A 288,358-nucleotide genomic window follows, 5' to 3' on the forward strand; every position below is an offset into this window, starting at 1 on the left:
TAGGAACAAAGACAGTACAGTACCTCTTCTGTCTCCAAGCACATGCCCACCAAGTAAGAAAGATTCTGTGGGTTAATGGAGAATGTTTTAAAACTTTTTGAAATAGTACTATTATTGTAAAAAATATTATTTTTCTGTTAAAATACCAAACATTAAAACCATAGTATTCTGCTATCAGTGTTGATATTGAGCTATTACATATTGATGCTTTTCTGTTTAGATCTCACAAGTTTTTCTTACCATGTGAATGCTTATGTGTTAGTGTAGGTATGGAGTGAATGTTTAGTTAGCAATTCCACTGACATATATTCAGAGGTAATGCATTATACTGAAAAGAAAACTGAGGTTTGCTGCATATGTGCCTTCAAGGGAATTAAGTTTACAAGTATTACCAGAAAGCTGTTTTTAAAAATTATGTCTGATTTAGGAAGTGTGATCAATGGTTTTGTTTGGATTGGAAGACTACTGCCTTTTTATTTGAAACAGTAATTAAATATATATATATATTTATTTATATATATTTATATAGATGTTGTAGAGAGATAAGGGTCAGCAAAAATGAGATTAAAATTGGGCTTTCTTGGTCAAAGGATTGAGGTCAGGATTTATATACAGCAGCATAATTTTCAGGGTACGTCTGCAATAGGTTTGAAATGCCAAAAATATTAGCAACAGCAACTACTCTTTAAGCCAGTATGTTTTGGAAACTTCAAGTGCTTAAGTCATCATACCAGATGCAGGCAAAGGCATATACAAGGCTAAATTAATCTTCAAGGAGTGTTCAGAAATGAATTTCAGGTTCATGATGAACAGAAATACATGTAAGATATACATTAGGATCTTTTGGGTCTGATGGAATCAAGGCTCAAACATTAACTCCTAAAAATTGAAATTACTTTTTACTGCAAACTGTGAAAAGTACATCTTCTTTTTCATTAATGAAAAGCATTTACATATGCATATCAGCACTAATCTCATCCTAAGTCCGAAACACAGCACCATAACAGCTATTACGAAGAGAATTAACTCCATCTCAGCCGAAACTAGGACATGTGGATTGTGAAAAAGGAAGGATTGCTTATAGTTCTTGGAGCAGAGGTTAAGGCGAGCCAAATGCACTGAAAGCTTTTGTACTTGCCTTATAGTTTTGCAAGTTGCTTTTTGTTTCTTATTTTATATGCAGTCATAAATGAATGGACATAGCTATAAAGTTGATTAAAGAAAGGACTTAATTAAGGGTTGTAATTAAACTAGTGGAGGAAACTACAATGGAATTGAAACTTCAAAATGAGCCTGTGTGATGTAAGGGCTAATGGTGTTAAAGCTGTAATCTCTATGAAATAATTGATTCTGTAGCCATTAGTCTTTTCTAATAAGATTAAGGGCAAGGTGGTATGATCTTGCTAATTAATTTGTTCTGTACCTTCAAATATGAAGTAATAGTATAATCTAGGAATTCTTTGATACACTAGCAAACACTCAAATCATAGGAGAAATAGTAGTATCATCAGAGTATTTCCATATTTTCAGTTGTAATAGGCATGGAGGATAGTATTTAACTTAAAAACCAGAATATTAAAACAAACATATGTTGCATGGTTTGAATGGATTTAAGAGTTAGATTTCTGGATGGCATTTGAGATGTTTGTGAGGACTGCTGGTGCCAAACCTGGTATGTGGACCATTTCTAAGATCATTAGTGTAGCACCTTTCAAAATTTTATTTTCATGTTCAAATGAACACTTACCTGTTAGCTCACTTTCACCTTTGAGCTGAAATAAAAATTAAAAAAAAAAAAAGGAAAGAATTGGCAAGAGTACAAAAGTAATATATATGTGTGTGTGTATATAATATGTATATGTTCATTGTTTCTGACAGAAAACATCAGAACATCACACTGATACAGAGGTTCTGTTATTTTAAAGTAGTCGTGACTTTCTCAGGCAAACACTTCATCTCTCCTTCTCCCCAACTCAGATTTCTCCATGACAGCTCCATGTTTTTAGTGAGCTTTGCACTGCCATTGTAAATGCAAACCTATGCAAAAATTATTGGATCACCTGCATTATGTTTCCCCCCTGTATTCTAATCTGACAGAATACATCCCCTCATCTCTTGCAGCCAAGTCCAGGTCTTAGAGTGCAAGGTCAGGGGCACAATGCAACAGATGAGCAAAACTCATTTAGAGTAGAGAAATTCAGTCTGCAATGTTGTGGGAATAACTTCAAAAATTAAATGCAATGCTGTTTTGCTTATTGAGTCCATTGAGTAATAGCAAGTATCTTCTTAAAGGGTAGTAATAATTTCACAAATGATAATTTTTTTTTTCTTCCTCAGGCAGTTATTTTTTGTAATTCCTCAGGGCTTCCTTCTTTGGAGGTAGCAATATTTTAAAAGCCTTTTGATGTTGTAGAAAGCTTCCTACCTCTTCTTCTGTCTCTCCCCTGTTACTGTATATATCATTTAAAGTTAACTTCCGTTGTATTCCTGTGTCAGTGGCCATGTAGATCAGCTGATTTGGATAAGGCTTGGTGATAATGAAGAGTTGTAATAAGTTTTTTTTGTTTGCTTTCTTTTTGATTTTTCATTGAAAGGGTTAAAAAACATGCAAAACACATGGAGGATGTTCTTTTTTGGTGGCAAGACTGTACAAAGAGTACAGCATGGGTTGATGTGTGTAATTTAGAAAGGTGGTTGCCTGCAGCCAAATTACTGCCCCATGACCCTGTCAGACCTTCTAAACTACACATAGCCAGGAATAGGCCAGTGACAGGGTAGGAAACAAAGGAAACACACCCAGAAGCTGCAGACAGTTGTGCTGAGAAAATTATAGCATTTAATATTTCCTTGGACTTCGGTTTTGGATCAGTGCTTTGTTCTAGACCTAGGTGGAACTATTGGGATATTCTGGAAGTAGCCATGATATCTTTCAGGTAAGATGAAGTACCCTAGCATTTATTTTTTGTGCTCACAAAGGTGACTTTTTGCACATAATGTTTTGTTAATTTCAATGTCAGAATAGTAATTCGTCATACTTAATATGCAGACCTTCATCAAATCAAACCGCGGTAATTTCAAATTGTGTTGGCTGACTGCAGTCTATTTTTGGTTTCACTGGCCATAAGCTTCAGTTCTGTGTTTCCTGGTGTTTTGCAAGAACCCCTGGTTTTACATCAGCAACGGTCATTGAACTGCATTTCAGTCAAGGACAAAGTGAACTATGTCTTAGTAAGAAACTTTACATGAAAACAGTTTTCTTTTCACCCAAGTGAAAATGATGCTATAAATAGACATAAATACCATGTCGTTCCATAAGACCCGTGACAGCTGTATGAGCTAGTAGGAGAAGTATGTTATTCCATCAACTTCAGTCTGGATCTGGTCTGATTCTGAAAATTGGTAATTAATTAAATACATTGTCTCCCTTGGCATATTAGGAGAGGTCCCAGTTGACTGGCGGCTAGCAAACGTGACGCCCATCTACAAGAAGGGCCGGAGGGCAGACCCGGGAAACTACAGGCCTGTCAGTTTGACCTCAGTGCCAGGGAAGCTCATGGAGCAGATTATCTTGAGAGTCATCACGCAGCACTTGCAGGGCAAGCAGGCGATCAGGCCCAGTCAGCATGGCTTTATGAAAGGCAGGTCCTGCTTGACGAACCTGATCTCCTTCTATGACAGAGTGACGCGCTGGGTGGATGAGGGAAAGGCTGTGGCTGTGGTCTACCTTGACTTCAGCAAGGCTTTTGACACCGTCTCCCACAGCATTCTCCTCAAGAAACTGGCTGCTCTTGGCTTGGACTGGCGCACGCTTAGTTGGGTTAGAAACTGGCTGGATAGCTGGGCCCAAAGAGTCGTGGTGAATGGAGTCAAATCCAGTTGGAGGCCAGTCACTAGTGGCATTCCCCAGGGCTCAGTGCTGGGGCCGGTCCTCTTTAATATCTTCATCGATGATCTGGACGAGGGCATTGAGTGCACCCTCAGTAAGTTTGCAGATGACACCAAGTTAGGTTTGTGTGTCGATCTGCTTGAGGGTAGGAAGGCTCTGCAGGAGGATCTGGATAGGCTGCACCGATGGGCTGAGGTCAACTGCATGAAGTTCAACAAGGCCAAGTGCCGGGTTCTGCACCTGGGGCGCAATAACCCCAAGCAGAGCTACAGGCTGGGAGAGGAATGGTTGGAGAGCTGCCAGGCAGAGAAGGACCTGGGAGTATTGGTGGATAGTCGGCTGATAGCCAGCAGTGTGCTCAGGTGGCCAAGAAGGCCAACAGCATCCTGGCTTGTATAAGAAGCAGTGTGACCAGCAGGGCTAGGGAGGTGATTGTCCCCCTGTACTCGGCTCTGGTGAGGCCGCACCTTGAGTACTGTGTTCAGTTTTGGGTCCCTCGCTACAAGAAGGACATGGAGGTGCTCGAGAGAGTCCAGAGAAGGGCGACGAAGCTGGTGAGGGGTCTGGAGAACAAGTCCTACGAGAAGCAGCTGAGGGAGCTGGGCTTGTTCAGCCTGGAGAAAAGGAGGCTCAGGGGTGACCTTGTTGCTCTCTACAGATGCCTTAAAGGAGGCTGTAGTGAGGTGGGGGTTGGTCTGTTCTCCCACGTGCCTGGTGACAGGTCGAGGGGGAATGGGCTAAAGTTGCGCCAGGGGAGTTTTAGGTTGGATGTTAGGAAGAACTTCTTTACCAAAAGGGTTGTTAGGCATTGGAACAGGCTGCCCAGGGAAGTGGTGGAGTCACCATCCCTGGAAGTCTTTAAAAGACGTTTAGATGTAGAGCTTAGCGATATGGTTTAGTGGGGACTGTTAGTGTTAGGTCAGAGGCTGGACTCGATGATCTTGAGGTCTCTTCCAACCTAGAAATTCTGTGATTCTGTGATATATTTTTATCTGCACGCATGCAAAGACCTACATGCAGTGCATTAGATGCATTAGTACATTGTAATACTGCGGGTTTTTTTGTTTGTTTTTTTTTTGTAATTGATTATTTCTCTGATGGAGGCAGAAGAGAAAGTTCATGTACTAGAAGTAGAGGCAAGTTGGGGGTAATCCTTTAAATTTAAGACAAAAGATTGAAATATGTTTTGTGAAGGGTTTATTAAAATGTCTTACAGTACAAATACAACATTTAAGAACTAGTTCAGCAGATTGATAACTTCATAGTTGTTGATGCTTTGCATCCTGTGTTGATTGAACACTCCTGTCTAACACGTAACATGGCTACTGATTTGTCAATCACAATGCACTGTCATTTGCAATGTAAGATCAAAGGTGATTGCTGTATTATTCTTAATGTATAGTTAGGGACTACAAAGTATGAGACAAGTTGACATCACCTTTCCAATTAAGTTTTGAAACACTGTTTCACAACCCCATCAAATAAGGAATAATAATGTAATTTGGTTTCATAGCTATATTGTCTTCAAATTTGGTAAAGTACTTATAACTCACCAAGCAGAACTGGGTTAGCTGTCATAAAATACATTGGATGTTGTAATCTGCATTAAATAGTGTTGTAGACTCCAACACGACATACAGTTTTAAGGAAACTTTAAAGAAGGCATGACTGTAGAGATGCTTCTTAGAACATCGGTGTTCAGACTTAGACAGCTACCTTTTGCTGACAATTGCTTCTTGCTGATAAAGAATTAAATCTCCAACACACTGTGATAAAAATTCACTTTGTGCTGCGCCTTTTTATATCAATAATTTATAACACTGTATTTTGAAGTAGTATAGTAACTAAGCAATGTTGAAGTTGGATATGCCAATGTAGTTTATTTGAGTCACCCATTGCTTTTGGCTCTTACTCCATTTTGGGAACTACTCATTCTAAACTGTTACAGCTTCAGAACTGTTGCTTATGACAATGTCTGCTTTCAGTTAATAGGCAATAATAAATCTTATACACTTAATCCCCTTTAGATTATTTCATGAGCAAATATAAGTGAAAGGTTTTGCATAGGGATGGTGTGAGGAAGATGATTAACTTAGTTAAGATCCCTGGAATACTTGGAAAAAGATAAGCTACAAAAACATAACCAAGAAGAGGTTTTTAAATGAGCGCAATAAAGGATAGGAAATGTTGGAAGACAAATTCGTTCTAGGGTTCATGCAGCTGTGAGCTTGCATCTTCGAGGTGGGTGCCCGTACAGTATGCTACCACCCAGTGATGCAATCCTTGCAGCGTTCTATTACTGGCAGGTGTGACTGTGCCTCACTTCATTTGGTTATGTTTTTGAGAAATAATGCGATCTCAAAAGCAAACTTTGATAAACTCTTAAACCACGTAAAGTGACTTCTCAAAACACTTCCTCCCTTAACAAAATACTCTTGTTATAAAACAGAGTTCTTTAGCAGTCAGCTTGCACCTAAATGAGTCATTCAGATAAACAAGTTCCAGTGAAGATTGAATTACGATCCTATTCAGCTGACACAAAGCAACCACTAGTTCTTCTCAGGAAACTCATGAATAAATGAAAGATCCTGTGCTTCCAGGCCCAAGCCTAACAGAAATGTAAGGATGAGTGCTTTTCAGTATGATTTCCCATGCCCTGGAAGTACAGCCTTGAACTTGCCGTCAGAATTAGATTGGTGCTGATGAAGACATTAGACATTATGTAAGTAAAGACATTTAAACATAGATAGAATTGTGGGGGTATGAGTGGAAGTATGTATCATAAACTCAGAACAATCTGTTAGACAATAACCTTTGATATTTAGCTTGTGCCTAGATGATGCAATTCATATGCCTTCCCATTTCTCATGTGGAGGGGACCTATCCAAAGATACATTTAGATTTTGGTCTTAGTGAAGAATAAGACTTTTAAAAATATTCAAAGCATTTATTTATGCTTATCATCTACTGAGGCCAATGAGTCTGCTTGCAGGATGTTACATTATGGTTTTCTCTGTTACATTATGGTTTTCAGCATGAATTCAGACTCCAGAGACAGTTATGCTACATACCTGTAACAAGAGGAGTGATTCCTCTGAGTATTTTAAGGAGGACAGTTGGAAAGCTTTGGCAAATGCTCACAAGGAAACTTCCTGGGCATAATAAAGAAGCACAGAGATGCTTATGTGAAAATACAGCAATTGCAAGATGAAAGGTGTAACTGTTGGCCATTCAGAGGTGGGAATTGGTAACTGGATAGTTTGCAAGGGCTAGGCACTATTTGCAGGGTGGCGAGAAGCTGTTATTATGTCTCCCTTGTAGATTGCACAGTGCAATGTGCTTGATCCCAGGCACGTTACGTTGTGTGGGCTGTATTTGAGCATTTCTGAAATTATTTCCTGATCTCACTGTGTAACTTGAAATGAAGCTATCTCTGCAAGGATGGGGCTTGTATGAATTTGATTTGCTGAACTTAATCAGCAGATCTTTCAACTTGGATTATTTTAATTTCTAGTTTTTGAAATGCAACCCAAATAAAATATTATGGAAATGTACCCTACTGCTTTGCAACTCTGGTTGAAACAGCATTTATTTCTAAAACTGTTCTTTGAGAGTTCTGACACCTTTGCACACAGTTATTTTGACTGAATACTGAGAAAGAGGGATGTAAAGGTAGAGCATGTGGTTCAGAGTTGCAAAGTGAGGACAGAGTCAGTTCTTACAGAAATTAACTGCAAAAACAGTCTCTGTTTTCTTTAGGAGCGTGTCTGGTACTGGTATCAACTTGTGGTATCTTCCAATTAAAAAAAAAAAAATAAATAAAGTTTAAATTAAATTCTATCAGATGTGCCATGGCAAAGTTTATTAAGAAGACAGTTATTGAAAGGTCAAACAGGGTGCTGAGGACTTCGGATTAGTAAATCTTTTCAGTTGTGGACAGAAAAAAAATCAAATGGATTGGAAACACTGACCTCTGTGAAACACTTAAATGATTTAAAACCATGACTCCCTTTTGCTGAGAGTAGTGTTTATATGGGGCAATGAATAGTCAGAAAAAAATACTTAATCTCTGTGTTATTAAGTACTTATGGATGTGCTGTAGCTATACAGAGTCTTTTTCTATTTTTAATTATTTTTTATTTTTAAATTTTAATTGTGTCCTGCCTGGAAATTTCATTAAAAAAAACAGGTACTCTCTGAACAGATTAGAATCCCAGCTTAGTAACAAAATGCAATACAAAAGTGTAGAGCAAATGAGCATCTAAGTGTGCTTCAGCTTTATTTCATCTTATTAGTGAGAAAAATGTTAAAAAATAAAAAATAAAAAAAAACTACATTTATATTTCATCTGTTCATTTAATCAGTGCACCTAATAGTGTTGAATAGTCAGCCTTTCTAATGTATGTATGTGATGAGTAATGTGCTGTACATGTTTCAATTCAAGGGATGGCTTGTGAATAGGCCTTTAAATCTACTGTCCAGATGTAGTGCTCAAATATTTGACATTGTGCATCTTTTGGAAGTACTCTATCGAATTGAAATTTTAGAGGGGATTTAACCATACTGCAAGAACAATTTCTTTCTTGTACATATTTGGTATCCTTGCACACAAATCATTCTACCGCTTGATTTATAGTCTTGTAAGCCAGGTCTCATAATATATTTACATATATCTTAACAAATCTGCACGTGATCTTTATGATCCTTATGAAACAGTTACAGCCTATCTATGTGTTACTGTCCATGAAGTGGACGGTCATGCAGGTATGTAGTCAGCAGTGGTATATTCAGATATTTAACGGACCGACTTCTTCTGGCATCAGGTAGAAAAAAATAATTGCATTTCACGGTAGACTTTGCATCAAAGTAATTCATTTGAAATTGCTGCAGTACTGATACTGTTATATTACTTTTAAAATATATTTATTTTTAAAACTTTTCTGAGGAAACAAAATAAAATGCTATGATTCTTGCTGGTTGTAGATAGTATTAAAATTTATTTGAATTCTGGTGTTAGGAGAGAAAGCTAATTTTGCTTGAGAGTGGAACCACTTTGTTTGATCTTATTTGGGGTTATGAATCTAAATTATAAACGTATTAGGATCTTACTCAAAGATCTCTGGGAGTTTTTCCATTGGTTTCAGTGACTTTAGGTTCAGTCCATCTCAATAATTTATGGTCTTATACAGTCATTTTGCAAGTGGTAGTTTGATTGTTGGCAACAACAATGCTAGGCAAAGGATTAAGTATTTCTGAACTACCCCAAACTCAGGATCTTTTAAGGTTCCTCAGAAATATGTGCCACTTCAAATTATATTTCCTTGAAAACAGTGTATTTGAGGTGGTTATTCCCAAACCTGTCTGAAAAAGGAATTTGAGAATGTTGTTATTGCTGACTCCATAAAGCTTTGAAATATCAACCCTAAAGATCCCTCTTTTGGGAGCACTGTGCATTGTGTAAGTGAGCTAACCAAAAGAAACAAACAAGCGAAACAACACAGGCTTTCATGGGTACTTTTGTACAAGCTTTGATTGAACTTGGTTGTAAATACAAAAAGAGATTCTGACAAAGTTGCATACTCTAACGGTAAATATTGGTGGGACTTTTTCTGCTTAGTTCTATACCCCTATGTTTTACAGAGAAGACATTGAAACTGAATTTTTAGTTTTACCCTCTGAAATCTATTTCCTGCAAGGGATGCTATGTAAGGTTTATTTTGAAGGCTTATGTTGGACTTCAGTCTTGTTGCCTGCCCTGACAAAATGTTTATTCAGCAAGCCTGACTTTATTAGTTTCATTTGGCTTCTGTTGTCTGTAATGTATATTTAATCATCACTTTCAAGCAGCTTTCAGGGGAACATATGATGAAAAATATGTTAACGAAACACTGTGTTGTAAGAAAAGTAAGCGCTAGTCAGCTAGTACAAATGCAGTTTAAACAAGCTGGTCACTTGATTTGTTTTGTTTTATTCTACACAGTTTGGAAATGATCCATCATGCCTGCAGCCTGCAACATCACAGAAAACATTTGATCAGGTCCAGTTTTTAGAAGAGACACAGATTTCCAAGTCTGATGTCACCACATTAAATCAAGAGTATCATCACTGGCAGTTCTTAGTGAGTTTTCTCTCTTTTTCTCCCCAGCCTCCTTCCATGAGCACTAACATCAGGGTTGGCTTATTTTGAGGGGGGCATTTGGGAGAAGGAGGGTTTAGCCTCACCATCATTACAGCAGTAAATTCCGTATTGCTTTCTTAAAATATTGTAGATCTGTATTTAGATAATATAAGTAGGTACCTGGGACATAATTTTAAGTATGAAAAGAGAGTTGAACAAATAAAAATGTGATATGAATAGGAATTGCAATATTTTGTTCTGGTTACATGGATACAAAATTGCAGGATTCAATGCTTTATGTGGTTGTGATCAGAACACTCCAATCTGCTTTGTTGTAAACATCCTGACACTTGATTCCTAATGTTACTAGATTTTTCTTGTCAGATTTCTATATGTTTGCAGGTGTTCTAATTTTCAAGCTCCCTTTTGCAGTTAAAAAACAAACAAACAAACAAGCAAACAAAAACAAACAAACAATAGCGGGAGTTCTTTAAATATAGTAACTGTAGGATAATGTTAGTGTACCTGAAGAAAACTTCCAGAGAAGAGTGAAATGTGGCTCAAATTAGGTGATTTGAATTCTTCCTTTTAGATAAAATACTAGTACATAAGTACAAAGACCTTTGAGTACACAAAGGGATAAATCTCTGTTTCTTTTTAAAATCAGAGTTTTAGATGGAACACAATGTTTTATTTTCTATAATTAATAGCTGTTTTATCTACTTTTGCTTTTATCACATGAAGGAGTTTGCTTCTTTTCAGAATGTAAAACTATAGAGTGTGATTATTTTCTGTTTTTGTTTGTTTGTTGATGGTAGTGAAAAAAAATATTGTGAAGAACACACGCTTTCTGAAATTTTTGGAGGAAATGCATTGAACTAGTTGTCTTGAATTGAATTTTGTAGTCAATTTTCAGCAGTAAGTGCAGCTCTGTGAGTAGAGGAGACCTATTGTGTACAGGGTTATCATCTAAAAACTTGTGAGTTGCCTGAGATAGCTAAGCCATAATTTCACAGTTGTTCTTTTCACAGAAGTGCATGCTTAATCAAGCTACTTCTCCCCCCTGCCCAACACAGCATTATTTTTAGCACAGATCAGTGCCTCATGCAGTTCCCTCTGCAGCTGCAGAAACAGTTGTAATGGCACAGTTGAGAAGTGTGGCATGCCTAGGGGGAGTGAGCAATGCCAGGTGTTTGGTGCTCATGCTACTGGCTGCAGAAAAAAATCCTAGCACTTAATAGTGCATGCTAACACTAACGCAGACACATAAGAATCCTATTTGAACTTCTAGAATCGGAGGTACTTTGTTTTATCCATCACTTTGGAAATGCTGACAAAAAACCACAACTGACACTCAATTCAATAGCAATGTAGTGTAACAAAAACTGTTGGTAAATTTAGATCTCTACAATAACTTTGTTTATTGATTAGTACAAGTGGAAGGAGAACAGTTGTTTCTGAATGTAAAGAAATGTTGAAACTTTGTGATTTGGAAAGAAAACATCTTTCTGTTGTCTGTTAGAGCTTTGCTTTTTTCTAACAGCTAAAAAAAAAAAAAAAAAACAGCAGTAAAAACTTACTCTTTCTTTATCAAGAGTAAAGCATCAGAAATGTGTTTAGACCTACTAGTTCAAGATGAACTTGCATAGTTTACATCATTTCCGTTTGAGCTTGGAATTACTTGGAACAGAGTAAACTGAAAGTTCCAAAACTTCCATTAAGGTATATACTTAAGGGCTTTGTTTCTCAACCTAATGCATATGGATTTATTTTTTTTTAAATATCCTTTTCAAATGAGATATAATAACATTATTCTCCAGTGATAAGCCAACTATATGCCTTAAAATTCAGTTTACAAAGCAGAACATCAAAATTGAAATGTGTTCCCTAGATCTCTAGATCTTTATGTCCCAGCATTGGCAACAATTGCTCTGAATTCTTCCCCAAGATAGAGATGATTTTATTAGTCTTGAGTCTTTATCTCAGCAAGTATGTTTAGTATGATGGTGCTTCTTTGAGTGGTATATAAGTAATGATTGGCTCGGGCATGTTTTGCCCAAAACTAGAGGGCCATGTGTTCAGGGATGATGTAGTGAGTTTATTACTTTTCTAAAAATGTAATGGGTGACTACAGAGAATATGGAACCAACCTCTTTGTGGAGATACACAGTGAAAGCAGAAGAGGCAAAAAACACAGCCTGCAGCGAGGGAAATTCTTATTAGATCTAAGGAAAACATTCTTTAAACAAGGTTGGGCAAACACCAGGACAATTTGCTGAGAGGTTGTGTCCAGACTATGAGTCCTTCAGACCTTTCAGGACTGACAGGTGTTACAAAAAATAAGATACTATGATTTATTTTCTAATGATGATGAGTTCTGAGGAGCATACATATTAGTCAGTTACTTGAACCACAGCTCTTGGTGACTGAGTTATGTTATTCATATATAGATGTATTCATCTCCAAAGGACTTTGCAACTACTAAATAACACAATAATTTAAAGAAAGTTCAAAAAAGGATACCATTTTTAAACCTAATGTTCTCACCTTCTTACATTTTATCTCACTCAACTGAAGGTAAAGGCTTGAAGCTTTGCTCTAAGAGCCTGATATTTGAAGTTTGCAGTTCTAAATTTGGTGGTGGATTTATCCATTTGAAGGATATGAGTTTGATTGCATCAGAAGTAATTATATTTAATATGACAAGAGAAAAGTGCATAAATGTGATATTTTGAACAGCTGTTAATACCATCTTTGCGTCTCTGCTTCTGAAAAGAATAATTACATAGCTGTGGTGTGAGCTGAATATTAAGGTTTGGTGAAAGGCACTTCTGCCTTTCATTTCACTAAAAATTGAAGTCAATCTTTTAACAGCACATGTAGTTCTACAAACAGAAGGCATTTGAAAAATTAGGTGGTTATTTGTAGACCCAGACCCAATGCACTTACAAAAGACCAGCTTGAGCAAAAAACTGGATACCACTGCAATTAGTGGGAATTCTGCTGTTAATTTCAGTCACACCAATAACTCATGCTTTCAAGAAGCATAAAGCTGTGTTGTAGAACAGAAAGCAGTGGCTTGGATTAGGGTCTGCAGAATAGAATAGAGAAATGGTTTCTCAGCAGCTCATTTCAGTCCAAAATAGACTGTCTTTGAGCCCACTTAAATCTACTCTTGCTGCTTCGATTTGTCAATATTTAGAGGCAACACAAGAAATCTAAATGGACACTGCAGTTTGCAGCCTTCTGGATAAAGGGTAAACGCTGGATGCTTAAAACCAGCCTCTTTTTTAAAACATTGTGTCCTTTGAGTTATCGTAGTGTGGATAGTGAGAGCACTAGATACCCTGATGCCAGGATTAGGATTTCCTAAAAATAATATATTAAGGTTTCTTTCATAGTATAGTTACAATATTTTGAGGGCTAATTTTAACTTGTGTTCGCTTTTATTCACTTTTTTAATGATTTGCTGCAGCTATATCAGGAACCATAAATGGTAGTTATTTATACCAAAAATATTTTCAGAAGAAATAAGTGCAGTTCTTCATTCTGGTACTGTAAGTTTAAGCAGTGGCTTCACTGCTAGAAGAAAATCCTGTATTTTAGTAAATAGAGGCCAAATTTTTTATCTACAGACAAATGTTCCCTTCGTCTTCTGTCATTAGCTTTCTGCGTATATAAATATAACAGACTTGCACCAGTTACCTGTGAGTTACCAGGCAACAGCAGCATTTGACACTGCCTGCAGCTGCAGTGAATGACGTGCAGCTCCCTGATTGTAAATTAAAGTGCTCTGAATTTTGAACTATGGCTGATAAAAAGGATATTAGTGCAAGTACAATGCCAATTTCACCATAGTAGCAACAAGTCAGCAGAGTTTCCATAACAACATCAGTTTGTTGCAATATCACCCTTTAGCACATGTTCATGGTGGAAAAATTGTAATTGCTTTAGTCTTTTGCAATATGTAGTTTTCTCTGAACTACATGCTGCATGCCATGTAAGCCTTTTTACCTCTTTACTAGAGCAGGAAACTGCTATGCTTCTGAAAAATTTGCTCAGTTGTTCACTGAGGTCAGTACTAGATGTGTATCATACTAAGCAAAAACTGGGCTGAAAGAAAAACATAAATTTTTTTGAATTCATAAATATTTTGAGCATTTCTTGCTTTCCAAAGGTGGTTTGTAGTCTCTTAATGATGGCAGAGTAATGAGGTTGGGTATTAATGCAATAATAAAAATTGTGAATGCTTCTAATATGATACTTCAGCTCAGCCTAGCTGCCTGGAAATTTTTAAGGTTACTTGTCATTCCTGTGCCCTGTATGTATGGGTTGGTTGGTTTGTTTGTTTTAGCAATGAGAACACTAATATTCATGGTCAAGTGCCGTAGATGGATTTTGATGGAAGCTGCAGTTAAACATGATGAATTTAAATTTTTATAATTTGGGGTCTCTTCTGAGCATTTTTATATGGCACTGGGAGTGCCTATGAGCTATTTTAAGAGTTTATTTTCCTTTACCATTCCATCATTAATATCTTTCTTCGTATCAGTTAAATTAGTTATATAACTTTCCATTTATGATGATATTTTCTAGATTAACTATTTCCTCTGCAAATGTAAATTTGGTTATGATTTTGTTGATACAGTGATAGTATAATAGAAGTCTTTCCTATCTTCAGGCTGTGAAGAGAACAAAAAATAGATCTTAATGTGGTTTTAAAAAACATTATTTCTAATCAGTGTCAAGCAGCTTGTCATGTTCGTGAATGAATGAAATCAGGAAAAGGCATTTAAAGCCCCAGACTGTGAGACTTGCTTTCCTAGAACATAGTATTCCTCGTACCTCAGTTTAAAAAGATTGTTGACTCAAATATGACCTTCTATTAAAAACATTCTTGTAACTGAGTTTCCATCTTTTCCTTTGTGGTGGACTAATAAGAGCCATCATCAGGGTAGGTCAGGAAGGGCACCAGGTAGGAGCAGGTACACTCAAACACTGATGCTGTGGTTGATGCCTGGATTATGTGCATGATGGCAGCTTTTAAGAAAGCTCTGGGGAGAGGGGTCCTGCTCCTATGTTCAAAAGGGGAGCAGAGGAGAGACAGGCCTTTATCGAACTCAGGGCAGTCTTGCTTATTGGTGGATGCAATGCTGTCTTGCTATGATTCTGGAAAAACAAAACAAAACAAAACACACCTTGTATTTTTCAAGTACTATAGGTCTATAGTTGTTTTTCTAATGAATACTTCCATTAATCCTGTTACATCATAAAATTCACACGTAAGGCCTTCTAATGGCCTGTAGTGTATGTGATATGCTCATAATCAGGTTCTCAGTTTAAAAAGTAGACTTTTGGTTTTCATGACTACAGATTTAGGAGATATCTCAACATGATCTGAGTGTAATGGATGCAGTGAATCCAGTCTAAACATACAAGAGAAATGAAATGTTCTTATCCCTACTTCTCTGTCAGGACCAGAACAAATGAGCCAATTAATGTCTAAAGAAAGCACAAGGAAAGAGTCAGGAACTGAGCGCAGATTTTCAGATTTTCAGGTAGTGCTTTAAGGGCATGATTTTTCTTTTTTTCATTTTGTATTCTGTCATTTAAATGCATCCAGCAAACAACCAACTTTGAAAACATTCAAAGGTTCAGTTTACCCTAGAACAATTATTTTCTAAGCATGGAATGTAAATTCATGAGTCAGTGTATAGATATCTTTTTAAACCTGAATGCTCAATGCTGTCTGAAAAGACAACATCTGTGTAAGTCTAGGTATATGTTATCTTTCTCCTAAATGTACTGCCCATTGTCACAGTCCCAGCATCCTTCTAAATTGCCTTAACAGATGTAATACTTGTATCTCACAAGAAAGCTAAAGAATCTGAATGCTTTATCAGTGACAGCAAAACAAAAGGCATATGGAGCAAGGTGATTTATTACTTCATTTTTCTGAAATGCCTAAGATGAAATTTTTTGCTTATACTTCTTCCTGTCGTAATTACATTTACCTCTTGTTTAATCATCTTTAAAAAAAAAATAGTACATCTGAGGAGAGAACATGATTTAATTAACTTGTGTCTTAATGAATCAAACTGCAGAATTTTGTAGTAGCTTCATTTGCAAGGCTTCTTGTTCAGTAAATAATTGGAAGACAAAGTATTCAAGTGATATTAAAAAAATAAAAGCCTTAAATGTAAACCACATACTAGTAATAGTGCAAGAAAGATACAGCTTTATTTGTATGAATAATTGAATTGCTCTCTAATAGCATATACATGTGGAATAGATCGTGATTTGAACAAACTTTTCAATTTGTGTTCTGGGAAAGTACTAGTGATTAGATGGGAAGCAAGAAGGCTCCTTGAAGCTGCCAGGTTTGCTTTTCACTAGCTAAAAACCACCAGAAATGTTGGATCAAAAATCCAGAGTTAACATCAATGCTGTATAAAGTTTATAGCACTTTGGAAAGACAGCACAGCTGGGAGAAAGATATTCTAAATTAAATCTTTCTGAATACGGATATTAGTCTATGATGAGTCCATGGCTTGGTGGTATACATCAGAGATACAAGGCATATTTGTGGAAAAGTGTATTTAATGTCAAGAATATATATAAAACTGTATTTCTGGGCTTTCTTCTTTCATCAAACATACCAGAAAAACTGAGCTGTGTGAACGAGATCATATTAGTGTTATCATATTAGTATTAGTGCTAAAGTTTGTAAATTCCAGTCTCAACCTGTACTTCACAGTTAGGCATATTTCATATGCACCCATTCTGTACTTGCATCTACATTTGAAGATCTTAGTACAGATCCCAAATACAAAAGGTGCTTTACTGAAAATGTTGATTTAAAATTGACAGGGCAAATTATGTTTATGTTGAGATCAAAAGTAACTACATAACTACAAACTACAGTCCCAGAATTTTTTATTCTTACAGTAAATTAAGCTGAAGTTAAAACTGAAAGTGCTGTAGTACTCCACTTAGTACTCCAGCAAGTGTTCCTGCAACTTGGAATATTTTCTTTATACTGGGAGATAGCACAAGTTTGTTTTTCAGTATGAAGAACTGTGAAGAGATTGAATTTGGGAACTGGACATGATGGGTTTACTGAAGGCATAGAAACTTTGTCCTGGTTAAATGTCTTTGTGACTGCATCTATGACTTGAAGCAGCTGTTGTGATTCCACCTGCCAAAGAAACCTTTCATGTCTGTTTCTAATTCATTGAGTGTATAAGTGTCTTCAGACAATTGAAAACTTTCTGTGCACACTGGCAGTGTGCAATAATGCTATTTTGTCAGAGACATGTGAAAGTATATGCAATGCTTTAGTTATTTACTGCTGTAAATAATTGGCACAAACAATTATGCTGATGTCACAGCTCAGAAAGTACTTTGCAAGTGTTAGATTTTGCAGAACAGGGCTCTCCTTGTATGTATGGCTCTAGCTGATCTGTGTAAATATGTTCTAACTGTACATAATCTGTGTAAAGACATGCTAACAAGTGTGGAGGTGTGCCGTCAGCCTTAACTTCTACTGCCACATTGGGAGAGAGGCACTCACCATCATCTCTGTGCTGGACTGTGAGCAGGTTGAATAACATTCAGCAGGATCCTCTGTATAAATGCCCACATTTCATCTCCTGTCTCATGTCTCATTGGGGAATATGTACATGTAGTGGTGCACCATCTTATTTTATTCCTGGGGGGGGCTGGACGGGCAGTGGAAGAGATTAACTACATTGGTTAAAACAAAGAACCAAACAAACCCACACCTGTTTTGAAGCAGGCATTGCTTGGGGTATTCTGTCATACTCTTTCCACATGCACAAAGCTGTCTGTAAAGTACCTGTATTGCTCTTGAAGAAATCTTGACGTGTGATTTTCTGTATTTTGGAGACGGGATGTTGCAATATAAGCGCCTATAAGAATTTCACTGCAAAGTTGATGTACTGGTTAAGCTTTTTCTTTCTTTAAAAAGTAATAGTTTCAGATATGTTCAACCCATTAATTCATTGTTACCTGAGAGGCAGTGGGTGGACAAGAGAAATGAGTCGTGCTCAACATAGCAAGGAGATAATGAGGTATAGAAATAATTAGCAATACATTTTAAAAATATGCTCATACAGAGCCAAAAGCATCTTGGTGTAAATGCATGGTCTCAAGCATGTAATTGAGACTACTCGTTTGAGCAAGGAAAATATGAAAAAAAATATTTAACTCTTTCTCTGTGTGGCTGTTAAGAATTCATAAAATGTTAAACGTCATAAAGGAACAGAATATGATTCACAGCAAAGCTCATTACATTAAGACCACTAGTGAATGTGTTTTGAAACTTGTTTGAATTGTTTCCTTCTGTAGCAATAGATGGTGTGTTTTGTATATTTGCCACGATGATGTGCAGATCATATATATAACTATATATTCAACTAATTCCATAAATAAATAAATTAATAAAAATCTTAACCTGTATAAAAAATGAATACAAACATGAAATGTGCTCTGCCCCTACCAACTGTATAATTTCAGTTGACAGAAGATAAAATGCAATTCTAGGCACAGGCCAGTCTTCCAAAGAAGACTAGGGAATTAATTTCAATGGGAAATTAATTTCCATCTCCTCCAAAAATCCAAGGCTAGTATTATTTAAGATATTTTTTCATTTAGATAAGAAAACAGCTATATAATTGAATATCCATTAAGAGCAGGATAACCCAGTATCTTTTTACTAACAGTTCCCGGATTCCTGATAGGCAGGCAGGATTGTACTTGCAAAATGGGAAGAGGGTGTCTGAGGAAGCTATTAGACTTGCAGTTATCATCGCACAATGAAGCACATTTCTGTGTTCATGTAGTTGTATGACTAGGCATGTAATTCTACTCAAGTATTCTGTCAGGGCTAACTTTGCTATTTCAAAATCCTGGGGTTTTGTCCGTTTATTAATTTCTGTGCTAGCATATTCTTCTCTAGTTGCTAGCTTATTTGTGTGTCATTAAAAAAAGGGCCTTTGTTCTTTAAATTCCTGGTTAAATTTTACTGATTAGGAAGTACTGGTGGTTTGTACAAATATCTATGCCTGGTCTTTCAGATGTGACACTGGTTTGCTGCTCTATATTGTAGGTTAAATGAGTAAATGCCAAAATGAAAATTTCCAATGTTTTGGCCATATTGCTAATAAATTATATATGAATCTTAATAAATATTAATGATGAAGCTGACAGTTATGCATCCCTCTTGGGTAAATTAGGTCTGATCTTAGTGAACCTCTTCAGGAAATCTGTGTCATTTCTGATGGGACACATTACAAATGAAAACCACTTGCTTTCAGAGGAGGAGTACCAACTAAAACCTAGTAACATTACCTCAGTTCTTTATAAGATAAAATCAATGTATTCATTTAACTACACACTGAAGATGCACATCCTGGCCTTAGAGTGATGTGTAATGCTGAACTTACATTTGTTTTTGCTATGAAGCAGTTCATGGGCAGCAGGCCAGTCCCAGAAATGCATCATTTTCTTTGATTACTTTCTCTACTAGTTAACATAAGAAGCAAGGCCAAGGACATGAGCAGGGAAAGTCAGACTATGACTTATAGATGTGATACGTATGGTTTTTTTGTTTCTCTCTTATGGATTTAAATGGAGATGTACTGTAAGGAAGTTGGCCTAGCTACTGCCCTGACAGTGCCTTGTTTTCTGTGTGGATTAGCAGGGAACTCCAATCTGCAGGGCCATCAGTCTGGCCTCTTTACATCAGTACTGAATCACTGTAAAAAGAAAAACACTGCATGTGATTATCAAAAGCATTTCCATTTATAACACACTGGCAATTCAGCTCTGACACCAGGAAATAGGAGCATTAATATTAAAAGGATGTTGAATGTGAAAATTTGTAAGGTATATAAATGTGGCAATAAAAATATATTTGGCTGTCACTTTATAGAGATGTGAATGTTTAAACTTAGTGTCAATAGGTAGTGTTCCCTTTGCTTAGTCTCTATGTGATAGGTAGACATCAGCAGACATTTGAGACTAGAGTCCAAAGAAGCAGCAATTAGCATATTTTAAAGTTTCCTGCACTGACTGTTTAAATAAATTTGCATTAATAGAAAGATGAGACTCTTCCTAACATTCTCTGCATATGAAAGGCTAAAAATAGTTTTATCAGTAGTGCGGTTGCAGTTTTACTAAATTTTAACAGTTTGGGGGAAAGGAAAACACTGTTGAAAGGTTATAATTAATGAGTTATGTGTTGTTGTTTTTTATAAGTATACCAAAATAACATGAAGAAATTGGGACGAGCATGCTATTTTGTGCCTTTGGCATTTTGATGGTGTGCAGCCTAGCTTCCCACTTGAGATGGGGGCGGGCTTTGCCATTGCCTGCTCTTAGTAGCTAGCCCTCTGCAGCTGCTTAGAGGGAATCCATGGTATAAGTTTAAAAGTGATTGCAGAGAAAGAAAATTCAGTTCTGAATTTACAAAGCAAAGTGTTACGGCTACTACTCTCTCCGGCTGAAAGGAAATCCAGCATGGTGCATCCTGCTTTTCTGAGGAAGTGCACACATATTTAAGCTCCTGAAAAGTTTAACAATTACATTCTCAGCCATATTTGGAGGCAGGCCCATGCTTGAAGTTAAGAGTAAATGCCATATTTTTTTGCAGTTCATTTATTTGAACAGTTTGGAATAAGATAACCTTGACCTATAAAATTTAAAACAGTATATGCAGGAACCCTCTTGAACTCAAGTAAGAAAAGCGAAGTTTTATCGCTTCTGAAGAAGTTTTCATGGTGTGAGAAACACATCTTACAGATAACTAAATAAAGCAGTGTTATAGAGCACTCCCTGGAGAATATATGGGAGTAAAGCATTTATTAACAAAATGATGTATCAGAAGTCCAGTGATATATACAGATGTTAAGGAAATCATCCTTAGCTGGTAAATCCATGGAGTGGAGGCAAGGCTTGAGGATTAAACCTTAGTCTTACAAATAAAACCTAATTATACTTTTTCATTAGGATACAGACATGGTAATTTTCTCACAACTTCTCCTTCAAGAATGCATGTAGTCTTACTTAATGAACTTTTATACACTTTTTTAACACTTAATGAAACTTTTCTGGATGTCTGATTCCATGCTGTGGTACGCTAGACAGGCACATTATAGGACTTAGTATTGGTTTATACACTGTATGTAAACTGAGCTGAGAAATAGCTATTATAAGAATTATTAGGAAGGACAAGCTATGGTTTAAAAATTCAGCTTTTTTTTTTTTTTTTTTTTTTTAATTGAGATGCTCTATGCATTATTTATCTCTTCAGCTCACCTGTTGTATACAATCGCTTCTCAAACACCTAACCCACATTATTGTGTTTTTCATGTAGTTCACCATGTCTATGCATTTTGGTTGTATTGTTGTTGTTTGTTCATTTGTTTTAATTTGGTGTGGGTTTTTGTTTGTTTGTTTGTTTATTTGTTAATTGAAAATGACAATATCATTCTGATTGTCCTCACCTTTGGTCAAGCTCAGGTTTTGACAACGGCATATTAGTTAGCCTAAGTACATGAACTTGCTGTTAGCCAAGTTGTTTATTGACACAAGGAACTCAATGAAGATAAGCTTAGTATTTTTTAGAGTTGTACTAGGTCTTCACTTATGAATGTCATCATTTTTAACCCATGAGTTTCCTTTAACAGTAAAGACAGAATGCACTCTTCCAGCATATGTGCATGTGTCAGTTTTTGATGAAGGTGTAGGGCTGCATAATGGTCATGTCAATGCAATTCTGAAAATATCTAGGTTCATTTTTATGCTTTATGCATGGAAACAGCTATTGTAATTTACCCTTTTGAATTAAGAACCAGAACTTGTGTCCATATTTCTTAAATTCAATATACAGAACATTGTTCCATGTACTGTTCTTACTCTTCTTTAGCGGTATTTTTTAGTATTCTGTTTTGAGAATAGATGAGGGAGAGAAGCTTTGGGGTTCTTTAAAAACAATAACAACAAACAACAGTCTTCAGTTCTGCAAAGAAGCATTTGGATGTACTAGTAGCATTGTGTCAGGTGTGAAGTAAATATGGATGGGTGACAGAATGGGAGACATGACAATGTTTCATAATCTTAGGGAAAAAGAAGTGGGTGTGATGGTAGGGTGTTCAAAGCACTTCTAGGAGTTTCTCCCAGGAGATTCTGGCAACCAAAGATTTGCAGAGAATTTGGAATATTTAAGCCTAGCTAAACACTCAATGTGAGAAGCTTATTCTTATTTTTGGAAAGGTTAGAACCTCTGAGATCATTAAAATCTGGCCTTGAAAGCTCAAGAGAATGGTTTTTATGCCACTACTTCTGGCATAACATTTTCAATTTCAGCACTTAGAATTTTATTATTTCTGCAATTGGGTTCTAGCAGAAAACGTGGATTTATTTTTATTTTTAAAGATAATTAAGATCTTTTAAATCTCAAAATTCTAACAAAACAAAACAAAACAAAACAAAACAAAAAAGCTCAGTTCATAGCTAATTTTGTCTTAACTGTGATTTTCAAGGTCCTAATCTCTTGTTTCCATTTTCAGCTGTGCTTTTATAGAAAGAACTCTGTAGTCATATTGCCCAGTGTGAGGAGAATTATGAATAGAGTTAAAAGAAGCGTCTCTGTGTAAAAACATTTATTTTTATTAACCATTTTCTATATTTGCACTATGGTTTGAAAAGATGAAACAAAATGTACTAGTCACATGCTGGCCTGTATTTACATGTTAATCTTGGTATTCATACAAGCACAGTTTCTCTTGGAGATTTAGCTGTAAGAGGAGGAAAGAGTCAAATATGTGCACTGAACTTCAAATCCATGAACTATAACTTTGTAATGTGAGTGGTAAGCTTGCTAGGTGGAGTTCCTGATTATATATTGAGAGGGATCTTGGATTTGCTGGATGATGATTATATTAGGGCTCTCTGAAACCTGTCGTTAGATACAGCAGGCTCTGCGGCAATGTTAGGCTCCAGAGCTCCCTACCGATTTTATAGCAAACTTGATTAAGCCATTAAATTGCAGATCATTGCTGACAGTAAATTAATTCTTAATCTGAGTCCTGTTCTGCACTACATCAGGAGACTTTTGCCAGGAGGCCAGTGGCTTGAAAATGGGTAATTAAATTCTGCTGTAAATATATTTTTTATCTATCCTTCTGCTTTCTGGAGCTGGCAAACAAGTGGGAGCCATTAATTAATAATTGTAATGTGGTTTAGTGGTTTAAGCCCTGCTCCTGTCAGATTCTGAAATGTAAACCAAGGCTATGAAGTGGGGTGTAAGTATGAGATGAAGAAAGCTGACAAAAATGTATTCATAAGAGATTTTTTTAATTATTATTATTTCTCTGTAAAAACTATTGTATACTTTGCAAATTTGGCAATGCTTGTGGGGATGTTTAAACAGCATTACTGGCTGGCTGTCTTTAGCTGTGTGTCAATGTGAATTATATTCAAGGTGTCTCTTGGCAACCTAATGGCACTAGCCATAGCAGTGTTGTGGCTCGTGTACTCTTTTGTGGCTAAAACTGCAGGCAGAACTGAGTTTTTGAAAACACACATTTGGAAGTTTTGACAACAAGCATGACTATAGAAGTATCTGAAATGAGGAGGTCATACAACATGGAAGATACTTGGTAGTGACACCACAAGGAAGATTTCAGCTTTCCAGCAAAAATCATCATAAGAAAAAGAACCATGGTTCCATAAAACATATTGCTGTTGTACTTAACCCACCTTTCATTTCGAAGGTTAATATAGTTCATAAACACAAAACAAAAGTAGGATTAATTTGAATGTCTAGCATATAAAATTGGGTAAGTTAAAATGCAAGTAAGGGAAAAGTCCTAAGAGAAAGCCTCAGAGAGATGAGGAGAGAACATAGGTACAGCTTATCTCTCCTGGACAATATGTTGTATTTAATGATTTACAGTTCCAGTTAAAGATTGTAGAATTGCAAGGTATTTGGCATTTGAGGGAGTAGTAAAACTAAAACAAACTAATTATTTTGAGAGAAAAGCTTTTAAATGGAACAAGTTATTGATAGCTGGCTTTGTACATGAATAAAATGTGTTTACTTCATGAGAGGTGTTTTTTTTTTTTGTAATGAGTGTTTTCCATTAGAACTATGAAATGATAGTGAACAAGCTTGTTATACCACTGATCTCTAGTAGCCTCATTCTAGTAGCATCATTCTCCTGGCTGACAAAAGTCCACTAATTACAGATATGGTAAGATATATTGGCTTTTTACAGGTCTGTGAAATCATTTTTGTTCAAGTCTGTGGTGCCTAAAAGCCTTCTGAGCTTAATCTCTTTTTTACCTTCTGAACAGCATGAATGTGAGATTTCATTAAGGATACATGCATGTAAAAATACATATGTTTTTATATTTTTGTTTTATAGCTAGAGAGAGAAAATACATAATTTTATATGGAATAGTATATATAGACATACATACATATAATGTGTATGTTTGAATTCCATAGACTGAGATTTGTTGCTGTGCTTTTCAGTGTTATTAAAAATTTAACTATGTCTCCAGCTGGGATACCTTGTCATTTTGAGAGCAATGCAAATGTTAATAATTAAAAGCAATTAAAAAGTGTGTTAAAAGTCATGTAATTTTTATAGGCTGGCTGACTGAATAATGGATGCCTCCTAGATTTTTCTGGAGTGCCAAAGGGTTATTAAACACACCCTTCTGCCATCCTAGAAATCCTGTAGAAATGAAATAACCTATTCTGTCAATTTGGTAATCCAAATAAACTTTTGGAGTGAAATAATCCCTGGTGAGTCCCATAATCACCATATTGTATCTGCTCTGGATACATATTATATCTGGAGGATCTCTTTTCTTTCCATGAATCTAGATATGAAGGATTCCAAGAGACAGGTCAAGTAAAAGGAATACATTGAAAAAGCATCTTGATTATGTTAAGTTTTATGAAGTGACTGTAAAGCACTGTAACCACATTCTGCAATGCTCAAAAGTCAATACTGTATTTCTAGCAAAGAGAGGAATTTGATTACTTTTTTTCTTAGAGAATGATGAAGGAGCTAAGAAAACAAAATGTCTCCTCTCTTATCTTTTCCTAAAAGTAAATGAATGAGTAAATAAACCACAGCTGCATAACTGTGTTGAGAATTTCACACAAGAACAATAAAATTCTTGTGTAGGTCAAGACAGTTGCAGCAAACAGGTGCTGTGCAAGCTTAAAGATAGTATTTATTTGGCTGTTACCATTCTGCACACAGTTTGATGGTTTGGGGAGGATTTAAATCTATCTACTAGCCCAGGCAGTATTATGTGAAACACATTTAAGATAAAGGGAAAAGCTGTTTCTTTCTGAATTGTTTCAGGCCCCTGAATCAATCATGTATTTAATTTATTGAAACCTTATCTCCTTCATTTAGTAGAATAGTTCATATTTTGTAATGCACTAAGCATTATGCTGAAAGAGAGAACTGTTATCTCAGCTCATCAAATAACAAAGGCAAATGATAGAGATTAGTTCAGAACTCTGCCTAGATTTCTTCGTGTCCTTGCAATGTTTGCTCACCATGTAAATTCTGCTTTTATGTCTTCAGTGAAGCCAGCATCAGAGCTAGAGACCTGTAGGTCATGATTTAGAGATTAGAACAATTCAGTGAATAAAATGCTTGACTTTGCTGTTACTTTCTGTGAGTTGCCATGTCTCTTCTGAAGTGTTTCTCCTTGGCAGATAATGGAGGAAAAAAACTATGTCTGTGAAACACCAATGCAGAAAATTTTCAAGAGTACTTCCACTCCCCCCATCCTGTCCCCTGCCCAGCTTTGTTGCTGTAACAGTATTTTTTGGTTTTGTGGACTTTTTTAACTTCAGTTTTGGAATTCTATTTCATTTCTGTTTCTTGTATTCTTGCTTTGTGAGAGCAGCTTCTTGTCACATGAACAAAATTAGATTGACAGATGATCTGAGCATATAGTCACCCTTTTCAAGATCTCGACTATTCAGATTCTGGAAATAGGTTTCCTGAAATAGGACTGCATCCTTATCTCTAAAATGAATAAGACTGCAGTCCTCCCATGTAACAGCATTTTTAGCGTATTACCATATAATTAAATTTAAAACCAAGGCAAGCCCTCAAGTGTGATTTGGAGATCTCTATCTATGGAAAAAAGTAGCACCATATTTAGTAAAGGAAAAGGAGTAGTTGGAAAAGCACTGTAAGTTGTTTTTTTCAACCAGCCTGTAGTAGCTGAGCACCATGAGGTGTTAGCTAGGTGTGGTTATTTTATCTAGTAGTGAAGGGAACAGAGTGTGACTGAAGACCTTTTTCTCAATATTAGCCATCTGAAGCCACTCCAGATTTTAGTCCTGTTCTCTTGGGTTGTACATAAGAAATTGAGCTGTGTTTTAGCACACTAGACATTTTCAGAATACGGTTCCTCTTACAGAAATCATAGATTTGGTAATGTCAGATTATTATTATCATTATTCACCAGGGATGTTTTAGGTTGGATATTAGGCAGAATTTCTTTACTGAGAGGGTTGTGAGGCATTGGAATGGGCTGCCCAGGATAGTGGTGGAGTCACCATCCCTGGAGGTCTTTAAAAGACATTTAGATGTTGAACTTAGCAATATGGTTTAGCGGAGGACTTGTTAGTGTTAGGTCAGAGGTTGGACTCGATGATCTTGAGGTCTCTTCCAACAAAGACAATTCTGTGATTCTGTAATTATTAATATTATTTGTGAATTTTTGTCAGTAGGAGGAGCTTGATAGAGTTAACAACCGAAAAAAAAAAAATATGAAATTGTGTAGTTCTTTCAATTTGCGAATGTTTAGTGAAATTTCATGATTGAGTTCAGTGCCAAATTTAATTTACAGATATGCTTCTGATTTATATAAGGTGATAGATGTCCAACGATCTATACTGAAGGAAAATGCAATGAAAGAGTTTAAAGCTTTTTTTGTGTTGTTGTTGTTTTTTTTTCAAATTATCATTTTGGCTAATTCAAAATAACTGTTTCAACTTGAATAATAATAAAAAGTCTTCTGAATTATCTGAAAATGTATTTTAAGTTTTAAGGGATTAATTTTGTTTATATACCACAAATAGTCCACAGGATGTCTTGGGAACCTTGTATTAATAGATACTTTGTACAAAAATAAAATAAAATAAAATAAAAGATATTGATGAAATAAGAAGCTACAGAAGCCCTGTAATAATGTGTTTATTGTAATTTTCGAAAGCCAAGTTGCCAACTGTGATCTGTGAATCATTAGAAGTCCTCTGGGCATGTTGCTGCTTTCTCCATCTGGTTTCCATCAGTCGTGTTCTTCTCCAAACTTCATAGTTCTAAGAGCATCTGTCAATGAAGGAGAAGGGAGTTTGTATCCCAGTCAGCAGCTGCAGATGTATGGCACAACTGTGAATGGGATGATCATGAAGAGGCTCACTGGTGATGGGGTTCCACATGATCAAAAACAAATGAGTAAATTTCTGCAAGAGAATTGTGCTTCACCCTATAGGAAAGAGTTGCTTGCCTCTGTCTGCAGCCCATTAATGGAGTGAAAGATACAGATGTGATAGGAATGACTGCTGTGTATAACTAGATTGTACTTTAACTGTTGTCTTAGAAGAAACAGAGAATACTTTTTTTTTCTTCTTTTTCCCAGTTGCAAACAGAACATTAATGAATAAAAGTGAGATGGTTATTTCTGCTAGTGAATAAAAGCTTTAATATTTTTCTTTCCAATTTTCTTCCCCTATGATTCCTCTTTTTAAACTTTTTCTGGTTCCTAAGCAGATTGAAAAACCAGAGCCTGTGTTGAGCTGTTAGAATGCATGCAGAGATCTGTGAAGAAAGATTAGCCTTCCTCATAGACTGCAAGAGTAGTGAAAAGAAGAACAATGATGAAAGCTATTGCTGAACAAAACAAATTATTTTTAGAAGCCCTGTTATGTTAGCTCACCCAGTTGAAAAGAGAAGCCGTTCTGTGCCTACCTATCTGCCTGTCATTGTGTACTGTAGACACACTGAGGATGTGCAAGAAAGGTTTATATAAAAGAATAGGAAAATCCCTCTATTACTGTTATGCTATCTGCTCTTTCGAAGAGTCAATGATTAAAGGGTAGTGAATTTTAGGTCACACCAAGCTACCCTTCTTTCACAGCTTTAGCAATGGTCATTTCTGTTACAACAGTGTAATAGCACTTTGTTACTTTGCTCATGTTGTTGGAAATGTAAGAGGTTTTTTGGCTTACTTAATTTGGAACTTGTAGTGTATGGAAACACCATACACTACGGCCATATTTAAAATGTCTCTCTTTTGCTTTTCTCTTCTAAAATCCATCACCATCCTTATCTTTAGATTTTTTAAAGTAGAAAATATTTTAAAGATTTGTTTCTCTTTCAATAGTGAATTCCTGTGTAGTTTCACCTTTCAACCCCTTATGTATCCCAACACTGAACAGCAATTTGACAGGCCAATAGTTCTGCATAGCTATGGCAGGCACAATGTGATTATGTGGCTTTAGGTTATTTGTACATACTGATCCTCTAGGCAACAGTCAGGTAACTGTATTAATACATTTTTAAAACAGTGAGGACTGAAGCAAAGAGATTTTTTTAGTTGTATGTGTACTTTTTTTTTTTATTAAGAAAAAGGGTAAGATTCTGGGGAAAAGAGTTCAGGTTTTGTGTTAAGTTAATGGCTTGAAGTTTGCAGTATGCTTAATAATTTCTAGCAAAATACATGGAGAAAGTAGATAGTTTGACTATTGAGATTAAATCAATTGTATATTTCTTTAGGACTTTTGGAAGTGCTATGAAGGACAAAATACTGAACATGAAAATTAAGCATAAATGTAATCACATGTCCTTTTGTTAAATGTATTTTCTTGTATTTATTTGTGATGTCTGCCAAACTCCCTAACACAAAACTGCTGTGTATAGCGAGTTTTGTTCTGCTCTGTGTTGTGGGTAATCTTGGTAATACGTTTACATTGTGCATGAACAAAAGTTGATTCAATTCAAAATAGAACAAAAGAGATGTAAAATTATACAAAGGCTTGAAATTTTTGCCTGTGGTTTGTCATAATTTTGTGGTAATATTATTCAAATAAATGCACTTTCATGATAAACAGGAAAGACCAAAGAAGATTTGATAGATGCTTGTCATATCCTTGATGATTATGTATGGGAGTGTGCTTTCTAGGTTTACAAGATCAGGTTGTATGTATATATTGACAAGGCCTACAAGTGATATACTGCTACGTTTAAAACTCCAATCTGACACAGCAAGAGTTCTCACTAAAAGTGCAAATACTTTAATCCCCAGTGATGTTTCACTGCCGTAGCAGATACCATCCGTGTGAACAACAGCGGACAATTTCTGTTCTGCAGGACTCAGCTGTAACTTGCAGGTTTTCTTCCATGCATTTGTTAACGGTTTTCCTATGTTTGCATGAGAATGCATCAACACCTCAAAAGAAGTACAAAGCATTTAACTCTATCTTCTTGCCACTGAAAAGCTTTCTCTTGTATGAGACCTTTCTCCCTAGGGTCATAAGGTGATTGAATCTGCTCAGGGGAGTTATTGTAGGAGATAGGAGCCAGCATGCTTCTGAATTTCCTGCTCTTTACTCAGCTAGGAAGTACTCAGAGGTAACAAAGTGCTTTGGGACTTAGAAATTTGATTCACTTTCCACAGAAGCTTCTGCTTATCACTAGTTTCTGTGAGACCCTTTTTTCGCCCTTAACTTTTGTCTGTAATTTCAGTTCACGGACTGGTCTATGCAGTTGCATTCAGTTTTCACCTCAATTCATTCTGAATAGTAGTGAAAATGTATTGGGAATTTCGTTATTTAATCTATAGTTTTGGGGGGGTTGTGTTTTGTGTTTTATTATTATTATTGTTGTTATTATTATTTTCCATCTGGATGGGTTCCCAGTCCTATGAATTGTAAAATCATGGTTTAAATGTGGAATGTGTCCATCAATGAATCTTACGTTCTGTATAGAACATTGAATGTGTGAAGCTAAAACCTTTATGTTATAAATGCATATAAATCATTGCTGAAACTTGCTTAAAACCAGGAATGGTACTAACTGTTAGGGGTTTGACAGCATATTGTAAATCCACATGGTAGGGCTACTGAAGGAGTTGTTTAAATAGGTAAGTAGCAAATTGTTCTGCTGACAGCTTGTTGGTTGTGCAGCCTAAACTTCCAGGCTTTAGAAGTTCAGATGCCAGTTCTCTGAGAGTCTTGAAATGAGAGACTTAGTGCTACAAGCAATCACATTTGGAAAGAACTGTTCTAGGGCAGCGATGTCAGGTGGATTGTATTTAAAACAAGAACCTTTCTTTCCCTTCATTTGCACAAAGAAGCTGGAAATGTCAAGTTTTTGTTTGGAATTGTAATAAAACCGCAACTGAAGTCAGGATCCTCCATGAAAAGGAGTAATTCCCAAGGAACCCATACAGTTTATTTGCAAAACACTTCGTAACTCTGTATTGGATGACATTGAAGCACTACATATTGTTATTTTGATTGTGTTGTGACACAGAGCAAGCACTGATGCAACCAGTAAACAGCAACAGTGGCCTTGTACACTTGATATTTTTCACAGGTTTAATGCTTGTGTTCACTAAAGTCTGAACTGATGTTTAAAATGATGGCTTGCCTAGTGGAGATTTTTTTTATGTAGTGTACGTTTCACTGGACAGAAAAGCAATTACTTCCTAAATTTAGAAATTGTTCTCTGCCGCATTACGGCGGGGTTAGACACATTCTGGCATTTGAACAACTTTCAACGCACATTTTGCACATAAGAAGAAATGATGCTATTTGACAATCTGGCACAGGAAAAATGTTCAGAATTTGGGTTGTTTTCCAACCTGTTTTCCAACCAGGGGACAGGCTAGGAGTTTGCAGGTTTGCTATGGCAGAGCTGTAGATTGCCGTAGCGTTCAGATTGCTATCTTTATTTGGCAGGAGTGTATCACTTCACTATGGGTTCTTAGGACCCTCCAGGAAAAACACTCTCTCTTCTTACATGGGGTTCGGCTAGCAGTGGTTAGCAGACTGTGTTAAGGAGGCAGCAGTAACTTAAATCCAAGGCATTCTCAAAGAAAGAATAAAGTGATGTTAAGTCATTTGGTTAATTATGTAGTTAAAACCCATATAAGGTGATACAGTCTTGGCAGCACCAAGACTGAATCAAGCTGAATTATACTGAATACAGTAAAGAAAAGGCCCAGATTCTGATCCTCTGAATCAAGAAAAAAAAAAATCCAAAACATGCTGGCAGTGAGTTTCATTTCCTCTGGGTAAATAAAGCATCATCTGAGTGTTTGAAGGCTGCCGTAGTTGGCGTTTGGTTGAGCTCCTTATCAAGTGGCAGTTTCCATTTTGACAAGGACTGAAACAGAATTGTAAGTCTGAACAAATGGAATTAACAAGCTTCCCTCAACTTCCTGCCTTTTCAGCAGAAAATAAAAGGAGAAAGGTAACATGGATTCTTTGGTGAGTTACAGTACCAATAAGAGCTGTAACTCAGAATTTCTCACATCTAGCTCAATTTTACTATGCCTTTTTTTTTTAATTATTTTTTTATAAAAAATCCTAAGGCTGTATATGTTTTCCTCCTGACTCATTTTCTGTTTTGTGAAGAGCTTCACAAGTCTGTTAAGTAGGACTAAACTTTGCATAGCTGCGTGAAATCTAAAATGCCTGAGAGAAAGGAATGGATTAAGCAGATAATCTCCTATCGTACTTCAAATGAGTTGAAGCATAGGGGTTTAAAAAGTAATAATTTCATATGCAGAAATTTCAAAGAAAACACCAAGTTATATTCATGACATGTTGCTAATAAATAATAATTTTGTTTTCTTACAAGAATTTCAAAGCACTTTAAAACTGTAAGGGAATGTCTTTACATGTAGGCGTGGCCATAAGTAGATTTCTTTTTGCCAGCGAGGCGAATTTAAGTTATAGCTACCTCAAATGAATGATGGCTCCTAAGTGATACAAATTTATTTATAATTCTGTCTGTTCTCCAGCTTTTGCTAGTTTTGTTTGTGAAAGAAGGAAATATGGGGACATTTGTGCCTTCTGCCACACACTGGGTGGTAGTGCTATAAACGGAAGTAGAATGGAAAAGAAATTGTCTTTTGTGTAAATATCAATTTTGGCCTTCACAAGTTGTTCCAGAAAGAAATCTTTTGAGAATTAGCCAAAGATAGACAGGAAAAATAATCATCTGAACTATAATAAGCATCATTTTCAGAAATCAATCTAAAAATAATTTCAAGCATTAAATGTATCATAAATTGGAGGAAAATAAACTATGATTAAATCAGGCATGCAGAAGAAAGCCTGTAACAGGATTTCCTGTGGAAATTCAGTACTAATTTGGTGGGACCTTGCAAAGTAGAACAGTAAACCACTAATGGAGGGAAAGGTGCACTAATGAAGTAATATGAAAATTTCAAAGAAAGTCAAAGCACTTACCTCATTGGTGTTGAGGTAAATGATAAACTAAATGCTAGGTCCAGCCCAGTATTCATGTCCTGCACACTCTAGAAGATTTAATGGAGTCTCAAGGGAGAAAGCGTATGTTTCACCTTACAGGTAGAGACAGGCATTTGAATTTTGGCTATGATGTATTTTACAACATAATTATTAGGTTTTTCACAAAATTACCTTAATTGCAAATTCCATGAAAAATTCCAAAAAAATAACTTGCTTACAAGATGGTAGATAGATGACTTCTTTTCCTTCATTTGCCATGTGCTGTTTGCCAGCTCTGCCATGAAAAGGGCCTCTTTCCAGTGTTACTTTGCTACAGTATGGATACAGTTTGGATATGTACAGTCCTTTTGAGAAACCATAATTTTATGTTCCTGAGTGTCATCAAATGTTAAAAATATGACTCTGGCTGTCCTGTCACCATATGCAAGGGTAGATCTTCAAACTGACAAAATGATCATATTATGTTCATGTTGGTAGTAGTTTGAGAGGTCTGCTATGCCTGGTCATGTTTGCCTTGTTTTCCATTATTACTATTGTTATTATTATTATTACTTTAGGAAAAGTCAAGAGAATACACATCTATTTCTAACTTCTGCAAAAATAAATTGTACAACTGACTCATAAAATGCTTACACAAGATTTTTACACTCAACTAAATGTTGCTAATCTTTGCAACTAGCAAAACCATAATTTATTATGAAAATTGAGTTTGCATTCCTAAAAGCAGATTTTATCCCTTATTTCTATGAGACAATCTTGGCACCTATCTGGCAATAAAGAAGGAAAAAAACTTTGGACGGTCAAGCCAATTCTCTTATAATAAGCTGAAAGGTAACCTTACTGTCAGACTAGCACAGACTTTTAAAGAACAGCAGAATTGGGGTTCAGATCTTGTCAGATGTCTGAGCTATGTTTTGTTAGTCAAAAGATAACCTTTAACAATTTTTCATATCTAGAATTTTCTTTTTGATTGTCCCAGCAGCTATATTCAATCTATAGAAACTCTGGAATTGTCAGGTTGCTGATTTTTGTTTTAGTTGTTTTTTGTGTTTTTCTGACTGGAGTACGTGTGTGAGTGTGGATATAATTTAGCACGCTTAGGCAAGCATACGTACTCCCCTCTTTGTAGTTTTCATTTTGGCGGCAGGGACTGGTAGAATATACAAAGTAGCCTATTCAGATTGTAAATTGTACTTCCTGTTACCAAGCTATAAACTGCACTGTAATAGAACAAACTGTGCTCTGGACTGAAGTATGAAATAACCTGAAATAAGTGAGTACTATACAGAAGAGTAAAACAGCGCAGACTCTGGCTTTGTATTTTGGAATTGGCGTCTGTCATGGGTTCTTTTGTATGTAGATTAAAATGTCATATAAACATTATGGAAGAACTTTTCTTTTTAGCAACCGAAAATGACAGTTAATTTCCTTACATGCATATAACCTGTACAAAAGAAACTCTCCGTTCCTTTTTGCTTGTGTTTTATGAGATTAAAATAAAACAAACATTAGGATCCATGCATGCAGGGAGATAAATAATCCCTGTTCAAGAGAGCCTCTGTTCAAGAGGCTTGAGTTGAAATCAGTAGTTTACCTATGAAGGGCTGGAGTGTTTGTTAAATCAAAGTTGAATATGTATGATGAAACGTAAACCAGTTAATCAAAAGCAGCATGTTTAACCACTGGTTTTCTTTCAACAGATCCTAAGAATAAGCCCATGATTTTCACATACTGAAATGAGATTTTCCGTAATCACAGTTCTTCCATGTTAAAATGCATGTTAAAACTGAAATGATACTTCAGTAAAAGGCAGCCTCTTCACAAACATAGATATTATTTGCAATGAGGTGCTAAGAAATGGTTTTCATAGATGTACATTCTTGGGAAAATAGAAGTTTGTGTACTACTACAGGCAATGGAAATACTGTAAACAGCAGTTCCAGACCTGTATGTTTTGCATTAGGGAATTTAGGATAAATATCAATGTTTTACGTGCTATAATGCCTATTACAACGACAGACATTTTGATTGTCACTGGAGCAGGGGGATCAGTCAAGATATCCGATCTCTGGTTCCTCAGTTATCTCTGGTAATCACTTTTTTGCAAGCAGGTGTCACTCTTCAATAGGTGGTAAAAAGAATTATTGATGTAAAATTTGTTTTAGAAAACTTCATGCATGTTCAGCTGAGTCTATCAGTCTATCTTTAATTTTTTAGATTCATTATTCACTTTATTGATAGCCATATGAGAGAATTCAGTGAAGATCAACGTAATTTAAACATAGTGTCAGTATGAGATTTCATCTAGGTCTCAAGAAGAGGAAAAGCTTAGCATCATTTGCATTTGCACCTGATGTCTCTACACTACATTCAAATGCATGTAGAACATGAATTTGTGCAGCTCAGGGTATTTTAAAAAGAGGGAGGGTACTTGACTGGTTTATTTCTGTTCTCTTGTGGTCTTTTATTTTTCCTGAGGTTTATTCTGAAAGAAATCCTGATAGTCAGCTATCTTTATGAACACATACATTCTTACCACCTTTTTGGTGACCTTCATGTCCCTAGAAATGCTCCCTCATTTAAAAATCTTTATTCATAATGGGAAATAAATTGAATCTCCTTTTTGATTAACCTTCTGTTCTGAAATTCAGCCCACTGAAATTCAGAAGCATCACAAATTTGTTAGCTGTTTGTATTTAACCAAAACTAATTTCTTTTGGCTTTATCAGAGCTAATTAGTTTGCTTAAGGACTGAAGATCTCTCAGCAATCCTTGTTACAAATAAATACATCAGGAAAAAGGAGCAATAATTGAAAAATAATTAAATATGAATAAAAATTATACGTTAATGCTATTCATAATAGGTAGGAATATGGTGACAGTATCTGGTCTCAAGTGTCTAAAATGCTGATTATTATTATTTTTTTTTTATTTTTAAATGGTTTCTAAGGATTTGTTTTGCATAGAGAACTATAATTACCTTGTGAGAGATCCATTTCATATTTTATGAATAGATTTCAGTTGTAGGTTCATTTTTAATTGATGAGCTCAAAAATTATGCTCTTATCCTCTATGTGGCTTAGGAGGTTGCTATGCAAAGATGAAATGTGAGGCTTATTTTAATCAAATATCTTCTTTTCTCTATCTTTTTTACTTCTGTTATTTTTCAATTGATGATTCATGGGGAAACATAGTTTTGATAGTTTTAAGAAACATGGAGCAGAAATAACTTTTATCTTTAATGAATAAAGATAAATTATTTATGTTATGTGCACCATGTGCAAGATTCAGAAACTGTGAAGTGAAAATAAGTTCAGGTGAAATGAAATTGAACTAATCTACATCTTCCCAGAGCTTAAACTGAATTCATTTTGCTTCAGACTTTGGGATGGTGTGTGTATTGCTATAGGTGTTTTATAAATATGGCCTTGTCCCTTTATATGTCTGTGAATGAAAGAAAGAAGAAAATTGGTGAAATAGACAGTACAATGAGTTGGTCTTACTATTTCTGGTATTGCTTGCAATTTTTTTATTTCTTATTTATTTGTTTCCTTCAAAGTGGCCTTGTACTTGCTTAAAACTCTGAGCAACCTTGGATACTGGTCTTTTGGTCCAAGCTGTACAGCCTTTAAATTACTTTAAAAGCTCATCAGGGGCTCAAACAAAATCAAAGATACACATCAGTTATTTAAAATGTTACATTAAAAGTTAAGCTTTGATCAGCTGGTCAGTTTGTTAAAGTCTCTTGAAAAAACTTTATGATCATGAGGTTTGTAGACCAAAGTTGAATGATACCTGAATGAAGGTATGTTCAGATGAAGAGACATAGAAATGCTGCCTTTAAAAGCACTCCAGAAGCTAGCAGTTGAACTGTATTTTTTAGCATATACTACCTGGCAGTGTCTTTCAGCAATGTTACTGGGGAGATTAAAAGTTATTTATAAGTATAGAAATTTTAATTTTTTTTTAACATCATTTTGGTGTATAGCAATTTGAAACACTGATAATAAGACATTCTTTGTGACTAACGTTTATCAGTATTTTATTTTATTTATTTTGTGTGTGTGTGTGTCCTCAAAGCCTTTCCTGGGAACTTCCATGAGGCTTTAACTTGTGGCTGCCACATTTGATTTTTATGACAGGAAAAAATTAGATATGACAACCCCTAAAGCTAAACATTATTAGCATTGGAATTATTTTCTTTTGATCTTTAATTCAGCATGAGAAATAGTCAAAGTTTAATTTGTTAAAGTGGAATACTATATTCCCGTGGCAGCAGTAGTGGTAGTAATCTTTTACATTGTCCCACCATGTTCCAAGACTTCCTTGAGTAGGGTTATTTTCACCATGGTGGAGGGTTTTGTATTTCCCCTATTCATGTCACTTGAGTCAAGATTTATTTTCAGTTAATTCACAAATCAAAAATATTTTGAATCGTTTTTCCTCCCCCTTGATTTTTCTCCTTAAGATTATTTGGTAATCAGTTGGTATTTTATACAGACGATGAATTTCTGTGCTCTGATTAGATTCTCCCTGGTTGGTTGCTCTTATGGTCTTCAGACTTATGAGCTGTTTTCAGGTTATCTATATTGTAAATATAAGACTTAGTTTAAATATCAGCAAATTTACAGATCACAACAGAGGTCATACATGTTTTTACAGAATACATAAAACAGTATTATATGAAATGAGAGTAAGAATGAGATGTTAAAAGTTATATTCAGGATATGAGTAATGCATGCTTGTATTGAAAAGGTTTTATGGACAAAGAGAAATTAGATTTCTTAGTTCTTGGATTGTTTTGAGTGACAGAAGGCGAAAGCCTCATGCAGACTCTGTATTTTACACATCTCATTTAATAAATGAATGAGCAGCAAAAATGTAAATTCTGTGCTTTGCTAATATGTCCAGATTTTATCCTTAAAACAGATATGTTTAAATAAACTTTCATTATTTAAGTGAATTTAAATGCCATAAATCCCAGCATGTCCTAGTCTAGTTTAGGGAGTAGTACTGGAAAGCTGAATGCAGAGTGGAAGCTTACAGAATCTCTGTTCAGCCTCAAGCAGTTAATTATTGACTTTTAAAGAGTAAACCAAAATGTAAATGTTTACTGACATTACAGATCACAAAAGGCATCTCTGCCTCAGGTACTTAGGGAAGCATGAGGCTGAGCATGGCTTGCCAGCCTGCCTTGTGTAAATAAAATTAATCATACCTTACCAAATTACCCATTTCAGTGTGCTTTTGCCTCATCTCATCTGGTGGCTGAGAGGTGTCAGGCACACTAAAGCCCTCCCCTTGAACAGCCCCCAGGGGAGTGATGTTCTCTTTCCAGGCAGTGGCTAAAAGGTCAGCCTCAGCTAGTAAGGGAGATTAATCCCTTTAATTTTAAATTTACAGTATGACATGGTACAGCATGAATGAGCAGAAAGAGACTCTGACTCTTTCTCTTTGCTTGTGTCATTAAGGAGGGAAGATGGATGCAATTGTGTATACACAGGACTACTTTCTGAGTAAGTGGGGGTGAGATACATTTCATTGCTACCACATGTAACTGTAAGTAATGAAATAATTAATGGCTAACGACTGAGGGTAATATACACCTAATTAGTCATGTTGAAGCAAATTTAAAATTATTTGGAGATGCCAAATAACATGTTTGCTAAGACTTGGAAATAGCAAAGAGATAAGTCTGATTGCAACTCTAATGCACATTTCTAGCTGACGATTTTGTATCCTGTTGAAAGCAGTCAGGAACTTATTTGGATTTGTGTCAGAGTTCAACGAATAGGAAAGTACTACAGAGTTTGGATAAATTGCTTCGGTATACCACAGCTTTTAAGTAGTTAGTTCCTTGCCTGAGTTGAGGCCTTTCTGATTCAGTTTTTGCTTGATTTTATACTAAGCAAAGCTGAATAGTAAGTACAAATCTCCCTGGCAGCATTAATTAGATTTAGTAAAGAGCAGATAATGAAAATAAAAATGCTAAATATATTGTTTAGATTTTGTGTAGCTTTTTATGGTATGTTAACAGAAAGTACTTTTGTCTATTCTCTGTTCTTGTCAAAAAGGCCTGGAAAATTGTCCTTATAGACTATAGAAATGCAGAGCAGATTTATGACAGCAAAATACATTAAAAACCCAAAATGGCTGTGGTAGTTCTTAAAGGCTTAAAGACTCACACATTTGCACGTGCTATCATGCAGAAAGATTCCTGTTAGTATCTGTCTCTGGCTCTTCTTTCACATTGCTGTTCAAATCATCTGCGACACATTTCCAGGAGTGTTCATTGCTGGTGGCTTCTCCGTTTTGCAGGGGTGCCTACAACCAGTGCAGGAATCCCAAATCAATGAAGAGTTTTTGGTCTTAATTACCAAGTGCATCTTTGTGAAAAAACAGCCATCATGTTTACTGTGTCTACCAATATATACAAGCCTTATTTCTTATGATGATACTGCTCTCATCGTTTTTATAATTTTATAATATCATCTTTATAATTAGACACTGTAAAGAGTCTTCAAGCAGCCACTGTTTAAAAACTATAGATCCACTTTCCTTTTTCCATAAGGAAGGGTTTCTTTTCTCCAAAATTCTTCATATTAGTTATACTTGTTTTTAGCCATTCTCTCATATTCTTTGAAAGGCAAAGAATAATTTATTTACGCAGGGACTTGCTTCTAATTGGGTAGCACCTAATATGAAACTTGGTCCATTATTAAGGTTCAAGGTTGAATGAACATTAAGAAAATTCAGAAAATATTGACATGTTATTTGAAAAAATATATATATCACTTTCGGTGAATTCTAGTTTTGCTAGCTATTGTACTTCTCCTCCTTGATTGTTTAGAACAAACTACGTAGCCCTTTCAGATTTAATGCCTATTGTATTACGTGAGAAATCACATAAATTTCTATTTTCTTCTGGTTTTCAAATTGTGTTGAAAATGGTTTCAAAACAACTTTTATTAGTGGGATATAAGACAAGGCATTTTCCAACACCCTGAGAGCCTTGGAGATGAACAGAAGGCTTTGTGACTTACCTGCATCTTTGTCCTTGCTAAGGAAGGAAAGCAAAGGGTTGTTCTGACCTCTGTAATGAGGGATGAAGTGTTTTGAGGATGGCACTTACTTGTAGCTAATGTGATTTAAGGAAGATTTAGTTGGATCACAGACTGATCAGCATACAATTTTGTACAGCTATTCTTAAAAATTCATGCAGGAAAAGCAGTGGCCCATTGCATTTCATTTTGGTTACTGCATAATTACTTATTTTTTCTCGTATCTGTATTGAAAAGAATTTTTTTTTTTTTTTTTTTGCTTTCAAGTCACCTATATTTTTTTAAATTGTGCTAAACTTTGCATAGATTTTTGGAGCTGTGCGACATATCAATATGAGCTTCTGCCTAATAAAATGACTCTGAGATAATTGAAGAATTACTAATGACACCAGAGTTCACTCTTCTTTCTTAACGTTTGCTTCTCTAAATTTGTCGCTTACAAAGATGCCGATCTATGAAAAAAACACTGTGCTTGTTGAGCTGCAGTTGGTGTTATACTTAGGTTCAGTACATTTCATCCTTCTTTTTCAGTGCCACAGGACTCAATTTTTCACCTGCCAGGGCACGATGTTACCATGACAACAGCTGATCTTGTTTGCTCTCCTCTCCTCTTTGTGCATGATGAAAAGGAAAGCTTTTTGAGAAATATTTGTGAAAGCTGATCTAGCTAATTGTATTTTGATTATAAGTGAAATAAAACAAGAAAAGGCTTGTTCTATTTCTATAAGAATAAGAAAATTCTATTATAAGAAATAGCACAATGAGCCTGACTATTTAATCAAAGTTAACAAGATCTCTCCATGAGCTTTTCCTATACAGCAGTGTCTGCAACTGTTGTGTTAGCAGAATATTAACCTACATGTATGTGGTCTTTAGAAGCTCCTATGTAACGTATTCCGCTGAGAGATCTCCAAGTGCATGTTGCAGTTCACTAGTCTTCTGTATGTTCTGCTGATCAGCAAATAGAAGCCTTAATGCTGTAATAGATAATTATGTAGATGCTTTTTGTTGCATCCTTATCCCTAATGAGCTCCAGTGATGATCAGAGTAACTTTGCTCATGTTTTCCTAGCTGGTGTGTCTTGTTTGTTCTTCCACTAGTGAAATCACAGTAAGTGGAAAATGTGAATAGCAATTTCTTTTGAGTTATCACAACGTTTGAGTGGAAATTCGGGCACGTGCAGAAAACAGAAAAACAAACATACTATACATTTTAAATTATTTTTAAATATTTAGTTGCATTTGGTTTGACTGACAAAATTAAGTTTGGTCTTTGTGACAGCCACTTCAGTCAAGGCAATAGAAAATTTTCCTACTGGTTGGAGACGTGAAACACAAAGTTATGCAATATGATGGTAAAATCAAAAAGAAAATACATTTAAGGGGTTAGTAAGGGATGTCACCTTCAGACAGTACCAGTTTGATACCAGCATTCAAATGGGGTTCATTTTTAGCTTGCACTGCATTTCCTTTGTGTCTTTATTCAAGAGTAAGGACCTTGTTCACTCATTTCCCTTGGAAATGAATAATTTAAGATTATTTCTTTCTTTCACTTGCGTATAAATTACCCCTGAAGGAACTAGAAATGTGCCATAGTAAATGAGTATTTAGACCCTCTGCCTCTCAGATACACTGATTCATTTATTGCATTGAGAAGTGACTATAAAAATAATTGAAAGGAAAAGAATAAATATTGATTTTTGCTTCAGCCCACAAATGAAATTGATTAACTTTCTAATACTGTCTGAAGGAAAACACTACTGTGATACTAAGTTTAAGATCAATTCTCTACTAAAGGCTGCAGAAATGTATTTTTGTGGTATTCTTGACTGTGTATGTTGCCAGCAGCAGGGTTTTATCTGACAGCATGGTGGAACACGAATGTGCTTGTTTTTTCAAAAGAAATACTAAAATGTAGTTTGGTTAGCTTGAGGTGGGGGGGTGTCTTCAGGGTGGTAGCCTGCCCAAAAGCCAGAGCACATTGTATATTTGCTCTGTGTGGCCAGTTTGGGAACAGTTGCACTGTCAGTGGTAGAATTACTTCAGTAGGAAGCTTCTATTAAAATTTATGCCTATGAAAATATTTTGTCACTGTTGAAAGCTTAATTTTAGTTATTGGAACAGCTTAGACTGCAAGTATTACAGTATGAAGGTATACAAACAGCTCATTATTGATAGGGTTTTTTCTTATTTTTCTTTGAAATTGATAGGCCTAAAATTGCCTTGAGCTGATTCTTCAGTTATCAGCTATGTATTTGTATCCTTCTTTTCCAAAACAAGACTAGATATGATTTTATCATTAAGGAATTAAGCGGCTATCCAATAGAAACATTCCATTACAAATGCTGGAAAGGTTTGTAAAGATTATACTGAAAACTTACACAGTTGCTGTCTTTGTCCATTTAGCTAGTGTTACGTGATACTTTCTGCAGAAGCTAACAAGAAAAAAAGTAATGCCAGCTACTAGAGACTTCATTCTCTCTGTGTTGTGAACAGGAAGTATGCAAAGACATTTGGTCTTTTGTTCTCGACTACAGAGTTCAGGAGATACATTCCATGTACCTCATGGTACATTCCATGTACCTTGACAGGAACTCACATATTTGGTAATTCATTATAAACAGCTGCAGTTAGAATGTCTGCTGTGTGTTATTTATTAGTGAGTGTGGATGCTATAATAAACCCATTGTACTTCATATATCAAAAGTTAACACTTTACCCATTTTAGTTATTAAGAGATGAGAGGGTTTTGTCATTTTCATGGGATATGCCACAGATGAAGAAAATTAGATGGAGAATGTGGTGAACAATTTTATGATAGATGTGGTCTAAGGAGCAACTATCAAGTTGGATATGTGGGGTTCTAAAATAGGGGGATCTTCCAAAGCGTCGGAGAGATCTGATGTTAACCTGTCTCTGTGTAAAAAACAGTAGTGACTGCTTTAAAATGTAAAGCAGTGTTCCAGTGGCGCTGACAGATCTGAGAAGGTGGAAAAAGTAAATAAATAAATGAAAAAGATGGTACAAACAAGTTATGAGAAACAGTTCCAGTACAGGAAGAGATAATACTACAAAAGAAATGTGAATGAAATGAGTTGGTAGTGCAGAGCCTTTTACCTTAAGAGTCTTACTGAAGTGAAAAATATCACAATGCATTAATTATTTGTGCTTCTTAACACCTGGTCCTGGTCACTGTAGTGCCAAGACAGTGGTGATTTCCAAGTCCAATACATTGCTGTAGTTCCTGTATTCCTTATTTGGTAGAGCTTTTTAAGAAGAGCTATTTTTATAGAGTGTTTATTATGCTAAAATCAGCCTACTGATTAGAGGGTATAGCTGCATTTGTTTTCTTTTATTAGAATAAAGTATAATTTGCATGGAAATGTTCCTATTTTTAAAATGAAGAAAACCTAATTGTAAAGGGATTTTATTTAAAATGGAAGCAATTCTAAATACATCTTCCTTTGTCCAAAGAGTGGTAGCAGATAAAATGATGTACGCCTGTTAACATTCTCTGTACAAATTGGGTTCCTTAATCTTTAAATGCTAACATCATAAAATGTCACGCTATTTTCCTGCACTACTTGAGAACATGCACTTACGAATGACAAGTCAGAGTCACAAGGAAATAGTAAAACACCTTAGACAAAAGCCTTTAGTATGATTATTTTTCACTGCATTTAATAGTTCTCCAGTAACTCACGGAATGTATCTTATTAGAAGTGCAACTTTCTAATTATCAAAGTTGATAATGGTGGAAGCCAGTACTGGATAGAACCGTACCCTTTGTGTCATGGGGATGGGACATTCTGCATCTTTTAGTGCTTCTTTGATCCCACTCTTATCTTACTGGCATGCCAAATATAATGGAATGTGTGTGAGAACATGAATTAACAGTAACAGAACAGCAGCATGTCTTGTGAATGCCACTTTTTTCTGCTTGCTTCCAGTTCTACTTTGCTTAGTGCTATATTACATAGTGGTTAGAATTATGCGGGATAGCCTGCATTTTTCTAGCATCATCTCCATGTTAATTGCAAAGAGAAAATCAAAAAGGTTTTAATGTCACTTTGCTATACAGGCTGTACCTCTTTCAGCCTAGCACTGTTAGCTTGTACATGCTGTTAGCTTGTATAAGTTTTTAAATAGTTCCACTATTCAGGATGAATCATCTTTGCCTTTAAAATGTAGCCCCTAAAAGAAGAAAAAAATGAATTGGTGGTGTTGAACCTGACCTTAGGAATGAGTCATTTACAAGGCAAAAATATGTGAGAAAATATCAGTTTATTCATTTTTCCTTTTTCTTTAGGTACCTGTGGACTAGTGGTTTTCAGTTTTCTCTTGGAGTAATGTGATTCTCTGTGTGTATCATTAAAATAGAGAACCATCATATGGGATTATAATCAGTGTGTTCTAATACAGTCAGTCCAGGTTACTAGCAAAAACAAGTCTCAAAGAAAGAAAGCTTCGGATAAATGAATAGCATATAACATTTTTTTTTAAAACAAAAATAATTGATGGATGAGCAAACTAGCACACAGGGCAACAGATGCCTTTCTCCAGGCAATGTAGAACCTTGTTACCCAGACAGTGGTGTCAGATTGTATTAAATCTACAGAAGTCATCCTCCTACCGTGAATTTTTATAGTTAGTCCTTATATCCGTAGGAGAATTTCTACTTTTGCTCTACTATGAACACACATTTTTGCTTTCATTTCTGCACTTAAAAAGATGCAACTCATATACAAGGTAATACATTTATTTCTAATATGTCTTTTATTTTAGAATGTTCATGGTGGTTCTTGTTATTTGTCTCTCTCTCTCTTGTTTTTTCTTTTTTTTTTTTTTTTTTAATGAAGAACGTACTGGTGTGTGAGCCTTTAAATCCATGTAGTGCTCTGGGCACCCCTTAAAAAATGGCAGACTGTAGGAGTGATTGTGTTTTTATACATTTGGGAGGGCTGTCAATTTTCTGATTCTGTTTACTTCAAAGATTCTGAAAAGATCATCCTTAGTGTTGTTTTCTTAAATTGAAATGCCTGAGCTGAAAGTGCCTGAAGCATTCCTTACATGCAGCAGGAAATACCCTTGCTGTTTGGAATTTTGTCTGACATGCTAAAGACAAGGTTTCAGATTCTTTTTGCAAATTGCTGTACATATGGTCCTGACATGAATATATGCTTGACTGGCATATCACCAGATACATGACTATACGTAGGTATGATTTATGTTTCTCATATTTAATTTGGTGAAAAAGCTTAAGCAGAAGCAATCTAAACTCTGTGCAATTTCTGCCTATATATGTTAGAAAAAGTTTGGGGTTTGTTTTGTTCTGTACACAGCTGATCCTAATCTGTGAAAAAAAAAAATATATATATATATTTTTTCCCTAGGGATAGTCAATAATTCTACATACAACTTCTATTTTTTTTCTGTCTGTCATTCATTTTCCTCATTTATTTCTCTAAAATTTCTGGATGCATGCTATCTTTTGTCAGACTAGTAATTAGACTGCTTCAAGCCTTTGTTTGTTTGAATGGGTATTGTGTAGCAGTGTCATTAGGAAGGGGTGACAGACGGTTCAACTAATGTTTGGAACCCAATGTCAAGATTACGGAGATGGGTGAGAAGGTTTATTGGAAGTATGAAGTCCCGCTTCCTTCTCACTTACACATTAGTCTGCTAACATTCAGTCAGCATTTGTCTTGGCATATGTTTTGTACTGTGTCTTCTAGTAACTGGCTTGATGAGTTGTTAATCTCTATTCTACTTGCCTCTGCTAACATCTGTGATGGTTTGATTTGCATAGGTTAAATGGTAGACCTAATTGGACTGTAGTAAAATGTTGCTTCATAGGCACAATTAAATCATCAGAGTTGCTACATCTAGTGAATAAATTAAGAACAAAGGAGAGAGCAGCAAAGGAAAAAAGGATATTAGGTTTGTAAAAGGAAGTCAAAAGTAATATGTATTAAAAAAATAGAAAGGGTGAGGGAAGAGTGCACGAGTGCTTTTCTACAGGTTTGTTTTTCATTCTGGTACTGGTCATGAGTTGAAAAATCTGAATCTGTCAAGTTCCAAAAGAAGCTGAAAAATCCCACAAGATATCCTCTTAGTGCAAGCAATAGGAGAGGGGTGCCTTTTTGTGTGTTCCTTTTAGATTTTTGGTAGAGCTATTAAAATGAGGGGGAAAGGCTGTAGCGGAGAAGCCCTAGCATTCATTGACATGCTGGAGGCACAAAGCACGTATCCTGCCTATTGCCAGTAAATCTGTCATTTGTGATGGCTGCCCTATGTATTTGCTGACCTTTTCGTTCTGTTGACTCGGAGGTTCTGTTGGAAGCTGGCAGTTGTAAGAATAGAAGTGGGAGGTGTTGCCCTGATAATGCATTCAGTGCTAGCTGTCAACAAAGGAGAGGGAATGGGAAAGGATTCTGTTTATTTCAGTATAGTATTTTAAAAAGACATCTGTCTCCCTTAAAACGTATTTGAAGCTTCAAAGCTCTTTCAGGATCCAACCATAAGATCCCTATGAAGACAACTCACGGCACAGTAATCAAATGTGTTGAATTTCCTCTGAAGAGAAAAACAGTCTTTTGTGTGCCCTTCTGGCTGCAGTAAAATGGGCATATACGCAATATACATCCCTGGAAGAAAACTGTAAAATGTCCATTTCCTGTACATGACTTTAATTCTCTTTTTTAATACATGAATTGTCTGTTGGGTGAAATTTAGCTCTGGGTTGTCTGGGATAAACTTCTTTTTTTTTTTTTTTTTTTTTTTTTTTTTTTTTTTGAAGGTTTATATTCAACAAGTCCAGAAAATATTGAAGCTGATATCATTAAGGGACCAAACCACTGAAACCAGTGGATTAGACAGCAAATCACAAACTGTGATGAATGTGATATAATTCTTAACTGTCATTTGCAAAAAAACATGTAGTAATTCACAGCCACAAGACAAGAAGTTCCTTCTCTAGTGTGAAGAGGATATGTGTGTTGAGTACAGTTAAGTGTGTTTCTCTGAGTACAGTTAGCATCTGGAAGTATTCAACACTGGAGAAACTGGCTATGGGAAATTTGGAGAGAGAATGAAACTGTTGAAGTACTGTTCATGTATGCTATACAGAAACTAGCCTGTGTTCTTGCTTGGGCAATAAATATGTGCAGCTCCCGTTAATCCCATAACAGGTTGCTTTCAGGACATGGCAAACAACTGGAGTAGTGTGTGGGAAGGCAGATTTGGAGTGGAGCTGTCACTAAACCACCTGGTTTGGAGTATGACTTTGGGCAAGTGGCTTGATCACTCTTCCACTGCTTCTCTGCCTTCTTAAATTAAAAGACAGACTCGGAGTACTGAGGCTGTATTTCTGTATCTCTGTATTTCTATATCTCTTCTGCATTTGTGCAATGCATAGATCTGATTTGCAGCTGAGACTTCTATAATATAACAAATAATAAGCAAACATGGGAATATTTTGTTTATTTATAACTTCTTTCTATAAATCAGGTAGATTGTTACTCCAAGAATGCTCTGAGAAAAGCAATTTTTTTAATCTGTTGCTTTCCTTTCTATGAGCAAGTGAATTTCAGTATTCCTATTTGTTGTTTTTTGTTACATGCAGTTATTTCTAGTATTTGACACTTAAATGCATGAGAAGTGTACTGTTTAAAAGCTTTTACATAAAGATAAGTAATAAATAGAGTCAAGGTAAACCCCAGAATGTTAAAAATAATTTATTGTGTATGAGCTGGTCACAGAAGCAGTGAGTTGTGTAAACATCAGGTTTCTCCACATACAGGACATTAGATACGGCTAATACATGTTCAGCTGTTGTGCATTCTTGTATAGCAAGCAAATATATTCACCAGATGTAGCAGTTTCCTGTGACTATTTTATGAGAGTACCCTGGAGAATTTCAGAAATTAGACGAATATTTAATCTGTATGCTTCCTTCTTACTTCATACAGTGTTTCTCCTGCGAGGTGAACATGCACAAACCTAAATAGCCTCCTTTCTCCAGCTTTACCAACTATGTTGAGAAGCAGCAATACATATATATGTATTTTTCCATTTTATTTTTAATATGAGTATAAGGGGAAATTCTGGGTAGGCAACTTGTTTTATATTTTTAACAATATTTTCCACAATCCAACCAGCAGGAGCCTTACATATTACTGCTAAAATCCCAATCACATTTTGGAAGTCGCAGAAACCTTTTACAGAAGTTTGAGTAAACTTGCCATCCTTGCAGAGTTGGACAAGAGCTTTAGCAACTCAACCCATTATTATTTGGGTACTGTGACCTAAGATAACTGTGATGTGTTAGGAATCTGGCACATGCATTCCTGTAGATTTAACTGCAGTGCTTGAAAGTATTACTGTTCCCAGCTGGATACCTGTCCCTTTGGAGATTATTGTCCTCACAGCAAGCCACAGACTCATTGGATGGGCATTGTTGCTGAAACCTTTCTTTATGATCAGTTTGACTAAAGGATTAGACTGCAACATGAGGTGACAGAGAAATAAGAGACGTGTCCTGTTCTGATAACCTTTTGCAGAGGGACATGACTGGTAATAATATGCAGTAACTAAGCACTTGCAGCTGATTCTACCACGATTCTTCTGTCAGAGCCCTATTGTAAGGATCCATTGATGCTAGGAGATGACTTAAGTCAACAAACAACAGAAACTAAACTTGTGGGAAATTCTGAATTGGCAGTAATTATGGCTTGGATCATCTCTGGAAGATGTGGCCTGATGAAGTAATTGGCTAAAACTTAGAAGGCTTCAGTTCAGTGTGGCTTTTACCATGTTATTGCACAGAGACCCTTGAGTTGTTTATTTGTTGTTTCTTAATGCTTTTTCTGAAAGTAAGTAATCCAAATATTGTCAGTCTTACATGTATTTATGTCAATTCAAAGCACACTGCTGATGTATATAAATACACTCTGCCCTTGTTACAAGTACTGCTGAAGTGGACCTTTGCATCCAAGTTCCTTACCTGTTCTTTATGTGTATTTTCTAAGATAGAAATGTGCTGGTAATTCCTGCTACTTGTCAGGAGATTCTTGATCTTTATGGATTTGGTTGGGAGGGGGAACATAAGTGATGCTTTATCCTGACAAATGCAAAATAGGACTGCCACTGGGATGAACAGAACTCGAAGCAAAAAGAAATAGGCTTACTACTAAGGACCAGTGAAACTGAGATGGTTGCTGCCCTACTTCTGTTCATCCTAAGATGGTAAAATATATTTTCTTCAGGTAGGACTAGCAGCCAGCCCAGTTGCTCTGCCACTTCTCATAAATTGTTTTCTATTCTGCAGAATTTAAGTAGGGTGTGAAGGATGCTGGCCTAGATTGCCATCAGTTACTCCTTTTCTCCTCTCCCTTCCACCCTTCCACTTCTGCTTGAATTCCTTTAATAACATAATTAAAAACTGGTAACTCATTGTCACTTGTTCTCCATTAAGATCAGCTGAGCAATACCAATTTGTAACAAATGCAGATCGATCCATTAAAGTCGATGTCAAATCTCTCTTGACAAAAGCCTGCAGTTGCAAGGGTTGCAGAGCAGCTACTGTAGCCCATTTTTGCCTAGAAAAATGCAGAATAAACATAAATGCTTTACAAATGACTTTCAGTAATTTATAGGATGCAATGATTTACTTGCATATCTAAGGAACTGTTCGGTGCAGTTTGTTCCTATTGGAAAAAAATTTACTGATTTAATTCACACCTTTGAAAATGTAACGTGAGCTAAGAAATTCTTCTCATTTTGGCCCTCAGAACTGTCTAGCATCTCAGAGTCTGACTGCCATTTTTAATTGCGTCCTGAACAACAGATTTTACAGAACTTGAGAAATTATAATTGCAGAGCTCCTTATGTGTGAGATGATAGGTATATCTGCAACTAGGAGACTGCAGTTTGTCGTCTTAGTTTGATTCAGTGCAGTAACAGTCAAGAGGACAGCTTCCCACTGATGATGAGGTGTTTTGATATTGTAAAACGATGGTGCTCTAATGTGTCATTCCTTAGCCTAGCCTAAACTATTTTCACTGTTTATATCCAAACTTGACTGTCAGACTGGCATTAAGGGTGTGGTCAGAAATGCAGTCATTTCTGCAGAATGAATTGCTATATTAAAATCAGAGAAGAACACAGAATGGCCTTCTCTGTGTGAAGTGTTCTATAAAACTGACATTTTAATCTGATTTTCTATAGTAAAATGATTCCCACGATCATACTGTGTATCTGACCCTGTAAGTTTTGAACCCAGTGGCTGATTTTAATCACATTTGGCCTTAAAGGTAATAAATTGTAGAAAAAATTGTATGTACCATATAACACAAAACATCATTTGAAGGTCACATGTTCTTGGATATCAGAATCAAGGAGCCATTAGGCAGAAATCTGTGAGCTTCATTATTTCTGGTGCTTAAAGCTAACGATGCTTAGGAATCAATTTAGATAAACAGTTTTGTTCATTGGAAACACTATCTATTCAAAACAATCTTGTAAGGAGAGAGTTCTGAAATTGGTTCAGGAAAGATATGCTTAAAATAGCAAATTTTTATTATTATTTAAGTACTATAAAAATACTTAAATATCAGAATCTTTAAATTCCTCTTCTTTTTAGGGCTTATGTTGGTGAACCAAAAAAAAAAAAAAAAAAAAGATTTTTTTTTTCATGTCGGGAATTTTAAAAAAGAAATTATGATAAAGTGTAACTTGAACAGTTTTTCTTAAGACCTCAGCAGAATTAGAGTAGCTCTGGAGATAACCTGCTGAACGTATGGATTGTAATGGTGCAGAACCAGAAGTTATTTCAAATTACTCAAAAGTGGGTCCAATTTTGCCCACCTTAATATAGTTATTGGCAAATGTAATCGATGTTTTCAGAAGATAATGTGTAATGCACACTGTTGGACAGATTTCAAGGTTGCCCAGCATGGCTGGTTATGAAGTTACAACTTTCATAAGGAACTGAAGTCAGGGCATTGATTTTTGTTACTTTGTAAGGGGAAGGGGGGGGAGGGGGTGGGAAGAAAAAGAATTACTGAGATCAATTTCACTACTTCATGTTTAAAATCTAGCTAACTAAAAACTCCTGGTCTGGCTAGTGCATAACCTTTTCCCATGTGTTCAAAACATTGAAATGCTTTCACTCTTTACGTGATTACTGTGAGAGATTTAATCTCAGATGACTATTTCTGTTAATGTGCAAAGAAGAAATTGTCAGAAGTACCAAAAAACTCTGCTGTTTTTCCTGAGCTGCAGGTGTTTTGATTTGTGCGATCCCCCCACAAGCTTGACCTTTGATTATGTATTTGAGGTTTATTTACTTTTCCTTTGTTTGTTATTATAGTGCTGTGTAAATACATAAGAATACATACCTGAGGCTGTAGTTAATACCTTGATGTTTAGGCATAGGTTACTTAGCTATTGACTTCCATCTGCAGTTCTGATTTGCCTGCCACTGTAGTGTATAGGTGCTCTACCCAGGCTCTAAAAATTATTTTATTTGAATGTGTGTATATATATATATAATAAATAGACATACTATAAAAAGAAATAGATATTATAAGTATACTTAAATATATGAATATAAAAATGTGTACATGATTGCATGCACAGTTATTGCCTTTTGCCCTGAAAATGCCTTCTAAAGATCTAAGTGTCAGAACATTATTCTGGGAACCAAGTCTCTTCCCAACTCTTAGTGAGGCAGCCAAGTTTGAGCTCCTTATTACATCCGCAGGGAGGTTTTTATTTGGTTGGTTGTTGTTTTATTTTAAAAGCCTGTAATTTCAGGTCATCTCTCTTTGTCTGCACATCTTTAATCAGATCATCTACTGAAAACATGTGGTTTTATGATAGAGCCAACTGTAATTGCAAGCTAATCTGCTGCTTCTGCACCTTCAGTGCCTTTGGCTGTGTGCCTGATACTACTCTTAATAGTATGTTAATACCAAATAATGTAAAAACATTGCTTCCTTAAGAACTTAATAGGATATACTGTAATGGAGATAAATGGCCTATAACACCCTTTATTTGTGTTTTAGAAAAATGAACTGAAGGATGATGTGCAAGAAACGAATCGCCTGAGCCTTCAGTATGCAAGTGTGTCCCACAAAGCACTGCAATATGACCAGGTAACATCATAAGCACAAAACTCATATGTTCATTTGTTACAGGAATCAGGCCACAAAGTGGATAAAAATGGACAGTCCTTTCTGATTTGCTTTTTTCTGCTTGAAAACATAAAATATTTCAATTAAGAAAGGTTACAAAAGTGTATTTTACGAACAAATGTTATTTTCAAGTGCAAAGGTAAGACACTGATGGGCTTTAGAGAGTTGTTTTATTCCTCTGATGAATCTTCTCTTAGTATCATAAATTAATATTAGCCTTTGGGAAAAAAAAAAAAAAAAAAGACTTTTTCAGTGATTTTGATAAGATTTGATTGAAAAATCTCTGCTTCTTTCTGAGAAATGTTGACAGAAAGGATTGCTAGCTAGCAGTGTTTTTTTATTCCCTTCTTCATTTTTCCATTGCATTTTTTTAATTTCTCAGTAAAATATTGAAACGCTGCTGTCCAGCAGTAATTTTCACAAATTCTGTTTAACAGCTGTTATTTTCCCTGTAGCATGGCACATGGCGTAAGTCCATGTCTCAGCTATTCCAAGTCCTGATTATAAAAACATTTTAATAGCAAGTATTTTTCTTCTTTTTTTTTTTTTCTCCCCTTCCTGTTACAGGACAAAAGATGTCTTCTTAGCTGTGATTGTGTCACAGTGATTGTGTCTGTGGCAAATACTGCATTGCATGAGTAGTATGGGAGGAGAGACTGATGTGCCTTACCTTATCACATATGCATTCAGTGGAAGAAACATCATGAACCAGCCACTTTACAAGACTACATATAGCTAAAAATAAAACTCCAATCTGGGATTTCTACAGGGCTTAAGTGAGTTGCTCAGCAACCTCATTCACATCAGAAAAGCTGTAACTCATATAGCCTTTGATGAAAGCCCATCCCCAAACCTTGCAAAACAGTGGTAGCTGCATGCTTTGATATCTCTGATGTGTATATGTCACTGAGTAGCCCAGTGCTGAATTTCCAAAACAAACAAGGTCTGATTTAGTCCCCAGTACAAGATAAATTACTGAGATTCAGAAATAACTATGGCTAAATTTTGTATGTAGCACCTGGTATCAGAGCAGACCTGAATTTCTCGTTGGTGAGGAAAGTAAATTTTTTTATATAAAAAAGAAGTGCAATAATACTTTATGTTAGGACGAAGCCATGAGGATCATAGCATGCTTAATTTTATTCATCCATCTGTCCAGAATTTCTTCCTCTCCTAATGTTTTTCTCTTACCTTTGTTGTTTACACATCACCCTTACTATTTAGTTCACAAGTCACATAAAGTCAGCTTTATATTTTAGCTGACATAGAAACAGCATGCAGCATTAATGCAGTGAAGGGTCAGTACATTGGTGACACTAAGCCCTTTTACAATCAGAAAGTGAGGAACTATGTGGTTAATAATACTTGTTATGGGTAACATTTGTATCTTATTAAAGTGAAGAGCTTGAGATGCATTGAAAAACCTAGTAAAAACAATTTAAAATATAAGGAATAATGTCAACATTAGTCACATTAACCACTAAATTAGTAATAAAATTACCTTTTACTATTACAGTGTCAGGATTTGTCTATTTGCCTTACTATGGGTGTTTGTAAAATAGTGCTAAAGTCACATTGGAAACATTCTGGAAGCCTGTGCCACTGATTTAATATCACAGCCCCAGTAGGATCAAAGACTTCCTTCAAGCATACCCTCCCACCTTCAACAATTTTAAGAATATGCAAGAGAAGAGAACGTTAGCAAACCTTATGTGTTCCTATGTGCCTAATAAGTTTTCTGAGGGAATGATCCTCTCCCCCCCCCCCCCCCCCCAATGCACATATAAAATGAGGCTGAGGGATGGATTGTTTGTGCAGTTTGGATTACTTTTAAGAAAGTGTGAAACTATGCAAACGTGAATGTTGAGGTCAGAGCAGATTTCTAACAGAGTTAGGGCTCAGCCCTGAAGGAGAAAACCTGCTTAAAATAGTTTGTTGTTCTTCCCCCTTGAGAACTGGACTGAAAAACAGGCCAACTTTATCCAAGCAAATGGGGCTGGGAGAATGTTTATGCATTCTGCTGCGTAGCACAGATAAAAGTACTGCTCATGTATGCACAATGTAGTTGTTGAAATTTAGCTCTGGAAAGGAGCAGGGATGAGTTGTGCTACTTTTAAATCCACAAAATAAGGCAATACTGAATTTATGCAGTATTGTGTTGTCACTCTGCATAACAGAAACAGAATTGCATTCTTGAAGTGGAGTAATTGTGAAAAGATTTTGTATCCTTAGAATTGCTATGACATTGGCATTTGACTTGTTTTGCTGCTCATCTGAATATGTATATGTTAGTGTTTTTATATAAAAAGAGAATAGGTATTATTTATTCAGAGTTTATTTCTACGATGCCTGAAATCATACCATTTTCATGGTAGTTTCTGAATCATCTTTTCTAAACAATATCAGTGGTGTGAGAAGTTAGCCAAAGTCTAGAATTAAGGCCAAAGGTGCCTTTCTGTATTCAGGCACAGTAGACATAGCTCAGCACCTGTGGTTTATGTACAACACAGTAAATTGTGAGTGGCAGAGAACATTTTTCAGTCTGAGCATATCAGTGAAGAAAAACTATAGTTCACACAGAAGGAAATTGTCTTTCACCAAGTGGAGCTTAGCACTCATATAACAAAACAAAACAGTAGTTTACTTTGCTGATTTTCAATAACTGTTTTCTGGATTTGAGTTCAGAAAGTGGAACATACTTCAGCAGTATTCGTAACTGACTCAAATGAGGGTGCATTTAGTAATTGGGAAGTCACAGGATGAAAAATAAATTGGTTGATGCCTTGAACAGAGAAAAATAACAGATCAAAATGTTCCCTAAGTTTCTGTTGTGAAATTAGAACTGTTTATGATGGCACTCTATTTAGGTCAACTGTTTTTGCCACTGGGAATATTGATGTTTTGATGTGTTCTGTGTGTAATTCAAGTTCATGCATATCCCATATGCTCTAACACAGCCTGCTTGGAGGCAGCATTACATTTGTGTTTAACAACAGATTTTGCCCAAAACCAAACCAAAACAAATGATAGACTCATCAGGTTTTATGCTGGGTTATATAAATACATAGATCACACCGCTCTGTGATACACAGTATTCAGAAGGAAAAAGCCCTGATAGGAACTTCTGCAGAAATATTTAAAGTTGCTAAAATTATGAAGAGTAATTATTGGAAGGCAAATAGTAGAATAGGTTGTGTTATTTCCGACCTGGAAAATGAAAATGTACACAGAACATTGTTCAAAAACTTATCTGCTTAAAGAGAACATAGAGAATCAGATTATCACTTGGGTGGTCCTACACTTCAACTAATCTAGGTATGTGCTTTGTGATCCTGAATGAAAATCCTGAGAAGATGTGTTAAATATCTGTGGTTTTATCTGTTCCTACTTCCCAAATTACATAAGCAGCCTGATACGTACTGTTTGTTGCTATAGACTTGTCTCTGCCAATGGAGAAGAACACACAGCAGAAAGGTACCGTGCTCACTAGCTCCCTAGAATTATTCAGACTACTCTGACTACTAAGATTTAGAAAACACTTCACAGGAGTAGTCAGTATCAACGATTTCAGAGATAGGGAAAACCAAAGCCTAAGTAAAATTACCTTTTCTTGAAACTTAGTCAAAATTTTGTACTTCATTCATTTTCAGTAAATTAACTGTCACCAGTGATAACGAACTTGCACTGCTGATGCTGATACCTCATTGCTTCCTTTTTCCACTTCCTTATTCTTCAACAATATACACCGACATATCTAAGCAATGAAAGACAATACAAAGGATGTGGGAAGTTAATAGATTCTGAAAATCCATTTTCTAATAGTTTCCTTAGCTATAAAGAAATGAGGGAAGAGGAAAACAAAAATCTATGTATGGAAAAAAAATCCCAAGGATGACAATAATTGCATCAGTTCTTGTGGAAAACATGATTTGTTCTGTTCTCCTATTTCTTTTTTTTTCTTTTTCTTTTTTTTTTCTAGTCCACTGAACTCTAAAGTTCCCTATTACAAAGACAAATACGAGGGCTGGCTGCAACTGCTGAGATTATTTGGTCCATGGAAAAATTTGCAAATTAACAAACTGGAGCCAAAAGGCAAATAGAAAGGCTGAATCAGTTTCCAAAACATCACTTTAAAAAATCCTCTCAGAGATACCCATGTCAGAAATTGCTTATTGCCTTTCATTCTTTAAAAAAATGAAATTACAGTAATTAGAAAAAAAGAGCTTGACACTTCTTTAACAGAAGTTAGACGGAAAGATGAGCTGCACCAAGATTAAAGCAAGCCAATGTGTTTTCCCAATACTTCACATGCTTTGTTAGTCCTTTGTTAGTTATCATCCCAGCATCATTTGTGCTTCCATTAACTGCGTTGCAGTTAGCAAGGGAAAACAGATACTGCTTGGAACATTGTTCACTAAAAATATTATGGTTCTTTCTTTTGCCTTCTGACATCCTATTAACATTGCAGAGAAGGGAAGAGCAGTATTTATGAAATAGCACATGAACACTATCTATTTTTTACCAAGGTATCTGTTAGTGATGGGTTTTCATTCTTAAAGTAAACATTGCTGCTCTTGATATGGTACGAGCTAAAAGAATCTTAGTGCTACACATCGGTATGGGACATAAGCTCATAAAATGCTTAGGTTATTTCATATATATCCGACTTTCAGCTGATATAAATTAAAGAAAGGACTTTTCCATGGCAGGATAAAGTAGTTCAATCTTTTGTTTTCTTATTTTCTGTGTGTGTTTATGAAATAATCACTATAATTGATGAGTCACAAAATCCTGTATAAAAGGAGTTATTCATACTGAAATGGTTAAGTTAGCACCACACAAATTAAGCAGGAAAACAAATCCTACTATGATGAGTATCTGTCCTTTAAAAAACTGTTGTATGCAAATATTTTAAGGGAGAGCAAGGGTTGCATAGTAATACCTGTTTCTGAATTGTATGGACACATTTCAAATACTAGTGTAGGCTGATTATGCACCATAATACATTTGATTCTGTTCTGAAGTTAAACTAAAAAGTAGTCCAGGAAGACGCATAAGTTTTATACATATGAGTTATTTTTCTATCTGCACTTTAGATATCTGTGTCTCTTTATAGTACATCCATCTTTGATGCCTCTGAGATCCAGGGAAATTGGGAATTGTTTAATTACCATTTATTTTGTTTATTATATAGTATATTTATTTACCTTTGCTATCTTTATGCATAACTACAACTTCATTGCTAGGTTTTAGCTCCTTTCAAAAGAAAATGTTTCACAAATACGGGTACATGAGATGCACGCAATTTAATCACAGAATATTCCCTTCCATTTACCTTTTATATTTCTTCCCTATTTTCTTTGAACTTCTTTTCTTTTTCCATTTTATAATGCAGAAATGGTGTTTATGTCAGTTATATTTTTCCCTTCATTAATTAGGTCTTTGGGGAGTAATCACATTTTTATTTTTCTAGGTGAAATCAGACTATGACCATCTTAGAGAAACCCTTATTAGAGTGACCAAAGAACGAGATTTGGCTCTAAAGGGAAAACACCAGCTCCAAGCCAAGCTGGAGAACTTAGAGCAGGTCCTAAAGGTATGTATAATGCTGTGAAGTCCAATGATCCAGTATTTCTATCACTTGTGTGAGTCACAAAAGCATAAGTGCATTGCAAACAAGAGGCCTGAATGCCTCTATTAATTATGATTAAAAGTATGGAATATGGTAGGCCAAGTACCTACAAGGGATTTCAAACTATCAGGAGGAGAGAGATCTTTATCTGATACTCTACAAGAAATGGGATGTAGGTTTTCACTGTGTGGTTACTGGAGGCAAATCAAGATGAGAAAGAGGAACAGGATGGTGAGTGAGTATGCTGTTGAAGGAAACATGAGAAACTTCCATGATATTTTCCTTTAAAGAGGGCTTTGTCAGCCAATCTATCTTGTTGCAAAATATTACTGTGACCCTGTGAAACAAGCTGTTGGTACCAACTCGTATTACTTCTGTGGAATTAATCCAGTTATCAGGACAGGGTTGCAAAACCTGCTAGTCTTATTAGAGAAGTCTTACTTAGAAAGAATTAAAGTCATCCCACCTGGTACATCCCACCTGTCTTTTAACATGCTTCTAGAGAATATAAGCATGTTGGTGTCTAGCCATTCTTAGATATTCAGTTGCTTGCACATCATCAATTTGGTGCCTCCTTTTCAACTTGGAAAAAATCAGCAATGTATTTTGAATCACAAGTGTATTTATTTTTCAGTAGAGGTTTTACTGTGTAGTTGAAGATGCTGTCCTTCTCTTTGCCTGGTTGTATATTGTACATAATGCCATAGAACAAACTGATTCCATGAAATAGGATAATTCACCAGCTGAATCTAATAAAGATGAGATGATGGGGTAGAGTAAGGGTAAAATTCACTGGGAAAATTGAATCAGCCAAGAGATTATCACTTATCAGCTAATGCAAGGGGGCAATTAGTTCTACATTTTGAAACAAAATGCACAGATTTCTAGTGGTGGGAAGGAAAAAGTGCTCAGCTAGGAAACAACCAAATTCCCCAAGTGTTATTGGCAAAATAAAGATGTAGGTGAAACTTTTAAGACAAACCTAACAGATGGATCAAGAGTAATGTAGAAGAGTCTGGAAGGTCACTTACAAACTACAAGCTGGTGTCCAACGAGAATGGGTAGAGGGAACTAGTGGAAGGAAGCATATGACATGTTAAAAACACTGATTTAAATAGAAAACTATTTCCAAGTTTCTTTAGTGTAGCATATATGGAAGTTGTGATGGTGAGAGTTGCCACCAAGTCATACTTGGACAAGGGTTAAGCAACTAAGATTAGTGAAGATAGATAGATATCAATACTGATAACAATGTTATGGAGTTACACTATTTTATCAGTAAAAGAACTGCACTGGTGTAGACTACAGCAAGAATTTTTGAGAGAGAAAATGCTTGTAAACTCCTCTCTGCACTTCAGAGCATTCAGAAAAATGCACAATATGTTTGTCTGGTAAGAGTGGAGCATTGATCCAGTGCTGAACCTTTCTTGACAGGCTGTCAAATAGCTGCTTATTTTTCATCTTCTCAAATGCCAAGTTTTACTTGTCCAAACTGCTGAAGTAGCAACTAAAGGAGGAATGGATAACCTGAAACTGGGGGGAGTTGGAAATAAAATTTACTGGTCTGAGATCTTAAATTTCAAGCAAGATTTTTCTTGGCAGAATGTTTTAACAATACTAACTGGCTTCAGCCAATGCTTGCATGAGCACAATCACTTATATAAAATATGATTTGTTAATGACTTTAAACTCACAACAGGCTCCCTCTAAAAGAGGAAAAATAGTTTTGCTGTTGGCTGCATTAGAATATATGTGGCTTTTGGAGATGATTGCAGTGATGAAAATAGCTGGCGGTCTGAATTTTGAGAAGGAGGGATTTTATTTTCAGCCTGTTGCACTGGTAAATACATGGTTGAAACCCTCTCTCAAGCTTTATTTGATATTGCTCTAGAGATGAGGTGAAGGTTTTGCAACTATAGATGGAAATAAAGGGTAACTGTTACCTCCCTCTTTCTGAGCCTCCAAAGGGTTATCAAAAATGAGCTGACTGCTGCATAAACCAACTTATTCCAGGGGCTTCTAGAAAATCCAAGCTACTGAAATCACATACTAGGTAATGCCAAAGAGGGTTAACTATTATGTATATTGTGCAGTGTGGCTTATCAATATGCTATTTACCTTTGAAGAATTAGCACCAATGGAATAAACTTATTATTATGTGCAGATAAGAAATAGCTGTAGTGGTAAAGAAAAATTAAACTGCATAACTGAGTAGGAGAGTGATACACTGCTGTCTCTCTTTAGACTAACATGACTTTTCCCAGGAACAAGCAGGAAGTTTTTCTCTAGCACTGGAAGGTAATTCACTTTTTCTGTTGTTTCCTTCCTTTTCTTCTGGGGAATACAAAACTTCTATACTGAGTGGTATATTGGAGTTCTCTCTCTTGAGTACAACCCTTCTGATCTGGCAGAGTACCTTGAGCAGACTTGAAATCCTAAATCTCATCTTCAGCACTAAAGCACACCCAAACAGATGCAGATTATTTCATGTGTGCCCTCATATGCTCAGGAAATTAGTGGTTCGACAAATGGTTTGCAGCTTTCCAACCACTGGTAAATTTTGCAAAATACTTAGCCTAGTTTCCCTGTCAAAAGAGAAATACAGTTACAATTTCTGTTATCTCAGGAGGTATCAACAAAGCTGAAAAGAGAAGACGAAGAACTGCTGAATTAGCTAACTTCTGAGAATCTTCACAATGCCTCTCACACAGAACAGTACTGATTTTCTGATGTGTTCAGCCAGCTTCTTCCATTCATGTCAGTGCAATGGTGTGCACCCATCTGCAAGTGCAGATGACAAGTCCTTTGAGCAGTGTACTTGGGTGAAAATTAAATTTGCTCCCCATTCAACATCATGTACAAGTTCTGTCTCATTACAAGACTCTAGTACTTCAAAGCTTTTTGAGCTTGTTTTAACATTGGTTGGTTGCACATTTTAGAAGTGTAAAAATCTCTGCTATAGGATGTAATGGGTTTCTGTGTTTTGTTTGCGACTGTAGGAAGTACAGTGTGAGGAGTGAGAGGGCTGGAGCTAGGATGGGCTATTCATTGTCACATCCTTCTGCTGCACATGAGGAAGCTGGAAAAACAATAATTAGTTTTTGATTGAAAAATAAATAAATATTGGGGTCCTTAGAAGCCATTTCAGAAACATTTTATTCCAGACAGCTGTCTAGCTTAGCAGTTTAAATGAAAATAAAGATATTGACGGTATCATCAGTTCATTTTCTGCTCCATAGTAGGATTCCTGCCTTTGATCTGAAAGATGCACTTAAAAGGTTCCTTCCTCACACTTACTTTGAAGGATAGAGGGTTATTCACCTTTTTCTTTATTTTAATATGAAGTCCTTACTGTGTTTTTCTATACTTGTGGATTTGCTTTCTGATGTTAAAATGATGTTAGAATAACATTATTAGGACCTGTAGAAAGGATGCAAAAAGGGAAGTGCAAATTTATGTGCTTAGGAAGTTCTAACCTGCCTTACATTAAGAATGTCGGTAGCATGAACAAATGGATGGCCACTACCTACCTGCTGGTGGCAATGTTATCATCATGGAAGTCAGTTCTGAAGGAAGAAGCAGAAAGAATTTGGCAGCTGAGATCTTCCTCCCTGATACTCTTCTACTGATCACTGCAGTCCTCTTCCATTCCTGTAACCTATTCCCCTCAGGCTTGGAAGAGGAAATGACAGCAGCTGATGTGTGGATAGGAAGTGCAAAACAGATTTGCAGACAAAACCAATTTGTGAGCAGAGTGGGAGGGGAGGAATGGATTCTGGTTTCAGGGAGATTTAATTGCTGTGCAAAGGAAGGGACAGATGCTGGGGTGAAGAGATTCGTGCTCCTTTAAATACTAAGTAGATCACAACAGTACTGAAACACTGAGAGAGACTTCTAGATTAGCATAGATGACGAAATGGCCTTAAAATCTGTGAACTGCAGATCACTACATACATATTTTGGGAAATAGAGCAATTAAAAGCAGGGGAGAGTCACAGATCATGTTTCACAATCTGTTTCTTCATTACATTTATAGATTCACTGTATGGTTGGTATTATTTATTGATCTCTGCAAAGGATTATAAATGTTCTGTAGTAGTTTCTGTAAAAGTAGTAAGAATTTTAAAGTACCAAAATATGCTGTACAAAATCTGTTACTGAATCTTGAGACTGTGAAGTGAGACCTCTATTTTTATTATTTTTTTGATAGTTAAAATGTTTATAGAGTTGCTGTCTGAAAATTACTTGACTGCATCACTGTTTCTTGAATATAAGAAATGATGCTCCATCAGTATTAAGTTTTACATGAGACTTGATGGAAGCTGCTGAGCTCAGTAAATGTATCTTCGTGCCAATTTAAATGATGAGTAGTGCTCATTAGCAAAACAGGTTATGCTCGTTTAGATGAGATGAAAATTGGAACCATTATTTTTGGTCACTATTAAATACTCAAAATAGATATTACCTAGAAATAAGTCCATTTATCCTTTGTATAATATGTACAGTTCAGAAGTGTCTACAGCCAAAGTACTGAATCCTTGCAAAAAGTCCTAGAAAACAAGCCATAGCTGAGAGTCAAAACTGATTAATTGCAAAGCCTTCTTTTGTTGTTATTCAACCAACGTATCATATAAATAAACCCCAGGCAGAGCCCAGGTGGAGTACTGGAGACAATTCTGCTTTCTTTGCAAACATCTAGATTGAGAGAAGTCAGTCTCGCTGTTCTATCCTTCTTTGTTTTTAGTAACATGTAGCAGAGAATTACAGCTCATTAAAGGTTAGCAATACGCTGGATAAAAATTTCTCTTGTACACAATAAGAAATGTTTTGGCCTGTTCTTGTCTATTGCAGCCATATACTTCTGTTTCCAAGTGCTGATTCCTAGTAGGTTTCTGTGTAATAACTCATGGTGCTGCAGATAAGGCATTGTATCTCTGCTCTGGGAGCGTTAGAGAAAGAATATATAGTTTTTGAAAATAAAAATCTGTAATACCCATTTCGCCAGAGAAGAGATCGGAATCTAGAGATCTTTCTTAACTCCCATTTATTAAACAGGCTGTTGGAAAGTTATAATGCTATTGAGAGAATAATATAACTTGTAATGAAAAAGATTTCTATCTACAGAGTGTCTTGACATTGTTCAGCTTGTGCTTTTCCCAAGAACCATGTCTCATATTGCTTCGAAGCATGAGTAGTAACTGTTCTTCAAACTTTTTAAAGTACTGTCTAGTGACTTTTGTCCAAATCTAACAGTTTTAGTTTCGCTTTCTGTAATTCACTGTAATTAATGATCAGAGATTAGGAAAGGTAAACTATTTCTTTTGGGTCATCATTTGGAAGGCAAATCACAAACCATATCCTAGATAAAGAGTCCTTTAGGGAACTGTCAAGCAAATTTTTTTCCAAGCTTAATTTTTCAGCACAATGCCATATATAAGTATGTATCTAATGGCTAAAATGGGTTCTGCTCACTTGTGCATCACAGAGGCCACACTGTAGGTAATGACAGTCATATCTTCTGAAAGAGACTGCTGTCAAAATACCTGAGCTTAGCATTGGCAATATGCTTATTAAGGACTGGTCAAATTAAAACCCTGTTCAGATTCCCCCTTGTTTGTCAGTGATACCAGAGTTTTTTACGTTGAGATGAGCATCTGCATGTCTGTGAATGGCAGCATGTTTGGCTACAGGCAGAGTATGTTGAAGTCTCCTGATAGTTTTGTTTTCTTTTTTTTTAAAACAGCATATGCGAGAGGCTGCTGAACGGCGGCAACAGCTGGAATTGGAGCATGAGCAAGCCTTGGCTGTTCTCAACGCCAAACAGCAGGAAATTGAACTCCTGCAGAAGGTAAGTGACAAAAGGGAAAGTAAAGTTTAACAGCAAATTAGAGAGCACAGGTCACAAAAATCTCTTGATTTAAAGGAACTTAATCCAAAGCTTCCAAACTGGTTCTTAGCTCCCTTCCCCCTCCCCCAGTTCCAACCTATCTTAATTTCTTCCTTCCTCCCTTTTTATTTGGCTCAAGAATACAAGAATATATATGCAGGAGGCCGGCGTGGCTGACCAGGAATGTTCTAATGGAGATTAGGCGGAAGCAGAGAGTGTTTCGCTACTGGAAGGAGGGCCAGGTGTCATGGAAAGAATACAGGGATGCTGTTCGTGTTTGTAGGGAGAAAGTTCGAGTGGCCAAAGCACAGCTAGAGTTGAAGCTGGCTGTGTCTGTGAGAGAAAATAAAAAGGGTTTTTTTAGATATGTAAATGGAAAAAGGAGAACTAAAGAATACATAGGGCCGCTCCTTGATAGGGAAGGTCTCCTCACAGACGATGACGTAGGCAAAGCAGAGACACTTAACGCCTTCTTTGCCTCTGTCTTCAATGCCGATGATGGGCTTCGGGACCCAGGGTGCCCTGAGCTGGAGGACCGGGACGGTGGGGATGACAAACTCCCAATTGACCCTGAACGTGTGCGGGATTTGCTACTCCACCTGGATCCCTACAAGTCCATGGGTCCGGATGGGATTCATCCCCGGGTGCTGAAAGAGCTGGCGGATGTCATTGTGGAACCTCTTTCAATTATTTTTCAACGATCCTGGGAATTTGGAGAGGTCCCGGTAGACTGGAAGCTGGCTAATGTTGTGCCAATTTTCAAGAAGGGTCAGAAAGAAGACCCTAGCAATTACAGGCCTGTCAGTCTCACGTCAGTGCCTGGTAAAATCATGGAGAAGATGGTTCTCGGACTTATTGAGGCGCACCTGGGGGACAAAGCAGTCATTGGTCCCAGCCAGCATGGGTTTGTGAAGGGTAGGTCCTGCCTAACTAACGTGAGTTCCTTTTATGATAAGATCACCCGTATGGTGGACCAAGGGAAACCAGCTGATGTGATTTTTTTGGACTTCAGCAAGGCTTTTGACACGGTTTCCCATAGGATCCTACTGGACAAAATGTCCACCATACAGCTAAATAAAAACATCATACGATGGGTGAGCAATTGGCTAACGGGCAGGGCCCAAAGGGTTATGGTAAATGGGGCTGCGTCAGGCTGGCGGGCGGTCACCAGTGGGGTCCCTCAAGGCTCCATTTTAGGGCCGGTACTTTTCAATATTTTTATAAACGATCTGGATGTAGGAATAGAGGGTATTTTGAGCAAGTTTGCTGATGACACCAAACTTGGAGGAGTTGTGGACTCGAATGAGGGTGTAAAGGCCTTACAGAGGGATCTGGACAGGTTGGAGAGCTGGGCGATCACCAACCGCATGAAGTTCAATAAGAGCAAGTGCCGGGTCCTGCACCTGGGACGGGGAAACCCTGGCTGCATGTACAGACTGGGCGATGAGACGCTGGAGAGCAGCCTAGAAGAGAGGGATCTGGGGGTCGTGGTAGACAGCAAGTTGAATATGAGCCAGCAGTGTGCCCTGGCAGCCAGGAGGGCCAACCGTGTCCTGGGGTGCATCAAGCACGGCATCGCTAGTAGGTCAAGGGAGGTGATTGTCCCGCTCTACTCTGCGCTGGTGCGGCCTCACCTCGAGTACTGTGTGCAGTTCTGGGCACCACAGTATAAAAAGGACGTGAAACTGTTGGAAAGTGTCCAGAGGAGGGCTACGAAGATGGTGAAAGGCCTGGAGGGGAAGACGTACGAGGAACGGCTGAGGTCACTGGGCCTGTTCAGCCTGGAGAAGAGGAGGCTGAGGGGAGACCTCATCACAGTCTACAACTTCCTCGTAAGGGGGTGTCGAGAGGCAGGAGACCTTTTCTCCATTAACACTAGTGACAGGACCCGCGGGAACGGGGTTAAGCTGAGGCAGGGGAAATTTAGGCTGGACGTCAGGAGGGGGTTCTTCACAGAGAGGGTGGTTGCACACTGGAACAGGCTCCCCAGGGAAGTGGTCACTGCACCGAGCCTGTCTGAATTTAAGAAGAGATTGGACTGTGAACTTAGGCACATGGTCTGAACTTTTGGGTAGACCTGTGCGGTGTCAAGAGTTGGACTTGATGATCTTTAAGGGTCCCTTCCAACTCAGGATATTCTATGATTCTATGATTCTATGATTCTATGAATATATTTGGTTTCCTTAAATGTCAGAAATGAATCCTGTCTTAATTTCACGTTAATCAAAATACAGAGAATTGAACATTCCCATGCCAGTTTGATTACAGAATCACAGAATCACAGAATTTCTAGGTTGGAAGAGACCTCAAGATCATCGAGTCCAACCTCTGACCTAACACAAACAGTCCCCACTAAACCATATCCCTAAGCTCTACATCTAAACGTCTTTTGAAGACTTCCAGGGATGGTGACTCCACCACTTCCCTGGGCAGCCTGTTCCAATGCCTAACAACCCTTTCAGTAAAGAAGTTCTTCCTAACATCTAACCTAAAACTCCCCTGGCTCAACTTAAGCCCATTCCCCCTCGTCCATTCCCCCTCGTCCTGTCACCAGGCACGTGGGAGAACAGACCAACCCCCACCTCGCTACAGCCTCCCTTGAGGTACCTATAGAGAGCGATAAGGTCGCCCCTGAGCCTCCTCTTCTCCAGGCTGAACAAGCCCAGCTCCCTCAGCCGCTCCTCGTAGGACTTGTTCTCCAGGCCCCTCACCAGCTTCGTTGCCCTTCTCTGCACCCACTCAAGCACCTCAATGTCCTTCTTGTAGCGAGGGGCCCAACACTGAACACAGTACTCGAGGATTACCTGGAACAGTTAGTCATTCTCACTGACACATTAATGTTTTATTAGGATTTCCTTGGCTTCCAGTCACTGGTGATTCTCACTACTTTACTACACTAAATTAGTTTGAAGTAACTCCTAGTCAAGGTCCTTACATGTTGCAGTTGATATGTTTCTTAACTAAACTGTTAAGTACCTCATTGCCAAGCTCATTCTCTAATTTGAAAATCCCTTCCAAGACATTTTTTATCACAGTGCTACTTCTCAGTTTTCATTATAATTTATAAAAACATGGCACTGAGTTTCAATTTTGCCAAAGTCACTTAAAGTTGCATTTGTCTAAATACTAATGTTGATGTTTCCAACTGTTTGAGTAGATTAAAATACAGAAATAATAATGCCAATGATAGTTTGAGAATTGATATGGACAGACTTTCTCAGCAGAATTAAAAAAAATGTATAAAGATGTAGTTTTGTTTGAAACAGAATGTTCCATTTGACCCAATTAAATCTTCCAGTTAAATTTCTTTTAGTCTTTAACAATTAATCTTTTTAGGCGTATTTAAAAATACTATTTATATAGTATTTCTATATAGAATTTATAGAAATATAGTATTTCTATAAATATTCAGCTGCCATCATTTGAACTTCCACATGAATTTTAAACTTAAATTTCTTGTCAAAGCAAAGAAACAAAGGAAAGGTGCAACTTTTCTTCTTGCTAATTTTTTTGTTGCATTCTTCTACTAAATCTGAATCTGAACTATGTTTTGTTTTTCTTGTTGTTGCTATAGACTGGCATCAAAAGTTAAATCTCCCTCATACTGTTCTGACAATCATTATTTTTTTTGCTAAGCTTTAGCACAATAAATAGACATTTAAAAGCACAAACAAGATTGTATTATATTTGGTATTTTGTTGAATGTAACTAGATGGCATCTGTAGCCTGTGATTATGATAAAATTCTTGTTCAGTGGATCTCAAGTAGCATGGAATATAAGATCACTTAGGTGTCTGTGTTGCAGTCTATTCTACCTTGTAGACAGATGGCCAAGCTAGTTTATTACTTGCAGTTCTCTAGGTGTGGTTGTGGAGATGAGCACCAAGACTAGTTTGTCCTGCTTTTGCCTCTAGATTGCTGGTATCCAGTGCATTTCCTTTCAACATTACAATGTGGTGTATATTTTCAGAAGAGTCATTTAAATAAATCACATACCTAAATAACTGTAATACTTTGCTTCCATAATTAACAGGGATTGCTGGCTCACATTTCATCCAGAGCTGACCTCCCAATGTGCCTAGTAAATGTGTTACATTATTATTATTATTATTATTATTATTATTATTATTATTATTATTATTATTATTATTATTATTATTATTATTATTATCTAATTACATGAAAAAGTATTGTGAAATGAAAGCTGTAACTGCAGGCATTAACAGGATGATATTTCGACATTTCACCACATATCTTGTTACTGTTGTAAAGTTGCTGATGAATTACAGAAATGTAGGTGTTGAAACAATGCACATTACTAGTACAGTTCAATGCATTTCCTGTCATATTTTGATATTATAAATAAAAATTCATTCTGTTTTTAATGTACATGCAGACTGTTCAGACTATCAATCTAAAAGGAAGAACATAATATTGTTCATCCAGTTTTTGTGCTGATAGGGAATCAGATGGTCTTTTTCTCCAACAAAGCCTTAATATAAGACAGAATGATGAAAAAGAGAGATAGCTATTGACACAGCTTTCCTAATCATTTATCAAGAACTCATATTCTGATTTTATAAAACTTGTAATGATGGATAGCACAAGGCTTTCTATTACCTGCCATCATATTTTTGCTAATGCTTCTGGAGCCAATATTTTATCACATACTAGTAATAAGACTCATTACTGTAGTACAGGAAGAAATATGACTGTGCTTGCAGGGGTAAAGCAGGCTTTATTACCATGCATGACAGTGAAGAATAGTTCAAGTATGTGTTGTGGGTTGTGACTTTATGGCCTGACCCAGCTTCCATTCAAAACGATAACTGAGTATGGTAGCCCTAATACATCTGGAAAAATGTCTTTCATTGCAGTATCTGGCCCATTAAATTTTGTGGCACTGCCCTCTGCTAAACAGTTTGAAGACATTTCTCTCATGAGGAATGAGCAGGATATGGTCTTTGAGATACAGTAAAAAGAATCCAAGGGGCAAAGTTTGTGCATTGCATTGACATCAGCATAATGCAATGGTTAATAAAAAAAAACGTGTTGCTCATCTTGGGCAAGCATCAATAAAGAAGATAGTGAAAACTTAAATGGAAGTAAAGTGAGGGTAGCACAAAGTTACTGAGTGCTAGTTTTTTCTAGTTTTAAGGCTTAGACTTCTGGCCAAATTTGATAACTTACTTTCTGATCTACATATAATAACAACTTCCTACTCTCATTTACTCCCTCTTTTCTTCTTTGGCTCAGTTGATTGAACTCGAAATGTACTCCCATTTACAGACAACCTTTCTTGTGGATGTATTGAAGTGTTTTGTGAGCTATTGGTGTTGCTGCATGTAAAGAATGAGCTTAATTTTTGTTTTGCTTTTTCCTAACCAGTACAGTAGGTTTCTACTCTCTGAAACTCCTGCAAAGTAGAGTTGACAGAAATAGCTCATTTCTTGGTTTTATTTTAGAGGGTTTCAGAGATTCTTATGATGTGTTCTTGCAGTTTGTTGTGCATGCTTGTCTTGCTCTAACTAAATGTTAATGCCACTAAGCTTCACTGAGATTCTGTGTCCTAAAAATATACAGGTATTTCAATGGCTTGAAACCAAAGTGCTGTAGTGTATTGCACAAGCCAGCACTCCAAGACTTTTTTCAAATTCAAAACACCAAGGTTTTGAATTTGAGTATACAGTATGCTACATTATGCAGTTACAATATTCTATTTATAGCCTAATACATTTTTCTGTTCTTTTTTATTATTATTTATTTTATTTATTTATTTTCAATGTATGAAAACAAGGCTCAGGTTGAAGCTAAGAAGGAACATGAAGGAGCGGTTCAGTTGCTAGAGGTAAGAAGATATCCAATCCTCTGGTTGTGGAGGTTCCATTCTGAATGCGATGGCTTAACAGGAATATCACTTCTGAAAGATTCGGTGCTATAAAGACAATTCAGTCATGAGAGCTTTAAACTGGGCTGTTGGAAGTCACACTTGTCCCTCAGTTTCTGTTTGTATAAGATGGAAATTTTGGTACCGTTTTTTGTAAACTATTATCAGATGTATAAAAAGTATGTATATCAAATATATAAAAAGGCCCTCTTCAAAGTTGTTATAGTCTGTTCAGTGATTTGCCCAGACCATTTTTAAATATCTGTGGGAATGGAGATCTGACAGCCTCCACAGGCAACCTCTTTTGGTCTTTCAGTACCTTTAATATGAAGAATATTATTCTTGCATCCTGTCTGAATTTTCTCAGGATGCTACTCATATTGATTGACTCTAATCCTATTGCTGTATATCACCAGCATAGCCTTTCTTTGCATTTCCCAACTAAGGTGCAGTGTGTTTTTAGAATTTGCCAGTGAACAGTGAATTTAGGAAGTAAACACTGTGAAATAAATTAATTTTTAGAGATGATTTGGGTAATTGGTTTTACTAATTTTTAAAACATTAAATAACTGCATATACTAAGCAACATCATCCATAAAGACACATCAAAAAATCTTAGTATTTTCATTAACAATTGCTCATAGCAATTGTGACTTTTGGTATGGTGCATTTCCTAGAAATTCATCCTAATGAAAAATCTAGTATTTTAGTCTTCTGTGCCTAAGGATACAGAACTGATTGTTTCTTGCATAGAAATAACATGATGAATAGGAGCAATTCTTACTCCCATTCAAAAACCATGAGCTTTGCTGCCAGCTTTAGTTGGAAACGGGCAAGGTTTACAAAACCTCTTTGTCTTCAACCAGAATGAAATTTTTACAGTTTTTTAATTGTGGCTGTTACAGTAATGGAAATTCTATAGGGGATACACACAGGTATGGTTAAATTATATATGCAAACACAAAAAAATCAGATGAGAATTCCAATAAATTAAAATACTTAAGAGTCTTCCTGGTGCTGACAAAACCTTTTATTTCTTTCCCAGTCTGGTATATAGCAATGCAGGATTACCCATGATGTTGTACAAGGTTATGTTGTATTACGTTGTAAAAAAAAATCCTACAGCGAACAATTCCTTTCCAGTTTTCCAAAACTAGGCTAACAGATTCTTTATTTTAAGTTACAATCATATGTTTTGATGCACATGGATAAGATTGTGTCAGGAAATACAGGCACACAAGAAAGTAGCATCCTAACTGTATCCAGACCTACTTTTGTTAATTTTTGTTCTTCACTTTTTTCATGCGTAACAAATTTTCAGTGATAACTATCAAACTAGATTTTCTGCCAGAGGAAAAGGTATTAAATGCTTATTCTTAACATAACTTGCATATCCAAAGAACGTAGAAGAACATAGATTGACTATAGCAAATGTGCTTATCTGTATTTCATTTCGAAATCTGTTTCTAGTATATAATTTCTGGACTTTTTTCCTTCTAATGGTAGTTGTTCTGTCTGTGTACTTACTGGAGATGAATTTATGAAGATAAACTTTCTGATGCATTGATAATCTCTTTTTTTAAACAAACAAACAAACAAAAAGTTTATTTAAAATTAATATTCCCATGGAAAGGGTTTACTCATATGCTTTCATTATTAACATATATATTAAATTTGCTTTGCCTTTAAGAATATAAGATAATAATTTAGTGCATGGTGGAAAGTATATAATGCAGGAAAACACGAGTAGAAACAAAGCAGGCAAGTGATTATTTACCACCTTAAGCTAAACAAAATTCCTATTTAGCTGATTTGTTTGCAAACTTTGATTTGCATAACTCCATCAAGGTTTCTTAAGCTTTTGTTTTTTGTTGCCTTAGGCCCATTAATTCTTAGCATTTGGTTTATTTAATCTGCTTTTTGCAATTCAAGATCAGCAGTGGTATGGATTTCTCAAACGTTCTATACGTGTTTTGTGTTAATGCATGTTTTTACACCTGTTAACTGTTCCAACGTTTTTTGCTTTGAAATGTTAAAAAAAAAAAAAAAAAAAAAAAAAGTGTTCAAAACTGGTTTTATTTCTTTGTTTATTTCACATCTCTTTGTTTACTGTGTCTTGTTTGAAATTTATTGCTTTGCACTTCATCCAGAACACGCTGGACAGCATGCAGGTATTTTAGGGCATTATTCTCCATTCCCTGTCCCAAATCCTGCACTTCCCTTTAAAATAAGTATGATAGTCCTACCTAACCTTGCATGGCATGTGTGCTAAAACCATTGTTATGCAAGCATGCTTGGTATTGATTGGCCTGATACCGAATCGCTGAAAACAGATTTCTTTTTTTTTTTTTTTTTTTTATACAAGAGATTTACCTCCAAATATGGCATGATTTAATGAAGAAACAAATACTGTTTCTGAAAGTGAACTTCTTATGAGCATGCCCACTAAGAATGGTTTGATAGTTTATTCAAGATTGTAGCTTTCAGACTGCGTGGATTTTACCTGAATTCAGATCATTTCATTGTTTATACAAAGACAACTTTATGCCATATTTTCACCTTGGCTTGATTTATTTAGACACCTACTGAAAGCCATTCCTGCTACATAAACAGTTAAACTATGAAATAAAATACTAGTCTGAATTCAAGCTATCCACCTGGAAAGCTGCTCATCATCTTATCTGTCTTGTGTGAACAATATCTGTCTTGTCATAGATGAAGTCTGCTTGATTTTATGTTTAAGAAGCTGTTTAGCACTGTGTATTTTATGAGAAATTTAAGTTCTCATAACTCAGTCCTAAGTGAAGTACATTCAGTATGGTCTGCAGTGAGGATATCTTGTCACTCAAGGACTGCTGTAGGTAGGTTCAGTCGTAGGGAGATCTGGTGGATGTGACACTTTTGCGCTATTTTTATTGAGACTATCTGGGCAGTGCCATGATACAGAGTACAAATTCAGTGCTTCTGAGAATACAAGCACATGTTTCATTTCATTGTGCATCATTTCATATATGTATGAGCACGTTGATTTTCTATAGAGAAGTGAGTCTGGCTAATTAAAAATGAACCAAGCACCTCTCTGGAATCAGGAAACAAAGATAGATACAGGGATGCCTCCTGTTACTTCTGTACTATTGTGGCTCTTACGGTAGTTTTTCTTTTATACAGCACCAGATCTGTGCTCACTTCTAACTCACAAGCTTGATTAAAAAAAGCAGTAAAGGCATTTTTCTTTCAGGCTTCGTACTATCCTGAGAGGACAACTCTAGATAAAGATTCTAGATGATCAAAAGAAAAGTGACATACTTTTGGCACATACTGCAATGCAAATCAGTTATTAAATATATATACACTGAGACTTTTTTAGCAGAACTAAATTAATTTGTGTTTTTATAAGTACAAAGAAATTACATCCTCAAAATTTATTGTAGCTTTAAAAATGTATTTATTCCAAAAAAGGAACAAGCAAACGCACAATCATTAGTGAGGAAATTTGGATTCATATGTTCTTCTGGGGACTATAAGGAGTGTTTTGTTTATCTTTAGTTGTGCTAAGATCCTTCTATTGGTGTTATGTAATATGTGTAGTTTTCTTCATATGTATTACATGCAGTTTTCCTCCTCATAGGAACTGAGAAAATTTTTCTCTTTCAAGAAAAAGAAACCTTAGCACACTTGAATGAACCTCATTGATATCCAGCCTTCCTTTGCTAGCACAGCTGTTTAAATAGGCTGTTTAAATATTATAAAGGGGGTTTTAATGAAGGAAAGTGACGTTTTTTCATCGTGAAGCATCAGATTAGGATCTAACGCATGAGCTTTCCATTTAAGGTCCCTATTACTACTTCTGAGCTGCTTCTGCTTGCAGTGTTAGGGTCACAGCATGTGAGCCATGGGTGCTCCCTAGGTCACAAACAGTAGTCTCTCTGGCACATTTCCGGAGTACAGACCAACTGCTTTCCCCTGTGTGAAAATCAGACCTCACAAGTGAATTTCTCAGGAGTTTTGCTAATTCTTCAGTCTTCTCAACAGGTGTTAATTAATGTGATCTTTTCCAGCCTTCTGGGAAATCTTGATTTCTGTTTGTACTCATCAAGAACACCTTATAGTGTATGCAAGCAGATATGCAGGCTGTTTATAGATGCAGATTGAAATTTAAATGTGCTATATTAAAATCATTAATATATTCTTAATTTAGCTGGTACACTAAATGTGCAGATTTGGATAAAATGAAAGGTATTTTCATGTTTCACTGTCTTTGCCACTCTTAAATTTGCTTTGAGTTAAAGCTGTAGAAGAAATCCTGAATTCCCATGCCATTTGTAATTCTTTTCATCCAGGGAATCTTTCCTTTCAGTTACACCATCCATTTTTTTCATGTGAAGATTTCTTAAACAGTATGTAGGCAAATTTTGCAAGTCATCACAGAAGCTTATCTTTTAAGTTCCGTTTTGTTATTTCCTGATGCCTCAAAATTATAACAAATGTTTGCCCACAGTGACATTTTTATACTTCTCCCAAGCTTGCAAACAATCTTCCCTTGGCTGCTGTCTGAATTACTTCTGCGTGGTTTGGCACATACAGTGAGGAGCATTATTTTTGAAAGGGAATTCAGCCAGTAGCTAGTCCCACGTTCTGCATGATCCAATGTTTTTTGCTGTTCTTGTTGGTTTCTAATATATTAAAGTTTATCTAGTGATTCAGAGTTCTTCAACTTAATAGTTGAGGATGGGCAAACCTCAGAAAAGTACCTGGGTTTTAGAAAACATTGGAAAAATATACAAAAGTGACATTCAGATACGTGTGTATGTCACAATGCCATACGTTCTGTTTGCGGGTGTTCTTGGCAGTGATGTTCTTAGGCAAAAATTATGATGAGGAATTTCCACTTTGGGAATTGAGGATGAGAAGAATATTTACCTCAATATTGAAGAGTTACTAAAAGGTTTTGTTCTAAATATGAATGAGAACTTAGGGGGACAAAAACTAGGGGCAACAAAAAACAATGGGTGCTTTTATCCCAAATAGTTTGCCTATCCTGGTACTTTTGGAAAATCAAATCCTTTCATAACTTGCTCTGACATCAGACAAATGTCTGTGTTATGTCTTGCTTGTGCAGGCCAAGGTCCGAGAGCTAGAGGAAAAATGCCGGACACAAAGTGAACAATTTAACCTCCTGTCCAGAGAGCTGGAGAAGTTTCGGCAGCAAGCAGGGAAGATTGATCTCCTGAGCAGTAACACAGTAGCATCCTCAGATGTTCCTGGTTCTCCCAGTAAATCTCTATCCCAGTTAGTGAATGGAATAGCCACTTCTATAGGCAAAGGTAAGAATGTGCATTTTGCTTCACAGAATCATAGAATCACTAAGGTTGGAAAAGATTTCGAAGATCATCTGGTGTCTGATCTGTCCTGTAGGTTTTAAGAAGCAACTCAATGGTGTAAATAGAGTTTGATTATATAAATGGAAGATAGAATTTGGTCCTGATCCTGTTTAGTGACTTGTTTAAATTTCAGAGTATTTCTTAGACCTTCACTTGAGATTGTTCTGGATTTATTCAGGTAGCAGAATTCTCTCTACTCATTGTTAGGTGTAGCAGTAAGAAACCTGTTCAATGCTAAAATGATGTATTCCTTATGTAAAGATCTACTTCTGTTGAAAGTAGAAAGACTGACAGTATATAAAGGCTTTGCTGGAAAATTTTCTTAAAACTTTGTTAAAGTTTCAGGGGCAGGAGTTGGTCTGCTATCTTGTTGAAGTAACAATTCACAGGGAAAGAAAAAACAGACACAATGCACTACCCATTACATTAAAAAAAACTTGTAGATAGAGCTGAGCAGAAAATGGGAAAACTTAATGGAATATTTTTACAAATATGAAAATGTTTTTTGGTTTAGTTGCATTTTTTCAGCAGAAAGTACAGACTTCTCCATAAAAAAAAAAAAAGAAATTAAAATATAAAATAAATTTTTGACAGAAGCAAACACTGTCTGTCTAAATAAAAATTCTGCCACAAAGTGGTTTTGGTTGAAAAGGAGTTTCATGGGATGTATTTTAACACACCTGATACCCATAACACACTAATACCCATAGTTGTTTACTAAACTGTGCAAATGTGTTTAAAATTTTAACCATGTTAAAATTGGTAGTTGAACACTTAAATACTGGGTATTTCAGAAACTGAGAAGTTACGCCATTGTTGATATAAGTTTTAAAAGAAATGGAGAATGTAAAGTTAAAAAAAAAAATCTGTATTGGTGTTTTTATGCATAAAGTACCTAGTATGCTCAGCTCAGTGTGTGTTTTGACAGGCTCTGTGGTGAATTTTCACCAGGTCATAATTGCCTGTTGCCAGAGGCAACTGCTCCTCCAGACCACACATCTTTGTTAACAATTCATTATTCATAAAAAGTTTCAAGGCAAGAAGTTACCTGAGGACACCTGAAAGGAACCTGCATGTAAATTTTTAGATTGTGTATAACGATGTTGTTATCAAGGCTGAGAAGTGTGCTCACAAGCAGGTGATACTTAGCTCAGTATCACCCATGACAGAATAATTTTTACTACTTGTTCTACAAAGAAACACTTGTAGTTTCCTGTTATCAGATAATTTCCATAGCTTACAAATTCCCCTGAAATTGTTTTAGGATAAATATAAAGAGGAAGTAGACAAACAAAATAGTCTGTATTTATTTGTTTGTTTTATTTAATCTTGTTAAGCTTCTAGAAAAATTGTGAGGTGTAGGGCCTAGAAATCACAAATCGTTTCCATATCACTATAGATGAGCAGTTATTTTTGGTGAAGGGTGCCACACTCAGTGTGAAACCAAGTCAGAAGAAACCAGGGTGACATCCTTCTTTTATTCTGCTTCAGTGACTCTGTACTTTATATGGCTTAGTTTTTCAAAACACAAAATTATAGCTGTTTGCAGTCTCACCCACTGTGGTGTATATATAAGCTTAAAAGGCTCTTCTGGAGCTGTAAATCTTACCTAAGTGGATATTAAAGTGCATTAAATAGAGAATTCACAAGACATTACCTGATGGCTGTAAGAATTTAGCAGAAATTTCCTTAACAACAACAGGATTAGCTCTTCATGTCCCTAAGGGTAGGATTTTCAAAGCAAGACATATTTTTAGAAAGGTAATTAAGTACTGAAATGTTGTTTAGGCAGCTTGTGAAGGTCCAGTCTTTATCTCTGGAGTTGATGTAAATAGTCCTCAGTACTCAAATAAAAATCAACTAAACATTCTTAGGTCCTGACTCAAACTTAACACACTATGTAGTATTTATTCTATAACTGCTAATAGAAACAGCTTTTAATAAAACCTTCAAAACAAAATAAACAAAAATCCTGAAAAAAGATCTGGACTGGAAACACGGAACACAGCTAGGTCTGTACTGAAGTCACTTAAAGGCCTTGTTCTCAAAGCCTTTTTTCATAACTTATTGATCTTTATACTACTTAGAATTCAGGGCCTGCAGCACTGTAGTATAAACATCAGAAATCCTTGGACAATATTCATTCTCAGTATGAATGCAATGATAACAATCAAATAATGTTTAAGCAAGTGGGTAGAATGTCTAATTATTGAAATCAACTATTTCAGAATAATGATGGTAATGCTAAAGCAAGTTCTTCAAACCAGAAGTGTAATTATTTTTATTATGTGTAAGGAAAAAAGAACACATGAGGAAACACAAGGACAGCTTTCAAAGCAAAGCAAATGACGGAAATGAGATCAGTTTATGACCAGCTGCTTTGCCTTAATTGACAATTTTTAAATGTATCAGGAAATGAAATAAACCTAGCCAGAATAGATTAGAACATAAAAAGTTCACTCTGAGCATATAATAATGTCACAACCCAATACAAAAACCTTCAAGATTTATTATTCATCAGATAAAGGGTGCATTTAAATGGCCTATCTAGATAATTTAGGTAGTTCATAATGAATCAGCAGTCCCATAAATAAAATGGAGAGGCTAATTGTACTTCAGCTATGGTCAGTTTTAGTTCTGCCTGAGACATTTAAATTACGTTTGGAGTTCTTCTTTGCCTCTTTCCTTGGAAGGGTGTTCAGATTTCCTTGACAGGTTGTTGCTAGTAATGGCCATTTTGATGGCATATGGATTTTACAAGACTTCACATGCACACACACACACAAAAAAAAAAAAAAAGCACATGGCTTTTTAATTCTCCTAGAATTTAGAGGTAAAAGAGAAGCTTTTTTCTAGAAGCTTCTGGATGTTCTTATGAACTAGTACCTTGGTGTTTTTTTTAAGTGTTAGTTTTATCCACAGTGCAAATATAAAGGCAAAGATGCATTTTTAATTAGTTTCCAGTGAAAGAACAAATTTTAAGAGTTTTAATTGGTCTCATTCCTCCATATTCATACTGTTGTTCAAGCCCAGACATCTCAATGAATTGCCTTGGCTGAAGAAGAGAATCATCCTAGCAAAGCAAGGGCTAGATCTTCTAAGAATCTCTCTCCACACTTTGTATGTAGTGCAACGAATTTAGTAACAAAGCCAGGAGGTATGAGACCAAACAGCAGTTTCCTTTGAATGAATAATCACAGTTGGAGCAATTATTTACAGGCTTGGCTCTGACAGGCTGATATGGCAAGCACATTAACAGCAAACAGAAGGAGCTTAATTGGCTAAAGGTTTCTTAACAGGGATGACTTTTCTGTTATACATGTGAGAAAGGTTCCAAGAACAAAATATGCAGCCTTTACCAGCCTGAGGACTGCTGCAAGCAGGGCTGATTGTAATAAATCTTTTGTAAGGTGACTGGTACGTTTCCCTGTTGTCAGTGTGCTTAAGCTGTCTTGCTGTAAATTACACTAATGCAGAAAAAAAATTAATAACTTTGGACTAAGGAGCACACCAGAAAAAAAACCTCTGATGTTATGTTTTGGAGGTTATGGTCTTCTGCAAAATGAATAAAGAAGTTCCAGTGTTAATTCCAGGTGACGTGTCTAGGAAGTTTGCAATTCAGTAGCAAAACTTTGCTGTCCAGACTTCTGGCAGAACTGGAGAGGAAATACCAAACCTGCATATATCTATGGTCTGAAAAATTAGAGCATAGACTTGTTATGTTAATGAGAAAAAGTGAAGAGGAGAGAAGACACCTTGGATATCTGATTGTGTCAGCAATGCCCCAGACTTTGCTATAACTTCTGCTGATGCTGCAGGTATAATTATGCTCAGTTTACAATTTTCTGCTTCTTTTCATGTGGTTTGGGGACTAACCTAATAGTGAAGGAGGAAAGCTATGAAAATATTTTATATTTCACCTTTTTTGGTTCTCTTGCAACCTTAATGAAGTAGTTCTTTTTATGTACGTCTCCTCACCACTAGGTCTAGTTTTCACTTTAGACAATAGGAGATTAGTGTGTTCAGCCTCTTGTAAGCCTTTCTCCTTAGGTCCTTTAAATGTGCAGTATGTATTGTCTTTATTTTTAGGTGTGTTTAAAAAGCACAATAATATATATATATATATATATATATATAAAGAAGTATTTGGAGATGTTTTCTTTTTCATAGTTTCTCTTTAAAAAAAATAATTGATGGCAATATGATCTAATTGTGTGTTTAGTACTGGTGTTAATGAGGTACTCATAACAAATATGCAACAGGTATTCTTGGAACTTCTTGGCCCCGCAGCATGCCAAAATACTTCCCTTCATTTCAAAATGAATATCCTGCCAACCAAATGACTTACATGTCAGTCACTTTCTTTGAAGATAGTTGCACAACTTGATTTTATTTTCCAGAATATGAGAGGGTCACCAAAAGAAATAGAGGGGTTCCAACAGTAGCTTTCTAGTCCTGAACATGTTCAACGACATGGCAAATTACTTTACTTCTCCGAAGATATCAAGGTGCTCAGAACTAAAACAGAATTCTTTGCATTATGGAAAGCTTTAACTTTTATTTTTTTGAATTAAAATAGCCTCACTATCTACATGATGTTCCACTACATAATGTTGACTTATGTAATCTGTCAAAAGGCTGTGAAGTAGTAGGCTTAGCTACTTTTCTTGTCTTCACTCTACCTACCCTAGTGTTTTTCTAGAATGATTTCTAAAAGGAGGAGAAAATAACTCTCTTCTTGTTATTAGTTGGAAATGTTTCTCTTGAAAGCAGTTATTTACTCTTTTATGTGTTTTCTTCACTGCCAGGTCATGAAAGTCCTTCTGGAAGCCATTCTGTGATTTCAGAATTTATACGACCTCTTCAAATATCTGGAGACAAACCAGAGCAATTGTCTGTCAAACCTACATTCTTGTCCAAGTCAAGATCTGGTACCCCAAGATGCAGATTTGATTCAGATGTGAGTCTTTTGAAGTTTGTTACTGGAAATGTGTGTTATGGGGCCAGGATCTCTTCTCCAGGGACTGATGTGGGATCATCCATCTCCTTTGAAAAGACAAGAATATTCTCATTGTCTGAGACAAATTGTGAATGTGACCAGTGGGAATTTCACTGAACTTTTCAAAGTCTTAGTTGATATGCTAGTTACATGGTATGACAAATGCATGTGTGAGACCCTTAGGCTTCTATGAAAATCTCATCCTTGCATTCAGAGTTCTGCATTACTTGTGTGCTTAAAAGGTGCAGGTCAGTACTTCTGTCTGTGTCTGTTTTGGTGTATGTCTGTTACACAGGTTTATTATTATTATTGTATCTACCAAAATGTGTGACTTTGATACAGCCTTGGTATCTACATGTAAAAGAGCAATTCTGACCAGTGCCCTGTCAAGGCAAGTGTGCTTTAGGCTTGAGAAGTGGCTTATTTTGCAGTACTTGTTCTTTGCCTGGTTTTCATGATGTGTTACTTTTCTCACCACAACTAGGCTCATACCACCTGCTAGAAGCAGTTTCTAAACACTCTTCTAAACTAATTTGGAGCATTTACTCTAAGCTCTTACACTATTCAACTTTCCAACTTGTATTTAATTGTACTTTTGAGTGGTCCTTCTTAAAAAGGTTTTCTAGATTTTAGTAGAATTCTTGTAGAAAGCCAGTGGGAAACTCCTAAGAACTTTACGAAGACAATGTGACAAGTTGGTTGTTGATATTTTGGGAAAATTTTAAATATAAGAAGGTATAGGACACATTTTGAAAGCTTTATAGAAAGGTATAATATTATATATTAAATATTATATGCCTGTTATATGTGGGCAAACAGAAGAAATTATCTTTACTTTGTACCCTCAGCTTACAGTCCAGACTCCCATTTTTATCTTTACAGAAGTAAATAAATTGAAACTGTGTGAATATTCTCTACTATTTTATGTTCATTGCTACTGAACCTCTGAAAATTGATAAAATCCAAATGTTTTTAAATGGATTGCAAGACTGAGTATGGTGTAGGATATTCAACAACATATTAGATTTTAGTACAGTAGAAATTCCATAGTTGTTACTATGGATTATCCACAAATAAATATATTATGTGTCCTTACCACCATGAAATGTGGAACATTCACTTCTTTTTGTAGAGGCCACAGAAAAAGCAGCCCGAAGTAGTCAAACCAGAAACAGCAGCTTAGCAACGAGATTTAGGGAAGCAGAACTAACAGCAAGGAACAGAAGACATGCGTGTCAAATTTAATTCATTTTTTTTATTGTTTTTGAGTTATCTCTCACTGAGAATGTCAAGCCCTCTTTTGCAGAATTGTTCTTTGTGTGCTGCCTTGAGTGTAATTATGTGATACATACTTACCTTATGCAAGCACACAGAAATTAAGTTCCATTCTTTTTTAGAAGTATTCAGACCCAAAGGAGAGTGTGTTAATAAAATCATAAGGAAATGTGGATGAAAACTTGACGTGAGCTGGCAGTGCATGCTTGCATCCCAGAAGGCCAACTGCATCCTGGGCTGCATCAACAGAGGAGTGGCCAACAGGTCAAGGGAGGTGATTGTCCAGCAGGTCGATGGAATGTGATTTCAGATAATAGAAAGTGTGGAATTCAGCAGTTGCTGCTGCTGCAGATTGGATTGGATTGGATTGGAAAGGGGGCTATATTTTATGTGATATTCATTGTTTCCAGCTATGTGGAAACTGACACTCACACCAGCTCAGAAACTCATCATTTGTCTCAAGTATTTAGCTACGAGTATCATGGTGCTATGATAGTTTTCTAATTAAAATAGTAGAGTATCATTTTAGGTTGTCTATATAATTACATAGCTGTATTATGAAACACTAGACATATCACCTATGATAGGTCACTCTGGAGTAACTGACTTTCTTGTATTTTAATAAAGACTTCACTAAAAGCTTTGTCAGGAGGGTGAGATGGTCAGAGGCTAGTATGGTTAAGTAACTTCAGTCAGCAACATGAAAGTGAGTGGACATGACGTCTTCATGCATCTCTACTTACCAAATGACAAAGAACCAATCCACATTTGGGTTGATTTTGCAAGCTTTTGAGGAAAATCAATATCCAGACTCAGAAACATCATCTGAATCTTTGGAATATATCAAGAAATAGCTCAATTTCTATGCCATGCTAGAATCTGAATTGCAATTCCTTCATAGCCTAAGACCTACTATGCAAAAGTGCCTAATTCTGTTCTATATTAGAATTTCATTTTTTTTTAATGTTGCACATTCTCTGTCAGATTTATATTGTCTGATATAAAAATGGTGCATGCATCTTTTAGAAATCTTTGTTTTGTTTTCTTTTGTTTTCTTTACAGATGGATAATGATCAGAATTCCAATACCTCAAAGCAAAGATATTCTGGGAAAGTCCATCTTTGTATTGCCCGTTATAGGTAACAAAACCAGCTCATTGCACATATAATACATAGTTGTAATATTCAACATGACTTTGTTTCGCTTTTGGGAGGTAGGTTAACAGAGCTATGTCCCTGCTTCCTTTGGGCTGTGAGTCTACTTCTACAGCACAAAGGAGGGAGCAGAGTGCCTTGCAGCATGCAAAGATGATTGTCTGTTAGATTTAGACAAACTAGGCTTTTCAGGGGATATAGCCCAAAGCTGGCAGGTAATAAATAATTGGTCAGCTGAATTCCTTAGTATTTGATGTTCACTTGCTTCTAATAGCATAAGACTACAAAACCAGAAAATAGTTATTTTCACTGTAAACCAAGCTTGAGACTGCTGTAGATAGCAGCCCCCTTTCCTGTTTGCCAAGGCTGCAAAACACTGCCATTTCCATACACTTCAATTCTGAGAAAATGCAGTTATCCTTGGGAGCATTTGCATCCTGAGGATAACCGTATCACTGCATCTACTGTCATCAGCAATTCTGCTGTCTTATAGTTTTATATTTCAGGATGATTTTAAACAGATTCTAATATTTATTCAAGATTACTAGAATGATTATAACATGTGGATGCTCTTATAAGCACTAATACACTGCTTGTGCCAAATGACATTTCAGTCTCCTGGCCAGGCCTGTTTTCTACAACACCTTACAGCAAAGAATGATTATCTGCCTGTAGTTAACTCATAAGCTGCATTCATGCTTCGAGATTAATATGGATTTAAACACTTAGAACAAGTTTTGTCTATGAGTAGCTTGCTTTAGCTGTAGCTTACTGTTTTTGTCTCTATTTAATTTGTCTCTGTTGAAATTTAATAACTTGTGTAAAAGACCGTCATATAAAACAAACAGAAGATGGGGATTGGAAGAGATGTCCCAAGTGAGATCTCCTTAATTATTTTATTTTATTTTTATTTTTTTTTTAATAAAGATTTAGGCCAGAGTATTCAAAGAGATCTAAGTGAAAAAAATGTGAGTAGATTCTCTCTGGAAAAGGATGTGGTTTTAAGTGTATAGTGTTTAAGTGAATATGTTGTGTTTCATGGCAGTTTGTTGGCAATACAGTTCATAGAGGCAGTACAACAAACTCACCTAGACTCCATTCAAAATATGTTTCAGAAGGTAATCAGAAACAGCAAACCGATGACTTATTATCTAATGCACCCTTAGAAGTGTATACCTTCTTCTGATTAGTATTCAGGTATGTGGTGGTTGTAAATGAACACGCATATTTTTCATCTCTACTCCTTTGCAGTTACAACCCTTTCGATGGACCAAATGAAAATCCAGAAGCAGAGCTCCCCCTTACGGCCGGAAAGTACCTTTATGTGTATGGAGATATGGATGAAGATGGGTTTTATGAAGGTATTTATTTTTTTTAATCTGTAAATTCATGCTAAACGATGCAGATTCAAATCAGTGTTAAACACACTCTGTGTGCTTTCCTTCATCTACTACAAAATCAATTGCTAAAATTACCCCTATCATCTTTGTGTTAATTAACAGAGTTTCTTCACTGGCAAAGCCACTCCTTGCAGGCATAGCTAATTATAAGGTATTTTATATTGTCAGCTTTTCCTACTTGAAAGATAAGATTTAAGGTGACAAGAAAACTTACTGTGAGTTCTCTTGTGTTTTTTTTTTTTTTTTTTTTTTTTTGCTACACTGAAACCTTACTTTCTCTAACTGTGAATGCTGTTTATGTATAGCTTTCATCTGTATCTTCTTCCTTATCTACTTATTGCAAAGCATTAATGTGCAGGAGTGCATTTGCACTTTGAGGACTTTAATGACATTATTCTCTCTCACCAGGGGAACTCCTAGATGGACAGAGAGGACTAGTCCCTTCAAATTTTGTGGATTTTGTTCAAGACAATGAGACGCGTTTATCAAGCACGTTAAGCAGTGAACAAGATCAGAATTTTATCAACCATTCGGGTTCTACTTTAGAAGGAGACATCCTAGAGATAAGTCCAAGTCACATAGACTCTAGCATAATCAGCAATGGCGCAGGGACTCTGGATGTGAACATCGATGAAATTGGAGAAGACATTGTGCCTTATCCTAGAAAAATCACCCTTATTAAACAACTAGCCAAAAGTGTTATTGTGGGCTGGGAGCCACCGGTAGTGCCACCCGGATGGGGAACCATTAGCAGCTATAATGTTCTGGTTGACAAAGAAGTACGGATGAACATAGCCTTGGGAAGCAGAACGAAAGCCCTTATAGAAAAGCTTAACATTTCTACTTGTACATACCGAATATCAGTTCAGAGCATTACAAACAAGGGTAACTCAGACGAACTGCAGTGCAGTTTGTTAGTTGGGAAGGACGTAATTGTAGCCCCCTCTAATCTTAAAGTGGACAACATAACCCAGATTTCTGCTGAGCTGTCCTGGCTCCCTACAAATAGTAACTACAGCCATGTCATCTTTCTTAATGAAGAAGAATTTGACATTGTCAAGGCTGCTAGCTACAAGTACCATTTTTTTAATTTGAAACCCAATATGGCTTACAAGGTGAAGGTCATGGCAAAGCCCCATCAGATGCCCTGGCAGCTTCCCCTAGAACAACGAGAAAAAAAGGAAGCCTTTGTGGAATTTTCTACATTGCCAGCAGGTTTGATATTTTTCTTCCTACCCCAAAACTCTGCAGTTAAATTTCTCTGAAAAATTCTAAATAAATTAACCGAACCTTTAGCTTTATACTGTAATCACTGTCACATTCTTGGGAAGACTGCAGATTATTAGATTGCTTTACAGTATCTATAATTAATTCCTCTCCTGCTTTATTCTCCTCCTGGTTCCTGGGTACATTCTGGAGAGATAAACTAGGGAAAGACATGTTTATCTCCATTATGGATCACATGCTAAATGTGTTTTTATCAGAATAATCTCAAATTGTTTTTAATTAGTCTAGTTATACTAGTTCTGGTAATTATTTATTTTTGTTGGTGTGGACAGTGCTGGAAATAAACAGTTATTACTTCTAGAATATTATTTGTATGTTGTTTGTGTGTCTGAATGCACTTTTTACAGGGATGACCCAACTCTCTTCTGTAATGAAAAGCATTATGGATAGCATAGCGGATTATGCAGTGATTTAAGGGGATTCAAATATGTTTTGGTTGTGTGGTTGTGATCAGAAGTATAATATGAATTGTTAAAGGTAACAAATTGGTCATGTTTTGGAAAGAAAGGGATTTTTTTCCCCCAACTTACTTTTACATTAGAAATGTTGTAAAGCGTTATTAGTCTTTTCCCACTATTTAAGAACAGTGATGTAGCATTGAAAACTAGAGATGAAATAATGTAGTACATTTAAAGGGTAATGTCATAATTTTGGGGATATATTGCAATACCTGAAAATTTCGGACATCTCTTCTTATAGATTCATCTAATCAAGGACAAGTAGAAGCCTCCTTATATAGTTAGACTTTCAGAGCACTGAATGCCTCTGAAGCAGGGACAGTAAAGCACAAGTGACTCCTGGTGACTAAAATTCCAACAACATGTATTGTGCAATGGGTTAATTGACTTTGCTGGGATTTGATTCCAACGAAGGGGGATAAATTAGTTCTGGTCTCTTCCTTGCCTTGCAAGACTTATATGTAAGGAGACATGCAAGATGGTTGAATTTAGAGAGGGAATTAAGCTTGTATGTCTACTGCTTTTGATGCTGCTTATTTATAGGCTCAGTAAAAATGTCCTCAGTTCAGGCATTTACTATTTTATTTTAAATCATTTCAGTGGGTTAAGTGGTGGTGCTATTGTAGCATTTGCTAATAGAAGGGCATTTTAAACTAGGTATATGTTCTGCATAATCTGGGATATACTGCCTTAGATGGTGGCTTAAATTTATTAAATGAGTGAGGTTTTTTCAGGCTAACTGCTTAACATGCTGCATCACCCTCTAGTTGCTAAAGCATGATAAAGCAACAATGAATTATTCTCTGTTGAGAAGCATTACAGTTTATTAAACCAATCTCTGTTACAGCCTACAAAAGTAGAGAGAGACTCCCTGGATATTGATTTTTTTGGGAGGTGTGAGGGCAAGAGAGGGAGAAAAGGGAGGAAGGTGCCTTCTACTGTGGGAGCAGATGAATGTCATTGTCAGATATGAGATCCTGGACTAGATCATATACATTCTCTCCTGTAAACTGAGGAACTCTTCTGTATGTTGGGCATGCCGGCTGTAAATAAAATAGCGAAGATGAAATTGAACCCTAAATCAAAATCTTTGTCTTGGGAAATAATAGTATTAGATCAGTTTATGTGCTTTGGCCTTGCTAGTTAAAAATACACTGTAGGTGCAACTAATGGTACAGGCAAAAAAAAAAATGTAGTGTCCTGAATATGACCAGAATTGTGTTTCCATGCAAATCCCTGCGGAAGGATTTGGATCCATGGCAAAGGATGAAACTCAGTGAAAAAAAACTACTGAAATGCACTGATGGTTTTATCTAGAAGCTGAGGCTTGTTTGATATTAATGCTTGTGTCATGATCTGTTTGGTAGCAATGAATGCACACAGTTGTAGTATTTGTAGCTTTCTCTCTTGGTAAATGAACAAAAATTGTTGGTGCTTAGTTCAGTGGCAAAAGCAAACTCACAGCAACTAAGGTTTATCATCTCCCAGCTATCACCCAGAGATAGCTGCAGCTGAAACCTGCATCTGAAATGTTTTAGCATGAAACACTTCTCAGTGTTTGACTGTTAAATTAACAGAACAGGATGCCTGAAATATTCATGAACTAATAATCTCTGTGATGTTTTTACTTTGGTTTCTGTCCAAAGTAGTGCTATTTATAGTAGGTTAATAATGCCTTTTAATTAAGGATGTACTTGGTGTGCTATTACCGAAATGTACTGTAAATGCCTTAAAAGGTTAGCAGGCATATTTTTTTTCAGTGCAGAGGAGTCTTTGAGTCCAGTTTCCCATTACATCAACATGCTGCTGATAGAAAAGGTTATGGTTCTGGCTCGCAGTCCACAGCTCACCTTAGTGCCGAAGTGCTTTCTGACCTGCAAATCTTGGCTTGGAGTCACTGATGGTCATGAGACAGAATTTAAAAGTGATTTCTGAGTATGCCATATGCATTCAGTGCAAAGATATATTCCAAAAAGTCACTTGCTGTCACTTGCAGCAGTTTTTCATTAAAAAAATTTCATTCAGCCACTCCTAGGCACTTTTCTCCCCACATTTTCCTTTTCACATCTTCTGCATTCAGAGCAAGTAGTAGTTATGCAGCCTGAAGGGATAAAAATTGTTCCTGAGTAAGGTGCAAGTACAGACTGTCTTGTAAATATAACTTAGTTAATGGCTGTAGGCTGAGGGTCAGTTTATAGCTCCATGATCTGCTGAGTGTGTGCTTCTGTTTCTACACTGTAACTGCAGTAAGAATATTTCGTCTTCTTGAAAAAATAAGTGCTTTGAGATCAGTAGTTTCCAACTCACAAGTATTATCAGCTGATGTACAAACTCTGATCTAATGCTCAAAGGTGACCAATCTTGCCTGTCTTTAGGTCCCCCAGCTCCACCTCAAGATGTTACTGTCCGGGCCGGGTCCACTCCAGCAACTGTACAGGTGTCCTGGAAACCACCAACTCTGACTGCAACAGGGACCTCCCATGGTGCCAATGTCACAGGCTATGGTGTTTATGTAAAAGGTCAACGGGTGAGTTCTTCCAGTGTTGCAGGTACCATCTACGTAAGGTGAATTTCCACTGACAGGTAAAGGCAGCAATAAATGTGTGATGGCACTTGGATATGTGCAGGGTTTTCCTGCGTTTCAGTAGAACCTGTTCTTTTGTTTGTGCTTAACTTGATCACTAGCTCCCTTTTTATACACACTTCATCTTTTGGACAAATTATTTGAAAGGATTAAAGACAACTGGTGCTAATTGGTGTGGAGACCTAATGTGAGCTCTCGAAGCTCAATCTGTATTGGCAATAATTGACTCCATGTTAAGACCTTGAAGGCTGTACTTCAGTGTCATTGAGGGGAGTGATGAGGGGAGGGAAATAGATGTCTTCATGCTAGTAAGTTGCTTTTTTGTGTACCCAGGTGGCGGAGGTGATCTTTCCAACAGCAGAGAACACACTTGTGGAGTTAATGAGACTAAGAAATCTGGAAGCAAAAGAAGTTACTGTTCGAACACTCTCTGCACAAGGGGAATCAGTGGACTCTACTGTTGCTGCCATTCCATCAGACCTACTGGTGCCTCCAACCCCTCACCCCAGAACTGCTCCCAAATCTAAGCCATTAGCAAGTGCCGGAGCCCCAGAAACCAAAGAAGAACATTTAGATCCACATTTAAAAATGGATGAGTCATGGGAGCAGACTCGTTCGGCATCCCCTGTTCATGGGCACACACTTGAGCCACCTCTCCCTAACTTTCACAGCCCTCTTCAGGGGAGGAGGTCTCCATCACCTAACCGAATACTCCCTCAACCTCAAGGCACACCTGTCCCAAATACGGTTGCAAAAGCCATGGCAAGAGAAGCTGCACAACGAGTTGCAGAGAGCAATAGGGTAAAGGCAAAATTTTTCTTGCTGCTTATAGGGATTGCTTTATTCATTGTAGCACTTACTATCAAAAAACTTTGTAGTATACACCTGACTGAGCAGCTAATAAATTCCCAAACACTGAAGGTCAGTGGTTTAAGAAGAAACAGTGTGATAAAATTCTGCGGCATCTTTCACAAATACGCTCATAACTATAAAAAGCACTGATCAACCTTTGATCACTAGAAATGTTTTTGGAAAATGCAGAGCACCTTACTTCTGAAAAAAAAGAAGAAAAAAAAAAAAAGAAAAGGTCTCTGGGCAGTTATTTTCTCATCACAGCTCATAACTGCTAGTTACTTGCTTCAAGATAAGATCTGGTGTCAGTTTTCATAAATTCTCTTTGTCCTTCATATGTCTGTCATGAGTTGATATATGGAGTCTTTGGTCTCCCATTGTATCTCCAGAATAATTCCAATTACTTTGACATTTATGCAGGTTTTAACAGCCTGCCAGTATTGATTATCTCTGTTTCAGAACAGAATTGAGCCAGTAGGTGATGATACCAGTTTTGAGAAGCTAGATAATTCTGGGTCAATAATCTCTGTGTGTATTTCTCCCCTTTCTTTATAAGGAAAGCAAACTGGGATAAATGTAATGGAGTAAAGACAGTTTCTTTGGCACTCAAATGAAAGTTGATATAACAAACAGAGAAAGAGAACTGAAATGCTTTTTCTGTTTTTGAAAGTTGCTGACATAGCATATGCTCTGAACCATGCTTATTTACATTAATTTTAGTGTTGCTCGAAATGTCCAGGGATCTGGACAGAAATTTACAGATGGATTCACTCTACCTTAAATCAAATTCCACCAGTGATATTTGTTATGTTTGATCTCCAGTAGTAGCAATTCTCCCTTTGCAGTAGGCTGCTGAGTGTCCTCTCCCTGACATCTATCCAGCCTGTTAGATGGCACACTCAGGAGGCCTTGTCATGGGAGTAGGCAGCAGCATTCAGAAGCTGAGGGGTAAGAGTCACCTGTGAGTAGAGGAAGAGGATAAAGTCTCATTCTATAGCTTTTTTTTTTTTTTTTTTTTTTTTTTTTTTTTTTTTTTTGTGCTGAGCTAAAAAATGCTGAAATGAGTGACTAGGTCTTCTGCTAATCCTCAGCCAAGGGGGAAATTAAAGTCTTCATTAGCAGCCTCTGACTGTAGAATGCTGAGAATTTTAAGATTAACAGTGGTAGAGGGAAGAAAGCTAGCAGCTGTGTTAATGGTCACATGAAAACATTCTTAGAGTGAGAGTGATAATACAACCAAAAAACTCCTGCAGGCTCCTAAAAGGTTAGAGTCAGGAAAACTAACATTGTTTTAAGCCACAAGTATATTTAAATGTTGTGTTCTTGAGTACTCATGTCTTATATTTGCCATTTCTCCATTGGTTGCAGGATCAAGTCTTCACAATTTTCCATTTTTTGTTGCTTTGATAGATGGAGAGAAGAAGTGTTTTTAGTGAAAGGAGCAATGCAGCCCAGTATGCTAACTCGGATGATGAGGAAGATGGCTATGATTCTCCTAATGTCAAAAGGAGGGGGGCTTCAGTTGATGATTTTCTGAAAGGGTCAGAACTTGGAAAGCAAGTAAGTAGCCTGGTATTTTTCTTGTGTCAGTTGTCTGGTATGAAACAAGTATTTTTGTGAAGCTCAGCAGGCTATTCAGGGTATCGACTGATTATTGTAGTCATACTGGTAAAACTGTGGGTAGTTAGGTAAATGTCCTCTTACTGGAGCATTATGCTGTTTTATGGGAACTGAATGCTTGGCACCATGCATCTATAGGTTGTTATCCCAAGCAGTGGTCTTAAGCACTGGAAACAGAAAAAAATGGAACAGAAATGTGACTCAAATGTCACATTTGGGCTCTAAGCTTCTGTATCATGCATTACTCTTGCATATGAAAGCATTCCGTGAGGAAAAAAAAAGGGAAGGGGGAAGGATTTCTGTGTGACATAAAAGACCTGTAATCCTAATTAGCAGAAAATCAGCAACATACATACATACTTTGCATGCTGTAAGGAATAGAGAGATGTTGCCAAAAGAGTTTTTCCACACCTGTGCAGCTTTTAGTCTGATCCTGCTGGAAACAAACATGAATTTCTTACATTACTTTTAAAAGAGTTGTAAATCCTAGCAAAGATATATTTTATTATGTCTTGACATGGTTGAAGAATCTTATTAGCCAAACGTCTGACCTCCCTTCTTGAAGGGTCAAAGCAATGGCCTTCATTATTTTTGTACCAATTTTGAGACTTTCTGGAATTTTGGTTCAGTTCGCTACAGAAGCTCAAGCACTTATAAGCATTACTCCAAACTTCAAATGTTCCTTAATATGCAGCTTCAGGATTTGATTCAATCTTCATGTACAGTGGTTCCCATTTTTTTTAATATATCTAATCATGCTGTGCTTACAAAATGTGCAGTGAGTTTAGTTCAGTTACAACATGTACAATGAGTTTGGTTTATGATCTGGTTTGTTAAATGTAATGTTCTGGCTTAAAAGTTTAACCAAGGCCACTCCTATTTAACAATAGCAATTCAGTAAGACATACTTTGTCCTCTTTGTCTTCCAACTAACTGAAAGTTAATAAGAACTTGAAATATTGAATTGGTTTAAAAACAAACAAACAAACAAACAAACAAAAACACATTAAGATCATAGCAGTCTGTTCCTACAGTGTTTGCACGAATGAAAACTTCAGAATCCATCAGCTAGCTGTATCATATAATGATGGTAACGTACTGCAATAATTAAGTGCTGATCACTTTTAAATTATAATGTGTTGCAACAAAAAGCTGTGAAGAACAGAAGATATGTGAATTATCCTAGGGCTTTTACAATGCGGTCAGCAAGTCTACTGATGCATGAAGGACCTCTTTAAATTATGTGAGTTTGATCAAGACTAAAACTAGATTTGGTGCTCTGAATGCAGACATTCTTTTTTGGGTCACCTGTGAGATTGAGATTGGATTTCTTGAATTGGGAGCATAAATGGGCAAAAAGTTTTATATATGATCTGTCTGCTAAAACAGAGGAGCAAGCTGCATTATGTAATTTATATGTAGTATTAGCTTGAAATTCAAACCTAGGAAATGCTTTTAGTCCTTCTTGGTGGTATACAAACATTTTTAATGTCACTCGGTAAAGTTTTTTCTCCCTCACCCTGCTGATTAGCCTCACTATTGCCATGGTGAAGAGTACCATACGGAGAGCAGCAGAGGTTCTGATTTGTCCGATATTATGGAGGAAGATGAAGAAGAGCTGTACTCGGAAATGCAGCTGGAGGATGGAGGAAGACGACGAGTCAGTGTGACTTCACACAATGCACTTAAGGTAAGCATGACTGCAGAGAAACCTTAAAAATACCTCTGTCTTTTTATTCTTCCTTCAAACCATTTCTTTTAGACACTTAGGGATTTTGCATACAATTAAAACTAACACTGTTGTATAAAACTAGAACTAGGGCAAAAATTGTTTTTATGATGTCGAGGCTATCTTTAACATATTTGGTTTGACATCTTTTTTTTTTTTTTTTTTTTTTTTTCTCCTTTATTTCTTCTATAGTTGGATAGCTAATCTTTTAGCTAGTTGACTATTTTCCTATATGTAATATATGTAATTGTGGAAGTTGCAATTTCTGATCTATATCGGGGGTCTTTTCCCATATTTATATGACAATATACTGCATGTGCTACCCAGACCATGAGTTGTTTCTGGGCAAAAAGGTTTATATAAACATACAAACATATAGCAAAAAAAATTTTGGCTTTTCAAGTCTAAGGAATTTTTTCCTGTTTTCAGTGCAGTGCCATCTCTTCCTCTGGCTTTAAAGCACACTTGTAAGAAGGGGATTTGGGTGAACTCTGTTTGATAAATGTATTATCAGAAATCCTTGTGCTCTGATTATTAAAGAATCACCTAATAATCACTTGTCAGAGACAGTAGGAAATATCTATCAGCAATACTGCTTAATCACAAGAGGAGTATTTATCATGGAAGAGAACAATTAATTATTTGCAGAATGTTGAACTTATCCAATACAGAATATATGTTTCTCATACTTGTATGTATAAATTGTAATTGCTTTTCATGTGTCTGTTGATTGCACTAAATTGTGTTTTTGTAGCAAGTTGGATAACTTGAATGATAAGGGAAACCACAGGTGTATTTTTCTTCCAGTATGCTGGTAAAGCATAAAAAAATGCTATGTTCTTATGTATAGAAGAATTCTAACTGTTGTTGTAACTGCCTTTGTGTACTGTAAATTCAGCCCTTTTAATCTGATACTGTCTGGAATAAGACAGGTACTTTTTTCAAAAGAAAAATAATCAGTGTTTCAATTCTTCTGCTATCATAAAGGTTCAAACTGAAATCCTTCTGCATGCTGCTTCTGTCCCATTCGTCTGGGGGAAAAGTGAATTCTCCCTAGACTGTTCTTGTTCTTTATGCATCAGAAATTATGTCTACTTCTTGGTTTTACAATAGTGTTGCCAATTTTGATATCTAAATAGGTGATCCAGACCCTTATTTGGTGTAGTAAATCATTTTAGACGTGTTAAAGTTTGCAGGCATGCTTTTCTTGATGTATTAGTGTATGTGGAGGGTATGGTTGATTTTCAGTTTTAGTAGAATTTATTGTGAGTACTTCCTGGGGAAGGACTCATGGATGTCAGAGTCTCATGTGTAGACTATTGCCCACCGTGTTGATAAGCTTTTTGATACAAAATGCAGGTCACATTCTGATCCCAAAGTGTTTCATAATTTCCCCCTCTTTCACTAGATCCAGTCTCACTTTGCAACAGCAGTAGCAAACAAAAAAAATGAAAAACACATTTAATGAATTTTCCATAATGGAAACAGATTCCTGTTCCTCTTGCATCTGAAGGTATTCCAAACATGCACTTTCAGCTGTAGTTTTCTCTCCAAAATAACAAGAAAATGTTTTGTATGTGGATATATACTTGCTTAATTCGGAGATTGTTATTCCCTATTATATATATCTATCATGATCAGAATGCTTATTTTATTCAGGCTGGGACAGTTTTTACGTACATCTGATATAAACAGAGACTTTCACTTACTTCTACTAATAGGCTGATTCTCAAATATTCGTTTTAACAAGCAGGTACAAGATTATTTTGGGAGATATGATGACAGTGCAAACCAAGAGACATCAGAGAGCAGCTTGCTTCTCAGGATTCTTTCTGTGGAAGCCAAGCTTTAAAATTGGGAATTTTATTTATATTTATTTATACATACATACATACATACATATATATATATATATATTACAGTTTGACAAAGGAAACTAGAGCTTCTTTAATGATGTTTGCAAAATGTTTCTCCTCTGGCAGGAGATGTAGGAATATTTGCTACTCATATATATACGGTACTTTCACAGATGCAAAGCAAGACAGCTTGTTATAACAGACTTTTCATTCTCAGATAAGGGTACGGGTTACAAAGAAAAATTAAATTGCAATTTGGCATGGGGCAAGGAAAGTACTAAACATTAGTGCTATGTTTTAATGTCATTCTCATTCACCATGCTGGAACCTGTATGCAGCTTCTATTGCTTTGTTTTAAATGCATGGGTTTATTCTTGTTAGAGCATCACTCAGTTGTTTGTACTGACCTCTCACGTTGTATCTGACACCCAGCAACTTCTTAATCATGTATTTATTTTTCACAGATACTCATTCAAAGCATGACATCTTTTTCACTAAATAAGCTGCATGTCTTATGTTTGCCATTGCTCTAAAACTAATTCTGTCTTTATTTTTTTTTTCTTCTCCCTTTTCCCTCCCATTTTATTTTTGTCACACGCTATTTGTTCCCTGTCTGGTTTTTAACATTACATAATCTTAAGGAGTGCGATAAGAATAAGACCACTGAAGCCACTTTTTTGGAACAGCCTGACTTTTCACAACAGATACATCACAGTAAAAAGCTTTTCAGTATTCCAGAAGTAGCTGAAGAGGATGGTGAATACACTGAACTGCTATACAAGCAGGGTTTAGGTATGCCCTATAAAAAGAATCCCAAAATAGCTAGAGACTCTAGACCACCTAGGCCCTACAATCAAGACCAGCAGCACAACTTCTGGTATGCAGCCAAGCACAGAATTTCAGGCATGGAGGATTTTGCTGGAGACGACAAAGGATGTAAATATAGCCGATCTTTATCGAGAAGCCCAGACAGTGGACTAGACTGTGGAAGTGAAGAAGAAGAATCTCGTTTTACTTTCAGATATGCTTGTGATTCAGTTTCTGCCAATGTTGCATCTAGCTGTTGTGCAGAGACTGCTAACTGTTCCTGCAGGAAAAGCATGAGGCCCTTGCTTGCTCGCAGGAAAACCTTAACAAGACAAATCAGCATTGAAGAAGATTTTGGTGACTTGGGTCCTTCCTTTGAAGAGCCCAGGAATGAACAGGTCAAGCCCAGTTATGAGAAAAAGTATGAGGCTCAGAGATGTAATAGAACAGATAATTTGTCTAATGAAGAAGTTCAGGGAGGCTGGAAGACCGACTTAAAAATGGCTGACTCTAGGGCCGCTGGTCCACTTGCAAAGCCATCCCACAGAGATGCAGAAGACTCTCTGGTGTGTGAAATAAATCTTCCTTCTAACATCTGCTTGCCAAATCAGTCTGTTTTCTTTCTCTTGCTACTTTTTTTCTGTTTTTCTTTTTTTTCTGAGTTAATTTTTAGAGTCCATCCTTTGGACCTATCTGCTGCATTTCCCCCAACCCTTTTTTTTCTCCCCATTCAGTTTTCTTTATTATTCCGCATTTTGCTTTATGGTCATCTCTTTTATCATGCTGAAATCAGTTTAATTTGCTTTACAATGATTTTCCCACAGAAAAAAAAAAATACAATAATGGCTGCTTTTATTAAAGGACAACTGAATCTAAATTTTAATTAAGGGTTAGCTGAACTATGATTTTCCAAAATATTGTCTTTATTTATTTTGCCCATCTAAATGTTGCTTAAAAAAAAAAAAAAAAAAAAAAGGAAAAAAAAAAAAAAAGCTGCATTTTAATTGGAAAAATATTTCATCAGTAATTATTATTTTAAATATCTCAAGGAATCCATTTCATCATGTTGTTTTTGTTCATTTCACTCTCAGAATTTTTAGGATATGCTCTTTATCATGAACCATCTCTGGACAAGAATCAAGATTCTCCCCAGTGTGAACATGACCCAGATTTGGGGAGTCACAGGTTTCATCATATTTCCATTTTCTGCCTTCTCTCTGCACTGTCACTACTTCGCCTTCCTTTTTAGATCATCTCTTCTTGCCTTTGAAGTTGCAGACTGCATCTCTGCATGAGAATGCAGGCAAACAGCTTCTTCGAAAGGGAGAGCCAGGGCTGTTCCATATCTTTCAAGGATGCCTCTGTGTGATCTTGCCTAATTGCATTTCTGTCCATTAGTCTATAGCAGAGTCTCCATGCTTTGACAGATGCATCCATAGGTTTCCCTGCTCCCAAAAGACCAAACAAGTTCTTTACCCTCTCAGTCTACACAATCCAGAGTGGAGATCTCAAATCAAATGTGTTTGTTTTTTTTTCTAACAGTAGAAATCAGCTGCCTGCTCTTCTAGCCCAGCAGTTTAATCTGAAACGATCCTTAAAATTTTCTCCCATTGAAATTAGTGCACAAGCTGTGTTAATTTCAATGGCTGCATGATGAACTCTGGAAAGCATTAAAATAATACCATTTAGTGATTAAAATAGCAACGTTTTCTGCAAGTGAACAGAAAGAGACAGATGTGGTGTGAGATGAAGTGTGTCTACATTCCCTTCTACGTGTTTCAATAACCTCTAAAAGGCTTTAAGAGTTGAAGGCCATTATAGAAAAGCAGTGTGCTCAAAGACAGAAGGATATACCCTTGTTCACATGCTGCAAACTGGACAAAGCTATATAGCTGAAAACAAAGATATGCTTGCCTTTTCAGTGTAGCCTGATATCGTCAGCTCTCATAACCGGTTGCACTACTCTTCAGGAGATTATAACGTCATAGCAGCAACGACAAAGGCAAAAGAATGTTTCCAAAATTATTCTTTTCTTTTCTTTTTGTTCCAATATGTGACTGCTGGTTGCAAAATCTCTGCCATAAATCAGGGAACCATTTTTTCTTTTGCAGGTTTGCCAGGCAACAGTATTTAGTTTTCAGCTAACCTTTCAGTTAAAAACTAAGTTTAGTTGCCTTTAGAGCTTATGCTTCCAAATGCGATTGACCTGATCAATGTCCAACCATATAACCACAATGTTACCATGCATGTAACTTACAAACCTGTTTTTTCTGTTGTTGTTTTTTAGCTTTTAGGTAATCCATCATCTGCAGGACGGCCTGAAAGGGCGGAGCATGCAGGGCGAAGGTCCTCTCATGGCAGTGCAGTGCCACAAAGGTCTCGACCAATGTTGGTCCCTTCCATTGGTTAGTTGGACAGATTGGTGAATTTCTGTTGTTTGCAGCCTCAGAGTTGGGAAGGTGGTCCTTACAATGGACACTTGTCTTGAGCTGTGGTTTCTCTTAGTTACTTAAATGAGATGAAATTGAACTAAAAACATCTCCATCTAAATAAGAGCTAAATGTAAGCATACTGGGTTCTCAGGGGGCTGAATCAATAGACATCAACATCACCGGGATGGTTTTTATTGAATTTAATGGGTATTGGAACTTTTCTAAGCTTGGTTAAGGTTAGATACTATCAAATCTTACCAAAACAAATTACTATGCAGGCAGGCATATGATCAGTAAAATAAATGTACTCATTCAACCATCCATTCATCCATCCATCTTCCCATTCATCAACCATTATTTTGCATTCACTTTCCATTTTCTTGACTACTTTTTGGAATTTAGCATGAAAAAAAAAAAAAAATGAAAGCTGTTAAATGCAACAAGTTAGTAGAATTTGCATATATTTACTAGATTTGATATTTCATCCCTATTCTGGTTTACTTATGACTTAAAACGTATGCTGATGTATACCAGAAAATCCAAAAAGTAGTGCAGAAAAGATAATGGAATCAAGACATTATGGAAAAATGCATATTTGTTAAAACTTGCACTCTAGACTGATAAATAAGGAACATGCATGCTGAAAAATTAGCAAACACATGCAAAACAAATGCAGAAAGAATTTGGTGAGCCATTAGCAGAACATTACTCCATGAAGATGTAAAACCAGTTAGGTTTATGTCCCTAACCTGGACTTCATGAGGATGAGCCTCAGGGACATCAGGAGGAGCCTGAAGCAGTGTCAGGATGTTCTCACCTGACATTTATGTGGATGAGTGACATCACAAATGGGTATTATCAGAAGGAAAGAGACTGATCATAAAGGAATGCTTTTACTTTTAAATCTTAAATATTTTTCCCTTTTTGTGGGTCACACTAAAATGCCAGTACTGAAGTGTACTGTCTATTAAAAGCAAAATCCCCCTAGTGGACACAATTATATTTATATGTGGTGTATAGTAATTATTAATGAAAGAAACTGTAGATCACAATACATGCAGAGCTGTAATGCATGAAACTTTCTTAGCATTTGCAGTATAGCATAGCTGTTCAGAAGCCTGATTCTCTTCCCACATCCTGCTGTAAATGAGGATAATCCTCAGATATCAATGGAATTACACTGGTATGAAAATGGTATGGGGAAGATTCAACTCCAGGGAGGCTCCTGTGCTTCTGTTGATGGGTTATTGTTAGCTGAACCAAACAGCATTCAGATAATGGTGTTAAGGTTGTTAGATTGTCGCATCCTTTTTTTTTTTTTTTTCCTAGTCTGAAAGCAGCCTGTTTTTCTCAGGAATAAAGATTCCTGGCTTATGTTTGGACTACTTAAACCAAGTTTTGTGTCTAAATTCATTCTTTTATATTATGTGTAAATTTATTTTATTTTATTTATTTATAAATAGCAAGAAAGCAGACAGGTTTTGTTTGTTTGTTTTTAATTATTCCTTTGGGTTTCCTTTAATTTTGATTGTAATTAAAAAATAATGGAGGTGATTAAATTTATCAGAACTCACTTTCTGTCAACAAAGTTAGGGTACGGATCCCACCAAGTAATGACTCTTTTGTTCAGCAGTTCAATAGCAACAGTTTAGGAATCGGATAAAGTAATTAGTTTCTTATAATCAGTCAAGCAGATTAACAATCAAACTAAAATCACAGATTTTATTTCTTTCAGTGCAACTTCATGAATTAGTGTATTTTGAGTTATGTACAATCCACAGATGCCCTTTGGGATTCCATTTGGAATAAATTACAACATTGTCTAATGTTGATAACAAGCAAACTACAGAGCATTATGAACAGTATCTAACAACAAATAACAATAATAATAATAATTAAAAAAAAATGCTGGGAAGCTGTTGGAAGGCCAGATCTGCCTTCAATTTCAAGAGTCCTAATTTCTGACTGAAAGACTAGTGATTAAAATTGCTGAAAGATAGATATGCATTATTTCTCACTTTCAGCATCATACCATAGTAAATCACTTTGAGGATAAATGAAGCTAATATAAACACTAGATAAAACTCTGCACAAAAGTTGCTTCCTGGAAACTTGCTGGGAAAAAATAATCTAGAAGACATGAAATATCTCAGCAGGTCAGATAAAAAAAGTGAGTTAAAAATATGGCACACAAAAGCATGTAGTTGAGTGGTGAATAAACTTGAAGCAACTTCAGAACTCCAACTAACAGAGAAGTTTCCCATGAATAATGGCTGCAAGTAGGGTTTTGGAAGAATGAAATTATGGTGGGTCTGTCATTATAATACGTAAAACTTTAGATGGCTTAAATATGTGAAACTGTTGTTGGCCTCAGTATACAGCTCACAAATGTGGATTCCAAATTTCTTGGCACTGGCTTATTCCTTTACATGTATGCCTGGAGTATTTGCTAAGTTACTCGGCTTCACTAATGATGGGAAGTTTTCAAAGCAGCATTGGCAAATTAAATTAGAAGGAAAGACCTTTAACAATCTAATGTTGTCAGGATTCCAAAGATCAAATCTTTCTCCAAATGTTCCAGAATTTAAAATAGGAAATTCTTTGAAGTATTTTCTCCATTAAGCTATAAATACTTAGGGTTAGTATACTGTTGCAGATCTCCTTGCAGATCTGTCAGGTTGGATTATTTAAACCTCATAATAACAGATGATTCCTGTCCAAAGATCTAACAAATAATATTTACAGTGTGAATTAAAAAAATAAATAAATAAAAGATAGATGCTTTAGAAAAGGAGATGCACATTTCCCTGCTGAAGGAGGATTTCTAGAGGCTGAGACATCTGGCAAAGCTTACACAGTGTTTAGCCTTCCTACTATATGCAAGTTAGTAAAGAAGGTAGTCAAAATGTGCCCGCAGGAGCCTCCGCAAAGGCGACTATACAATATGTTTTAATAGATCATTCCCTTTTTCTTCGTAGAAATTACAATGGACAGTAACAGTGAAGGCGGTTGGTCTCGGTCAGGTAGTGAGGGAAATATTTCACCTGTAAAAGAAGAAGCTTATTATCGCAGCATTGGTGGACACAAGAAATGGCCTCAGCAGCGTACCATGGCCTCTGAATATAGATACGGTATGCCGAACATTATTCATCCTTTATGACAGACACGTTTTAGAGCTGCGTGTTAACAAGTGCGGTTATGTATGACAACATTGCATGCAATGCAGAATGCCAGGGGAACTAGCTCTTAAGTCCTGTCTGCTGTCAGGTAAGTCTCTCCAGCTCAGCTGTAAGGGACAACAGCCCTTAGTCCTCTGTCCTGAAACTGCTGTGCAGCCACCTTTGCATACTCAATAGAGTCTGAGCACACTGCATTGCATGAACCTCTGTGAAGCTACGCTGCTACTAACGCCAGTCAATATTTACTGTATATACCTGAACAACCATTCATCAAAATGAGCACATTTTCACTAGATTCATATAGATTGGACAGGGTCAAACAGTAGCTGGTAAATCACAATGTGATTTATGTGTTCAATAATAGGAATCTGTTACCAAACATTAATCTGATTTGCAGCTTGGGTTAAACGATGATTCAGGGTCTTTTCATTAATCACACAGGTCTTTGGCTCTGTCCCTTGGTGAAGACAAAAAATATTCATAGTTTTAGGAAAAATTACATAATAATAGCAAACTTGTATTACACGAGTAAGGTAATTATACCCACTACTGATAGTATTTGCTGCTTCATCAACATAGAAATCATTACATGATCAACAATTCAGTTTTCATAGTTCATAACATAGTGAATTAAAGTGTCTAACACTTAACCCATAAAAGCAGCCAAGGCCATATATAGATCTAGGAAACACTTAAAATCATAGAATATCCCGAGTTGGAAGGGACCCATAAGGATCATCAAGTCCAACTCCTGGCACCACACAGGTCTACCCAAAAGTTCAGACCATGTGACTAAGTGCACAGTCCAATCACTTCTTAAATTCAGACAGGCTTGGTGCAGTGACTACTTCACTGGGGAGCCTGTTCCAGTGTGTGATCACTCCTTTTTTTTTTATATTTTTTTTTTTTATTTTTTTTTTTTTTTTTTTTTCCTGATTTTTGAAATGAAGTAAATGGACCCTGAAAGTTAAGTAAATTATAAATTAATGCTGGGTTTCAAAGCAAACATATCTGACTTACAACCAGATCACCAACTTGTATAAATCAGTGTATAGCTAGTGAGTTCAATGCAACTACAGGAAATTGACATCAGTTGGGAATCTGGCTGGCTGCAGCCAAAGATTTAAGATTTTACATACACAATTATATATGTGTATGATATATAGCTCATAAGAGAATAAGTGGCTAATGAGAGAATAAAGAGACTATTTGTGTTCTCATTCAGTGAAGCAAACTTCACTGTCATGAGTCAGATTATTACAGGTTAGTGCTTTTAACTGGGATACATATGGCCATAATTCATATTTGCACCTAACTCCTATTAATCACAGTTGAAGTCAGATGCAAACATTGGTATTTTTAATTTAAAAATTAACAATCAAAATATCCCACCCCTTCAACCACCTGTTTTATGTTGCCTGGTGGGCCTGAGTATAAACCACATAAAGACCGCAACATGACTATGAGAGGAGAACAGAATAGAGAAGAATCCCACACTGTGTGTCCCATTGCTTTCTGTCCCATATGTGCACTTCTTTCACACACCCTTTCTGTGCTTTGTGCCTGCATAAAGCTTCTTGGCTGGAATTTTTCCCTGCCCTTTTGCTGTTCTGCATTTTTCCCTACTCACATTCTTTCTTGCACTTTGGACCCAAGAGTCAGTAGCTGTTTCCTTAAAGCTGTGACCCTCTGAGTTTTATTTTTTTTCTGGTAGTTTAAACATGTCAAATGTTGAATGAAATCTGTAATTGAAGCTAAAAGAAGTGTGTGTTTTTTTTTTTTCTGAAATACTACATATTAAATATTTCAATGATTACCAACAAAGGTACTCGTTATAAGAGATGATTACAGTAAAACTTGTATTAATGTGACTGGAAAAAAAATGATATAGGTAAATTACATTTTCATTGTAGTTCATAATGTAGCTCAATTTATCTGTGTGAAAGGTTGTGCAAACTGGATGATAGGTATTGATTCAGCAAAGAACAAAAGTATCTGACTTCCATTCAAGTTAGTGGGACTTTGAAAATAATTTTTATTGAAGTGGCTTGTGATTTTGCGTGCTTTTGGGTCTTCAGCTTCATGTGTCTTGAAAGAGCAAGTTTTTTGGAGAAAGTACTGCTACATGCTCTTTCAAAACAAAATTAAAAGCATTTGAAACCTGTCAACTTAGTGTCACTTAGTGTTAGCCATTTTGGCCTAGTTTACTAATTCAGTTTTACTGAAGTCCATTCTCAAATACGTTGTTGAATCAGGGACTATATGCCTTCTCCAGGTAACTTGAAATGTCTGAAAGCTATGAGACAACATGTTCATTCTTATTTTTTAAGTCCTAATTGATTTGGTACCCTGCAGTGGCCTGAGAACAGTATAGTGTCAAGTGTTGTGATGTTCACGGATGATCCTTCCTAATGAGTGTATAATTAAATGCAGTCACAGCTAACCTTTGCTCCTGGATTTTATCATATTTTATAGTGTTCAGGTGGGTTTGGGGCATTGCTGTCAATGTTAACTATTGACTTTGTTTAAGCAAAATAGTAGTGTAGTTCCATCCCTGACGCAACTAACACTACCGAAATATATTTCTCCTTACCCGTCTGGAGAGAAGAGGTTATAACCATGTTTTAAACCTCATACCTAAAACATGGTATGTCAACACAGCTGGGATGTGCTTTCTTGTGTCCATGAAGAGCAGAAGCAGCTGTGCGGGAAAACAGGTGGATCCAAAGCATGGTTATTTTTGCAGTAATGTTAACGCCTATCAAAATCATCATTATGTCACTCTTAACATGCTACACTAATTTATAGCAAACTATAGTAAACCTAACAAAAGTTGCTTTCTTATCTAAGCTATATTCACCTATGTAAATGTCAGTGTGGTGTAGATCAACACCACGTTCAGTGCATGCAGACTGAAACTGCTTAAAAAATTACAACTTGCTAATTAAAAAAAAAAGAAATGCCAAACTTGATAGGACATGCTTTATGTTTTCACTGAAACACCAAACACTTTTCAAATATTAAATGAAATAGTTGAAAAAATGAGGCCAAATTACTGAATTGCTCTTTTCTGAATTTACTTTCATAGATGGCTATGGTGGTCATGACCATCTTTCTCCAGATTTTTATGAAGAATCAGAAACAGATCCTGGCACAGAAGATATTTCTACTCGAATATTTGTTGCACTCTTTGACTATGATCCGCTGACAATGTCCCCAAATCCTGATGCTGCAGAAGAAGAGCTGCCATTTAAAGAAGGACAAATCATTAAGGTGGGATCTAAAAACAAAGGAAACAAAGGACCCATTGTTACAAACAGCATGTCCTTTGTTTCCAGTGGAGAGCGCAACTTGTATGACAAGAGTCCAAGATCTTTTTTTCCTCTAGAGGTTCAGGCTGTAAATCCAATTGGATTTGGAACCTAATATCTACTGCTAATTGCTTAAATATAATTAGGCAATAGGAAGAAATCTCAGAGTTGCGTTAAGTAGCTAGGAAAGACTCAATTTGAGATTTAGATGCAAAGACTAAATTGTGACTCTGAGGCCTCCTGTGTCTGTTGCCACAACCCCTATAGGAAAAACTGCTTCAGAAATTGACCTCTTTACTGCAAAAGTGCTGTAAAAGAGCTTAGTGTTGCACCTCCGTATGCATCCACTGCTGCTGTATTTTTTTAATCACTGAACCCTTCTAGCACATATACACTTGAAATTAAATAAGGTCTAAAATTAGGTATTTCTCTTCCAGAATCATCCTCTTTTGAAACTGATAAAATAACTTCCTTTTTTGGCTGTTCAGGTGTAAGGTGCAGAAGTTGCTCCTTGAAGAGGGAGCAGAAGACAAATCAGCTTGTTTCAGGTGGCAGACAGTGTTAGACTCCATCTGTGTCTTTATGCATGCCCTCTGTCACAGCTTGCCTTATTATGATTGTGCAGCTGCAAGACGAATTTGTTCAGTTTGCTGTTCTGATTTTGGAAAGTTAGCAGATTTCCTGTTGAATCAGCAGGTGTAAGCATCTCTTTCCATAGCCTTGTATCTAAGCTATCTGGTGCAAAATGGGTGGAAATGAGGGAGGGGAGAAGGAAGGGCTGCTGGTAATCCAGGGTTTAACTGAGATTTAAGTACGATCTGAAACTGAACCTAAAAATATATACACTTATACACTTATATAAGTGTATATAAATATATACACTTATTTGTAAAACTATAAAAAAATGTTACTTAAGCTATTAAAATATATACTTCCTTCCACTGTGTTGGATTGGATCCTAACATTAATGTCTGTACACAAAAATAACAATTTTTTAATGTTAATATGTTAAATACTTGGTTCAATATTTTGCTTACCTCTTTAAGTGATATGATATAAAGTTATGCCCAAAATATGGAGATATATGGAAAAGAACTTATGTTTCATTCAGGTGTTTTAGTTATTTTTTCACTGATAGTACATTTGTCACTGAAAAGTCTAGTGAGTCGCCACACCAGATATTTATTCTGAGTGATATTAACTTTATATCTGGGACCATTGTAATAATTATGTGATCTACTGGTTTTGATTTCTCTTTGAATTGATGTGAATGTGGATTGGTTTGCATTTCCAAAATACTTTTTGTACATTACCCAAGCAGTTGTGTGAAGTCTGTCCTGTCCGTACATTACAGTCGCACATGCTGTATTGTGTGAAGTAGTAATGGTGCCAGGTAAGTTATGAACATGTTTTGATTCAAACTGAAAAAGATTCATGTTTGAGAAAGCTGAGGCTATTAAAAGGTCAGTTTTTACAAACTGTGATTTAAACTGAAGGGATTGGTTTGGATTTTTTTGTTTGTTTTTAAAGAAAAGAAAGCAATTGATTTGCTTTCTTTTTGGAATCGGAAATTAACCATCAATCAGAAATTAACCATCAGTTTTGTGTTAAGAATATCTCTTTTTTCTGTGTTGTGCAGTCTTAGATTTAGGCCTCTGTATCATTGGCAAACTTTATGAATTGACTGCATTTTTAGAAATTAAGACAACTTTTGGATTTACCTGTTCTCATTGATGAAAGCTCATGCTATTCTTGTAGCTTAATGTCTTCTGGAAAAACACTATTGGAGCTTAAGTAAGTATATACATCAAATATTATTAAGTATTAAATAGGCATTTTAAAATTTATTTATTTTTGATCATATGCAAGTTCTAATCAAAATAACAAAACTTGGGCACAGTTTTGCAAATGCTTCTTATTGAATATATGTCACATGACACCAAGCAGCAGTGCCATATGAATAATTCCATAAACATCTATGTAAATAGGTAAGCATGCTTTTAACTTAGCACATGGGGAAACTGATGACTTTCAGATGACTATTTTTTATGCTTTTCAATGCTAACAAAAAAAAAAAAAAAAAAAAAAGATTTCACATCTATACTATAATTACCTATTTATACCTTGGTAACTGTTCTGTCTTCATTAAAAATCCTAAATACTAAAACCTTTATTAACCAACACTTTTATTATTTAAATGACAGGTTTATGGGGACAAAGATGCCGATGGATTCTATCGTGGAGAAATCTGTACAAGAATTGGTCTTATCCCATGTAATATGGTCTCTGAGATCCAAGCAGATGATGAAGAGATGATGGATCAGCTTCTAAAACAAGGTTTTCTTCCTTTGAACACACCAGTAGAGAAAATAGGTAAGGGAAAGTATATATGCATAACTTCACCTAATTTTGGGTGCTATTAACTTGGCTGGATCTGCTTTGCCTTTTGTTTTTATTATATGCTGATGCATTTGAATTTTACAGCAATTTACTACACTATGGGATACATTCTGTGTCAGTATCTGAATTATTCAACAAATATTTGATCTTGGTCACACCTTTTGCCACAAATAAGGACTTTTATCTTCACTACTACACCCATTACTTTCTTTTCTTATTTAAAAAAAATGTTTTTTTCTTACCTGAAAGATTTATAGACACAGAACTAGATCCCTGTGCTTTGGAGTGTGCTGTGCTGAAGTGCTTTGTGATATGCTCACTGCTGCAAAGCATAAAATGAGTCACTTATTGTTGTTATTTTTACTCTTCTACATTTTCCTACTTTACCAATAATTTAAAGGGATGGTGGCAAAGGGTTATGTATAATATAATTTGGGATAGCAATACATATGAGATTTTATGGGTATTGCAGTAACAAACCCCTTTAAAAGCAGAGTTAGGCCAAATGATTTTGTGTTATGAACCACTTGCATTACGTCATCGGTTCAGTGTTGTACAGAGGCACGCGATGCAAGTATCTTAATTTAGATTTCCTTCTAAAGGTAAATTTTAAACAACTATCTCAATATGTTTTAAACCTTTCAGTGTAATTCAGAGAGTATATAGGGCTGGAACTGTTTCAGTCCTGTTTAAAAGTGAACTGTAAAAGTGGTTGCTAAGAAACAAAGTCTTCCACCATTGTTTTCTTAGATTGAATAAAACCTTATCATATCCAAAAACATATTAGTAAATGTTAGACAATTTTTTCTTCTTCCTTCTTCAGATATTGAGATATTTTAAATATCGCTATACCCCATGAAAGGGAAGGGGTGATTTAAGTTCTTAGTTGCTGTATTTTCAAATCTGTGTATTTATTGGGAAATGCCATGTTAATACAACAAATACTCCCACTTTTGGACTTGTAAACCCCACTGCCCATCTGCTCCTCCAGGTTTAGCACATACACCTACACATACATTTCAAAAATGTGGGACAGGTAGACAGTGGGACTTACAGATGTGCCCAAGTAGGTTGGCTGTCCACAGCATGATTCTGCAAAGTAGATATAAACATGGGCCTACATCATATGAAGCCTAGTGGAATTGGATACCTAACTTGCTGTGGCTACATCTGTAAACACAAATGAAGGCCTGGTGGGATTAACAAGTGTCTAAATGTTTTTCTAATTCTATCATGAAGACATACCTTAATACAGAAAATATATTTCTAAACAATTATGCTTGAAATTTACTGCTGTGAGTCCTGCTCAGTGCTCTTCTTACTGAAGTCAGGAAGTTGTCGATACAGAACACCTGTGAAAATGAAACCACCAGTCCGTGTAATTCCCTGTAATTTTAATTTTTGGCTGTTTAAGGGATATTCTGCAAATATCATCTTTTTTCATTGCACTCAACTTGCAGCGGCTTCTGAAATAGTTGAGAAATCAGAAAGTCTTTATCTTGGAAAGAGGGAGACAATTTGAGATTAAAAATCTCAAAGGTAGGGCAAAATTTCTAAGCACTGAGTTTTATTCTGAGACATTTCTGAGAACTGTTAGCAACCTACCCCCAGCAGTTCACCTTTAAATATTTTAGCTATTCAAAAGTACCATATACTTTTTATTATGGATTTAAATTGTTAGTCACAATAAAGAATAAATTAATTAAAATAAAAATTAAAAGAAACACAAAAACCACGGTCATTAATGGATTGGGGAGAGCAGTTAGTCTGGCTTAATTTTAAACTAAGTACAAATTCTGAATAGTAAAGAGATCCATGTGCTCAGATCCTTACTGTCACGGTGGCTGCCCACGTGGATCTTTTAGCAGAAGCAGGCTCTAATTGCTAGTCTGTCTCATGTTGTTAATCATATTTTTAATGTCATATCAAACACTTTACATTGCTGTGTTCATATGACTATAATTTTCTTAATCCTTTGCCCACATTAAATCCTTAAAAGCAGAACTTTGAACAGCTTCATATCTTCTCTTCTTTTATTTGTATGCATTCCTTTCCTGAAGTCAACTGTGACCGTTTCAAAGAGAGCACACGCTCTGTACACCGCAGATCCAGAAAGTCTAAAAGAGGTCTGTGCTAAGAAACAATAACTTAATTCAAGCTGTAAAGTAGCTGAAATGATTTGAGCTGTCTAGATTTATTTATTTTTTAATGCCTTTTATCTTTGGAAACCAGCAGTTGGAAAATAGTGTCACATAGCAAATACATACGGAATCCTTTCTGGATTCTTTTCTTGGTCATAGAGGGGCCTTTGACCCTGGACTGTGGGCAGTGTCTTGCCCCAGAGAAGAATTCCAAAATCAAAAGTGCTCTTCTGAGGTAATCACTTAAATACGGGTTGATCCAAGTGTTTGGGAAACAGGGGAATTGGGTCCTGCATCTCTTACAGTCCATGCCTTCATTTTGGATCTCTCCTTGTGTTATGTAAAAATCCCTTGCAATGGTAGCTGGGAAGGTAACTCCAATCCACCTGCTGCAGAAGTAGGTGATCTCTGAAAGCTTCAGTGTCAACCGGTGAGCAGTGTGAAAGCTGCGAGTGCATGCCACACTCAGTATTTGCTCCTACATCAGCTGAGCCCTTAATGCCCACCCTCCTGCCAGAGCAGTCATAGGGTGCCTCCCAACCCCACGTTTCCTTTGTCACACTGCATAATGCTCATCAGACCTGCCCTCAATGCCTGTATGTAAGTAGCACTAACAAGCATGTTTCTTTGCTACAGCAGTCATCTGCAAGAATCATGCTAATAATCATTTGAATTTAAAATGTGGCCCATTTTAAACTTTTCTGTAATTCAGTAGCAAGCAGTAAACATGTCATCTGGTTCCTGTAAACTATTTTACTCTTTTCCTTCTGTTCCTCCACAAAGGAATCTTAAACAGTACTTGAGAATGGGTTCTTGTAGTCAGTCTTGAAAATACTGCAGACCACTTACATGATTGGTAACCTCTTTTGTCTTGGGACATCTGAGAGTGTCCGTTTCTCATTCCAGTCTCCCAGCAGAAAGTTGAGGAATAATTTCAAGCACAAAACTCCTTGTGATTGAGGGGGGAGGGAGGGGGGTAGGTAGTAAAAGTTTTACTAAAATGAAATAAACCTGACTTCTGAGCATTTACCTTTACATACCCTGATAAACTCTGATTCTTCCAACAAAGGATGGCAGTAAATTTCAGAACGTTGATTTTGCAGATATATACTGTGTGGAGATTCAAGGGCTTAGAATAAAGAGGGCAAGACAACTGTTAAGTTACTTACAAAATGCACATGCTGTTTTGAAACTTTCATCTGTGTTAATAGGTTTGATAACCCATGGTGTCTTACCACTGTGCTAGAGAAATACCAAATGCACTGTTGTGAACGTGATGCAGGGAAAAATTGCACCTTGTGTTTTGTGTTCAAAATAACTTTTATAGCTCTCCTTCCCTTCCTCTCCTTGTGATTGGAACAGAAAGAAACAGACGGAGTGGCAGACAACCTTCAGTATCTACAAGAAGGATGGTGGCTCTGTATGACTATGATCCAAGAGAAAGTTCTCCTAACGTTGATGTAGAGGTATTGACATAACTGTTTACTGTGTTTACCATTTGTGGAATCCTAATTTAATTGAAACATAGTTGGTCTTAGTAAGCACTATTATGCAAAATCAAAAAAATCAGAATTACAAGCATTGGTCAGATATTTTCAGAGATGTATATATAGTAAAGGCTTATAAATTCTGCACAAGTCAATTTCTGATATTGTTCAAATACCACAGAAACATAGAATGGCTTGGGTTGGAAGGGACCTTAAAGAGCATCTAGTTCCGTCCCCCTAGATGCCACCCACTAGATCAGGTTGCTCACGGCCTCAATTTGTAATATTTATTTAATATGTATCAATGCAGTCAATTATAGATATATGGTTGTGCAATGTGTGTGTGTGTCTGCGCATGTCTCTATATATAAAGTCGATAAGGAAAAATGCATGGAGTTATAAATAGTAGGGAATGATTATTTTCCATTTATTGTTTTCAAGTTTTCTTTATATGTTACTGTCTAAGAAGATGATTATTTCTGAGAAGTGTTCCAGCTCACACTGACAAGCTGATAGCAAAGCACGCTCTCTAATGTCTGTATCATGCTTTACCTTTCCTCAAAATGTCAACCCCCTTCTGCAATGCAAACCAGAACCTTATAGTACAGTGGAACAGCATTCATAATATATTGTATTTTTTTTCTTAATGTATCTGAGCTTTTGTGACTGTATGTCTTGTCTTTAATCCTTTTTTTTTTCTTATAACAATGTAAAGATATCTTAAGTGACCACTGAACATTAGCTAGATCTTCATTTAAACAACTGACCATTAGCTAGATCTTCATTATGGGTTTATCTTCCATTTACCTACATGCAGTCTCCCATCTCTCCATATTTGTCATCAGCAACAATGGAATCACTTTTTACATTGTCTTTGATGTTACATGGTAAGTCCCACAACCAAGATTTGATGCAATTTTCATTTATATATGCATTGTGGTAAGAATGTCAGTGTACACTCAAAGCGCTAAATAAAATGCTGAAGACCTAGGAGCTTCCTCAGTTATTCAATTTATTTTTTTTAATATACTTTTTAAAATTTCTTTGTAGAACAACTTGGATTTTTTTTTAAACAAGAAGGTAAATTTTGAAACAACTGGGACTTAATACATTAAAACTTAGCCAGAGTTGTCCTATATTTCTTGGTGAACCAAATCTGGTTCTAAATTATGGTGTTACAAAATAGTTTGGGCAATAAATCAAATAATTGCAACATACACATAGGAAACATCTTATTCATTCTCTTTCCTTCCCATGGCCGCAAGAAATTAAAAAATAAATTTAAAAATGAATTAGATTACATTTAAACCCCAAGCAATTAAAGAGATCAGTGTATTGTTTGCAGATTGGAGACTGGAGATACTTGTTCTAACACCTTTATTGAACAGAATCCAGTTTAGCCCCAAAATTTCAGTTCATATTTCAGAAAGGAAAAAAAAAAAAAAAAAAAATCAACATCCTCTGTTTGTCTTGTAGACATTAGTCCTGTTTGTGCCTTGTGAGTGACAGTAAGGTACCTGTGAAGCCATGGAGTTCACCCTGCTCAGCAGAGCTGGCTTTAAAGTTTGTTCAGGTTGCTCACAGCTTCATGCAGCTGAGTTTTGAGCAACTCCTGGGTATGGTTGCATTCAGCTTGTTTGTTGCAGCAAGTCTTGTGGCTGTCTAGAACCTAATAAGAGAGGTGCCTAGATTTAGCATTCTAAAAAAAAAAAAAAAAAGCTCTTAAACTTCAACTTAAAACTCAGTTCGCCAATTTCTGTCTTAAAGGGGAGGGAAAAAAATATTAATGGTGTTACTGTTAATGAAGAATAAATGTTAACCTTTGTTTAACAAAACACATTCCTTTTTCCGCAGGCTGAGCTAACATTCTGTACAGGGGACATTATCACTGTCTTCGGTGAAATTGATGAAGATGGGTTTTACTATGTAAGTTGGCTTCTGTTGGTCACTGCTACAAGCTGTCAGCTCTGGGCCTCACTGCTCCTGCAGCTGTGCAGTAGAGCTGAACCTGAAAGACTGCCCTCCCTAAGAGAACAGTACTGAAGTTGGCTCACTTGCCACTTCATTCCAATTTTAGGGATCGCTGTTGATGTACCTCAAAGCTGTCTCTGGCATTTTATATTTTTGCCTTATATAGTTTGCTGGAAAATGTATAATTTGATCACATGTATCTATGTGAATGACTGTTAGTAGATAAGGCACTTCATCTGGGAGAAAAACCTCCATGCAGCCCTGGCCTTATGAAAAATGATTAGTTCATTAAAGTAAATTAATAGTTCAGTAGTTCAGTTTTGAGCACTGGTAACTGTTCATGCTACTTTGCCATTCCTTCAAAGCAGAAGAGTTGTCTCCTAAGAGACAATGTTCCAGTAGTAGCTGCCAGTCTGCATCCTTTTAGTTTTTCCACATGCACAGATAGCTACAGGAATAATTTGATTACCTCAGAAGTGCTTTTAGGTTGTGAAGCCTAGGACACTTATCATTGATGCTGCAGTCCTAAGGACCTGAGTCTAGAAACTGCATGGGATTTCAGTTATCATTTCTCTATTGCTTTTAAATAATGCAGGCATTAATTTTTTTTCCATTATGCACACTAGCACTTGTGATTTCCAGGTGTCAACGCATTCATTGCATTGGAACTCTGAGCGTGCAAGTTGGTCAAACAGCATGAGAATTCTCACATACAAACCCATTGGGAATGAGCTTTGAGTTGTCAAGTCATAGTTCAGACTTAAGTGCACCAAAATGAAAAAAGCACTGTGTCACAATCTGTATATAGCAAATTGGATGAGCAACTGAACTGCTATAGTACTCAAAGCATGTCTTAGTGTCACCCTGAATTATACACAAATGTGCTCATCTGTTTTTATTTGATGGATAGTGTCCATTGCCAAATCACAGAAATAGAAGCAGGAAAATCTGGCTTGTGTGACCTTAGATGGCTATTTCCTCTTCCTCACTGGCTTTGAGATGTAGTCGAAGTATTTCCTTACCTTATTGGCAACCTGCATTTGATTTTATTCCCTGAAATGTTCATCATTATAGGGTGAACTTAATGGACAAAAGGGGCTGGTTCCTTCCAACTTTCTTGAAGAAGTGCCTGACGATGTTGAAGTCTATCTATCTGATGCACCCTCGCAGTATCTTCACGATACACCGATGCGTACAAAAGCAAAAAGGGTAAGCAACCAAATAAGGAAAACTTAAATTTTTATTTTCCATTCCATTCTGTCTCATAATTTGTACACAACTGTTAACATTTTAAATCCACTCACCCATTTTAAATTATTTAACTTTCAAAATATATAAAACATAAAGAAAAAATGACTTTATCTAGGTTTCCACTAGCTTGGAACACTTACAAATGAATAATCTAAATCTAACATTTGACTGCAGTCATTAGAGAATCTCAATTATAATTTGAGTTTATACAGTTTGTCCCTGGTGAAAGCAGTTATTGTCTAATGCTTCTGAATGACTCTTACTATATGCAGTAGTTAGATGAAGGCAAAAGTTCTTGTGAATGAGACTGGTATGATCCCTTTAAATACAAATAGTAAATGCAGCTGATTGACAGTGTTCAGTCTTTTAATTCTTAGATTTCTTATTCCAACTGGCACTGATTAATTGCCCAAAGACATCTCTTTTATGAAAAACTAATCATGTTTAGTGTCTCATTTTTGGTTTTGTTTCATCACTGCAATACTTTTATATATTATATATTTTATATATATTTTTATTTCTTTGCTCATCTGCTTGGAAACAGAAGAAGAGTGTTCATTTCACACCTTAATAAGGCAATGTAGCCTTCACGTAAGTGAGCAACTGAAGATACCAATAGAGATTTCAATTAAAGCTACCTGGCTATCTAATGCAAGTCTTGAAACTTAATTGTGGGGGAAAAAAAAGAAATATGTCTCCAAAATGAGTGGCCACAGAAGACCAGGCTGTATGCTTTTGCTCTACCTAGTTAAGTCAATTTAGCTTTTTAGGAGACACATCCTTTAAAAAGGAATTCGTAGAAATAAGTAAATTAGACCTCAATTTATGAAGGTCAACATTTGGAACATATTTCTTCATGAGCTAAATGTTTATGTTTACATAGAAAAGCGAGTTTGATGTCTAACTACCCTACAAACAAAAGCTGCATATTGCATTGTTAGCCAATCTTGGATATAAAAATTCCAAGTTCCTATACCAAGAGAAAAGCACAACACCCCCAACCCTCAAAGAACATATAAATGAAACGTATGCTGGTGTATACTGTAGTGTACAAGAGTAGAGTTGGTTTTGAAACTCATTACAGTCAAATATAGCTACTTAAATTATCTGCCTTTCCACGATCAATTATACTTCAGTTTGCTTAAGATTGACTATTTAACAATTCTGGAGGAAGGAAGAAAAAAAACCTACATGTGGTACACTTTACTTGGATTTTCCTAGAAAGTGCACATTTAAAATATTAGCAACTGTTTGGTTTACCAATGCAATACAAGCGTCAATACGAAACATGCAGCTCACTCAATGAATGCATTAGACTAAATATATGGTATCTTCAGGTGTACGTTGGGGTGCTTTACCAAGTTGTTTTTTTTCATTAGAATTAGACCTTGATTTAAAATCAAAGTAGGCTTGAAGCCCCTTTGCTTAACTCGCTGTTGCACACACCAGTAAATTGCTAATATTTTAACTTGGACTACACGATAAGACAGGTCCCTAAAGCATGGATTGTAGTATGACAATATCATCATAACAGATAGTACTACATTTTGTCAGTAGGGCACTGTAGTTATGATAGGATGAGTGTAAGTAGTTTTAGCATTTTCATTCAAGTGCTTTTGATGATTAAAACAATTAAGTCTCTTAAAATATTTAGGAATGCTGTCATTATTGTTCAAGTATTCACCTTCATTCAGCAACCTCACAGCTGCAGCATACACATTGAGCAGTCAGGGTCTTTAAGCTTTCTTTGATTGCAATTAAGGTTCATTTTAGCTTTTTTGTTTTTCTTTTTTCTTTCTTTTTCTTTAAGCCAGTGTGCCATCTTATCAAATATGTATATAAAGTATGCTAGTCATTTTTAAAGAAAAGGCATTTAAAGGACAAAAAGTATGTGATCATGTAACATTTGAACTAATTTCTTCTGGAAACAGTTTGGTTTCTATACAGTGATAATCCCTAGTAATTAATACATTTATTTTTCTTAAATCCATAGCTGAATGTGTCCCTCTTCATTTTTGTACTAGCATAGTACTGAAATGCAAAACTCCTTTTGCGGCTTTTGTGGCCAGAACTACAGTAAAAGAAGTGTAGGCAACTCTTTAAAAAAGTATAAGCAAACTAGGGCTCTATTGGCATGTTTTCTATTGTTTATACTTTTTCTCAAAATTTATATATTTGCTGTACGCCCATATTTTAAGACACAGAAGAAATGAACCAGCCCTTTTGTTTAGTGGGTAATGGGACAAATAATGTTGCCAACTTTCTTGATGATAATAGCTTTTAAGCTTTCAAACATTCAATAAATTATAACAATATACCTAATAGGTTCCTCCTGAGAATACAGGTACAGCAAGGAGAGCACCATCCCCCACAGTTCATCTCCATTCTGGGTCACCTACGTCATCTATGGGTTCTGGTAGTCCCGGGAGAGGCAGGGATATGTCCTCGAAAAAGAAAAAGGGGCTGCTTTCCAAAGGCAAGAAACTGCTGAAAAAACTTGGTGCAGTGAAATGATTCATGTACTCCTGGACAACTTGTAAAGCTTCCAGTCTGTGTATTTATTTTTTTTAAATGTCAAAACTAGGGCTTTCATGACTATGAAGTACAACTTTATTAAACCTTTGCATTTTTAACTCTGACATCAATAGAATCATGTGAATTGCTTAAAACAGCAAGAAAAAAAGCAGGTGAGTGTAGCATTGCAAATATTCCTTTTCTTCAAAAAGAAAAAGTTGTAGGATTAAGACAAGAAGGACATGATTTTAGTTGAAGTCTATTCAACACCTGCAAGCACACTGAATAAATCTCAGCCTTTTGTCTCCTTTAACCATGGGTCAGGTGAAAAAGAAAAACCTGTTCATTGATTTCAGGTCAAGAGAGATCACCCCATTCTGTCTAATTTTAATCATTAAAAAAAAAAAAAAAAAGTGGTCTTGAAACTCCTAGTTTAAATCAGCCTTGATGTTTTGCCTTATTAATGCACAATGATTTGTACTGTCTAATAAATATACAACATATACTTTGTATGTACTGTGTATTCAACTGTCCTCATCTTCCCTAAATCATAGTAATTTAAGATCAAATATGATGTTGCTAATTCCATTCCATGTATGATACAATTCTTGAGAGTTTGAAAGTACTGAGCAAAATGCTTTTTTCTTTCTTTCTTTCTTTCTCTTTTCCTCTCCAAACCAAAACTCCCATGTTTCTTTTGTCAACATATTCACTAAACTGAAATCAGATCCAGTCTAAGTTGTTCAGAGCCTCACCCCCAGTTTCAGTCATACAAATGTCACAAACTCTACTTCTGGAGTTCCTGGTTCACTATTCTAAATTACCATAAAAAAAAATAAAGAAACCTTTACTTCCCACCTTGTTTTCTGGTGGAGGTGCAGTCCTAAGTTAAAAGGCATTTTCATATTGTTGATGTCAGATTCAAGATTAAGTGCATGTCTGAAGTCAAAAACTGTGTTATATACACAAGCCGTAGCTAGTAAAAAGGCTGCAAAAGGTGATAAGAATACTAATTGCAACATTGGCATCTCAATAAAAAACAATCTTACACACTGATGGCAGTCATTGGCTGTTACTATTTTGTAATTCTTGTCCATTTGTAAATTGTTTTTACTGTTTATACATACTTTTCAGACTGCCTTTCTTTTTGTAATTTATGGAAGGTTTATAAATGAATGATCAAAGCTTCCCCATTGTGTCTTCAGATAATATTGTAAATTACTGTAAGATACTACGTGCTAGATTATACCATTTAATTAAAGAAAATAAATGGCCTAAATTTGTGGTAAAGTACTGTGTGGGTGTGTGCATGTGTACAATTGTTGTGTAATATATTTTATATAAATAAATAATTTGATATTTTGTAGAGTGCAGTATGTTTTGTACATCTACTGTATGTGCTGCTGCTTATTGTGCTAGATGTCCCTCCCTCTCTAAATCTAGATGCAAATGGTAAGAGACATGCACAAGGATCCATTCATTAAGGTTACAGTACTGGTGCAACCTACATGTTCAAATACTGCACCCATACAGAGAAGAAACAGTATGCAGGAGCCACCTTCTGCCTCTCTATCGCTGGCTATGGCAGCAGGTGCACTAGCTCCTTATTTACTGACCTCAAGTAACACAAACCGTACCAGGAGGAATACCTCTGACAAGCATAAGTACATTAGTATATGTTATTTTTTCCTAGTTATGTAAGTAATACAGTACAACAATATGGCATCAATAAGATGAACACTGTTGCCTGAAAACATGCCTCTCTTCATTACAGATTTCATAGATAAGAAGGAGGGTGGTAAAGGTTTTTTCCTTGCTAGGCTGAGAAAATTATCTGAATAGAGGTTGTAGAGACTCCTCATTTTTCTGAGCTGTGGTAGGCCGCTGAACTCTGCTGCAGAATAAAGGCTTGTGTAAAGCAGAAACTTTCAAGAGATTTAAAAAAAATTACACTAGCATGTCACGTTGTATGCCAACTCCAGTCTTGAAGTATGTAAACAAATAAAGGATTACAACAACTTTATTCAGATCTTGCAAAGAAGAGGAACAATGTTCACAAGTTAGTTTCAAAAAACAGCACTAATCTAAATACTTCCACATGAACTAGTTTGAGTGTGTACCAGGTAACACATCTGAAGTAGTCAGAGTTTTGCTTTACAAATTAAGCCACTCCTGCTGAACAGTGACCACTAGGAATCTTAGCACTACAATCCAAAGCAATACCTAAGCACTTCCAATTATTTGGAATTGAAAACCCCATAAGTCCTGTGAATAGTAAAACTTTTTTTTTTTTTTTAAATAACTCCAGTCAGTGCTGACACACACTGATATCTTTGCTGGAAGTGAACTGAATGCTTGCTAAATGAGAAAAACAAACAAATGCTAACCTCAATTTAGTTCATTCCGGTTAAAATCTGCGGTTGTCTATAACACTCTGCAATTAACATGAAGTTGCACAACTATGCAAAAGCATATCGATAGTCTGTGCTAAGCCACCAAGACCACGTAAGATCATTCAAGATTAGTGAAATCCACCCTTTTGTGGAGTCACCGATAAATGTGTTCTAGAGTTGTAGTAAGATACAGAAGTAATTTTGCCTGTGACATTTCCCAAAGCTTTGGTATACTTAGAGCTCCTTCCTTAACTATGCCATTTTGAAAAATCCTATTTCACTTCCCTCTATTAGGCAGAGGCGTGGGCACAAGACAGGTTTTGATTTCTGTGATTCACCTACGAGGGGGCAAGCATTAAAAACCCATCCACAGTTGTTTTTTTTGCAGCACTTTGCAATTTTAATGCCTCAATAACCAAAAACAGCAAAACGTTCTCTTTTTAAGAGGTGGATAATATGAAATAGTTAAAAAGATAGATAATTTTGCTCTTATTTTAACAGCCAAGAAAGCAAGGGAACAACAATCACATTTTTGATACTAGAAGATTAATATGCTAACTGAAGAAGCTTGGATTTTGGTCAGCGTAACTATATTCTTAGCTTACAAGATACAATTCCATAGCAAACTTTACCAAAACCATAAATAAAATTACGTACTGATAATATTTTGAGAAGAATCCCCAAAACACCTCAATCAACAAATACTGAAAATATTGAAAATTGTGGTTTTTTTATTCAAAATGCAGATCTGCTACTTCAACCTTTTTCCTGCTACAATGAAGTTCCACAACTCCACATGCTCATCACTCCATGTGTCTCAAAGAAAAAATAAAAACAAGAAAACCACAAAAATTCATACAATTGTATATTCTCTAGAAAGGAACTGCAGTTTGTTTTTTAGCTGATATCTCAACTTCAAAGATAATAAAGTCTGTCTGAAAGCAAAAGGTTTGGTTCTCTGTGAATACTCTGACCTACAAGGAAAGCCAGCTTATGGGCATACTGGCAAGGAGCAGGTACTCTGATAACACCCTGCAGAAGGGGGAAGAAAAAAAGGAATTACTTTCAAGTAATTTATCAAAGCATGCCTTCACTGTAACAAAAAGAATGCTGGAATTCAAGAGTTTGGACACATGTAAAGTTTAGATTCCCTGATTCCCTGTCATTTATGCAGATTTGTGAAACAACATTACTTACACTGATATGCATTAAGGAAGTGCTTTATAGAAGAGTACAATCAGATTCCCAACTCCATTCCCCACTTCCCTCCAAAAAAAGCATGCCATTCAGGTTTTATATTCCATGCTGTATCTCACAGAATATGGGACATGTAAGTCATGTGACATATTTATGAATATTAAGATAACAAATCTACAGCATGTTTCAAGCATGAGCTGACTCTGGGCTGATCTTGGTATGCAACAGAAGAGGCCCAACAGGAAATCTAACAACACAGTTCCATCTCTACAAAAATTATTGCTGGGGGGAACAAATAATCACTTCATTTGTGTTTCTGACATAGAATTTAGGGATAATACTCAAAACATCAATGATAATGTGATAATGAAAACTCCTTTAGTCTTCAAGCTTCAGAGAGACCAGGTGATTGTGAGAGACTAGCTCTCTGATGGCCACTCTAGGTCCAGATGCATAGTTGCAGACATTTTGGAACTGCATGGGTGCTTTAAAGTTAACTTTTCTCTATCTTCTTGTGGGTTGTTACTACACAGAGGCACTCAGTTTATGAAGAATACTATAATTTCCCCAAAGAAATACTTACCGACCAGTTATAGTACATGTGGCAAAGTTTGTAAGTTAAACGTTGCACGTGATCTGGTTTCAGTTTGCTAGTGTCATATATCACATTATAATGAGTGGGTGCAACACAGCCATTTCTCACTGCCTGACTCACAATAAAGAAATCGTACCTGTAATAGAAGAAAAACCCTAAAGTCTTATACAGAAAGAGTTGTTTTTTCCTTAAATCACATGATGCACATGCAGTAAGCCCTGAAGTATTCCTTTTCTTTGGTCACAAAATAGTTAGTTCCCTCTATTTTTGAAAGGCCAGAAGACATGGAAGAACACAAGGCATCTGATTAGATGCAGACAGAGACAGTTGTAAGGCTGTGAAGGTCTTAAACCTTCATCACATAGGTTTTCCTCCTGATCTGCTCCACCCTGCACATACACTTAGCTTACACTCCTCATTTGTGTTTTGCTACTACACAGAGATGCTTCCATCTTACAAGAAAAATACCTCTTCCAGAAGAAATACTTAGCTACAGTACACGTGTACTAAAGAATATTACAGTATGCTAGCATCCAAAGATGGCTCAGGGTGTTGGTAGAACCAGAATCACTATCAGTAAGCTAATCAGTAAACTATCAGTTAAATACACACACACAAAAAAGGCAAAACTAGCTATTGTAACTATGCACTGCCACAGAAAGCAATATTCTCTCTCCTACGTGCTCCAGCATACCTTGAACAAGTCCACCATCCCACCATCTACTGAATAAGCTTTGCATTTCCTGGGTACCTGACCTAAGTTCCACAGAATGTCACGTGAATGAAGACAAATGAGATGTGTGTGTATGTTTCATCCATACACACACGACTGTGTAATTTTAAGTTGTCTTCTATTAATTTACCAGCCACCAAAAAAAACTTCCAAGTTTTGTCCTTAAAAAGGACAAACTTTACACACAATGTCAAAACTACACCCAGACAAATTAATTTCAGTCACAGACTGCTGAGTAATCCTATCAACAGGATGTCAGAGACAGTTTAAAAATCAAGAAGAGAAGCACCCAAAAGCAAAACAAACAAACACAAATGCAAAGCACTTATATGATATAGGAGTACTATATAAGAGTATTCATATATAAGTGCTTATATATATTCATATAAGTGCTAAATATTGAAATACTGCATAATGAATTAATAAAATTTAAGTTTACCCATTTCCCATCTGCATTCCCATTATCCATCTTACCCATTTACACATTTACATGTTTAATACTGTTTATTTTCAAAAGGGCATGCGTGGAAAGCATTCTTACATTCAATCCCACAGACAGTTTAATACTGGATATATTTCTTTTATTATCAGGTTGCTAGCAAATACAAGAATACACTAACTTACCATTCTGGTCTGGTAACCTCAACATCAACAACAGTACCAGGGGGTGGGTTTTTAAGTCCTCCACCAGACTGTGCAAAGAATCTGGTATTCACTCGTTTCTTCACAACTATCACAGTAAGTTTTGGACTAAATAAGTGAAAATAAGAGAAAAGAAGAAAAACAAAGAAAAAAGGAAAAAAACTGTCCTGAAAACCTGCACTGAGACTATTTCAGTAGCAGATTGTCTGCAGTTTTCAATTAAAATTAACTTTAGAGTTCTCCAGGGCATTAACTTCCAAGATAAGTCTTCACTGTTTCATTAATTTAGATTAAGTTGGACTTTCAGATTTTTTTTCAGATTCAGATAATTTCAGATTTTTTGGTTTTGGTGCAACATCCACCAAATCAGTTTATATTTGATTTCACAGGGAGATGAAAGACAGAGCATAAAGGAATCTTCCAAGTACAAAGCTGATTCTGCTATCTCTCTCCTTTATCTTTTACATATAGAAAAAACTGTGTGTAATAGTATTTTTTGGAAAAAAGCAAGCCATTACAGAAATGAAACAGAAGTAGCAAGTACTTCAGTTTTGCCTAGTTTGAATTGTTTTCTGTTCCGATTGCCTGTCATGTCAGGAAGTAATTTCATCATTCAGAGCAGACTAAAGATCAAATTGAAGACATGCACATGCAATACACAGTTCTTTCAGAATTGGTAAGAAGCAGACCTACCATACACATGAAATACTAATCAGGTATGACCTACCAGTTGAAAGGTCTTAATTACCATGCATCAAGAACAACCGATACATGCATATGCACATGTACTGAATACTTATGTGGTGTGTACAAAAAAATTCCTATTATTACAAGTTATGCATCTCCAACCATGTAAGCAATCATCAGAAAAACAGTTACTTGATGTGAAGCAATAAAGATGAAACGAAGAAGCAATTGTCATCAGTAACTGCTTTTTCTATCTTAGATTGTCTTTCTCTTGTGGTATGAAAAAAAGTGCCAGGGAACACAGACTTACTTGTAGTCTTTGCCAACACTCTTCAAACAATCCAGAAATTGAGGCACTTCGTAATTAACCAAAGTATGGAGTTGTCCATCTCCTACACCATCCCGATACACAATAATACGAGAGGGCAAATACTTATTCCACTTGAACCAATCTCTTAGAGCAGCTAAAAAAAAAAGTAAGTTGTAAAGACACTTCTGAATCGCCAAAGGCTTTTCAAAAATAACATACAAAATAACCACAAGGAAGAAAAAGAAACATTCTCATGGTTATACAATGTGAATATACCACAGCAGCAAATCAATATTCAATTAGAAGTACCTTTCATTCCACCCACTGAAGACTTTAGGGCTGCCAATCCACAAGTTAAAAACAAATACCTATCCCAGAAACAAAGAACAACAAAACCATATCTATTTTAGAATCATTGCTTCCACCTGCTCTGCATGATAATTTTCTTAGAGATGCCAACAAGAAAATTGTTTACTTAAAGTAGAATTAGTTCTTATCTCCTTTCAATCCATCTCCTGTAAAACATTCTTTGAGGTGTATTCTATCAAGTATTTACCCATCATTAAAAAAAAAATGAAATCAATGAAAGAACGTATACAAAATGATACTAAATTTCAGCAATATTTACAACTATTTTTAATTTTTTTTTTTTTTAATCTAAGTACAAGTTGGCAATACTTCCTCTTAAGGCAGCTAAAGAGGTGTGTTTTGAGGAAGCTAGCTTGTCATGTCTTAACTTGCTCCACTAGAACAGAAAGCCTTCCCTTACTTTGCAAGCAAGCTTTGAGACCATCCACAAGTTCTTGCCCACGACTTTGAACAACACAGCGTGAGAACCACCTGTGAATAACAAAATAAAAGATGACATTTAAGGCACTTACTGGGCTTACTTCAATTAAAAAAACATTTTTTAAATGTCTGTGCACATTTAGTCGTTATGATTATTGTGGGTCAAGGCAGTCAGGAAAGAGTTTGTATACTATGAGAATGCTCCCCCTGTAAAGCCCTTGTTGTAGACCAGTACCTTAGCACCATATGAAATTCTTATACAATAAACAACACTTTCATACAAGTCAATTCAAAAAGGTAAAGAGCTTGTCACCCCAATGACCTCCGTTCATCTCAGCCCTTGTCCCACCATTTGTCCCCTTCTGTCAAGCACGGTGGAAGAAGGGCAAGACTAACTTTTCAATGGATGCAGTGCAAGGAAGCATTCCCAAGTGAAACATATATTCCTAATCTAATATTGTAATTGTTATTAAAAATGTACAGTTAAATCAATTCAGACACTTACATGATAGCCTATCACAGTAAAGCCTCTTTTCACTTAAGGGAAAGATAAATTTTATTTTGGCATTCAAATCTTACCGTGTCATTGTTTGATTCAGGCTAGCAACAAATCCTGCAATTGACTGCTTCCCAGCTAAAGTGTCATGGTAACAATCAATTCCCACTACCATTACTTGTTTCAGCTGAAAAAGAATCAACAAAGAACATATGATAGATATGCAAAAGCACTTATCACCTCCATCCTATAATTTATCAGGATCATGACATAAGCTTAGCTGTTTCAGTTCATTTCAGTAAACCATGGATGCTCAATTCTTAGAACTACATTCCTCTTCTGTCCAATTGAACTTCAGGCCCCTTCTCACAGACAGAACAAACTCTAGAAAAAGTATTTGCTTTTTTATTTTATTTAAAAGGCTTTTTTTTTTTTTTTTCAAAAATAAGACTGAATAAGGAAAATGAAAAAAGAAATACATACTGGTATCTCAACACTCCAAAGTTCTCCACCCATTTTACAGTTCATTTGCAAGGCAATCTTTGTCGCTATGGCCAGAGTAGTCTGAGGCTTGCTTAAAGTGCGAGCAATCACACATTGACTTGGAATGGGACAATCCGTACAGAGGTATTTCTTGATAGCATCATACTTATCCTTTCGGGAACTAGACAAAATACAAACTGCCTTTGAAGGGAGAAAAAAGTTTTTAAGAAGCTAGATTCTCAGATTTACATAGCAGTTGTAGTTCTTTCAAAAAAAAAAAAAAAACAAACAAACAAAAAAAAAACTTTCTTACACTTGAGAAATATTCAAACCAGCTATCTGATAAGTTTCAGAAGCTATACTTCAGAGTCAAGTACAAAGGCTTTTTAAACAGAAGGATACTGACAGATTGGAATTTGAAAAGAAGTATGAGATCAGGCATGTAGGAAACAGTAGATATTCAGGAACCAGGAGTTTTTATTCCTAAAAATTAATCCACTAGTGTTAAAAAACAATGGCAGATTAACATGCTTTGAAATTATGGATTAAAATACATACTATATTTGTGTCAGGAGTGATACTTTGCTGTAAAACCCGTAAGTAAGCTTCTGTTCTATCATCCACTTCAATCCTGAAAAAGAGGAGAAAGCTGTTTTTTCTGTATTAAAAGTTTGAACAGCTATTAAAATCATAGCAAGGACATGAAATAAATACTAGTAAGGATACTAAGCAAGGACATAAATACTGATGCATAATGGGTCAAGTGTCACATTTACAGCTGTTCAACATACAATATTTGCAGTTTTTGAACACTAAGGGAAATCACTCTTGACTTAGGCTTCTAATGGCAATTACAGTTAAAAACAAGGTAAAGCACAAAGATATCATGCTCAAGGTCTGCAAAAAAACATGTATTCCTTCTTGCATTACATACAGGTCCATCTGACAAAGGTTTTGTTTAATGACCAGATGTCTAATACTGTTTGGTTTTGGCAGGCCTCAACCCCACAGTGAAAGTTTTCACAAATAGAAACATGACTAAGAAACTCAGTAAATTGACTAACCTGAAGAATTTGCAAACGGAAAGCAATTTATTATTTTATTATTATTTATTTTTTTATTTAAAATTATTTATTATTTAAAATTATTTATTTAAAATTATTTATTATTTATTAAAATTATTTAAAATTATTTATTATTTTTTACTATTAATTTTTTAAGTTAAAAGCTTATGCGAGATTCTATGCTGAGATATCTCTACTACATCTTGTTTACCATGTGAATCATGCTAACAGATACATCTTAGTAAGCACAGAATTATTTAACTTTGGGAAATACACTTACATGGTTGCCTTGTTCATTCTGATTCCCATTGATGGTGTGACTTTAAACAGATTTTGAAGTAATGTATTCGCAGTATCATAGTTGCGCCGTGTGTATATTAATAACCAGTTGTCCAGAGGCTTTGCACTGATTAATGGAGCTACCCTAGTTTCCCTTGACCAATCAGCAAACTGAGGATTGTAATCAAACTGTAAATAAGAGGTTGAAAAGAAAGAAAATCAAATAACCTACCGAACATGCTATCTCCTGATATGCTTCAAGAACAGACTATAACACCTTTGCCTAGAACATGACTGTTTTCGTTTTTTCCACTGATGTCACTGACCAATTTAAAGTAAGCTTTATCTAAAACTTTCAAGGCATCATACTTTAAATGTTTCACTCATTTAGCCAGTGTAAGTTACTATTTGCTGCACAGGTTTTAGTTAGATAGAACTATAAATATAGCTGTTTAAATATATTACTATGTTTTTCTCCCTAGATCTATTTTTAAATAAGGTAACTGCTTGAGAAAAAGACATTATAATAAAGAAGGTATAAGATCTTTTTAAGATTAGGACAGGCTTTACTGAGTACACAGATACTATTCAAACCTTTTCTATCTAACACCCTTTGAAAACCAACAAACCCAATTGGACACAGACTACTATAGAGTGATTATGTAGTGTTTTATGATAATCCATGATTTAATTGAAATTTCAGTCATTCATACTAAAAGAGTTACTCAGCTTTGAGTGAATAGATTCTGTATGTGTTTTTTCCATTGAACTCATTAATGGCTTTTCATTTGAAAGTCTTGGTATTTTAATAAATGAAAAAGAATTAAAAACATCTGTACTCTCCTACTTTTCTATCTGAAACTACTTTGTTTAGACAGAAAGGACTGTTTTGCAAGGAAGATGTTATAGTAATGCAAGCCAGACTCAGGCATTTTTAAACAGAACTTGTGAACTACTTGAGAAGTTTTTAAGTGTCCTGTATGGACAATGACTTATGTATCATGTTTTCTCTCCTAATGTTTTGTTTATAAACCAACAAGTAGTATTTCACCCTCTAAGAACTTGCTTCATTGATGAAAGATGCAGAAAATTTTATAAGTTATTTTATTTACCACATTTCCTGCTTGAAGGATCTTTTCTGCTTGAACAACTCTTCCCGTAAAGGATAGCAAGTTAGAATCAAAGCTTAAACCCCAGTCCCGGAGTTCCTTCTGAACACCGTCATCTCTGTTCAAAAAACAAGATTTCAATTAAAACAAGTTTGTTCTTGCTGGGATTATTATTATTATTATTTTTTAAATAATTTTGTCATGAAAGTTTTGGTCGACAATGAAGCACAGAAGATACCCAGGTAGCATACTTTTGGATGTAGTCAATAAGTCTTCCGATTTCACATTGCCTTCGCTCAGGTGGCAGTCGTGTATGAATGGCCAAGTCTTTCATCATGTTAAAATCATTCCGCATCTTCTCAGTCAATCCTGGTAACAGCAAAATTGTTTTCCAAGTACAAATTAGACTAAAGACATAGAAGAGTAAACTCTAAAACCTACATAAACCAACAAGTCTTTTTCTCTGCAGTTCACTTTCAAGCTGCAGCAATTGAAGAGTGTAACACAGTCTGTAAACACGAGACAGTAATTATCTATATGCAATAGTCAGTGCTATTTTAGAGGCAGTTTAATAGTAGTCTACAAGTTGTAAGAATACATCCCATGTTGGGTAACAACTGATACCTCTGCCGATGACAGCACAGTACAGATGTTTTGCTCTTCACTGAGCGCATATTTTCTGTTCACGGTTTGGGTTTAGTGGAAGTTTTCACTGTATTTGTAACATGCAAGCTCCTCAGCCTTTTCTTATTTTTAAAATAAAATTGTGTTTTCTAGTTTTCTTATTGCCCCCATTTGGTTTTCTTCATAGCAAAGAAGCAAAAGGAAGTTTTTTTTTTTTTTTTTTACTAACCAGATGGAAAATACCTATGTTTAAGTAGACTCATGCTAGCATTAACGTAATTTCTATCAGATCCCCAAAGCTTTGAATTCATCCTCCCATGTAGTGAAGACTACCAGCACATAACATTATTAATATAGTCAGTCATTCAATTCATTAGGGAAAAAAAAAAAAGAGTACACAAGATAAAATTCCCAAGTTGCTGAACAACACTGAACACTGAGGTCAGCTTTGCACTCTGAAGTTTAATATTCATGCCTGGCTGATTATACAGACCGTCAGCTAAAAAAAAAAAAAAAAAAAAAAACAAACACCAACACACACTTTCAAAATAAGATGTTCCTAATATTGTGATACAATGTCTTCTTACGATCCATGCAAGCTTGTCTTTAAGCTTTATCTGTTTCATTAAAACTTCGTATCTTGATGCTCAGTAATCTCCCAGGTCTTCATACAAGATACGTACATTTGTTACTTTTGACCCATGGTTAAAAGAACATGCTGAATTCTATGGTGAACACAGACATGGCTTTTAGTACTTGGTACAAGCTTAGGAGTTACTTAAAGACAATGAAGGTGCCTGAGTTTAGAATAGCTGACTAGGAACCTGTAGCTAGCAACGAATCTCCAAGTTGAAAGACTGCACTTTTATCTGGAACTTGAAACCAAACAGCTTTCTAGCCGCTCTAAGTACCCCTCTAGAACTGGAGGAATTAGCACACAATTCTTGAGCTCCAAGTGAGGTATGCACACCAGTCACCTGACCTCCACACAGAAAATCCCTCCCATCTGCGGTAGCCCAGGAAAACAGCCAAAAACAAGTCCTGCCATTTCCAACAGGTTTGAGGCCTTTACTGAGGTCTGAACAGTCTATACAAAAGACAGAAAAACAACCACCATGGCAGACTATCTATAATGGATGACCGTTTGGTCAGTCTTCCTATCAGAAAATAAGTTTCGGACTATCCCAGATGTGTTCCATGAATTACCAGTAGGCATCTGTAACAAGATTCAAGTTTTGTTCACCAATCAGCTCTATTACTTGTATAACAATCCCACATTTCCATTACTCCTCCTGAAATTTGAACTACACAGACCACATCAGAGATCCTAGGAGGGGCATTATGCTTTTTTAGCAAGCAAACAGTTTTAAGACATAGCTCAGCAATTTCACACCCAGAAGGAGGCCAGTGCAACTGCACGGGTACCTTATAAAACTGCAAAAGTAAATTTGCAGTCAGCCAAAGTATAGTTCACAAGAACATGAGACAGGATGTGCATCAAGAAAATGTAAACAGCTGAAATCCTACGCACATACTCATTAGGTCACCACTAAGAGCAGACTTGGGCATACTTTTAAAAAGAGAATTCCAGCAGAGGCAATTTGCTCACTGCTCAGGATCACAAAATCACTGGTATTGAGTATTTCTTGCCAGTCATGCAGATCAGCTGTGCATGTGCTGCAGCTATACAGTGGCATCAGTGGTAATCAGAGTTCTAAGGTTCTGATTGAACACACATTTCCATCTGCACAGATGTCAAGGAAGACATTTTTATACTTTTGCATTAGGGGACACCAAATTGTAAGATGCACAGCTCTTTATTTAGATTTCCAAAGCAAACCAAACCAGTTGTTTAACTGAGATAGTTCGCTTTGCTCAGTTATCCAACTGAGATGGCCAGGTACTGCTAAATGCAAACTAAGTATCTCAGAGAAAAACACATTCTTACGCAAATCACAAAATTATCTATAGATAATTTCCCTTTTTCAAACAGAAGTTATACTGTCAAAAACTTTTTAAGTTATCAGTGTGGCAACATTCAACTTCCTAGGCAGAGACTATGCAACAGCAAAACCCTTCAAACTTTTCAGTCTCATTTAAATATCTGAACTCTGAGCTTCATGCTTGTTTATGAACTCACTTTTATGCAAGCAAATAATTTGTAGTTAACTTGGCAAGAGTTTGCTGTCAAAACATCACTTTCAGCAGGAGGTATGATTTGACAGATGCTTGAATGTGAAGCAACTATTGCTACTGTACCTGTTAGGTAGCACAGCTCTGGAATTAGAACCACAGGTCCTAATATCATGCTTCCTCTCTTCCTCCGAGACTGACTGATCAAGACAGGCTGGTTCAAGTCAGTAATTTCTTGATTATATTGCTGTATTAGAAATACATATTGCATGTTAGTTTATCACAGAATTGAAGGGACCTTGAAAGATCATTGGGTCCAACCCCCCTGCCAAAGCAGGTTCCTTAGAACAGGCTGCCCAGGTAGGCATCCAGATGGACCCTAAATATCTCCAGAGAAGAATACTCCACAACCTCCCTGGGCAGCCTGTCCCAGTGCTTCGTCACCCTCACCGCAAAGAAATTCTTTCACATGTTGGTGCGGAACTGCCTGTGCTCTATCTTGGGACCATTACTCCTTGTCCTGTCCCAGCAAACCACTGAAAAGAGGTTGGCCAAATCCCTCTGTCTCCCACACCTCAGATATTTATACACATTGATGAGATCCCCTCTCAGTCTTTTCTCCAGGCTGAACAGAGCCAGGTCTCTCAGCCTTTCCTCATAGGGAAGATGCTCCAGGCCCCGTATCTTCTTTGTGGCCCTCCGCTGGACTCTTTCCAGGAGATCCCTGTCTTTTTTGTACCGGGGAACCCAGAACAGGACACAGTACTCCAGGTGAGGCCTGACCAGGGCAGAGTAGAGGGGGAGGATCACCTCCCTTGACCTGCTGGCCGCGCTCCTTTTAATGCACGCCAGGATCCCATTGGCCCTCTTAGCCACGAGGGCACACAGCTGGCTCATGGTCAACCTGTCGTCCACCAGGACCCCCAGGTCCTTCTCCTCAGAGCTCCTCTCCAGCAGGTCATCCCCCAGCCTGTACTGGTACCTGTGGTTGTTCCTTCCCAGGTGCAGGACTCTACACTTGCTCTTATTAAACCTCATTTGGTTTCTTCCTACCCATCTCTCCAGCCTTTCCAGGTCTCTCTGAATGGCAGCACAGCCTTCTGGCATATTCATAACAAACACACGATTTTCTTAATGCTCACTTCAGAAAGTATTTTTTATTAAAAAAAACTTTTGGTTTTTGATTGGTGCATTCACTTAATGAGAGCTCTTTTTGTCAGAAAAGGCCAAACACAGAAGCACTGTTCTCTCTGCTGGTATCACCAAGATACTGACTTGTAAGAGATAACAGACAAATAATCCTTCTGCCTTGCTTGAAGCAGTACCACCCGAAGTACCTAACCAGAGATTAGGATGCTCATTTCAGATCACTAATGGACAAGGTTCCTGCCCTGTGTAGCAATTTAATTAAATACACTACAAGAATCAAACAGGATTCCATGTAAGTCTGCAATTCATCCCCACCCAGCCACCCCCCAGCCTTTCTTCATATCTGGCAAGAGCTGGTCTGTCTAGTGGTCACTAATTTAATTTAGAAAGAAAAAAAGCTGACAGCCAACCATACTTCATACTTTAACCCCTTCTTATTCTTAAAGAGAAAACATGCAAAGAATAGCATTTAAAAACAAACAAAAAAGTGGGATCACAGCATAGGCATGAAGTCACAAGAGTTATGAACTCCAACCTGAACTAGAATAGATAATGAACTAGAAGCTAAATTTAAACTTGGTTCCATCCAGTTTTACAGCAGAAACTTCTGTGTAGGATTCCACAATTCCAGTGTTCGGCTTTCCAAAAGACAGTCTCTGGGACCTGACACCCCTGACAGGCCAGTCTTGCTAGCAAAGACTGAGGCAAAGGCAGCATTCAGTACCTCAGCCCTTTCCGTACCCTGTATCACCAGGGCCCAACTCATTCACAGCAATGGGCTCATGTTTTCCCCGATCTTCCTTCTGTCTTATAGATGAATAAAATACCGTACGATAAATACCTATGTACTTAGATCCTTTGTCTTTTACATCCCTTACCACATTCAACTCCACTTGGGTTTTGGCCTTCCTAACCTCATCCTTGTATGCTGGGATACTGTTGCGGTATTCCTCCCAGGTTACTTGTCCCTGCTTCCAGTCTCTGCATATTTCCTTTTCGCCTTTGAGCTTTACAAAAGCTCCTTGATCATCCATACCATTCTCCTGGCATTTCTGCCCAGTTTCCCACTTCTTAAGATGGGCCACTCCTACCTAATGCAAGCTGCCTACTGTAGTTACTTCTTTCAGATTACACAGTATCTATTAAAATAAAATTCTGCTTAAGCCAACTAGGAATGACTATTCCATGCATTGTAGGTAAAACCTCTGAAGATGCTCTGAAGTTTCAAGTTCAAGCATAATACATAGAATGACAGGTAAGTTTCCATACCCTTTTGTAGTAGTCTATGTAGCTGATCTCAGAGCCATCTGCTCGTCTAAAAGTACACTGTGGATTGGCATCCCAGTCAATGTCATCAACTCTGTATGTTCTGTTATTGTACCTGAATAAACAAGTTCACCATTTTATTTTTCTTAATCTTAAATACAAATGAAACAGAACTGTGAGGAAAAAAAGTTGATGGCCATACTCATTTAAGTTGGAAGTTTCACTCCTATCAACAGCAGTAACTTCAGGTTTCCAGTTATAACAGGTATCAATCATAACAGGTATCAATTCTACTAAAAGCTACATGGCAGTAACACAACATGAAAACAGACCTAATCCAAGACGCATTTCCCACTTTTCTAAATGCTGTTACCTCAACTAATTTGCTAACTAGACAGTGATAACATTTTCAGGTTGATAGTTCATTGTATACTCCAGGACATGGAACACCCCCCAAAAATAGAACAAATCTCTGAGAAGAGTCCAAAGAGACTTACTTTGTAAGAATAATTAGACCTATCAGTTCTTTAGCGCAGGCATCTCTAAATCTTTGCTCTTCAACCTGGTAATAGAGACTATACATAAAATCCAACACTGTTTCACTGCGAAGAATCTTATGGCTCACATCTGCACATAACATAATGCTTTCTTCGTACTGGAGAATAGAACTTGTGAAGCCTGGCCAAACCATCAACCTGACAAAAGAGAACATACAGGATCTTAATATACTTTGAAGCATCTCTGTTCTGTTCACTTTCTCAGACACTTGGAAATAGCCATGACACAACAAAAACATCATTAAAATATAAACAAGATCCCCAAAGTTAATAAAACTAAAAACATTTTAAGTGCATCTTTTTTTTAAAGTTTGTTTTTTTTGAGTCTTAAATCGACTAATTTAATGATACAGTAGTATGACTGAACCAAAAAAAAGGGCACTTCAAAAGTTAAGAAATCCATTTCATATTATTGGTCTTAAATATCTTAAATAGAAAGCATAAATGTATTCAAAAACTGTGTTAAAGACCACCAATAATTTACTTATTAGAACACTGTCCAGTTTCTTCCATCAAGCAGGTTATGTATGCTAGACTAACTGTAAGGTACACACCACAGCCCTAAAAGAGGTAGCAACTCAAACTCAAGCTTACCCACATGTACAGTAAACCTGGGGCTGGCCAGAAGCATCAGGCACATTCTAGGGGATCCTGGCAACACACAACAGCCTCCAACAAGGGAGTGTGGTGGTTTTACCGTGCTGGGCAGCTAAACACCACAACCGCTATCTCACTCCCCCTCTTTAGATGAGGAGGGGGAGAAGTAAAGCAAAGAGCAACTCATGGGTTGAGATAAGGATAATTTAATTTAAGAGAAATAATAATAATTAAAGATTATTATGAACTGAACAATTTAACTGAAGGGAAATAAAAAGGGAAAGGGAAAATTAAAAAAAGGAAGGAAAACAAAACAAATGAAGGCTATGTGGAAGTGCAGAGGAAAGAAATTACTCTCTACTTCCCACAAATGAGCAGTGATTGACCACGTCCTTGAAGCAGGGCCTCAACGCATGTAGGCAGTGTTCAGGAGGAGGACCGATGTTTTCATGAGAGCCCACCCCTCCCCTCTTCTTCCTGTTTCCACCTTTTATTGCTGAGTGTGACACCACATGGTATGGAATATCCCTTTGGTTGGTTTAGGTCAGCTGCCCTAGTGATGTTTCTCTTCTCACTTTTTGCCCACCCCCTAGGAGGGTTAGAGAGAGGCCTGATGCTGCGCCAGCACTGCTCAGCAGCAGACACAACACTGGTGTGATAACACTGCTGTTCCAACTACAAGTGCAGAGTACAACACTATATGGGCTGCTGCAGGGAAAGTTAACATCCCAGCCAGACCCAGTACAGGGAGTTCAAAAGCTACCATGCAGGGGAGCATGGCCAAATAAAAATTTACTTGGCAGGTTAAATGCCTTCAGAATGAAAGCTGGAAACTCCTGAACTTTAGAATTGAACTATTCAATGATCTCAGCTTCACAGATACTTATGCAAGGTTTCTGACATCCCAGTTAAATGTAAAAGCAGAAAATGCATTGGTAAAGAGTCATCAGACATTGCACACAGCAGGAAGTTATGAGAAGGAGGTCTCATGCTCTATAGGAATAACGGGTTTTAAGTCAAGTCTTTGAGTCTTTATTACAAGATAAACCACTGGAGCAATACTGAAAAATCCTCCTCTTTCTCCCCACCCCTTGGCTTTTCATTTTGCCAAACCTGTGATTAGGGATGCTGACTGGGTCGTTGGGGTTGTAATAGTTACGTCCAATCTGCTGCAAATTCATCATCTTCAAAAGCCTGCAAGTTGAAATAAGGATGTCATTCACCATTATTATTCAGTTTATCAACTATCCGTGGTCCCATCCCTCTGTACAGCTGTATAGTTTGTTAATTTGACTACATGAAAGTCACAAATGTGAACTTTTGATTAAATTAAATTTAGAAATTTAGTTTATTAAATGACAACTTCAGAAGTTGAGAAGAAGTTACCATATAACCTTATCACCCAGCTGAAGGTAACAGTCAAAACAAGCTACATTTTGGGTGAAACCAGGTAGCAAGTTCAAGTAGAAAGACTGTAGTGGAAGGAAAAAAATAACTTTTTCAGTTAAAAGTCTTGAACTACACTGTTCTTTAAGAGGCAAATCCACAGACAGAAGAGGGCAGAGACAGGCTAACTGCCTACAACAATGAGCACTGCAGCATGTCTCTGCTTGCTCAGAAAAAAGGCATAAACTAGCTTTATACTAACATGTACCAGAAGCATGCATGTAACTGCATGCTAAAGTGTTACCAGATGTGGTCGGCCACATAGTAACAGTAGCTACAAAGGCTTGAAAATTTACATTTGTCATATTGATTTGTAGTCTGTTCCTTAGAAAGGAAACACTTAAGTCAGATATTTCTCAAATGACTTCTTATAAAGACGTAACCTGGTAAGCAAACCTTCTAAAAATGATGTTATAAAACTGCAGACATGTAGGTGAACTAGGCGGCAATTCATTAGTCAGTGTGATTGTGATCTTCACATCTTCTCCATTTCGCGTCTTACTAAAGACTTCAGTAACCTGAAAAAGCCAAATTAGATTACCAAAACCAAAGGCAAACAGGGCTATAGCTGGACTTCGCTCCATTAATATCAAGTGTAGTAGCATATTAAAATTCTACATAATAATCTCAAAAATTAGCTGAAACAGGAATTTGATTTCCTACTATGACTGTAAACTGCGATCGAGAATGCTTTGCTTGCTTATGTGAAACACTAGGCACAGAACAGAGGCTATCCCGAAAGCAGGTTGTACAAGCAGACGATTTGGGGCAGATTGTTAGCAAGGACGCAGTATGGGCAAAGGGGGCGGCTGTGGTTGGCTGACTGCCGGCTAGCAGACGAACTCCACCTTACTGCTTGCTCACACCCCCTTGCCTCCCATCCCAGTAGGACAGTGGGGAAAAAAACAGGATGAACAAGAGCAAGAAAGCTCATGGGTCAAGATGAAGACAGGGAGATCACTTACAGAATTACCATCATGGGCTAAACACAGATTCAAGTTGTGGAAATTAACTTCACATTTGCTTACTAATTCAGATATTGGAGAGGAAAAAAAAAACATTAAAAATGCATATGGTAAACATCTACTGATCCATGCAGAAAGAAAACTATCTGCACTATCTGCTTCTGTGCAGAGGATTATTCAAGTTTGCAGAGCCTGAGAATTAGAATCAGAAGTTTACCAGATTTCTCTGTGCAGGCAAATGAGCTTACACTACTAAATTCAATCCAACTAAATGTTACTCATTGGACATCAATTCTCTACATTCAGCCAGACTAGTAAGAATTAAGAAGCACCATAAAATATAAGTCAAAATAAGAATATTATAGAATTCTCATATCACACCTTATTCCCTAGTTTTTTTGGCAAGAATAATATTGATCCATCAAATGCATGTGTCTTTCCAATCAGCTCTTCATGCTGAAAGAGCAAAGCTGATCGAAGACGGCGAGCTTCCATCTCAGGATTATAGCCAATATGGTACTGATACAAAGCCCATTGGGGTCGAGATGTCAGTCGAAAATAATTCGCAATTAATTTTATCATAATACCTGAAGAACCTAAAATGAGAGGCAAACATCCTAGTGGTTACAAAAGTTTAACAGTTTATAACACTTTAACAACGCTGAGAAGTTTTAAAATACTGTCATACAGAGATTAGATATCTGTTGCATTCTGCAATTGTTTTGTACAATGAAAGTTATAGAAAATTGTCACATATGCACAGTATTATCACAGTCACCAGAGCTTTTTATAATTCCTTCATCCATCAGGAAAACTCCCACATCAATTGAGGTAAACATTTATATCAGTAACCTGTCTCCTAAAGGGTAAGCACCATCTGCAACAGAGATGAATCGCTACCAAAACACAAATGGACAAATTACTTTCTTTACGTGAACAATAAACATGTAGCAAAAAAACAACACAAGTATCAATCAATATAGATATCCACTTTCCCATTCCCACAGGCTAAAATGACATATCTTTCGGTATTTCAAGATTTAAAAGTAAAAAACATGCAGTGAGAACTAGCTGCAGGTCAGTTAAAGTATTTTTGCTAGTTTTTCAAGTTTCATTTCAAATTTCCTTTAGACTTAAAAACACAAATTAATACAAAATGTGCACTGCAGTCAATTATGGATTATCCATTTTATTTTGATTATCCACTTTTCCTATTCAAAATACACCTCAGACAAAAACAAAAAAACCTACAACATGCAAAGCAATTGGCAATACTAGGTTGACCTTTAAGAACTACTTTTCATTTCAACTTGCTTACAGTTGTCCATAATCTAATCTGAACATACCAGTTTTTGATTCTCGAACATGTTCTATGGCTTGCCGAGTATTCACCCCTAGGTCGTGGAAATCCCGACGACGTCCACCCCTATCTGCTAAAGACAACTCCTGAAATCCAGCTGAAATCTGTAATCCTATTGGTTTGAAAATTGAGAAAAAAAATGAAAAGTAATACATACTATCTTACTAAGATTTACATTTAACCAGCATGCAAACAGAACAGCTCATTAACCAGATGAAGAAGGATGGACTAATAAACTAAGTCAATCTCTTCTGCAAATGCAGGGGAAATAGCACTTGTTTCAAGTCAAAATGACACTGAAATATGAAGGAGTACATTGTGACACACTGATATGAGAGTTTCATTTCATTACTAACATTCAAGAAAAAGAATGACATAGCAGAAAAAAAGTACTAATGGTAGTCATGCAGTTGATTGTGCCAACAGCCTTCTAATTTTATTTATTTATTTACTAGTTTGATAAATGAGCTGGTAACCTGTTTAATTTCTAGCACACTTAAAGTAGCTTTCAAAAGTCCAGGTTCTGTTATGCTGCGTACTAGAGTGACAATACTATCAATGCAAGGTAAACACTGTAAACTTTTCCAAATCTTAGTAAGAATCTAATTTTGAAAAGAAGAATGAGAAAAGTTGTATAAAGAATACATTAACTCTCTTCAAATCACTTGCTCTTGTGGGAAATGAACATTTTTTCCTCTTTCTGACCTAGTGGCTTTGGAACAGTCTGAGGGACTCTCTGTCGCCCACGGCCACTGAATTCTTCTGACAGTGTTGGCGGAAGACTTGGCTGTTGTGGTTGCCGATGACCAGATGGATGACTTGAAAAAGACCGTTGAGCCTGCAATAGTTGAGAACAACTTTTCCTATCACAACTAAAGAAACAGCATGCTTCTTAGAGTACAGCAAAACACAGCCACTAATCAAGTTCAAATACCCAAATACCCAAGTTTAACAGCTACATACTTAATACAGGAAAAAAGGAATTAAACGTAGCAGAGATATTACTTTGTACTTCAAATACTAAAACAATGGGTGACAACTTGTGACATATATATATTTTTTTATTATTATTATTTTTTTTCTTCTGGAAGTTATGTTCATTTATCTGCAGTACTTATTTTTATAAAACAGCTCTTGCAGCTTTAGTGTTCAATGATTAAGTAACATTAAAGAGTGTCACATCTGGAAGAATTCCTCAGAATAACCTGGAATAGATAAGAGCTTTTTTCCTCCAAAACAAATCCAGGTTTCCAGAGAAGAAACACAGATTTACTCTATAAATAAAACTACGAAACCTGAGCAGCTCTGTCCCACAACACAGCAATTATAGGACCCCTCAAACCACTGCCACACACCCTGCCAGCACCCAACTCCTGGAATTCCTCTACCCCTTCACCCTCAGAGCACTTGGCACCTGTCTCACGATTCCCACATGCACATTCTGATGCAGAACACAGCACTCCACAACATCAGTAAGTAGGCAGGCCTCCATGTTCTTATAATCTCCACCTTACGGTCTTTATGTCCACTCAACACAACTCATTGCAATTTGTGCTCACTGTCCTCTTTCCCTGTACTCCTTCCTACTCATCCCGTTGCCCCCCTCCCCCCACCCCCCACCTCCCTTTTCCTACCTTTGCAGCAAGAACAACCACAAATTTGTCAGAAAATCAGTAAGGAAAGGTAGGCCTCTGACCTTAAACCTCACTAACCTTTTTTGAAAAAAAAAAAAAAATAAATAAATCACTAGCAGTAACAACTTGGTGGTATTATGATACCTCTGTATCAGTCCAGTGTAAAAGTCAAATAGCATGGTGCATTTCTACAACACATGGCTACTTGCTACTGTTTTCCCCTACAATTAGGGCAGATCGTGTTCTCACTTGAGACACAAGTGCACGCCAAAGCCCTCATTTTCCAAACTTGTATGAAACTCTTTTCTTCATTCTGCAGCCTTGTACAAAAGTGGCTTTAGAAACACTTCTGGAACTGACCTTTGCAGAGGAAGATATGCTCGGCCTATACAACAGAACAGTGTCAGTTTACATAGGGAGAAAAAGAACTAAAATCATTTTTTTCTCCACTTGGACTGCATCAGCATTTGTTGTCCAACTTCACCTATAGTCATGGTTTCTTTTCTTTCCTCCTCCACAAGAAGATACTGACATCACCTCCTGACTTCTGCTATAAATTCTACTCAAGTCATGAAGCACAAGTTTGAAGTAATCACATCTCAGGTTTATAAACCCTATTCCCAGTTCAAGAGGGCCATCAACGCTACAAGACACATTTTCCTGTTTCAGAAACAGGCTTATAAGCTACCTCCTATTTCTACTCATTCTATTCAGACAACTATATTACAATAGAGCACTTATTTAAAATCACACAGAATTGTTTAATTTTATTAACTGCTTTTGATTAAATACATCTGACACAAGATATACATACATATATCATTCAATGTACATGTATAGATCTAATATTAACTAAGTCTTTTCAGAGCATAGCTGTGTGAACTAAAAAGAACCAACTTACAACAGCTCCTACAGAAGGAACAGCAGTTTCCTGTCCTGGAGGCCTCCCTCTGGCTCTGGCTCTAGCTCTTCCTGTCATTTTCCCTTCTAAGACAAGGCATGTACAGCATTAGCGTTCAATCTCCCACTTCCCCCACCCAACACATATTATGAACAGCACTATCACATTTGCCCTTGTTTAATTTAAATTGATTCAGTAAGATGCACCCTTATTTACAGCCCCCCCCCAGCCTTTGTCTCTCCACATTAATACAGCCACAACAGCCAGTGTGAGTAAGTAATGGCTCCTCAGCGCAGGCCTAATGGCACAGCCCACCAGGTGCTCTCAAACTGCGCAGAAAGACAACTGGCGAGCACAGGCAAATACACCTCAGTCAAGCCAAAGTCAGGGCCCATGACACCAAGTTACATCTGCAACTGGGTTCAGACCCATTCCCCGCTCTACCCCCGGAGCACCTCACACCCCCTGCCAACCACACGCCCACCCCTCTGCTCGCACAGCTCCCCTAATACCCCAAACCACCCCCCGACCCCTCTCACACTCCTCCCACAACAACCTGCCCTCTCTCTGGGCTCGATCCCGACACCTCCACCAGCCTCGGGCCGCTACCGGAGTCCAACCACAGCCGCTCCCCCAAACATAGACCCACCCCACCCAGGCTTTACCGCCGCAGCCTCCCCTCAGGCCACACCCAGCGCCTCGCCTCACGCAGCACGCGCTGGCGGCGCCAGGCGGGAACGCGCGGCCTTCCCTGATTGGCTGCCGAGGCTCGAGCGCTGCCGAAGAGGCCCAAAGTATTCGGCTGGCCCCAGCGGACGCAGCCGAAGCTGGCCGGGTTTTCCCGCCTCCGCCTTCACAGGGGCTTGCCCCGCCCCGCTGCCCCGCTGATAAATAATAAAAGTGGATAAATAAAAGTGGATAAATAAAAGTTCTGTCTGGCCGCGCCGACATGCTGCTTCCCACAGGGCGAGGGACCCCGACAGCCCTGGGAGGCTGAGTGAACTGGGCCGGGCCCTGCGCCCGCTGAGAGGTCTTCCTGCTCTGGAGGCTCGTTTGTCAGCCAGAGCAGGCTTTTGGTTGTTTTTTTTATAACTTTCCTGAGGGAACTTTCCCCTAAAAATTATTCCCTCATCGCGGTTCTTGCTTGAAACGTGAGTTTAAGTTAGCCAGAAGGTGGAGCAATAAAACAAGAAATAAAACTCCAAAGTTGTTTCAGAGGGTTGTGTTTGTCTACACAGATAAGGGTAAAACTTCTTGCTCTGCTCAGAGATGTGCCAAATATAGACAAAAATAGACACAAATAGGCTTAAATGTGCACTGCATGGAAGCTGTTGGAAGGAATGACTGGGCATAAGCCAATTAAGCATCAACAATTCAAAACACATGAGCAATCATCCTCACATTGAGCTGTGTTCTTCAGCACACTAGCAATCAAATAGGAAAAAAAAAAAAAAGTGCCTTTTTCTAAGTATCAAGACTGATTCAATTGTGATGATTGTTTCCAGAGAGTCACAACCTCTATTTCAGATACTTTGCAACAGAACTAGGAAATTTTATGACTTAGAACTAAGTGTCCCTAAGTGGAGAGGGCCCCCACACTTCTGTAGTCAGGGTGCCTACACAGCACCAAGGCTCAAGAGTGTATTTCTGTTGTTTTTAAGTTGCCTTTAACTTAAGGTTTTGGTGACTGTGATGCATCTGGAGACACTGACTTCAAGGTACAAGAGATAACATTATCTAATTAAAACCTTAACTTCATAAAAGACTGGTCTGATCTCATGAGGTCATTCACAATTTTTCAGCTACCTGCAGGGAATAGAGGACTAGGTTGTTTTTCTTTGTCCTCTGTTATTCCAGGTGGAAAAGGAGTGGCAGCATCAACATAAAAAATAAAAATATCTCCTTATGTTTGATTTGGATTGTCAGTTTGTCTCCAAAGCCAGTTCTGTATTGCTTCTACTTGATGTCAGCATAGCAACACACTTAGGAAAACAGATTCTCTTTTGCAAATTAAAAATAAAAGCTTTCAAACTCTGGAAGTGTGGATATTGCCGCTTAAAGATAGTTGAAGTACTTTCAGCATGTAATTTTTATTACTCAAATATGGATGTGGATAAATATTTAACAAACTTAACACATACACTCAGATGAGGCATGTTCATTGCTTCTGAGAGATTACTGCTTGCCATGGGCTCTTTACCCACAGAGGGAACTTTTACTGCTCAGTAGCCTGCAGAACTCTCCAGTGGGTCAGGGGGTTGAAGCTGCGAAAACACAATATGCAGATTTTCTTAGCTCAACAGTATTTAAGGATAAACAGAATATAAAGATGTTGTCAAAGTCGTTTACATTATGTAAATTGTGAGAAAACAGAATGTGTGTGTAGGAAATATATTTGTTTATTCATTTAAAATATCTGCCATACTTAATGTTTATTTTTTTTTATGCCTGGTTCTTTCCATTTCATGGCAGAACTTAATTATCTTTAGATGGGAATTGCTAAAAGTACTTAATCAGGTTTGCTACCTACAGCAATTCCTTATAAAATGAAAATAAAAATGAAAATAAACATCCACAGTAAGCACCCTCCTTTTTATACGTGGGTAGTCAGACAGTTAATTAGTAGTTAATGAAAGATAGGTTCCAATTTTCTTTTCACAGTCTTTCAGACTTTTTTTTTTTTTTAAATCCAATTCAAATATAGTTAAAACTGTCTCTACAGGTATGCTTAATGCATTTTCACAATCATGGGAAAGGTGGAAATGGCAATGTACCAGTTGCAACAGGTGCATCATGTCCATAGTCCTGGCTGGTTTTTAGTAGAAACACAGGAAAAAAAAAAGATTTTGAAAATGGAGGTTGTTTGCATTTTACTTTTCTCCATGTTGCCAAAAAATTTACTAATGCTGGACTTCAACACGTTGAAATATCAAATACAAAATAATTTTTTTTCACAGCTACTTAGCTTGCACGTTGCTTTGATGTTTGCTTTATCCGCGATGCAATTGTTTTTGCCTTCTGTCTCCTGTTGCTACAATAAGCCATTTCCCATACATGTCATCTCCAAAGGGGAAAAGACCGCATGGAAACAGAACAAAGAAAACAGAACAAAAGAAAACGGGGGATTTTTCCAAAGGCCCATTTGATGTACAAGTATAAACAGGAAAAAGATGCCTGAGGAGGTAGGAGCCAGGAACTGCACTAGCAGACAGCTGTTAACTTGTGTAGTTAGCAGCACTTTGGGATCCTGGATGGTAAATAAATAAATGAGTTGAATGCACACAGTGAAGAAAATGCTCACTTCAGTACCTTCAGCATAATGTTTTACTGTGCTGTAACCTCCTAGCAGTGTAAGTTTCATGTACTTTTGTAACACCAAGTTCAGGTAGCAATAGCTCTTTTGGTTCTAGCCCCAGAAATGACAATACCTCAAGATATCAGAATAAAAACTACTGTAAATTGTGCTGAAGGAAGAAGAAGTAAGGAACAGCTCACACTGGAACACAGCAACTCACGTGTGGCTAGATTTTCAAAAGCCCGAGATATTGGTCCTGAATCTTTTAAAATATTTTTTAAAATTTTCAAATGGGAATTGCTCAAAATAAACTTTAACATTCAAATTCCTGTGGTAGTTTTCAAGTACTCACAAATCTCAACCACAATGTTTTTACATTCTTCTTAATTATTTTTTTAATAAAGTTAGGCAAGGTTTTAAAGACTGATGTTACTATCTGAAATACTATCTCATGAGTTAACAATCTTGCTTCTTCTCTATGCAAGTTCTTAATGTCACATTTAATTTACTATAATTATGCTTGGGATAGAGGAGCTGATCTGCCTACACAGTGGAGCCTGGGTTTTGTGCTACCTTGGGTGGAGTATAGGGGCCTGGCAAACTATTATTTACATACCAAAACAGAAAGCAAAAGGCATGTTACGGAAAAAATCTGCTCCTAAGGAGATAATACCCAACTCACTGCATAACAAATATAATGCAAGCATTTTATCTCGGGAAGGGGGAAAATACATTTTTCAACTTATTTCCTCTGCTATTCTCTAGTCTATTTTTTAATCCCTAATTTCTGTTTTTCCTTTTGCATGAGCCTTTATTCTCTGTAACCCTTCTGCTGTAGTATCACTCACTAGTTTTGGAATCTGTGTAGGGCTCTCTCCTGCTCCCCATGACAACAATGTTTTGCTTCAGCAGAAGCAAACTGTTTTTCTGCTTCACATGCTCCCTATTTACCGGGGTATCTAATCACCACAGTTATCACCACTGCTCATTCCAAACCCTGTTTTGTCAGACAGTGCCCCAAGCCCTCTTTTCCTGAAAAGAAAATGGCCTCTTATTTATGAACTATCATATCCTTGCTAAAAATGTCCCATGCGATATCAACTTAACTCTCTTTTCTGTTAATTTCTGCCCATTACAAATTCACATCAGTCCTAGCTGACATTTAATGTGCATCCAATTCCTGACCAAAGTAAGCAAGAAGTGATTTGACTCAGTTCTGAATAAAATTGACAGAAACAGGACCTATTGCATGATAAGTAAAACTTACTGTATAAATAAGCATGAATTTTTGTCCTTCTTTGTCTAAATGTTTTAGTAATAAGAGGAGATGAAGTATTCATGTATGGAGTATGTTAGAATGGAAAGAGTCTTTTTATTCAGGTTTTATAGAGTAAAAGTACTGAAAAGTAATGGGACATTTCAGGAGAGAGACTAGCAAGAGTTCTCAACTTTGGACAGATTGATTTCAGCTCATTTAGCAAGCAGTTTTGATCTAATTGTCTTTTTATTGCTCTGAACATTCCTGAATTATGCAGAGAATTTGGGTTATGTGATTCAGTGTTGGATTAAAAAATGTCATAGCTTAACTTTCTTTAAAATAGTGTAGAACTTTGCTCACAGTCAATGAAGTTCATTATTTTTTTGTTCAAAGCCCAGCTGCAGGCCTGGAGCATTTCTCATAAATATCAGGAAGTACCCGAAGCCACAGTCAGGATTAAAGAGTTGATCTGAACCTTAGATCTCAGCTTTAAAGCTGTAATGTACAGTGAATTTGGTTTCATGGTAAAGGAAATGGTAATTGCTGAAGTATGTTTTCTTAAGTTGCAAAATCATTTTTGAAATGTTTTCATTGAAATTTTTGTCAGTGCTGTGCATGAGAATGAGTGGACTTGAAGCACGGCACTTTCACAGGATGACAGCACTGAATTTGTGTATTGGTGTCACTGATGCAGAGACAGAGGCCAGTGTTGCTACTCTTTTGGGCATGACATTGTTACTGAAATTATCAGATCCATGGTCACAATCTATAGGACTATCCAAGCAAGTCAAGTAACGATTTCGGTACACTATTCCAAGAATTTTCCTGAAAGATTGGTCAAGTTCCTGGTTATCTGGCAGATACGCTCTCACAAGAACCAAGAACACAAATCCACAAGTGATATCCTTGGTTACAAAAGTGCAAAGTAAACTCCTTAGTACAGTAGTAAGGCACTAGTAAAAGCACTTTGCTCCTTGCTCCAAACAGATACAGGGTCTGGTCTGCAGGGCTGAAAATAATGGAAGAGCACAATGAAGTATCAAACAGGTTTCTACCTGTCTGCTACACCTGGGCAGCTGCTCTAACCAAACCACACACCCTATACTCTGCTTCTACAGCAGTTTAACCTGAACATTTTATTACATGGAGGCAACTGTCTTTATTGCATTTACATGAAAACAGAAATATGAACATTTGGTGCTCCTTGACCTTTTTCAAAGGAGGTTGCATTTAAACATGGGCTTCTTTCTACAATAGGTAGAATTTACTCATATTCTGTTGCTTTGTGATTTTAAGTCAAAAAAAAATGTAACTTTTGAGACTGCTGCTTTTGAAAACTGCTTTCTTGGGTGCATTCTGTCCATGTAATAAAGGTATACTTCATATAGCATTTGCATAATGGGAACCACAGGCCAAAGTGTTAGTATCTGCAGCCTACATAAGCAAAGACACATGCACGTTTTTAGTGAATCTGTCACAGGCTACTTAAAAAGGCAATAGGTGCTTATGAATTCAGTGCTGCAATGATATTGAAACATGGATGGGCATTTATGCCACTACTGACCTCCTCTTAGTTCTGTGGGATTCCAGATAGGCAGATGCTTTGTGATCCTGGCCAGTAGTTGCAGACTTTCTTCAAGGTATCATAGTTTTTAGAAACTGCTATGTTATGTAAAATACATTAATAAAGGTTTCATATCTCTTCCTCCTATATTTGATTGTCAAAATTTGCGGTTGTATCTTGTATTGCACCCTTTGTAAGACAACATGAATGTGTCTCACAGTGGTGTCTCAGCACTTCATTTCAGATGCAGTGTAGTAAGTGCCTTGGAAATTAAATCTATGGCTCCATATTTAAGGCTGCCATTTTATATTATTGAACAGCAAAATAAAGAAGACTTAATCTCAATCTTAAACCTTTTCCTTAAATTTTATTTTAGAATGCCTCATTTAGAAATAACCAATCACGATGATCTGATACATAATACAGTAAGCTACAATTAATAGGGCTCAATCTCTACTGCTACATATTTAAAAGAAGCACATTTGTCTCTATGGAAAGAAACTTATCCTACATATAAAATAAATTAAAAATGAGCACCACATAATAAAGTGTTGTAGAGGTTGCATGAGAAAGAAAAATGAGTGTGTTGTTTCCTTATGAAATTTTGCAGGCTAGAACTTCCTCTCAGGGCACACGAGTGAAACAACCTCCTGAGCCAGGGCTGTTATGAGCTGGGAACACCAAGTAAGAAAACATGTCAACAGAGGCCGCACTGGCATGCTGATCCCTCTGCAGGAATGCCATCTGATTTCCTTGATGGTGGTCGTGTTGAGAACCTAACAGTGATCAGAAGAATGAGGAAGAATTGGAATGGTTTTTCTTAGATGATTCCAAAGCATGGATGTAACTGCAGATATCAAAGAAGCATTTCAGTTCAGGATCTGAATTAGTTCCTTTCCACTTACTGTATCCCTAGTTTCATTTTATTACTAGTTCAGTCTTCCATTTGTGTGCTTAAATTACTGACATGGGTGTCAATAACAGGAGAACTGGCAAAAGCTCTTATCTTGACTCTGATGGGAAACAACTCACAACTGAATTCATTTTGCTGTAGATAGTATGAGCAACAGATTGTAAATTTCCCTACCTAAACCACTGGGACATTCTGGCAAGCAATAGGAGGCAGGGCTTTGCTTACTGGGATACTGGCAGGCTTCTGCAGATATTCTAAGCAATCCACAAATAAACACAAGAATTTTAATTACGTGAATGGCTTGTGTGACAAACTTTCTTTTGGGATGAGGGAGAGCAGATGGACTTTTTGTGTGTGCTTGCAGTATACAATGAAGAATTCAAATACAAAACTGAGATACTGGAATTTCTTGCTTAGATGCTGCCTATTCTTGAAGGTGCCTAATTTCATGTGCACTGAACTCTTTGATTATAAATTTCCCCAGGCACTCCAAGTTCCTCTTTTGTACTTTCCCAGTGCAAAACTGCCTTGACAAAACTTACCAGATTCTTTGCACCAGAGGCAGTTCAGGAGAAAACAAGTTAGAAGCACTCACTCTGTGGACTACATCCACAACAATATGGGAAAGATACTGAAAGGCCAGTAAGAAAGATAGAAACATGAAGGAGCAGCAGGCAGGCATAAGCAGCCGTCACTGTCAGGGCATTCAACTACTGACAATCTAATTTCTCCATACCTTCAAATTCAGCCTAAGCAAAAGGTATGCAGGCTGCATGAATTATTCCCACAGGGACAGTCTAACCTCAGCTATTTTTCACCTTGGGCATCTTTCAAGCATGCAGTGGTTTATTTGCACAAATTACCTGTGAACTGCATCATATGCACAGTGAGTCCAGTCAAGGAATAAGAAAGCAAGAGAGAAAAGGAGCCATAAACAGCAGCTCTTCCCATGAAAAATCCACAGGCTTGTATGATCAAAAAAGATGGACATCGGTCTTTGAAAACAAGTGCTGGAGGGCATTCAGCTAGAGGGAAGGATGAAGGTGGAGTCTAAGTGGAAGACAGTGCACTCTTGCAGTCCTGAATGAGACCAGGAAACAATTCATGGTGCAAACAGGACCATAGGCTCCTCCATGGCATGTGCTACTGCATGCACTTAGGCAACATGATGGGGGAATTATTGGTATTCTGCTGAGCTTACTTTACTAAATCAAGCCTGCACTCATCTTTAGAAATGTGCAGAAAGGGATGGAGGGATACAAGTCCAGCATGCAGAGGTTAGGCTGGCTCAATGTGCTAGCTATTCGGGACTCCACCTGAATCCTATTTGTTGTGCAAGGGAACTCTGGCCAATAGCCAGGCATCTGTATGATGTTGAGTCACAAGGTGCTAAACTCAGGTGCAAAGTCTGTAATTTCCACTGGAGCTGTAACCTGCTTGAAGTAGATCTTTTCAGAAGAATTACACAGTGACCAAATCTACAGGACCATCCCCGAGATGGACTGGGAACCTCTGTAACCTGCTGTGAAGGGTGTTGGGAACGCACAAATCCCTGCCTGCCAACACCGTGAAAATGCAGACTGTTACGCTATTTCTTATGTGTTAGGTACACACAGACAGGCAACAGTAAGCTCCCCAAAATGTAGGCCAGAAATGCCCACTACATTCAGACTTCTGTCAAGGGAAACATCCAGAACACTGAAAGATGTTTTGAAAACAGGTTCTGTTTCGCATTGCTTTGTTCTGTTTTTCTCATTCTCAATCATTTAACTCCTGCCTGGCACCACCCTATGGAAAGGAGACTGGCAGACACCATAAAAGCACAATGGAATCTTCCAGCCTTCCAGTAAGATAAAAAGTGTCAGCTTCCAACCCTTGGAAGTTTTAAGTACATTCTTAATTGATTTTTTTTAGAAGGCCACAAAATTATCCTGAACTCTTAAGAGTTTTTAAAATGGCTCCCACTAAACCTATCTTTATGGTAACAAAAAGGGACAGCTTTTGGTACAGAGGAAGAAATACAAATCAGTCCTTATATCAAAACATAAAAATCTTGGAGCCATTTGTTGCTTTTCTATACTGTTAGTGGCAAACAGAGCGAAGGATAGAGCAGTAATGCTAGAAGATTAATTTGAAATGAACTACAAAATTTATTATTGAGATTTATTCTTTAAGTCATACTGATAGATCACTGTATCACAAGAGGCCATTCCAGTTTTCTCTTGCTTACATAACCTAAGAATAAAATTTCCATGTTTCTAAACTCAGTCATTTTCAGTGCAGTTTAATGAAATCCATCCAATTTACCCATATCTTTCTGATGAGATAGCCAGAAATTAGTGCAATACTTCAAGAAGAGATGAAAAGATTAAATCAAGATTTGCCCTTACTTAATACAGATTATTATTGTGAAAACAATCCTAAATACTTTTTTTTTTCCAAACTATTATATTGAATATTTATATTTAACTGCTAACACCCATCTTTGTTAGTTCCTTTTTTCTCTGGATATCCCTGACCCAATCAATGAATCTGATTAGTTCATTTACCCCTATTTCAGTCAAAAATTTTAGTCTAGTTTTAGGCATCTTTGTCTTAGTGACACTAGTCTTCACTACTGTTCTTGTGACATCTCCCTAATCTTTTTTTTTTTTTTTGCATTTTTTTCTTATTTCCTGTGATTTCCATATTTCTATCTGTCTTACTTCTCTGATAGACTCTACAAACAAAGGTTATTTTAAGCCAAATTTGTGCAGAAAGGCTGGTGCTTCCTGAAACAAAGAGGATCAATCTTGCCTTGGACCCCTCAGCAATTGTCAGTACAGAAAACGAAAACCAAAAACTTGTTCATTGCTTGGCCCGTATCAACTGTTATTATTAAATTCAGGACTTCCACATTGTAGATTTGTTCTACTCAGTAAGATCTGCTGTTATTTCATCATTGCTACTACTAGCCATTTAATTTCCACATATTTTCATCCCTAAGTATCTTAATTAAAGAGAAATGAGGTAGTGAATTCATTTAATAGCACCTCCTTAACTAAATCCAAGTTGGGTGATGCTAAAACTGCTTACTCTGTGCATTTCACATAGGAATCTAGAGCAGAAATTCATTGCTACTGTTCAGGGAAGTGGAAAAACAAACAAACAAACAAACAAAAACATACACAGATTCACTTCCAGTTTTCCTTTCTCTTTGGCTTCTATCTTATTCCTCTTTCCACTAAAGAGACATTGTTTAGAACATTGGTTTTGGGCCTGATAACTCCCTAGATATTACCTAGATAATTAGAACTGTAGTTATTTTTTTTCTTTAAGTTTATATTTAGCAGATTCCTCATGACTGCTATATTGATATTGCCTGACAATTTGTTTTATTATAGACCAAGCAAATGCTAATCCTTTATTTAATTAAGAAGATGTATAGATTAAGGCAGATGAAATGTCGTGTTGTTTTTTTGTTTGTGTGTTTGTTTTTTGTAACAAAGGAACTGCCCAGTGTTTTTTGGAAGCAGAGAAAAAAAACAAGACGTCACATTTCAACTAAATAAAAAAATGCAAGTAGGGCATTAGTCCAATGCTTTTGTATTGTGCATTTCAAAGTTTGCACCCAGTGGGTGGGGCAAAAAAAAAAAAAACAGGGCCTCCTATGGTGAAAATGTATTTGGGATTCAACATCTAGAATCTGACCCTATCTTCTGCTCCCTGGGATTGTCAACTGCTTCAGGGGTTGTCTGATATATACCTCCTTTTCTCACTTCTGAGAATTTTTAGCTTGGAGTGTGTTTGAAAACACTTCAGAAAAAAGGTGGAAAACACAGAGTGCTTTCTTTGAAATACACTCCTTTGTTAAATTCCTTTCCCAAGGGTAAAGAGACTCTCAAACACCTGAGGGCAACAAATGACTCTATTCAACACTCTCACAAATGACCTAATAAACTCCCAAAGGGTTACAATAGCTTATTTGTCATCATTTCTTGTCAGCTATTTATAGCACCAATGTAAATTGAAGCAAAACAATAAATACCCGAGTTATTTTCTTTATTTTGAAGGTTCTTTAAAGACCAAATGGTGCTTTTAAAAAAAAATTGCAATTTAATTTAAATCACTCATATATTTCGCGTTGAACAAAGCTTATATCTACGCACATGCCAAACATCTACCACCATTTTCCTTCCCTGCTAATATTTGCAAACAATGACTTTATAAAATTTTATTTGGTTAACTTTTAAAATGTTGACCCATAGCCTGATGAACCATGTTACAAATGCTCCTGATGAACAGATTTCAACTTAGACTTCAGTGAAAAAAGCAGGGGGATGAATGCAGCAGTAAACTTCCTGATCTCAGTAACATTAATTTCAAGTTGTAATAACTCCATTGTTATTAACTCCATTTCAGATCCATTCTGGATTGAATTCTGATCCACGAATCCACCCATTGTATTGCACTCATAATGAAAAGAGGTTGTAAAGCTGCCCTAACAGAGGAGATGAACGATGTACCTATTTGTGTTGTTAAACCATAGTTAACTAAGTTAAGAGGAGAAGACTTACCTGAGGCAGTCTGGTGTGCTTTTCATGAACCAACACTGGAGAGTTTGGCACGATCAGTTGCACATTGATCCAAAAATGTACATTGCATAAGCATCAGCACAGTGGGTATTTTATGTGTGCACTGTCCTTTACACAACGTGACATTCACCTTGTTACAACACAGGATAAGTTTTTGGCCAAGTTCAGCAGTGAACATCCCTGCCAAATAAGATAATTCACAGGTATTTTGAAAAACTATTTTTATGGAACATCAAGCAGGTTTTATTTATACAGTAAAATAAAAAATTAAAAAGATGAGAAACTTACTGTTTCATAAAAATGCTGAAGTAAGCGCAACCCATTATTATTTTGGTTCTAGAAAGAGAGATAATACGAATTTCAAGGCTACAATTATTATTGTGATTTCTATAGTCTGAAGTGGTGATATAGCTCAAGGAAAAAATGTCCAGTTTTGGGTGTCTTGAATCAGTTGCAATTTATATTACGAACCCTGTATAGATACACGGAGCCTCTGGGGAGCAGATGAAGGCTGCACTGAGTGTGGCTAAGATCTGCTATCAGATGACTGATTCCGTAAGGAGAAGCTGTATTCACTCTATCTATGCTAGAAATGGGAGAAAAATAATGCATGGTCTCTGGATAAATTAAAAAGAGAGAGAGAGAAACAAGAGCCAGATTTTTAAACACCTTAAATTTACATTCCTAAATGAAAACCACCTTCAGTTCCTGGCTGCATTTTCTCTCATAGATATTCTCATTCTAGCTCTAGGACAAATTAGGACAACTCCTCTGTTCATTAAATTATTTTTACATAATTAAGTTCAGGAATCTGAATGGAAAGCAACATAAATCTTAATAGTGACAAAGCAGCATTACCATATAGAAAATGGTAAGACTCAGAGCCATCTGTCAAATATAGACGTAGTACCACATATATTTGATATTTTACTGTATTTATCCCTTTAAGCAGAAGATGGCTTCACTGACTTGAATTGAGTTGGGCAGATACCTGTTAAATGAGTCCAGATCAAATGGTTTTACTACTACCAATATTTTGAAAGTAATACCTAAATTATCACTCTGCCTTTAGACAAAAATGAAGAAAATGACTGAGGATTACGTTGGTTTTCTTTTGATGGCTCTTTTGTTGCAATTTATTTGCCTAAATCAGTTCAATTTGGTGGCTTGCGAATTGGCACAAGAGCTGAGCCAATTTACAATATTCCACTAAGAAATCTAGCTACATTTTTTTAAGTGTATTCTCTGATTTCTCTCTAGTGTATTTTATGTTGACTGCATCATTTGTAATGCAGCACAGTATGTAAAATATGTCTATCCATCTCTTGCAACATCCTTTGACTTATCAGCTTCATTGCCACCATCAGCTTATTGATATACTTTTTGATGTCTGTGATAAAAACACCCATCTCCTGACTGCTAGAGTCAAATGCCTTGGTTACAAGTTTCGCTGGTCCATATAAATGCATGTATATGTATGCAGATGTGTATGTATGTATTTACATTTTTGTGGTTATTGCATGAATTCTGCTTGAGAAAAAGAAGAAAGAGAATTCACAAGGCAGTTCTGAAAGAAACTCAGATATTGCTGTGATCATGGCTGCAGTGGACATAAAAATGAGAAGGGTAAGGAAGCATTAAGACTGTCAAGAGAAACATTCATATGCCTAAAACAAGTTTTAGAGAGATTTAGGCACTTAAATACTGAACTTCAATCTGCGTAATTTCTTCAGAATATGTCTAACTCCAGATATGGCTAAAATCATTCTTTGACCACTTGGTTTCCAGTTCTGTCTCCTGGACATATGCGGAGCAGCTGGGTACAACTCTTGCTTGAGACCTCTTGGAATTCAGGACCTAGCCAGAGTACTGAAGCACCAGTTTGTGGAGGAGGATGCTGTATCAATAGCACTGCGCTTCGCACAATGTGCAATGGCTGTAGCCATTCATATTTTAAAATAACACATCTCACTTTTACATGCAGTGGTTTCATGGTGAGAGAGCTCAGCCAGGAGGTATAGGTTCAAAACCAAAAAGAAGGTAACCAAGGGAACAAATGTATCATTAGTTTATATTCACTACAAAAGGGCAACTGCAGGTGCCTAGGTGAGCGCAAAGAAGTTCTTGTTTTCAAAGTCTGTATATTGCTATGCTCTATCTTACTCTTACTTTGCAAGCAGGCTAAAGATGTCTCCAAGGAGAAATGTAATTCACTAAAAGTACCAAAGAAGACACATAATTTTCGGGATGTTTCAGGGATAAGAGCAGGAAACTAAAGAAAAATTCAGCTTATGGTAGCTATTAATTTTAAGATGAATTCATGATTGTGAGCATTTTACCAAATCATCCCATGTCACACTTACTGTGTGATTCATCTCACACAGTCTCTGCTATCTAAAAGCTAGGAGTTTAATCTGAACTAGTTATCTGGGCTCCACCAGACCATTTACTGTACACCATATCTAGAAGATGTTCTTTCTCATTGTAAGTGCTGATAGGATGGTAATATTCTGGAGGTGCTGGTTTCTTTTTATCAGCAATAGATTCTTCTAAAGTCTTATCACGGTTCGTGCCTTTTTTAGATGGCTAAAGCAAAAAGAAAGTAATTGGGCCTTTTTGTAGCCATTATAACTTTGTGTCCAGATGCTATATTCAAGGAACGATCAATGCCTTTAGGCAGCTAGAGACAAAGGAGCAAGGGAAAATACATATGCAAACAAGTAAACGTCTGGAAAGACTTCATGTTGCAATTGTATTCCTGTGTCCATAATAGCTTACAGAGCTGAGAGACCCCAGGTTTCTAGGGGTCTCATTTCAGCTTTTGTGAGCTCAGATGACATAAAAGTGGACTAGATTTTAGGCACACGAAATTGTCTGCTATTTACTTTTGTTCTGCAGAGGGAAAACTCCTTTTTCCTTGGTTCTGAAGCATTATTGCCATAGGTATGATTAATAACAACAACAAGATATTACAAACACACACAGGTAGCTAATAGCAAACAACAATTTTGTAAAAACCTATTCTGAGCTCGATTAGACTTGGTACTCAAAATGCTGGCAGCAATGATAAATTTTGTTGAAATATTGTTAATACAGACACATCCTAACATGTATCCTCTATGTCTTTTCTAAATTAATATATGATAAACAAAACATCAGTGCAATGGAAGGAAAAAAAAAAAAGTGAGATGCTATAATATAGAATCTTTATATAATGACAAAATCAAGTGCTCTCTAAGTCTCAGTTTACGTATTTAAATGATCTTTGCCTTAAACAATGGTTGTAACCAGACAGACATATGGTAAATATGTCCCGATCCATTATGTTCTTCTATTCAGACCAAGAAAGCTGGTCGGAAAGAGGGAGGTTTGGTATTAAAAGTGATCTGGTGTTATGTACACTCAAGTAACCCCTTCATGGGGGAAAAAAAAAAAAAAAAAAAAAAAAAAAAATTTGTGAAAAGGGAAAAAAATCTTAAAAAGCAAAGCTGAACACTTTGCTGCTGTGCAGTGAAAGTGAGAAACGGTCCCCCCTGCCGGGGAAGTTGATGAATAATCCGCAGATCTCAAGCTGAGCCTTGGGCTCAGAGCGGCTGGTATCCCATACTAACACTAATCAACCAGTATGAAACATCCATTTTAAACGCAAATGAGGGGGGCCTTTTCAAAGGAGACCCAAAGAGGGGAGGGAGGGGGAGTTCAAAGCTCAAAATAGTTCTTTCTCTCTCTCTCTCTCTCTCTCTCTCTCTCTCTCTTTCTAAAGAAGACAGAAATATGGTTGGTTATTATCTAAGTTATTGCTACAAAGAATTTTGAAATTAAAAGATAAGCTTTCAGAGGAAGCTCAGTAATTTTCATAAAGAAGGACTTAAAACAGATGTGCCCTCTTTAATCGGGGTGTGCTTGAAAAAATATAAATGCATTTTTAACATAGCAGGGGGAAAAATCATATGGCTACACATTTGTCTCCTGGGCAAAAATAATTTTAAAAAAGTCTCAATGCATTAATAGCTACCACTAGAACTTTCTTATCTAGCAAAAAGTGAGGTGAATGATTAGCCTGTGTTTAGAAACCAGGAAAAATATCTTGTTTGTTTTCTTTTTCCTTTTTTCTCTCTGGCTTTTTCCTATTCTAATAATCACTAATGGGAATTAACATCTTCATCAGGCCAGTATGTGTACAACTCTAATATGTACTGATAGCTTATTGGTTGGTTTTCGTCTCAGTTAACTTTTTCTTATAATTTCCATGTCCAGTAACAAGCTGTAGCTAATAAGTTCTCTATCAGAAAAGGTGCCATGGGTATCAATGAATATTTTCTTTAACAAAAGGTAGGAACTAAGATGTTAATGAATCAATGTTCTCTAAGTGCTCTTCCTAAATACTACTAGTTTTGCATGAGCTATTTTTGCCTTATTTTCCTAAATTCATGCTGGAAGGTGGATATATTCCGCAGGAAATTATTGTTAGAATACGGAGCAGAGAGGAGCTGATTTGCTTTTCTGGAATAAAGTAACACAACAATCTTAATAACAACCACAAGTCCTGACTGGTTGCTCAGCTACAGTTTATAACAAGCCTGACAGAACATCACTTACATATTTTGTTAAGGACACAAAGAGCTAAAAATCCTGCAGCATTAAACTCATGTGTACCTTATGGCCAGAGCAGCAAGCTGTATCCTCTTCCTCTTCAAGAATGCCTCTTCAAGAAGGCTGTTGCTGAGAACCTACTCTTTCTTACCACATCTCAGCCAGGTCTTTCCCAGACCAAATTGCCCACTGGTGTCAGAGGGCACAGCAACTCCACATCGATGTGTAATCCTTATTGTTGCTATCTGGGCTGGTTCAGGCCACAAGGGATGTCTAGAATGATCATCACTGTGTGTCACTTATCCTTTCGCATATACTTTTTTAATGTTAAATGCATATATTTAACAGTGCAGTAATATAGAGTCAAATGTTAATTTGCTGTGCACAGCTATACTCTGGAATCTGATACTGCCAATCTGATGGCTGTAAGTATGCCATGAATTTTGAAGGGAGTTGTCTAACTATAAGGAATGTGGTCCTTCCATTACCAGTTATGTCATCTGACAACTGTACTCTGTAACTAAGCCACAGAACAATAAAACACCACCTAATTGTTACAGGGAGTCAGGCACAGTAGGAGACCTACTTTGACATTTGCCCATTTATGACTTAAATATTATGGCCACCCAACAATAGGAGAAAAACAATAAAACCTCTTGAATAAAAAGTACCTATTATCTAGTTTTCCCTTTCCATAAGCAAAATAACATTCTTGATATACACTACAACTCTTTTAATGAAAAAGTCACAGGAAAGAAATTTGCTGAAGAAAAATGAGATTCCAAATGCAGTTGTTTCGGTCCTCGGCATACAGAACTCACAGGGTAGAGGAATGGCAGTAGCCTCAAAAAGTGCTCACTTTTCTGTAAACAAGAACACTTTGGTTTGGAATTCCTACCTTAATTCAATAGTGGCATAATTTTAATGTAATGGATATATTTAATGTTCCTTCTGCTCCTTTCTTTCTGTGTTCCAGAGCCCATTTTCAAGGCTGACTAATGACTTCTGATCTCTGTACTAACACTTCACATGTTCACACAAAACCAGCTGCTTCCCATAAATTGTGGTCATATAGTCAGTTGTCTTTATGTACCATATTAGATCTCATTCATTACAAGTAGCCTAAAAATGTGCCAAAGAAAAAAAATCCTTAACGTAAATAGCAAGTCATTGACCATGATCAACCTTTGGGTAAGCCAGGCAAAGAAGGGGACAAAAACTAGAGTGCCCACAAAATGGATTGTTGTCACCTTTCAAGCCATTGATTCTCTACCTGGGTCTGTAGTAAACTACATTCTATCATTCTTTAATGATAACATTTTCAATATTTTAGAATGCTTTGAAATGATTATGATAAATGGGTATTATTTTGGTTCTGGTTTTCATCCAGGATTATTCCAAGTGGTTCTTTGACTTTTACACAATATGTCACTTAATACCTTGCCTGCCTGATGAAATTTATCTGCTCCATTGTTGCTGTTACAATGGTGCATACTCAATACAAACACAGCATGTCAGTCAAGCATGATTTACAACTACATGCAGTGACTTAAAATAGTGTTGTTGATGTGTCTCTATATTAAGGATTATAATTATGTACTGCCCTCGTTTTAGTTATGCAATTTCTCTCATAGAGACAGGAATTTACTACAACTTTGCACTTGTAGCTCTTTGCAATATTTACCTTTTAGTTTTGGAAAAAAAGGGCATGATCCCACAAGATGTCTCACTGAATGAGAAAGCAGAACTGCATTTGGGCCAAAATCCAACATATTTCAAAACAATGTGCTGCTCTGTGTGCCTCTCAAATGTCTTTGGAATTCTTTTAATTCAAAATTCTTTTGGCTTCTTCAGCTACAGCACCAGTTAATCCTATAATAGAATAAGACTCATTAAAATTAAGAAATTGTTAGTTACACTGCATCTGTAATTAAAACCAGGCCTTGATGTTATAAGAACTGTACACTATTTTCAAGATATAATTGATACCCATGGTGACTTACACAATCTATGCACACATTTTGCTAAATTTTTTAAACAGTTTACTTTTTCTTTTTAAGGAACAGATCATTGAAATGGAGTAATTTCTGCAGTTTAGATTATCCACATTTTATAGTCCCCATCATTTCATGTTCTGGTACATAGCATATTAAATGTCTCTTGATTCTGTTTATGCATTGTTTTGAGTTGGTATGAGCTGTATAATTCTTTAGTGCAATTGATAGCCTTTACAGAACAACGGCCTATTCATTGAATGTTCCACATTTGTAAAATAAATCAGTGCATTTAATCTATACTTAGTTTCTAGTTAGTACCATAGCTGTAGCATTAACATTTTTGATCTGTCATATCAGTGGTAAAAGAAAACAAGTCTGAAGTCTCCTTCATTATCTCCTTTTAAAATATAATTGAATTCTACAGCCAAGTGCATTAATCATGGTTGGTTATTTAATATAAGTTTTCGGATTCGTGAAGTACTTTTTGAAGTTAGTGTTACCACCCTGTTTTTCTTCAGAATGATTATTTACAGCCAGTTTGGATAGGGCTACTAAAGCAGTTGGGTTTTATCCTCAAGCTAGAGAGAAGTGGGTCATCCGGTCTCTTGATTTTTATTGTGCTTGTCTGACATGCAGACCCTGGAGAATCCAAGTCAGATCAGAATACACAATTCTTGCTGAAATGAATATATTAGTTTGCTTTTGTGCAGTATTTTGCAACATCCATGCATGCAGGCAGCTCCTTAATAATTTTTGCTACACTCAAACGATGCTACTATAAAAGCTTCACATTTAGACAAATAAACAGTACTTTCTTATTTTTTTCCATATCAACATGCATGGAGGACCTCCTGTTCCTGAATCCAGACTCCTTTCTTCCCCTATGCTGGAGTGACATCACCATTTCTGTGGTCTTAACTCCTTCCCCACATGGAAAATTTTCCAGGTTAAGATTTAACCACAGAGGAAGTATAAACTGAAGGAACTGGAGAAAGGAATAGCATTTTAGTGCATGTATGTTTATTTTAGATGCACATACATCTCTGTCACATCACGTGGAGACTAAACAGAAAAGGCAACATTAAATAGGGGGGAAATAATTTTCCCACAGAGTGCTTTTTCAACATATGAGAGTTTAGTGGAGATGATGTCTGTAGGATTCTGTGGAACAAGGCAGAGCTATGCAACTGTGGCAGGAAAAAATGCAGCAGATTTGGAGCAAACTTTCATTTGTGGATGGCCTGCACAGATACAGCTTCTTCTCGATTTGAGGGATCTGGTGGGTTTATAGCCAGACTTCACAAACTCTTAATGAAAAGACAAACCTTACATTGAAGGAAAAATGTCTGAGAAGCTCAGTGAAAGGACACTTACAATGCTTTCCCTCTGATTTGTTTCCTTCTCACAAATTCCTGATGATCTAAGCAATGATCCAATGCTGAGAGGGATGGTTGGCTTTCTTTGTAACCTATGAATGCCCCTGCTCTTGTCTCATCTGTGCTTTGTCTATGTTAGCAAAACTGGTGGCTCTTCTTTTATTTGCCTTGCACTGGAGCCAAAGGAAATATTCACTCTTATCTAAGACAGCAGTGTGGAGGAAAAGGAAAAAGAAATATTTGTAAAAACAGAAAAATGGCCAAATGTATGCAGATTGATCAGTGTGGCTGAGATCTGTAAAACTGGGGAAAGGAAGGATAGGTTGGCAAAATCCTCTGCCTCAGCTCTCTCTTTCTAATAATGGAACTATTTATTACTAGAAAATGCATTTAAATCTCTTGCATCAGTATTAATTTTATTCACAGAAAGAAAACCTGCTCAACAAGCTTGTAAACGTGGGTAGGAATGATGATCGCTTCCAAAAAGTTGCTTGTATTATCAATTTTCCAAGACCTGAGTCCCCTAGTGCCAAAAATATGTATTGCTATGTGCCTGTAGCTGTAATTCTTTATGTATGAGAAGGTAATAGATTGTGCTTCTGATAGGAAAATGTGAAACAATATTAAATGATTCTTGAGCTTAATTAAAAGCATAATTATTTAAGAGACGTGCATACAACTAGATTGAAAATCCAGACTGTTTGAGAAGAAAAGTTCATAGATGTTTTGCATGTCCTATCCTCCGTTCAGACATCAGATCCTTGCTGAGCAGCAATGGTACTACACTGGAACCTGTGCCAGGTTACAGCAATAATTGCAAGCCCCCCAGGATCCAAGCTCAGAAATTTTTGTATGTTCTCAGGAGACAAAGATGAGTGATCATCAAAGGCAGAGGAACACAGCATGACTGTCATAAGCCTGAAGTTACAACTTAGACATGCAATAGGAAATATCATTGGTACCTCTCCAGTGCATAGCCTGTAGTAATTAAAAACTTGATCCCTGCTGTTTTATCATCTCATTAGCAATGGGGGCACAAGACTTTTATCCTTGTTTGTCAGGAATCAAACATACCAGAGGAACTCTGATTATAAATTGATGAAAGTAAAGTTAAACTTTTAAATAAGAGCCGTTTCAGTTCACAATGTTTTTTAAGCTGATTAAAGAGATCTCTTTTCGGTAAAAAAAAATAAATAAATCTAAGTCCAGCACAGTAGAGGTCATTGCTAGGAATAGGACATGACATAACATTTGAAAAAGTGCAAATACTTTTAAAATAGACTGTTTGAGAAGTAAATGCAAGCCCTGCCTCATAGTGCTAATACAGCACCTTTCAAATTTTAAGAATTTTAACTCTTCAAATCTTTCAGTAATCTCAAATTTGTGATGGTTTTCATTGTACAAAGTTATCAGACAGAGAGGTATTGCCAGCATGTCAGCAAATACAGTGAATATTTTGTTTCCATTATTGATAAAGTCTGTTGGTAACAGCAGTAGTGACTTTCCCTTAAATGCCTAGCCAACTACTAGTTCAGCATTCATTATAATGATGCAGGATTATGGCAAAATTGGAATCAGTGCAAAGCATTTACTTCTGTGGGTTTTGGTTCAGACCCTTTAAGAAGAATTCTTGAAGTAGTTCAGGATGGTTCCAGGTTTCCAGAAATATTGTCACTTCATTGCATTTTAATAAATTTTTGACCTGAGCAGTGGTACCAGGATTGAACTGGGCAGAGGCAAATTTGGTGGGAGAGAACTGATGGTAACATTCTTTTCTTTTGTTTGATACCATCTGAAAACACTTCCTTCCCCCCCCCCCCCCTTTTTTTTCTCCCATGAATCTCTTTCTCCTTCCCTTTCTTCTTCTTCTTCTTAAGATCTGTGACTTTCCTGTCGGAGGTCTAACAAGCTAACATCCCTGAACCACTGTGCTGATTTTATTAACCAGTTTTTTATCCCAATAAAAAAGATGGACCTATGTCTTTTCATAGTGAGTAGGAAGCCACCCTTGATGTTTTCGGTCATTATAAGAAAGGATACAATTCATTATTTCAGGGCAATGGTGAATCAAAAGTAAAGAATCTGAATAATTTTCTTCTTTCAACCTAGCAAAAGACAAGTCCTTTAAGCCATGAAGACTAATCAAGATTTGAAGGACTTTTTTCAAGTGGAAAAGGCAAGCAATGAGAAACAAAGCAAAAATGATGATACAGTAACTCATTGTTTTACTGTGATTACTTTATGAGAAATAAAATTATCAGATTCAGCAGAATTCATTATGGCTGAGCAAATGATCCATCAAAGACAGAAGAGAATTACATGTTGAACTAGCTTCTTTCACAGAAAACTGCATCTTTAAAATACTGTTTCTACAGCAGATAAGCGAGATGGTTGCTTAAACAATCTATCATTTGTGTAAAAACTCAGAATTATTCAAAATGAAAAATAAAGAACTAGATAGGTTATTTTCTGAAAAGCTACAATGAAGAATTTATCTTTCATGATGGAAAAATATGCTTTAAATTTTGACCATTTATTTATATTGAAATGGATCAAAAAGAAAAAAATGACAGAAATCTATTTCATTACTGAATATAACTGGCTTATTGAACTCTGTCACTATACAAACTATGAAGGCAATAAATTAATGGGACTCCATGAAAAATTAGATACTTCACCAAAAAAAAAAAAAAAAGTGAAATTATGATTGCTATCTAAAAAAAATAAAAAAAAAAAAATTAAAAAAAAAAAGAAAGTCTTGCAGTTTTTGAAAGGATATAAAGCTTTGCACTTCAGGCCATAACTCAGTCTCCAACTGTTATGGCTTGGGGAGAAATCTTTCCCCACAGGCAGGTTACCCCTAAGTTACTAACCGAAGCATTCCTTTCCCCTTCCTATGCAGCATCTGTTACCAGCATTTCTTTAAGCCAGGATACTATACCGCTAGTCTGATCAAGTATGGAATTCTGATTACACATCTAAATGAAAACAGAACTCAGCAAAGTAAAAAACAATTGTGCAGTGGGATATTCTTTCTTTACAGGGATGTTAGTTAGAATTGTGTAGCTCCCCGATGGACAAAGGAATAATAGGAAACATTGTAAATACAAACAAACAAAAAAACAAACAAACAAACAAAAAACAATATTTACACTGATTCCTGAAAACATAGTGTCGTGGTTCTGCTCGAGTGGGCAGCCGAGTTCCACCACAGCTGCTCTCTCACTCCCCCTCCTCAAAGAGGAATGGGGAGAAAATATGTGAAAAGGGCTCAAAGGTTGAGATAAGGACGAGATCACTCAGTAATTATTGTAATGGGCAAAACAGACTCTGCATAGGGAGATAGTAAGATTTATTGCCTATTACTAACAAGCTAGAGAAGTGAGAAACAGAAGAAAGAGAAGAAAGAAACCAAAAGCACCTTCCCCCCCCCCATCCACCCTCTTCCACCTCCTCCCCCTGAGCGGCGCAGGGGAACGGGGGAATGGGGGTTATGGTCAGTCTACAGCACTTCTTCTCTGCCGCTCCTTCTCGGTCACTCTCGTCCCCTGTGCTGTGGGGTCCCACCCACGGGATGCAGTCCTTGATGAACTGATCCGGCGTGGGCTTCCCACAGGCAGCAGCTCTTCCAGAACTGCTCCAGATATGGGTCCGTACCACGGGGTCTATCCCTCAGGAGAAAACTGCTCCAACCTGGCTCCCCTACAGGCAGCAGCTCCTGCTGGTTCACCTGCTCCTGCGTGGGCTCCTCTCCATGGGCTACAGGTCCGGCCCGGAATCTGCTCCGGCAGGGGTCTTCCACAGGCGGCAGCCTCCGTCGGTGCAGGGTCACCTGCTCCACCGTGGTCTCCTCCACGGGCTGCAGCATGGAACCCTGCTCCACCGTGGCACTCCATGGGCTGCAGTGGGACATCCTGCTTCACCATGGTCCTCACCACAGGCCGCAGGGGACTTCTGCTCCAGCGCCTGGAGCACCTCTCCCCCTGCTTCTTCACTGACCTTGGCGCCTGCAAGGCTGTTCCTCACTCCTTTCACTCTCCCAGCTGCTGTGTGGCGCAGCGTTTTTTTCCCTGTCTTAAATATGCTCTCACAGAGGCGCAAAACAACATTGCTTATTGGCTCGGCTCTGGTCAGCAGTGGGGCCCTTACCAAACATGGGGCAGCTTCTAGATCCTTCTCACAGAAGCCACCCCTATGGCCCCCTGCTACCAAAACTTTGCCACGTAAACCCACTACACATAGTTAAGAACATATGGTAAAACCTTGAAGACAATAAGCCTAGATAGATGGATAGATAATATTATAGGAGTGAAGTTTTCAATACAAGTGCAAAAGCCAAATTAATCTTTCTAAAATATTAACTATCTGGATATAGATATCTTGTGGCATGTGACAAATCTGAAACCTGCATGCTTTCTTCTCAGCACAATTTGACATTATTCCTAGTGAAATACAATTAAAGTGTTCTTACAGTATGCACTCACCCAAACAGAAAATATTTTGTTTTCTATCTACGCACATCTAAAAATTCATTTATTTATTTTTTATGATCTAAGATATGAATTATTTTGCATAATACAGTTAATAATCTGCTGCACAGTATTTCAATATTAATTCTAGGTCATTCTGACTTCCAGATTGTAAGATATAGTAGAGAGGAAAAAAAAGCAAATGAGTCTTCCACCAAGTAAGTCACTTTGAATCCTCAGCTGAAAACACAGATACCTCAGCAGCTTAAGTTAACCCACATGGACCAGCATGACATTCCCAGAATCTCCTTTTTTCAGCCTCAAACCCTTTAAATTAACAACAGTTGAGGAATGCATCATGGTATGTGTGCCGCAACTTAGGAAAAAAATGGTCTGAGAAGATTGCCATTCGATTCTGCATTTATCCTTTCATAGCACTCAGTATTAGCATGAATGATTCATTCCACTGGGTTTGTTCTCACGTGTCTGCAAGGGGAGCATTGTCAGAAGAAGGAATATGAAGTCTGTTTATTAATGGATGTCATTTTTTCAGGTGGGTAGTAATCTTTATATTAGATTGAATGGTTTGCTTCATTAACTTTCCATTTGTTTTTCCAGTTTCCTAAGGATAGGATGTGTACTTGTGTTAGGGGTTTCTTTAACAAAATACCAAAAGATTAGCTATTTCCACTTCTTTCATGCTTTTCTTTAACCCCTTAACCTATTAAATATTATCCAAATACAGGAATGTAAAACTTATTTTATATACTATATTCTGTGTTCAGGGATATGAACCGCTGTAAGCGTATCTGAAGAGAGAACGGTCAAATGAAAGAACACAAAAAAGTAGACATCAACTAAATAGTCCAGATCCTATTTGAGAACACCCTACAACCCAAGAGAAAATAATTAAATCTCAAATCTTTAGTCTTTTTCTCCCCATCAGTTTCACAAAAACTTGCACAAGGTTTATTTAGTTGTGCTAGTCCTTCCACTTCGAAATGAACCCTGTTTCGTCCTGTACTTCGTTCGCATGTATGCAGCTTGAAAGCTGGCACTCCAGGAGTGCAGGGAAATAGATCTTCTGCTGAAGTCATGGAGAAGCAGGATCTATAAGAAAATAGTCTTGAAGTACTATAGTGAGTGGTTGGCTTCCATAAAGCTTTCAGAAATACAAAATTACTGTGAAGTTTACAAGAGACAGGAGTACAATTGGACCAAAGTTCTTTCCCACACCTGAGAAATCAGAGGCAGAACCACTCTCAGCAGAGACAGTAAAAAGCAGTGATCTTGCAAGGTGAAGCAATAGTCACTAGCATCACACACTTTTTTTTACTTTTTTTTTTTTTTACTTTCTTTTTTTTTTTTTAATCAGTACTGTGGAATTTCTTGTCCCTTTGTCCAAATTTCCCATCCAAGGAGAGTCAGGAATTTTGCAAGTAGCAGCTACCACAGTTACCCTTTGACTTCAACCTGGATAATGTTCTCTGTGCCTGCAGTGCAACAACAAAAATCAAGCTCCACTTCCAAACTGAACACAATATAACAATAGTATTGAGTTCTTCAATCTGTGACAAAAACATTTGATTTTTGTTGTTGTTGTTTGTTTCTATTCATAGAAATAGCAGGGTACTTATTAGGCGCTTGTCATGAATGTGGTGTAAAATCCTTGTAGCTAACACTCAGAGTTGTTGAGCACCCATAGCTGCAGCTAACTTCATTTGAAACTGCAATGATCCACAGACTTGGAATTAAGGTTCTCACTCAATAAATTAAGCAAAATACTCAAAGTGTAGAATACAGTTTGTCCTTAGTCGCATCACCATTTAGTCTGAACAAAAATACAGTAACAAAGATGTGAAGGGACTTGAAAAAGAAAATACAGGGAAAATGATTACTGAAAGGATGTGCCCAGTTGTTTTCTATGAGTACAATCTCATTACTACTATGTAGATCACAGCCTGCTTATAGCAGTTGCGGCTTCTGGTCTGTAGTTGAGTGAAAGAGTAAAATCTTATTTCTATTCTGAATGGTGTATTCTTCCCAGGTGGTATTTTCCATTACTATTTTTATTGTACAAAGTTCAAAAATCAGCTGCACACAAATGTTATAGACCACTGCCTACGTTCTCCAACCCATTTGAAACCCTCTTCCTTGTAATTAGGCATTTGGTTAAAATGACTAAATTAAAGTTTACAGAAGTGTTTCGAAGTTGTATACTTAACTTAAAATCTGTTCTTTCTAGTTTAGCCATGCTGTAGTCTAAGAAAAATTGGGCAGCTCAAGTACTAAAGAAAGATGAAGGAAATATTGCTTGCTCTGAGATTCAGAATGTTATTTTTCTTACCAGTGACCACCATATACATCACACAAGATCCTATATAAGACAGTCTGGCACTGGCAGTACCAGGCATACTGACAGCCCAATTACTATGGGTACAGCAACAGAAGACCACAGAAGCCAAAAATATTACAAAGACTCTTGTCATGATGTCTAATATTCACAAAGAAATAAAGCCAAGGATAGCATATGCTTGCTCCTAACTATGCACAGCCCTCTGAACAGATAGGCAGCTACACTAATGGCATGTAGTCCTGCCCAAGGGCATAAACTATGAGTTGACAAAAGAATTCAGTCTTGAAGACCTTGGCGATACCCGTTAGAGTCACCAACGTGTTTCTAAGGTTTTCAGGCTTCTAAGCAGTTTAATTTCCACCAAAACTGCAGAAGGAGGCAGAAAAAGGATGTACAGATCAAACCATGCAAAATCTCAGTTTATTCTTGATATGCATTCACACTGTGATGAGCGCTACATTTAGCTCTTCCCTTGGGGCATCAACAACAAAGCCTCATTGGCCCATCTCAAACTGGGGATTTCAAAGCTGCCTACAGCATTTGCAGGCCTGCTGAGCTCTCTCTAAAACCCATGTATGGTTTTTCAAGAGGATTGCTGCCTGAATTGTTTTTCCCTTTCACTGCCCGACAAGTGGTCCAGATTAAGGCTTGAGTGCTTCCTGCAACTATGGAATGCCTGCAAAAATAAAACACATCTTAAACAGGGTGAGTACTAGGTCAAGTCTATCTGCTCTAACAACTGTCTGAGTTGAATAGAATTTAGAACAAAATCTGGAGCACAGATCTCTTTCTATAAACAAACTATAAACATTGTCAGAAAGGAACCAAAGAAGTCTCTTAAAATCTTATATGTACCAGCAAACATATAAACCAGGCCTGCTATATGGCAGGTCACACAAATAGCTATTATTGCCCACTTTTTTTTTTTTTTTTTGGCATTGCTATTATTTAAAATGTCTCTCTTCTGAAATGAGAAGAAACACTTGATTCCCAGGCGCAGAAGGAGAACTTCAGAAATATATATGTTTCTGACTCACCCAAATCAAAGCTGACCCTGTGGCTGAAGTTGGTGATACAAAAAAAAAAAAAAAAAAAAAAAAAAGAAGAAAAAGAAAACTGTTCCCCTTCACCATAAGCAGAAAAGAAACTTCTGAAAAGATAGTGTAGAAAAGGAAAGAGAAAGCTCACCCCCGACCAGCTCTTTCAGGATCTTATCATTAATGCAACATTTAACAGGCAGCCGTCTCAAGCATGAACCAGCCATTCTTCCTCTTGAAAAGTCTTTCTGCTTAGCCAAGCTTAGAAAATCTTTTCATGATAAACATTACACAAAGCAAAGCGTAAATTCAGTAAGAAGTCAGAAGGATGCAGCATGCAACCAGACAATATGGGATGTTAAAAGACAGTCTTCCCTTATGCTTACCTTCATGACTCATGCCCAAGGTCTGATACAAGGTCCGTTGAAGCCAGCCAAGTGCACCAGTTGCATGTCTGTAAGAGGAAAAGTTGGTGATGAAAATCAGAGTAATGTACCTGCCAATGGGATTCCCTAGATTCCACATCAGGGAAGGACGCCCAGGTGATGTTAATGCATCCCACCTCAGCTTCTGGCAAAAACATTTTTAGAGAATTTATTCCTTGCCCTTTCTAACTGGAAACCCTACCAGATAAATGTGGGAGATTGAGAAAATTCATTTTCCAGAGAAGGAGTCCCTTTTGTTATGTGGAGGACATTCTACCCAAAATGGATGCAATTCATTACAGTTGCTCAAAGGAAATAATTGCATTTTGAATTGTTTGCATTAGGCCCTATTCTTTATTACACATACTTAGAAAAAGTTAAAAGAAAATTATTCAGGTCAAACTCAAGGACTTAAAAATAAAAATATGCCAGGAGTTGAGCTGCTCATGAAGCAGTATTAGCCTCCTGCTGTTTATACATTATTGCAGAATGCTTAATTACATAATTATGTTTTTTTTTGTTGTTGTTGTTGGTTTTTTTTTGTTTTTTTTTTTTTTTTTTTCCCAGAGAATTCATGCCTCATTCAGCATATGGAGACAGACCGGTGACGTTCAATGCTTCCCTTTATCTCCAGTGTTCACTGGGTACCTCCCTACCTTATGCACAGCACACTAACTGGTCTTGAGACGGAATTATTAATTTCCTAGTGGAGATTTCTGAAGCACTTATCACTAAAGTATCAGTATTTTAAAAACATGCCTTATGCTTTCAGGCTCTGACAGCATTATTGCCACTTCGTTTGCCAGAATTTTTCAACACAGAAACACAACAAATATTTCCTTCATCTTACTCTCAGAAATGACTGAGGCACTCGGCTGAGATCACACATTTCAGGACAAACATACAGCTTGGCAGAACTATGAGCAACTGAGAGGTGTCTCAAAATAGGAAGTACTGGGCAACCTGCTTAACAAACAGTGCAACTGGCTCCATTTGCCAGTACAGGAAATGTATGCTTCCTCTTGCAAAAAAACAAAGAGGATAATTTAAAATAAAAAAAAATAAAAAAAAAAAAACCAAAGAGGTTGTGCCCTCTCCTCCTACTCCAAAGAATTTATGGGCTAACTCAGACAAATAAAATATATGGTTTATTGGAAGTCAGAGAGACATTATTCATTATAGCAGCACTATAATAGACTTTCCCTGAAAAGCCGTTTTAACAAAAGAATTTGAGATATCTGTCGTATCAGACACATGCAAGAAAGTATACACGCCTTATTCAAACACTACTGGATTAAAAGTAATTCTTCTGATGAATGTTGAATCTAGCCCAGAGGGAACAGATACAAGAGATAATGGATGCGGGTATGATGGGGTGATATTGGGTGAAAGTGGCCAAATTTATTTGTAGTTGTTATGCATTAATAGCCTGGTATAAGTAGAAATGGAACTTCACAGGGACAAATGGGATGTATCTCCTTTATTCTGTGATATGGATTCCAAAGGGCAGATCCAGTAGTACTGCTTTAGGAGAATGAATGACAACAGATCAGATAAAATAGATACTTCCAATTACATTATCCCATTTCTGTAGCTTGTATTTTAAAAATATCTATTCTCAACTCATCTTTCTCATCCCATTTTATACCTAAATCAGTTATTGCAAGTAAGCAAAAGTAAGACTAATGATAGAAGTTAGCATCATGGGCATTATTAGTGAGACTTAACACTTGAAGTACTTTGCCTTTCTACCATAGGACTGACCATTTGCAAATTTTGGCTCCAGGGTTTGGCTTTCCATTTGGCCTGTGTAGAAACTTTTTTTTTTTCTTTCTTTTCTTTTTGTATTCCTCAATGCACACAGCTGGTAGCCCTGGTTGCTACATAGGTGGCTAAAGCCAAGCTTCTACAGTCCTGTGCTGTTCCTTCTGCTCATCAACCTTACATCACCTCTTACACATGCAGCGTCTGGAGCGGTAGCTCCTTCAGCTCCTCTGTGTGGATGTAGGAAGGTTCTTTGGGCCTTCTAATTATTCTGCCCAAGGTGAGTTGCACTGACACCCAGGGAATTAACGTGCTTAATTGGTTTTGCTTTCCATGGTCAAGCCTCACTATCAACTTCAGGAAAACGGCTGAAGGCTGACTGTGCTGTGAAGACCGAACTTGCAGTATCTGTAAAAGAGGGTAAAATACATTGGATGTTTTCTCCCTTTGCCACACACGCACACCAAGCAACATGGTTTTACATGAACCTCCACTGCACAACTCAGCCAAGCACATTAAGCTATCAGCACATCATCAAACCATCACAAACACTTCCTGCCTTCCTTTTCCCTGTTTCTTGTTATTTACCCTTTGCCAGGCAGCAGCAACCACAATCTGCAGCTTAACAGCTTGCACTACACTGAAAAGAAACCCATGCACAAAGAAATGTAACCACAAAATTATGTCACTCAGTAGCAATTAGCTTTGTTTTCAATATACACAAGCTATGGGGCTAGGGAGGAATTAAAATGTAATGGCAATTGTGCAGGGAAGCAGGTGAGTGACTCTGTGGCTTCTGGTGAATCTATCACTTCTCTTGGGATGGATAAAGGCTGTATTTCACCGGAGCCATTGCAAGTCCAAGCGCTTTGGCAGGCAGGGAAAAGCAGTGATATTTATCTGATCTGAAACCACAGAACAAACAGGAGCAATGTTAGAGACTTTTGCCCTCATGCAGTGATTGACATGATTTTTTGAACAGCTATTACATGTCTGAAAATTGACATATTGCTGGTAGCAGCACATAAGGCACCCCCTTTCAAGAGCTGTTACTCAGCAATCAGTATCCAATCCTTAATGTTTTCTTTTGTTAAAAAAAAATCACAAAAACTAAAGTAAACCACAGTCTGGTTCTGTGCCAACAATATTAACCAGCTTCTTTTAGAGCCTTTGAAGTTAGCAGGGGGCATCCAATCTTGTGGTGCAAGTAAAGAATGATACTTTAAGCGATTCCTTTTCATCCCTTTAACTTAATGAAAGATTAATAGCCTTGTTATTTTTGTTTCTGCTTTATTTTTTTATATTCAGAAAAAAGGGGAATTTTGGCACTTGTTGAAACTGAAATGCTGCCTATAATGATTTTATGGATCAGTGAAGCACTGAGTTGTTTGTTGTTTGTTTATTCTTTTTGCCCTGTCTGTGAATCCTGTCCAATGCCAAGCACAAAGACAATTACATACTGTAGATCCCCCCAAAGAGCCAAGCATGTACTTTTGGGAAGTAGGTAGAAGAAGGTGGGAGCACGCTCTTAGAGTGCACAGTCCTAAAAGAAAAAGCAGGGAGGGGAGGGGGGGTTAGCAAATCTTTTCAACCAAAGAGCTGCGGATTAGTTATAAAAATGTAATCCACTTCCCAGCTGAAGAAAGCAGCTTTATGTCGCTGCTGGCTGTGAAGATACAATGTGGTGGTTTTATAACCACCATTTATTTATATATTTTCAACCAAAGCCAACAAGCCAGAATTCCTGGCTTGTCATTGCCTTTCAGGACACAGGGGATAGGTAGCTTTTATTTTGCCTTTCTGTTTCCCTTCTGGGGTGCAGGAGGGCTGTAGATTTCACCTAAAATATTGTTACAGCCATCTAGTCTCTCTGCTTCTGTATTCTTAGTTTTGGGGCCACATTATATAGTTTCTGTGTTGACACATGTGCATCCCTGTACAAACAGCACAGTGGACCACAGGAGAAGCATGGTGTAATGTCATGTAGGACACGAAAGTTTCGTTGTGCCAGCTAAGGTCCAGCCAAGCACCTCCCCTGAGCTTGCACAGTAACTGCACTCAGAAGTGTAGCTGCTATTTTCAGTACCACACCGCACACCTTTGTTTTTTTGCATGGGTAGGATGAATGCCTTGTGGCCCATGACAACTAAGCGAGACCTGATAGCACTCTAAATAAACCTATTATAATCACTACTTATAAAGTGTTTATTAACTTTGGATCTTGTATTCCAAAGCTCTTTATGCATAAGCCATGGGTAGAGTATGCACATTCACTCCAGATTATGTAGACCAGAAGACAAAGACATATTTTTGCTTTTATGTCATTTGTGTTTCCCTTGCACCCTTAAGGGCAACGCAGCTTTACCCTGAGTGGACATTTCAATTTTAATATAAATAAATAACTGTCTAAGAATCATACACAGATTTGTAATGGAGCTAGGACCTGATTCCAGATTTCTCATCTCCAAAGGCTGGGTTTTACCCCATTATTCAACATGAAGTGTTAAGTTTCATTCACAGTTTCACATTATAGTTAATGGGATCCCTGTAGCCTCTTACGGTCAATATTTACAACATTGCTAATTTTTGTAATAATTCTTTGTCTTATGAGCTGCTTTTCCTCACATTTCCTGTTTAACATGCTACTAAATTTTGCATGTGATGTCCACTTTAATTCTTCAGGTAACTGCAAAAAAAGAGTGACTCAAAAATTATAATACAACTACTACAAGCAGTGAGTGAACTCCTTTCATCATAATTTTTTCCTCAGCATCTCACAGAGAAGAAGGTTGGGACCTGGAATTTCAAAGGGGAAAAAATACTAAGCATTGGAATGTGTGTTAGCAAAGAGGTTGTAGAAATGCAGTAGTGGATATCATGTGCACAATGTAACGAACAAGCCCAAATGTTGGCAGTTCCACCAAGGCAGCCTATCTCCCTGACATGTAACCGTTCTGACAGGCAGAGTATTACACGCTTTAAAAGTTGTCTTCATCAGGATTCAGAGGAAGGATGTCCCACTGTACAAAATAAAACACATCACTGCTCTTGATAACTAGTCTGTTTCGAATGAGAAATCACAGTAGTGTAATACTGTAAAAATTAAACAGAATTTTTCTGCTATTATACCAAACAGCCTACTTAATAAATGGATAATGAAAAAGAATAATTTATTACAGCTTGTGAATTTTGACAGTTCTAAAAAGATGTTCTTAGAGTTTCCCCAAAGGGAGAAGAATATTTCTTCCTTAACACACTGGCGTTAGATGTAATTTCTCTGTCTGTAGAATTTTGCTCCTGCCTGGTAGAAGGGATTAGTGTTTTTTTTTCTTACATCATAACCTATTTTAAGCAATTATAATCTATGAGTAATAAATCATTTTCATTCACCTCTCATGGGGAGAGAAAAAATGTGAGAGAGAATTCCGGAGTTTTAATTTATATCAATGTTTGCATTACTATTAAATGAATTAAATGGGTTCTACAAGTGTTCTCTCATATATCTGCAATAAATTATGGAGCATCTCAACCTAAGACATTTAATTGTCTCTTTTACCAGCTTTTTGTTTTGTTTTGTTTATTTTTTAAACTGGGTAGCACAAACAGTTACAAAACACACTGAAAAACTGAAAAGACTCATGGGTATTGCAAAATAGGACATAACTTCCATCATTATAAACAATGCATACCCATTTGAATTGCAAGGACTTGCAGAGACCCAGGCTGTGCCTCAGAAGCAGTGTGACCTCTGTGAGTACTGACAGCAGTACAAGCACTGCCAAGAGAGACAACTCCTGAAATGAAACGCTGGCCCTGGCAAAGTCAAATGGGATTTTATATCCATGGTTTATTCCTTGCTTATATTCTGAAGGCGTGGCATTATTATTGTGATAGTATATCTTTTAAATGGCAAGAAGGAATAACTAAATTAATGTAACAACATATGAAGGTAGAGCTGGGGTAAAATATACCTTAAGGGAAATAAAGATTTGAATTTACATACCACACCTCCCTGTTGTATATATTTTTGAAGGAACCCAAAACACATTAAGAGGACTTCTGTAAGAGCTCCAAAATTGTACTCAGAACATTTTCCAAGACAACTAGACTCATCTGGATCCCTTACAAGTTAATCCTTCCTGCAATATAGTGAACTGTCTTATTTTCCTTCTTTTAGTCACTTTACAATGTAGAACTTCTATTTTGACCTCACCAAACAAAAAAAAAACAAAAACAAAAAAAGAAATAAAAATCCATTCTATTTACATTATCATTAAACCAAATAAATCAATTAACATATTTTAAGAAGTGAAAACCTAGGACTTAAGTCCTCATGCTTAAAAATAATAATAAAATTAAATTAAAAAAGGCTTCTCTTGTTTATGTCTGTCTTTGCCCTTTGAAATGATTCATTTCTGAAGGAACAATCGGACAGAGAATGAAGCTGCTAACCTTACTTCCATTTGCAGTCTCTGTCCAAAACATCTATTTTTTCAACTTTTGAGGACTGCTTTGCAGCAAATTGTAGTCACTATGTAAAGGGATTACTTTTGAATAGCTGAACAGTTTCTCTTCAAGTTTGTCTTAGCCTATGACTTGATATTGAAGGTTTTTGCTTGTTTATTGGATTTTCTTTATCTGCCACTGAAACAGAAATCTTCATACTGAACACACTTTGTACAGGAAAATAAACTCATTCCATTTCAGAACAACAATTTCAAATGGTTAGTCTGATGTAGATCTATTTAATTGTAATAGAATTTACATGCACGCTAACCTAAAGGAAAACCCATTTTAAAGATCATCACACTTAATTACACTAAAATTCACAACTTTCCGTGCCAATTTTAAGTTTAAAAAATAGCAGCAGACATGAACTAGCAAAGGAAAAAAAGAAGGGAGGAAGGGAGGAAGGGAGGGAGGGAGGGAGGGAGGGAGGGAGGAAGGAAGGAAGGAAGGAAGGAAGGAAGGAAGGAAGGAAGGAAGGAAGGAAGGAAGGAAGGAAGGAAGGAAGGAAGGAAGGAAGGAAACTGGCAGCAAATAACTGAATTTTCTCTGCTTTTCAATGGGACAGTTTAACTCATGTGGAGTCCTATGCTGCTGGTGCCACTTCCAGTACCTGAACAACTTTTTAAAGTTGCTTAGGTATTTCTACAGTTCGTTTCCATGTGCAATGTCTTCTGAGTGACTTGGAGGGAAAGGTTGCATAGAAAAACCTTAGAAAGAGCCAGGTGTTGAAGGAAGCCCTCCTATTAAGGAGCTCCTGCAATTGACACTTTATTGAACATCGGTTTCAGTTTCTGCCTTCTTACACTAGTTTGGGATTTGTATATTGCTATTTATTGGATGAGTACTTTAAAACAAAAGCAACACTTTTTTCATGGTTAAACAAGAAGGCTATTTGAAACAGAATTAAGCACGGATAGAAGAGAACAGTTTGACAATGCATTATTCTTCCAATTTCAAAGGAAATGACATGGTCACTTGGATCCACAGCAAACATCTATAAATGAATATCCAGAGAATTGGTGATTTTTTGTTGTTGTTGTTTTGTTTTGTTTTTGCTTATTAGTTTAACCACTTGTGGAACTGCCTTGCAAACAGATACATATTCCCAAAGATGGAGATGGTATTTGGCTCTATTTCAATGCCACATTGCTGTGGAAATACCTCTTCAGTTTGTTATTTTTTAGCAACAAATTGTCAAAGACCTAAGGATTTTGATGCAAGACAGCAGCAATATAAGATATCAGCAAAAAAAAATAGTGATAACAAGGACATAAAGACATAATGATGTAGCATATGATTCAATTAGGAGCAGCTGATCCACATCCAGGCAGATTTATGGAGCCATCATGAATGTTCTTAATAATGCAATTCCATCCAGACTGTGCTATTAGTTCAGTAGAGATTTTACCCCCAGAGCATCTGCAGACTTTGATTTGGATCCAGGGAATTGCTTAACAGCTGGAAAATTTTAAAAGCTGAATGGGAATTTTGTGTTATGTAATTTTCTCATCTTGATGAATGGGGGAGTTGGACATGCGACTACCATTAGTACTGATGGAAGTTACTCTTCCATTAGGAAAGGAGAAAGCACCCCCAAAATCTTGATATGCGCTAGCTTGAGCGTATTATCTATGTGCATGCTACAGAGAACAGTAATGAGTTCAGTACTGGCATGAAGTCTCATGAAATAACCTAACATTTTTAAGCATACATGCAATTTAGGCAGCACAAGAATTAAATAGAAACTATTTATTGTAACCAGCATAGACACCAACACTTAACAAAGCTGCCTCTTTTGTTAGTTGTTAATTGTTTGATCTGAAAGCTTCATTACAGGGTATCTGACTATAGCCATTATGTGAGATCGAATGTTTCAGTCTTTTAAAAGGATGGACTTAAGGAAAATCCGCAAGTTTTTCTTCTAAAAATATACACACACACACATATATATATATATATTTTTTTTTTTTTTCTGAGAGGTTCATAATATTTCAGGTTTTATGATGCAAATTTGAACCAAGGCATCTTTTTTTTTTTTTAATCAATAATACAAATTCAACAGTTCAATGGAAATCTTGCTGACTGCTAACTCTCCAAAAACCCTTTATGTGAAATATTTGATTTGGAAATTAAAATCTGCACAGAGTTTATGGATACCTACATCATAATTGCAAAGAAACTGAAAATAATTTTTTGTGACTAATCCCTCCTAGTTAGTAAAACCACTGTGGTGACAGAAACTAGCAATCATCATGGGGACAATCTTTTCTATAACCTCAGTGTTTCTTCAGAGGTCTGCCTGAATTTCATGCAACTGAGCAGGGGAGAAAAGATAAAAGTTGCTAAGGTAATATGAAATGACAACCTCAATTCTGACACTTCCTAACTTCTGAAGGTTTAACTTTTCAACCAGAACATTCTTCTAATTTGTTAGCTTATTATTCTGGGTAGTCTGGTTGGGAAGCTGCATTGTACAGTAAGGATGTTTGCCTATTGCTTGTTTGAAAGCAGACACTTTTCTGTCAACACTAACTTTTCAGATTTTAGCCTAATCTCAATCAATTAACATTACTATGAGATGAGCCACTTTTACAAAATACTGTCAGCTAATGACTTTATGTAGAGAAGAGAAAGCCTTTCTCTACTCAATTTGAGTTACAAACAAAAGCATGCAAGTTTCTTTTGGATAGCTCTACCTTTATCCCATTGTAGGCTGTAGCTCTAAGTTTTAAGGCTCATGATGTCTCCAGTTCTAACCCATCCATTTAAGATAATCGTTTGTTTGTCACTGTGACCATGCTAGAGATAACTGACTCCTCCACTGAGCTGACAAGGTAGTTCCCAATTGGCCAATTCAGTTCAATTAGCCAAGAGAGTTCAGACAGTTTAACTAGAGGGCTGAGGTTATCTGCCTGAAGCAGATGTTGCCTGTAGGGTGAGCAGTCCCACAAAACACAGATGGCATAACTGTAGGATTCAGCTTGTGCTTTGTAAGATTTTGAACTGGTACAGTTGTATTGGTGAACTACTTAATGAGGACCACATATGACTAGAAGACTTATTATGACTTATAGGTCTTGCATGTGACATGAGGATCCATGAAGAGAATGACTGAAGATCTTAATTTGTTTGTCTTTGGCATTGATAGGAAAACATTCTATATCCTGTTCCATTGTACAAATTTCTTGACACAGGTCTTCAATTAACACTAATTGTGTGTTAAAAGAAAGGGTTAAGATGTTTCTGTTTTTCTAGAGGAGGTGAAAAATCATGTTTTTCTGAGCTTAGCTTTAATATCTCTGCATCCTCGTTCTCTGTTTCAAAAGCAAAACGGATGCCATGAGGCATCGCAGGAATTTGGAAAAGATGCTTTGCTTTTGAAACAGAAGAGTCAAATCCACTTTAAATCCCATATAAAAGTTAGTCCAAGAAAGTCAATGAATGGATCATGATCAAAGTCTCTGTACTGAATTTTCTAACAGCTTCCAACAAAATATGTTTTAAAAGGAACTGACTGCATCAAGTGCTTTCCGGAAAGCTGAAATGATAACTCTGAGTTCATGATAGCAGAGGGAAGTAAGAGATGAAACCTCAGTGCCTACATAGCATATGGGTTGTTTTATATGAGTTGCCAAAAAAGTTCTGAATTCCAAAATGTTCTGTGGGAAATTTATCATTTCAGCCTTCAGTAAATAAATGGAAACATTCCGTTTCTTAAGGACTACAGCCAACCCCAAATACTTGAAATGTGTGGCACTGTATTTTGAGAATACCCTTTACTAAGTTCTGCTGTGCTATCACTAAGGAACACTTTGCTTGTGAAGAAAGGTAATGGACATTACATTTACTAAATCTAATTTCTCATTTTGAAAGCTTTACACCTGATCCCTCAGTGCTTCTTTCCTTCTGGACAGCAGGACACAGTAAATAAAAATGCCTAGAATGATCAGAATGGAAGTATCTAACAACTGATTTGCTCAGTGGTGATTGCTCAAAGTACAAGGGAAAAGAGAAACAATGTTGTGCTACAAATAGCGAAATGCATTATTTGAGAATTTATTATGCATTATTTGAGGTTATTGAGAAATCATTTGATTTCTCATATTTGAGGTTATTGAGAAATCATTTTAATCAAAAGTCTTATTGAAAAGTCCTAAGATAATATACTTCTGGACTTTGTGAGCCATTCAACAAAGCTCTGTGCCCTTGACAGAACACTATAGGTAGGTAAAAAACAAGCATGCAAACAAACAAAATAAAGCCCACATAAAATTTTTCATCTGTTGAATTTTGCGGATTTAAGTCTAATGACAGAATATTGGTTTCATGCATTTTTTTTCAGGACTTGTTAACTGCAAAGAATAAAGGATTTATTCCTGAAAGTTTCCAGAGAACTCCTATGTGTTTACATCAGAAGTAGGTGTATGAAAGGCTGTTGGAATCAGACACATTTAGTTTAATAATTGCAGTTTCATGAGGTTTATTTATTTAGTAGGGGATTTGCACATGGCTGATTATATTGAAGTTCCTTTTTCATTGCCTTTGTGCTGACATGGAAAGGGGCAAATTTCTATGTTTTGTAGACAGCTTTGATGCTGTGAGTAACAAGGCAAAACACTGCAGAGGTTGTTCTTACCAATAAGCCTGGGGAAACAATTCCAAAAACTGCTGTCATGCCAGGGTGCACAAGCGTTGTGAGTCATCACTAACTGAATCACCTCAGAAGATGGAAGCAACAGTTAAAGCAATGGTGTGGAATACATAGATATCACTGAAAAAGACTTTCAGGGCTCTCCTAAGGTATTAGGATGAGAAATTCAAGGGCCAGGTACGCTTTCACAGCACCTGGAATTTGGTGGAGGGCTCCTCTGGGAAGTGGGTAAAGCTCTGCAGCACCCACTGGAACAGAGATCCGTGAGCTGCCTGCCGAATGAGTTTTCAAGGATTTTTTATACTGCAACTACAAACACAAATGCTGATACTTTTCCTGTGCTACTTTGAATAATGTTTTTGTAGTATTCAACAGGACTCTTCATAATGTTAACCAATAACAGCAAGGGTGCCAGAATCCAGCCTTTAATCTTTTGCTAACTGAGTAATTGCTGAGGTTAATAATTTACTACGAGGACAAAAAGTTGAGCAGTGATAGAAGGAATTTGCTGAATTATGATTTCTGGTTCCTTTCTACAAGTCTCTGCCAATAAAAATTCTAAATGCTGAGTTAGACAAAGTTAGGTTCAATTCACTGTTTCAAGCCTGTTGTGCCCACAGCATTTTCCTGCATTTAAATCCCAATCTAGAATTATACTGCACAATGAATGTCAAAATAAGCATTTGCTATAGACCTCACCTTTAAAAGGTATGGCCCAACGTACATGAAACTTTCCCTGTGTTTAAATCATGTCTGTGGCTTAACAGAGAATTGAAAACACTCCTCAGTTCTTAACCAGTATGTAACACTTCGTGGGTTTAAGAGTCATACCTCAGTATCTCTGACTGTTCTTCTCTGTTGCCTAAAGATATCTGAAAACAGATCCTTCATTTTGTGAAATGCAGGATGGTGCTAAAATGGAAGATGTTGTGGAAATGTGAAATATTTTTAGCACCAGATTCAACGAAAAGCTATTTATTTTTCTGCTATACTCCGAGGTATCTCTGTGTTTTGTCCTGGGCATTCTGGCCCCCCTGGTCTGGCATGAGACCTAGAGGGAGCCTCCCTTCAGTAAGGTTTTGGAGGGGCACCTAGATGCCGCTGAGGAGGAGAATAGCATGATGGGGAAGGAAGGCTGGATAAGGGAAGATACGTACAGAAAATTCATGAGAGGTTGGTATTGTTGCACTAGCAGGAGAATTTGTGGGGGAACAGAGAAAACTCTGAGAAAAATAGAGAGCAATATAAATTACAACCAGTATAGATACTCATGACCATAGTTCCTGTCTCATGTACAGGATGTTCCTAGTTTTTTGAACTTTACACTGCAACAAAATTTTATATAAAAAATAATGTTTACCTTTAAATCATTCTCCATGTAACCCTCTTTTCTTCTGTGTATTTTGTGTTAGCTTCAATAGTTGAGCACCCTACGTTTTTAGCTACCTCCTCACAGCCCTGACCTATAGCATTCCCCATATTGTATATAACCACAGAGAGGACTGTGATGTGAAATACAAAAGAGAAATAGGAGTGTTGTAAGGTCATATGCTTCTTGCATAAGGGATTTCAAAGGATGCAATTGTTTAAAGGACTGGAAGATGACAGAAAATAATCTGTGTAATCCAACAATCAAAACCTGTATTCATTAGCACAGGGAACTTTGTTGGGTGCTTCAAAAAATGGAAAGGTGAGTAGTCAAACTGAGAGCAGCTCTTTAATTTCCCACATTTCAAGGCGCAAAGAATAGGCTCTGTGTGTTTGGACTATTGTAGTTTTGACTTTAATATTTCTAAACCTCAGGATTTAGATCTGAATCTTGAAAGTGATTCAGACTTTCGCCAGTTCTCCTGTCCTCAGCTGAAATACAATGTCAAGTTTTTTTGAAATAATTGTGCAGCTATGACCATTCCTTCAATAAGGCATTTTCTACACGAGCAGAATTCTTTGAAGTATGGAGCCATGAAGATGGTGAGGGCCAAAGGTGAAAGCTTTGCAATAGAAGTTTACATTCCAGTCAGAGAACGGGTTGGAGGGGTGAAGGAATTAGTCTATTGATATTCAGTGCTTTGACCTGCTAACAATAACTGTGGCACAGGGGTTATAACAGCGGCACATCCCTACATTGTGTATCAGTGGAGAGAGACAGACCTTATCTGCTTTAGTTTGCTTTGGAGGAAAATTCAGCAGGGCTTTTGCCATGTGGTCACCAGTTGCTGCTACTGGGGAGAATGGGGAAAAAAATTGTCCATAATTCCTCCATCACTGCGCTGGATCTAAGAATAAGTCATCTACAGATCTGCAATATGACGGGCATTTTTCAAACCCTAATGCTAGGAAAGAGAAAATAAATTAATAGGGTATTCTGTGCTGGATTTTAAAAGGCATATAGACTAAGGAAAGTAACTCCCTGCTGTTTTTTTCCCCTTTAAGATTTAAAAAAAAAAAATCCTCTTTTTCACTTTGAAAGTATTTTTTATAAAAGATAATCAAAGCAACACCAACAATTTTTTGACACCAGAGAATACTTTTCCCTTGGTATACAGCACATTTATAACACAGCTCAGCTAGCCCTGTGGGTAAAATTTTGTGCTAGGGATCTGCAATTTTACGAACACAAACCCAACAAGACTGAGCCCATTCAGGGGAAGAAGCACTAGCCAGCTGACATGTAGCTAGCAAGGCACGCTAGGCTCTGGCTGTGGTTCTGCCTCCATCCCCTGTCTCTAGCAATCACTTCCCAAATCTCTGGCTTTGCTTTGTCTCCTGCCATTTGTCAGTACCTTGGTGAGCATGGCACTGCAGCCAATTTATATAGCATAATTCATGTAATAATATAGTAAAATATTATGTAGAATGAGGCACAAATCAGTGAACAATTTAGATTCAGTTTGTCCTTAGGATTGTAAAATTCAGGCATGTAGGTAACTTGATTACATCACCTAGTTAATTTTTTGGTCAATGTAAGACTGTTTTCAGGCTCTTTTTTTTACGAATTCCGATTGGAAACCTTTTCCTTTTATTTTTCATATAAAACAAATCATGAGGTATTATACCTTACCTAATAAAGTCTGCATAGCTGCCAGACCACAGAAGTCACAGGCTAAGATCAGTGTGCTGCCTGGATTCTTCCATTACTCCGAGGCAGAAGTGCTCAGATGGCACTGGCCAGGGATCCCAGGTGTGGCAAAACCCTGCCATTAAAGGACAGACTGCAGCCATACTGCTACAAGAAATGCTCCTGTGGGTGCAAATTACTCTCATTCCCAAGGATTTTAAAAAGAAGATGAAAAAGGGCTTTCCACTTAGCAACCATATACCAACATTTTGAGAAAACATTTCACCTTTGTGACAGAGCTCCCAAGACCCACTAGGGAGATGAAGTCCTGTTATTTCTTCAGAATAAAAAGTACCCTTTGTCTCCAGAAGATGATCAGAGATGAAACACTGACTCAGAGGCCTGGTCAGTACTATATCTTTTGAGTCAAGCTGCACTTTATTAGCATAGCCATCTCCAAATGCCTTAGCTTGCTTCTCAACAAATGTCTGAAAACCCCAGGCCACAAAACTGTGTGTGTCTTTTGTATAACATATTCAAGAAGCAGTTTCATAATGGCAGACCCAAGGGGCAAAGAGATCACCTTTAATTTTAGACATGCTTATTCAAAGGCTGCTTCAGCTGGAAGGAAAGGTATTTGAGTAAAAATAACACTCTCCGTGGTTGTAATTGCAGGTGAGGTGCCATCTGGGCAGTTACCAGGCTAATCTCAAGCACAAAGCCAACTACAATGCTGAATGCAAAGTTACTGAAAAAACCTACTCCTACACAAATAAAAGCCAATAACAGGTTTCCATTCCAAATGGAGATTTTAATCCTGCTAGTGTTGACTTCAGTTGTACATTAAAATAATGTACAATCCTTACAATCCTCATTAATAATTCCTAAACATAACACTGAGTGGACTAATATGCTGAGCTGGCAAACCGGGAGCTGTTTGAATGGCTGGTGGGGAGCATTCAGCACAGCCAGTATAAAGCAGTTTCTTTCAGAAGATCATAAAACCAATCATTTCAATAATCATTTTGTTATGTTGATGCGTAACTAAAGATTTTGAAAATTATATACATATATATAAAAAAACAAAGTTAACTCAGTGGTCATTGTCCTAGCCCTGGACTTGTAAAAGCTTTATCCAAACACCTACTCTGCCCAGACCTCTTGTATGACCTTGGTAAGTCACTGCACACCCTGCCTCAGTTTCCCCTCTGTGTCATGGAGATAAAATTATTTGCCTAACTCCTATGGACATGATCAACACAATGATGATTTTATGAATCTCAGTCTATTGGGGTTATTATGTCTCCTGCCTTCCTGTAGTGCTGGGGACATGCCACTAGGACTACAGGGTGGGAGGTCTTACATGAAAAATAAGAACATGAAGGACTTTGTCTCAGAGAGCTGCAGTGTGAAATAAGAAATGGATACAGACAGATGGGACAGTCCAGCAAAACAATTAAACAATATCGATCACTATGACAGGTGGTGATCTTCAAAAAACAGCAGCCAAATGGTTAAAAATGAAAGTTTTCAGTTGGCTAGTGTAAGGCCGTCCCATGAATATTTAAGAGATGCCTCTCTCCAGAATGAGGGCCAGTGTGGGAGATAACATGAAGGTGTTTATTTGAAATTGAACCATTAGGTTATTAGTTAAGGCTTAGTTATTTTTCTCCATATGCAGAATAGACAACCAGCACACCAGTGGGAGACAGTGAAGAGACCACATCAGTTAAATGTGACTTACAACACAGTCATGCTTTCAGCTCTGCAATTAGCAGAGATTTGTTACAACACTACCATTGTGGGCACTGTCCAGCACACCCTGCTCGGCTAGTGGTCAGCTAATGGTGTGAATCAAGTGGGAGAGGAGAAGCCACATATTTTTCTCAGCTGCCCCTGCTTTACTCCCCCCTCCCAGCCCTGTACTGAATTTCTCGTGGTTTTCTTTAATTTCACATGTTGAAAAGACTGAGTGATCCTCCTCCTCAGATGGTCTTTCTAGAACCCCCAACAGAGTGTGAATAATTATTCCCACTCTGTTGGGGCTTTGATAAGACTCTTATGGCTGCCTTTTGCTCAGCCTCTCAGCCTTTGTTCCTTCTTAAGTTATTTTCTTTCTTAGGAAATGAAAAAAGAAAAGGTAAAAACTGTAAAAACGATCAAGTGAAATTCAAATTTTAATAATAGTAATAACAATAAAAATGTTGGCTTGAAAACTATAAATGCCGTGGTCAAATATTTCTTGTAAGTGGGTAGTCATCATGTGTTTATTTTTATTTTAAGGAGAGCACAATTCAGGAAAAAAAAAAAAAAAAAGGCCAGAAAAGAGTTTGAGACATCTGAATATGAACTTTGACTTCTGACTGGAAGCAGTGACCTGGTCATCTAGTTTAAGCAGAACGCACTCTGTAAGATTTAACGGATGGCACAGGTTTGAAAGTGTTTACAGCTTTCTTGCGAGAATGGAGAAACAAGCATATTTAGAAACATATGTGAATAAACCGGGAGGCCCTATGATATAAGAATCAAAGCACACAGCTTCCTTCTTGTCCCCACTGAGAAAGGCAGAGGAGGTATTACTGTTGGCTAAACAAAAAGCTTTGTCTGAACGTATGTATGCTCTGATGCTCACGGGACTAGGGAAAGAGGTTAATCCTAAATTCAAACATTCCTTCAAACACTGATTAGCTATCTTAATACAAAGGACCACACATCACAAAGGGGTCCATTTTAACCTTTCTACCTCAGTTCATGTTATACCGAACAAACAGGCCAAACTGTGTGCTGTTACTAGAACAGGAATCTGAGGTAAGTTGATAAGGTTTATCCAGGTGTAACTGGAGGCACGCTGGGGCCTAATGCACGCACACACAATGACAGAAGGACAGAAAAAGCAATAGCTTCAAGAAAATAGGATATTCTGGGCTTTTCAAAACCAACCTGTAGTTGATGTTTGGGTCCATTATTAAAATTAAATGTACCTGAAGCCTGTAGTTTCCACAGCCATGTTATTTTAGGCATCGCAGTGCTGGGGAGCAGCATGAGATCAAAGTAATGGCACATACAGATATATTGGCGTTTTGAGATTGGAAGATAAATAATTCATACATTGAAAACAGAGTTGCGTTGGGGATATTATAGATTAATTCCATCTCACACTTTTCCTCTCTTATTCCCCCCCTTTATTTTTGCTAGTGGGAGACCTACTGCCCTTGTCCCTTTCTTCTGATTTCTGAATCTGCCACAGGCACTGTTAGAATTACAGCAGTGATAAGAAAAAATCAGGCGTGGGATTTGAATTAATGCTTTTAGACAAATCTCCATTCCATCTCTAATTCTAATGCTAATTACATTTGCAGATCAAAGCCCGTTCATTAAAGTTTTGCTTTGGAATACATGTAAAGATTTTACTTTTTTGTTTGATTTTTTTTTTCCCCCATTTTTGGATAAATGCTTCTTCCAGTAGAAACCAGATGTTCCTAAAATATCCCTTTGGAGCTGCACTGCTTTGGTTCTCTGTTTTCCTTTCGTTGAATCATCTGTATGCATATACTGTTACTGTATAGGCAATCCATCTTTCTGACTTATTTGGTTTCTACTTAGAAAAAGCCAATGATAACTTAATAAGTGAGTACAAATAATTGCAAATATGTTTGACTGTATGCTCAGCATTGCAGGTATTCAAAAACTGTATCAGCTTCAATAAGATTATGAGATTTTAATTAAGATGTTTAGAATATATATATTAACAACTGAGTTATTATTATTTTCCCTCTGACTGTCAGATTTATGTGATTTACATTTTCTATCTGCTTCTACAACTAGGAGGACTAAAAGTTATTTTTTTTTCTTTTTTTTTTTTCCTCTGTGAAGCAGAACCTTTTTAACATGGGCTCCATATACATATATATATTTATTTGGGCTTTCAGAAACAGAAACATAAATATAATACAACTCATGATAAAACCATAAAAGCTGGCAACACAGGCACAAGTCTCGTTGCACTCAAATTTAAGCTTGGCATGTCCACACATTTGTAGGATCAGTGCCTATTTTGCAAGTGTCATATAACGAAAGTCAGGGAAAGTCAGGAATTTTTAACACCATAACATAAGTCAGAGATTTTCAACACCAGAACCTCAGGGGTTGTAGTAAAAGAGTACAAGCTCATTCTGGGAGGAAATAAAAAGAAGGAAAAAGAGAATGGTAGAATCGAAGTGTGACAAGAGGGGATTAGGTAGTGAAAGGGGATGGATTGCATGCAGGAGGCAGCAGAAAAGGTTCAGAGGGTGAAAAAGCCAATTAGCGGAGTATAAATATAAAAAAGCCAATTTCTGAAATAAAGAGGTGTTAACTTAAGGCAGCTAGAGAGAGGATTAGTCAAGGAAGTGACAGGCTGCAGTTAGGAAAGAGTAGGATTCTAAAAGCTGATCAGGACTGAAAACAACTACAATATATTATATATATTTATAAGGTATTTAAGCTGTATAATGAAATCTGGTTCCTTTTCTAGGCACTATGCAGGCTCCCTCCATCACTTGCCCCCCAAAAGGTGTGCTATAGATAGCCGAATTCTGGCTCGCATCTTCTATCTGCAGGCAGCAGCAAAGGCTCTGCTGACTCAGGCGTATTGCTTGTGGAATCTCCTTAGATGTCAGGCACAGTGTGACTCTTCCTATCTTTGCAGCAACAGGAAAACAGTCAACAGGAATCATTACCTCAGCTACGACAGAGCTGTTCAGTGGGTTCCATACTGTCAGATCTGACAGTTACAGAGTACAAAAGGTCCCTGCTCGGCATGGGGCAGTGTTTCTGTACCTTTCCCCAAACACCTAGGAGTATTTCAGACTCAATCCAGGTACGGTAGCTAAAATCCTCTGCATACAGGATAGTAATAGCATTATAAATATCTATCACCCCTCCAGAAAGTGTTGGGTTCCCATTCATGACGAATCCTTTCCTTGGATGTCTTTCACTCTTTGTGTTATCTTGGGTTTCTCCCATGACAGAGTCTGTTACTTGCCTGTCACTGCTGTAAAACCCTGCAGCTCATCTACTCAGGCAGGCATGATCCCATAATTCATACCTGTGTAAGGAGTAACATACATTGCTTCTTATCCATTTGATATGGACATATATTGTTTTTTTGCGGTGGAAACTGAAAAGTCTGAAGGGGAAAAATCAAAACCAAAATCAAATTCTGCTCCTATGCATCCACATGTATTTGCAACCAATTCAGCTATTTCTAATTTTAGTTAATGAATGCAAAGACTTTTGGATGTAAATTGGCAACCCGGAAAAATCTTCCCCAAAAGACTGTATGCTTAGCAAGAAGCATAAAATTACCTGGGTGTTAAGAAATCATGTACTGTTGCCAGAAAAAGCTGCTTGCAAAACACAACTAGCTCTTCTGATACATAGGAGCTGTAGTATATATGTTTGAATAGCATTTGCTGCTCTCATCTATTCTCTAGAATATCAGGTACATAGACTTAGATCACACTTGCCACTATAGAGATGTCCCATAGACACAAGACTACTAGAAAATACTTAACTAGAAGAAAACCTCTTCCCTTCTGTCTTCTACAGTGCTGCAGGATGGAAGATATGTTTGTCCGATTAAATTTGCCATACTAAATCTCATGGTTAGGAAGCATCTGCATACAGTTGAAAGATACATATTCATATGGAAAAAGAATAAATAAAAACATTAAATGTAACAGGCCAAGCTTTCTTCAGCTGGGGTAAATCAGCATTTCTCCCTCAAACTCTCTGGAACTGTGCCTATTTATATCTAAGAATCTAGACAGTTATCTGAGCTTGCCAGCTCAATGTAGGGAGAAACATTGCTTTAATCAATTAAATGTTCGTTAGAGGCAAGACAGAAAGGATAGAAAAAGGATAGAAAAACTCAGAACCAGTGAGCACTTATGCTCTTGTTCTTTTACCAAATGAAATGTTAACATTTTGTGGAATGCCTTTTGCTGCATGGGTAAATGTAAACCCTACTGTCAATACTGTTTTAGAGCTACTGGGGGGTTATTTTACATATGGGTTTAGAGATTTTTGGTGTACTGGTGTGTCAGTCTTCTTAGCATAGCACAGTTTCCTCAGTAAAAAAGTGCCTTACACTTATCACTAAACCTACAAGAGTCATAGATGTGATACTGATACCTTAATCTGTAAAACTGCTTCACTGTAGTTCTGAACTAACATGGTACAAAATCACAAACATACAAGACCAAACCTGCAACCTACCTCTAACATTAATCTGACAGTGAACAACTGGAAATCAGAAAAGGACAGGAACAGTTAGCCCAAGTGTAATTTCCATGATATGCCTTGTAAGCTGAAATTTACCTCTGTATAAAGAAATAGCAAAGAGACAGCCATGGTTCAGGAGTCTTATTTAAATTGCGGTCAGATTCAGTACCGTCTGGCCCTCCGCAGTCACCCTGGATTCATGCCCTGCTACTACAAAGAATATAAACCCATCTGTGCACAAAGTGACATTTACCCTTGCATTGGTTTTATCACTTGTGGTGTTCTCCCCTTGTATTGGAACACCGCCATTCTGACTCATGCGGTTGTATTGGCAAACCTGGGCTTGCATATGTTACAAACTGATCTTGAGAGGAGCGTAAGAAGGTATCTCATAATCTTGAAGCAAAACTCTTTCAAAAGGTATGTAGTCAGGATGTGTTGTTTTTTTTTCATAGATTTTAGAAAAGATGATATAAAGTAATAAGAGCTGATAACATAGAAGAAAAGAACAGAAGTAGGCAGATCTCTCTCTCTTAAACAGGAAAAAAAAATAAAGGTCTTTTTTAAGGTTAGTGCTCTATTTTACCCATATAATGTCTGTTTCAGCTGTTGACTAGATTGCCCCTAATGTTCTGGCTCTAAATCTTTTGTTTCACTATGACGACTTAGCCTCTTCGCTTGTGGGGATGGATATAACAGTGTGCTTATAAATCTGTGACACTATTTATAGTCATCACCCTTAGGCCACGGCTCTCAAGTTTACAATGACAATCCTAATAAATTTCTCACTTTTCTGTGAAAGAGTTCTACTTTCACATTTTCAAAGATTTTGGGGTTGGGAGAGGACAATGAATTATTTATTTATTTATTTATTTATTGTGAGCATCATGCTGCTGAAGGCATAAAGAAACTCAGTCAATAGAGAAGGTATTACAAGATTTCCTGAAAATGGGTGAACTATGAGAAGTATCTCTGGCTGAAGAATGAATCAGGAAACCTAAAAGGACTTGCCATGTCTAAGCTTTTAATTTCCATGGTTTCTCAACTACTAATGAAGTCCCGTTATCAGCACATTTTGATCCAGTTATGCAGTCTCTCTGAAATGATGACACAGTACTGTGGCCCATTGTTACAGCAACGGCTATCCCAACTTTGAGCAATAGTATGAGCATGGAAGACGTAAAAGCAGTCCAGCAGGAACCAGCAGTGCAGCCTCCATCACTACATCACTACACAACAGGGTGTGTCTGCAGGTGTGTTCTCTTGTATCACAACAGGATCACACAGGGAAGTAGCAGCACCATTACTGAATGATAAGAGCCCTTTATAGAGCCCTCACTGCATCGTTAATAGCAGTCATTATCATATGAGTTCTATTTTTCCTTGCATATCTCATTGTTTTATATTATTATTGTCATTTTGTCCATAGATTGGATTATTTTTACTATATAGTATAGTAATACATCTTCCATCTTTCTGCAAACTTTTGATAAAACACATCTTGAATTCTTCATGAGCTCTTCTTCCCCCCGTCCCACCGACTCCAAGTGCAAGGCTCCTTGCCCTGATAATTCCAGTCTCACTGAGATCTTTATACAATTAAAATTTCCTGGGGTCTTCAAGTCTCTCTCCCATCTAGACAATTCTGTTTTCTCCTGACGCTCCCTTACCTATTTCCACCTGTAGCTTTCAGTATCCTTTGTCCAGTCAGTCTCTGGGATGGAGCAGGTGAAAGGACAGTTCAATGAGATCCAGATTCAGTGAGAGATTCAGGTATTCATAGAGCTGATGAATCTTTAGAGGCTTTGGATGATAAACTCTAACAAGTTTCTACTGCATATGTGTGAACTGCAATATCTCCAGTGCTTTTATCTGGATAGCTTAATATGAGTTTTCAAGGGGAAAGCAAAAAGACTGTGTACAAGGTAAAGAACATTTTCCTGCCTAATTTCAAGTCCTCACTCCAAAGTCTCCAGACTGTTTCAAAGTAAACCTTATCAGATCTCTTAGGGTAGGATCATATTGTGGTTAATGTTGGCCACCTTTAATAATAGGTTGCAATACCAACTCTGCCTATGATGCAAGGCTAAGTTACATTCCCAGAGGCATATCTTCAGCTTTTATCTGCATCTGTGACTGCTACATGTATATATCTAAAACCATTTTTTTTTCACATTGAAGTCTGGATTCCAGTTTGCTTTCACTTAACTTTGAAATTTGGCATTAACATCCCCAGATAATATTTCCCCACATTATCAATAAGGTCTGATCAGCTAAAGGCAGCTGAAAAGTAATTGTGGCAGACAAAATCTTTGTCTTTTGAAGTGTCCCTCCTTTCTGCTTTGCTCATTTTCTGCTTGCAGTAATTTCCTCCACCATTCAAGCACCACGGAAGTTGTAATTGACAAATGGGAAAACGAATCTGGTTATTAGCTGAAGCATGGGCTTTTCAGCAGCTTCCCAGGGTGAGCTGTACAAAAAGCTTTCTTACTAGGAAAATACTGACCTGGGCGTTGTCAAATCTCTTGCAGAGACAGGTCAGGTGAGTCTCTGATAACACATTAAACTAAAGTAATTATTTCAATCCAGAGGAGTTTAAAGTAGAGAGGAAAAAAAAAAAAAGACTTCCTACAAAAGATTTAATAGGAAAATTCATATTAAAGCCTTTGAATGTGAACTTCAGTTCACTAAGATGGAAAATTATTATATGAAGTATGCATAAAAATTGATGTTGCTCACTAACAAGGGTAATTTATGGTTACCTTTTTGAATCTAGGCAGCTAAAGAATAATTAAACCGTCTGGGATTTCAGGAAAGAAACTGGTTTAGGAAGAATAAAAAAAATGGCTTAAGTTCTGTTCTCAGAGCAAAATTCACAACTGTAAAATGTCTATGTGTTTTCTAAAATACATCTAGGTAGGCCTATGCAGGCTTGATTTGGACTCTACATAGAGGTCAACTCCCCTTTCAAATGGAAGGGCTGAGAAGCAAAGTTTGCAGCAGAATAAACACCAGTATGTTTTGCTGTAGATTCCTGTATCTTTTTTATCTTTTTCACAGACCCTTTCAACCTGCTAGTGGTCCAAAGGTACTATAAAATTCAAAATGCAGGAGGAGTACATTACTTTATTGTACATTAGTACAGTTCTAACCTCTAGTATCTTTTATTTCATCAATTTTATTTCTTTACTCTCCAATCTAATTCATAAAGCTCAGTCCTGCAAACACAGATATCACTCAAGAGCCAAATGCCTTATTCTTGCTTGTATAACAACTAGCAGTGAAGTTTAGACTCTGGGCCTGACAGATGCTTCATCTCAATCCCTTTATTACTTACTACAGGGAGAGTAAGAAAATTATTTTCAAGGAAAAAAAGAAATGAACCTTGTTTAGAGTTGATGAATGTGTACATAATGAAAGACAGCTGAGCTTGCAGTGACCCAAAGAAAAGATGGTTTGAGCAAACTGATATGCCTGCATAACTCCCATTAGTGCTGTGAGTTATACACATGCTGAGGGAGGAAAATGAACTCCAATTAATGTGTTTATAGAGGAAAACGCTGCTTCCAGTATACCGTTCTCCAGCTGAGCTGAGAGTGACTTCCCAAGATAAGACCCTGCTGTTACTCAGCTTCTAAATAAGGTAAGAGAAGATTGGGTGATGGGAGGTTCAGATGGCAAAGTGAATTTGCCTTGGTGAATCTGAAGTGCTTACATTGCAGTCTGCAGTTCAGCTGCTTACCTGGTTTCTGGATGCTTTTTTATTTACTGTCAATTTAACAAACCTTGTCCTCTGTTGATAAGGAGCCTTAGTGCTCAGCTTAGTCCACCAATTTCCCTTCTGACACCCCAGGCTTTTATAGTGTCATATTTATTTTAGTGACTACAATATATTTGTTTGTAAGCCCTCGCACCAGGCTGCAGTGCATGTTAATTCATTAAGCCTGACTGAATGTAAAATTACAACACAACAATGGGAATGTTGTCCCTGTACTGATGTATAATTGGTCATCCAGGGAAACCTGAGTTCCCTTCTTCAGGGAAACCTTTTGTAATTCAGAGCAGTTAAAACCACTAGTTATTCAAGTAGGTTAATTCTCTCTCCAGTATCTTCCCTTTGATAGGTATCTTATGTAGAATCTCTGATGTGGGCAAATAGAATGATCTGCATCTATTCTACCTCAGGCTCTGATTTCACAAGCTGAACAAATCTGGACTGACTCCATACTGGATTAACAGACTTCTAGCAAAAACAAGTTTTGCTACAGGAAATGTGGTGACATAACAAGTTCAGCTTGGTCCTGATCTCAATACAGTCATCAGAGGACACGTGGGTACTTTGAGTAGGAACAGAGGTGCTATGCATTCTCCTCTGGGTGAATCTTTTCTGCTTCTCTTCATCAAAATGGATGAGGTTACACTGCACCTGCTTAAAGCCTGCAGCTTTACAGCTACTGTTCATCCTCATTTCCTACCCAGGGTTGCTAGGGCTGGCTAACCTTAAGTAGCTGTCATGCCTTATCCAAAGTACAGATTAAGAAGCATATGAAATGATCTATAATAGATAAATACAAGAAGTATTCAGATTAATTTAAATTTGTCTCCTTCTCTATTTCTAAAAGCTCATCACATTATTCACCGAGAAATATAAATAAATATGAAAGAGACAGGCCCCTTCTGTCAGAACAGTGGTAAAGGTGTGGGCTTTTGTCACATCTCACTTCTGAAAGGTTATTGAAAGTGTGGGGCCATCAATCAGAAAGGTAAAGATTATTTCAGCAATAACTGCACAGACGGTTTGCAGCCACCTCACCTCCTGGCAAAGAACTGTGCTCCATTTATGAAATTCATTTCATGTGCGTGCTAAGCACAAAGGATGTATACTACTTAAATTCCACCATCCGTGATGTATATTAGGGCTTGTCTCAGCATGCTGCATAAAAGGTAAAAGTCATCAGGAGAACTTTGCTGACACGGGCTAGGAATTGACAGAGCGATTAGAAATGGCTGTTTTTTCTTTCAGCAATGTAATCTTATGGCAACAGAATGCCATTATACAATTAATCTATTGCTCTATTGCTCCCAGCCTCTACTCCTTTTTTTTTTTTTTTTTTGCCCATGTTCTTTGAGGACTGTGTTTGCTGACCATAATTACTTTGCCTGCACGAGCCCATGCAGACAGAAGTGGCTGCATGAAGCAGAGGTACAGTGCCACTTATGCTCTCGAGATAGAGGAAGAAAAGAAGCAACTGGAAAAATAGCTCCCCTCCAACACCCACATTTCATTTTTTTAAATACATATACACTTTAGCATTTCTTTTCTTTTGATTGTATAGTAATCAGGCTAAAGATTTTACCTGGTGTAAATGCAGTGAACTTGATTTACAGTGGGGAAGAACCAGGTGGTAACAGGAAAGTTTCAAGGAGTAAAGAACAGGGAGAAAATAGAAATAGTTCTTGGGGTATCACATATTTTAGAAAAACAGAAACTTGAGGAGTGTCAGAAAGGTTCCCCTTTCTTTGCCCTGACTCTTCAAATTTTTCCTCTTGCACCAAAATAGACTGTTTGTTTATTACAGGAGGAACTAATATTTTCCCTGTAGCCTGGTAAAAGAAATACATCCTCTTTGTGGCTTTGAAAATCCCTACAGGATTATGAATGAATACTTCAAGAGTGCATTATAAATTCAGACATGTCTATTGGGCTTTCAAGTATCACAGCGGGAGCTTCTTACTGAGGCAACCTGAGGGTAAAGGCTTTCCCACCTTTCCAAAGTGACTCCTCCCACAAAATTTTCTTAGGCTGAAGTTAAAAAAAAAAAAAAAAGAAATCACCCTACCTAGTTGAGCTTCTTAGAGCTACTTCATTCTAAGAAGAGCTGAATATAGATATAATTTAGTACAATCACATACCCAGACATTGCTCTGGAGCCAGCTCCGTTTTCCTGACATATGCAGTATCTTGCACACTTTTTAGTGGCAGGTTGTTGTTTGAAACCAATGTGTTTTTTATTTTAAGGTCTAAGTAGGCTAGTTAAAAAACTTGTTTGCCAACACTAGCTGTCCTAGATGTGCTATGAGCACCTGTCATTATCTCCTCCAAATTCTGCTGTTGCTCCTACTTGCCAACTGGCAGCGTCACAGCATTGTGACAGTGATTACAAAGTAGGATTAGACATAGCCCATTTCTCCCCTCCTCTGCTGCGAGTGCTGAACCAGCAACTTTGCCATGTTTTGATCAGATGCACTCAGCGCTGACATATAAATCAGGGACAGTACTAAAGGGATAGGGGAGGAATCAGTAACAAAGAGCCAAAATCAAGGGCAATTTGGAAGGAAAAACAGGACTAAGGAGAGTTTAAAAAGCACATGGCTTTGAATCTATACGTACTTACTTCTGAAGGGGATGAGGGGTGTTGTTACTTTCAAATGAATTCACACGTTTTCAGGTTTTTGAATGCACATTGCCCCAGTAAGAAACCTCCAGTAGGCTGAGCCTCAGAACAAACTGTAAGATGAAAATTAGTTTTAACTGGAAACTGTTAAGGGCAGTTGTTAAGAAGTCCTGTCACAGTCTTTGAAATTTAAGAGCCACCTGCAGTAACTGGTGTAGGTGGTACTTGTAACACTATGCTTGATGCTGACTTAATGGTTCAGCAGATGTTGTGCATTAGGTGGAACGTCTTCATAAAGATTAACTGAAAGGTGAATGCATTATCTTTATGTATCTCAGCTAAAAATACAGGGCAGTGTGATGAAAAAAGTTGAAGAAAATGGTGATCTGATCATTTTTCTTGTTCTGTTAGTTATCAGACGGAAAAGCTGGTGTCAAGGTGCTCCAACATTGTAACAATGGAGGAAGATTTGGTACTGGCAACTATTCTTCCAACATACAGAACAGAGTGTGAAGATGAGGAAACATGTTGTATTTCATCAAACCTTTAATATGTGATATTCTTGGGCATTTTTGCAGGACAATGATCTAATACACATCCACTCCTCAAATACTTTACATTACAGTCTGTGACTGAACTTGGGGGGGCTGACAGAGAGGAGTGATGTACATCAGCTGACATGAGCTATGTGGTTAAAAGGAAGCATGGCAAAGCGGCATCAAACACCTCTGATTCCAGCCTGACTTAACTAATAGACAAAAACTTCTCTGTTATTCTATTCCATAGTGAACAACTTGGTCTGAATGCAAGGATTCTGTATTTCCACTGGTGAAACTGAAGAACAGTTTCATCCTTTGCTCTGTCTCGCTTCTTAAACCTGCTAATTTGTATTTATGACCATAAATACAGAGATCATTCTGCAGGTCAAGCATTTTCTAGAATTCTCTGGTGTAGAGACTCACTTGGTAAAATATATCCTGTAGTTTTAGTTGGCAAATATAACAGAAACAAGAATTAAAGTAATAAGATCTTAGGCACTTGGGGAAAAAAAAAAAAAAGAAAGAAAGAAAAATAAAAAGAAACAAACAAAAAGATTGTTATCTCCATTTTTCAATTGCTGTTAGTGAGAAAAGTAGCCAGCAATATGTAGGTCAGCATCAGTAGCTGCTTTGGTAGTCTGAGAACAGTTTAAAGGAAGGAAGAGGTTTTTTTTTTTTGTGGTTGAATAAGTTAACTCTATTTCCATGAAGTAGCTGTGTTGCACCCCCAAAGGGACAAGCATTATCAGTAAATGAACAGGGCATTCTGTGTTATGCCAGTAGCACTGTCTTTGAAAACAAGGGAGACAAGAAAAACAGATTTGGTGTGGCTTTTATTTTCCTGTCGACCATTGTAACAGAGCTTCTCCATTAACTCATTCTTGTCAGGTTGAATTGAAAGTGACAGTTAATAACTTACACCAGCATCTGCTTTCACTTGATGCAATAGCAATAGAGCTCTGCAGTGTCCTCACAGTGTTTGGAGAGACATGGTTTGCAGGCAGAGGTACCGTCTTATATTAGAGTACTAGGCACAGATGGAGAAAAATAAAAAGATATGCTCTTGGGCCAACAATCTCTTTACTGGGTAACCTGGAAACTCCAGTTCTTACTGATATACTGGTAAAATCTAGTGGGTATTAGCATTCTGTTTCAACTAAGTTATCAGAAGTTCAGTTCCTTACTGATACCACCCCACTCACTTGATTAAGCTGCAATGAGGTTTCCTGGCAGCAGAAGCTGCATCTGAACTAGGAAAACAAGTCACAAGTTAGGAAAACAAGTATTTTTATTTTACAGCCTATGCAATGACTGATCCAGATGATAGCTTCTTGTTCAGTGTGGGAATCAAGCAACTCAGACCAGTGACAGGAAAACCTCTGGGTCAGCCCACGCAGTAGTACCTTTCCTGCATCAAGTGTGTGCCGAGCAGTGATCCACCAGATGGAGGCTACCCTGACAGCTCGTGAAGTACAGGGTCCTGGGCAGGCATGTTATGTGTCAGTAAGTGTTTCAGTGTTTTCCTGATTCTCTCTCTAATCCCTTAGACAATTTACAGCATTAACACAGTATGTCATACTATCCCTTTGAATACATTCTAACCTACAAAAAAAAATACATTAGTCAATGTTTTGCTCTAGCTACTTCTGCAAGCAAAATTTTGTTTCACTCTAAAATTTGTGTTTGGTCTTTTCCATGAGACCTTTTAGTGCTCAAGTCAAAGTAACAGATCTGTAATTGGTTTCAAAGCATGCTTAGATTGAGATATATCACACACTGTAGTAGAATTCTCTGGATATTCCTTAGTAACATTTACTCTTGTCATCACACTTTCAGTGATTTTCAAACATGAGGAACTGTTGATGTCAAATTTTATACTGTTCTTTCGTCAGTGTGTAGGCCAGCATATTTTGGTATACTCACTTTATTCCATCTGTCAGGTAGGACAAATTCTGCCTTTAATTATACCTACTTTAAATGAATACTTATGTTCAAAAGTATTGATGCCTCCCAGTATTTCTACAGTGATTGTCTCACAAACCACTTGGCTTGTTTGTTGCTGTTTTCTTCATATTGTCGCACTGGCATTTTTTTGTAATCTGATTTACAATAAATCCCTTTCATCTTCACCTGCAGCTTTTTCTGAATGGAGTACATGGAAAAAAAAACTTGCAAGTGGGACATTTTCCCAGTTATGATCTTCACTGTTTTGCTTTCTTTCCTTCCTTTCTCATCCCTCCCTTTATTTCACTAGATTCTTTTGTGGTGGCCTAGATTTAACATCCTTTTACTGCCGATTCTTATAGTTGCAAAACTGTGCTAGTATCATATTGTATTAGTCAGGAAAAGTTATTTAGGGCAGGGACAGCCTTTTTGGTCTATGTTAGCACATAGATGTCCTGAGCCAGAATGGGAACTCAGAGGTACTGCTCTCATATGAATGGTAGCAGGAGAGAGAAATGTATCTGTATGCCTATACCTATACAGAGATTGATGAAGGTAAATGTATCTAAAATTTGAATGAAACCTATTCTACTTACTTCATTTCTGATCCATAACGACCCTCCTCCTTTATTTCTTCCGAGGTCACCTACTTCTTTATTTGCTCTTCTACAACCCCTGTCCTCAGCCTTTTTATTTCCTTCAGATTCTTGCTCCTGAATTATTGGAGTATTGTTCACAGCTACTCACTGTAGAAAAAGGGGACAATGTTAATGATCCATTGAAACAACTTAAGATTTGTTACCAAGAAGTTCTAGCCTGAAGGGAACAATTCACAAAAATAGCTGTATAAGGCCAGGAGTCTGTATTACTATTCCACTGGCCACAAGTCAAGCAAAAAAAGATTCCTGGTTTCCCTTCCAACAGCTGCTTGTATCTGCTTGTTCATCAGAGATTACCATCTGTTCAGCTTTGCTGATTTAGTGTTTGGATGTTTGTGCCCTGTACCAGACCTCATATCAGTTCTGAAAACAAATCCAACCAAAAATGAACCTTACTTCTCCTTCTTCTTACTCAGTTACTATTTTTACATCAGAAACTCTCCCGGTTCTTCATTGGGACACTACCAAAATAAAGTACTGATTCAGAAGAAAAGAACAAAGGGGACAAGAATAAGCAGGAATCAGAATTTCTTCAATCTGTTCTAACAGAACATACAACCACAGGCTATCAGTATGCAAAGGCTTACAAAAAAAAAAAGGCCTCGTTTGATGAACTTGCAACTCAAGAGCTGCTGTTCCCTTCCCTCAATTGAGTGACTGTGTCATCAAAGGGCTTTTTGCATCCATAGCATCCAACAAACTAGTTTGTAAGTCTCAGGAATTTAGATAGCATCCTCTTCTTGGATTTTGAATAGGGCCTTCTGGATGTGATACTAAGCTTTGTTCCTTGGTAAGCTAAAGATCCTTTTCTCTGTGTAAGTGCGTGTGTGTGAGATAGAGTGGCTGTGTCAGAATGGATGATCTCATCTTCTTGAGAGGCTTTAATTGCATAGGCTAATCATCCTGTACAGGCTAATTTCACTTACTCTGTCTGTGACACAGTAAGCCTCTACGAAGCACAAACAATACAAGAATAAATAAGCCCAAATATTAATCATTCCTGTCATTGTTAACTGTTGAATGTTGCAGGCGACCTGTGAGAAAATGCTGACAGGCAGTGCAGGGAGGGTTAGAAAGAGAAATATGTCTCCACTGGTATCACTGGTATCTATGCTAAACGGTTTTGGACAAAGGAACATTTAATCCTTAGAGCTCATATATCTGAAAAGCATCTGATTCATATTTGAAATGAGGGGAACTGGACAGGCGCTCAGTACTTTCCGAATATTTTCAAAGAAGAGAATAGTTCTGTCCCTATTGTAGACTTTGATTTTGGAGTATGATCAGAAAAAAAATAGTATTAATCTCCCCAGGGGACTCAGACTTCCTATATCGGAGTGGGTAAGTCATTAATTACCTTCCAAGTTCCTTACAGTGCTACAAGCAGAAAACTCACCGAACTCTGCTCTCAGAACAGTCCTTTGCTCATTCTTTCACCCAGGCTGTATGTGTGTGTAGGGCAGTAAGGAAGTTTTGGCAAGTATATCACACATACCTCAGTATGGAATGTCATTCAAATGATTTAGGGAAGAGATTAACCAAAACAGCTTAAAGTGATATTTGCCAATAAGGATCAGAAGCCTGTTAAAGAACACAGCCATTTTGAGCCTCTGCCATTTGCCATCTGGCTCCATTTTCAGCCTCCCCTCCTCTCCTAACACTCAGCGAAACTTAATCTCCCTCCTTTCAGTCACAACCCAGATGTGCAGCTTCTCTTCCTGGGCAGCAGGAGGAGGAGGGCTCAAATCCATTTGCTTTCAATGCTCTCCCACTGGAGTTGTGGTTTGCTTGCTTGCACTTGTCTCTCTAGCTGTACAGCTGAACTGAGACTGTTCTACCTCAGTGCAGACAGCTGAGGTCAGTAATAGAACTTCTACACACAAAAACATATTTTATCTGTAAACAGCTAGAACTAGCCTGCCCTACACTGACCTGTCGCCAGCAGAATTGCATTAAAAGAGCTATCTCAAAAGCAATACTTTTTCCTCCAACAGTGAAGCAAAGCTTGAGAGGTCATAGGATATATTATGTTAACTCTAGGATTTTCTACATTTCTCTGATTTTAAATCAGAGGTTGATTTAATAGAATTTCTTTGCATTAATGTCCTCTGTTTAACCAAAGGAAAAAATGAAATTAAATCAGCTGTACTTAATCATGTTAGTATTTAAATTGTTCTAATTAGTCTTTGAAGTTCATGTGTAACTTAGGTGAATGGGGTAAGATATGACTATGACTCCAGTTCTGTGGGCTCGCTCCTTCTAATTCTCCAATTTAGATCATGGCTGGGCTAACACAGAAGCAGGTGTGTTTACAGAATAACAGCTGCTCTTTGGTAACAAGGTTGACTTCAGAGTTAATAGGAGCTTGGAATTGGGCATTGAAAAGTACAGTAAATTATCAAGTTACTCTAAAGATCGATAACATCTGTCCCTTGATTTTTTTTGTTTGGTATCCTTGTTTGTTTGTTTGTTTGTTTTCTTCCAACATTAAAGTAGTGTTCTCAGAAGAAAAAAAAAAGGCAAAAACTAAAAAAAAATAAAACTTACAGTTTTCTATCTCGTTTTTCCTTTTTTTTTTTTTTTTGAGAATGAACAAAGCGAAAAAGAAAAGTAAAAAGAAAAGAGAAAAAAAAATGCCTTTATCTTTCTTCAATGAAGAACCACAGGAACTGACAGGAACAGTTTAAAATAGCCTGTAGTTCTAAGATATATTTCAAAGAAAGTGCATACAAGGTACAAATAACCATTCATGACCTCTGATTTTGCAGGCTGTCAAATATCCTGAGCCTTGAGAGAATGAGAAACATCTCAGTCTGTAAACAATGGAACTAATGGAACCTGGTTTCCTGAAGATTTCTGTGGTATGTACCAATACTCCCTCACCTAAACCTGTCTCCCTATTGCCTCCCTTCATCACCATGGCCAATAGCAGTTAGGTAAAAAATACCCTTATAGTATCTCCAATGATCTTTTCACTGCGAAGCCAGGCCATGCCTCAAATCCTTTTTCATAATATTCCTATTTTTCCTCATTGCCTTCATAATTGCCAGTCCTCTTTAATATCTTTATTGATGATCTGGATGAGGACATTGAGTGCACCCTCAGTAAGTTAGCAGATGATACCAAGTTAGGTGCATGTGTCAATGTGCTCAAGAGTAGGAAGGCTCTGCAGGAGGATCTGGATAGGCTGCACCGATGGGCTGAGGTCAACTGCATGAAGTTCAACAACGCCAAGTGTCGGGTCTTGCACCTGGGGTGCAATAACCCCAAGCAGAGCTACAGGCTAGGAGATGAGTGGTTGGAGAGCTGCCAGGCAGAGAAGGACCTGGGAGTGATGGTGGATAGTCGGCTGAATATGAGCCAGCAGTGTGCTCAGGTGGCCAAGAAGGCCAACAGCATCCTGGCTTGTATCAGGAACAGTGTGACCAGCAGGGCTAGGAAGGTGATCGTCCCCCTGTACTCGGCTCTGGTGAGGCTGCACCTTGAGTACTGTGTTCAGTTTTGGGACCCTCACTACAAGAAGGACATCGAGGTGCTTGAGCAGGTGCAGAGAAGGGCAACGAAGCTGGTGAGGGGCCTGGAGAACAAGTCCTATGAGGAGCGGCTGAGGGAGCTGGGCTTGTTCAGCCTGGAGAAAAGGAGGCTCAGGGGCGACCTTATCGCTCTCTATAGGTACCTCAAGGGAGGCTGTAGTGAGGTGGGGGTTGGCCTGTTCTCCTACGTGCCTGGTGACAGGACGAGGGGGAATGGGCTAAAGTTGCGCCAGGGGAGTTTTAGGTTGGATGTTAGGAAGAACTTCTTTACTGAAAGGGTTGTTAGACATTGGAATGGGCTGCCCAGGGAAGTGGTTGAGTCACCATCCCTGGATGTGATGCATCTTTAAAAGACGTTTAGATGTAGAGCTTAGCAATATGGTTTAGTGGAGGACTGGTTAGTGTTAGGTCAGAGGCTGGACTCGATGATCTTGAGGTCTCTTCCAACCTAGAAATTCTGTGATTCTGTGTGATTCTGTGATTCCCCATAGAAGCCTTCTTATTCCCCAGCAACCTTTGTCTCCTAGATGAGCAAGAAGTAGGAAAAAGTGACTTGGACAGATCTACCTTTGTACTGGTTAACCAGCTGGCATGTACCTGCTGCTTGGCCAGAAGCTGTGCCTCTGAGTGACCAGGCCATCAAAACTGAGGCTGTGAGAGCAGAGAGCTCCCTGCCTTCTGCTCTCTGACTACAAAGTCAGGAAACGTGTGGGAATTTAAACTCTTCAGATCTCCACACTTCTTTTAAGCTAAGTAGAAATTAGCTGATAAGGTGAACAGAAATTTAAGGAGGGAACAGATAAATACTGTGAATATGTAAGCTTTATTTCCTTAGAAAAGCTGGTTTAAAATTAATTTATTTAACTCAGACTACAGATTTGTGTACTCCTTAACATGATTAGAATGGCCAACTTCTTAACACATAACAGTTTTTCTCTCTCTTCTGTGTATTTATATGGTCTGTATTACCATAGTAATAGGATCCCGGCATCCTTTAATAAATGAGATGAATGTCCCTTCCTCTCCCCAGTGAAGATGACCAGTACTGTCATCCCAATTTTAAGTGCAGGAATTGTGCCAGAGAGCCCCTAAGGCCCCTGCATGGAAAGTAATGCCTAAGCAAAGGGGCACATGCATTGCAGCATGCAGCACTCTAACACCTTGCTGTGTACAGACCCTCAGAATCATGTTGTGTGATGCAATTTTCCTCAGCAACCACAACCTCATAAAGAATATCACTTTCTGCTGTACAAAATTCATCCTGAATAACAAATGCAGAGCAGTCAGTATTATAAAAGTAATCAGATTAGGTCCTGGTTTTGGTTTATTGCTACGCATCTCATGCCCCTTTCTTTCCTATTCCTTGTATTTTTTTTTTCTGCTCTTTTCTCTATTTTTCCTCTTCTCTTACTAAGACATCCATTTAAAAGAGGTATTTTCTATCTATAGCACTTGAGATATAGCTTTTTTGAATAGACCTTGACTCGGACCCTTCTATCTCACATCTGTGGCTCCACAAAGGCAGGAAATACTTCCTATTTGTTGTTTTCTAGAATTGTTTTATGCTCATAGTAAATTACTGGCTCTCCCTTGACTATGAAGATTTTTATTCAGAATGCATAGCCTTCCATCTTAAGAGGCTGTATTGACCATGCTTTGCAAAAAGTTTATAACTTAAAAAACAAAAAAGGCATCAAAATTTGATTAAGCAGCTGCAGGCTTTCATTGTACAGTCTCTCCATAAGCTTCTGATGCACCTATGTTATTACAGATATAGATAAATAAAAAAAGATTTTATTTTTTTTTCTGTTAAGAAGTTTAGTTATGTAATCAAAAGTAATTCAGTACCTGTTCAGCCTTGCTACTGACTAACAAGAGGCAGATTCCACACCCTAGTAGAAGAATGATCAAAGGTTCTTTTGGCATCAATGAATGCTAAATAAATAATAGTAGTAATAATAATCATGAGGGAAGAAACTCCTAAGACTCATGCAGCTGTGAGCATTTTTACATTTTTTTGTACTTTAAACTTGAATCACATCTCAGGGGTTGTTACCATGTAGACGAACAGGATTAAAGCCAAGTGACAAAGGGTGGGACTTTTGAAATGTCTTAGAAACTGGCATAGACATGAATGGGGGCTAGGTTGGACAAAAAGGGAAGAGCTATTATAGGCTGTCACTTCAGAAAAAGCATTTAATTTGATCACGTGTGATTATGGCTCAGAAACACAACAAATGCTTTAGAGGGAGGCAAAAAAGAAAGAATGTACCTGACTGTTTTCATAAGGCTGCTAACAAGCAATAATTCTTTCTTATCCAAAGTGGCAATCAGCTGATATCCTGAAGCAGATTTGATTATCCAGCTTACAAAACACAATGTCAGTTGTCATAAAATTACCCTAAATCATTCTAAGAATATACTATTTTCATTGCAGTTATGCTAGGGAGCCTTGGTGACAGATCAGAATGCAATGCCTCAACACATAAAGAAGAATTGGTGTTTCTTTCTCCAAAGAGTTTGTGGAAGATGACTGACAGGAAATGCACGTGGAATCTGTCCATTGATATTGGTCAGCACAGCAAGAAAAATCACATTACACCAAATGTTTAACCAGTATTGTTTAGTATTGTTTTTGTATAGGCATCATAGGAGAGTAGACTTTTAAAAAGGTATTAGAGCAGCTACAATGCAATTACTTAGGAGGTGATTAAGTGGTGCTCCACCTACACAGAGAGACAATCCCCCCCCCCCCCCAAAAAAAAAAAAGGCTTAGAAGAGAAAATAATAATTAACTGATAAAGGTGGCATCAAAAGGAGTAATTGTGGAAATGACACCTAGCTAGTGTGTGAAATGTTAGGTAACCAAATCCACAAACAGCCTTGAAAGTAAGTGGTACAGAAGGGGCATGTTGTAAAGGCAAGCCACAAACAGATAATGCCACAAGACCCAGCCAAGAAATCGAGAAGTTAATCTTTGCAGCAATGTGTTGATGATAAAAATTAGATTGTAGGCAAACTGTTGTCAGCAAGCAATGTTGAGATTTTTATTTGGATAGGAGGGGAGTCTCCTTTGAAAGAGCTAAAAAGAATTTTTAAAAGTAACATTCTGGTTTAAAAAAGAGACAATGTGAATTCAACACTACAGATTTTTAAAAAAAAAAAAAAAAGGAGAGGAAATACGAAATGAAATCAGTTAATTGTTTTGGTTAGTTCTGGCCACCCCACCTGAGTGATGTCAGAGTATCATCTTTCTGTCCGTCACAGGACAATTGTTTATGCCTGTGCAAAATCATTTCTTGCAAAAGAACCTTTCAAGTGTTGATGAGATCAATGTAATACAGGGCTATTACTAAAAGTATAATCTTCTTCATTTACAATGATGACGCACAAAATGGAGAGAATCCTGCTTAGTTCTTAAAAGTCCAAGTTGAATGTGGAGGACTGCCAGTTAAAAAAGCATTATTTACTAGTGCCATGGGTGCATTTCCTGGGGAAATCGATGAGATAGATAAAAGGAAACAAAAAAACAAACAAACAAACAAACAAAACCAAAAAAAAAAAACAACGAATATTCTGTGCGATTCAATTTGTAACTGTCCACTTTCAAAGTAAACCACATGAAAAATTCATTTAAACATTATGGAGTGAAATGTTCAGGTGATGAAAATGAGAGAATCTCCTATACAACTAATGAAGTTTTGCATCATAGAATCATAGAATCATAGAATATCCTGAGTTGGAAGGGACCCTTAAGGATCATCAAGTCCAACTCTTGACACCAGCACACAGGTCTACCCCAAAAGTTCAGACCATGTGCCTAAGTTCACAGTCCAATCTCTTCTTAAATTCAGACAGGCTCGGTGCAGTGACCACTTCCCTGGGGAGCCTGTTCCAGTGTGCAACCACCCTCTCTGTGAAGAACCCCCTCCTGACGTCCAGCTTAAATTTCCCCTGCCTCAGCTTAACCCCGTTCCCGCGGGTCCTGTCACTAGTGTTAATGGAGAAAAGGTCTCCTGCCTCTCGACACCCCCTTACGAGGAAGTTGTAGACTGTGATGAGGTCTCCCCTCAGCCTCCTCTTCTCCAGGCTGAACAGGCCCAGTGACCTCAGCCGTTCTTCGTACGTCTTCCCCTCCAGGCCTTTCACCATCTTCGTAGCCCTCCTCTGGACACTTTCCAACAGTTTCATGTCCTTTTTATACTGTGGTGCCCAGAAATACGGTTGAAAGCCAGTATTATTTATGTGGACGACAACGAATAACATTCATTGAAAAATCATCAGCAGATGAATTTTTAATGTGGATAAAACCAACACAAAGTGAACATAGACTATGCTGAGCATTTTTATTATTCATTATTAAGGGAGATGAAAAGAAAAGACATTGCTTTTTTAATGCATTACAGCCCCCTCCCCGAAAAAGTCTATGACCTACAGAAAGCAGGGGGTGGAAAAAGTGTTATTCTCTAGAAGGTGGTCAGTGTACATTCTTGGAGATCCAGAGATCTTGGAGATCCATAACAACACATAATTTCATGTGGAAAGGATCTATCGAATCGCAAAAGCTGAAAAATATCACAAAAGACAAAATATGTGTCACGGTTTCAACAGCACTTTGGTTATCTGTATGATTGTACACAGTTCAAAACTGTCAAAGAAAAGAAATAACATTCCACCTGCATCTACAAATGCTTGCATCTGAATTTGTAATTGAGGCAATTACCAACTAAATTACCTGCCTGCATATGTAATTAGGTAATCTGCTACATTTTTGTGGTGCTGACAGCCTTTGTAATTGCCCTGTACTTTCACTGAGATCTAGTAATTAAATCAAAGGACAGAAAGCCTAGAGGTTTCTGGATCCTTATGTAGGCTGAGTCACCTGTTGATTCTATTGTGTAACACCTGAGTAGGCAGTTCAATGGAGTTAATTAGTCATTCTCACTTGGGAACTAGTTGTCTGCAGCAACAGATATTATTGTGCTTACAAATATCAGAAAGGATGGCATTCTGAAGATTTCTAGTGCAGGTTAAATCTTAGTATAGACCCAGAATCCTTCCCCCTCTCTGTTAAATTGTAGATCATCTAAGTTTAAAAGCAACAGATTACATCTACAAAAATCTCTTTAATCCAACACATACAAATCAATTGTCTAGTTTCATAGTGGTAAAAATGCCAGTATTTGTTTCTTTTTTTTTTTTTTCTCCTTTCTCATAGGAACTTCTTATAAGAAAAGAGCACCTCGGGAATCAAGTCCAGAATCCCTCCACCAGAGGCAACCATGCAATAGTCACTCCCCCAGAAGGGTTCACAAAATTGCTACTCCCTCCCTATCTCTCACAGACACTTCCTATAATCACACAGTGAATTTCAGACCTGAAGTAAAAGCTCGAGGGACACACTTCTAATTACTATTGCAAAGAGAACAGAAAAGATGAAGTATGTTACCAGTGATTTATACCTCTACTAAGCCGTTTTTTTGCTCAATGACTAGCAGGTCTGTTGTACACTACCAAAGATGATCTGAAGTGATCTCTGCCAGTCAAATCTGAAAAAAAAATCCTTTCCAGACCCCAAATCAAGCAATCGGAGTAACTCTGGGTGTGTGAGCAAGGCTCATCAGCCAGACATTTGTCCGAGTTTAATACTGCTTGCCAAATCCACTCACATCCCACTTTCATGCAGTTTAGTTGTGAGACAAGAACTAGTGAGGAGAAAAAAAGTCAGATATGGAGTTCATGTTGTACGTTCTTGAGCATGACATTATTCCCATTCTGTTCCATTTTCAGAAAAGAAGGGACCAGGGGTTTTAGGCAAACTAGTGTCAGATGTGGTGAGATTTTAGCTTGGATAGCAGGGGAATTTTGTATTTCCTTTGTAAGAGCCAAAAAAATAAATATAATAAAAAATTGCAAACAAACAAACAAACAAAAAATCATTGTTTTGAAATAGTCAGCATAGCCCAGATTAAAAAGTAATAATAACTAAATGATGTGTTTTTCAGTGAGTTTTGATTACCCCTGAGGAAAAAAAAGTAGCCAAATTAGACATCAAAATGGAAAACATCCTTTCTGTCTCTTGCAGTTAGGTAATGAGATTCCATACACCACGGTGTGCATAAAAAATAAACATGAAACAAAAACTCAACCAAGTAGATTTCAAGCAGCTTTTCAAATCCATTAGGGATAGCTGTAAATCTAATACTCGTGACTTAAAATATGAAGTATCTACCTCAAGACACCCTCCTAAGCTCTGATATCTTCCTTAATTTACTGAGCTCATTTCATTTTACCTTACTTAGCTTCCAAGCTTCACAACGGAAAACAGCACACACTTTTCAACAGTGTCTAACTAGGAAAAGAATCTAAGAGGGAAAGGCACGTACATAGTTGATGAGAGTACATCCCAAAGGCCATTTTCAGCTATAATAGAATACCTCCATGTACCTTGATGAAGCTGATGGGATTACTTCTAAATGACTCTGCTATCAGAAAGAGCAGAATCTGTCCCATCAACCTGCAAATATTTGATCATTCTGTTTGGTCCCTTACTGATTAAAGCTTTGCCAAGAGCTGATTGGCCTTGATTCACTCAACCTAACTAACACCTTTCATCTAAAAAACTGGGGATTCAAAGCCCGTAGAAAGATGCACTCACCTCTGATAAATTATATGGCTGAGGTAGGGCTGGAATTGCTCTCTTAAAGTCTGCAGTTCACCAGAGGAAGTCTTTGGCAGTGAGTTTCTAGTTTAGCTAGGAATCCAACCCTTGCAACTTCCATGGCAGTCTCCTGTCTTTTAATTTGTTCATTTTTTTAGTGAGGTGCAACGTACGGGAAAAGGGAAAGGCACACGAGTGGAATGTTACTGAACAAATGCTGATTCCACAAGAATCAGTTTCGGTTGCTCCAAGTCGCATGTTATTCTAAGCGTGGTGCAGATATCCATGTCATAAACCAGTCGCACCTATCCTGTCCTCTGTAATGGGATCAGCACAAACTTCAGTGTCCAGCTCATTTTGTATCACAGAGTCCACTTGCTATCCTACCTGCACATACATCACGGTCAGTTGTTAATAGGACATTGATTATGGCTGGTACTCTTTTAATCAATGTTTGTTAACTTCATGAATTTGCTCATTATGCATACATCAGTGTGATGATGAACAGACTGGTTATAATTCTGGATGAAAGGCAACAGAAAGTGGGAGGCTGTTTCAGCTGGCATGGAATGATAGCACAAAAGTCATGAGTGGGTGAAGGAAACCAAAACTTGGGTGGAGCAAAAAGAAAAGGGTAGGGTGTAAATTGAGAAGATGGTGAAGCTGCGGGCAGGGGTGACACATTCCGTACAGTTATTACAGTGTTTTTAATTATCTCCTATGCCTAACATTCCACTAGCACCTTGCTGCCATGGGTGGAGACTGATGGGTGGAAAGGGCCATCGTTCCCATCCCTCTCTTGCGCAATTCAAACCACAGTGATAACAGGCAAATCTGTAGTGATAAGGCTCTTTTACTATTCATCCCTCCCAAATGTAAGTTGAGCTTTCTATAGGTGATCTGTATTTCCTGTGTCCATGAATGTTATTCATCTGCTGGAGTCAAAGTCATACCAGTTTTTGCAGTTATTAAGATCACAAAGGCCAGTTTTTCTTGTCCATAATATGTTCACCTAGGGTGTGTGGCCTAATTACTAGGTGGAGCTGTTAAAAGGAAAAATAGTTCATTTTTTTTTCCTTTTCCTCACTGACAAAATTCTTAACTGACAGGAAAAGATACTTTTCCATCAGTTCTGTTTCCGATTGGCATAGGCTCTCCTGAAGCACAGTGCCCAGATTGTGCAAGGTTCATGAACAAAGCTTAAAAAAAACAAGCAAAGAAACAACAATAAAAAGAAACAAACAAACAAACCCACACTCAAATTTCCTACAGCACTTTTACAGGTACTGCAATAAAACAGATAGCGGTTACACCATTTTTAACATGTTTTAAAGATTTCTATGTGGGGAACAAGACCTAGAATAGACTTTGTAAACCTGTCTTATAATTTATTCTTTTCTTTAAGCGAATGATGCACTGTGCTTATGCAATCAACTGCCTCAAGTCACTTTTGTGATCTGACTTAGGAGCTAGACACAGCACAGGCTCTACACAGCAGATATTCACCACTCCTACCACTCCAACTTCCCCTTCAAAACCCATATCCTTCCTCTTGCTCAGCCTTAGCTTCACTCCTACATCTTAAGACTGATAATGCAAGGTTTTGTTCTTGCTGAATTTTGGAAGATGAAGAAGCCAGCACAGATGTCAGTCTTGCCCTTATATAAAACAGCTGGCTCCTTGTTACACACAGGAATCCAGGAGGAAATGGGAACCCCACCAAGATACCAGCTTGCCCCCGTGAGAGATAACAGGTCTGGTGGCTTCATGAATTTTCTGGAACTGGTATCACAGTGGCCAGATATCATCAGTCAGCTCTATCTTGGTCCTAAAGTACAGTGACACTCTGCCTCTGCTGTGTTCCCAATGCACCTCTTCCACAGTACCTGTGGGAACCACAGCTTCATGCAGATGCAAGATGTTGTTGATGCTGTATCTAAAAACTGTGGCTTCCAGCTCAGCTGACTCGGGGTAATTTCCCCCCCCCAATCCCTCTGTGAGTCAGCCGCTCCGTGGCGCCTGCAGCAATTCAGCTGTGCCTCTCTTCAAACATGTTCGTGCCTCGCTGTCTGGGAACGACTTGTCTGCACTCTGTTGAGTTGCAGTTCACTATCTCTAATAGGATGATACAGCTTTGGTGTTAATAATCAGATTATCTTATGCTATAGTTTGAGGTGATCAGATATTGCAGTAACTGAAGCCATAAAAGGATCTAAGAGAGAAGACCCAAATTCATGAAATTCTGAGCTTTCAGTTTAGTTGCTGCTTCGTGGTTCTGGGCCCTACTCAAGGGCCCAGCTCATTGTAATTCTCTACTATGGAATGTGATGATATATTTAAGTGATTAATTTACTGTCACTTTTACTGTGCTACCACTTATTTTTCAGCAAAGGTCTGAGATATACCAGTAATACATTTAACCATGCATCACTCATCCCATGGGAAACACAGAAAACAAACAGAAACCAACCATCTCTTTCCTGACTTGAACTGCTCTTGTTAGCTTGGGAATTTGCTTTGCAGATTGGTTTTATTGTTTTCAGGAATTACTTTTGCAAATGACCGGAATTAAAAGGAGGTAATTTAGAGAGGCCTTCTTTGTAAACAAAAGCAAAAGAAAAAAATCTCACTGTATAGTTTCTCAATGCACTACTTATATGTTTAAAATACAAATCTAGAAGATTAAACCTGCCTTGAAACATGGTTTCCTGATTTGAAATCAACATATTCAATATTGTCATGCTGAGAGTTTTATGTATTGTCAGACTGTGATGATAGGCAGGAATAGTTTGTCATATACAGTTACTACTCACAAATTACAACTATTTGAATATGGTAGGTTTTTGAACAGATGTCATGGAAAAACAAGTCATGAATTACTCATTGAAGTGACTCAGGTTATTACTGGAACCTTATTACAAACTGTAGCTTTCTACATCAGTTACAATCTGATTCTGTATTAGAATCGATTGCAAAGCTTGCATAGGATCAGTCCTTTAAAAAGAATACTTAGAAAAAATACATAATAATAGTGCCCCTGCAGTTCCTACTGTTGTTAAAGTATTTTTTATTGTGGAAGGAATAGATTTCGTTTACTGAAATTTTACCATTTGCTGTGTGTATGAGACAAGAGGTCAAGCTCCAGACTAGACAGATCCTTCTCCCATCAATGACAGAAACAAGGGTGCATTTCAACGGAGCCTCCTTGCAAGTCCAAGGAACTTTTTGTTATGTAAATGAAACGAAGTGTTTTGTTTTTGTTGACGTTTTTAAAAGCCAACTTGTAGATAGGTCTGTTAAGCACATCAAACAAGGATCCAGAAAGTCAGTCTCCTGCATTGAGATTTGCTGTAGACATGGATAGTTTGCTTAAGGTTGCACTTCAAGCAGCAGCTCTTTGATGCTTTAAATACCCAGCTGACCAGTGATCATTAACACAAGAAGGTGGGAACACGCAGTCAAATGGAGATTCCTTGCAGAAGAGGGATGTTAACAGTGTTTGTCAAAATGAAACAGCTTCTACTTCATAATTACTTTGAACCAATACAAAAGCATACATAAAGCCCGAACCTGTTGCTGCCACTGTTGATATCTAAAACTTCACTTCACACTGTGAATCCTTCCATGGGTGTGGACTGGGTCCTGTAGGATTAACATGGGACTGGAAATCACAGAACCTGAGCTGTGTTCCTGACCCGCGTTAAAGTGCATCTGGGCACGTCAACACCACGCAATGGAGATCTTCAATCTGCACGAGTTGCCGTGCAGAGATGAAAGCTACAAACCCATGTCAAAATATTTCAAGAAGTTTCACTTGAAGGTCATTATGACCTTTCCAGCCCTTTTGAGCCCTATGATTTTCAAGTTAATAAGATCGTTAGTTTGACATAAGGGTGCAGGATCTGTATAATGGAAACAAAAGCTGGAGTTCTCAAAATAATTTCTAAAATACTGCTTTCAGAATTTTGCTTTTCTAGGAGACACAAAATATTTATAGATAAATTGAATATGCTTTTCTATGAGAGAGTATATGGTCTCCTGAGTATTCACTCTGGCTGTGATACTGCTTTGGTGTTCTTTGCGTCATGCCTGAAACCCAGAGGATGAAAGCAGTCTGAGGAAGGGAAGACAAACTCACAGTTGTTCCATTTCATCATTTTCCCAATAAGTGCACTTCCAGAAAAGGGTGACTTCTCATAATCATGGGCAGAAATAAACAAACACTTTGACCAGATCCAGTCATTCTTGGGCTGATCTCCACTTTATTCTTCCAGTATAGCAATCCCCAAATCTCATTGGTGTTTCCTGTACTACTGTTTTATTAAATACCTTGTTTGGAGGTCATTAATCTTCAGTAGTTCATACAAAGCTAAACTTGGATGTTAAAAAAAAGGCATAAAGAACACACTTTTTTGTGCCTTTAAAATTTTCATTTTATCATACACTGCAAACCAAGGACTCTGATTAATTTTCAAAACTGATCAAAGAGCTGCATAATACATCCCTTCACAGTCCAAACTCTGTGGGCTCTAAGGGTGGAAATTTCAAAGCAACATGCAGAAGAACCTGTTACCCCAGATAAGTTAATTAACAAAACCAGTAATGGCTGAAGTTCTAAATTTGATTATTTTTCAAACCTTTATTGCATTGTAATTTGTTTCGAAACCATGGGTGGGCAACTTCAGCATATCAAAAGATGTAACATACTTTTCCATTGTAATTGTGCAAAATACCATGCGTAAAAGTAAATAATCAGATTCCACTGTAAACATTGCTACACTACCACATGATAACCAGGGGAATCATGAAATGAAGATCTCTGAATGTCACTTCTGATCTGTGAGAAGAGTAGTGGGTCAGAGCAGTACGATGGAAAACAAAGCTCCTGGGAACCAGATTATATTAATGCAAAAGAATTAAGCAGTTGAGTTTGTGAATCTCTTGCTTTAGGACTTACATAATGACAACTCCCTTGAGGCTGTTTGTGCTTCCTCCTCTCCAATGGCTCTGTTCTCAGTATCTTTAACCTACTTACTATCCATACTCAATATTCTTTCTCCTTTCTTGTTTAGAGAAACACACAATTTGAAAAATTTCAATTCCCTCCATAAAGATGCACTCACCCAATATTTACATTATTGTAAAATTTGCTATCTAACACAATGCTATAGCATATAAAATTCAGAAGTCTCTCTTACAGTTCTCAAGGATGAAGAGTTATTGCAGACTGAAGCAAAACAAAATTTGGTCCACATTTTAAGTTGTTATCTCAACAGAAAGAGAGAAACAAAGCAAAATACATAACCAAGGATTACAACTATTACTTTGTAGAACAATTCCCAAATGGTGTAAAGCATTATAGTTTGCACAAATGTGGACACTGTTAAAAGCAGCAATCAGTACACTTCTAAAGTTTTGCAAAGATTTCAAGGACTTAAGTACAGCTCCAGACCAGCTAAACTGAAAGCCTGACAGGCTTATGCTTGCTAATTCAATTTCCTGTATGATTCTTTGGATATGATTGGTCCAGAACTAGCAAATTATATTTACCTGTCTGTCCCGTGCCACCTGGAATTCAAAAGAGCTGAGCTATACAGACAGCACTGAGGAAAGCGCAAAGTTTTACATAGCTCCCCTGGCCCTCACCCCCCAAAACCAAACCAAACCAAAACACCCCACAAAAAACAACAAAACCACACACCCCAAAAAAACAAAACCCAGCTGAAAAAAAAACATAACACCAGCTTGAGCTGACCAGGAAAAAGTTTTTGTCTGTCCCTTCTTTTGTCTGTCCTGTTGGTAACATGCTGGTGTTACCAACAATTTTTGTGCTAAGTAACTTTACTGCCATCACAAGGAAAGCATAAAGCTTAGGTAATCTGGGAGCTGTGTTTGTGAATATATAAGCCAAACTCAGCAATACGTTTTTTTTCCATAAATGAGTAGCATATTTACCATTAAAAAAAAAATAGAGTAGAGTGGTACAATGTGTTATGCTCATGGTCCTTGCATTATGCTTCAGTTCAATTGCCAAAATTTTTAGAAGGAAAACTACTAAAACCATCTAAGTATATTTACTAGCTCAAAGCCATCTAAAGCAAGACTTGAGTTCTGTGGTTCCGAAAATTTACTCTGCTTGGTCCAGTGCTCTGACCTTGACATTGCCTTTACACTTATCACCATGTCTACACTGGGAATTGCATCAATTTGATTAAATATTATTATTTTTTAATCTGGTTTCAAATTGATCAGGTTAAGTTAGCATAAAAATCACATGTAGATATGTAACTTGGGTTTTATTCTCTACTAATTTTCAATGAATAACTTCAAAAGGCATTCTAAAGAAACTAAAGGACTGTACAGATATTGATGCATAAGGATGAGAAATCTTGGGAAACTGTCTTATCTCATCACTGAAATCAGTGTCCTAAGGAAAGTTCTTTCATGTAATTAAAAATAAAAATAAAAATGTCTGGATTAAAAAAAAAAAAACCACAACTATAGTAATTAAAAAGCCTGAAGCCTCAATAGAAAGCTGTCCTTTCCTTAAAAATTAATTTACAAGAAAAAATTCTGACAGTGCAAAATAAAAAGATTTTGACAAATTCCACTAAAATCTTAACAAGGTGGAAAATGATGTAGCTGAAAGAATATCAAAGGTCCAGACTTTAATTCCATGTCTTCTAATGTTATCAAATAAAGTAGTCATAGTCCAGTTTCAAAGTTAGTTTAAAGAACCACAAAGTTCAAAATGAGTCTCATGGTTACTGCCTGTAGCGTAGCTCTTAGTGAAGCAATGTTACAGCTGTAAAGAACTAAGGATACAAGAAAGAGAAGTTAAAGGCAGATAAAATGTCTCTATTAGTCCAGCTGGGTATAACTGGGAAAAACTTGCAAGCTTTGAGGAATATAAACCTCTCCTTGGGCTAAAAGCTTTTGCATGCAAGTAGTTTGTCATTGATTTTGTTTTTGTTGTTGTTGCTTTTTCTTTTTTCTTTTCTTTTTTTTTTTTTTTTTTCCTGCTTTATCCATTGATCTCATCTTTCTTCCTTTCCTGTTTGTAATTTCACACAGATAGATATTAGTCTCATATAAAGGAAATGTAAAATAACTAATGTACTAGACAGAACCAAGCATTGCTTGTCCTCAGCAAGAATATTTTCACGTTTAAGGCGCCTGCTCAGAACTGGCAGTCTCTTCTTGATAGTCTCCTGTGTTCATCAGCACCTTTGGTAGCTCAGGACTTTGAACCTCCATTTCTTACCACACTCCTTATCCAAAAAGAGAGATAAAACACAAGTTTTGAAATATATTTTTGTTTATATTGAACAAAAAAGCTCAAAGCAGTCCCAGCTATGGGCCAGTACCACAGAAAGCTGTGTGTGGGCAGATTAGAGACTAAAAGGACGGGATCACTTGAGAGGAGGGTAAGGGAGGCAAGTCACATGCAGATGATGAAAGACTGATCAGCAGTGGAAGAGAGGGGAAGGGAAGGGAAGTGCTGATCAGGGAAGAAAGGAGGAAACAAGGAGCACATTGTAGGCTCAACTCAAAATGTTGCTGTTCATCCTCAGCTCCCATTGATACTACAGGACTACTCTCTTGGAAAAGGTGACAAAAGGCTCTTGAGCAAACATTTAAATTGGCTGAAGATTTTTTGAAGGGGTTTTCTGCTGCCAGAAAATGCAGATCTATTAACATTGAGCATTCTGCAACAAATCTAAGTAAGGTGCTCTCAAAAAATGCTAAATAAACTTAAAAAAAAATCCATTTCAACTTTATCAACACCCAATACTTCTGAATTTCATTTTGAAATAACACTTGGTTTTGGAACATGCTATGTGCAATCTAACATAATAGCATGCTTTAAAACTATAGGTTAAATAATTTCCACTCACTGATTTATTTATTTATTTTCATATCATGAATATTTCATTATCAGCACTTGTAAAAAAAAATGTTCTGATTTGGAAAAAAAAGTCAAATTAAGGATTTTTCCTGTAGCATGTGCTTTCCCTGAGATACGAAGTTTGATTCAAAGCATACACTGAAATTAGTTGGACACCAATTGATTTCAGTGGAGCTGATCTATGCGGAGATCTTGAATAGAAGGAAGAAACAAGTGACAACAAATTGAAGGAATTCCTTTTTAAACAATGCCTTACCAAGATATACTCGGTCCTGCCTTTGATGTACCACTCCCCAAAGCTTTAACTTTGCCAATCCAGGAAAAGCAGAATTGGGCTTGAACCACATCTGTTCTCATACACACTAAAATTAACTAATGAGACACCACTGACTGTAGTGTGTTTTTGCATCTAGTTTGGTAAGACTATACCAAAGTCTAATGTTACATACATAACATTAAATAACCAATGGATACTAATTTCTGTGATTTATCACATGCCCCTTAGTGAAGTCAAAGCCTTGTTTTGTGCTGTTTTCTATAAATATCCATTCAAAAATTAAGACAAAACTATTTGAAACGGTATTTATTAAACTAAAATCTTATCTACCATACCAGAACCCATTTGTTTTACAAACCTAATAATATATTGTCTCTTCTGGATAAACATGTAAAGATACACAAAGCTTAACCTGAACTGATTCAGGGGCAATATTATTTAGACAAAATATGAAACAAGGTTAATATTAGCACCCAGGTTGATTTTAACTCAGTAGTTCACTGAAAATAAAGCTTTTATAATGGGAATGTTGATACAAACTTAACTGTAAGAGCACAAACACTGCTACTGAAATACAGTTTTGAGCAAGCTCCATGAAGGAGTGTTTTGTAAATGAATAATGACTTTGCTTAAAGCCAATCAACATCAAGTGTGTTAAAAGAGATGAAATAGTGCTGGAAGGCAGTGGGAGGTAGAGGAGCCTCAAAGTGCAAACAGGTGCTGATCTCCCTCCAGGGGGGATTGAGTGGCACAGACCTTACAGGCCTGTCACTTCTGATCAAAGCAAGCTCCAAGACCACATAATCACCATCACCCACCTTTTAAAGGATGCCCTGATTTATCATCTGTCCGTGTTAATAACTTGGCTACTCTGTCTAAAATACTTAAGAACATTACACAAGGATAACATTTCAATTTTTTTTTAAAGAAATGTGTAAATGTTTTAAACTAAAATGCACTGAAGTTCCTCCTTTGAGGCCATCTGTTGTTGGAGACCACCTGTCATCAAAAGACCACCTGAGCACATAATATCCCATCATTACAGAACTATCTCCTTGAAGCCAAAGATTTTAAGTGTTCAAATAAAGGGTGTATGTTAGAGACATTGTCGTTACTTGGCTTTTCATATAGTTTGAAGCCGTGGGATGACAGCCATATGTGAATAATGGCTTCATAATAACATACATATGAAACGCTACTTTGGGAAAAATCTGATAAGAGATCTGAACATTCCTTGACTGAGCTTCTCATATCCTTTCAACTGTGGTGCTTGCACTGTACTCTTCAAAGTGTCCTAATATGTCATACCTAAAACAAAACCTTGAGAGTACTGAGCTTAATTTCCTTTCTATTTATAAGCAGCATTGGCATTTTACTGAGAAACAAGACATATTATTGTAAATGGAAGAGATTTTGTGTGATTTCTTTTCTCCTGCATCTAATTTTTCCTTGCTGATCTCATATTCTTATCTCAGTAATCTCTATTCAATAAACAGAAGTACTCTGCCAAACTACCCTCTCCAAAAAAACAAACTTTCTGTCTTCTTCTGTCCCTAACATACATAGATGCTACCTGAATGCAGAGACCTAACCTGCATCATCTTAACCTACACAGTTGGAGAAAATTTCTACCCTCATGGGTAATCTACAGCTCCCATGGGAGAGAACAGTTCCCTTGTACACAACCATGTGGCAAACATTAGATTCTTGATTGGCATATGCAGACACTAACAATGTCTTTTTGTGTGTGCTTGTTTTGCTTTGTTTTTCTTTTTTTTTTTTTTTTTTTGATATTTTTAACTGAGCAAAGTATCAAGTTAAGCACCACCAGACTGTAATAAAATATCCTCTCCAGAAGGAAGTTCTGGAGTTGCATTCCTTCCTCAACAAGTTTCCTATGGAGTGACTGAATTGTTAATATATTTGCATATAAATACTTTTCTTAAAAATCTACCAATAAGCAAATACCCAATAGGCCTTGACAGTACATAGGAAAAAAATCCTAACAAATTCAACAGATAAAAATACCAATATGATTTTACTGAAATATAAAATTACCATGAAAAGTAAAGATGTTTAATAGAGAATACTTTTGAGATATTTTCTCAAAGACTTTTTGGTTGCTATTATTTTTAACTAATGTGCAGACTTCTAAGACAAGAATAACATTCTCTGTTAAATTATTAATAATACTATATTAAATCACTGACACCTTGTGAGAATAAGTATCACTTTCCCTTAACAGCTCTAAGCTTCCAATTCCTTATGTGGCAACTTCAATATTAAATGTTAAGACTTTTCAGAGTTACGGGACAGTAAGAAGTAAAATTTTTGAAATAATTAATTCTTAAAGTCCTTAAAGAAAATAATCATATTCTGTTACATTTACTGTACATTAGTCCTGGAGTAATAAAAGCAGCAGAAATATATACTTGAAGAATCTAGTTTGCTTACCAATTAAAAACAAAAACAAACAAACAAAAACAAACAAACAGAAAATCACTACAAAGGGGAAATAAAATCCAAATTCCTAGTTTACAGTTTAGGAAGAATCTATTGGTGACATGAGGCACCTAGCCAGGCATTCAAATGTGGCATTTTCCTAGAAGAACATGCAGTTCTGCTCTGGTGACAATGAAGGGCCTAAGCTGACATTTGATAAAGCTCAGAATGGCAGCAGAAGTCCATCCATTGCTGAATATCTTTCTTCATTTTTTGTTTTCTCTTCCAGAATCCTAGTAACAGACTGCAAAAACACATGATCAACAATGAAAGCAAGAAACTTTCTGTAGTTAGCAAAAACAGTGAGATGCTGATATGGTGAAACATTCTCTAAACAAATCTGTCACCGGTAAAACAAGCACTAACCTTTATGTCGGATGAAATTTGTGTGAAGAAGACACATTGCTGGCAAGGTGCACACATTACTGACAAGGCGACATGTATAATAACAAAGCGTATTTAAGGACTCCTATAGTAATTTGCAATACACATATTATTTGGAAACATTGTATTTCTTGGGATCTAATGCAATTGATTTTAACTAGAACACACACAGATGCAAAAGCATTAATTCAGTAGTTTCAGAAGTGTATTTGTGAAGTGCAATGTCCTGCTTTGGCTCCAGGAGGGTGTGCTGTGTCAGGATTAACTTCCAGGGCATCCACCAGGTTGTGTATCAAATAGTGACATGTATGCACAAAGGCAGAAAAATATCCTCCCCACTTACCCCAGATAAATTTGATATTGAAAACTGCTTCACATGTGCACATTTTAGACATAGAGTTGATTAATAATACCTGCAAGATCATTTTTTGTCATTCGAGTTCCTAGTCATCACTAGAAACACTTTAAAAGACTACACAGAAGAAAAAAAAATAAAAAATATATATATATATACACATGCAGCTCCGCACATGACCTTGAAAAAACAGGTGACTAAAAAAGTCATTTTTTGTAGCTTTCCTAGCCACTGCAATGTGACCATCACAGGGATCCATACTCTATCAAAGTCCATTAAGACCTCTCTCTGTGATGAAGTTCCCAATAAAGGGTTTTCTAGAAAAGCCTGTGTAAGAAAGTGAGGTTACATTACTATCTCCCCAGGTGGTCACACAGCCTGTTAGTTAACAGCATGGAAAAATTCAGTATCATAAAAATCACACTCCACTAAAAATATTTTGAAAACGTATTTACAATTTTAATCACATAGTTTTCCTAAACAAGTATTTTAATTCCTTATTTAGATTTCCCCTCTTCTTTCTCCTGATCTTTCCCTAAGCCTTTTCCCAAATAATAGCGATACATTCGGTAATGTTAGAAGAGAAAAATCTCCCTGAAGAGTAGAGACTGAAGTGTATTCAAACTGCAGAAGTGAGCCAGCTATCTTTAACATGCTGAACATACCCTATGCAAATTTGAAAGGGGTGTTAACCAAGGATCATTGTTGTAATCTCAGTGCTTTGTAAACATGGTACTACCCTACATGACTGCAGCTTTTTTACATCACTAAAGCTTCTTCCCATTCAGTTTCTCAATTGCAGAGGTTCACAGAAAGATGCAACTTCAAAACCCATTTATTTAATTTCAACTTGCAAGTTCTTTTGAGCAAATTATTGTTCTATTTGCTTATACTTGCAGCCAAGTGTAATAACAACTATTGTATTCAAAGTGTGCTTTTATCAAATAATTGAAGAAACACGTTTATTAACCACAAAGCACATCAGAGAAAGTTTAGAACACACAAAATTATCAAACTAAAGAACATATTTTATTTTTAATAAAATAGTGGAGCATGAAAAATAATTGTATATTACAAATATATACAGCTAAAACTGTGCACCCCCAGCACAGTAAAGAGCATCACTCTATACAAAGCTTCCCTTTGCAGAATCTAGTGCTTCTTGATCTATTCATAGTGAGAATTTGTTTAAAAATAGAAAGAGTCAATAAGCCCTTTGGGTCTCTTTGAATTGACCTCCCCCCACCCCCCTTTTTTTTTGCACAAATCAGTCCAAACGTGTATAACATTGGCTTGATTTCCATTAAAAAGCCACAAAATGTAACACTAAAGGGTTTCTGAGGACTAGACCTCTTAGTTCTTTTGTTAGGAGATTTCTTTTGTTGTCTTTATGTACAGCAAAATACTTGTTTCTCTTTTTATGTCATGGTAAGAAAAAAAAATGTATTGCACATTATTCTTATTCATAAAGTTTGTGTCTGGTGTAGGAAGTTTCTCTTTTAGTGAAAGAATATTGGTGAGCATTATAGATTGAACCTATTTTTAGGCACTGCAAACCTACTAAGCTGAGATGAGTTGTAAAGGATTTCTCTCTCTCTCCCTCTCTCAAAGTTAGCGCAGAAGTTGCTTTCAGAGATCGCCTGCTTTCTGAGGATAGGCCTCTCGGGGACATTAGGGGACTTTTCAAAGAAAATCTTTGCTCCATAAGACTTCACTATACCTTATTACTCAGAAATCCAGCTCAGCTACACGCACAAAAAAAAGTTAAACTGGGCGCTTTGTTTGTTTGTTTTGTTGTTGTGCTTTTTTTCTTTTAAACATCTGAGAGGTGGATGAAGTACTTAACTACAATTAATAACAGAAGAGCCTGCTTTAATTCACAATATTTCTTTCACTGAAAACCTTTCTATAAGTACATTTACCTTCAGTATTTCACGAGGTCCTGAATTCAGCATGAGACATTTTTTGCCTTGAGATATTAAACTATCCTCTGACAAAAAAAAAAAAAAAAAAAAAAAAGCACCATTTATTTTTTAATTTCTGGCTGCTACTGTGGTAAGTCTGTAAGGTGAGATATAGTCTTGTCTAAAAACTATTCACACACAAGTGGGTGGTTGTAACGTTGATTCATATTTTGCAAGATGAGTTTTCTGTGGATGTTGAGTTTTTTTGTAGATTCCACTACTTGTAATAACACTTGCAGGTTTTCTCCTACTTCTCTTCTTTAATCTTCGACTACAAACGTTTTGCCAGGACTGAAGAGTCTTGGAAGTCCAGATCCACATACCACTAGTAATGCCCACAACTAATAACATAAAAATTTTGACCATGAAAATTTCTACTGCTGGAATAGAATTATTCATCGTGCAGTCCAAGTTTTTAGTCTGATTGTTCATCTTGCATTTCTGTTGAGTTGCCACAATTTTCCAATAATCCATATTAAGTCTTTCATAAAAATAGCAAGCTATCACGCAAGTTGCGGGCACTGTATACAAGACTGAGAAGACACCAATCCTGACCATCAGCTTCTCCAACTTGTCAGTGTTTTCTCCACCTGTTTTCATCACTCTCCTGATATGAAAAAGGGCCACAAACCCAGAAAGAATAAAAGAAGTGCCAATGATTAGATAACAAGCCAAAGGAATGAGTACAAACCCAGTCAAGGCATTCACATCCATGCTTCCAACGTAGCACAACCCTGTCAGCTCATCTCCAGCCACCCTTCTCATAACCAGGATCATTATGGTCTTCACAGCAGGAATGGCCCAGGCCGCCAAATGAAAGTAGCTACTGTTTGCTTCAATTGCTTCGTGCCCCCATTTTTTCCCAGCCGCCAGAAACCAAGTTAAAGTCAAGATTACCCACCACAAGGAGCTCGCCATACCAAAGTAATACAGAACCAGGAACACAATGGTGCAGCCAGTGCTCTCCAGTCCTTCCTGGATGACATAGAGCTGGCCGCTGTCCCTATCACAGGCGATGCTTTCAGCACCTGAAAAGAGGCGAATGATGTACCCCACTGAGTAGACACAGTAGCACATAGACAGGAAGATAATGGGCCTCTCGGGGTACTTGAAACGCTGTGGATCTATCAGAAATGTGAGTACAGTAAAAGCACTGGAGAAGAAGCACAGAATGGACCAGATGGCAATCCAAATGACAGCAAACTGCTTGTCATCCCTGCTCCAGTAAACATCAACCCCTGGGGTGCAGAGCGGCGCACAGGAAGCACTCTTTTCCACATGGTGGAACTTGCCGGGGTTTTCACAGGAGGTTCTGCTCAGGCTGTCCTTGTGCTGCTGCAGGTCGTGGCCACCGCTGGGCCGCTGTGGCCGGAACATGGGTGGCAGCATGCTGGATCCTCTGGGTGGCTCGTCCGACCCGTTGTTGGGAGCTTCCATGCACAGATAATTGGGATCATTCTTGTTGGGCAGTTTGCTGCAGTCTAAGGAGTCCGGCCACTTAAAATTGAACTGCTCCATAATGGGAGAGCATTTCAACCTCGCCTGCTCGCACATGACCCTGCAGGCTGGGATCGGTGTAGAAACTTGCTCCGTGCACATAGGGGCATAGAGGGAGCAGAGGAAAAACTTCAGATGGCTGTGGCAGCCGTACTCCACCAAGGGGGCAAACTCGTGCAGCTGGATGGCAGCTTCCCTCTGGTTCTCGTGTCCCATCAGGTTCGGCATCCTCGTCATGTTGTACCCTATATCCTTGCACATGGGGATTTCTATGGGCTGGCACCTCCCGTCACCGGGCCGGTCAATGTCGATAGAGCTTATCCCGGCGCAGGAGCCGCTCAGGCAGCACAGCACCAACACGGCCCGCACCAGGCTCCGGGCCCCCGGCCCCATGCTGCCGCTGGGGCGGCCGGAGCGCGGCTCCCTCCGGGGGGCGCCTGGCGCTGGGGCGGCCGGGCGGGGGACCAGGGGGGGCGGCAGCCACTTCAGCGGCCCCCCGGCTGCTGCCCGGCCTGGGACGGCCCCCGGCCTTCGCGAGGGAGCCGGGCGGTGGGGCACGGCGGCGCGGAGCTCAGCATAGCCCGGGCCGGGGGCCGCGAGCACCGCCCGGCCCCGGCCCCGACCCCAGCCCCGGCGGCAGCGCAGGGGGGCGGCCGGGGAACGCCGCGAGCGGGCGGCACGGGGAGCAGCGCCCCCAGTCCTCAGCTGCGCCAAACTTACTGCGGGGAGCCCAGCAACTTTCTTGTCCTCGGGCTTCCACTTTTGCGGTCCGTTTTTCCACCGCCCTTCCTCCTCCTCTTCCTCGTCCTGGTCCGAGCACTCAGCGCCGCTCAGCGCCCCTGTCTCGGGCGGGTCCCTCGGGGCTTTGCCTCTCCCAGCTCCGCACTTTCTCGCCGAGAGGTGGGAATGGGCTTGTCCGAGCGTGGAGTAAAGGAGGAGGAAATCTCTAAACCATCGAAGAGGGGGGGCTCAGAAAGGTGCCCGGGGCTGGCTCTGCGAGGGGCCGGCTCCGCGCCTGCCTGGGGGCGCCCCGCTCCGCTCCGCTCCCCCCGCATCGGCGGCGACGGCCCGGCTGGAGCAGCCCGGCTGCTCAGGGGGCGGCTGAGGCCGAGGATGAAGTAGAATAAAAAAAAATCAAAACCTGCGCAGGGTCCGCCTCGCATACGACATCCACTTTGCATGAGAAAGGTGAAGCTGACATGGTGATTACTTTCCAATCACTCGGAACGCCTTGAAACCTCCTTAAGGACCCCTACAGGTTCTCCTTGATCAGCACAGATTAGAAAAAGCCCCATTTGTTTCTCTCTCTCCTCCTGTCTTTCTCCTTTCCCTCCCGGTGCCCTCCCTTGAAAGTTTAACAAGATTTGTCTCTAGAAGGCGTCAGCCTAACCTCCCTCGCCCAGGTAGGAGGGGAGCCAGGAGAGCAGCGCCGCAGCCTCCGTGTCTCCTAAGGAGAGGGCTGAAGGTGGTGCCTCCCCGGCTGCCTTTATTGGAGGGCGGGCGATGCTTTAGCAGGGAGGATGTGGGGAGGAGGTTGCGTTTTATGGCGAGTGCTATAAACTCTCTGCTGCCAGGGTCATAAAATACGGTTGCTTTCAGCCTGGAATCTCAGCTGTTTTCAAAAGTCGTGCTTTGTCTCGAATTCCTAACTGAACAGGACAGGCGGGATAGCTGAAAAAGTACCTGATTATGGTTTTAATCACGGTATGGCATCTCTCGAAAAGTAGTTTTTTTTTTTTTTTTTTTTTTCCTCCTTACATAAGAAATCCTACGAGGAATAGAGATATACCCTTGGGAAAGTGACTTCATCCTCTATAGAAATGATACTTACAGATTTTGGAGACGGAGATCATTTTAAAGTGAGTTGTGCTTACTTTTTAAGTTAAGCTTTGAGATTAATGCTGCTTATTGGTCCAGCAGAGCTAAGAGGAGAAAGTTCCCCAGCCAAACTAAAATTCACAGCTCTACACACCAACAGGAGCACTGTGATCAGAAGTCAGATGATTAGCTCTACTTCATTACTACTATTATTATTAATTTATTTTGAACTTAATTTTAGCAAACATATTAACGAAGAAGGAAAATCTTTCTCTTCATTCACGCTTGCCCCCACAAACCGGACTCCTCTCCATTAGTGCCTGCTTCTTATCGAAATGAACACGGAGTCTCCTGGAAACTACCAAATCCCGCAGGGTCAGAGTTAATACCCCACCAGTCTCTAGAAAGGAAACTGTTGGCTTCCTCAATTGTGATAAGGGTGAAATGGATCCAAGCAAGGACAACAAACCCCGGCTGATGTTTGTCTTTGAAAATCCTGAAGATGCAGCTAGTTTTTGCTTAGAAGTAAAAGCCATCATAAACATTGTTTAACACAGTACTGCTTTTCGTGGCTTTTCAGCGGATCGAGGAGATCACACTTATAAAGTATTGGTCTTATGGGCTGATCTTTCCTGGGCACTTTTAGATTCCTCAGGGGATGTTACAAATGCAGGCAGTGTTATGTGCAAAAAAAAAAAGCTTTATTTATTTTAGCGTGTCTGTATGCATGTATGTGTGTGAGACTGAGTGTGTTGAGGCATTTCCATTCTTCATTAATCTAAACCTGTTTTCTTAGTATTTGTATGCATCCTGATTCCTCTGCTGCAGCGCTCAGCTGGGGGTAGTAGGGAAGTGTGGGGAAACCTTTTCCAAGGGATAGCCACCTTTAAAAAGTAAAACTTAAAAAACACTTAAGATAAACATATTATATATTTGTTTTGTTCGGCTTGATTGTTTGGGAGGTTGTTATCCCTATTTTCAACAAGTATTTTTGAAAAGCATTTTATATCACCATTCACATTAAAATAATCTAGAAAAATACACAAAATAAAACATGGCATGTTTGTTCTGTCTTACTGATAGCAACCTTTTTTCCTAAGTGGAAAAAAGGAAATACAAATAAAAATGAGGGGGGAAAAAAAAAAAAAAGCACAGCCAAACCTTTGTAATTGTGTCTCAATTAATTAATTGATCTTTTATGTGACAATTTCATTCAGCCTTGTTTTTCCAGCCATTATTTTAGCCCATACATCCTGCTTTAGATCATTTATTTCACTTTCTATATTTTTAAAGAGCTATCTAGGAGTATATCCCATTCAACGAGCTTGAGTCAGTGAAACTAACAAATAGAACATTATTATAGAAAAATGAGAGCGCTGAGAAATCAGCAACTGGAAGATACCTCTGTAACTAATAAATGAAAAGAGCCTTTTGATGGCTCCAGCTGAAAAGATATTTTATTTTATTTTTTTTTTCTCCTGTGTGTGGGATTTGAGATGTGTGATTCTATGGAGCAGCCAGGCACCCCTGCTGCTAGGCCCTGGCTAGGAGTTGGCCCCCCTCTGGCAAATGTTATGGAGAATTGGGAGGAATTTTATGGCTGTCTTTTCCCTCAGCTCTTTTTTCTTTTGTCTTCTTTGAAGAATGACTTTAGACATTTTATTTACATATTTAACCATGGATGAAAGAGGAAAAAGAAAGCATTTGGGCCGTTGTGGGAATAGTGATATGTTTAAATTAATGGAAATCTTATTAGGCTTCTAAAATTTTAAGCAAAAGATTTTTAATGAAACTTTATAATTAAACATGATTTCAAATAATGTGCCAACTCGCAGGAAGGATAGATTTCTCCCTCTAGCTATCCATCTCCCCACCTCCCCAAAATGTGCAGAGGAATCATCTATATCTACAAGTCCAGCTCATGTTCTGTCCCATAAGCAAAAGATTAAAAAAACTGAATATTTCATAAGGCATGTCAAAATTTAAACCATAACTAAATATTTTGTAGGTATAGCAAAACATAAGCAAGACAAGAAGCCCACCCTCCCCATCCACAGAATGGCAAAGTTTAATGCTGTGTAATCTATTGCAGTGACAGTGTAATAAAATACTTTGATATGGGTAATGGTGAAAATCAAAGTTGCATCTACTCTATACATGTTAGAGTCAATGGAAATTACAGTGCTAGGCAGGGTTTTCTGAAATGGGATTAAAGAAAACCCAAATAATCCCTTTGAGATAAAATGTCCTGACACTTCAGCAGTGGAGAGAAATATAATGATAGACTTAGGGAACTAAAGAGTTAATTAGTACATTTAGGAATTTTAGGAAAATAGTCTAAATGATCTGTTACATAACAAGTGTGTTATGACAGAACATGAACTGATATTGACGATTTTATGTGTAAATTCTGTAGCTCTCCCTGTATTTCAGATGCAATATTTTCAGCCATCTGTTCATTACACAAAAAAGGGAACAGTTTAATGTTAGTCCTACTCAGTAATACTATCCTCTTCCATATTTTGTATTGATTCATTCTGACACTTTTTAGCTTCTTGCATGATAGAATTTGTTACCAAAATGAGACATATTACACGTTTTTGAAAAAGTTAGCCATACAGTAGGTAGTGACACTAAAAGAAAAAAAGATCAAACAAAAAAATGAAAGCTGATAAGAATTTTATCAATTTTAAAAGCCAGCCTTTCTTACTGAATCTCCACTAGATATTCATAAAATTAAATGGCATACAGAAAATGTTTACTTTTTAACCCAGTTGACTCATTTTTTCCTATCCCCAGAATCTTTGTAGCAGTTTTCCTCCAATGTTTAAATAAACATGTCTGCCTAACAGGACAAGCATACTGAGAAATATTCCCATGCAAGTGCGAATATTCACAATGCACAAAAGTTTTAATTACCTTAGAAAGCCACCACCACCAACAGTTAAAAGAATTAAAAACAAAAACAAATCATAAATGGATGAGTGGGTTGTATAGTATTGCTCTAATACAATTTAACTGGCTATTTTAAGGGCACTTCCCTTGAAATGTGGTTTGAAATATTACCAAAGGTTCGACGGGGTGCATTAGTGTGAATTGCAAATCAGAACATTTCTTTAATCCCCTTTTCATGGCCTGGCTTCGGATCAGTGGCATCTAAGGGACTCCCCACTGATTCTGGCTCAGGCGGAACCATTCACTGAGGCAGCTTCCCTCCTCTATTCCCACAGTCCAGAAAACAACACCATAGACAGACACCCTCCAAGTAAATTAGATTAAACTTCTTCTCTTCCACAGCACATTAGCCTTTTCACTGCCCAAGATTCATTATTCAGCTACTCCTAATTTAAAGATACAGTATTTTTCTCCCCTTAGGAACAAAACCAACAAACAGAATGAAAGCAAAAACAGAATATATAAAAAAAAAAGACTGTTAGTCAGAAATAAACCCAGTAATTCTAAAATTATAGGAAGGTAGAATATCTTTTGTTTATGCTCTAATATTGCAGGGATAATATCTTTTTAAGGCACAGGCCATTGCAGCAAGTTCTATAGGGACAAAAACAAGGAAAGGCCTAATAAAAAAGAAAATGTACACAGATTTTCTTCTCTTATATGCACTATTCAATAAACTTCATTCATCATTCCTTTTGCATGCACTGTTTGCATAGTATCTTGGAGCCGCATCTAGACTTGTAAAGGCATACATACAGTGAAAACTACACGTGATAGCAGGGATTATTTTTTTCTGTTCTAGTCACTTCCTCCCGTATGTTCCCTCTAAAAGTTATCCTCACTTACTTTTTGAGATAAAAATGATCTTTTTTATGACTCCCTCACTCTGCTTTCAGGTATGAGTGTGCACCTCTTCACAAATACCAATGCAAGCAGACAGAAACAGTAAGATCCCGAGCTGGCCGTATCTTGGATCTCAAGGGTCTACACTTGCAGCCTTGCATCAGGAATTGCTGGCATGTGAACCTAAACCTCCCACTTCTGGGCACTATTTTACATAACCTACAGTAACTGTGTACCACCTGGATGGTGCAAAAGGAGAAAAGTGATAATCTCAGTTCCCTTAATCTTCTCTGGTTTAAAAAAACAAAGCACCATGCTACTGAAAAATCTTTGCTCCTCGTGCTTCTTTGTAAGGCATCATGGAAGTATCTTTACAATCAACCTCCACTGCAAGCTAGATTTGCAGCATCTAGCTGTGTATAGTAATTTATTTTTCTTCTGTACGGTCCTGAAAAATACTCTCAGTGCCTGCGGCTCCCAGTTGTAGTTTCAGTGCCTTTCTAAATTAGTACCTAGATTATGGAAAAAGATGACTGGGTAGATGAAAGCAGTCTGAAGTATACAGCAATATTTCTGACATATGCATGTTACCCTATTTTACCTGACTTTGCAACTGATGAAAGATGTTTTGTCTGACTTACCTTGGTCCACCAAGGACCTTTACACCTAGGCAATAGTCTAGTCTTATGGAAATCTCCCTTCTCTGCTAGTAAACTTTTGTAATACTGTAATCTTCCCACTGGCCATGCATCTGATCTCCTGAATACCATTCAGTCCAGCTTTCTCATTAATACTGTATCTTTTAATTGCCTAAGCAATGCCATTAGCATTTTGGCACCTCTGGTCTCAGCAGGGACTTTCAGAAGTAATATGTTAGTAATAAATACTTTTATTACTGTGACAGTAGAGGACACCAATGTCTATTTCACTAATATTAAGTATCTCTCATTCATGAGCTTCCAGAGAAATATACAAAAGCCCATTTATGTGAGAGGTACTCTACTTTGCTCATGTGAAAACTTGATGGGAAATATTAGGCTTTCTTGGGAACGTTTTAGGACTGACTTTTACTTTTCAGGCTTGAAATCTCTCTTTAAGAGAAAAAAAAAAAAGATGGCTGGGTGTTGTAGGACAGGCCTGAGGATTGAGAGTTTGGGAGGCTTAGTCTCTCTTCCATTAATACTTCTTCGTGCTGTTTTGGTGGTATAAGAAATGGCCTGTGGGCACTGATGCAAAAGATAATTTCCAGTTGTCTATAACTGTTGAAGTAGTCACATCCCAGCTTCTGCACCAAGCTTATAATATTCAGAACAGGCTGGGGGCAGGGCAGAAGTAAAGAATTAGAATATGCAATTAGAAAAGGAATGAGGTTTATCAGAGAGCAGCCAGGATAAGCAAACATGAGATAGAAATCTCTCACGCTTTGACAGGAAGCGTTGTTTTTGCCCTCAACCCTATGAGTTATGAGCTTTAAAGATGGCACAAAGTGTCCTTCTTTGTCCACCACTCCCTTCCTGTTATACCTGTTTAATCTTTTATCAGTAACTTAATTCTGGTACCTTTACAACACTTTCTACATCAATATGATGTTTACATTTTTGTAAAGATCACCCAACTTGTGTATACAGAAGGCAATAAATAGGATTAGATATTTATGGTACTTCTGTAACAGAGCAGATTGAAGAAGTCATGAAGATGATGCACCTATCCAAACAAAAAAAAATCTGAAAATCAGCTTATTTTCAGAATTCTATACTCCGTTGGACTTAATATAATAGTTTAAAAATATACCTAGAAGCTTTGATCTACAAAACTTGAAAAATCTCCCTCATTGAAAACCAGTGACAGCTCGAGTGTTTAATTCTCTTACCTGCCTTTTGAAATACCCCTGTTCCATAAGAAGATGGCATTGTCTTTCATCAACTGTACAGTAGCAGAGAGTTGGCATGTGATAGAAAATTCACTTCTCTTTATCCTATATCTTCCAAAAATATTCATTATACTGCTATTATCTATATGGTATTTTTCAATTTGGAAGACTACTTAATACTTTCACTGTCCCTCAGTTAATGCCTATGGGTTTGTCACACAAAATCACAAAGAGAACAATTTTTCAACTTCATTAGACGTCTTTTAACTTTTTTAACTTTTAACTGAAAACTAATATAGTAGCAAACTTGTTTTAGCAATATAGATAATACATGGTCTTAAAGTCATTTTTATTTACACAATTTCGTAATAGTATCAATTCCAACCTTTACCAGTTCTTGACCTATTTATTTATTTTTTCCTATCTACTTAGATGTCAAATTAATAGAAGTAAACCTCAGAGGAACAAAAGTATATTGGAAGAGAGTTGGAAGGTGATTCATAACTTAATGCAGGGACCATTCTAGCCCAAATTCAGCTCCTGAGACCATACAACAGATGAAATGCAGTAGCTTTCTGACATGTCCTCCCTTTCGTCCTTGTCTTTGACACTTCAGTAGGTGAGCCAGACAGGCCCAAGCCAGCTCCTCTGCCGGCCACAGAGGATACGAGGATTCGTACATGTTCATTAAGTAAATGGTAAAGATCTCTCAGGCCCTTTTATCCAACAGAATTCCTTTATAGCACTATGTGTTATATTGTACCGCACTTCACAGTAAAGGTGGTGGCAGCCACAGTAACACCCTTTTCTGAAGTTCTGAATAAAGGTTTTTTTTCAGAAGACAGGCAAGAGATGTTTACCTTCCCAATACCAGACCGGTTTTCTTTGATTTATCACATTATCTCTTCAGAAAGTTTTTACTATAACAATATTGAAAAAAAATCTGGAAAATAAAAAGTTTGGAAACCTGCAGTATACCTTCTCTCATGATATAGACTGCTGTAATATAAACATAGCCTGATATATCAGCCTTCTTAGTGTGTAGAAAACAGAATCCTAGCATCAGATGCCTTCATGTCACAAGTTCAATTCTCTTTTTAAGAGCCTTTTAAAATTGACTGTGATAGACACCCATGTCTCTCAGTGATTTGCAAGCGTTAATTAATTTTTTAAAAGACCTTGTGAGGTACTGTAGATAATTGCTTTGATACCTATATTATAAAGGGCAAAGTGTGATACAAAATATGTACACAGCATCAGAAACCGAAAGGACGTCACAAAGAGAAATACAGTTCTGACATTTTAAATCAAACCCTGTTCCCTCTGCTACATAAGGGTAATCCTTTTACTTCTCTGATGTTTACCAACACATGTCATTCACTGGACAATGCTCCAAGCCAGGTCTGAAAGGCATGCATGGCACACATTGAATTCCCTCTCATCTCCTTCTTGAAACAATGTGTTGAAAATACCAAAATAGAGAAAATACCCTGGATATGGCATATTAATTTAGTGCTGGACAGTTAATGGCGTGCTGCCTGATGTGTACTTCTTGGGAAGCAAACAGGAGAAAGAAGCAGAGTGTGCTTTGGAAAGTCAATGCATGGCAATGTTAGGGAACAGCTTTTGACAGACAAAACAACCAAAGATTTCTCCAACTCTTGCAGCCACACAGCAAATTCATGTCCTTTCTGTGTAAGCGGAGTATAGATGTGTACCAAGCGAGTCTCCTAATTTATTACTGCTTACTCTTGCCTTTCAAACACTGTGATAGCCTTCAGAATATAGAACAAAATTCAGCTATTTTGGCTAAGCATGCAAAAGAATTAGTGAAAATAAGAGACAATAAATCTACTCAAATTTCTCTAGTGTTAGCAGGAGTTTCAGGCAGTCTGGGCCAAAAGAAATCTAACTTCTTTGATGCAGGCAGGCTTCTGTGATGGAGTTGAACTAAAACCTAGTAGTACAAAGTTTCTCATAGGTGTAAAATAGGTACATGATAGTCCCCTAATATGCTGGGGAAGCAGCATATTTTATAACAATTTTGTGGTTTCCCCATTCTTACATTCTTGCCTGGGCATCTGCTAGAGGGCACTGTCAGAGACCAGATATTGTGCTAGATCAAATTTTGGTCTGACCTGCATAACCACTCTATATTCTTATATTCCTAGATACCATGGATGGATGATAAAAGCTTAAGCACTACTCTGTGTTGCCCTTGGACATTCTCTATCTGGCATTTTAAAAGTGTGATGTCAATACTTCTGAAAATATTCTCTGAAGCAAGCCTGAAAAGTGAGAAATCTAAATACCATTGTTTGGAATGCTATTTATTAATTCCAGATCACAAAAAAGAGGGACCAATCCAGAGTTAAGGCAGAAGTCAAATTTCACAAAGTCACATATAAAATTTGGTCCTGAACAAGAACCACAGCTGATGTGTTTGCATTACAGTCTTTCTCTTAGCCTACGATAATAAAAACACATTGTAGTTGGTTGGCAGAATCTCTAGTTTAGGATGGTAGATTGCGGGACAAAAGAGACCTCGTTACGCTGTGTTTTGGAATGAAGGGTGTGTTGGATATTTGAGCTCAACATCTACTCACAGTGTAAGCCATAGTCCATCCTCAAGTCACAAAATCCAATGTCTTCTCTTATCCTCGAGCCCAACCTAACTCATCACACATAAATTGTCAAGGCTGTATTTCTCATGTCAAAGCAGGAATTTGAGAGAAGTGTTAACATATTAGACTGAGAATAAATCTGGTTCAAATCTACAAACTGCCAACATGATACAGAATAAGACACACAAAGCTTTCCTTTAACAGCAGAGTTAGATCAGTATGAAATACGGTGAGGACGTATTACATTTAGACCACTCTCAGATGTTCAGACTTCTTTTTCCCCTAACAATAACAAATAATAATAATAATTAGTAGTAGTAGTAGTAGTAAATTAATAAAACAAGGTGGGAAACAAAACCTTATTAGGCTTAAATACTTGCATCTACATAGGGAGCTGCAATCAGAACAGCAAAGACTTAGTTCTAATTATATAGCATTACTGCAAAAACCTTCTGTGTACACAAGCCCATTGTCTGACTTTGTGTTTCCCCTACCTTTAAATGAAGAATATTCAGCTTGATGTTAGTGAATGAGATGTGCTCAGACACTCCAGAGTCAGAATACACTATTATTTCACGAGAGGGTGATCAGAAAATTCAGACATTTGGGGAGATACAGATAGACCTTTGTAGATTGATTGCAAGTTCAGTACACATAATGTTCCAGTTTGGGCAATCTCGAGAGCACAGGAAGAGTGTTACATGTTGCACACATTAGGCAACGAAATATACAGAATCAATTCAAAGCAGCTGTTGAAGATCAGAAATTTTAGGGGAGCTATAGGGTGAATTCCTCCATCTATACAACTTTTTTTTTTTTTCTTTTTTTTTTTGGAAGGGGGAATGCAAAGGAGGAGGGAATGAAAAATTGATACTGCTCTGTGCTCCAGATGAAAGAACAAACATAATTTTATTTTCTTTAATGACTGTACTGGATTCTGAAATTAAACCCAGCGGGTAAAAAGATCCTGTGCAGATTTCAAAAGAGATCATGCAGTCTGTCCATGTGCTAAGTCAGGCACATTTTTTAAGCCCTGCCATGTTCTGTAAAACTGAAAAAGGGTTATTCCTCTAAGCATTCTGCTTTTCAAAGCCATCTATCTCTTTCTACCTACCCCAAGTCAGTGGATATTCCAAAATAAATGTCATCCTATCTTTAAATGTCATTTTCTGGTTCCTCCCTGTAACTTTAGAAGGAGAATTCCTGTATACTCTGCATTAAATATTATTAGAACTCAACATACAGACAGCACTCTTTTTTAAATCTCTCAGTAGAGACAGACAACAACAAAAAAAGTCAGCCATATAAATAACTGAATATAATCCTCAGTACAGATTTTAAACCAATTGAACTGAGAATAGCTAACCTTCACTCTGAACTCACTCCAGCTGCAGGTTAATGCAGTTAATTGCAGAGCACCTGGTCTAAGCCTCAGGTATATGAATCATCCCCACAGCACACCTTTCAATCTTTTATTCTTATGTAATGCCCTGAGGCAGCTGACAGTGCCTGTTTAAGCTTTGTTCCTAGTGGGTGTGCCAATGCGCTGTCAGAATTCCCTTATTATATGCAAAAGAAAGGCTGTACTTTAAAGCATATGTATGTATCTCCAAGGCTGTAGTTTGAGTATACGCAGTCTCCGGCAGCAATACTGACTTAACAAGTACCGACTGTCCCTCCAAAGGAGCCTCTGCTGCGTGCTGCTGCTCCCAGGCTCGGTGCATGTTCCACCAGTTACGCCAATACAGCTGCTTGTGGGGCTGTGCTGTGAACTGCACCAGGAAACTGAGTCATCTTAAAGATCAACCATAAAAATATTTACAGATTTATAGCACCAAGACAGTGTATAACATTAAGCTAGCATTGCTTCTGGATTCAGCACGTTCTCAAATGGTGGCCTGTGAGTGTGGCTACATAAAGCAGTATCTATGTATATGCATATATGTATGTGCTTTCAGTTGTGTGTAAGGCAGAAATATTTCTCAGTGTCTATGTGCACACACATTACTTAGACCCTTACAGAATACGCCCTTTTAAAGCCATGGCTAGTACTCTTTAGTTTGATAAACTCTTGGGTTTTTTAACTGCATGAGCAAATTGTGTAGCTTTACCCATGGAAAACCTGTTTTTGGACATAGATTTATTTCTAACATCAGTAGTAAAATGGCATATTGAATTAATTGTTTACCTAAATACTATACTGTATATACATATAACATATGTACAAACATGTGAGTTTTATAAATAAATATCTAAGTGCACATGTATAAATAGACATATCTGGCACTGAAATGCCTATAGGGTCTTTTTAGTATGGGTGAGCTACTTGTAGATGCTTGTATGTTCTTGCTAGTCTGGGATTGATTATGTCCTGCTTATTAAAGTGGTTTGCAGATTTAAACAGGTAAATATTATTTAAAAAGGGTGGGACAGTGTTTTGAAAATACTTGGTCACTACGTTATCTTGCACAAACAAAACTATGAAAGCACAATCTTATTTATCTTCACATATACTCATGGAATTACATTTATTTACATAGGTTTGATGCAATTTTGTCACATGACATGCTTCAGCTATAGGTGATACATAGACAAAGAACATACAACCAAAGGTGTAAAGAAGCCTAGTGGAGAAATAGATGCGAAGAGAAGGCAAATGAGCTGCACTGAACATGTACTTTACAAACAAAATTAATGATACCCTGCACAAGAATTGTATTATGACAGTCTGGAAATTATAAAACTGCCCTCTCTTTGGCAATACTGATTTCTTGTTTCTTTGATGTGTGCAAGCACAGAAGATTAGGTTACTCCTTAAATTACACACAAATAACAATCAGACATTGTCACAACAATCTTGATGTTGTCATCTTTTCCATTATGCCATTCCACTACATTGGTTGGCAAACTATCACTCAAAGTACACACTCACAATAATTATGATTTCAAACTACTTTTTTCATTCTTCCTGATCCTTTTTTTTTTTCCTTTTGCTTCATTGAATATCCCCATATATGAGTATGCTGTGAGTGTAAAGTAGTAAATTCCAGAGTATTTGATGTTTGCTTTGCCCAAGCATCATTACTGGTGCAAAGCCAAATGAAGTGTTTTGCTAAACATTGCAAGCCTCCACAAATGGAAATATTCTAAGAAGCTGGGATGCTAGTCTGTTAGACAGAAAAGGCCAGATCTGCTTTCACTGAAAGTGATACCGAAACTCCTGCTGACATACAAGGAGCCAGGACTTGGTAGCTTGAGAGGTCACGTTCAAAGGCGTTCAAAGGCAGCTTCTGATCCTCCACTGAGACCACACCTCAAGGGTGAATGATGGCTCTAAAACTGCTGACCATTCAGCTACCCTTACAGGCTACAGATGTATTCTGTTACACAAAACCAAAAATTTCTATCTATGATACCTGGCTAGATAGTTATGTTTGACCTCTTTTAGGAAGACTGGTGACTTTATTATCTTTATCTATGGGGAAGATTTAAATAATCAAAATAATTTCCTTAGTTACACTCTCTCTATCATCAGTCCCAGAGCTTTAATCTAATCAATATTTAGATGAACTGTGATCATTACTGTGTATCTTTCCCCTGGATAATCAGTGTTGGCTGGCACAACTGGGTGGGATACTTCTGCATCACATGTTGTAATGACACAGATGCACATTTACCTTGAAGTGACAGGAGAACACAAATCATAAAAATTATTATCTTGAAAAGTCTACTTGAATTCAGGTATAATTTATCTACCACAAATTAAGATGAACTCATCCTTCTGTATGGGCCTGAACATGGTCTGTGCATCACTTTAAGCTATTTAAGTGATGCACGGTGGAGAATTTCACCACGAGAATTGGTACCCCTCTTACATTGTCTGTAAAATGGAATATATTAAAAAGTCACCAGTGATTCAAAGTCCATGATATTAATGGAAAGTTGTTCCTGCAACCCTAACTTTGTCAATTATTGATTCTAGAATTTAGTATAATGTTTTAATGCTTTCACTGTCCCTGGCCTTAGCTTTATTAAAAATTCAACTAGAAAATTAACTAGATGATGTTTTTTGTTATTGGAGTAAATACAGTTTTATCATTAATCTGGTTATTTACTTCCCATTTGGCTTTTCCATATTAAATTAGTTAAATAATATAGTTACCATACTCTTGCTATTTCTACTGGTCCCCGGTATTCCCGCAGAATCTTTCTTCCAATTCTAGTGCAAGTGTTTATAAATAATGTTCTGTCACATGTAAAGCAGAGAATAGACACATCCCTTTTTAACTATTATGATGAATGCTTGCTGCCACAGGTCATAAATTTTACAGCATTTATTCCAAACAAAAGGCTGTTAATATCTAGAGGGGTTATCTGTAAAAGGGGAAAGGAAAGAGGAATGCGGGCTCTTGTTTCCATAGTTCAGTTTTATTTTATTACTATTCAAGCTGATCTCACAGTTAAAAAAAAAAAAAAAAAAAAAAAAAAGTGGGGAAACAGCATGGAGTTCATTTTGTTTAGCTTCTAATTTCTTGCCAAATGAATAGGCTAGAAGGATTCTATACTGACAAAATAGAAGCTAAGTTGGAGCAGTTCTGACTCATCAGTTGCTGTCCAGTGTCCCTTCAAAAGTAGCTTACTGTGGCCAAGGAGAGTTCTGGTCCACAGAGTACCTATTTATCTTTTTTATTAGCGGAGATACTTCTTTGAGTCTCAGATCTCACTACCTTATGAAATGGTAGCACAAGAGGAACCCACCCAAGTTTATGGGCTAGGGCGAGTAATCAATCAATACAAACAACAATGTCATGCAGGAAAGATTTAATAAGAAGAATGAATGGAACCAGCTAAGCCCACAGGGACAGATGAACCTACTTCTCATTTTCTGTTTATTAAAAGCATTCATATCAATTTGTCATGTGGAAGCATTTAGTTCATTCAAGCACAAGTGTAATTTAAAAATCCTATTAATAATACTTCAAAATACAGACTGTCAAAGTCTTTAAACACAGGTGATAAAGAAACTAGAGTGGCAGCTTAAGGTATCTAATTCCAGTCTCAGTGTAAGATTTACACAGCAATGGGTTGAACTCATTTTTCCTGCAACTCCTCTGAAGTTAACATAGTTTCAAAAGGCATGAATCTAAATTCTTATCCATTTTCTACCCTCCATTTGCTGTGCAGCTATGAAATTCTCTGAAGTTTTTAGTTTCTTTCCATCAGTTTTCTGAGATTTATCTTCCCATTTGCTCCAACCCAGCTGGAGCTGTAGACTAAATTCAAGAAATTTGTAAGAGGTCCTGAAGAACTCATATACATTTTTTTTTTCTTTTCTTTTTTTTTTTTTTTCAAAAATCAGAAGCATTGTGGAAGCTCTTCTATCACTGAGACCAAAAGATACTCATTTGGCTAAAAGGTACTTGCTGTATTTTGCATACTCATGCAGGTCTCCTTATCCATGATACAGAAAGGAGCCAAAACCAAAACTTTCTTCACTGGACAGAACACAGTCAGGCCAGGTCAGATGGTCATTAACAGTTGTGTTTGTTGCTCCTGGGAGAATGCTCGTTGCAAGACATTTAGTGGCAAAATTTATTTTAAAATAAATAAATAAATAAAGTTCTGTGGAGCTAACCCCATAACCTTGTTTCTCTGCATCAGTCCTTGTGCAAATATCTGTATTTTTATGCATTAGAAAGGTCATGTTTGACTCAGTGCTCTCCTTGCCTCTGCAATAAGTTGTGCTTCTTATCCAAAGCCTGCTGAAATGATAGTTCCTTCACTTACTTGAACTACCTGTAATTTAGACCTTATATATCAGTTTAAGAATATAACAGATGTCTGTTTGCGCACTTTGGAAATGTGATTTCTATAAATTGGGTTGAGATGCAAAACAGAAATCTTCCTGGTGTGGCCTTGGCTTTGCCTTGCCTTCTTACATTCATGACCAATAAGTCAGACTCAGCCCTAGCATAACATCCATCTTCACATATATAATTAGTATCACACCTACAGGCTCTGTTTCTTTTAAATAATCCTTTGATGAATGCAAGAGATATTAAGCATCCTAGTAGAAGGAGATGGTGCTTAGAAGAATAAAAAAATGGTATGCTTCCTGACTGCTTTGTTCTTTTGAATTATTGCACAGTAGAAGACGGAAAACAAAACAAAACAAAACAAAAATCTCTCTTTGAAAAGAATACACAAATTGCTGTTACAGATCTGGCTGACCTGTTTCAGGTTTAAGTAGTTACTAATAATCTAAGGCAGGAAGGAGAGGAAAGGTAATATCAAACCCTCAAAATATTCAATAAACTCATGGTTCAGGAACAGCTCAGTACATGACAGCCTATAAACCTCAAGGCTAGGAATTGAAACAACAGCTCGGTATGAAGTGACCAGAACAGACCTTCCCCCATAAACTAAGAGAGTACAGTACCTGGTAAAGTTTTATAGCCCTAATGAGATCTTTAATGAATTAAAGCCACTGGAACTATGACTTTGTTCTTTCTTTTCAAGCTGCCCACCTTCCCATTCCTATCCAGCAATGTTAAAGCTTGAAGGATGGTTTTAATTCAGGTCCCAGAATGGTACAAAGCTTCTTATTCATGCCATAAACATTTAAAATAAGAACTCATGTTTATTGGAGTTGTATAGCTGTCATAGAAGTTCCACAAAAGTAAAGACTTCTGTCATTTTTATGTCTTTGCTATAATTGACTAAATCTATTGGAATATATTCATAACAGAGGAAAGACTGGGATACCTGTGCCTGCATTTGTATTTATATTATTTATATAGCAACAAGAACTAGATAAGGCAAAGAAATAAGATCCCTGATCATCATCTCCTTTGATCAGCTCCTCCTTTCCCCACCACTTTTACAGTACATACCATAAAGATATTTGGGATCAATACCAGAGTTCCTCGAACTCAGTTGCAAGAATACAACACCAAAATTTACCCAACATTTGAAGGTACAGGGAGTTGCTATAATCTGAGGCTTTACTGTAGGATTATCTTTGTGACTGTGGCAATACTAGTACTCCATATAATGGCAAAATTATGGTCTGCAAATCGTTGAGCAGAGAAGTTATCTTTTGTTGCCTTCCTGCCCAGTAAACAGATAGAGTCAAAATGTAGTGTGAGCATGAGAGCAGAAGAGAAATACTGCAAATGCTTCCTCACCAAAGTGAAGTGGACTTTTCATGCACAACAAACAAACAAACAAACAAACAACAACAACAAAAATGAATCAGAGCAAAACTACATCAACTCTCAGTCAGCACAAAATACAGGTTCTATCTGCTTTTGCTCCCCTGGCCACATGGTGTCTGTGCAGTACTTCCCTTCGTGCTGTCAATGCCCAGACATTTTATTTCTTTTTTTTTTTTTTCTCTAAGAACCTTCTGCTTTGTGTGGACATTCACATGTGGAAATCCCAGTCAAACAAACATGCCCACCAGAACACAGGCAATAGTCCGAAGTCCCTTCACATACAGATATGAGAAAGCTAGAGCAAGCATTTTGCTTCGTTTTCAGTTGAAGAAAATCACATTCCATAAACTCCCTTCTGTTCTCCTTGGGGTTGTTCTTGGTTTTAGCATGAGTTAAGTAGCAAATCGGTACACAGCACTAAATTGCTACTAAGACTTTGCATACATAAAAGAAAGGAAAAGTGCTTCGTACATATAATAGGATGTAAATCATTTCAGTGAGAAGAAAGAAAATGCTGGGAAAATTCTCGCCTATTACATGTATGGATTTAGTACTACATAGTTTGCCTTTTGAATTCGTAGTCAGGTCTGGCATGTGCCTTTCTATTGCTTACACAGAAGCCTAAGAGTCAAACACAAATCCTGAGGATGTTGCACTTGAAATCAGATCCGCATTTGTTAGGGAGCTTTCATGGTCCAGGTGTAAAATCTCCAATAAACAGAAGACATAATTCAAACAGAGAAAACCACCTCCCAGTCTGACAGGCTGCTAACCACAAAGCCACCAAGTACAAAGCAGCAGCTTCTGACAAAAAGACACATGGTATTCTTAACTGACACCCTTAAAACTAAACTTAGTCAAAACGCATTCTTCACCAAGGCTTAGAGCTGTGTTTACTGCACACTTTGAATAAAAATCCCCAGAGAACAAATGTGAAGTTCCAGTTGCTGAGACTAAACTTAGAAATTACATTCCTGTAATATTCTCACTGCAGGTTTAAATCTAATTTAATGCACTTTGGAAGGCTCTTCGCTGACTTTAGTGATTATTCTCCAAAAAGTAAAACAAACTTTTACCCCCCAAAAATACAGAAAACAATTTTCAGGACCAGAATTTCAGAACTTTTTAAGGTGATACTACTTACTGAAACTGGAAGATTGACAAATAGGTTTACTAGGATATCCAGTGAAAGACTACACTAGATCACTTCCACTTAGTTGAACATTTTATCATGAACACTAGGACAACACTAGGAAAATATAGCTGTATTTCCTAGAGTGCAATGTTTTGCATTTCCTGATTTCTAATTTTAGCAGACTTTCTTTCTAAGATAAATTCAACATACAGTTTATCAACAATGATGGAATCTTTTACCTTCAGTTGTCTCTAATTCCTTTTACAAAACTATTTCTTAGATTACTGCATTAATGACCACATCTGCCAAACAGCATGTTTGTATTTCCAGTGAAACTTCTATTATGATGATGGAGAGTGCAATAGAAAATCAAAACTTAAAAAGAGAAAAAAATAGAAGCCAGAAGAACTTGGGAGGGAAAAAAGTACGGGTTCCCAACTGCCAGCATTGTACAGTGCAGACAACTCTAGGGACTGACTCCTCTTTACTAAGTGATGGGCTTTTCTAAAATCTGCTCTCTGCTCTAAGTCAAATCCTCTCCATTGACTTTACAAGGCTTTGGATCAATCTGTTAGCAGAGAAGTGCTCTCAGTAAATGCATTTCTATGCCAAACAATCTTCATAACATGATAGTGGCTAATACAATATTCTGATGTTCTTGAAGATAATAACTGTCATAACCAGACATTTCTTCTCTAGCCAGCCCAAAAATCTGTTTCAGTACTGTGAGTCTGCAACACCTGAAATGGAGCACACATTTGCACAGCAGACAGTGTGGAAATGCATACATGCTTTTACATTCAAGTTCAAATTACAAGCAGTTAATGAACAATGTGTTAATGCAAGGCACTTACTGATTACAGAATTTAAGAGTTGAGTCTGGTGGCTTATAATCACAGTTTATTCATGTCTATTAGGGAATCTATTTATTGGTTGGCTCTCCCCTGTGATTTCCAAGGTCTGAAACAAAAGTGCTGGGTGGTGCACTGTCTTGACAACTCAGCAAAAATTCAACCTCTGCAGGACATGGCATAACTTTCTGATACACTTTCACACATAGCTATGAAAAAGGAGGCTATGGTTATATTAGGGAGGTGTATTGAGATGACCAAGCTATCAATTCTGGCATGACTCCATTAAGCTAAGCCAAGAAATGAAGCATTATACAGTCATAACTGGTATCTGTAGATAATACGCCTTTGGTTCCTAGCATATGCTGTACAAGGCCCAAGAAGTTCTTGGCTTCCACTGAATAGGTGATATGGCAAAGGCACATCGTCTATATTGAAACAGAAGACTGATGTAGTTCAGACCCTCACATCTTGTCACTGTTAAGTCAAATTCAAATGTGATACCAGTATAAGGTTTTATAATGTTAAGAAAAAGTATTCTTTTTCTTACAAATTCCCCTGGTACCAAATTTGGTGAAGTAAAAAGTGGGGAGGTGAAGCAGTGTGCCAATAAAAGTTTGTTTTCTTCTGCCAAAGAAACTGCTATTTTCAAGGCAGATTCAATTAAAGTCAATGGATGTTACCTTGAGGAGCTACTTTGTTTACATTTCAAAGGCCCAGTCCTCTTGTTAGACTGATACTGTTTCATGCAGCTCCTTAATGAAAAGCATTTGTTTGGGATTATACCTCAACAGCAAATTAGATTCTCCCAAGACAGTTTGACTATGTGAGAAAGCCTTTGTGACTGCCCAGACTTCTGTGGTGTCATTAAGATAATGACCCTCACATCTGCTCTTTCAAATGCTGTTCTCAAGGAAAACACAAAATAATAATAATAATAATAATTTTAAAGGGTTTATCATCTTAATTGGATTTAGATATTTTGTTTTCCTCATAAATTTCTGAACTGAACATGAAATATATTACAAGAGTGAACATTTTGAAAGTTTCTCTTACCCACCAACTTTAACCAAGCTCCCTTTTGGACTGTGATGGTGTCTGATTATAGCAAGCAGCAGTGGCATCTTTTTATGAGAGATGCTCTTTCAAGAATTCTCACTACATTGAGAGATGAAAATGATAGAAAAGTGGCAGGGAAAAATGACTGCAACCATGTTAGGTATTTCTTGCTTCTCTTGTAATGCCATAAAAAAAAAAAAAAAGTCCCTCTCTTCCCTCTCTGCCTCTACTGAATATTTCCACTGCCAATGCCTAGAAATGAAAGTAAAAGTCTACCTGTAAGTTACAAGCAAAGAATCTTTGTGATAAGAAATCACAGAGAAAGCTACATGAACTCCACTTAGTACGAGGAGCAAACTCTGCTAAAATGTAAAATGGTTGTGAAATGGTTATATATATAGAAGCTACTGAGAAAATGTTTTAATGCCTATGACTTCAGTGGCTAGCATATGTTAGAAAACAACTATAATTTATGTGCTGAAAGACCTCTGCAGTGAATTCTATTCTGAAGTATATGCCAATCATAAATCCCTTCATGTTGAAGTGTCTGGCTAAAATCTAAAAGCCTTCTCATCTGGTGTGTTATTCCTGGTATGCTACTGAATACACGTTTGGAGAGCTCCCTAAATGAAACATGGAAGATTCACTGCAATACAACAAATATAGTTAGAAGAAGAAAATGTCATAATTAAGATTTTGTTTATATTTACACCTCAAAATCCCTTCCAGTCTTGTTTTCAAACAGAAAATGAACATGTGAGTCATGTGCCAACTTTACAGTCAGTCTCTGGGCCTGCTAAACAAGGTAATTTTCAGTTTGACAGAGAATGCTAGAAACACTGTATACTCAACCAGAAGAGCTTGAATGACAAGTGACTCATATTAGGAATTCCTTGTGTTCAATCAGCTACCTTTGATGTGAGATAAAGAGAGTTGATGAAAACAGACAGAACCCAGTTTCAATCTTCTCTTGGGAAGAATGAAGACCTTTTTTTACATAGGGACAAATTCATTCCTGGCATACGGATTTTTACTTTAGTGGAATTATACCAAGGATGAAAACAGGTCATCTTGTTTTGTACTACATGATTCACATCAATGACAAAATAAACCAAGTCTCAAAGGAGAGGTGATAAAAAGTCAGCTGTCATGCTTCCTTGTGATTTCTTTTAAACTATAAAACCTTCTAACGCGGACTTTTAAAATATATTAGTTTGATTTATCATTGACTTATACAACACTCAGTGCAATGACAACTAAAAGCTTTTCATGCAAAATAAAAAATAAAACCATCCAGATCCAGCAGAGCATGTGTCATAGCCCTCACAAAGAAATCACCTGCCTATACGTATCCAAACTGAAGGAAGGGAGGGAGGAAGGAAGGAAGGACAGACAAAGAATTTCTAATTATTCTGAATATCTCCACTTTTGTGTGCTTAATTTGTGATGCTTTAATGACTTGTGATTCTCATGAAAAAAGAAGGAAAAAAAAATAACAGTGAAAATGCTGGATGCCTGTTTGCTGAGAATTAGGCATATCAAGATAGTTTATGGGAGTATTCAAGGAGAACAAGTATAGTTGATTATTTTATGATCGCAACCTGGTCTGAACTATAGGTTTTGTAACTGGAACATCGCTTTTGTACTATCCCAAATATATGTATATAATATATTCATACATAACATTCTATAGTACTGGTTGCAAATGCTGCAGTCACACTATCATGAAGGGTCAGCTACAATGCTTTGATCATCCTTTTATTTGGTGATTTTATGACAGTCTTAAGTGGCTGAGAACCACACTGAGGTGACTCAAATTGTACCATTACCCATGAACAGCAACTACATGTTAACAACCTGTAACTACCCTGGAATGGTGTAAAGGGGAAGCCTGGTGGTGGAAATTCATTTTGAGAATTTCCACTGCTCTTGCAGCTAATGCTTCAATGATCCTAGGTCACAAGTAGAGACAGAAATTAAACTAAAAATCTGCATGAAATGCCAGTTTGGAGTTTAAACTGTCGCTGGACCAGAAGAATAGACCTTTTCAGCAGTTCTTAAAGAGTTTTTGTCATTACATTCAAAAGAACTATATGTGATGTATTGCAGTATTTTTATTTTAGTTTACTTATGTCATATTAAACTCACAGTAATATGCCTTACCTAATGCATAATGATGCATTTTTATGATTTTTGAAATATAATCTCTACTATGTATTAACAAGAGCACTACATAACTTAAAATGAACCTTCAACCTCAAAAGCAATTCCCTCCAAACTAAGGTAAGCAGTGAGCTATTCTTACAGTAACTGTGCGTCTATTAGAAAGATTTCATTCTACATTGAAGATTGGCCATCAAAGTGGTCCCTGAGATGATCAGAATTTTGAAATGTGAAGAGAGAGAACTAGAGTTTATATGGCATAACACGTTCAGAAAAAGTTTCACTGAATGTGGAAGTAGTTTCACATCCAGTCTGGACCCAAAACCAGTAGATTTGATCATGATTCCTTTGTTTATATACAAAATACACTTTAACCATTTATAAAGTGCATCTTGGTTTCTTGATCATGACTTAAAATGCAAGTACCACAGCTTCTTCCCAGTATTGGCACCTGGGTTCCTACTTAAGGTCATGCAGTGAGAGGGCAGCAAGTGCCCTAATGCTGCCAAGCACCTGAGGGGCTGGGACATGGCTAGAGTGCCTCATCGTTAAAAAAGTGCTCAATTAATTAAACTTCTCTGTATTTGCTGAAAGCTAGACAGTTGTCAGGAACTTGTTCAGAAATCCAAATTCCTAAGCTTGGTTTCTAGAAAAACTGGCAATGCTTCGTTTAATTCCAAAGAATACATACTTTTTTTTTTTCTTAGCTATCAAACCTCTATTATCCATCAATCAATTAATAGGATAGTGTAATATTTCTTACAGCTTTACACTAATATTTATATTACAAAACCACTAGAACTTAAAATCTTCAACCCTATGTTGATTGACATACCCCTGCAGAAGGATCAGGATGTTAATCGGAATAAAGAGTCAGATTATTTTTCTTATCAATGGATATCACTAATGTTAATTTTCAGACAGCAAAATAAATCTTCTAAGTTATGCAACAATTGTATTGCCTTCTGTACAGACTACCCAACACAAGGCAATTAATTTCACACACACACACAAAATGAGCTAATAAAAATTAATAAGTACAAAATACTTCAAATCTTTTCCAGCTTCCTTGCCAGACCCGTTCCCTTCTTTCTGTCCCCTGCAACGTAGTTTGCCACTGCCACAAAACAGAATTGTGCTCGGAAGCCTGGAGTCAGTTAAGTACATTTAGATCCTTTCCCAAGTACAGTGTTTTGGGGTTCAGCAATCACACTGAGATCTGTTTAAAGGCCTTGGCATTTCTATTCACTTAACTGACTTTGAGCAGGAGTGTCAGTGGCCTAAAGCAACCAAGAGAACCCATTTTCTATTGTACATTTCAGACAGTTTGTTATGGCCTATAGAACAGGACAAACTGTGTCAATAATCATATTGGATTTTATTGAAAAGCAATCTCTATACAAAACAGAACAAATCAAATGAAAACACAGTAATCTGAACAAATGTTTTCAGTACAAGAAAGCGTAAGGTGAGCAAATTGCTGCCCTAAGGACAAGGTGAAAATCGCTAGCCCTCCTCTCCAAAGCAAACAAATAGTAGTGAAATGTAATTTGATGCTCATTTTCACCAAGGGAAAATATTTTGTCAGCCACCTTTTTCTTGAGGTTGTCTTAACATTGTTTTCTTGTAACCTGATACTAACAAGCAGTCTCAGCAACAACCTTAATGACTCCCAGGGAAGACTTGACCAGCAAGTGTACGAAAAAGGCTGAACAATTCTGTACACTTCATGCTTGCTTGACCAAAGATTCTCAGACACTTAATATTTATGAAAGTTAGATATTTTGTACTGTTCTTCGGCCAAGGTGCTGATTTACATTAAATAAAAAGTATTTTTCAAAAGCACTTCAGAAGAGCTACATGCTCACAGTCTTTAGGAACTCTGCTCGAGCTAGAGGTTTCATTGCTTCTGAAGACTTTCACCCCCAGATACCCCAAATTTGAAAGTACCATGAACTGAGGAACTTTGAGAAAGCTTACACGCAATACATTGTCACATATAAATCATACTAGAAATAAAACAGTTTACAGAAATTTAAAAAATTTTGCACCATCCTCAGTGACCAACTGGCTGATTGCAAATTTATATATTGAGGGGTTGACTATGACATGGATTCATTTTTAAGTAGTTTACAAACAAACCTAGGAACCGCCAAAGCTTGTATCAAAGTTATGGTTTTTTATGCTTTGATTAAGGAACTATTTCACTTTGATTTCAGAGTTTCTTATTGCTTTTGAGTGACAGGCAGTCCTTTACATTATAATAAATGTTTTGAATTTAAAGTCTTTAACTAAAAAGGTTTTGGGAGGAGCTTTGAAAACCTAGAAATAAAGCAACTCACCATAACACTTACAAGATAAAGCTTTTCTTCACACTGAACTTTGGCTTAATATATCACAGTCATCATTTTAATCATAAATTCTATCTAATGTAGAAATAAATGCTAAGGATGATGAGTAGAGGAGTTCTGTCTTTATAAATATCCCATCAAATAAGAAAGAAAGGTGAAATTTATAAGCATGTACTAGGAACTATTACTTATCTCCTCAGAACAAAATTCAATTCTGTACAGAGGGTACTCCATAGCTCAAGCCTGAATAGTGGAGAAGGAACTGCAAACTTCAGCCAAAAGAAGCCCCGGCCTTGATTTGTGGCTGAGGAGCAGCTTATCTTCCTCCAGTGATTATGAAGTAGCAGAAGAATTCCAGTCTTTCAAAAATTAACCTTTAAAAAAAGCTACTTAAGAAACTTGTCAATGTTCATAGTACCAGGTGAAAAGCTCCTCTTGAATTGTACAGGAAGCAATTCCTGTACAAAAGCTGAGCAATGATGCACCTGGCGCTAGGGAATTACTCTAGATCTGCTATTTTCCTCCATTGATCTCATTCCTTTACTCATTAAATAGACAGGCTTAGTGCAGGGAGAAGTTTATTTTTCCCCTAAGGTCCCAAAGCAGCAGTAGATCTACTGCTGTGGCCTCTGAACACAGCTCAAAATCCAAGCGGCCATCCCTGGTTCGGAGTAAAGGTTCTTCTAGCCCAGCATTCCATTCAGCGCTGTGTAAGCAGCTCTCCCTAGGCACAGCCACCAGTGTATATACAGAGAGATTTCATCTGATTTCTTACTTGATACAAGCACACACCCAAATATATACGCTTATAATGAACTGAGGTGTTTAAGGTATCACAGAGAGGAGATTTTAAATAACTGTAATGACCTAAAATCCAGAGATTACTGCAGTCATCAAGCAGACAATGAACTTTGGAAGAGGACCATATTTTCCAAAATTTCTACTTGAAACAATAACTGCAGGCTGTCATTTCAGGTATGGTTTCATCCTGAAACTTCTAACATACATGAGCTGCAAGTTTGTAAGTTATTTGCATACCAGCAGACACATGAGTAGAAGCCAAATGTCACAGTCCATTGCAGTCAGAGTCTTTCACAATGATTATCAACAGCAGTCAAGTTCTTGATTTCACCTGAGCTGTGCATACCAGCAGCAGCAGCATTCATGTTAGAACCATAGCTCAATTTAGGTGCAGGGTGGCATCTAACAACAGGAAATTTACATTTCTGTGACACAAAACCTCTGTGTATAGTAATAAATAATCTGAAAAGGATTTCATTGTACATTTAGTTTCATCATAAGTTGAGAGGAACCAGTGAATTAAACAGACCTCCCTACTCCTTTTCACATGATAAACTCTCTTAATAGTTTACAAAGTATTTCCCTTTCATAATGTAAGGGTTTTTTAAAGTACATTTTAACTTAAAAGAACGTCAGTGTTTATGCTGGGTTTATACAGATTGATCTGCAGTAATCTATCTAGAGTTCTTTGCCTTGATGAGAGATATTGAAGTGGTCCTTACTGTATTCTGATGCTTCACCCATTGCATAAGAGCTACTTTCGAAAAGCCCATCATATACTGGGTAAAACATCAAGAGCAATTAGATTTAGCAAAATTATTCAGAAGAGGCCCAAGATCAAATAAACATTGCTTTTCCACAGCAGAGTGGAACACTCTTCTACTTTTTGCCTAACACAAGGTACTGACAGCAATGTTTCAGCGGGATGGGCCATACTTTGATCTCAGCAGGGGGCTTGTGTTAACCACAACTGCAAGCTGTCTTAAAACCCACAGGTCAAGCAGGTATTTTTAGTTTTATTTTGAAGATGTAGAAAGATACCTTCTCTCATTTCAACATCAGGTCTATTTATTTTGGGGTGGGAAAGGAGGGGGAGATGCAGACAGATATGTTGTTGAGATAAATCAAAATAAAACAGAGACATTCAGTATCTATCCATTAAGAAATAACAGAATACTTCCAGTGTGACAGAATCCCTCCATTCATTTAATGGTTAATATCTCTCATAAAAATTACTAGGTAAAAATTACAGAATAACATTCCACAGCAGTGGTCTTACATTAACACTCCAAATTATAACTTCCTGGACAATCATTGGAGATCAATTCATTTAAAGAAATAAATCAGATTAATTCAAAATTTTAAATACTGTTGGAGTGGGGTCATGTATTGTGTTTAATCCAGAAAAACAATAAAGAAAAAAAAAAAAGTGAACAGAAACATACCAGTTCTTGGAAGTATCAGACAGACTATTACTGTAGATAAGTATGATTCCAGGTTATTAAGGCAGCCCCAAGCAACACTTGATTCCCACTGCCCTAAGCAGTAGTGGGCAGCTCCTGTTTCTTTCAGTTGGATAGTCTGTACCACTTTAAGTGTATTTCCCTGTGTGATACAGCAGATACCAAGATTTTCAAGGTTACTGATTATGTCAATTTACAGCAAATTAGCCAGAAGGAAATACAAAAGATAAAAAGAGAGAAAAGGGATAGAACAGTAGGAAGGTGGGAGAGGTGTCTGAAGCTGAAGTGACCTAAATACTGAAGGAGAAAAGGTGGGCTGGGGACTGCACAAACAGCCACCACCAGAGAGAGGAAATGACAGAAGAAATCTTTCAGAATATTCAAAGGTCCCTGCGGCATGGACTGGCTGGACTATATCCTTGTCTTCTGTCTGTACTTTTAACCCTAAAGGTTTAGTAGCAGTGGGAGACAGAGAGAAGCACCACCTGTCCTCGGTTTTTCTTGCAAAGGTCTGGATCCAAAAGGAAAAGCTGTACTGTAAATAGCCTGACATGTGGTTATGGCCTTATAGCCTGCAAAACTTGCACACATGAGTTTCCCACCGACTTGGATGGGAATGTTGTGCATAATCATTTCAGCGTCTGACCACAAAAGCCATAATTGGAATTAAAACATCAACTGAACTGTTAAATAATCCAGAACCTTGGCACCAAGATAATATGGTTTAACTTTAGTCTGAATACGTGACATTTACATCTATATATTATCTTCTGTGATCCTGGGCATTTTAGTAGATTTTCATTTACTGCACAGGAAAGAATAAATTTGAAGTGCCCTATATGGTGGGTAATGAGGATATTACAACCCATACTTTAAATCTTAAAGCAATTTTGCCCCCCCACCCACTCACCCAGGAAAATTATTCTTAAAAGTAGAGTGAAAACCACAACTTTTCCTTGTATTGTTATAAAGCTTCTTTCCCTTAATGTTTGATCTGCTTATAAAAGGCAAACATGTTTTTGTTAGTAGCCTCAACTTTTGGCATCCAACAAAGTGACTAAATTTCCTACAATAATTTCAGTTGCTCTTTTGTTTACCAATGTGCTTGTTTCCCATAATCCCCCTGGAAGATATAATATCCCTGTGCAGATGTTCAATGTTGTAATTGGGCCACATTCAGCAGAAATGTCATCAGTGACACAACACTTTAAACAACAAAGAAAATGAAATAGACATCACAGGGACTCCCATTTCAAAGCAAACCTTCAAGGATCTGAATGGGAAGCATATTTTCCGTATTACAAGTTCTCATTTAAATTACAAAAGTGCATTAACATTTATTTCCTGAACAGATGAGTTTATCACTAGTTTAGTATGAGTATCAATGGCAACTGAAATTACAATTCCTTTCATACTGAGCTTCTTTTGATAAGTGCCTTGCTTCACTTACATTCTCTTACAGATTTCTTTTATTCTGACCATAACATCCAACATTTTGCATAAATATAAATTTTCATTTTTTCAGAAATATATGCTGCAATAACACATGCTTTGGCAGAACAACACGAACAAGCCTTTTCAGTTTGGACTTGTGCCAAAAGCTACTTTCCAGTCAGTCCAGCTGTAATTGAGTACCTGATCTCACGCTCTAAGAAATCAAAGGCAGATAGCAATAGTGGCTCCACTGTTCCGTGTTTGCTACGGGCTACCGAAGCTGACGTACTCACAAGCTTAGTTCCAAGTACAGCACACAGACTCAGGGGAACTGTGTTGAAACGTCTTTCTCTGCTTCAACCATTATATTCACATAAATGGAAACAGGCCAGCTGGACGTATAGGTAATATTTGGTTTCTTCTGGCTATTGTGAGACCACCCACCCAGGAATCCTGGCTCTCCTTTTCCATGAACCATCATCTCCCTAACAGCCAGCCACATGGAGACTAATATCAAGGGAAAAGATCTAGAGGTGTGTCTGAAAAGTTTTGAAGCCAAATTCTGTTCTTAGGTATACACAAGGTAAACCCTACTGTCTTTATACAGGTAAGAATTCAGGGAAATAATGTGGGTAAGAATTCAGAAACATTCAGAAACAGAGCAAAATTTGGTTATCTATATTCCATCAGCTTCAAACAGAAGACATGCAAAACTGGCTTCACTGCATTCTCTCCCAGAACCAGTATGATGGTGATCCCTGCCCATCTCACTAACAGATTAGCCAGAAATGTTATTAAAGTAGTTACCACAGGTATTCTATAGGGAACCTTTGGGGTACATCAAGGAAGAGGCTGAAACTGAAGGTACTGCTACCATTCATTTTCCTTTTCAGACTGACAGGATACTCTGATCAGGTAACTCAATATTGAATAAAATAATATCCAATTTTGTTAGATGCCTAGAAAAAGCAGTATACAAACAAACAAGCAAGCAAACAACTTTTGTGCTGTCTGACCTTATATTCCCTGTGTATAGAAGTGCACAATTTCAGAATCTCCAAAGAGGGTTCAGGAGGATGATCCTCAATTAAACTAATCTCAGCTGGAGAAAGTTTTGCATTTGGCTGCAGAACAAACAAACAAACAAATGTAGTGTAGTGCACAAAAGAAAACTTTGAAGTAATTGTCTGATGCAGTCTGAGGTATAATGTGGCAAAGAAGTCTCAAATAAAAAATTGTACGAGTCCACATTGGGGCTGGGGAGAGGTTGGGGGGGCGCAGGGAAAGGGAAGAAGTATAAAGTGGAGCGAGGAATTCACACAGTACGTTCTCCTTCAAAACATCATCTGTATTTCTAAGCTGGGAAGCTACAATTTGCAGTTTTGTTATGCACATTTTGGTAACATAGTAGAAAAAATACTGATAACCAGTCTACATCGCAGCTACTCTGACTTTCTGCATTGAGTGAACTGTAGCTATGAAGTCTGTTACCCCAAAGTCTCCAGAATGACAAAAGGTTCTCAAGTAACACAATGCACCCCACAGTTACCACCACTTCATCCATACTGTCCAGCTACTACAATTTTCTCCAAAATTAGAAGAATTCCCTTGGAATTTCTGCAAGGTATTCTGGCTTTAGCTATTTTGTGCCTTTCTGAAAGTGGACAACCATGCAACATGCCTAATAAAAACAACATATTTACCAGATGAAGCAACATACATAGGAAAAAAGACTTCCCTTCATCTCCAGACTTTCAGTCACCAAACTAACACCCCTTTCGCTGCTGCACTCCTACAGAGGAACAACAGAACAAAAAATTGAAGCCACACTCCTATCCTGTCCTTCCCTAGCAGAGTTTTGACCCTTCCAAAAGAGATGTTCCTGAGATTTTATGAAGTCCAGCAGGAACTTGTTTTTGTTATTGATCTTACATGGAAGTCAGACAAATGCTACTAGTCAAGGATGGAGTTTTGAAGAGAAGCTCTAAGAGAAATGACGTTACACACCCACCCACATGACCTCTAATGATAGGGAAGAAATAAATATAGTACTGTAGCCATCTCCTCTGCCCTCCTCACTCAAGCCACTCCAAGACTTTGTTGTCTCTTAAGATCTTGCTGCTCTGACTGTCTTTTCGCACCTTCTCCGATCCTTTCATTCAATTGCATTTTCTTCTGCCCTAAAATCAAATACTGGTTCAAGGCTCTGTGTAGGTGAGGGCACAATTACATCTCCTACTTCATTTCCTCCTCCCCTCCTCACCCTCTCTCCTGGAGGTTCCCTTAATCTCCTCTCAAGTCAGTCTCCATGCCCTCTCTCCTGCTAAATTATGCTGACAACAAAGTCAGGGTTTCACCATCTCCCCTTTCTCTTTCCTCTGCAGAAACTTCTACAGACTCAGCAGTGACCTCCATATCTAGCTGACATATATTTTCCCTTCTTCTATCTATTGGCATAGTTGTCATAAAGTGCATTCACTTCTTCAGTTACAGACTGTAAATCCTTTGGGGTATTTGCTCAGCATATTTTCTCCTTTTACACTCCTGCGGCAGACAAACCAGTAGGGATATTTAGCTGCATTAAAGTGAGCCTGGTTTAGCCAATTTGAGCTTATGTAGATGTGAGGTGGTGTGTTGTAGAATTCATTTCACCCACGAAAGCTTCTTTTAGGAACGTGACACAAGTGGTCAACTCAGGAGATAGGTGTTCATTTGTTTGTTGAATTATATCTAAACAAATATAAAGGAACTATGAATCATATTCTTAAAATAGACCTAATTCAAGTTTCTTGAACACCTCTGCAACTTCAGTGGAAGCTTTGTGAGCAGGGAGGTAAATTGGCTTGTTATCTCACTACGGGCAAGCTCAAACAACTGTATGCTTCTGATGACTCCATTTGGGACTGGAAGCTGCTAACTCAGCCATGTTGGTATGGGACATTTGTCTTACTAGGGGTCAGAGCTGGCTGCTGAGGAAGAAATTATTCATATGGAACAAAAAATAAATCACATGACATCAGAATGTTAAGTGGAAAGCAAGGAAAAAAAATAAAAAGGAAAATGGCAAAAGAAAATGTGAAAAATAATAAATAGGAAGAATGGACCAATTTAGTGTGGAGGTTCTGAAAATCAGCAAACCCTATATCTGCTACCTATTCCTAACTAAAAGAGCTCACCTTGACACTGAAAATCTTTAAATTGGAAGTAAAAATGATGGAAAAGAGGAAAATGGGATTAAACTTCAGGAAATCAGCCATGAAATTGTGCTTTTCCCAGTTAAGACGTCTATGAGATACTGAGCTGTTATTCTGAATTTAACAGTGGAATTTCCAAAATCAGTAAGTATTTTCCACTCCATTGCATATTTTATAATGAAACAGACATCAGTTTTTTTTGTACTTTAGATTTTAGTATCTCAACAGCAACACAGCAGCTGGAAATAAGATTTCAAGAACCTTCCCCATTGATTCTTCTGCCATAACCCACAAACTCAATTTCCGCATTGAGATCCCTTAAAATAAACTATCAAGGGCAGGGAAAGGTGTTGAAAACAGCTTTAGAAAGTTATCTTCAGTCCCTCAAACATACTACAATGTATGTACATCTGTGTTGGCTGTAACAGATGTTGGAAAGTTTGCTTTATTTTTTTTATTTTTTTTTAAGAGAAAAAAGAGACAACCAGGCCTCTAACAGACCTTCTTTGATCTCACCTGGAGGAAAGTTATAATGTGTCCCCTGAGAATCTCTACAGTTCAGGCTTAAAAGACAAAAGAGAGAAAAATGTGAAAAGAGCAGGAAGCAGCACATAAAATAATAATAATAAAAAAAGCTGTCTCAGAGATGTGCCAAACCACTTGCTTTTGATTTGGTGGCAGCAAATGGGACATGACAAGTAGAGCAGAGCATAGTTGTTACAATGCCCACAGCAAAGAAAGTACCACTTAGAGGATAACAAGAAAAGGAAAGGTGATAACCCCTGAAACTGCCCATGCACAAAAGAGGGGTTTCATGAAACAATGACTGGAAAACTATATTTTAGAAAATAAAGCCAACCAGAACATACGTAATATAAAAAATGAGTCTCTAACTATTTATTTCTTAAAAACACAATAAAAAAATCTACCTAGTTATCATAATTAATAGTCCTTAAATTGCAGACATGAGAGAATGTAAGAAGTTAAAAGGTACAGAAAAATCTGTAATAGGAAATTAACAGTAGCTGCTACACATCAGCATCTCTCCATTTATGTCATTTGGCAGAAGCTGCTATTGTCCTATTACCATCCTGACAAATTGCATTGTTTCATGCTAGGGATTTTGTAGTGCAAACAATTATATTTCTTTCTTCCAATCAGTATCTGTTTTTTATTTTAATTTTCACCTTTTTCTATACCTTGCAATAATATGAGTATGAAAATAAATTATGGCTACTTAACAGAATAACATAGTGCTATGTCAAGGCAGGGAAATGAAACACTATCTTCTGCATAGTGTGCATCAGAGGACAATGATTGTCATGGAGCTTCTGTATGCTGCACTGAGCTACTGCTGGGGCCTTACTCAACAACTAGCACAATTTGAAGTCACAGTCTCTGCTACTCATCTGCTGTGGAATTTCACAGAAAACATGTATTATTCTCAGTTTGTCCATTTAAAAGCATACACAACTATGTACTATGTGCAGACTGCAAAACAAGCAAAAATGCTCTGAAAATTCCAGAGAAGGCAGAAATAATTTGCAAAAAAAAGTTTATTTCCTCATCAGTTACTGAAATATATTTCTGTATCTCTTCTATAATTTAATATCAGAGTTAAGCTGGTATAGTTGCAGTCTATCTCATTGCCCAGTAACAAACTCTGACAGTGAAAATATCCTTTAGTATTTCTATTGCTTCATAGAAACTGGGAGAAGAATGTGTCTCTTACATCCTGCAGAATAAGAAATAGTTCTGGAGAATGGGGGAGAATTTAGAGGTGCTACTGGAATGGGGAGGATACATCTCTGACAAAGTTCAATTATAGTAATGGATTTTATGCATATCTGTGTGTTTTCATTTTAATCTCCGTGTATAATCTCTCGTTCTTTTCACTTCAGTGAAGTACTTGAATTCCATAGTCTGTGGAGGAGCAGAATGAGGCACAGGTAAAATGATTTGGTTGGGTTGAGAAAAGGCACTTTTTTTTTCCTAAAGGTTTTCCATCCCAGTTTATCATTATTATTAGTAGTAGTATTCCCATATTTTGTTCTTTGACATTGTTTTTTCTCTGACACTGTTTGGTTTGAATTCTATCAGTTTTGTACCTTGATGAATATGAAGGAGGCAAAAGCATTTGCAAACTTAAGGTGGAACCAAGTCTCTGTTAGATGGTTGAGCCGTATGCTTATGATTAAGTGCTCTTTTATTCTCAAAGTGGAAAGCTTTTACCAGGACCAAGAAGGACTAATGACACGAGTTCTTGCTGAGAAGGACTAATGACACGAGTTCTTGCTGTTTTATCAGTAGGTACCTGTTGTATATTATTACAAGAACCTCTATCCTACGCAAAATTTGAACTAAAAAAGGAGATGTACTGAAGACCAAACTGTAATGATTGGGATAAAGCACAAGATAAAGCAAATAGACAGTAGGTGGTAGAAAAGTTTTGATGTAATTGCATAGTGAATTGCGTTAAATTCCCACTTTATCCTCTCAACAGTCAAGTAAAGGTGAACTACAACAAATCAGAAGACTGTTTAATTTTGTTTCTAATCTTAGCATCTGTATTGGCTCTGATGTCTTTCTTACAAAGGTATTAGAAATAGAAATGTATATCCTAATGGCTATTTCAATTTCAGCAGCAAAAGCAGCCTCAGAAACCCCACAGATAAACCTGTACATTCTTAGCAAAGATGATGTCTCCTCTCTACTACTGATGGGAAATAAAGGTTTGATACTCCATGGTGTTAGGATGGAGCATTTGTGGCTCTGAAAGACCTCTGAAATTAAGAAATGATCATTTCCAAGCCAACTCTGAGACCAAATCTTTTCAAATTAATCTAGCTGTATGCATCAGGTCAGTGCATCCAGTAACTGTATGGGCACATAGTCTCCTGTTGAGAGGGAAAGGAAAGGCAGCAATTTCTTAAGATATTTTGTTCACCTTCAAATTTTCTAAAATCTAGGGGCCCATGAGAACAGTAAATATATTGCAATTTCAAATAGACTCACAAATCTGTACCTGTACATCATCAAGAATATACTTTCTCATGACCTTGAATGTCCATGCTTTAATTAACGGAATGTGAATGGGGCACATTCAGAAAAACCCTGTATATGCCCATCCTTTCCCAGTTTCACACCCTACAGGCTGCCTTCAGAATACAGAAATACCTGATGTTTTTGCTTTGAAAAGCTCTCTTCTCCCCTTCTGCTCATCAGGTAGAGAACCATGCGTGCCACCACATGCCTAGCTATTGCACCCATGGTTTTGCTGGATTGAGACATCTAGTTTGGACTTGCGCCCTTTACAAATGTCACTCACCTGCCTGAAGTTAATACACACCCACTTATATCAACACACAGAATCAACCTGTATTTTTGGCTTGAGTTAAAAATAAATCTGGGAAAGACCTCTTACATCATTCTCTATGTCTTTCTGGCATTAGATTGTTCTGTATAGTTTTTTGTTTTTTTTGTTTTTTCAACAGAACTTGTATTTGATGGATGAAATATGGGAGTGGTAGGGATTGGTTTTAGGAGGGGCTAATCACCTATACCACTGAAACAACCCAGTTACCATGAGTTTCTGAATATTTACACTACAGTTTTCCTATGCTTCATTTCATTTACCATTTTCATCAGCAGATTGGCACACAATTTTTCCTCTTAGCCAGTAATTTATCTATACCAACCAATGTGAGGTATTTGCTTTACTTTCTCTGCATTTCTATTACAAAACATTTCCTACTGATAATATTCATACTGCTTGGTATTTTTCAGTATTTGCACAAAAAATTGATGTTCTCTTCTCTCTAGCTTGTACCATAAAACATATTCCTAACAAGCATCTTGTGGTAAGCCAGTAGTCCTCTAGCAGTTCAATTTATCTGCAATCAATTCAATATCTACTAGAAGTGTGAGAGCTAAATCCTGACTTGGTGCAAACTGGCTTAGCTCCACTGACTCCAAAGCTGAAGCAATGTACTCTCAACTAAGATCCATCTCATATACTGGACACAACTTATATCTGATATACAGAGATCTCTACGTGTACAGAACAATTACAGTATCCAAGGCAAAAATATTTCATCATATTAAACCTTTTTTATTTTGTTTCATAATAGTATAGGCAATTCTCAGGAAAGGACAGTGATAAGGGTGTGGTCTGTGTACCAGGGCACAACTTACAGCGGTAATTAAATACAGTGAGTATCGTCCAAAACAGACACTGGCAAACCCTGTTCATTCTCAGCAGCCTTCGCTGATAACATGGTACTGATGTATCTCGTATCACTCCATGAAAGGGCTCACAAGGCTGCACATTTGCTCCTTCTTCACTGTAAAGAGTTGTTCCTTCTCAGTTCATGGTATCAGGGAAGTAACACTACTAAGTTATCTTTTTGAAGTCTTCATAGTTCTTACTTCTAGCTTCATCAGTGAGCTGATGGCCATACAGCATAAATTACTCCACCTTTCAAAAGTAGGTTAGCAACCTGAGTTAGAGTGATTCCACTACAGCAGTTCCAGTTCCACCTCCCCCACCACCACACACCCCTTTTAATTGCACGTTTTCTAAAATAGCCTGAGATCTGGATCAGTAAATGGTCTTTTTAGTGCCAGCACACAAAATATTCATGTCAAAATGTCCTGCACCAACTCGCATGTCTCTCTGTATCATAATCTGATATTTATGTGCTTGGTTTTAAAATAAGCATACTTCCAAGCACACTTTTTTTTTTTTTTTTTTTTAGCAGAACATGGTGCTAAAGTTTTTCAAAAATAGTATTTTCTTTTATTTTTATTTTTCCTTTTTCCCCTTATTAACAAGGCAAACCCTTTTCTTACTTGTTTGCCCTCAAGGAATTCTGTTATTACAATTATTTTCATAATTATAATTGTAGTGCAAATATATGAAAATGTCTTTCTAAAATACTACCAGTATTACAGTAGCACAAGGGTCCATTCCATATTCAAGGAGCTGTTGTGTTACTATACTACTCTGCACTGCCAGAATATACAAGAAGCTCACTCCAGAGTCTGCAATCTAAATAAAATATACTCTCCATATTCAGAGCAATGTGTGGTTATGATGTTCCAAGCAATGGAAATATCAGGACAACACCACTTCCAGATGGGGAAAGTTCTCGAAAGGCCAGTCTGTGTGCTGTACCCAGCCCTGCAGTACAGCTGCTTCCGGGAATGTTTGCAGGCTTAGGCATAGTGACAGGCAAATGCCCAAAGGCAGCTCAGATGTACATACACCAAGCTTCCCAAACCTACTGGTTCCAGATACGTGGCACAGACACACCCAAACTGGCTTAATATCTGGGTAGGTTTCATGGCTTGGGCCCAGCCTCACATGAACCGAGATCTGGGCTGACAGCAGCATCTGTGCATCTGCATTCATATCACACTGTCTGAGCTAATAAGCCCTTCTAGGATAGAGTCAGTTCAGAGCTGGTTTGAGCAGCTCAGTACCTGCAATTCCATTTATCTGCAAGCTGGAGAATCAGGCGGCTGGTGAAGAACTGAAGGTAGATACCATAGATGAATGGCACATGAAGACAGGTAAAAATATTTCCCAAGATCTCCGCAGCTTGCTTGATATACCACTTTTTTGATTCACAATCTAGATTTTTAAGCTTATGACTATCCTTTTTTAATTAAAAAAAAAAAAAAAGAAAAGCTATGTCACTCCTAAATTATTTCTTCTTGCTACATTTAAAATTTAAGAAGTTAGGAAGCTAAAGAAAAAGTATCAGAGATACATGAATGGGCATTGCATTTTTCTCATTGCAAGGAGAAGTATAAATCTTATAGCTTCACATAGTGAAACAGAAGGGAAATTAAACTAATAACGCATAGCATATTTGCTGTATGAACTGACAGGCATTAACTAAACACTCTTTCATTAGCCAAAACCTTGTTCCAGTTTGTAGGATGTCAAAATACACATTAGTAATATCTCTGAAATTGTCACTCTGTAGACAGGAAATCTAATTTGCATTAGGATAGCGAACATTAGAACTAATCTTGATTTCCACAGGTCAAATTTATAATGTTATTTTGATTTACTGGATATTGAGTGTCAATTTAAAGTGGATGTTAAAGAACTTTAATTTTCAACCCTCTTAAAAGAGGAAGAAATCCCCCAAAGCAGTCAGCAAAATAGATCATGTTTCCTATTTCAAAAGATTCTAGTTATAGAACTTTGATGGGAAAATAAAACTCTTTAATCTGTAGCATAATCCTGAAGATAGCATGCTGAAACTTGAAGGACACCAGCATGCAGATGTTTTGAGAGGCATGTTTTTAACCCCTGGGCTACTTTGCTTGCCAAGAAAATTTAATCTTTTAACATGTACATTCATGAACAGTCTACTGGTAGTAGTGTACAAAGGAGATCAATGTTTCCTGCCGACAAAGGTCTAATCCTGAAGCTACCACATCTAGTAGTTGGATCTGGTGGAGAATTTAACAGCAGTTTTGGAAATTATTGTCAAAGCCTGCTTTATGTACTTCATAAAAAATCTTTATTGCAAAAACCCTTCAGTTTTTCTTATATTCAATAAAAACTTTTGCAAACCTTCTCAGATTTGTGCACCTGACATGAACTGAATTTTACTCATGGGGGGTAATCATCTCAAAATCAAGAGATTACTATTGCAAATAAAAGGAGTCACATGTACAAGGCGTACAGACCTAAGGCCTATGCACATATGATCATGATACAATAGAAAAAAATCACCAGCTCTATATATAAATAATCATAGAAACTGCACCGATAAACAGTGCATTTGTTCAACTGAGACCTTAATTCACAAATCCTAAATTATACATAAATCCACTCCATATATAACAGATCTCAAAATATTGGAGATTTTGAGAGAAGAAAAACAAAAGAAAAGCTTATTATTCTTTTCTAAACCGTAGAAAGATGGCTGTGGGACTGTTTTTTCATCTTGCCTGCTAGAATTTGTTCAATATTTCAGACTCTAAGAAATTATTTGATGCAAGACCCTCACTTTCCGTATTTCATCATTAGTGAGTTTTACAATGTACATTAGTAAATTTTTTAAAGGACAATTTGCAGGGTATTCTGACCAGAATATAGACTGATACAGAGGTAGACTATGAAGCAGGCAAATCTTTCAATGATTACATATCACAGCTGTAACAATGAAATCTGTCAGAAAGCCAACTGTTGGAGATATTGAAATTCCTTTGTAATTAGCACATTGGTAAAATCCAAATGCCAAACCCTAGCAACCTCAAGGAGCGTGCAAACGAGCTAAGTAACCCAGCAAAGAAGTGACATCTAGATGACCCTGTCTTTTTTACACAATATCAGGCAGCTGGAAGACGGCTGCTCCTGTAGGAGGAAGAAGGGGGGAAAGGGGAACAGAATTATTCAAGTCATTGCTTTAAAAATTAGGACTTCTATAATTGGTACTTTGGCCTTGAGTAATTTTCCAGGACCTTTTGTTGTTACTGGAACTAGGAAGCATTTTTATCAGAGCTTGTTTTGATTAGTCAGTGTGCAGATATCCATACACAAATAAGATTGCACTGAACTGAAGACCTATTACAACCTGAAATCATCTGGAATTTGAGTTTTCTCTCCTGATTTCTAAAAGATGATCTTAGACAGTGAACACAACATATAACACTGAAGCAGGAAGAGGCAGTTGAAGACCCTTTTAGTCTCATTTGTCACACTGACAGTGTCTCAAGAGCTGCCTAGCAGCTTGGAAGGTTTTTACTTGCAGAAGATATTCTTGATATTTAACAACAGAAACACAGATTAGTTCTTTGCCATATCAGTGCTTCCAGCAAATGAAAGATACCTTCATGAATATTCTTAAAGATATGAGACATGAACATTGTTGAAGATATCTTCATGAACAAATGCAATAAGCAAGACTATCTTTACATAAACTGCCAAAGCTAGTATAATTGCATATTGTAAGTGATTAAGTGCCATGCCTTCAGCTCCTTATCTGAAGCTGAATTTACTTTACAGACCAACGCAAAATTCAATGGAACATTAAACCTCTTACAAAAGCCTGTATTCCACTGTAATAGCATGCAACAGGTTATCAAGTCATCTGAAGTATTGACCACTGCTTCCTCTCAGATGTATGCATTACCATAAGACCAGTCAGAATTTCAGGGCTGGACACTCAGCTGTTATGGTGCTAGCAAACCAGTCAGAGAAAAAACTTGGAAATTAAACAATTCCATCCCTGCTTTATTGTCCCAGTTATAAAATGGGGATAATTATCAGCTACTTATCAAGTGTGATTTGCAGTTTAATTGATACTTATCACATTCCTCAGTATTCTCAGATAAAAGGTGTTAAGTAGTCCTTATATATTTTAATGAACAATATTTAGTAAGTAGAGAATAAAAGAATCCAACAACCAAAGATAAATTATCATCTGTTTAAAGATGCTACTTTTTTGTAGTAGCTTCTTTAGAGGACAAAGTAAATCTGTCATATTATACCATTATGTATTATTAGTACAACATGGAGTTTGAACCAAAGTAACGAGGTAGAGTCCAGAAGAAAAAATAATTATGAACAGCTGATGAAGTTAGAGAAGCAAGAATCCTTATCACCCCTGACTTGCTATAAGCCTTGAAACAGGCTGCTTTATTTCTCTACCTCCTCCACATTCCCTTTCATCTGTGTATTTAGACTTCAGGTGTTCTGAGACAGAAACTCTCAGTTTTAACTATAGTCAAAAACCGGCCTAAGATTTTTTTGAAAATGTATTTCTGAGAATATTTTGTTCTAGCAAATAATGTATTTGTTCTGTGATAATTATTCCTAGCATAGCGCAACCTCCCTCTTACCACCTCCTTTCATCCAAATAGCAGATAGACGTTTGGAGCTACAGAGGCAGAAGGAGATGTAGAGTCATTTGACCAAGATTACTTTACGGGTCAGTAACCAAATGAGGAACAGAATCCTGGTTCCTGATATCCACCCAAAGCTTTACCTGCTGGACCACATCATCACCCTAATGATCCCATACTTGGCTCTAACGGAGCTCTTCCTGCAAATTGGTAATAACCTGCCTAAAGCAAGGTGATGTGAAAATATTTCTCAGTATGCTGCCTGTGCTGTTACATAGCTCTCCCATGTATGATAACATCAGAACTACTTAAACTCTTTCCTTTAAAGAGACATTTGATGACAGAATGATGGAAATGCTTAAAGTGGATAGCTAACCTCTCCACACAGTGACATCAAGGAAAAGGGAGAGAGAAACACAGCTGTCTCATCATTGCTCAATTTCTGATCATTCCAGGAATCTTTAGTAATGGGGACCAGCCATGTAAGCCTTACAGAAACCACAGAACCAAGCAAAAGCTTCAGCCTTCATTTTCAGTCTTGTTTTTACTTCTCTGTGCTTGAGGACCGTTTCTTAATAACTGAAACAGAAATCCTACATTTCACCACAAATTGAGAGCAATCTCAGCTCCCCATACCAACTCATCCATAAATATTCTCTTTCTCTGACAAGACAGTATTGTTCTCATGTTCGGAGTATTATCACCTTTCATTTATTCTACACAGCAATATTAAGTGGACTTAAAATGCAGCTAGTCAAGCAACTTTACCATCTTAACTTAGTTTCTGTTTCTATGTTGTTGTTAAAGGAAAGTTAAAAGTAAGGACTCCTTACACTGTGCACATACTTACGACATCATATAAGAAAAGTAAATAGAAGCAGGATAAGGTATTTTTTACAAAATACAAATTCAAGAAAGCAAAGCTGAGCTCAAGAATAAAGTTGTCCCAATTCTCTTCACAGATTTTTTTTTTCTCTCTTGACCTTTCACATGGAGCTGCAATAACTTAGCCCTTTATTTGGCTCTGTAAAGCACTAAGGAATGCTCAGCAAATCAAACAGGTGTGAAGTGGGTGCAATAAGTCTAACCCTTACATTCCACATACAGAGATTTTGTACAAAGGAACTATGGCTGAAAAGAAATGTAGGTTTTTAAAATTAGATTTATTTTATATACGGAAGGTACAAAAAATTTAAAGGATCTGAAGTGCTTTCTACTATACTAAGTCTAGATGTCACTGTAAAATTTCTCTGAATTAGAGGATTTCTTGAAGAACGTAGATACTGCTGTATGTGAAGAAAAGCTAAACAAGTTTCTATACACAATATCTCCACTGTTCACATGGCAGCTTCTGATTCCAATCAAAGTATCCTAGGACTAACATAAATGGATGGCACATAACAAATGGAGAAATCAAAAGGTGGCAAAGCTTCTTGCTCCTTTCCCTGGCAGCTTACCCCAGGCATTGTGACACCTTAATGCCATTCAACAGCTAGAGGCAAGTGATCTTTCCTGCCTGCAAGCTCGGCATGTGCTGCCGTTCTGTAGTTTCTTCTCCATCTCTTGTAATTGCAGTGTATTAAAAAAAAAAAAAAAAGTATATGATTTTTCTTTTTTTTTTTTTCTTTTTTTTTTTTTTTCTGGTATCAAATTAAATTCAGAAACTGTACTTTAAAATATGTATTCTGTCATCTAATTAGTATCGTCTCCTGATCACTAACTGCAGACCCTAGGAGCTGTCAATATTAATATCAATATTGTAAATTGGTGGTAATCACTAAGCCAGTGTCCAGAGGTTGGATTTAATCCACGAGGATTTTGAATGACAGTCTTATCTGTGGTAACTGGATATGGCTCAATGACTTCAAAACAGCTTTGCTTATCAGAACCATAATTGAGTTTCTGATACATTGTACTAGTAAGTCTGGAATGATTTCCATTGTAATTTCCTGTTTTCAATTGTTCCTAGGTTTCTAAAAGATTATAATTTAACCTGAAACTTTTCCTTTCTAAGGGAAAGCAGGGTGACTGTTCCCTGTTTGACATAAGAGAAAATAATTCCTAAATATAGGAAATACATAGCTTCTATTTTATAATGGAAGAATATTTGTGCCTGGCTGAAACTTTTTCCATATAAACTTATTCCACTCAGTAAAGAATAGTGGCTGGATGGATGTGGGAGAAGACAAGGAGGAGGTTCTTGTTAAAAATGATTTCATATGCATCAATTCATATGCATCCATTACAATAAATACAGCTCTCCTCTCCTCCTGTCTTTTCTCCTGCTTGTCCTCCTTTTTATTATACTGCCAGGGCAGTATCGATTTCTCTGGATTCCATGCGTGACCTTTTCACTGGTGGTTAGTGGCAGCATGGGCTCTTGTAGGCTCCAAATTGTGGGTGTGCTGTCTGGTTCGCCTACACTAGAAGGCTCTCTGGTTGAAAGGCATAGCAAACAAGAGAAATAGCTATTGATATCATATCAAATTGTTACCACCACAAAGAGCAGCCAATACAAGGCTTGCAGGGAGTCATAGTATCTTTTACTGGATCTGCTGACTGGAAAATACAGATATGGGCCCACAGTCCCTTCATCAGCTTTGGCAAGAAAGTAGTTAAAACACATTTAACCTAATTATATTAATCAAATAAACAATTTAAGTGAAAAAAGTTAGTCTCATTGGAGCAATGAGAAACTTTCAGAAACTTTCACCTCTAAGTGAAAACTCTTGAGTTTCTGAAAGAAACTCAAAAATCTGATGAAGTCAATTCATACGAAGTTCCTGGACCCCCACGAACACTTGCTGACCTTTTTGCTGATTCAATGAGTTCATTTTGTTTTCTTTTAATGGAGATATGGTATGACAAAAAATCCCACCCCATCTATTTGTCTCTTTTCTCTGTCTTTAAAATCGTTAATAAGAGCAGGCCAACAAGAGCAAAAAAAATTCCATCACTTACAGAATTCACCTCTTTCTGCTTCTTTATGGCTATTTTCATGGTAGAACCAACAGAAAAAAAAAAAAAAAAAAAAAAAGAAAACAAAAACAAAAACTCCTACCTTTTTAGCAATGTCAATAGAAAATAACCTTTGATCTAAAATAATCATCACAGACTGAACATTTGGCGCATGGTCTGTATGACAACAAAATGACCTACATCAAGGAAAGGACAGCAGGAAAAGGAATGTGGGATAAGGGCAGGGAACATCATTATAAATACAATGACATTAAACTCGAATAGTTTAGGGCAGAATGGGCTATACAGCCAGGAGATGCCATCTAAGCAAGATAAGAATTTACCTTGTTAAAAGGACCATGCCATTAGTTTCTGAAAAGATAAGACGAGCTCCTAATCTAAGGAATATGTGAACTAGGCTATCAACACAAAATACGGATTAAGGGCATGTTTGGTGGATTATTAGAATTTACATCAACTTTATCTGAAATCATGTCACTATAACAGCCCACAGAAGAGTACAGTATTTTCAAATTCTCTGATAAGAGACAGACTTCCAGTAAGTAAAAAAATATATATATTCAGAATGAAAGATCATTCTGGCATTTATATCCCTAACTGCTATGGCATTTGTATGCTTGACTACTGTTAGATGAAATTCCCCAACGTGTATTTAGCTTATGTGAACAGTAAGAAAATTAACATAAGTATTTGATAAATCTTTTTATTACTATTATTTTTAAAAATAATCTTGTAAAAATCATTCACATGTCAATATCAACCGTGGGATATATTCTTCAGCTATAGAGAATGTTAGACTGATAACACTGCCCCTCTGTGGTCACAATTACATATTGATAAAAAGTGATATGTATTTAACATGTTTTTCCCAACACTCTTCATTTAGTGGATGTTCTGCTGCCATTTAGCAGAACTCATCTCAGGTAACTGTCATACCCATCAGGCATCAGTCACAGTTAAGACCTCATCATTTCTTTCCTCTTCCATCCATAAAATCTGCTGATATAACTTTGTGAGTTGCGGAGAATTTTTTTATAATACTCTTATGTAAAATTATACTTCATGAAGAGTCCATGAAAGTAGCTAACGCATTAAAAAGGACACATCTAATCACCAATGTAAAGAAACTGTAGATCTCCCTGTAACACATAAAACCTTGCCACCTTCTGTTTATCATATTACATCAACTTTTAATCATTCCTAATCCAAATTTGGAAATTTTATACTTCACACATGAAATGGCTGTATATATATATATATATATTTTTTTTTTTGTAGCAGTGTGGGAGTTAAGTGCAATGCAAATGTACTGTCCAGGAATACAGCAGATGGGGAATATAGAAGATGCTCTCTGGGAAGAGTTGCATGAATGGTTCTTAAATACACTCCTGTTTTTCTTCCAAAAGCATACTGGGCACTTTGAAAAATCCTACCTATTTCTTGAAACACTGAATGAATCAAGGAAATACCATCTTGGGACAAATTTACAATAGCAAATTCTTACTTTTAGGACTTTCATCTGCAAAAATTGGGATATAAAGAAAATTCCCCTCCCCCCCAAAAAATAAATAAATAAATGCTTAAGTGCCTGTGTTCTTGCATAACCAATAAACTACAAGTTAGCTGATAATCTACCTTAAAAATGCTTTTACTCTCAATATGAAATCTTGTCAAACATCTCAAATTCCTAGACAAACAGCCACTGCATAATCTATACATTGCAGGATTCATCTGCAAATGCGTAGCAACATTGATAATACCAAGAATGTTTACATACGTGTATACATATTTTTCCAGATGATCTTCCCCTACAAGAGTCCAAACTATTTTCGGTATTTTTGTAAGTACAAAGCTTTGAAAGTAACCCCTTTCAGAGCATTCTACAATTTACATGGTAAATTTTTATCTACATTTTTAGTCTTCTTGTAGGATTAATGTTTTTCACCAAAAGATAACCAGCAGCAGATAGAAGGATTTATTCTTCTACTGATTTCTGTAAGAGTTTTTCACTTCACTTGTTTCGAAACTTACCCTTCTTAGTTGCAGTTTCAAAAAATCTTAATCTGCAAAAGGGAATAATGGAACTGTTCTACTTGAAAGAGACACTGGGAGGATATCTTCTCTGGGGACATGCTCATACTGCTTGACAAGACCAAAGGAATGAAAATGAACAGACCAAAAGAGTAACAATCCCATGTGTTTATGACATCTCTGACACAAGACAGTGAAGTAGCATATTTTCTTAAAATTTTAAATTTAAAGAAAAATCTTAAAAATGTATCTTTTTTTAAGAAACAAATCTTAAGGGTTATTTTGGTCTTACAATGTACAGATGTCTAAGATTTTCACCAAATACTCACCTTCATCAAGACGTGGAGCAACAGAATACAGAGCAACAAAATTATGTCAGGGGTCTGGAAAGTGTCAAAGGGTATTTAAGTTGAACGGAGAAGTGGTATTTGGAGGGATAGATTTACATAGAATTACTGACCTGGACTTTCTAATTTTTGTCTCTACTGACAATTCCCCTTTATCTTCTCATTAAAATGAGAATAAAGGAATTTTCAGAGACAGGGGAGAACTGAGAATGCTTAGTACTTTAAGTTCCAAAGCATAAAAAATCGATCCCTTTAAAACTCAGAGAGAAAGAAGGAATGAAAAGACATTTACTCATTTACTAGAATAAGGGAGTATGAGATGATACTGTAGTTCTGGAGTCTGGAGTGGCTTTGATTTACAAGGCATAACAATCCTGCCTCACAACCCCCCCCCCCCCAAGAAAAAAAAAGAAAAACTGTGCAACCATTCTTTAAATTAAGACTTCACGTTATGATTACTTGGTATCTTTCCTCAAACAAGAATAACAACATAATGTGACTGTGCTTAACTGAGAGAAAGAAGAACGTGAACCATGGTATTACAGTACATAGTCACCTGAAAATGAACTGTCAGCAGAGGAAGCTGACGAGCAAGATTAGAATCAGGCCTTACCCAGTACATAGCCCTGTCCTCAGGGAACTGTGCTGCTCTAGGTGGGGTTGGTCTTGTTCTATAGTTTGGCAATACTCAGCATGGACTGAAACAACTGTGATACATAAACAACCAGCCATTGAGCTCACACAGGGCTAAACGTCCCAAGCAATAGTATCCACAAAAAAGAGAAGCCAACAACTAATTGCAAGCTGCAAAACTGCATGTCTGAACAGGCTCTTGAATGTGCTAATATTCCTCTGCAAGCACAAGCAATCATTTTACACACAATGAAGTACACTGTCTCCAAAGGCATGCGCTATACATGTATTTTGCAGGTAGCAGTTTGCACAATGACCTGCAGAATTCACACACTATTTAAAATTATCTCTGGTGTGACCACACTATATGAGATCTGTTCTGCACCTTGAAGTAGTTTATGACACACCTTGTAGAATATTTTACAAAGATGTTAATAATCATTCACATTTTTAAAATCCTCTTAATTCAACCCTTGCCCACACAGAGCGTATTTCCAAAGAAATGTTGATTCAAACCAGCGATTTACCTTCTCTCCTTCCCCTCAACCCTCCCTCCCAGAACATGAGATACCTTCTCCCAGTAACTGACACTTTCCCCTAAGATTTTATTTTGATACATCTTTTGTCCTGCGATGTTTCACCACACAGCAGCTCTCCGCTAATCTACACTTCAATGGTAGAATCCACCAGAGGTACAGGTTTAAATAGCACATATTGAGGGGGAAACAATGGAGGTGGAATGTCTCTACAATAAATAAATAAATAAATAAAGCCCTATCACACACTTAAAGCCAAATGCCTGCTGGGATTTAGGTTCAAAAGCACATTTGGAAACTGATCCCTTGAGAAGATATGTTTGTTACAGTGTTTGGCCTCAGGATTTGAGAGGATTTTCTTTTAAGCTGTTACTTTACTCCAAGTATGTGACTGGAGGCCTCAGGTGTGAAAGTCCTTTGATAAAAGGGACTAGTGTGTACCAGATAAAGCGCATGAAAAGCAGTAAGACGAAAGGGAGCTTGGAAGCAGAGAAAGGATATGGACAAAGTCCATCAAGTATAAGGTAAGCAGATGCTTGGAATGCAAGAGGGATAAAAAACCACAAAAACCCATGAACTTCTTGCTTTGCATACATGAGTGGTTACACTAGTAAACCCTTAAAGAACTGAGCACCAAAGTTTGCAAGGAAGGGTCATTTCCATTTAATCAGGTGAAACCTGTTTGGAATCTGCTCACAACCACCTCCATAAAATATTACAGCTGGAAGGATCCACAGGGGTCATCTAGGCCCTTAGCTCTTCCAGAGAATCAGCTTGATTTAGGTCACTCAAGACAGATGTTTATCTACCTATATTTCATGACCTTTAACATTGGAGACACTCCAGTTTCCCCAGGAAATCTATTCTAATGCTTCACTTTACTTTCATCAGAAAGTGTTTCTTAACATCTGACTTGGATCTTGTCTGATGTAACCCACGTCTGTTACTGTTCATTGTGTCTGTAAGGGGGTAAAGAAGAGACTAACCCCTTTCTCTTTGCCAGTCTTTTATGTATTTAAAGATCATTTGCTCTCTAAATTGTGGCAATCTCATCACTCTGTGGTCCTCATATACCACTCCGACCACATGAGCAAAATGGCATCAGTTTTCGAATCAGAGAATCTCTCTATCATTTGCCTTTTAGAAGTAAAGGTGCACCAGTTTTCTCATACCTCAGGATAATTATACTTCCTGTTTCCTCAACCACTCCTATATAATAGAGAAACTTTCCTTCCAGATCAGCTTCCATTGTACCATATCTGGTGCAAGAGAAATTACAAAGAGCACTGCATGTTGCACTGGAATTTGAAAAACTCATACTATTTCTGCACAATTGCCTTCAATTGGCATCAAGAGCACTGTAAATTGCTTGCCCAGTGAATTTCACTGCAGATTACTATTTCAGTGCTCTAAGATAGCCACAGCTGTCAAGTGTATGGGCTCCACTTGCAGTCTACTAGATACTGGCCAGATCAATGGTGATTCAGTATCAAGAGTTCATGCTGATTAGTATATATATAATACGTGGGTTAGTGTCAGCATGAAAATTCCAAAGAGCCAAGTTCACATGAACCAAAATTAGATGTAGGCACACGATGAAAAAATAACAATCCTTATTAGCTATAAATTTGACCTACTCTGAAGAAAGTACATGAAATCCTAGAACAGAACACTAGTTAATTGTCATTCCTCTACTGAAATAACAAGAAATAATAACTGAAGCACTATAATGTCTGTATCTTAAAGGCTATTCAACCACATATTTACTGTCAGTACCAAGCTGTCAATTTCAGAGGTACAAATAATTCCGTATTATCATGACTATAAAACTCCTCTGCATCAAAATTATGCTTGTCATGTTGCGGGTGCAACCATAGATAAGTTACATGCGTGTGGCTTCCAAGAAAAAACAGACATCTTCTACGTAGGTGTCTTCTCAGGGGCATTACTTCGCCATAAGAGGCTGCTAAAAATATACAGATATTTTGGTCTGAAATATCACATGAATTAAGCTGACCGGAGGGAAAAGAACATTATATTTAGATGATGTTTCATGTACTGTAGCGACAAATTCAGAGCTGCCTTGCCAAACAAACAGTTATTAAATGTTGCACTGCATTCAAGATCTAACTCAGAACATACACAATATAGCACCTCTGTATGAACATATAATAAAAATCCTTTTTTTTTTGCACACAATTGCATTCCAGAAGAGAAGAGTCATATACTGACTTTTTAGACAAAGAAGATTATGCGAGTCAGAAGAGAAGACAAATGTAGAAGACAAACTGCAACAGGGCACCCAGGGCTAATCATACTGGCCTTCATAAATTTTGATGAAATGTTCAATACAAAGCGTATGTAAAAACAACTTTTTCAAAATATGTATTAAGAAATAATTATATCATATTTGTGATAGTCTTAATGCTACAAGCACACTGGGGAAGAGTATGCAAGTTTTCTGTCCTACAAATCCAAACCTCTGAAAGACACTCTGAAGAAACTCTCGCATGCCTGAAATGTTTTCCTTTTTTTCTTGGTATATCACATTGATGTATAAAAATTGAAGCTATTTCTTCAGTCCCCAAGTCATTCTTTTGTTTGCTGCAAAAATATTTCAGGAAGCTTTCTGAAATCAGAATCAAGCAATGACCTATCTTTTTAGCAGCTTAGTTATTAGGAGACCAATCTATCTTAAAGGAAAAACATTCAGTCTTAGGGCAGGAACCCAAACCTGAGTATTTTAGATAATATCTTAAATACTATGCTAATTAAAGTCTCTGAATGGTCATGAATATTTCTATCATGATCATAAAAATTGGGATTGTTTTTTGAATCTGCATACTATTTCAGCTTTGGTGGACAAATGGTATTTGTGCATATCCTTTTTCACCCCTCAGCTACAAAGGAACATGAAAACCTCTGCACTAACAAGTATACAATCATTATCTTACTTCAAACAGAAAAGCCATTCTTAAATATACTTGCCACCACGGTGACTAAACCCCTTGAAAATGTACGTATCAGAAAACCTAATTCTAACAAATTTATCTCCACCCCGTGGCCTGATGCGTGTACTACAATGCCATTAGCCAAAACCAACCAAACAAAACTTAACAATAACACACACACAAAAAAATTAAATCTGCTTGTAACAACAACAGAAATAATCCCTCACTTTGCATTTCATTTCTTTCATCAAACCACACATTTATTTATTTATTTATTTATTATTTCTGCATTTATGACAGGGGAGAGGAGCACACAATCTAGATATATGTACAACCCAACTGGGATCCACAAACTGTGTTTTTCCTCACTGGATTCCTGTTAGTTCCTTAATCTATTAACTCTGACTGTGGATCATACAGGGCTCCACAGGAGAAAAAAACAAAAAAACACAACTACTTAACAGCAGCTTCTTTCTAAGTTCTCTCTGTAAGGAAAATACTACAAAAAAAAACGTTGTTTTCAAGTTATTTCTACTCCCTCTGATGTCAATTGCAATGAACACTGCACAGCTAATTGGAAGATTCAGTCCCTCCAACCTCCATTTATTTTATTTTTTTTTTAACCCTTTTTATCATAGAGGAATGAAACTAATCATAGCTTGGCATCTAATCCTAATTGTGTAATGCAATTGCAGTTCTCATTTGGTAGACAATTTAGATTCAATATTAGAGAAAAACTGAAATAGCATTACACAACAGATGTAGATGTAGATGTATAACAGATAAGATAGAGATAATTTAAAAACAAAATCTTATTTGTACACTAATAACCTTTTACATCTTTTCACATATTTCTTTATATTTTCTCAGTAGTTAGAACTCCCAGTAGAGCTGCCTCCAAGTACAGTCCCAGCTATAAACTTTATTGATTCAGCAAGAGCAATTATACCACAGTGTGAATAACCCCTTTTTGTACTATTAGTATTACAGAAGTGTCCAAAAGGCCCAGCTGAGATCTATACCACATGACAAAACTTGATCCCCAAAAGGCTAGTATTAAAAAAAAAAAACAACGTATCTACTTTTACAGGTGAGAAGTTGAGGCAGAGAGTAAGATCAAACAACTTCACAAAGATATGGCAGAGACAAGAACTGAACTCAGTCATCTAAATTCCTGTTTGCATCTCTGACAGTCTCTAACTTCCTTTCTCACAGCTACCCCAGCATGCCCCCGCTCTTTGAAATAAGACACCTCTTTTCATTAGGCTCATTAAACACACAAACTGTCAACTGAGATTTTGCATAAGAAAGCTAATTAACTTCAGTACAACGAGAAGCAGAATCCAGCTCACAAGTTGACCAGTAGCTGTATCAACATCAACAGGTTTGGGATAGAATCAAAATAAGCTGGTGATGAGTATCTCCAGAGCTGTCAGTGCTGATTTCAAAGTGAGTCAATTTGCCTAGCCATTCCTTCTCTCTCTTGTTCACCTATTTTTAATATTCTGTTTTATAATCTGCATAGTGTTGAATTTCTGAGCCTATTCTCTCCACACAGTTACACCTTCCTACTGACAAAACAAGAAAATAGACTAAGCTCACTTGCTTTTAAGGAATGTGTCAGTTGTCTGTGATTGCTCTATCTCCTCTGAGGCAGGAGCACCAGGCCATTTACGCCTTGATGCTGTCAAGATTTACATATGGTCTTAATTTTAAATACCATGTTGGACTTATGTGTAACTACTTACTGCATATAAAGTTAAGCACACAATAAATCTTGGCCACATCAGGATTCTCTTTACTGTACTCTGTGCTGTAGATTTTTATATTAACACTTATGAATTCTCACACTTTTATGTATACACACACACACACACACAATCACATATACACACTAGATATGATTCCAAATACCTAGAAGATATTTTACAAGCTCAAGCTCACAAAGACAGCAGGCAAAATTTAAGGCAACTCTAACTGGAATTCTTATGAAACTACTCTATAAAATGTAAATTTGTAAACAGATCAGTATCCCATACACAGAACACCAGCGAAGAGCATTCAGAAATATGTACCTCTGTTCAAAGGACAGAATAGGGATGATAAATCTGATTGTTGTGTACAGAAAATGGCTTACACACACACATAGGTCTCTGTTCTTAATTATTTCCTTTAAAAGGAAACCTATGAACCATCACCTTTAGAGGAATCTCTTCTCTTAGCCTATATACTTTATCCAGTTGAAGGAATGATTTATACCTTTATATAATGGAGAAAATTAACTGTGGTATCAGAATAAATATTTCATAGAAATGATGCTTCATTAAGCATGGGAAGATGAGTGAAAAACTGACATCCAAACTAAGTATCTGCAGTAATAAACATAGCCCAGCAAAGGCATAAGAACAAGTCATATTTCTCAGAACACTTCACCAGCTTCCAAAAATCTGTGACTCCAGGAGCTTCCAAACCAGTAAATGTGCATGAATTTAACAGTTTTTAGTGACTATTTCCTCTGTGAATTTGTCTGGTTGTTTTTTTGTTTGTTTGTTTGTTTGTTTGTTTAACTATTAGCACTAATGGCTGACAAAATACCAAATTCAAATATCATCAAGACCTCTTAATGTAGTTCTCTGAACACCATTTCAAGATTTTAGGGCTTCAGTTGCCTCAGTATCTTGGAACACACAATGACTCAACAATTAGGTCAGGGCTGCAAGCTTTTAATGCCTTCGATGTAACACCATTCTACTCCTGTGTAAAACACTTTAATAACCATTTAAAGGGTTTTCCTACTGTGTTCAGGTCAGATAACCATGCACATTCAGATGTTACTCATGATGATGAAAGTTTTCTTTTGGAGCATATTCAGATTATGGAATGTTGAGAGAAAAACATGCAACTCTTTTTTTTTAACTAGACACTGCAAAGCTTCTAGAGGTAAGAATGAATAGTGAAAGTAACTGCAGTTTTTAAAACTAAGCTTATTACCTGTCTATAAATTATAGACTTGCAGCAGGGCTGGAAAAGGACTGTTACCCTTCTCAACACTCTAGAAAAAGATAGGTGACCGAGTTATACCTTCAAAGTTGAAGCAGCAGGTACTGCAAAACCACTAGATGTCAGCATCTACTGTTATCGTCCTTTAAACACATCATTCCATAGGAAGTCAAAGCATGAAGACAGCATGCATGAACTGGGCTTCATACCACATCCTGGTATCTCCACATTACAACTCACCCTGGTCTTCCAAAGGCATTTCATAGTTTCAGATGTGTAATTTATATCTCAATATAGGTAAAATTATCATTGATCTCAGTAAAATTTTGGCTAGAGATTATTCACGAGAAGCAACCATACACACACCAAGAGATTATTATTTTAATAACACAGTCTTCAAACACATTTAAAGAAATAAAAAAGACAACCATATGTCAGATTCTACACTGATACCATGCTGTCTTTTTTTTTGGTATAAGACTTGTGCCTTTTTCAATATTTGTTAGAAAACACTGAGCATTTGGGTATATTACAAAGGTGCATCTTCAGTCATTAATATAGGATGGAGAACAATGGACTAGCATAGCAGCTCTGCAGGTCTGAAATATATCACAGGCTGAATAGAAGTCAACAATTTTTGTTTCAGAGGATGTACAAACAGTTACTGGAACTGTGATATTGCCTTGATTCATCTTAAAATCCTTGCCAGTCCTATTTTTCCATGAGTCTGACTTTCTTGCAAGATTAAGTCAATAACATCACAGGAGTGAAACTTATCTTTATAACATGGAATCGAGTTCCCACCCAGTATGAGTGACAGGAAAAGATCTATTAAAATATTTTTTGAATACTACTTGAAAACATTAAGCAACATCTGCACCTGCTTCTTTGCAAGCTAACCTCTACAAACCTTACACCTGGTGCTGTAGTAGATACTGAAGAATACTATGCAGCAAAAGGAGACAGCTTTCACAAAACACAATTGCTTTTTGCTTTCCAGCAATGGTTCATTTACAATCTTATTTTAGACCTGTACACAGCCATATATATATATATATATATATATATATATATATATATATATTTTTTTTTTACCAGTCACCTCAAATATTCTGTCAAAATTCACCAAGTACTGCACAGGGAACAGAGGAACTTATTGAAACAGCACCATTATTAAAAATAGTGAGATTTCTGGGCAAGCTTAGCATGGGTTCTAGACATGTGCTTTTCCTTGCATCCATGTGCATGTCCAAAGAGGAAACTGATATTAAGGATTACTTTTCTGTTTGGCTGTTTTTTTCCTGTGTGTTTCTTTTATTTATTTATTTATTTATAAATATAGTTACAATAGACCAGGTTTGTTTAAAATTGTTACATTTTTAAACTTGTATCATGGAGGTTGGATACTAGTAGTGGGAAAATACAGTATTGCATCCTATTTTGCAAAGTTCTGAGTACTTGATATTGAGATGTCCTTGGTTATTTGTTTCATTATTTATCCGATTTTTACATTTATCAGTTTTCTTCCTTTGTGTGAGGTGATTAATCCTACTTAGCTAAAAACATTTAGAACATAGGATAGTTAAACCTAGTTGCATTCTCATTTGTATAAGAGGTTTGAATTTAAACCATGCCTTCTCATTCTGCTAATACCTTCAGCAGATAGCATCCTACCACATAATCATCTTACTTTCCTGTGAATGCCTTACTGAGAAATCTCATTTTATATCTTGATTCATAACTGCATTTTGAGAAAAATTCTATACAATTCGAGTCCTTTTACTGCAAAGAGCAAAAAAATGAGGAAATGAATTAGAGGTGTGGTTCACATACTGTAGCTATTCACATCTGACGGTAGCCTGTGTTCACTTCTCATAGGGAATTTAAGCAATAGGCATTTTTGGGGTAATCCATCTGCTCTTCTCCATCCCTCCAAATTAATCCTTATCCTTGCTTAAAGGATAAAGATTTGTTTGAACACGACATCTCTGGATATTTTTGTTAACCGAAGGAATACCTAACTCTTCTAGATCCTATTAACATTTTAACCTCAAATGTTATGCAACGAGTTCCCCTGTACACAGAGTATATGTTTTGGCAGTTTTGAATCTTATTTTTACTGTCCATCCCTTGTCTTTCCTGTTACAAGCAGAGGAAAAGTTAAACAGGAAATTTTCATTATCTTATTATACTATGTACTTTGAACTTCTCTCAACCTATGCCTACTTCATCTCCTTTCTCAAGTGATGATTCACTCTTTTCCATCTTCCATATGAGAACACCATCCTCATCACCTGATGCTACACCTTTACCAGTAGACATGGATCATGGACAGCATGATCACCTGTGCTGCACACAATGTTCCAGAGAAGGCTGCATCTAATACATACCGTAAATAATTTTCTTTATTTGCTGTTACTTGTCTCATACACCCCTCCAGGCTGACTTTTTGAACGCAGCAGAAGACTTAAGGACTCCAGTAAACCACCAGAAGATAAATTCCCTAAGCATATTTGATAAAACTTCAAAATGGGATCTCTCCCAACACCATTAAGTTGGAGAAGCAGATTACTTGAGTGCAAAACCATTCTGAATCAAATTTCAGAGTGTCTGTTGTGCCAATGCAGGCATACAAACATAAAAACACTTGACACCTCAGGGGACAACAGAAAAGTACAAATACAGTTGACTGATTTCATTCGCAAAGTCCTTGTCATTGAACATTACAGTGTTGATTTACTCCACTGTGGTTTGCAATGGCACATCAGAAACGTCCTGTTTATAAAACACTGCCCATATATTTGAACTCTCAGCACAACAGTCCTTGGCTACAAGCAGCACAACATGTGTTGCATTTTTTCTACTATATCAAAACCAAGTCAGGACCCCTCTTCTAAGCTTGTCATTAGTGGACATCTGTCATTATGGAAAACATGACTGGTCTGAATTTTGCTCAACAATAAAAATATTTAATGTGATCCAATACTGACAAAGCTACAAGATCTCTTGCCAGTTAGGCAGGAATGAAAAACTATCCTTCTATGAAGTCAACTGGGAGCCCTCTGATCTCTAATTACTTTCAGTAGGTTAGGCCCAATGATGCCAGCTGCAGACTTCCATGACAGAGAGACATGCTCAGCTAATGCCAAAGGATAAATTAACTACATAATTTGCATTAAAAAAACTCCAATAAGATATATCCTTTATTGTTATGTTGTTTCATGGTATTTCAGAAATCATATTCATAGATCAATGATTCAATTACTTTAATTCCCTGAATTTTAAAGCAGGGCTGAACAAAACGAAGCAGATTCGCAGATCCATGCAAAAGAAAATTCTGTCCTCTACAAGCTGTGATCATTGTATCACATAACTTCAACATCAAGGGGTTGATTAATGACCCTGGCATTTCGGAACGTAGCAATTCTTCCTTGCTCAGATATGAGGCACTGCAGAAGTTACGGTAAGGATCCAAAGTCGTGTCCATTTAATCTATCTAAATTGCTCCCCATTCATTTATCTTTCATCTGGGTTATTTAACAAAGGGTGCTCAGGCAGAAGACTGAACAATGACATCTTGGTAGGCTGGTGAGGTACACCTCAACTATGGAATGCTTTTTCCCAAACTGAACCCACCCTGTCTTCAATTTTTCCATCATTTCAAAATTGTTTCACAAGAAAATTCTTATCAGTTTTGATCTGTAAAATACATGTTCATCTGTGACCAAGACTACAATAATTCAAAAGTTACTCAGAGAGAAAAGCTCTGTAGCTTTCCTTCAAATACTAGCCCAGAACATTTGAATGTATTCTGGCCAGATTAACAACAAACTATGTCTGTGGTCTGGAAGAGTTTTGTCCCAGGCAGATTTGCAGAAAGTTTCAGTAAGTGACAGAGGCAGTGAGAGTGAATTTCTTCTTGATCAAGTTACTTGGTTATGATCTAGAAAGTACATACATATTCAGTCCTTACTGGAAAAATCTTGCAAAGCTTTACATAGTTTCACAGAAATATACGAAAATAGAATACTAAGCAGAAAATGGTAATCTGTACACAGGCTATTTACATGTATGTCATTCAGTGGTGGACTCTTCTTTTGAAAGTGCTTTTACACATACAAGTTGGCTTCTTCAAATTCCATTTACAAGCAAGCTTAGAATCCTGTTTATTGCTATGAAGATTAGTTAAAAAAATAGGTATTTGTCTGTTCATTATCCTTTATGGTCTTAATTATACGAACACCAGGTACTGCAAAAAAAATGCTATTACATTAAGACAATGCTCTTACTGTGAGAACCTGTTTGTAACTGGTTTCTAGCTATAATTAAAGAAAATGTGTTGCTAATACTTATGAAATATAGTGTTAAAAAATAGTGATCTGATTGTCATTAGCAGTGTTTCTTTCCAGCATTCTGCTAGTAAAAAAATCTATGGCATACTGTAAGAAAAGGTAAAGCTACATCAGTTCATTGAGAAACAAAATGCTGTGCCTCACCTCACACCTTTCCTCCTATCTGTAATTACCATTTGATTCCTTACACAATTGCTTTTTCTTCTCCTTTTAGAGCTGAAAGGGATCCCTGTTTATTTTTATATGGAACACAGGAGCATGTAGGTCTTTGAACAATCCTGCATAAGTTTAACTATGAGCTAAGGCATAATAGAAATATTAGGAGTCAAACTTTTTGCAGTAATCTTCATTCCTCAAAGGGAAAGAGGAAAATAGCTACACATCCATGGAAAAAAAAAAAAAAAAAAAAAAAAAAAAGGTGCATAGAGAAATAATGTCTTGGACCTAAAATCACATCATGTCCAAGCTGCCTTTCTAAGTGCTGCTATAGAATTAGAGTGTATGAGAAAGTGTGGCTTGAAAATCTCCATATAACTGATAGAGTTATATGGAGATTATATCATAAAGCAAGACTAGGCACTTACGATCTTTTCAAGCAGACTTTCATTTAGGAAATTCTCATTTGTCAAGATTTGACTTCCTCCGGTTTATGAGATTGAGCCGTACATTTTAATCAAGAGTTGATTAACATTCTTTTTTCCCCCTCTTTCAATACAGGCTCAATAATAGGTTCTGCCCAATGACTCCATACTCTATTGTTTCTAACAGAGACAAATGAAGTTATATTCTCTTCGGACAGTCTGATTTCCCAAGAACACGTGAGTTGATCACCTGCTACATTGTCTTATAGCAGACATGTTTCTTTATTACTTATAAGGTATTATTTAGCTTATCTGAAATATTATGATTAAAGCCTGACGTAATCAGATTGCTTAATATGCCAACTGACCTGGTATTCCTCCAGCAAGAGTGATTTCCCACACAGATTTAACAGAACATTGAAGGGAAATGGTTGAATAGTAGATGCAGAGCAGTAAGAAGCAAAATGTATGAGAATGAAACTGATATGATAATCAATAAAGCACAGTCCTCTGTGTGCTCAATGTCTACAACGGGCTAAGCTCCCCATTATTGCTTTTAAAATAACCTGTGCTCACAGATTCTTAGAAGAGCTAACTGCTACTGAGGAGAGGCCTAAATCTCGTGTGGTTACCCAGCCGTAATAAGCAGATGGTCAACACTAAGGTAGAAGGTTTCTCTTCTAGACTACCTTAAAATCTTAAAAAATATTATTGTAAAATCAACCCAGTTTGGGATGCTGTAGTCCAACCCCATGCAGGTATCTGAAAGTTGATAACTCTGAAAATGAGAGAGATTGCTCCATACTGAAAAATGAGAGCTGTTATTTACATATTGTAAATACGTAAACCTATCACTTACAGAGGTAAGGTGTTCACTTGCCAAAACAAGTAACTATAAATTGCTCAGAAGTAAAGAAAAGTGGTACCAGTCAATATCCTCATTTTCTACAGACACCTCTGGAACATGTCAAGTAGCATGTGCTTGCACAGATGACTGAATTCTTTATACTGCTGTTAGATGGTGAAAGTCATATTAGAATCTGAAAGCTTCACAAAGATTCTCACATGTTCAGCTACCACTTTCTTTGAAGAAAACTGAATGTTTATATTGTATTTGCATTATTTTTATGAATAAATGAAATACTAAACATCACTTATTTGTTTCAACTCATCACCCCGGATTTTCTAAAAGTACTAAATATGGGTCCTAAATTACAGAGTTCTAGTGAAGGGTTCAAAAGCACCTTAAATCTTGTGCCTGAATTTAGAACTTGGTCTGTTCTGCAAAGACAAGGGATAAGAATGATAGTATTCAGATCAAAATTTTAAAGCCAATGTTAAAATAAAACTGATGGATAGCTTGCAATAATTTGCATCCTTTTTAAAGTCAGTTTCAGCTGGAGTTAAATGGCTGAGACTGCTTTATGAAGAATAATCTTAAAGGCTACTCTGATTATTGTAAAGAAATGCTGAAGGTGTCCAAAAATTATTAAAAATACAATAAAAATGTTCTATTATTTCACCTCACAACCTCAGGATACTTGGAAAGTAATAAAAAAAATTCACATGTAGAGTGGAAATAACAATGAATTTGTGTGAGTAGAGACAAGCTATTTAGTAGCATAGATCTATTTCTTCAATTAACATGTAAAATGTGTGCACAGTTTACAGTGTTGACTCAGTATTGGTATATGTCCATTGATCTGTTAAAACATCCTCTGACTCCCCTCAAATAAATGTCAACACCTACATATATGTAAATGTATATACAGATACTGAAATGTAAGTGCTACATTGCTACAAATATTCATTGCAGTAATGGTTAACAGACAAGGATGATAATCAATTTACTTTTAATATTGATGCCAAAAGAAACCAGAATTTGAACAGAGGAAACAAGATTGCAGGCTATGACCACTAGATGACAGCATATACTTAACCCTGAATTGCTTCCAGCCTTCAATCTATCACTTAATTGTTCCATTTATTAATCTGTATGAACTCATTAGATACATCTAAGAGCAAAACAAAGATTGTAGAATATTTTTGCTGTTTATAAGTAATGCCAGTATACTAACACCATTAAAAAGAATGGTCCTAACTCTTCAAATTATTTCAGTCAGAAGAAAGTGCGACTTGTGTAGCTGATTTACCACATTGTAACTTGCATAGATTAGTGGAGGTTTACCTCTTTAAGCCATAGAAAAATGCATCTGTTTTCTGATCATGAGTCTACAAAGCACCTTGCTTTTATTCTGGTTGGTCTCAAAGTCAGGGGGAAACAGCTTTTTCAAAGAAAGTTTTGAAGTCAAATCACTAACAGTTCTTTTGTGCTGAGTCGTTATTTATCCCCACAGGCTTTGAGCCAAAGTGGGTTTGATTTTTAAATTCAGTTTCTGAAAATCTTTCACTGTTTAGTGTGACCTGTCTGGGTGCTACCACTGAAGTACTAGCCCCACTGATTCCTAGTGAAACGATCAATTCCCTACCCACCCCCTCCAAACCATTGGTTTATTTACTTCTGCATCCAAGTCTTTTCACTCTGCTTTGTTATGTCCAATTTAGAGAAAACAATACACTTCCACTTTTTATTACATGTGCTCAGAACTCTTTGTATAAAATAAATACGGACTGGTAAAAAAAATTATATTTTTGATAGGAGAATGTTTAAAGCCAAGGCACTAATTAGCCAACACAGATGCAGGAAGTTAGATTCTGATGATGTGATCAGATGTAAAAGAAGATAATACACAGTCAAAGAGGGGAAAATGATGCATTATACCCTCAAGAAAGGGATTTGATTTCTTTGCCTTTTAAAGTCAAGTGCTGAAGCCGAATGAGCTTATACCCAGTTTTAATGCATGGAGAGGAACATCTGTGATGGGTATGGTCCAGAATACACAACATATGGAATGATCAGACGGAAGCCCATTTCAACTTCAGAGGAAAAATGCAACCCTCCCCTCCAACTAGAGATCCTAGCAAGAATCCCACAGAAAGAGAGGGTCAGTGGTAACTATGAAACATTACATTTGAGATGTAGCTTTAAGGAATACACCTGTATAACAGCCAACATCTTGGCCTGTCACTGTGCCAAATCAGCTATTTTTCCTTTTAACAGCAATAGCAGGTTCATTTCCTCTGTGGAGCAGGGAAGAAAGAAAGACATAACTCATATAGAACAGAATCGTATAGTACAGTCACTGTTACATCTGCAATTCAGTTCTTTGCTGCATTAGATTTTTTTGCAGGTAATGCTTTGTTCCCCTATGTAGAAAGTTCTTTAAGACATGAACATCAACAATAGCTGTAGATTAAGACAGGATGCCATTATTAGTGTGAAGATTTGCCAGACAACAGCGCTCTGTAAGTCTTGCTTGCCCTTTTTACTTTTATTCCAGCAATTTAAATACTGAACAGTAGCATGCTACTCAAAGCCCTTCCTTTATAGGCATCTTCTTTAGCACATGTTTGAAACTTCTATTCTTCTACATTCTTTTGGGACTGAGCTGCAGACAGGCAAAACCAAATGTTTATTTCAGAGTCCTGCTTTCTCAGGGGGACACCGTCAAATAAAATGTTTGGGGCCTAGAGCTTTTTCTCCTTTCCTGATGGATTTTGACACTGCAGACTTGAGTGACAGTGGGCATTTACCATTATTTTGTGCTGCTAAAGCTTCATTCTATCCAATTTAGAGTGACAAAGGTTGCATACATAGTTCTTTCCTGCTAGCCCAAATGTTCTTCAAGCTTTTACTGTTTATAGAAAAGAAACCAAATCTTTATTAGGAAACTAGAACCTGCAATAGAGAATGAAATTTATTCAGCCACCCATCTGGTTTAGCAGAAAAAGTAAATATTTCTTTGAGATTTCAGTATATTGTTCACTCTTAGAAAAATATTTCTAAGAACACTCTTAGAAGTATTGTTACAGGCAGAAAGTGGCAGACAGCATTCTAGATTTTTACCTTTTCTCCTCAAAGTCAGTCTTGGATTGAAAGCTACAAATGCCAGATATTCTACTTTGTTTTTAGGTAGAGAATTGGCACAGATGTTGATGGCTAGCTGAAATTCTGGTTTCTTGCCTGTGGTATTCAGCAGGTGAAAGAGACAGGACCATCTCAAAAAGCTGTTAAATATAAGAAGAGCATTAACTCTTACCTTCCAATAGAAGTTTGAAAACAGTTTTTTGCTTCTCTTGTATTTCTAGGAATGTTCCTGTGAGAGAAAAGAAGTTTAGCATTAATATCCTTGGTGTTTCTAAAGTGATACACATACAAACTTAATTGTCAGATCACAGTAAGTAAATCTCCCATCATTTTTTTTTTCTTTCATATTTTGGTTTGAGAAAAGCCAGGGAGTTATCCCAGCTGCCTAACTAACAAAAACCTTTCTCAACCTTCAAAAAAGCTTGTAATGCATAGCATCAATATACCTGTTTTCTAGATGAGGAATAAACCGAGCTTCCTAATTTAATATTATTTTTTTTAAGTGACTGACACCTGTAATTGTAATAATAATTCAAGTAAATTCATAATTTCTGAACATTGTCCTTGTGTCCCCTTCAAGGCAGCATAATTGGCCAGTATTAGCCACAATGAGGATTCTGGATATTCTGACTCCCAGTTTGTGATCCTTCACTGGATTATGCTTCCCATTCTAATGAATAACAGGACTGGAACATCTACATCTTTTAGTAACTCAGTAGTTTTTATCCATATATAGCATTTTTCCCTTGGGAATAGCATACAGATACTGCTCTTTACTCAGTTATGCTTTTGGGATAACGAGATTACAAACATTTTTAGTGAATAGCTACAATATTTATAGTATTCCTTGTAGCGCTGTACAAAACACTTTGGATTAAGCAGAGGTATCTTAAACCAGGACAAAAGAACTCACATAAGCTTTCAGGAAGTCTCACTGCCAGTGATATTTATGGCTGTAATTTCCCTCTGTAAATATGGCAATGTGCTCAAAGAAGTATCCTCAACCCAGCTTCCTCTCAGCCTCATTTTAATGCAGCTCTGACTCATGAATATACAACTGTAGATACAGCAAAATATATCTACGCAAGTCACCTGAGACTTTGAGGTGTAAGTAATAATGCATGCAAGTCATTTCCTGCTCAAATGACAAAACAGCACTTAAGGCAGTTCTCACACGAAATCTTTCTTTTGTAAGCTCTGAATATAGAACCAGCCTTTAAATTCACCTAGACAGTGTTGTATTGGCTAGAATGGAAAATCAGATTTGTACATGTCAAACAGAACAACTCCATCAGAAGTAAATGCAGATTCAGAAGGGCTACTAAGGAAAGCAAAGTTCTCTTAATTGCTAAAGTGAGACATCCAAATTAACATGTGACCACATCTGCGTAATTGAAAACACTACAACATAAAATAACACGTTAAAATAAAACGCAATAAAGTATTAAAGTTCTTGTGAAATTTTAATCAGAAAACCCAATACAGGTAGTAACAGACAGAAGTGATTTAGGCAATCATTGTAAGGTTTTAGAATGAACTATTTTAGAATTAATTTGCTATTACTGTGAAAATCTGTAAGTTTTTACTTGGAAGCAGTTTATCAGAAATGGAGATACATGTATGTACACACGAAGCAAAAGGATCCATCAAGTTTTTTGCTCTGCAGGATGCAGTCATTACCGAAAACTTCATTATTTACTGTTAATGAATAATTGCACTTAGACACTTATCATCAATACAACTATTCTCATCTGGAACTGTCTATTTGTTAATTGTGACAAAAAACACCTGTTTATTGACAACTGGGACAAATTTCTTAAAAATTAGAAGAGTTACCTAAATGATACTAAATGCAAAAAGTCTGATTCATCTTTCATGTGAGTATTATGCAAGGAGATATCAATTCATGTTTTATCACTCAAATAATAAGCCTCATTCAGTTCTGACTCAAGCAGGAAGACTTTTGTGTCTTGTGCTGGTCTGTATCACAGAGCAACTTCACCACTATTTGCTTTTATACCCAAATAAAGCACATTAAAATTCTAGTTATTACTTTGAGTGTTCCTCTCTTACTGGTGACAGTACCATGACTTAGTTATTCACATCAGTGTGCAGTTAGTTGTTTACAGTATAGCACAGAGCAAGCCATTTTACTTTTGAGAACTGTTTCTGCAATCCCAGATAATTCCAAAATGTTCTTGGAAACTTCAGTTAGTTTCTAACATAATAAAGATCTGGCACCTGCTGAATCTAAAAGAGCAGTTTTCTAAAAAAGCTCTGGAAAAACTGTTTGAAAGGAAATGTTTCATTCCCGCACCAAATCTATTCATTGCTTGTGTTCTGATTACTATAATTATTCCCTATTCATTTTGAAATACACTATTATGATAGTTCAGAGTTATTAATTTGTGACAAGTATCTGAAAGAAAGTGCAAAGCTATTTTATGGCATGAAGCACAAAACATTTATTGTTTGTATATTTTTTTTCCTGAGTCCTTTGAATGTCAAAAAATATTTCCTCATACAGAAAGGAAAGCATTATTCTTAGAAGATATCACACAGAAAAGCTCATACTCTCAGACTTGAAACCATACCTAAAATAGCAAGAATATGCTTAACACTGTCTTGTCTCATTATTTAATTGGGGTAAATCAGAATTCTAAACTCACGTACAGCTTCTTGCATGCGTCTTATGGGTGCAGAGTAACCAACATAAGAACAAATCACATTATTTTAAAAAGGAAAATCAGATAATCTTATTCTATGCACATCTGACAGTACTAAGCACAGCAGAAGAACAAACTGCTTCATTTGTCCTACGTTAAGACAGTGAGAGACTTCAGAATAAATATGCCAGTTAAACAACAGGTTCTCTGTATTGGTTTCACGCAGCTACTCCCAGGGCGTTATATCTAATTTTTTTCTGAACAAGCTCTAAAATTAAGATTCACTATGATAATCAGCTTTTAAAACTTCACTGACAAAAACTGAAGTCTAAGAAGCTAGGCCTGTTGCTTAAAATCTCTAGTCCAATAAGAAAAAAATCACCTTTTGTTCCAATTCAGCACAACAAATTTTATGGCTGTTTATCAACTCAAGTAAACTTTTATGAGCCTGAATGCAATACAGAAGTACTTGATGCGTTTTATAGAACAAGGCATTATTGACGTTTCCATATATTAGAGGCTGAGGGAGAAATACATACTAATGATAGCAGAGTTGTAAAAAGATGGAATAAGTAACCATTTAAGACTATTAAATACTTTCTGGATGTTTGATCACCCAACTTTAACAGTAATATAAGAGTCTTTCCCAGCTTTAGCAATTTCTCAGGGTATTTGCTATGTTTCATTTAGTGTAAATACATATTTTACCAGACAAGATGGTATGACTACTTCTATCCATGGTTAAACACTTCTAAAACTCCCTTGGTGAAATTGTGAGCCCCATGAGATCAGCAGCAAATCTTACCTCAGCTTAATACACTTCTCTTGACACACTAGCCCTATGCCTATTAACATACAGAGATGTAAACCTTCACCTTCACAGAGTACACCCATACAAAACATATGACTTATTTCCCTAAAAGATAATTTACCATTAGTGAAGTTAAAATTTGCTTCCAAAAACCACTGCTGCTACCTTTCTTTTTTAAGATCTCGATTAAAATAGCAACTATTGGGAAGCATTATGCTTAATTTGTTCACTTGCAGTACTGGCAAGCAGGGCACTAACTAGATAGTTATCACACACAAAAACCTTAAAGTAGAAATAGGAATTAATTAGGGCTGCAATCCTAAAATCAGCATCCTAAGTCTGATTGGAGATTTTTGTTTGACCTATGGATTATTACTGTAATAAAGCAGCCTCAGGGAAGAAAATTCAATGGGAAATATTACTTACACACACTATATGACTAAACAGCGTGATTGCAAGTTGTTAAAATTATTTATTAATTAGAAGGGCTTAAGTTTTGAGCACAAACCATACCTTTTGATAATATATCAACTGTCTGCCATGACAGCAGTCTAAACACAAATACAGAGGGCTGCTGGAGCTTTTTATTTCTACTGTACTTCCCTATACAGAAGCAAGCTGTAACCTTAAACGTTACCCCTGAAATGATTTCTCAGAGTGGTGGCCCCACAGTTTTTGAAGATCAGGAAAACAACTTTATAGCTTTAAATCAAGCTGTTTTGGCACCATCCACTTCCATCACCACACATCCACTATTTCGTTCTTTTATCGAGAGGAGGGGAACCCGGCAGGGCACCGCAGGCTGCCGCCCCAGTCAGCAGGGGAGGCCTCCCTCCTGCTTGTGAAGGGGAAAAAGCACCAAAGCCAGCCCCTTAAGAGCGACGGAGCCGGGAAGTCCTACCACAGCCTCCTCTCTACCACCAACCCCCTTGATTACCCCCAGGACTCGATGCCCACAGCCCGGGCACCGGCACCGGGCGCCATCGCCGCCCCCCCAGCACTGAGGTGAGGAGCCTCGCGCCCAGCCCTTTCATCGCACCTGCCGAGCCCTGACGGCCGCCCCCGAACCGCCTTGGCAGCGAGCTCGGGCCAGCCGCCCCTCATAGGCCCTCACAGCAAGTACCTCACAGCCCCGCTCCAGCGGCATGGGGCGAGGCTGGCCCCGTTCCTTGGGCAATGCCGCCGTTAGGTGGAAGGCTGGAGGGTGGGGGGCAGTGGGAGAGAGCCCGGGGGGCTCGTCCCTGGAGGTGTCCCGGCAGGAGATGGCGCCCAGGGCGCCTGGGCGGAGCTGTGGCTCCCTGAGGGAAGCAAGGAAAAGCAGGGGTTGAGCACTGAGGTAAAGCAGGGGCTGACTGAGCTGAGCACACCCCATTCCCCT

At 37.1% G+C, this 288,358-nt stretch overlaps 3 protein-coding genes across 13 annotated transcripts; 1 reads left to right on the top strand and 2 right to left on the bottom strand.

The window, feature by feature from the left end:
* The first annotated feature begins 9,870 nt into the window (after positions 1-9,870).
* RIMBP2 (RIMS binding protein 2) lies at positions 9,871-116,670 on the top strand. 11 transcript variants are annotated; one of them, XM_032198695.1, is made up of 25 exons: positions 9,871-10,004; positions 51,706-51,795; positions 57,308-57,430; positions 63,210-63,314; positions 69,151-69,201; positions 71,391-71,411; positions 74,360-74,564; positions 79,430-79,581; positions 81,958-82,034; positions 83,301-83,410; positions 83,858-84,664; positions 87,570-87,721; positions 88,112-88,579; positions 90,041-90,190; positions 91,782-91,940; positions 94,477-95,208; positions 96,930-97,047; positions 100,053-100,205; positions 103,342-103,526; positions 105,769-105,937; positions 108,025-108,090; positions 109,468-109,571; positions 111,447-111,518; positions 112,638-112,772; positions 115,140-116,670. In XM_032198695.1, exons 4-25 carry the CDS (start codon positions 63,213-63,215, stop codon positions 115,326-115,328), a joined length of 4,377 nt encoding a protein of 1,458 aa, XP_032054586.1. In that variant the 5' UTR covers positions 9,871-10,004; positions 51,706-51,795; positions 57,308-57,430; positions 63,210-63,212; the 3' UTR covers positions 115,329-116,670. The 11 variants fall into 11 exon arrangements, with proteins under 11 accessions (XP_032054586.1, XP_032054585.1, XP_032054582.1 ...); XM_032198694.1 differs by lacking the exons at positions 9,871-10,004; positions 51,706-51,795; positions 115,140-116,670 and adding an exon at positions 113,359-114,632 and having other exon boundaries at positions 57,372-57,430; XM_032198691.1 differs by lacking the exons at positions 9,871-10,004; positions 51,706-51,795; positions 108,025-108,090 and having other exon boundaries at positions 57,372-57,430.
* Positions 116,671-118,132: 1,462 nt separating this feature from the next.
* Positions 118,133-139,322, bottom strand: PIWIL1 (piwi like RNA-mediated gene silencing 1). Its single transcript, XM_032198702.1, has 21 exons — positions 139,294-139,322; positions 138,738-138,823; positions 136,908-137,040; positions 136,189-136,314; positions 135,224-135,438; positions 134,274-134,395; positions 133,545-133,625; positions 131,775-131,972; positions 131,281-131,392; positions 128,989-129,109; positions 126,357-126,474; positions 126,109-126,223; positions 124,998-125,185; positions 124,212-124,284; positions 123,654-123,854; positions 123,254-123,357; positions 122,655-122,725; positions 121,886-122,039; positions 120,871-120,996; positions 119,502-119,649; positions 118,133-118,753 (listed from the first exon to the last, which is right to left on the bottom strand). The coding sequence occupies exons 2-21, from the start codon at positions 138,813-138,815 to the stop codon at positions 118,637-118,639; spliced, it is 2,601 nt and encodes an 866-aa protein (XP_032054593.1). The 5' UTR covers positions 138,816-138,823; positions 139,294-139,322; the 3' UTR covers positions 118,133-118,636.
* An 80,708-nt stretch (positions 139,323-220,030) lies between these two features.
* On the bottom strand, positions 220,031-221,852 carry FZD10 (frizzled class receptor 10). The gene has a single exon (XM_032199120.1). It carries the CDS (start codon positions 221,850-221,852, stop codon positions 220,095-220,097), a length of 1,758 nt encoding a protein of 585 aa, XP_032055011.1. The 3' UTR covers positions 220,031-220,094.
* Between the last annotated feature and the right edge of the window lie 66,506 nt (positions 221,853-288,358).

The sequence above is a fragment of the Aythya fuligula genome, chromosome 17 (genome assembly GCF_009819795.1).
Source record: "Aythya fuligula isolate bAytFul2 chromosome 17, bAytFul2.pri, whole genome shotgun sequence".
In the NCBI taxonomy this organism is placed as follows: Eukaryota; Metazoa; Chordata; class Aves; order Anseriformes; family Anatidae; genus Aythya; species Aythya fuligula.

Coding starts and splice junctions, on each gene's coding strand:
- RIMBP2 (XM_032198695.1), top strand. CDS start 63,213: ATGCGAGAGGCTGCTGAACGGCGGCAACAGCTGGAATTGGAGCATGAG. Junction 83,411..83,857: donor TGAAGATGGGTTTTATGAAG/GTATTTATTTTT, acceptor CTCTCTCACCAG/GGGAACTCCTAGATGGACAG. Junction 103,527..105,768: donor AAGAAGGACAAATCATTAAG/GTGGGATCTAAA, acceptor TTTAAATGACAG/GTTTATGGGGACAAAGATGC.
- PIWIL1 (XM_032198702.1), bottom strand. CDS start 138,815: ATGACAGGAAGAGCTAGAGCCAGAGCCAGAGGGAGGCCTCCAGGACAG. Junction 126,224..126,356: donor CTTATTGACTACATCCAAAA/GTATGCTACCTG, acceptor TTTTTTGAACAG/AGATGACGGTGTTCAGAAGG. Junction 124,285..124,997: donor AGAATGAACAAGGCAACCAT/GTAAGTGTATTT, acceptor CCTCTTTTTCAG/GATTGAAGTGGATGATAGAA.
- FZD10 (XM_032199120.1), bottom strand. CDS start 221,852: ATGGGGCCGGGGGCCCGGAGCCTGGTGCGGGCCGTGTTGGTGCTGTGC.